The 288,358-nt window shown below is 38.8% G+C and overlaps 2 protein-coding genes across 3 annotated transcripts; one reads left to right on the forward strand and one right to left on the reverse strand.

Moving 5' to 3' along the window:
- The first annotated feature begins 92,526 nt into the window (after positions 1-92,526).
- On the forward strand, positions 92,527-204,078 carry FBXO11 (F-box protein 11). 2 transcript variants are annotated; one of them, XM_036748561.1, is made up of 23 exons: positions 92,527-93,508; positions 173,473-173,600; positions 173,770-173,851; positions 174,285-174,429; positions 175,439-175,568; positions 176,071-176,154; positions 176,242-176,374; positions 177,800-177,906; positions 177,989-178,100; positions 178,972-179,078; positions 179,157-179,294; positions 195,536-195,753; positions 196,536-196,621; positions 197,066-197,160; positions 198,228-198,350; positions 198,446-198,531; positions 199,070-199,146; positions 199,232-199,375; positions 200,953-201,063; positions 201,453-201,560; positions 202,096-202,204; positions 202,596-202,694; positions 202,772-204,078. In XM_036748561.1, the coding sequence occupies exons 1-23, from the start codon at positions 93,229-93,231 to the stop codon at positions 202,899-202,901; spliced, it is 2,832 nt and encodes a 943-aa protein (XP_036604456.1). In that variant the 5' UTR covers positions 92,527-93,228; the 3' UTR covers positions 202,902-204,078. The 2 variants fall into 2 exon arrangements, with proteins under 2 accessions (XP_036604456.1, XP_036604457.1); XM_036748562.1 differs by lacking the exon at positions 92,527-93,508 and adding an exon at positions 94,493-94,509.
- Positions 204,048-237,711, reverse strand: MSH6 (mutS homolog 6). The gene is made up of 10 exons (XM_036748563.1): positions 237,249-237,711; positions 216,796-216,995; positions 214,688-214,854; positions 208,674-211,209; positions 206,327-206,601; positions 205,326-205,443; positions 204,848-204,937; positions 204,618-204,772; positions 204,329-204,528; positions 204,048-204,204 (listed from the first exon to the last, which is right to left on the reverse strand). The coding sequence occupies exons 1-10, from the start codon at positions 237,650-237,652 to the stop codon at positions 204,123-204,125; spliced, it is 4,227 nt and encodes a 1,408-aa protein (XP_036604458.1). The 5' UTR covers positions 237,653-237,711; the 3' UTR covers positions 204,048-204,122.
- Positions 237,712-288,358: the final 50,647 nt, after the last annotated feature.

Consider the following 288,358-nt stretch of genomic DNA (forward strand, 5'->3'; position numbering starts at 1 on the left):
TTTTCCATACCCAGGATAAATAGTATGGTAAATAAAGTATTTGTATTGTAACTTGGGTTGTAGAGAGCATGAGCATATATTCTGCTCATGATTCTGGTTGACTTTGTGGGAGCTTTAGGGTTGCTTCTGGACAAGTGCTGACCCATTAATGAAATGACTTGCCATTTTAATATAATGTGATAAACCTTGAGCAGTCAGTCCTTTGGCTATAACTATGGAGGTGTCATCATGTGATTCCAGTGGGAGTAGAGGACAGGATTTCTGTATCCTGTTATAATGCCTACCCCATCACTATTCCCCATATGTATTGTAAGCTTAACTATCAGGGCAGGGGAGCCCCTGGCTTCATTTGCTCTTTTTGGGTTTATTCTTTCCTGATCTTAGGCAAATGAATATGCCATGGTAGACATGTCCAGGACTAGCAGAGACCTTATAAGATCCAAAATAATAATAAAAATATTTAGCATTTATAAAGTTCTTCAAGATTTGCAGGCGCTGTACATTTGTTATCTTATTTGTTCCTCACAATAATCCTAGGAGGCAGGTACTATTATTATCCCCCTACCCCCATTTTACAGATAAGAAACTGAGGCTGAGAGAGATTAAGTGACTTGCCCACAGTCATAACTGATAAATGTCTGAGACAAGATTTGAATTCAGGTCTTCCTCACTTCAAGTCCAGTCCTTTTAATCACTGCACTACCTGGCTAACCAAAAGATCCCACGGTCCCAAGAGACCTGCAAAGCAATATCCTTGGAGTGGCAGCGGCTGATGGGAGGGGAAGCTTTTGCATTCAAGAGGTCAACCACCTGAAAGCAGATTGACCCAAGCTTGTCTGGTTGTTCAGACAGCAGTGAAATATAAAATGTCTAATTAGTAGCTCTACAAGCTATTTTATTTGAAGTTTAAATTGAAGTTTAAATATTAGTTTCCCAGTTGATTTATACCCAAAGTTCCAAGTTAAGGTATTGAACCCCATGGATCTTGTTAATTCTGTTAATGCAGAATGTGATCCTTCCATGTTTAACATTTCTTTACATGTAGGAATAAGCTACCTGTTCCACATCTGATTCATATTGCATGCTGAGTATGTCTTTTTCTATTTTGTCATCTTGGGGGAAGCCCTATATATGAGCCATAAGTCAACTCATTCCTGGGACAGCAGGTTTTAACAAGCCAATGTGTGTGAGAAAGCAAGGTTAGGGGGTTTTCCTCAGCATTGTACCCAGTCAAACCACATGTCTGGGAACACTACAGGGAAGGACAGCTGTCCCAACCCCCATGTGTCCCAGCAATGGTTGCTCAACAGTAGAGCAAAATAAATAAAACTTGACTATGACGCATGTGCGCTAACCTCAAAACATGTCAGACATTGAACTCACAAAGAAGCCAATGAAAAGGGCTCCTCTCATTGAAGGGAAACCACCTATGCATGAATCTTCCAATTCCCTTGTGGTGTTGCCAACTTAAATGTTCAGTGGGCTGAAATTCTTTATGAAGAACTCTGTGACATGACCAAAAAGCTTGAGAACTACTGAGTTATATTTTAGTTGGGGGAGAAACAATCAGTCAATGGCACTCAAGTTGTGCCTTTTAGGACAACCAGAGTACACATTTGTATACTTCAATGTCATTTCAGTTCCTCGAGTACTCGAAGGTACTGAAGTGGAAGGTGGTTTCATCACAAAATGTTAATTCAGCAAGAAACAAGGGTTTGTTTTGGCTTTTTCCCAAAATGACCAGTGGAACTCAAGCAGAAGAGTTTGCTTCCTTGGAATCAGAAAATCTAGATTCTAGTTCCACCTTGGCTAGTCACTACATGTGTGACCTTGGATGAGTCACTTAAACTTGATTAGCTTCAGTTTCCTCATCTATAAAATGAATAATACCTTCTATGCCTGCCACAGTAGGTCATTATGATAACTATGATAACCACAGAATGTAATGTGGGTGAAGCTTTATGTCAATGTCAGGAATCATTGCTGTTAATACAAAAAGCTCACCATGTGGTAAGAGTTCAGAAGCATTGCATCCTGGGTGGGTGGAGGAAATCCAGCTGTATAACTTCATTACTATAGAGAATTCTCCAATGAGAAACTCCTTTCACTAATGATTATCAGCTTTGTTATTGTTGTTGTTCAGTTGTCTCAGTCATGTCCAACTCTTCATGTCCCCATCTGGGGTTTTCTTGGCAAAGATACTGGAGTGGTTTGCCATTTCTTTCTCCAGATCATTTTACGGATGAAGAAACTGAGGCAAACAGGGTGAAGTGACTTGTCCAGGGTCGCACAGCTAGTAAGTGTCCGAGGCCAGATTTGAACTCCAGAAGATGAGTTTTCTTGACTCCAGGCCTGTTACTCTATCCGCTGCACTCCCTAGCTGCCCTAGTAGTTGTCACCTACTGTTCTCCAGATTTTAGTCAGAGAACTGCTTTGGGGCACTGTGATTTTAAGTGACTTCTCTAGAGCTATCCGTGCCATAGGTGGGACTGGAAACTATATCTTCTTGCTTCTGAATCCAGCCCTCTACTACCCAACTCCTAGGTAGCACAATAAATAGAGTGCTGGGTCTGGAGTCAAGTAAACCTGAGTTCAAATCTCATCTCAGATTCTAGCTATGTGACCCTGGGCAAGTCACTCAACCTCTGTCTGCCTCAGTGACCTCAGCTGTAAAATGGGGATTATAATAGGACCTATCTTGCAGGGCTGTTGTGAGTCTCAAGTCTGTAAAATCCTTAACATATTGCTTGGCACGTAGTTGATGCTAACAAACATAAGTGATTATTCCCTTCTCTCTTCCCCTCATCCTTCAGGAAAGTATCTTAAGATAAAACAGGAGGGAAGCAAGGGAAAGTCACTTGTGGAAATGAGACAACTCTAGTTTCGGAGAGACCAGGCAATAGTGAAGATCTAGAAGTCTCCCGATAGGTTTTACTGTTCTCCCTCAACTTAACCTTTGAATTAACTAAAAGAATGTAATTTCAACTGCTCTGGGAATCTCTCTATTAAAAAGGTAGGCACTATTCAGTTCCAGCTGCAGATTGTAGCATACTGATTATTAATGCTCGAAGTGAGAGGAAAAATAAGCTTGTGTGTCATTTCAGGGAGCATAATAAGACAGTTTCCATGTCATTTCAATATGGATAAATAAGGGAATGATATGATTTGTTCATAGACACAGGGCCTTTGAGCTAAGTAAAATAATAGTTAATGGCAGATTTGGGGACCTCCCAGAAAGTAGAAGGTGTTCCCTCCAGCCTTATCCTTTCTTTATGGTTCTTTTTCATCACCTAAGAATGTGTGATATATAAGACCATAAGACTTAGAAGTCCAAAGACCTAGGTTCATGTCCTTCACCACCATTTATTTGTAGATCAACCTTGGTAAAATCATTTAACCCCACTAAGCCTCAGTTTCTTTTTTTTCTTAAGTTTATTTATTTTTAGTTTTCAACATTCACTTCCATAAGTTTTAAATTTTCTCTCCCTCCCTCCTCCCTCCCTCCCCAAGACAGCCTGCAATCTGATATAGGCTCTACATATATATTCCTACTAAACATATTTTCACATTAGTCATGTTGCACATAAGAATTATAATGAATGGAAGAAACCATGAAAAAGAAAACAAAACAAAAAAGAAAATAGTCTGCTTCACTCTGCATTCAGACTCCATAGTTCTTTCTCTGGATGTGGATGGTGTTTTCCATCATGAGTCCTTTGGTAAGCATCAGTTTCTTCATGTCTAAAATGGGCATAACTAAAAGGGATTTTTGGTAGAGATAAAATGAGATAACGTATATAAAGTACCTTGCAATTATAAAGCATTATATACTTTTTTTTTGGTCCCCACTTGTGATTTCATTTAAGTGTAGCATGCCTAGTGTGGAAAATCCCCTCCCTGATAAAGATGGACAAATAATCTGTAATTTATAGTCTTAAACAGTTTCATGGGGCACTGAAAAGTTAATTGAATTTTCCATGGTCACACAGCTACTATGTGTCAAGGCAGGACTTAAACACAGGTTCTCTAAGAGGTGTATAAGCAGAAAAGGAAAAGGACAGATTGTTTAGCAAGAGAAGAGAATAACTGATGGACAACTCAGGTACTGCACTGACAGGCACATAATATTAAGAGATTTAGGAGAAGGCCTCCCATCAATAGGTAAATCCTCTTTGAAGATTGCCTTGTGACCTACACATGTGGAGGAAGTATTCACATTGATGACATCATGGAACCATTGAAATATTAACTATCTTCATATGATTAAAAGTCTTCTAATTGATCTCCCTGCCTTAAGTCAAATGCTGTAGATAGGTCGAAAAGAATGAAGATTGAGAGGAAGTCATAAGATTTGGTAATTAATAAATCATTGATAATTCTGGAGAAAGTAGCTTCAATTAAATGATGAGATTAGAAGACAGATTGCAGAGAGTTTGGAATCCAGTGAGGAAGAGAGGAAGTGGAGGTACCTCTCTAGTGTCTACAACTTTTTCTAGGTATTTCCATCAGCAGAGGAAGAGAGATATAGGCCAACAGGAGATAGGCATGGTAGGATATAATGAGAGTCTTTTTTAAGAATGGTGGAAACTAGTGGATAGAGCACCAGCCCTGAAGTCAGGAGGACCTGAATTCAAACCTGGTCTCAGACACTTACTAGCTAGGTAACCCTGGATAAGTCACTTAACCCTCATTGCCTCAAAAAAAAGAATGGGGGAGACTTAGATATGTTTGTAGGGATCAGGGAAGTAGCCAATAGATAGGAGGAGCCTGAAAATTAAAGAACAGACATTGTGATAAAGGCAATCTGTTAAAGAAAATAAAAGTGGATGGGAATCAAGAATACATGTAGAGTAGCTATTATGACGATTCTAAGGGCCACTTTATCATCAGAGACTGGAGGGGAAAAAGAGAGTAGGGGAGTAAAGTCAAAGATATATGAGATGAGAAGGAAGGGAGAAGAAAGAGGCTTCTATAAAGGAAATTAGGTCTTCATTAAAAAGCATGGAGGAAGAGGGTGTCATGGGAGGCCTGAGGAAAGAAGAAAGACTTGCAATAGTTGGCTTAGTGGGTAGGATAGGGAATCAAGAGAATCAAGGAAGTTGGGTTACCTTGCTGTAGGGAAGGCCCAGTTTAGATTAGCTAGCAAATATGTTGCAAATATGTTCAACATGGTTTCATAATTTCCTCCACTTCCATTGAGCAGCACATGAGTGCTGAGCAAAGCAAGTAGATGGCAAAAGTCATCCAGAGTTGGGATTGGGCAGAGTTTGATGAGAGATAGGACAAGGAAAGGGAGGGATCAATACGTAAAGGGAGGAGAGTGTAGCCAGAACAGATGGGCTCGTACTGAGGGACAAAGGGATTGGAGATAATGGTGAGGATGTAGAGTAGATTTAGGACAGAAAATGAAAGATTACGATCAGATAGAAGAAACTCTGTGTTCTTGAACATGGAAGTAAAATATTTGTGGATGATGGTAAGGCCAAAGTTTATGACCATCTCTCTGTATAGCTGAGATAGAGTGGGGTAGTAGGTCGTGGGAATTTAGTAGATTGAGGAACCTGAAAGTTAGAGCATTTGAGGAAGCTCTATGTGTATCTAGAAGTCCCTTAGAATTAGGGAAGGAGTTAGAAAGGAGGTGAAGACTGTGAGCCATGCACTGGCTCATATAAGAAAGAAGGGAGACTGTCCTAAGACTTGATAGATAGTAGCAACCAGAAGTTGGATTGGGTACTAAATGTGGATTTGATGAACTTCAGAAGAGCAGAGGTTGTTAGATGATGGTGATAGAGTCTGGAAGTAGTAATGGGGACTCAGATATATTCTAACTCTCCCACCATGACCAGTGAACCAGTTAAGTATGTTTCAATTCTTGGCTCTGCCGCTTACTACCTTTGTGACTTCGTATAAGTCACTTGACTTTCCTGGGTCTCAGTTTCCTCATCTGTACAATTCGGAGACTGGACTGTATGACTTTGAAGGTACCTTCTAGCTCTAAATCTATGATCATGCGGAGTTGAGTCAGATTATCCTAACTTCCTTTTTGGACAGGGTTCCTAGACTGGTGGATCAGAGGAATGCTGTAGATATAATTAAACCTAGACTTTGGGAACACTTTTGACAAAGTCTTTCATTATGTTCATGTGGATATAAAGGAGAATTGTGGGCTAGACGGTACGACAGCTAAGAAGATTCATAATGGTTTGAATGGTTGGATAGTTATTAAAGGCACAATGATGTGAAATGGAATGAGGTTTTTAGTGGAGTGTCCCAGGGGTCTGTCTTTGGATTTACATTCTTTAACATTTTTATAAATTGCATTTTATCAATTTTTTAAGTATACCACCTCTTTGCTAGGTTTTTGGACTGGCCAGTAGGCATGGCATATCTTGAGAGACAGGGCTATGAGAAACCATTTACTAACTCCCCAATGATCACAACTCCCCTACCCTTGCCTCAATTTACAACAGCATAGCAGGATGTAGGCCTTGAACCTTTTTAATAATCTGACTTTTCTAGTAGACCTCATTGTTACTCTGTCTAGACTCATTCTCCAGTTGTTAGCATGCTCCTAGTCCCTCCTACTCTTCCCAACTGTGTGTCATCCACTCCCTCATACTCATCCCTCTCTCCTGATGTCCTATTCCAGATCTGCCCATTTCTTCTGTGATATCCTCTGGAATGCCTGCTCCGTAAGGAACAAACTTCCTTTCATCTTAAACTTCTTCCTTTCTCAATTCTTCTACCACCTGGCATTCACTGAGACCTGGCACCCTCCAGAAGACACCTTGTCCCTGGCTACTCTCTCTAATATTGACTACCCTTTCACTCATACCCCCTGGAGAACAATTTATACAAGACCAGCAATACTACAAATGAAAACTACTTTGAAAAACTTAAAAACTCTGATTAATGTAATGATCAACCATAATTCCTAGAATGATAATGAAGAATGCTGCCTACCTCATGACACAGGGGTGATAGACCAATATGTACCAGAGACTATTTTTTGTCAGAACTTGTTTTGTTAAATGATATATATTTATTAAAAGGGATTTCTTTTTCTTTCTTTTTCAATGGTTGGGATGGGGTAAAAGGAGGAAGAAAAAGTTGATTTTTGTTCACTGAAATCATAATTTAAGAGAGTTTAAAAATACAAAAACTGTTGGTCAATAAGCTCCCTGAGTATCCTTATGTGTCTCTTTAGACAACTATGCCCTTTTCCTCTTTACTGGAATCATTTTTCTTTGCATCCACACAATTTCATTTTTGAGATCCGCCCATCCCTTCTGGGCTTACTTCCTCTTTAGGCCTTTAGCACATAGCAGCCTACCTATCCTTTATCTGAATCTTTTGGAATTTGTTTTCCCTGACTTTTCTCTCCTTCTCTATCAGAAATTCAAAAATGAAGTGCTAATTTCTCCCCAAAGTTCCCATCATTTCCACTCTAGCAACCACTTCCTCCTTTTTGTTGAGAATCATATCCAGAATTGAATTTTTCCTGGTTGTTTCCCCCACCTTCTGAAGGCTGAATTTATCATTGTCAAGTTGATAGTTGGGATCCCTCCTCACTCTGTGCGTCTGTGCCAGGCTTGTATACTCACCTTGTTCCTCTCTCTGTCTACGCAGTCACTATGCAGCACACTTTGATGACTATATCACTTTTGGGTTTTTTTTTTTCCAAATGCTTTTCAACATATTTCCATAATGCTGGTTCCTGGATTTCCTCACATGATTTTATCTTTTTAATATATACTACTATTGTTGATTATGAAGCTTCCCTGCCACCTTTTAGTAGAGAGATGATAGACTTCAGGTGCAGAAGAGATATGCATTCCAGTACATGGCCAATGCATTGGTTTGACTATCATCTATTTTTTTTTCCCCAAAAGAAGGCTTCTATTTGGTGTGGAATTGGGTGCTAAGTTAGTGGGTAGTAATTAATATACCAAAAAGGAGCACAAGTAAAATATCTTAGTGCAAAGAAAACAAAAATATGTGCAGCAAAGAACACAGTAATTTTATTGCTACCATGTTAAATTGTGCATGCATAAATTTCTTAAACAAACAAACAAATAAAACCCTATTAGAATATGAGCTCCTTGGGGGGTAGGGATTGTGTTTTTGCCTTTCTTTATATCCCAAGCAATTAGCACAATGCTTGACACATAATAAATGTGTAATAAATGCTTGTTGACTAACTGACTAGCCAAATTGTACACAACAGGTCAATTTTTTATATAAATCTTTCTTATTCTTATTTGTGTATTGAAATATTCATGTTTGCTGATGATTCTTAAATTCACAATTAAAAAAGAAAAAAATATTACGTCAATATTCTTCTCACTTGCCTTTTACCTTTCCTGTTCCTATCAAATGTTGTATGACATTACAGTAGACATGGCCCCTTAAAGATAAGGATTGCCATCCCTTAGAGTGTTCTCTGAAGTCACAGCCTATGTCTCTCTCCTCCTTTCTTCTCTTTCCTCATCTTCATCTTCATGAAAAAGTCAATTATCATTGTCAGCAGGGACAGGAATATTGAGCTGATTTTGAATGGCTCACTGGTGGCAAGATATTACATTATGTTACGTTATGTTAGGTTATGTTACGTTACGTTACGTTACATTAGGTTATGTTACGTTACGTTATGTTACGTTATGTTATGTTGTTATGTTATGTTATCCAACATAAATGGAGAAGGGATGATTGAGAGGGTGTAACCCTGCAATTTATTTGTCTTTACATTTAAATTTGTAATGTTTACATGTTCTGGTCTTCCCTGGGGTGCTTCCTTATTGACTGGGGCAAGGAAGAGAAGAACTGACACAGAGTTGAGATTCTGTATAACTTTGCTGACTGGATCAGTGGCATATACCATATTTAATAATACTAGTGCCTCCCCTTTGGAATTACCTTCTATTTACACTGGCTATATTTTGTGTGTATATAATTGTCTGTGTTTTATCTCCCCTATTAGAATGTGAGTTCCTCGAGGGCAGGGACCATGCTTTTCCTTCTCTTTGCATCACCAGCACTAGTCATCCCCAGCACTTAAATGCTTGCTGACTGACTGGATGAACTGTGCCCCAGATTAGGTTTTAAACTACTTTATCTATAGCCAACAATAGCCTTAATAATTGTTTAACAAACCATTTCCCATTTAAGACTCCAGATGCTAGCATTTGGCAGGAACACTCAGCAACCTATGCTTTCACTACTTGTTACTCACTTTCCCCACCTCCCCCACCTCTCCTCCATGATGCTGATGCATGCTGTGCTGTTCTGCAAGTCCAAAGCCCCACAAACGACCATTATTTATTACTACCTTCATGGCATAGGTGGGAGTGAGGTTCTTCCTAGTTCTGCTTGGAAGACTGGAGGTTCGCATTTGGATGAGATGGGAACAAACCAGGATTCACTATGATGGTCTGCCAGGAGCTTAGGATCCAAGAGCAAAAATAAACATAAAGAACAAACTTACTCACAGCAGCCTCATGCAGTAAATCACCTCTGCTCCTGTCTTGTTTTTGAGGAAGCATCTAGCAACCTAGTCTCTACTGAGAATGCTTTTATATACTTGTTACTGAGTTTAGAAGAAAACAACTCATGCCCATGAACTTGTCTTTGAACTTGTGGCTAAAACAGTTGGAATACTGTGTCCAGGAGACTGAGTGTGGGATAGAATGAGAACAGAGCCTGACATTGGGCACACTCCTCATATGTCACCTCAACCACCAAGGTCTCTGCTTTCCCCCCCACCTTTCTGAGCAGCCTTGTAGTTGGTGTTTTAGAGGATCCATCTTTGTGGCTTCTGCCATTGAGGCAGATCGCAATTCTAGGAAACTAATTTGACTGGAAGCCTGTCCAACTGTATGTTATAGTCTGGGCAACATGTATTTTGTGTGTGTGTGTATGTACATACTCATGCCACATGTGGAGTATTAGCTGTCATTACATATATAAAGTACATGAAAGGTCGCACTGTGTAGTAAACCTGGAAAGATAGTTTGGAGCCAGGTTGTGAAGGGTTTTAATGCCAAGGAGGAGTTTTTATTGCTTATAGATCATAGGGAGCCATATTGCTGTGGTGGGTTGTAGGAACAGGGTATTCAGGGACAAACAGTATAATCATTTAAAGAATATGGGGAAATCAAGGTTCTGCTGCCCTACTGACATGACATGGCTCTAAGTCTGCTGTAGCAGTGTCTAGCAGTTCAGATGGCTATGAAGGGGAGATGGGATAAGGTGACTGTCAGAGAGAATAAAGAACAGACACTGGTGTGTTAAAGTAGGGCTAAATCAGAGTTCCATAAATCTCGTCTCAGCCACAAGGAGGCTGAAGACTTTGCCTCTGAAATCCTGGGGATGAGGACTGTCACACTATCCATCACTCTCCATGTGTTTAATGTTCAGTTATGGAGAGGGACTCCATTTTAATTGAATACCAAGGGAAGAGTCTGGTAGACGATCAGTTATTGATTTAAGGTCTTACCAAACTGTGTATTGTACGTGTCAGGAAGAAAGATGGAAGATCTGTCCTTGCAGGCAACAGAAGTGATCTTTTAATCAAAAGATACATGGAAAATGTCCCTAAGCTGCCCCCAAGTGCAGCCGTACAGCTCACTGCTCTTCTCACCTCAGGCACGTTCCAGATTCCTATACAACCTGTGAAATATCCTGGATGATATAGGAGTGTTTTGTAAGATACTCTACCATTCAAAGGTGAATGGAAACTAATTGACTCCTGATTTTGCAGTCAGGAGGCTTGGGTTCGAGTCCCTACTCTGACACTTATACTTGTATGACTTAGGCAAGTTTCTTTACGTCCTGACCTTCAGTTTCTTTATCTGTAAAAAAATAATGATCAGAGGCTGGCTGCTAGGTGAAGCAGTGGTGGTTATGGACCTGGTGTCAGGAAGACCTTAGTTCAAATCTGGCCTCAGACTCTTATCTGCCTCAGTTTCCTCATCTGTAAAATGAACAAAATAATAGTAGCTAATTCACAAAGTTGGTGTGAGGCTAAAATGAGATAAAATCTGTAAAGTTTTGTAAAGCTTGTGCAGTTTGTAAAGTGCTTGGTCAAACCATAAAGCTCTGTGTTAATGCTAGCTATTAGTATTATTATTAATTATTCAACACTGCCTGTCTAATAGTGACAACTGACATTTAAGTACTGCTGTAAGGTTTTCTAATCACTCTGAAAACATAATTTCATTTACCTTTGCAGGGTTCTTTGCCAGGAAGGTGCTTTATACATTTTAAATCATTAGAAAAGTAAGCTATACTTACTTGGGGAAATCATAGGTCATTTGCTGGAGCAATAACTCTAGAGCTTCTCATTCTGAGTTCTACTAATGTCAGAATAAAAGGATCATAGATTTAAAGGACATTAGAGGTCACCTAATCCAATTCCCTCATTTGACAGGTGAGGAAACTGAGGCCCCCAAAAGAGACAGAACTTATTCAATGTTACACAGATTGAGAATGACTGAGCAGTGATCTGTATCTGAGTACTCTTACTCCAAAGCCCAGGGTCTTTGTACTAAACTGCAATATCCCCTCCCCCTTTATAGTATCCATTTTCCCTTACTATCCCACTGACTTCTTACCCCATTCAAATCTAGTTTTCAGTCCCATCACTCTACTGAGACTATTTTCTCCAATATCAGCAATAGTCTTCTAGCTGCTATACCTGATGGCCTCATTCCCCTTGAGCATTCTGCAGATTTTAACTCTGTAGGCCACACTCTCCTCTATAGAACTCTTTCCTGGGTTATTTGCCATGAGATTTTCTTTGGCCTACAAAACCATCAACAGTCTCTCAGGGAGCAGACTATTTTAACTCTTTACCTCAATATTAGTTTTAATGTTTATATAAGAGGACATTAAATTAATCTACGTGCTCCCTCCTCTCAGTAAAAAGGTGGTAGACCATAGGTATAGAATGCTGCACATGATACCAGACTTGGTCGTTGCGTCCATGGTTCTTGCTTAAATGTTTTTATTTGTTAAAGGGTAAGGTTTGCTGGAAAGATTTACACCAACTGATGCAAAGTAAAGTGAGCAGAACCAGGAGAACTTATACATAGTAACAGCAACATTGTGTGATGATCAACTGTGAATGACTTAGCTCTTCTCAGCAATATAATGATCTAAGACAACTCCAAAAGACTCATGATGGAAAATGCTATCCGTATCCAGAAAAAGAACTGATGGAATCTAAATGCAGATTGAAGCATACAATCTTCATTTTATTTTTTTTGTAGTATTTTTTCCTTTTGTTCTGTTTCTTCTTTCACAACATGACTAACATGGAAATATGTTTTACATGATTGCACATATATAACCTATATCAAATTACTTACTGTCTTAGGGAGGCGGGAAGGAAGAGAGGAAAAAAAATTTGGAACTCAAAATTTTATTTAAAAAAGAATGTTAAAAATTGTCTTTAAATATAATTGGAAAACATAAAATAAAAAATGATGTTTGATGTGTTCAGGGAAAACATGGGGCAATAACTTGTGTAAAAATAAAAATCATAAATATAATATTTTATATGGTATTGTGTAATCATTCAAACCTTTGATATGGAGTCATTGTTTAACTGAAGTAAGGAAGCTATGTATCTCTAAAGAATATATACTGATGCCTAGGATAGGGATCTCCATTTTCTTTTCAAGTCTAGTTTTATGCCAAACAGTGGGGATGGTTACAAAGAGTGGATCCTTAGAAATACAGGTAAATTTTAAGGGACTCAATGAAATCAGACTAACCACTGAATAACTAAATGAGGCCAAGTGTTGTGGAAAATACAATCAAACTGTTCCAAGGCTGTGGGCTCTGCGCCCCTGGATGGACTGTGACATTATTGCAAATGATTCTTAAATCTATATGTCCATTGGACTTCTGGTCTCTAAAAGTTGCCAAATAGTTCCTGCCATCTCACGAAATCACATAGAATAGTAGAGTAAATAAGCAAACGTAGGTTCTGCATCTACAGTTGGTACTAGGTGCATGGCAGCCCATGTGTTACAGGAATTTTTAGATATCTCTAGAATGCCCATCCCACATCCCAGGGAGACTGCAGTGCCAGCTTGGTGGAGAGTAGAAGGGCAGTTATGACCTAGCACTCACTCTTTCCCATCTTTAAGAAGATTATTGGACTAGAATTATATCTCTCTTGTATCAGATGTGCGCATTCTAGGGGTAAGTGTTTTCTGCTGGGGATCAGGTTAGAAAACACTTTCCCAGGCTGCCGAGAGAATGAGAATAGCAGTTAGTTTAATCTTAGTCAGTTTATCTCCCCTCCCAACAAGTGCTTATTACACAAAAAACAGAGATAGTGAGCAAACAGATTTCTCCAGGCAAGAAGTAAAACAGTAATCAGGGAAGCTATACAAATTAGTTTAGGCCAGCTGTTCTCACACTGTGGTCCATGGACTCCTGGGGGTCTCCAAACCCTTTCAGGGAGTCTGTGAGGTTAAAACTACTTTTAAAATACACTAAAATATCATTTGTTTATCAAAATACTCCTCTTTTCCACCTACATGTCTGTGTGAGACAGCATTTTCTTCAACCAAAACAATATGTCACAACAGGTCGATTGCAAAGGTAGATATGAGAAACCAGCTGTCTTCAATTAAGGCAGATATTTTTATTTGTTTTTTTGAGGCAATTGGGATTAAGCAACTTGCCTACGGACACACAGCTAGTAAGTGTCTGAAACTGGATTTGAACTCAGGTCCTCCTGACTTCAGGGCCAGTGCTCTAGCCACTGCTCCACCTAGCTGTCCTGATAAAGGGAGATATTAAAGAGATCTGCAAAAATATGTAAAATAATGCTACTCCTTACTAATTAGCTTTGTTTTGGAAAATATAGTTATTTTCATTAAAAACATATCACTTATATTAACATGTAATTGATTTATTGTTATTTTAATGAATTAATAAATACATATTTTAAAATTTGTCTGTTTTAATTTCTAATGTGGTAACTATAGATATAACAGACATGAACAAAGCTCTTTGGAATTCTCAATAATTCTTAAGAATGTAAAGATGCCATTGATAATGTTTAAGAGTTTAAAGGAGTCCTAACACCAAAGTCTGAGAATCACTGGCTTAGGCATTAGGATACACAAGATGCAGGGGTAGGGAACCTGCAACCTCAAGGCCACATGTGGCCCTCTAGGACCTCAAGTGCAGCCCTTTGACTGAATCTAACTGGAAAGGGCTGTGCTTGAGGACCTAGAGGGCCACATGTGGTCTCAAGCCTGCAGGTTCCCTACCCCTACACAAGAGTAAAGGGGTTTGCAACTTAGGAGTGAGAAGTATCATTTCACCTGGAGAGAAAATGATCTCATCTAAGAAGTCTACCCCTACACAAGAGTAAAGGGGTTTGCAACTTAGGAGTGAGAAGTATCATTTCACCTGGAGAGAAAATGATCTCATCTAAGAAGTCTATTCTTAGCAGTCCCTGGGGGTATAGGTACTGAGAACCAGGGAAGCCAGCTCCTTCCCAAATGGCTATGTCTCCAGTCCCAATTCAGGGTCTTGCCTCTTCCTTGGTTGAGTTCTCTCTCCTTCTTCCCTTTTCTCAGAAGTCTCTCTGCCTATCAGGAGTCCCTACATGTGCTTTAGGGGACTGCCAAAACCAGGGGGCAGGGGTGTTGGTTGCATGTAAATCCAGTAAATGATATTGCACATATATATATGTGTGTATATTACAATTTTCAAATGCATATAGATGCTTTATGATTAATGAATTACAAACTAATTTAAGTGTTATTGAATTCATAGTAGCCTTTGGTCATCTATCCCTCCCAAAAACTTCATATAGTGCTTTGAGAGATTACAAAGTGTTTCCCCCCCACTTCACCCTACCCCATCAAGCCCCATAAGATAGGACAGTAGCTCAGTGGCCAGCTAGGCTAACTCATACCTGAGCAAGAATGTTCTCTATAACCTACCTGACTAGTAGTTTTCTGGACCCTGCTTGAAGACCTCCCTCTCACTGGAGGGAGCCCCCTGCTTCCTAAGGCAGCAATTCGACTTTTAGACATCTCTAATTTTTACTGTTAGGATGTTTTTCCTTCCATATATCCTAAAGCCGTCTCTTTTCCTCTTCCACCTTTTGGTCTTAATTCTGCCCTCTGAGGCCAAGCTGAATGAATCTAATCTGTCTTCTGCATGAAGGGGGAGAGAGGTAAAGGGGAAGGGAATGAGCATTTATAGAGCACCTACTATGTGCCAGGAACTGTGCCAAGCACTTTACAAATATCATCTCAGTTGACCCTCACAACAACCCTGTCAGGTAGGTATTGTTATTATCTTCATTTTACAATTGAGGGAACTGAGACAGATAGAGGTTAAGTGACTTGGCCAGCTGGTGAATACCTGCAACCAGATTTGAACTCAGGACTTTCTGACTCCAGGCTTTGTGTTCTATAGTGTGCCACCCTTTATATACTTGACGGCTATCATGTCGTCTATAAATTTTCTCTTCAGGCTAAAGTTCCCCAGTTCTTTCAATCAATCTTCACTTGGCAGGTTCCCTTGCTCCCTCACAATCCTCACTCCCCTCTTCTGGGTGTTCTCAAGTTTATATCAATGTCTTCCTAAAATGTGGTATCTAAGGCTGATGATAAATACTCCAGATGTAGTCTGACAAAGAAGAGTACAGCAAGACTATGGTCTTTCTGGTGTGAATGTTTTTTTAACAGCTCTGTGATCTCATCATAGGATTATAGGGCTAGAGCTGGAGGAAATGGCAGAGGCCGTATACAGCCATGTGGGAACTCCTTTCTCAATGTATATCCAACCTAACCATGCACACGCATCATATATTTTTGGCCATGTCCTTCCATGAGTCCTCTGCAAGGAATTCACCCAATCTGTTGGAGCCATTCTCTAGATCTCCTGACACTGGAGTGTCAGTGCACGGAACATCCATCAACTGATTATCCCCCACTCCTCCTGAGTGACTGGGCCAATTTTTTCCAGTCACATACCTCTCCTAGGACATCCTAGGCTGCTTCCTCTGTGCAAAGATATCCAACTGTATTTCAAGTCCCAAGTACACATCCTCAGAACCCAAGTCTCCTAGGCCCAATTCCAGTGTTCTCTCTACTACGCTACTCTTGAGCGAGCAATTTTGACTGTTTTAAGTGAAGACTTCCTAACCACAACTTTTGTGATTAACAGTTAATTGTGTTTTAATGTGTATTTCAATTATGATTCATAAGATGTTATCACTAGAGAGGACCCTAGTAAGTTTGAAGTATAGGTCCCAAGATTTCCCCAAGATCTGATAGGAACAGAGCCTGAATTTAAACACTGGAGACTGTAAATGCTTCGTTTACATGCCATTTACGTGGCATACTATGCTATTCCTTCATTTCCAGAAATCATCCCTTTTCTCTTAAAAATAGTGAGCATTTATGTATCATTTTAAAGTTTGCAAAGCAACTTAACATATGTTATCTCATTGGATCCTCACAACAACCCTACAAATTAGGTTCTGTTATTATCTTTCATTTTACAGATGAAGAAACTGAGGCAGAATAGTTAAATGGATTGTTCAAGGTCACACAGAGGCAGGAGTCAAACTCAGGTCTTCCTGGTTCCAAATCCCACACTCTGTCCACAGCCCAAAGAGAATGACTTAGACACATTCCTTGTAGTTCTAAGCAAAAACTATTAAAATAAGCTGAGATACCCAATCATAACTCAGGGTACCATTTGCTTAATATTTAATGTGCCATGAATTCACTGCAATCTGTGTCAGTACAACTTCAAGCAACATACACTGCTTATTTTATCATTTACTCCTAGCAATCCCCTCCTCCCCAAAGAAAACATAGCTCCTACTTTCAAAGGAGTTTGCCATTCTCAAGGGATCAGTCTTAGGAGAAACAAAACACCTTGAATTACATTTGCAAATAGACCAGAATTAATAGACCATCAAAATCAGGTGTGCCCCAAGAAACAGAAGTGCCGACGATGAATAGTTGACCACATTAAGGCCTGTTTTCATCCAGGACAGTAAGTGAAAATTTGTAGAAGCACCTCATCTCAAAGGAGCAGACGAAAGCCATCACCATGTTCTGAACCTCCATGGAGTTCCTAATCTCACCCTCACATGTTTCCATAACCTTAGGAAGCAATGTGACAAAGTGGAGAGAACCCTGGCAAAATAGGTTCTGGTTCCCGGTTCTGTGACTTGGAGCTAACACTTCTGTAGGGGTTTAAGGTTTGCAAAGCATTTTACATGTATTATCTCATTTGATTTTAATCTCCTCCCCCCACCCCCAACCAGGGGGTGTGGTGGAGCCAGCTCAAACTATTTAAATTTTCAAATTTTCAGTGTGAGCGTTTGCGCCTCAGAAATCAGCAAACACTGCAAATCGGGGCTCTATGTATCTTTAACAAACTATCTTGATATATCCTTATCTTTTTGTTGTTGTTGCTTGTCTACACTTAAGAAATCGAGGGAGAAAATGTGTGTCCTGCAAACATTTTTTTTGAGACAGTTTTTAAACATTCATCATCACACCCGATGTCACAATCATCATGTGACACAGGTACCGTCATGATCTCCATTTTACAAATGATAAACTGAGGCAGAGAGAGTGTCTTGCCCAGAATTATACAGTTATCAAGCTCAAGTCTTCCCGAATCCAAGGTCAGCCCTCTGTGTCACCTAACTACAGGCAAGCACTTAAATTCTCAATGCATCGGTCTTCTCATATGCAAAATGAGGAGTTCGAACTACATTATTTCTAATATCCTATCCTTTCCTCTCCTCTCACTCTTTCTTTATAAATATTTTATTGATATCTTTTAGTTTTACATAATCTAAATTCCCTCCATATCCTCTGTCTCCCTTTATCTCTAGCCATCTCTCTCTCATTATCTCTTTATATAGCTCTCTGCTCTGTCTCTGTCTCTCTTCTCAGAGAATCATCCCTAATTACAAAGTCAAGGAAAAAAAAAAAGAAAAAGGGCAAAAAAAGAAAGAAATTCAGCAAAATTGATTGGTACCTCAAAAAAATCTGACATTATATGAAATGTTTCACCCAAAGGAATGAGAGGGGGGATTTTTCTCATATATCTTCTTCGGGGCCAAGGTTGCTCTTGTATTCTTTGCAACATGCACTTTCTTCTCACTCTCTTCTGAGCTTTTGTTCCTTATCTCAACTGCCAAAAAAAGAGATCTTTTCTCAATCCTCATTTTCTTAACCTTTCTGCAGCAGGTGATACTATGGCTTACCTTCTCCTCCTATACTCCTTCCTCTCTGGTTTTCATGACGCTGTCGTACTTCTCTTCTTACCTATTTGATTTCTCAGTCTTTTTTTGTTGGATCTTCATCCTTGTTATATTCCTTAACTGTGGGAGTTGTTATTCAGTTGTTTCAGTTGTGCCCAACTCTTCATGACCCCATTTGGGATTTTCTTGGTGAAGATACTAGAGTAATTTGCCATTTCCTTCTCCAGCTCCTTTTACAGATGAGGAAACAGAGGCAAACAGGGTTAAGTGACTTGCCCAGGGCCACACAGTTAGTAAATGTCTGAGGCCAGATTTTAATTCAGGAAGCTGAGTCAATCTGACTCCAGGCCCAGCACTATTGACTGTACCACCCAGACGCCCTTAACTGTGAGTAGCCTATAATAATTTAAAAAAGCAGGGAGGGGAAGGGAGAAACTCAACCAGTATGGAGAATAAGGCAAATTTTGTGATGGTTTGCATCAGGTATGAGATGTTTGTATTTCTGTCAAAGCTAGTAATTTTTATCTGTGTAATACGTATAGGCTGATTTCCTTCCTTGTGATGAAGGTCAAGGGATCCAAGGAAGACTTTGACATTCCAGAGTGTTGGAGACTATGAAAGGCTCCCATAGGAAAGAGAAGCAGAGTTTCAATAGGGAGAGGAGGGATCTGAGGCAGAAGAGGATGGACTTGACCCTTGTCAGAACATTGGAGAGTAAAAGAATGTTACACACTGGAGAGGGGTGGGAAAAGAACAGGTGTGCACTTTACAGATTTGAGGCTAGCCCAGAAGTGGAGGCAGCAGCTCCTTGTCCTCACTTCCTTACTCAGTCAATTTCAGTGGCTCCCTACCACCTCCAGAATCAAATACAAAATCCTCAAGTGCTCAAAGTCCTTCGTAACCTAGTGCCCACCCTACTTCCAGTCTTCTTACCCCCACGTATTCTTCTATCTGGCTTATGTAATGTTCCCCAAACAACAGACCATCTCTTGGCTCCACGAATTTTCTCTTGCCCCCCATGCCTGGAAATGCTCTCCCTTTTTATCTCAATCTCCTGGTTTCCCTGGCTTCCTTCAAGTTCCAAGTAAACCCTTTCCCCATTCTACACGATGCTTTTCCTAATTCCTCTTAATTCTAGCACCAACCCTCTCTTAATTATTTCTTATTTATTTCATACATAGCTTGCTCATACATATTTCTTTGCATATTGTCTCCCCTCTAAATTACGAGCTCCTTGAGGTCAGGAACTGTCTTTTGCCTCTTTTTGCACCCCTAGTGCTTAGCACAGTGCCTGGCATGTAGCAGGCACTTTAATAATGCTTATTGATGAACTGACTGATGATCCTTTGATGATACAATAGAAGCATGGTCTTGTTATTAAGCAGCAGCATTGGGGAGGGTTTTTTTTAAGAGTAGAGTGCCCATCACAACACTTCCGAAGACCCATGATGAAGACAACAACCTATTCTACTTACAGGCAAAGGCAGTTATGCAGAAAGATATGACCATGAATGCAATAGAGGGCATGATGTCAGTGAGAGATGGTCGTATTGGTAGAGTTGAGGCAAAGTAAAAGCAGGAAACATGAAACTTGAATAAATACTAAATACTCTGAAGTAGTTAGATCCCAGACCTACATTTCCAGGATCTAGGGATTCACCTAGAGAATCTTTTTGCCCATGGCCAGGATGGGGAAAAGGGGGTCAGTGTTACCCTAGTTCTTTTCTGGTGATTCTGGGAAGACAAACATTCCCAAAACAGCAGAGGAAGTGTGACCAGAGAAGGTGTCTGTGGAGGACAAAGGCCAGACCAGAGAGGGTAGAACCCATTCTGGGAGGCAAATTCCCTGGACAGTGAGAATCCAAGAAGTACCTAAGACTCACGGTTTAGTGAGTATGATTTCGGATCTCTCTGAATGAAGGTAATATTAGAAAGGAAGAGAGAACTAAGAAAGGACAACAAAATAGAAAAATAAGAAATAATCATAATTTATATTTATATTCTCAGTTTTCATAGTGCTTCTACATATGTTATCTCATTAGTTCTTCACAAGAACCTTATGACATAGGTAGGCTAGGAATTATTATTCTTTTTTTTACAAAAGGAGAAACTGAGGCTCAGAAAAGTAATTTGCTCAACAAGAAAGCTAGTAAATAGTAGAGATTAGACTGAAGCCAGGCTAACTCCTAGTTCAGTACCCTTTGTGCTATATGTCATGCCTCTTCAAGAGGAAAGGGAATTACGGTGGGGCAAAGTCATGAAGAAGGGGACATTTTGGAGGAAGGAAATATTTACATTTTTAAAAAAAATTTAAGATTAATAATAATAATGATAGCTAGCCTTTATATAGCACCAACTATTTTCCAGGCACTGTGCTAAGCACTTTACAAGTATTATCTCATTTAATCCTCACAACAACCCTGGGAGGTAGATGCTATTGTTATCCCCATTTTGCAGTTGGGAAAACTGAGACAGACACAGGTTAAGTGACTTGTCAGCTATTTAGTTAATATCTGAGACTGGATTTGAACTCAAGTCTTCTTGACTCCAAGCCTATCACTCTATGAGAATAATTTGTTCCAATGGTTATGAAGGTGGCTAAAGCGGGCTTTGTGGAACTTGGTCAGACAAAGAAGATGCCAAGGTCATCCACCGCATCCTGGGCCATCACCGGTCATCTTGACTTTTGTCTCACCATTGGACTTCGATGACTGCGGAAGAGAGAGTGAGGCTGATGACTTTGTGCAACTCTGCCTCACTTAAATCCAATTCTCTAGGAAGTCAAGATATCACCTGTGCTGTCACTGGTCCTCTTCGAAAACAAAGGGACAAAAAGATCCACCGTGCCACCTGATTTAGGTCAGTATCTTTCAACGTCCATCTCTGTCCTTTTGGACAAATCGTTTACTTCATTCAAAATATCTCCCCTAGTTGCAGAACCTGAATCCTACTCATTTCAAGAATTGACATAATTTCCACTTCTTCAATTAAACCATTTCAGCCCATTCTGATGTCTCCCGTCTCTGAATGTCTGTTGTACTCGCAGTCAAGATCTGGAAATACAGAGTTGGCAATTGTTGTATTTTGCTTTTGATAGGCCACGTAAAACATTAGTATTTCTGAATTGAATTCAGTGTAGTGAATAATCCCAGAAAACTGTTAAGTAAATCAGCATTACAAAAACATTAAAGAAACAAGTACTAGCAAAGAGAAGGCAAGATTTTTTTCTATTTGTAGACAATGTGACACTCTGCTTAGAAAAACCTAGAGAATACTGATTGATTGCTGTAAATACAATTGTAAAATAATTTTCAAAGAAATAAAGGAAGACTTGAAGTAAAGAGAATTTTGGATTAGGGAACATTTATGGAAATTTTAAAAACTGTGAATAAATGTGATTTGGCATTACAAGATCTCAAATTATATTATAAATCATTCATTATAGAAATATACTTGAAAAATTTATTTCTAGAATAAGGGATTGACTACATAGAAGCCTTATAATGTTATATCATGAATGCTTTCTTTGAGGAAAGAATTGGAAGGCACTGGATATTTGTGCAATTACCCCCACATAAATTAATTATATTTTAATAGTTAGGAAATGTCATTACTGAGAAGAATTCTTGAAGCAACTGTGTATTTATAATTGGACCATCATCTTGTTGAGCAAAGATCAAAACTAGGAACTAGAAAAAAGAATAAAAATTAGAAAAATACAGAGTATGCAATTAAACAACTTTATTCTGCCCTATTTAAGCAAAATAGTGATACCAGAAAATGGGAGATGGCTATAGGAAAGGACAGTGACATCATTTATGACAGTTTCACATAAAATTTTAACTAGTTTAAACCAATTCTTATGAGACCAAAAGAGCCTAAAACTCACTTCGGTCAGTAAACATTTAATCTACTTGCCAAGCTGAGAGATATGACAGCCAAGGTTAACACAAGTTTGGAATACAGGCAGTTGTTTGTGAAACCTTGTGATGAAAGATGGAGGAAGATTATGAACCCTATTGCCTCATAAAATATCAAGAAGTAGGGGAAGGAAAAACAAGGCAAAAAAAAAAAACTCAGCAGAAGAGCCAACTGAAGAGCTGACAAAATCTTCTTGAGAATATTTAAGGATGAAAATGGAAACAGACCAACATGCAGATGAAAGATGGAAAAGATCTGCACAGATTATTATAACTAAGATTTTTTTTCTCTATCAGAGATGGTGGAGCCAACACATTAGTCTCTAACATCTGATTGACTCCAGTAAGTGGAAATAGCATTGAAGAGAACAAAGGTCAGGTATGCATCAGAATGAGACCAAGCGTGTATAGAGGAAGTCCACACCTGAGATGACACAATTTTGAAGGCATTGAAAGACTGCTTCTCTCAGTATCTAAATGAGAGGAAATAGCACCATTTGTTCAACCATCGTCCAACAGTTGAGTACATGGTTTAGTTACAAGATTTTTGTACAATAAACAATACTGCTAAGAATATTTTTACATAGATAGGTCTCTAAAAAATTGTCTATTGCATCCTTCGTAAATAAATCTAATAGCGTAATTGCAAGGGTTAAGAGTATAAAAATTTTTGAAACTTTTCTTGCATAAATCTAAATCATGTTCCATAAGTTAGACCAATTTACAGCTTCATCAGCAGGGAATTAAGTGTTTCTGTCTTCCCACATATCCACATGCATGAGTTTTTTTTTGTCTTTATCTTTGTCAATTTAATAGGTATACAATGATACCTTACAGCTGTTTTAGTTTGCATTTCTCTGATTAAACTGACAATGGTTTTATGGATTCATTTTGTGTCCTGTTACATTGCAGAAGCCCTTAATTTTTGTGATTCATTTTTTGTTAATTCTCTGGGATTTATCTACTAAGTCATAAACAAGTTGTAATCTGTATTGGCAAAATTAGTTACCATATCAAGCGTTCTCTTCACTAACGAAATCACAAATCCTTCACATATTGCTTTGTTATCTCCAGTGCCTTTAATAATAATTAGTTTCCCTGTGGCCTCTCTTAGTATTATCTATTTGCTGTTGCATTAACTGAAATAATGATTGCAATTGTTACCTTCTTTGGATCCAGTTGAAGAATAATAAATTTTATTCTAATCCTAGTCTTTAAATCTGAGTCCTTATTTTATACATGTGTTTCTTGGAAGTAGGTAATTGTTGGGATTTATTGTCTAATCCATTCTCTAATTCACTTTTTCATTAGTGAATTCGTCTCATTAAGTTTCAAAGATAAAATTACATAATTTTATCATTACAGTATTAGATCCTTGTTAGATCGTATTTTTTTCTTTTTATAAACACCAGGTGACACACTGATTAGTTTTTTTCCAGCCTAATATTACTCTCTCAACAAACACTTTGTTGTTATTGTTCAGTCACTTCAGTCATGTCCAACTCTTCATGACCCCTTTTGGGGTTTTCTTGTTCTCTAGTTCATTTTACAGATGAGGAAACTAAGGCAAATAGGATTTAGTGATTTGCCCATGGTTATACAGCTAGTAAGTGTCTCAGGCCGGATTTGAACTCAACTCTTTCTGATTCCAGGCCTGGCATTCTATCCATTGTATCACCTAGCTGCCAACAAACACTTAGATACCCATTATTTCCTGCCCATACCAGACATAGATACATTATTTGTAACAACCTAATGACAACCAGTCACCTATCCCTCTTGCTTACACTACCCAAGGAGGTTTCTGAATGAGAATCTTAGAAAATATGCATAGTCATCAGTCTCTCATGTGACTTACACCATTCCAATATATAGACAAGTAGTGAATTTCAAAGGGGGAGAGGCTGCTAAGTAAAGATGGTAAGGGTAAGGCCCAGCAATAAGGAACAAGAAACATGCTTCTTCCATTTCCAGGTCTAGGATGTTAAGGGTGGGAGAAGAGAAGATCAGACAAGGTACATCCAGTACTGGAGAGGTTATCCAGGGATGCAATATCATTAGTGGAGAGCAGGGCAAGATTGTTTATATCAGGATTTCTCATCTAGCACCAGAATAAAACACTATATTTCACCCTAGTGTTCTCCAAAGAATGGGGACTACATGATGTTTGTATATATGAAAAATGTATATATTTGGAGGTGGTAGCTAGGAACTAGGGAAATAGGTTGAATTGGTTAAATCATGTCCTAACATAATCACTTGTCCTAACAAACAGTAAGAATGGCTCCAAGCCAGGAATTTTTTTTCATGGAGTCACCTGGGCGATTTGGCCCAGACATATGGAGGCAAGATGGAAGTCATCAGAATTTCTTGAAGGGACTTCTGGAAATAGTAGTTGAGAAAGTCAAGGATATTATCTAGATATCAGAGGTTGTATTGCCAGGAAAATGGAATAGTTGTGTGCCTATGGGTGTAGGAGCACAAAGTTGCTTAACAGTTACTAGTTGAATTCTAAGTGACTAAGAGAGTATTTATGTTGAACGTTTGGGAATCTGTGAGTCAGTTCATAGAGAGGGGGAACAGAGGTTGAGTTAGCTCAATATGAGGGCATTTAATGTATGCTATAATGTGCATTAGGACAAACAGATGAATTACTTTGCTCCCACCCCATATCCCCTCATTCCACCCTCACACAAAACCTATATACTAATTTGGGAAAACAGTGACAAGAGGCAGGTAACCAAATTTGCTTTCATAGCCATTATAACCACCAAATGGCATTGGTAAACAAGGCAGGCTGAGCTGTCAATCACCTCCTGAGCCAAAGCAATATTCTGAGCTAGTCCAGGCAATCCAATCACTGCTTTCTTTCTGTGGGTAGAGTTCCTTTAAGGAGGCATGGCTATCTTTTCAAACTCATTGTACCAAAAATAGCTGCCCCCACCATGCTCTCTTTTGTGAATTTTATTGGCTCAAATTTAGCAATATTTCTGGGTCTGATTCTTTTGCTAGGCTTGCTGAAGTCTAATGTCAGTCTCCCTACTTCGTCCTTACTCTGTAAGGATTCCAGTCTAGGTCAGATAGGCAAAATATCTCTGGGAATGAGAATCCTATCAGATCACATGGTAGCTTGAGGAGAGGGGACTGGAGGGAGAGGGAGAAAATTTAGAACTCAAAATCTCATGGAAGTGAATGTTGGAAACTAAAAATAAATTAATAAATTCATAATAAAAAAAGAAATGAGAATCCACCACCCTCTTACGTTATGTCTAGATCAGAGCAATAAGTAAAATACAGCAAAGGGATTAGATTTGTGTTGACCAAAATTTTTACTACATTTAATGGCTTAGAAGGGAAAATAAGACAGGGAACAAACCCTGATACTTCCTGAGCTTAGGAGAAAGCAGGAGATATAAACTGAGTAAGTAGTCCAGAGGGAAGGAGGGTGGAGTAGAAGGGAGTTATTGGCTCTCTCCCTGATCTGCACTCAATTAGCAATGCAGGTTTTCCTCAGGACTTGTAGTCACTTGGATCATCCTCTCTGCACCAGCTCTTGATTCATCACAGCCACTCGCCATAACTATACACAATAATTTTCAGAAGAAAGAAATCTCTTACTCTGCTCTTCAAACTCTTAGTCTCTCCTGAGAGTACTTTGCTGAGTCAGATCTCCTACCTGTAATGACCTCTTGCTTTGTCCCACTTGTCTATCTTAATGTTTCATTTACTCTTATGCCCCTCGACTCAAGGACTAATGCCTGGAGTTGAGTTAGGGAGCCTGGATATTGTGTGTCGAATGGATCAGTTTCTTGCTCCCAAAACTCTTTGCCCCCTTCCAAGTGTGGTCAAGCCAGGGCTATATCCTTATCTGAACTGGACATTTTCTGAGCCTTTCCAGGTTTGTTTGGATTGGATACGATGGGCTCTAGAAAATTAGGTATAAGTGTTTGTAATTAATAATTTCATGACACTAGACCACTGAAACCAGAACAATGCAGATGAGCATGCAAACAAAAAGTTGGAATAGAAGCTGTGCAAGAGTTATGTTGCTAAGTTGAGTCAAAGTATCGAGGGATCAAGCCACCGGGGGATAGAATGGACAGGGTGTGGACAGTCAAGGTTACAGACACCTGACTGGAGCAGGTGGACTGTGCATCTGAAATAAACATTTTGTTCATCTAATTATTACTAACTAATCTAATTAGGCTCTTCTCTGCAAGCATACCTCTGAGGCTTCCCATCTTAGTAGAAAGGGAAGTTAAGATCTTCTCTCTGAGAAGAGTTTTGCTATCTTAAAAACTGTTAAGTGAAATAAAAATTTTTCTAATTTCTGTGTGACCATTAATTGATTTCCCCCCCACTGTTCAATAGCTCTTTTAAAAAATATTCTCTAGCTCTGATATATCCCTATTGTGAAAGTATATCATGACTTTTAGTTTTTTAACATCAGTGCCCTAAAATGTTACAAGAGTGATGTTAATTCATAAAAGTTGATCCTTTTCACTGCTTAAAAAAAAGATGTGGCACTCTGTTTTCATTGCCATAATTAGTTACCCTTAAGTCTAGTGGTCCTACACTGGCCCCTAAGATTTATGTAGTTTGCTCTTCTGTAGCTTTTGGGAGTTTATTTTTTAAAATAAGTTTTCTATTAGTGTTTTCTATTTCTTATAGCATCATATATATGTATCCATATATATCCACGTATCCATCCTCCCCCTCCCAGAGAGCCATCTCGTATGAGAAATGGTATTTTTTGGAGAGAATAAAGAGGGGGTAAGAAAAAGAGTTAGCACAACTGATGTGTACATTAAAAAGTCCAAAAATATATAACATTTGTGGACCTCCCACCACCACAGAGAGATAGTTTGGGGGTGTCTTCTCATTTTTCTTCCTTTGAGTCCCACTTGATCTTTATAATTTTGTTACACTGAGGTTTCTTTGTTAGAGTTACTTTTGATTTTTTTGGTGTTTCGTTTTTCATTCCATTCAAATTATAGTAACTGTGGATATTGTTTTCTTGACTCTGCTTGCTCCACTCGGCATCAGTTCATATAGATCTTTCCATGATTCTATATATTCATCACCTACATAATATCTTATGGCATGGTAATATTACATTATATTCATGTGTTACAATTTGTTTTGCCATTCCCCAGTAGATGTGTATCTACTTTGTTTCCAATTTTTGTCTATCACAAAAAGCACTGCTATAAATATTTGCGAGCATATGAGAACTTTTTTCTTATCAATGGCATCCTTGGAGTATACAAACTTTGTAATGAAGACTGTGATCCAAAGGGTATAGACATTTTAGTCTATGTTATTTGGGTTTTTTTTGTATATTATTTGTATGGTTTCAAATTGCTTTCCAAAATGGTTGTATCATTTCACAACTCCACCAATAATGTATTAGTGTGCTTATCCTTCTATAACCACTCCAACATTGTGTTATCATTTTTTGTCATCCTCACCAATTTGCACGTTGTAAGGTGATGCCTCTGGGTTGTTTTAATTTGTATTTCTCTTATTAGCATTTTTTCATGTGGTTGTGAATATGTTGCAATTCTTTTGAGAACTGTTTGTTCATATCCTTTGACCATTTATCTATTAGAGATTGACTGTTAGTCGTGTGTGTGTGTGTTTGTGCGTGTGTGTGTGTGTGTGTGTATTAATTATCTTGGATAAAAAGACCTTATCAGAAAAATAGGATGCAAAGGTTTTTCCCCCACTTGGTCACTTCCCTTCTTATCCTAGATGCATTAATGTTGTCTGTTCAGAAGCTTTTCAGTTTCAAGTTCCTTCTGCTGTTAACATAGAATTATATTCCTTCAGTTACTTTACTTTAATCTTCACTTAAGGTAGACTTGTTCCCTCTGGCTCTCTTTCCCTCACCCTCAATCCCTTTTCTCATTTGATATTCTCCCTCCTCTCCTATCCTTGAGCTTTTCCTTAGTTTTTAATTTTTTTGTGGCCCTTTCCAAAAAGGATTTCTCTTACTCTCTTCATTATTCATCTTTTGTTTTGCTCTAGATCCTCATTCTCTGATTCATGACTAAAATTATCTGGTGTCTCTCTCTCTTTTCTTGCATTCTTCATGTTATTAAAGCTTCCAAGGTATCCATTCCAGTGTTTTCTGCGGCTGCTGTGCAGGGTTCACCTCATAGATCTCCCTTTCCCATTGTGCCCCATTTCCACAACAATGGCGGTAATAGCAGCTAACATTTATATTGTGTCTACTACGTGCCAGGCACTATGCTAAGCACTTTATTATCTCATTTAATCCTTACAACAAACCTGGGAGGCAGGTGCTATTATTATCCCCATTTTACAGATGAGGAAACTGAGGTTAAATGACTTGTCCAGGGTCACATAGCTGGTAAGCATGCAAAGCCATATTTGAACTCAGATGTCTTCCTGAATTGAGGCCTGACACTCTATCCACCATGCTACTTTTACTGCCTCATGTTAGGGCTCCTCCCCTGCCCCTTACCCTGTCCTTGATTACGCAGTGCAACACTTATCTATACCCTCTCTCATTGACCTTCTTTGCTACATTTGCCTGGAAATCCCCCTATGTGCGTACTCTTCTACTCCGTCAGATGCCAATAACCCCCAGAGATTCCAATTCCATCTGCCTCCTGGAGCAAGTAGATTTTTTAGGCACAAATCCCCAGACCTCATCCAGCATAAGGTCTTCATCTCCTTTCATGCCTATCTCTCCACTCAAAGGAACATTCATCAGTGGAATCCTTTCCCACTTCCAAAGTAAGGCCTCCTCCCTTTCCTCCTCCTTTTTAATCTTTCTCCTCTCCTTCTCATCCACTCCCCTGTAGGTCCTTCTCTTTCTGAGACTACAGGGGTTGCCTTCTCCTCATGGCTAGCCCTTGATTTAACCCCACTGGATCACTCACCAATCTTTTCCCCACTACTCATATCCCTCCCCCGACCCCCTTTTATGTACCCTCCGGTATTGTAGTGTAGTTTCAAAGCATTCACCTATAGGTAAGGTGTCATCAGGTTCTATCCATAATACCCTCTGTCCACCTCTTCACTGTTACCTCTTCCAGATTTCCATCCTCACTTCGGTCTCCTTTTGTAGATTTACAAAGAACACTATTACTGGTCTCTCTATTGTCACCGTTGCTGTTACTGGCCTAGCCTGATGCATTTATTCATGCCTCCTGCATTTTTGTTTAGAATGTCTGAGGGGCAAATAATCGCTACAATTCTGTTTCTCTTTCTAAAAAAAAGTTTCAAACTCGTCTTTATTACTGAATGTCCACCTTTTGTCCTTTATGGTCAAACTCGGATTTGCAGGCTAGGGCTTGGGCTGCATCCTAAGCTCTATTACTCTTTCAAACACGTTATTCCATTCCTTTCTTTTTCATGTAAAATAGTCTTGAATTATTCGAATCTCCTTTCCTTTGTATTTGAAGGTCTTTCTCCTGATGACTTGCAGAACTTATGGTTTCTGGATTGAATTGTTAAATTCAACCGCTATGTTTCTTGGCGCTTTTAGCCTTGGGTTTTGTTCTGGAGGTGATCTGTGAATTAGAATTTCATTTTCTGCTTAGCTTGGCTGTTCTCTTCTATTATTTCCTTCATTATGGTGTTAAGGTTTTTTTGCCCTGTTGCCATCTTCTGGGAAACCTATGATCTTTAGGTTGTCTTTGCACATACTGTCTTCAAGTTTAGTGTGTTTCAGTTACGCTTTAGATTAATGTTATTGGTTTTTGCTTCTCTTCTTCTAGCTTGTCTTTCACTTCTGTGTTTTTACAGTAACAATTTATGTTCTCTTTTTTGTTTATTTGGTAAGGCTTGTCATTACAGATTTTTTTCTGTTCTGCTCATTATTTTTGTTGTGCAGGGCATAAATTCTGCTCTAATGATTCTCATTTCTTTTAAACCACTCAGGAACAGCATGTTATAGTGCCACATTTGCCTCAAATTCCCCAGGGTCCTCTGTCTCATCAAATGCTGAATTATTTTCCTTTTTTTTAACATTTATTCCTAGATACCTGAATTTGTTTATGAGATCTGGAGGCCATATTTACTTCCGTTGTTACTGTTTTTTCCTATTAATTTATTTTTGATTACCTTGGACCTACAAGGTCTTTGAGTTTTCTTCTTCCTGAAATCTTTGGTACTTTCAGTCTTCCCCCCTCTTATGTTTTGGTATAAATGAATAGAAAACTGGCCTCAGAGCCAGAGAAACCTGGGTTCAGTTCCCAACTTTAACACATACTGGTTGTGAGACCTTGGGTAAATCACTTAATCTCAGCACTCTAGGCAACTTTCTAAGACTGTAAGTTGTAGAGAAGATGCCAAGAAGGGTTAGTAGAGGAGGTTTCCTTATCTAAGAATTCTATATACCAATGAAATCACAGTTTTTGTCCATATCCCCTGTCCCTCCTCCCCTCCCCTTCCACCTAGATTAACTTGTTTTTGGTTTGTTTGTTTATGACTCTCTCTACTTCCCAATGAAGTCAGGGTCTCTCAAAAGAAAAACTATTTCCCATCCTTGTACTGTTTTTGTTCTGATGTAGATTAAGCTCCCTAATCATATTTTGCTTTGATTAATGTTAAAATAACCTGTGCTCCTTGAGTGGATACTAACTGACCTTGGAGCAATCCAGCCTGGTATTAATGCTATTCTTCAGATAATTGACTCTGACTGGAGTCAGTAACAAGACACAATTACCAGCTTTCTTTTCCTCTAAAGAGCTCATCTATTACTTTAGCTCTCTGGAAGCTGCCTCGGAGTTATTAGACAAATCAGTGAAGTTTTCAAAGATGCTGGACTTATGCTATGGACTTTTAGCAGACATACAGTATTTCCCTGTGTTTACAATCCACTGTGGCAGTGCAGAGGAAAAGAAGGTAGCTTAGTAACTTGATTTTTGTTTGGCAAAGCTCAACCCTTGAAGTGATTATTAAAGAGTCATGGTCAAGGCCCAAGAGAGGAGGTTGAAATATGGTTTTCATTCTGGTTTTATTTTGATCCCCTTCTCATTTTTTCTTTGGGAGGGGGTGGGGTGGGAAGAGGCATAAAACCCTTTTTGGCACCACGTGTGTTGTGCTTAGTCCAAGGCCAGAAAAGAGTTTTATGGGAAAGTCTGGTGTGTGGTATGCCAGAGATCCATTTTCTCTTTATCTATCCATACTTGTTTTTAATAAACTAATGTAGAGCAAATAAAATAAAATAAGCAAACAATCTAACATAAAGCCTCTCACTCTCAAGGTGTCAGACTTATCATTTATTTAGTTCTTCATAAAGATTAATATGTAGGATTGATTACATCTGATTTTGAAATACTTAGAAGTTTGGTTTTTCAACTCTTTTGTACTCTGTTTCCACATGTTTGAATTAAGTCAAGAGGGGTTTAAAATGTTCCTCTAGAAAGCTTAAAAGATAATCATCTCTTCTGGCTCTACCATTTGACTCTGAATTTTTGTAGTGACTTTCAGGATAGAAAAGAATGATTAGATAATAGTTAAATCAGGTAACAGTTAAAAATTATGCATGATTTTACACAAATATACACACATAGCTAGCTTCATAGAGTGATGGAGTGCCTACCTACATGTGATAAGATTTCAGGGAGCTCAAGAAGGTCCTGTATTTGTTTCCTTAGCCCTAACTCCTGATCCCATCCCTCACTACTTCTCCTACCTTCTAGTTGATGGGTAAGAAGTATGGATAATGGGAAAATCTAGACTAGTTATCAGAAAATGTGGTTTCTAGTCCTGAGTCTGCCATTAAGTCTCTTTGGACAAAATCATTTAGATTATCTAAGTCTCAGCATTCTCATTTGTAAGAAGAAAGGTGTGGGGCAGAGAAATTAGATTAGATAACTCCTAATGTTAAAGATGCCATGATTGAGAGAGGGGACAAAGGATGTAAAATAAGAAGACAAAGTTTACCATTTTTTAGAAAAGGCTTTATATTTTTGTTTTTATTTTATCATTTTTTAATATATTCCTCTTTTCCCACACTCAAAGAACTCTCTCCATAACAAGGAATTTTTTTTTAAAAGCAGCTAAACAAAGCTAACCAATATGTTAATCCAGCCTGACAATACGCGCAATAGTTCACCTCTAGAGTTCTCTACTTCTTCATAAAAGGCAGAGAAGTGCATCCTCCTGTATTTTCTTGAGAGTGAAGGGCAAGCAAAGTGGGACATTTTACTGTTTATTTTCTTTTGGAGTGCTTCTCAGCACTAAGGCAGTCAAGTGCTTTTGATTGAGTCTTGCCTTTGTTTGTAGAAAGGCTCACACCTTTTCGTTAATTAGGTGAGGAGAAGTGTGAAGGTCATGAAAGGTGTGAAGCCCTTGAGAGGTGTGAAGCCCTTGGGCCCTGAAAAAGTGTATATATACCTAGAGGACAGCCATTGAACTCAGAATCAAGAATTGAGAATCGAGAACTCTCAGAACTGTGGGAGGAGAGGTTTTGCTTTGGGGGGCTCACTCGTTGGAACAGTGTTGGTGTGGAGACTCTGGGTAGCCATTAAGGAGCCTCCCAGCTTTGAAAATGCAAATGTTGGTGCTTCTCTCTCTGGTAGCTATGTATACATAGCTTTGGTCAGATAGCTAGAAGCCTGTCTGTTGATTTGTGTTATTCGCTCTGTTTATATTTTCTGTTTGTAATTTCTGCCTGTATTTGCTCTGAAGTTCAAGGTGCTGGCTTTCCCCGCTGAACTAAGTGAATGATATATGTATGTTTAATTAAAGTGAGATTATAAACCCCTTAAAGTTGCTTTCCTTAGAAAAGCAATCCAAGAACCTGTGCTAGCAGCTCTACTGTGCACTGGTGTTATTGGTCTTACACAGCCACAGTAGTGGCAAGTAAGTTGTCGTTACACCACTATAATTTCAGGGTGTTTTGATTTTGTTGTTGTTGCTTCCACTTATATTGCTATTGTGAGTGTATATGTGCTTTTCCTAACTCTGCTTGCTCCACTTTACATCAGTTCATATAAATTGTCCCATGCCTATATATTCTTCACATTCACTGGTTCCTACAACACACTAATATTACATTACCTTCATGTGGCACAATTCGATTAGCCATTTCCCAATCAATGAGCATCTATTTTGTTCCTAGTTCTTTTCTCCTACAAAAAGTATTGCTATAAATATGTTGGCATGCAGCGGACCTTTCTTTGTATCTTTGACATTCTCAGAGTATATACCTAGCAGTGGAATCTTTAGGTCAAAGGATACGAACATTTTAGTCACTTTCTTAGCCTAAAACAACTCCATAATTTTGAGAAAGATTAACCCAACATGCATGTGGCATATTAGTTTGAATCAGGCTAACCTGAATATAAGATCTTTTCAAAAAGAAAAAAAATATGTATGTGTATGGACATATTGAAAAATAATTGTATGAAATTATAGAAATACTGATCTGTTCTCTCCACCCTTCTCCCCCATGCCAGTTAGACTCTTCCCTCTGAAACTACCTCTGATATATATTGTGTATGTGTGTACATAATGTTATATTTATATAATATATTAATGTTATATATAGTACATACATCGGTGCTTGCATGTTGCCTCCCTTATTAGAGTGGAAGCTCTTTCAAGGAAGGGACTGTATTTTGGTCTTTCTTTATATCCCCAAATATAGCATAGATAGCATCCTCATATATAGCAATGGCTTAATAAGTATTTGTTGACTGACTGACTACTTGGGAGAAAACTGTTAGTTCTTTTTTCTTCCCTCTAAAATAAGATAAATGGTGGAGTGTTAATCAAAAAGTTCAAGTCCTGGCTCTAAAAGTAACCAATTGTGTGATCTTGGGAAAGTAACTTTTTCTTTTCTGGGGCCTAAATGAGGGAGTTCAACTTAATTTTTTCAAAGATCTCTTCCAGCTTTGAAATCCTATGAATCCATGAACTTTTACCACAGGGACCAGGAAACAAAACAGTCTTGCAGGACATCATATCAAGTCAAAGGAAACACAGAAGAGTGGGGAAATTCATAATAGCAAATGAATAGGGCAAATTAGGCTTTGTGTGGCTAAGGAAGAGGCTGATAGAGATGGGTTACTTTCATTTGTTTGCTTCCTGCCTTGCACCTTTCTTTCACTTCACTCCTTCAGTACTTCCTTAGCCCCAAGTTACCAAACTTAGGAATACAGCAGTCCACAGGATCCACCATCCCTGACTCTTTTACCTCTACTTTCCCAGTTAATACCATTGGAGTTCCAATGACCTGCATCTGGAGCTGAGATGTGGAGATTATCTGATTACAAGTGGAAAATGTATCCAGGGCTCAGGAAAAAGTACAAACTTTGTAGAAAAGTATTCTTTGGGTTCTCAAGGAAGCGGACATGACTTGTCCAATTTCTCACAGCTAGTAAATGGTGCAGCTAGGAATAGAATCTAGGTCTTCTGACTTCGAATCCAGTACTCTTTCTACCCTCCCAAGCTACACTCAAGTTTTATAAATCAGAGTTCAGGTGGATGGATTGGTTGTTATCCTTCATACTTGAAGAGGACCAAAATGATATCACTATCATAGAGTTAAGGTATAATGTGTCTAACTGTGGCTGATCAGACCAAAGGAGCTAAGAAGGCTTTACCACAGGTTCAATACAAATAGTCCATACGATCGTTTGGAGTGGAGATGTCTCTAAATTTGTGCATTTCATCTTTCTTTTGAGATACTGCACCTTCTTTGATGCAGGCACACCATGCTGGATGGTCCTGTGCCAGTGATTTCAGTGTCTCACAATTGATTCCAAAGTTCTTCAGAGAGACTTTGAGAGTGTCCTTGTATTGCTTCTTCTGACTGCCATGTGAGTACTTGCCTCTCTCTCACTCATGTGAGTTTTCTGTATTCTTTTAGGCAAACATACATTTGGCATTTGAACAAAGTAGCTGCTCGTCAGAGTTTTGCTTCTGTAGTGGAGTTTGAATGCTTGGCCATTCAGCTCAAGAAAGAACCTCAGTGTCTGGTACCTTATTTTGCAAAGTGATCTTCAGAATCTTCCTAAAACAATTCAAATGGAAGTGATTCAGTTTCCTGGCGTGGCGTTGGTAGACTGTTCAGCTTTCACAAGCATACAGCAATGAGGTCAACACAAAAATTCTGTAGACCTTCAGTTTGGTAAACAGTCTAATACCTCTTGTCTCCCATGCTTTCCTTCAGAGCCTCCCAAACACTAAGCCAGCTCTAGCAATGCATGCATCAACCTCATCATCTATGTGTACATCCCTGAAAAGCACACTGCCAAGGTAAGTGAACTTATCCACAGCATTCAAAATTTCTCCATTTGCTGTAACCAATGTTCCACATATGGATGGTGTGTTGCTGGCCGGTGGAGAACCTGTTTTCTTGGTGTTGTCAGGCCAAAATTAGTACAAGCAACAGAGAATCTCAGCCTCAGAGTCTTCACTGAGTTCACAATCATGTGCAAACAAAAAGTCACACGCAAACTCTCTCTCTACTTTAGCGCTGGCTTTTCAAGTTAAATAATTTACCATCAGTGCAGTAGCTGATCTTGATGCCATTTTGTCCTCATTGAAGGCATCCAACAACATCTCTGAAAACATCTGCTAAAAAGCATGGGAGCAAGCACACTGCTCTGCTTTACTGCGTGGGTATCTGGGAAAGCTCGAGAGCATCAGTCATCATCCCAAACCCGTGCAAGAGTACAGTCATGAAACTGACATACGATACTGATGAACCTCTCTGGGCAACCAAATTTTGTCATGATTTTCCACAAGTCCTCATGACCTACAGTATCAAAGGCCTTGATCGGATTGATGAACAACCTCTGTTCTGCTCCTGGCATTCTCCTGGAGTTGTTGGGTCACAAATACCATATTGATTGTTTCTTGGCCCTTTCTGAAGCCACACTGGCTCTCAGCTAGATGACCATCTTCCAGGTCAAGGGTCAGCCTATTAAAGAGGACTCAGGCAAGGATCGTGCCAGCAATGATTAAGAGACCCTCCTGGGATTGTCATGGGACAATCTATTTCCTTTTACTTTACAGAGATGGGCAATGGAGGCATCCTTAAACTCTTGGGGGCATAACCTTTTCTTGCCATATAACCCAGAGGATTTCAGTCAGCTTTTGAATGAGCAGGGGACCCCCTGCCTTGTAAATCTCAGCTGGAATAGCATCAACACCAGGCACTTTGCCACAAGAAAGGAGCCTAATGGCATTCAAAACCTTTTCTTCACTCCAGTGGATGGAGTGTGGGAAGGAATACAACCCACCTTCAGAGAATGTAGTAAGCTGCTGACTAATTATCCCTGTCCACATTTAGCCGTGTCATTCTTCTTTCCAGAATACAGCATGAGTAAAGACCAGGTGTGAGAATTAAATAAAGTTAAAGAAGAATTAAAAAAAGATATTTGGGCTTGGATTAATTGCCAATAAAAACAAATATTTAATGGCTATTTCCTAGTTTCCTTTACATGCAGTCTAATATCCTTTGGAGATTAAATCAACTATTGTGGCTTTGTCAAAATTCCCAAAAGACAGCCTAGAAAAGGTTCAATGGGATAGAAACTAAAGGTCAAATGAAAGTTTAGGAATTTCAGTCAATTTGGACACTTAAGACTCTGAACATCATTCATGGTGAGAAGAAACCCTTCTTCCTCCACTCCGCTTGTTATCATCCAACTTTGTGGCAGGAAAGACTGAAGCTATGGTAAGAAACTTGCATGTGGAGTTGAGAACAGGGAGTGGACATACTCTCACATGTTAACATATACACACTGTATCAGTGTAAGGTTGCCCACATCCAGTAAGTTGGCTCCATTACTCAAAGGGAAGACTTCCCAAAAGAGAATTTTCCAGTCTAATGGGTGGGTGCCTCAAATTCCTGCCTCCACTCATTGGCCTCTAATTTGTCTTTCATTGCAAGAATGATCTTTTGTACACTTAGAGCTGGTCATATCATCATTCCTTGGCTCATAATTTTCAGTGGTTCCCTATTGATTACCGAGTGAATTTCAAACTCCTTTGCCCAGTATTTAAGGCCCTCCACAATCTGATGCCATCCTACCTTTCCATCCTTATATCCTAGCATTCCCCTCTACCGCACCTCAGACATAAACCCATATTTTATATTCCAATCAAATCTGACTATTTTCTGCTCCCTGAATATACCATGTATTTCCCACCTCCTTGTCTTTGCTCCTACTATTCTCTCTACTTAAAATGTCCTCCTTTACCCTCTTTACCTGTTGAATGCCTATCCTTCCTTTAAAACACAGTTCAAGTACTGTCTTCTCCAGGAGTATTCTCTGATCTCTCCCCAGATGTTAATGACTTTCACCCTCAGTCTTCACATAGAACTTTGCATCTTTAATAATGCACGTAACACATAATAGTGTACATGACGGCTATCTGTGTTTTTGTCTTATCTCCTACTAGATGATGAGTTTCGGGAGGGCAGACAGCAAACTTTGTCTTTTCTCCAGCATCTAGTTCAAGGCTCTTTACACAGTGAGTGCTTATTAAATGACTGCTATTATTTGTTGAAGATCTTGGCAAAGTCAGATTCTTCTTTGATTATATCGTGTAGACAGAAAGGGACAGGGTCCTACCTGCTTTGTTCAACATTAGCTTTCATTTCTTCTTAACACTCACTCTTTTGAATTTCTTAATCCTCCCCAACATACACAAACACTGCTTTAATGTAAAGCAGAGCTGATTAGCTTATGAATTTGAAGTCAATGCCAATGTGGCCAAGGTTAGGATTAAGTCCACATCTTAGCCATGTGGTTTCCCTCTGGTTCTCTGATCAGAGAACATGTATCCTCAATGCCTAACAAGCAGACTAATAGGTGTTGTGGGTCTCAAGGGTGACCGAGTGAATAAGTGGATCGCTCAAGGAAATACATCGTTACCATTAGCCAATAATACCCTGCACGTATGGCCTATTGAACGAGGAGTCATTGTCCAACATGAATACTCCAATGAATGCTATTCACTTAAACTGAATATAACCTCTTTGTTCTCCCTAACCTCTAAAGTATTTGTTTCTCTTCTGCCATTTTAGGATATTATCAACTTCTCACCAATCAAACTACCTTCTAACAAAAATCATTTTCATTGATAATCTACTTATGTTTATACAAATCAGTTAGTGAAAAATGATTATAATTGGCTTAGAAATGATGTTTTTAACCAATGGCCTCTTAATAAATTCAACATAAGACAATAATGAAAGACAAAGAGAGAGATAGGGAGTGATGATGTGCTAGGTGGTATAGTGGACACAGAATTGCACTTGAAGTCAGGAAGGCTTGAATTCAAATCCTGCTTCAGATACTTTCACTAGGCATGTGACCCTAGACAAGTAGCTTAAAGCTCTCTCAGCCTCAGTTGCCTCATCTGTAACCTATCGGGTTATTGTGAGGTTCAAATGACATTATGCATGTGAAGTGCTTTGCCAACCTTAATCTCTATATAAATGAATGCTTTTATTATATTTGTCATGTATATAGCTTGCTTTGTATATTTTTGTTTGCATGTTGTCTCTCCCATTAGACTGCAAACTCCTTGAGGTCAGGGACTCACTTTTGCCCCTTTTTGTAACTATGGTACTTGGCACGTGGTTGTTGTTGTTCAGCCACTGAGTCAAGTCCAACCATACTGTCCATAGGGTTTTCTTGGCAAGGATACTGGAGTGATTTGCCATTTCCTTCTCCAATGGATTAAGGCAAACAGAGGTTAAGTCACTTGCCCAAGGTCACACAGCTAGTAAGTATGTGGGGCTGGATTTGAACTCAGGTCTTCCTGATTCCAGGCCCAGCACTCTATCCACTGATCTATTTAGCTGCCAGGCATATGGTAGGTACTTAATAAATATTTATGTCTTTTATCCCAAAGTAGGTACTAAGGGCATTATTACTATCTTTCTCATTTTGCAGATAAGGAATATGAGCTTCAGAGACATTAAGTGACTATTTGCCCTGCGATAAGTAGGAGGAGTAGAATGTAAGTCCTGGCCTTCCTGACTCCAAGTCTCTCCTGATAGCTATTGCATGAGAGGACCTCCTTAGAGCTAAAAGGGACCTTTTATACAATGGTCTCATTTTACAGGTAACAGACCCAGGAAGAATTACCTGCCCAAAGTCACATAGCTAGTAAGAAGCAGAATCAGGATTGGAACCTGATTCTTTTCTACTTTTGCATCCAGCATTCTTTCCAGCATACTGGGACTCAGACTCTGCTCAAAAATGCGATTTTGGCTACTTATAGTGAACTCTACTAACAATCTGAGTCCTGCTGAGTCCTTCTGAGACATCTCCAGCAACATCTCCTGCATCCCTCTAAGCTGGTCAGAAGCTTAAAGGCAGAAGATGCTGTATGTGTAGGTCAGGGTCATTTCCATATTTTACTTTAGACCCAGGTCCTTTGAAGCCAAATGGATCTTTATCTTCTGTAGGGTAGAGAGAGACCAGGCCTCTTCAAACTTGATGATAACAGTGAATCCTAAAGCCACCCAGTGAGGGACAAAGCTGAATTAGAAGGGAGGAAGATTACCTATCAGTAAAGCAGAAAGTCCTTAGGAAAGCATACCTCCTCACACTGAGGGGTGAAAAATAAGAAAAAAGAAATCTATCTATCTCCTCTCCACTTCCTCCCACCTACCTCATTTCCTGCTCTAAAGGTGAACAAATTTGGGTTTTGTCAGATCTGGAAATTAAGGGAATTCCAAAGACTTGAGTTCACTGAGAAAACTCTGCTGTTCAAATTCAGGTCCATGTCTTCCAGATGTTTCCTCTTGTTCACCAAAGTCACTTCCTTCTTATAGGCTTAGCTGGCCTGTTATTCATTCATGATCTTTGCTGGAGGCATCCCCTGTATAGCCTCTAATGAATTAGAGAAAGGGTAAAAAAGACACTCTTATTTCCTGACTCCAATATAATGAATTTACAGATATTGAAGTATAGATTCACTATAATGCAGCTTATCCATTTTTCGGGTCCTAACCTATGAGTTCATCAGATGGTGTGGGAAGGCTGACACAGGAAGACTATAATATAATAATATACAGCTTTAGAGAGTTGCCTGAGGCCTTGAAAAGTTAAATGACTTGGAAGTAGAGTTTAGGGGTGGAACCAAGATGGCAGAGTATAGTCTGAGACCCAGCCAAATTCTCTCAACATTGCCCTCCAAACAACTTTAAAATAATGCCTCAAATAAAATTTTGGAGTAGTAGAGCCAACAAAAGGTCAGATGGAGACATTTTTCCAGTCTAAGACAACTTAGGAGGTCCACAGGAGAGGCCTGTAACTCCTGTGGGTGTAGGCCCTGAGTGTGGCAGAAGCACCAACCATGCAGCCTCAACAGAAATGGTAGCAGCAGCAGCAGCTTTGGGAACTCAGAGATGTAAGGGGGTTGGACAACTGCTCACAAAGATATAAAAGGGGACCCTTTGCTGGCACTGGGTGCAATTGATGCTGATTGTCAACTCTATTGCCCATATGCAATTCTGGGTTGCAGTTCCAGGGCAGAAAGGAGTGCTTGTGGTCAAAGTTCTAGGGCCAAGAGGAACACTAGTAGTTGTGGCTTCAGGTAAGCTGGGGACTTTCCTGGTTAAAGACCAAAGCACAGACCAGGAAAGCAGTGACCATACCTCTCCCAGGATAATACCACTTTGGAAGCACCAAAAACATGCAGACCCCCAGAACTAGCTGTAAAAACAGAAGAAGGAAAAAAAGCTTAAAGTGTGGCATAGTGCTGCCCCACCCCAAGTGATCAGAGCCCAACTTTGACATAAAGTTCAAAGTGAAGAAATAGGCTGGGAAAAAGAACAAATACCACAAAAAAAAGAACTTGACCACAAAAAGCTACTAGCCTCAAAGAAAATTGCTAATTAGACACAAGCCCAACAAGAATTCCTGAAAGAGTTAAAGAAAGAGATGAGTGTAACAACAATGCAGTCTGCTGCTACTGTGTCTGCATAAGACCAGCACATTGAAGGGCTGCTAGAACAGGTTCTTTGATCTGCTTTTCTAAGGAAAGCAACTTTAAGGGATTTACAGTCTCACTTTAATTAAACATACATATATTATTCACTTAGTTCAGGGGGAAAAGCCAGCACCCTGAACCTCAGAGCAAATACAAAAAGAAATTACAAACAGATAGGTTTTTATCTGTCTGACCAAATCATAATACATACATAGTTAGAGAGAGAAGCACCAACATCTGGGTTTTCAAAGCTGGGGGTGCTGCTTCAAGGGCTACCCAGAGTCTCTCACCACCAGGGCCAGAGTGCTTCACACCTCTTGAAGGTTTCACACCTCTTGAGGGTTTCACACCTCTTGAGGGTTTCTGGACCTCCCGTGACCTAACCAGCAAAAGGGTGTGGGCCTTCCTACAAACTGAAGCAAGATTCAGTCAAAGGCACTTGATTGCCCTAGTGCTGAGAAGCACTCGAAAACAAAAGGCAACAAAAAGCTCCACTTTGCTTGCCCTTACAATGAGTGGCAGAGGAAGAAAAGCAAGAGCAATCCAAGAAAATAAGGAAAAGAGAATTAAGAGCTTCATAAAAGAGACTGAAAAAAAATACCTTAAAAAATAGAATTGGTCTAATGGTAAAAGAGGCAAAAAATTCACTGAAGAAAAGAACTTCTTGAAAAACAGAATTGTCCAAATGGAAAATAAGGTACAAAAGCTCACTGAAGAAGGAAATTCCTTAAAAATTAGAATTGGACAAGTCAAAGCTAATGACTCCATGAGACTTCAAGAAACAACAAAACAAAGTCAAAGGAATGAAAAAAAATTGAAGAAAATATGAAATATTTCATTGGAAAAATAACTGACCTGGAAAACAGATTGAGTGGAGATAATTTAAGAATTATCAGACTACCTGAAAGCCATGACCAAAAAAAGAGCCTAGACATTATATTTCAAGAAATTATCAAGGAAAGCTATCCCAATATCATAGATCCAGAGGGTAAGATGGGATTGAAAGAATACACCAATTGCCTTCTGAAAGAGATTCCAAAATGAAAACTCCCGGTAAAATTATAGACAAACTTCAGAGCTCCCAGATCAAAGAGAAAATATTGCAAGCAATGAGAAAGGAACAATTCAAATATTTTGGAGCCAGTCAGGATCACATAAGATTTAGCAGCTTCCACATTAGAGTGGAAGGCTTGGAATATGATATTCTGGAAGGCAAAGGAACTAGAATTACAACCAAGAATAACCTATCCAACAAAACTTAATATAATCCTTCAGGAAGAAAATCGATATTTAATGAAATAGAAGACTTCCAAGCATTTCTGATGAAAAGACCAGAGCTGAATAGAAAATTTGACATTCAGACAGAAGACTCAAGAGAAGCATAAAAGGTAAACATGAAAGTAATCATAAGGGACTTCATAAAGCTAAACTTTTTACATCACTATATGGGAAGATGATACATGTAACTCCTAAGAACTTTATCATTATTATCATTATCGTTGTCTTTATCATTATAGACAGAGGGCATGGATGCGAGTCAATTATGTTGGAATGAGCTCAAGAAAATGAATGGATAATAAAGAGGGATGCACTGGGAGAAGGGAAAGGTAGAATGAGGAAATTTTTCTCACATAAAAGAGGTGTGCAAGGAAGAGCTTTTATAGTGGAAGGGCAAATGGGGGGTGGGCAATATTTGAACCATATTCTCATAAGAATTGGTTCAAAAAGGGAACAACACACTCACACACACACACTCATATGGGCATAGAAATCTATCTTACCCAATAAGGAACTAGCAGGAAATGGGGATAGGAGATATGGGGGGATGATAAAAGGGAAGGTAGATTAAAAGAGGCAATAGTAAGAAGCAAAACAAACTTTTGAGGAGGACCAAGATAAAAAGAGAGAGAAAAGGATAAAAGAAGAAAATAGAATGGAAGGAAATACACAATTAGTAATCATTAATTGTGAATGTGAATGGGATGAGCTAATCCATAAAATGAAGCAGAGAGCAGAATGCATTAGAAACCAGAATCACAACAATATGTTGTTTATAGCAGACACCCTTTAAACAGACACACACAGAATTAAAAATAAAGGCTGGAATAGAATCTATTGTGCTTCAGCTGAAATTAAAAAGACAGGGTAGGAGTCATGATCTCAGGCAAAGCAAAAGCAAAAATAAACCTGATTAAAAGAAATAATCAGGAGAGCTACATTTTGCTAAAAGGTAGACAATGAAGTAGTATCAAAAAAATTTATAGCAAGTTTCTCTGATAAAGGCTTCATTTCTCAAATATATAGGGAACGGAGTCAAACTGATAAAATAAAAGCCATTCCCCAATTGATAAATAGTCAAAGGATATGAACAGGATGTTTTCAGAAGAAATTTAAGCTATCTATAATCATGCAGTTCTTTTTGTGGTGGCAAATAATTGGTAATTGAGGGTGATGCTCATCAACTGGGGAATAACTGAACAAGTTGTGGCATATGATTATCTCGGAGCACTATTGTGCAATAAGAAATGACGAGCATGATGGTTTCAGAAAGCATGGCAAGACCTATATGAACTGATGCAAAATGCAGTGAGAAGAAGCAGGAGATCATTGTTCACAGTAAGAAACCATGTCGTAATAATGATCAACTATAAAAGACTTGCCTACTCTGATCAATACAATGATCCAAGACAATTCCAAAGGACTCATGATGAAAAAATGCTATCCACCTGCAGAGAGAGAACTGATGAATTCTGAGTTCAAATTAAAGTATAATTTTCTTTTTTTTTTTGCAATATGGCTAATAGGGAAACATATTTTGCGTGATTTCACATGTATAATTGATATACTGTTTGCCTTCTTAGTGGGTAGGAAGGGGTGGGAGGGGGAGAGAATCTGAAACTCAGAGTTTAAAAAGAAAAGAATGTTAAAATAAGTAAATAATAATTTTAAAAAATAGTTAAATGACCAGGGCTTGAAACCAGATCATCCTGATTTCAAACCTCTATCCTTCCCTACTGTCTGTCTGGTTGATCAATAATAGAGTTTGAGTCCTGAACTATTTGGCCCTAACCTCCTAGAATACTTTCAAGCTTTACCCTTTCACTGTCACCCACTGTAAAGGCTGAAATTTTATTATTAGCCTGAGACCAACATTATTAGGAAGGTAAATCAGCTATTACCTCAAATCCTGTAATGCATTTCAAAGCCAAATAATAACAGGTAGCATTTACACAGCACTTTAAGGTTTACAAAGTGCTTTACAGATGGTATCTCATTTGACTGATGTTATCTTACTGAAATAGAATTTCAAAGGGATTATTCTACTATATGGTTCAGTCCCTTAACCTCCCAGGGGCTCAGTTTCTTCATTTATAAAATGAGGGTGGTTGGATGAGGTGGTCTCTAAGATCCTTTCCAATTCACTCTCTCTGATCCCTATTATCTCAATGATCCCTATGACTCTGTTTCAGTTCATTCGCTATAATAGATAGTATTTCTATTACGCTTTACAGCTTGCAAAGCAATTTCCCTATGTTAACTCATTTCACCCATTAGAAGAGATAATGGAAAGCTGGCTATTTAAGGACCAATAAACAGGAGAGAGAGGCACAGTCTGGGCAGCCAGGGATTAGAGACAAGTCTGAATGTCCCTTAGGTATTGAGGATTGTACCAGAATTGGTTTCAAAATCAAATGGAAATAAGAGAGAAGAATCATCAAGTAAAATAAACTGTTAGTACTTATTAATGGCACCAGACATTTGGCACTTAATGATGTCCAGGTCATGTGACAAATGTCTCCTGTGTTGTTTTGAGTTATATGTAACCATTACATATGTCTCACTTCCCAAAGTAGATGACAAGTTTCTTAAAGACAAGTTTTGCTATGTACATTTTTATCCTTTACAATGCTTAACATAGTGTTATGTAGATAATCTACCTATCCCTGGAAACATCATTGCCATTAAACCAGAGAACTGGGTGGAATCACAGGCCTGAGTATAGGTCCTAGATCCTTGACTATCAGTCAATCACTTAATGAACATTTACTAATCACTGGCTCCGTGCCAGGCACTGCACTAAGTACTTGAGATACAAAGAGAGGTCTACCCTCAAAAAGTTTATAATCTAAAGAGGGAAAACAGCAAGCAAATGCATATGTACAAACAAACTGTAAAGACAGGAAAAATATGAAATAATTAAGAGAAGGTACTAGAATGAAGAGGGGTTGGGAAATGCTTTCTATAGACATATGACCTAAGAAAAGTCATATAACCTTCAAAACTATTTCTTTTACCTGCGAAAGAAAACCTACTTTCACAACATCCTAGACTTCAGTGTCAAATGAGATAGTTTGTGTAAGAGTACTAAGAAAAGTAGAATACTTCAATTCTTCCAAAATATAAAACACTATATAATGTAAAATGGACCAGTCCATGCCTATATCTCAAGATTTAATCTTATCAGTGACCCCCTCAGTATAATCATAATAGATGTCTATGTTAAGATTCTATCTTCCCACTTTGCACAGCTGTTCTTCCTACTCATCCCTGCAATTCTCACAAGGAACATAACCCCCCTCCCCATTCCTTCTTTATGACTCCATATCAGTTGGATAATTGACAATCACTTCTTCATATTCAATTAATAATTTAGCAAAATGATCTTTTAATCAGCAGACTTTTAACTATTTCCTAGACACTGATGGAGGAGATAAATAATTTGGAGACAATAAAATAATAAGGAATTTTTTCATTTTGAGGATAATTGAAGAACTTTGTTTCCACTTCACCTATAGCAAGGTCTTAAAATTTTCCATTTAAAACACACAAAATTTTCCATTCTATCCAAACACCAATGGCCTTTGCTTGTCTCCTAGGCAAGATGTATTGATATGAACATCAAACTAAATTTATTGAGTGATTGTAGTTGGGAAAGTGCTCTGCTATGTGCTATATTGCTGTGTTCATTCAATGAACATGATTTTAAGCTTAGTATTCATTCTCAGTTATATATGGTAGAGGGCTCAGAACACAGAGAAAATAGAGAACCTTCTTTGTCAATGGTCCAGGAACCAAATACAAGTGGGGCTCTCTTTCTACATTAGGCATGTTGCTGAAGAGTTGCACATAATTGTAATTTTTAATATCTCAAATCCCATTGTAATTGCAGTAAAAAGGGTTTGTATTTAAAAGGAGCCCCATGATGAATATTTCTGCAAAGTGAAAAACGCTTTTGTAATGTGAATACTTATCTTGTAATTTTGATTTGGGAAGTTAAAGTTTTTGCATATTGAGTTTGCTGGAAGCAGGCACAAAGGTATTTGCTTGGTGGTAAGATCTATAAACCAGAGTGGAACAAAGTTTTGAAGAAGTAGAGGGTGGTGCTAAGCCAGGTATTATGGGATACAAATTGATATGGGACCTTAGATCATCATTTGAATCTTAGCTTTAAACTCTAAAAGAAGCTGAAGGCAAAGTAACTTTCATGACCAATTATGGCCCCAGAGAAGAAATTAAGAAATGAAATTCTTTCCTTTTCAGACAGCAAACTGCTTTTCTTCTTCACAAGGGAGGGCTCTTTTGGTTTTGGCAGCAGTGGCTGGGTGGAGGCAGTGGTAGTATTTGCAGAGGCAGTGTTGGTGGATTATACCTAGAAATGACTGTGATGTAAAAACCAATGACATCATTTGAACTGTGTTTATACATATGTATATGTATCTATGTATGAAATAATTTTGTCTTTGTTATAGTGGGTGATCATGAGAGGACATGGAAAGATTCCAATAAGAGGTAGCTGTGGTGTAGTAGAGAGACCCACCCTGATTAGACTCAGGAAGACAGAGTTCATGTCCTGCCTTTGGCCCTATATTAGGAAGGCAGAATTTATGATTTCAAAGAGAATCTCATATGTGCCTAAAAGGTCCAGAACCGCAGGATATAAGGAATTCTCTAGGCAGAAGGCAGGAGAACTAAAGCATGTATTTACACTCCACAATAACAAGCCCACAAACCAGCGTCCCCATTTTGATATTTTCATCAAAAGCTTCCAGGCCCAATAAGTCCGCCTTATAAGAGTAACCAGGAGGCCACAGAGAAGCGAGATGGTATAAGGCAAAATCGTATACATGCTTCCCCTCTATGGTAAGAAGATTACCCACTAGCCTCTAGTCAGCTCTGCTACCAGCAGCTCAGCTTCAGCTGTAGGTGTCTCTGGCTCCAACCGGAAAAGGAAAGGAGGATCTTCAAGCCGTCCTCTCCCCTCTTATAGAGTTTTTGACATCATCAAGCGCCACCTGAACGACCAGGGCCGATTGGTTCTTGACTTGGCCCTTCTCCCTAGCGTAGACCATGTTAACACACTTCCCCTCAGCCAGCCCCACGACTCATCACACAGGAAGCTCTGGTCCTGCCCCGGAAGAGCAAGCCCCAACATCCAGGGAAGCTCAACGAGGCAAGTTGAGTCATTCAAAGAAAACAAAGTCCATTCTGGCTACAGGCCCATAAAGGCTATGTGACACTGGAGAAGACATTTAACCTCTCCGTGTCCTCCAATCAATACTCTTAAGACTATAAATTGCAGACTGGATGCCAGTCTGAACTGTTAAAGAGTATTGCCTCATAGGGAGTTCCTTACACCACTGAATCCATAGGTTCAGTTAAAAAAAGGCCTATAGAATGGAGGTGGTACAGGTGATCTAGCAGGTTGTCATCAAGGTTGGTGCAAGGTGATTTGCAGTATCCAGGGTCTACATCAGACAAAAAAGGTAGCAGGAGGTGAGAATTTTCAGAAATGAAGAATACATGCATATACACATATGTATTGTGCATATAACATATGTATATAGAAACACGTATATGTATATATGGCTGTTGGTCCTTCGTTTTTGAAGAGTACCAGTGACATCATGGGGTACCAGTGACTCATGTGTGAATTAGATTTAAGTGAGGCAGAGTTGCACAAAGTCATCAACCTCCCTCTCTCTTCCAGAGTCATTGAGGTCCAGTGGCAGAACAAAAGTCAAGATGACAGATGATGGCTGGGGATGCAGTGGACAACCTTGGCATCTTCGATGTCTGACTGAGCTCTAAGTGCTCCACAGTGCCTGCTTCAGCCACATTCATAGCTGTGGGAACAAATTGTTCTCATCCATATATTCCACCAGGAGAAATCTTCAAAGGCTTGGGCAGATATCCCCCTAACTCATCAACAGGTTTGAGGCCTATCAGTTACCCTCAACCTGGTTTAGTCCATCTGCCAAGACTGGTTTACCAGAGTGTGGCCGCTGTACACTCTATAGCTTCTTGGAGCCACAGGTGAGAGTGGTGTATATAAAATATACGTTCATAACACATATATAAATGTGTGCATTGCAAAGATACACCTATGTGTATAGATGAGTATAATTCAGCTGAGAAAAGCAGTATATAGTATAGCATAGTGAAGGCCTAGGACAGAGGTGTCAAATATGGCCCATGACATTGCAGCCAGCCACACTCCTGAGTGCAGCCTACCAGATTAAAACGTAACTGCGAAATATTTGACAGAAGAAATAAAAATACAACAGGATATAAATAATGCTCATATGTGGTTTTTTAAGTTAATACACTGTCCATGGAGATCTTTATGTATGACTTAGTAACCCTGTTTCCCTTTGAGTCTGATAATCGCTATTGAAGTGAGTAGAATTGGCCTTGAAGCCAGGAATCCTTGACAAGTCCCTTGTAACTTCAAGCGAATCATTTCATCTCTCAGTCCTCTAGGCAGCTCTCTAAGACTGTGTGTTGTAGAGAAGGTACCATCCTGCATTGGTAGAGGGAGGTTCCTCCTCAGGGAGTTACTTACAGCATTTAGTCTGTATCCCCTATCAGCTGATGGAACCAGGGCTTGAAAAAGGGTGGATCCAGAGAAGATGATAAGGTGGATCTGGAAAGTCCAGGAGGAAGATTTAGCAATAATTAAAATAAGAGGAAGATAACCAGTGGTTGTAACTGAAATAGGGCAGAGGGGGTGGCTTGGAGAGACAAGTTATACTGTCTTGTCCATGTTGTTTCTTAGGTACTGGCAAGACACCCTTGGTGAGCTGATGGGTGTTGCCCAAGTGCACAGATGGATAAACAGGATGTAATCCTGTGTTCATTTTGCAAAATATGCCAGGCTTCTCATTTTGGAATAGTGTCAGATTAATTTGTATTCTATGAACTATGATCATAAATCATTTAAACCATTGACAAATGAACAACATTTTTGTAATATGGCAGCTTTGATTTAATATGTATACTTGTCCAAAGAAACATGTGTTCTATAAATTTATGAAACAAAGGTGCCCTAATCCTACTCTGAGCAGGAAACTAAATCACCCAGCAGCATCTAAGGCTGCATGTTATAGTGGAAATGGAAGCTTGAGCACTAGTGCTCCCTCAACCACATCCTAGTACTGTGACCTGGGACAAAACTCTTTACCTCTCTGGGACTCGGCTACTTCTGTGAAAGGCAGATAGTGATACCCTAGAAGATTAGAGGCAGAACAAAGGTCTTTTTCCATTTTAAGATCTCTAATGCTTAAGTTACAGCATTTGACTAGGTACTGAAATCAACCATGGAATGGACCCCAGTATTTTTTTCATTTAAAAGGTGCTAAAACTTTATATTTTTACCATCAATAGCAGCTATCCATGTCCTGCCTTAGATAGAGTCCTAGAAACATTTATCCACACACAGATGACATTTCCCTCTCCCGTTGTCCATTAGCAACATATGATTAAGATTTGTGGGCAACTGCTTCCAAACTATTTGGTAGATACATAAAAATAAAAACCAACATTCCATTTTTAGGGAACAGCTGGCAGTGACTCCTCTGCCTTACAGTCCTATCTTTGATTCTTAGCTGTAATTACTTCACTGAAAAGACTTTATGGGTCTGAAGTAACAAAGCAGACTAGGAGTTGTATAATAAGAACGGGCCCCATTTTGCCTCCTCCTCCTCCTCATTTCTCTGCCTTTGTTACCACTCCTGTTTTTTAAGAGTGTAAATTCAGGTCAGATCCTGTTGCAACAAATAAGATTATAGGCCAATAAACATTTCTCTCTAACAACAACAGAATTTTTTTCCCCAAATCTCATCTTTCTTTAAGAAATACGTAATACAAGATAATTCCAGTACAACAAAAAGAACTGTGGCGGTCCCTTAAAATGTGTCATAAAGGGATCTCAAATTTAGGAACAAGGGGCTCCCTAGCATTTTCTGGCTGTTATTTTAAGCATCATTTTTCTTTCTTCTCTGTTTTAAAATTTTTTATTGTTATGGGGAAAAAGCCAGAGGTCCTTTCCTCCTTCCCTCCCTCCCCCATTTTTAAGGCCTTCCATGTCAACACTATTTTGCCTCATTCATGTTCTCCAGAAATATCTTCTAGGATGTTTTATGTTCCTCTGACTGTGTTTCATGCAGGCAGGCAAAGGGAAGCAGTGAGATAGCCACTTATCTGATCAATTCAATATCAATGACCATTCTGGATCATTTAGGACATTCTCCCCATATCTTGCTCCTCCCCCCTTAGATTCTGCTTTTCTTTTAAACTACGATGAAGCTTTTTTAAAAGCCCCCACCACTAGCTCACTACTCTAACAGAGGACAAAAGGGGAATCTTTAATTATGGAGAATTTTAAAAGAAATATATTTAGGTGATAGGGAGAAAAGGTAAGGTAATTCATGCCCCGCCCATCCAAACTCCAAAGCTTTATCAGTGAGCTGTTCAATTTAGCAGGCATGTTGGAAAGCTATGTACTTTTCCTATACTGAAGTCCTAATTGTGCAGATTAAAAGATGTGGAAATGGGAGTACTTGTCTAAGGCCAAAACTGTGTCTGCCTGAGGGAAGAGCTGTGTGCTATTCCTAAAAATGTCACCTGATTCTGACTTGACATTCGTAATACACAAAGGAAACAAGGACATATAGTACCTCAGCTGAGAGTCAAATTCCTTTCCAAAGGCACACTGTTAAGACAGTTAGGAGATGAATTACATCCAGTTCTTGACAGGTACTACTGGGTGTTGGTAATGTGCCAGGTATTGTGCTAAGTTTTTATTTTCACGTTTTAAGTTTTATTGATGCCTATTGGAGTTTTTTCCCCTACCTTTGCTATTTCCCTATATGTCTTCTCCCTGACTGAAACTTCCCTTGTAAAAAGAAAAGCAGTTAAATAAAACCAACTGACAAAATGACTGTAGCTGACAATTTGAGCAATAGTTCATACATCTAACACTTTAGAGTTTGCAGAGGGCTTTACATGTTTTATCTCATTTGGTTCTTACTACATCTCTGTGTAGTAGCGTATTATTATCCCCATTTTACAGAGGGAAGCAGAAAATCAGAAAGAGGTTAAGTGTCTTGCCCAGGGTCACCAGCTAGTAAATACCTGAGGCAGGATTCAAACTCAGGTCTTCCTGAATCCGGGTCCAACACTCATTCTGTTCTCTGCGCCACCTGTACCACCTGCCTCAAAGAAATAGGCAATCAACTAACAAGCATTTACTAAGAGTTTACATGCCAGGCATCATGCTAGCTGCTTGTCATACAAAGACAAGACTGAATTCCTCAAGAAGCTTACATGTTAATGGGAAAAGTGACATGCATGTAGATAAGTAGGTATGTATGTATGTCAGTGTAAATGTACACAAAATGTTTCACTAGACTTGCAATTTCATCAATTTAGGGAACTTCTAAAGAGGAAACTCCATCTGTCAATGCAAATGGATGCCTCTGTAACTTATAGTCTTTGAAAATTTGACCAGGGCACTAAGCGGTTAGGTGATTTTGCCTAGGTTAGGAGACAGCTCATATCTGTCAGCTGTGGAATTTAACCTAAATTTTCCTAACTCAGAGGTCAGTTCTCTATCCATTAAAACATGCAAAATAGGTTTTAAAAATTAATATAAAGTAATTGGGAGGAGGGAAAAGTGGTCCTAGTAGCTGGGAGGGATAAGGAAAGGTGTAATGTCAGAAGTGGCATTTTATTTGTTTATTTTTATTCATTTTTTTGTTTCTTCTTTCTTGTGGTTCATTCCGTTGGTTATAATTCTTCTTTACAACTTGACTATTGTGAAAATATGTTTAATGCGAAGGTATATGTAGGACCTACATCGGATTACATGCCATCTTGGGAGGGGAGGGGGAAGAGAAGAAAAGGGAGAAAATCTGGAACTCAAAAACTTGTGGAACTGAATGTTGTAAACTAAAAATAAATAAATTTAAAAGAAAAAAAAAAGAAGTGGCATTTGAGTTGATCTTTGAAGGAAGCAAGTGAGGATGGAGTGTGATCTGGGCATGGAGGTGAGCCAGTGCAAACCAAGGGGCATGGGAGGTAGAATATTGGCAAGAAAGGTGGAATGGCAAGAAAGCCAGTTTGCCTGGACAATAGACTATGGGGGGTGGTGGTGATTAATATATAGTAAGGCTGGAAAGTTCAGTTGGAGCCAGGTTGTGAAGGATTTACAGGACAAACAAGAGTTTGCATTTGATTATAGAGGCAATAAGGAACCAGTGGATAAGTGAGGATGACATGGCCAGTTCTGTGCTTTAGGAAAAGCATTTTGACAACTTGGTGGAAGATGGTTTGGAAAGAGGCACTTGAGGTGAGGGACCAATTAGGACAAAATTAAGGCAGTGCAGGTGAAAGGTGCTGTCATCCTGAGATAGGATGGTGGCCGTGTGAGTAGAGAAGAGATAAATGTAAGAGATTATTTGGAGACAAATTTGGTAGGGCTCAACATTTTTTTTAATATGTAGGATGGGGGAGAATGTGGAGTTGAAGATGACTGAAGTTGAGAACCTCAGAGACTGAAAGGATGGTGATGTTCTCAGCAGAAACTGGGAAATTCAGAAGCAGAGTGAGTTTAGGGGAAGAGATAATAAGTTCTGTTTTGGACAAGTCAACTCTGAGACAGCCAGGCAATTGGTGATGGTGGAACTAAAACTCAGAAAACAGACCAAGGACTAGACATATAGATGTCCCCTCTATCTATAAGAAGAAGGGAACTGTGATCATCATCTGTTCATTGCTAAGATTGGCTATTGCAATTAATCTGAGTCTGGTTACCTGGGTAATCCATCTGGGCCAGTTAGCTCAGTAGGCCAGTGTGTGTTGCTGATGACACCAAAGTCAAGGGTTTGATACTCATATGGGCCTTGAGGTTTCACATAGGTAGCTAGGTGGTGCAGAGGATAATGTTCAGCCTGGAGTCAGGAAGACCCATCTTGCTGAGTTCAAATCCGGCCTCAGGCACCTCCTATCTATGTGATCCTGGGCAAGTCATTTGGCCTCGTTTGCCTCAGTTCCTCATCTGTAAAATGAGCTGAAGAAGAAAATGTCAAACCACTTCAGTATCTCTGCCAACAAAACCCCAAATAAGGTCATGAAGAGTCACACACAACTCAACAACAACAAAGTTGCTTTTTAATGCTGTTTGTGTTTATCATTATAGTTGTATAAATTGTTCTCCTGGTTCTACTTTTCTTCCTTAACAGCATCAGTTCATACACGTCTTCCTACGTTTCTCTGAATTCCTCTTAGTCTTCATCTCTTATAGTATAACAACATTTTGCTGCATTCATATAACCATGGTTTATTTTAACAATTCCTCAATTGTTGCATATAAGCTTTGATTTGTTTTTTATTGTTGTTTACTGTCACAAAAAGTTCTGTGCTGGATTTTGAAGGGGATAACAGAGGACAGGGTGGGATCTTTTACATCCAGGTACAATTGACAATTTAGTTGTAAGACACAAGACCTGTATACATGAAAATTTAACTAGTGATGAAAGGCAGTATGTAATTAAGAATGAAATGAGGCTCTGAAGTCAGAGAGTGGCCCTGTGAATAGCGTAAAGGAGACATACGTGAGGGGTTTTGTGTAGATAAAACTAACAAGATTCGAGACTTGGCAACTGATTGGTAACTAGATGACTCGGTAGAGTACTAACCTGGAAACAGGAAGACGTGATTTCAAATCTTGCCTCATACTTGCTAGCTATGTGACCCTGGGCGAGTCATTTACTTTCTCGACCTCAGTTTCCTCATCTGTAAAACAGGGATCATAATAGCACCTATCTCACATGGTTTTGTGAGAATCAAATGAAATAACATAAAAGGTTTTACAAACTTTGAAGTGCTACATAAATGACCAGCTATTAGTATCATGTGTGTGTTGGGGGCAGCAGTGTGCTGGTAAATATTTAATTACTGTCTGGGGGGGGGGATATGCAGATTCTATGCTTTTAAGTTTAATCCGCATCATTGACATTTTCTCCATCACTTTCTCAAATCTAGACAGTCAACAAAATGACAAATCAAGCCCTGATTTATAGCATTTCTGGCTTCCAAGATGTAAATACTCGACCAGCTCTTGTGCGCTTGTAGGAGCTGGCTCCTGTACAATCCTGGATAGGGAGAACTAGGAATGAAGGCTGACTGTGTCAGGCACACATGCGCCATAAGTGCAATAAAAGCAATCAACAGGTAACAATAATAACAGATGTTTATATGGGGCTTTAAAATTAGCAACATGCTTTACAGCCATTCGAGCTTCACAACAATCCTGTGAAGTAGGTGCTATAGCTCTGATTGTCATCACTGTCCATTTCACAGATGAAGAGAAGGAGACTTCCGGAAGTTATGTGACTTACCCGTTGTCATACAGATGTTAAGTAAGCATCAGAGATGAGATGCAAATCCAGGTTTTATGTTCCCAAGTCTAACACTCTGTCTTCTAATCCGTGCCGCTCCTAGGATCACAATAGTTTGGAATATGCAGGGAAGGTTTTGGGAAGGGAGAAGCCTTGAAGTGGACTTTTAAGGACTGATGGGATCTGGATATTAGAGAGGAGAAGGGAAGGGAAGTCATTCCAAGCAGTGGGAAGAGCATGAGCAAAGGTATGGCAGCTAGAATGAGTATAATACAATGAGACCAGTCTAGCTAAAGCAGTTATATATAATGACATATATTCACTCCTTTCTTTCTCCCTTCCTTCCTTCCTTCCTTCCTTCCTTCCTTCTTTCCTTCCTTGTACTTTCTCTCTCTTTTCTCTTTTTCTTTCTCTCCCTCTCCCTTCCTTCCTTTCTTTTTTCTTTCTTTCCTTCCTTCTTCCTTCTTTCCTCCCTCCCTCCTTCCTCCCTTCCTTTCTTCCTCCCTCCCTCCCTCTCTTTCTTTCTTTCTTTCTTTCTTTCTTTCTTTCTTTCTTTCTTTCTTTCTTTCTTCAGCAAAACTCTTATCCAGTTTCAGAAGAAGAAAAAGAAAAACAAGATTGTTCTTACCCCCAACTTAGTCCATGCTTCTATTATCTAATAAAAAGAATGAGGAAAAGCATAGAGATGTGAAAGAAAAAGTACAAGCGGGATACTGGAACAGTTTGTACCAATTCAGAAGACTGTGGGACAAAATCAAAGTTGCTAAGTGAAGATTCAGAGTACTTCCCCTTCATTCACTACTTTGTCTCATTGGATATTCCCAAACTGTTATTTTCCATACATAGTCATATAAACTAAACTGTTTAATGTTCATTTAATCAGTCCCAGAAAAGGGATGGGATTATTACATGAACATAACCATTGTATGAGTTCAGAATTACAAATGTAGTAGTGACTCTCTGGCCACCACTGCCTAAGAGTCAATGGCAATCATGTTTTACCCCTTCCCCAGGGTTCTCCTGTAGCTTTAGGGGCTGAAGGGTGTGTAATCTCTACCATTAGTTCAAGCCCTTACTAATTGTGTTCCCCCAGTTTTAGAGATCCAAGCACTCCAGTTCCATTTAATTACGTAACTGATTAGCTCTCACAAGGAAATGTTTACTTCAAAGGTATATTAAGAACAAACATACAAACATTCTCAATACTTGGGCTCATAATTCCCCATATATCCCCTTTCAGGGGTAGGGGAAGGGGGGAGTCAGTTTACAGTAATTAATTTCCAATATAGCATTAATTCCACACAATTCCAAGTCCAAAGTCCCCGTGGGCTTTCAACTCAGCACCCTGGCTTTTTGGGGCTCCCTATTGGGCTAGTTGCAATACCTGGTCTGGAATCCTGGCTCTAAGGTCACCATGGCTCATACTCTACTATATGGGATTCCACCCTCTGCACCTAGGACTGAAAATTGAAATAAGACCAAAACTTCAAGTCCATTTCTCAGGACCACAGGTCCTACAAGGAAGGGAAGGTGCCCTTAGGCCCCAGTTAATGAATTAGCCATTCAGGGAGCAAATTGCATCTCCATCCTTGGGTGCCATCAAGAAGAGAGAGCAACTGTGCTTCCCTTAGGTAGATTTAAAGACATTGGCAGCTCTGGCTACACAACCAATAGAAAGAGGCTACTCCCACCCAGGTGGCAACAGAACATGGAGTGTCTTCTCCCAGAAGCAGATCCCTGGCATCTCCCAAATGGGTGCCTCTATCTTCGGTGATCAAGGTATTCCCCAAGGAAAGCCCTGTTACACAAATACTATTGATTGCTACATACAGAAAGAAATATATATTCTTAAATATTAGATTTTTTCTTTTAAAATAAAATAATCTATTGTAACATATTTTGGGTATGATGTAAAGAGGATTCCTGTTCAGGTACAGATTGGACCAAGTGGTCTCTGAGTTTCCTTCCAACTCTGATATTCTGTGGGACTGTGGTTCAACCAAGATATGCACATGACCTGAAGAAAATCAGGTCACACGACTGAACTCATTACCTTTCCCCCTCAAATCCTGCCTTCCTATTACTTTCAAGGGTACTACCAACCTCCCACTCATTCAAGATGGAAACCTAGGTGTAATTTTTGACTCCTCACTCTCTTTTCATTCCACCCCCAATCTGTTGCCAAAGTCTATCAATTCTACCTTCTTAAAATCTTTCATATATATTCATCTCTCCTCTGATACTGCTACCACCCAGGTGCAGGACCTCATCACCTTATGTCTCAACTATTGTGATAACCTTCTGGTTGGTCTCCCTGCCTCAAGTTTCTCCCCACTCCAAACCATCTTCCACTCAGCTGCCAAGGTAAATCTAAAGCTTTGGTCTACTCATGTCAATCCTCTTGCCCTTTCAGTAAACTCTACTGGGTCCCTATGACCTCCAGGATCAAATATAAAATTGTCTGTTTGTCATTCAAAGCCCTTTCTAATCTTACTATCTGTCCAGTCTTCTTATACTTTCCTCACCCATAGATACTCAGTGATCTAGTAACACTGGCCTCCTTGCTGTTCCTTACACAAGACACTTCAGCTCCAGACGCTGGGTATTTTCACTGTTTGTCTATCCCTTGTGCCTGGAATTCTTTCTCTTCTCATCTCTGCCTCTTGGCTTCCTTTAAGTCTCAGATAAAATTCCACTTTCTTTAAGACACCTTTCCCAATCTATCATAATGTTAGTGCATTTCCTCTTTTGGTCATCTCCAATTGAGGCTGCCAGGTTGTGCAGTGGAGACAGCACCAGCCCTGGAGTCAGGAGGGCCTAAGTTCAAATGTGGCCTCAGATACCTACTAACCGTGTGGTCCTGGGCAAGTCACTTAACCCAACTGCCTCAAAGAATTATTATCTCCATTTTATCCTGTATATATCTTGTTTGCACACAGTTGTATGAACTATGTACATAGCTGTTTTTATATTACCTTCTCCATCAGACTCCTGCTCCTTGAGAACAGGAACTGTCTTTTGCCTTTCCTTATATCCCATGTTTTTAGCCCGGTGCTTACTAAATGCTTATTGAATGACTTACTGACATGACCAGGACCCCTACCTTTAATCTAAGAACATACCAGTATTTTTTGCAATGCAAGATTTAAGACTAATGATTTTAAATATAATTTAAACTCTTCAAAGTAGCAGAATATTCATCTTGTTTCCTTATGCAAGTCTTCCTGAAGGCAAGAGTACTAGACTGGGGCTCAAAAGACATGTTTCAAATCCCAGCTGCCCAGCTTACTACCTGTGTGACCTTGGGCACCTCAGTGACCTCAGTTTCCTCATCTGTTAAACAAAGGGGTTAAGAAGTTGTCCTTCTGTTGGGGAATAGCTAAAAAAATATAATGACATGAATGTAATGGAGTATCATTGTGCCATGAAAATGATTAAATGGGCAATTGCAGAGGAAACTGGGAAGATGTCTATGAACTGGAAGAGACAGAAGTGAGCAGAACTAAGAGAATAATTTATACAATCCAATCAACATTATAGAAAAACCCCACAAATCGGAAAGTCCATTTCACATCAAAATTACGATCGACGCAATGATAAACCACAAGTCCAAAGAAATGAAGATGAAACATTCCACTCACCTCCTGACATAGAGCCAATAAACTTAAACTTCAAAAAGAGATAAACATTTTCTGACCTGGTTAACCTGCGGCATTGTTTTCCTGGATTATGTAAATCTATAGTCTTGAATTTTTTTTTTAATTTTCTCAATGGGGGTGTGATGGGAGGGAAAGACCAAAGAAATACTTGTTGCTTGAAAAAAATAACCTTTTTTTTTAAAAAAAAAAATAATGACTGATATTTACATAGTACTTTCAGATTTACAGAACACTCTCCCCCCCACATCTCTTTGAGGACAAGAATTATTGTTCCCATTTTATAGATAAGGAAAACAAAGTCCAGAGAGAAGAAGCAAATTGACCTTAAACAGCACCCAAGGTGTGTTTTTCTTCCTTGCACAAAGTGACCCTCCCTGGCCACACGTATTCCTTACCTATGTTATCTGCTTGTGATTTCAATGTGTATACACTCTACTCACTGATTCTGAGTGTATTTGTGGGAGAGTGTGCCCCAAATTTATGAGGGAAATGTTTAGTTAGGCTACTATTTTTCGTATTACATCATTTTAGTAAATGTGTCCACTATGAGCTAATTGTATATTGGGGTGGGGGATGAAGGAGGAGGTTGCATTTGAGGTTGATCTTTTAGGCTCTTTTTAAAGCTCTAAATCCTATTATGTAAAAGAATAATTATCATTTAACTTCTCAGTCAATAGTGTGACTGTGAAGATCGCAATCTGCTCTAGGAAATCTGCTCTAGGAAATCATCTCTGAAAACCTGTGTTTTCTCATGGTCTCATATGTGTTTAGATCATTCTCAAAAAATTTTTAGAGAAATGAAAAAGTAGGCACATGTGATTGATAGTTATTGAAATCTTTTTGCTCACTTTTGTTTTGGAGGGGAAATGTAACACTATCATTGTGGCTCCCACCCACTCACCCCCATTCCTTTAGAATCATTCCTTCTTGAAGACAACTTGAAAATTGATATGTCTTTAATATTATACTGTTCCCCTCTTCCCTCCCCTCCCCACATCCCACACTATCAGCATGGATTTCTTTCCTGTTTCCTCAGTCAAGTAAAGCTGGGTTTTTTTCCAACTTAATTTCATTAAGTGCCATTTCTACTTCCTTGGGTAGTGCTGAGGTATTAAGAGTCCAAATGTAATGGTTCCGCTGTCATCCATGATGAAAATGGATCACTACAGAAATGCTGGCAAATCTGTTCCGTTTTACCTTTATTTATTATGCTATTTCTAGTTTCATCTATAAATGCTCTTGGGATGATCTATTTGGGATCTAATGCCAAGCTTTCCAGTGGTTTGTTTTCTGCTCCACTGCTTTTTACTGCTTTATTGGGCAATATTGTTGCAAATGAGGTCATATTCTAGCGTTGTCTTTGCCTTCTCTTTAGCACAGAAATCAAGTGTCTACAGGCTCAGGCAGTTTCTGAGCTCTTTTTAATCTCCTTGTTGTGGTGATTGTTTTATGCCAGTTAAATTATTCTAAAAAGATGAGGATAATCTGGGCCAGTGTTTTTACTTTTATCAATTTCTAATTTCCTATTGTCAACATCTTGGTTAAATAAATCATGTTGGAGTCTCTGTAATTATACACTGTGTCTTATCATCATTATCCTTTCTTTTTATTTGATATTGATTTTGACCTATGTCTATAACTTTCTCCTATGATATGCTCACACCCACAGAGTTGACTGGGAAATGACTTCCACGTTAGTAACCCATTATTTCTTGTCCATTAAAATATAGTTCAGTTCATTTCTTAAGATATTCAGTTCTCATCATATCTAGAACCTTCTAACTTTTCTAGAAGAGAAAGCATTCATGAAAAACATGGGATTCTAAGTAATCTACACGCATGCACTCCTTCGTGTATGTGTTAACCCCAAACCATCTTTTCTAATATATTTTTCACCTTTCTTCTCTGTGCCCTGCTTCACAATGAAGTCATCAAGCATGATTAAAATACATGATTTGTTTTAGAGAATCTTGTCAAGCACTCCAAAAATGTCTCTATTTCTTCATCTTCTTCAGCAGATATTGCCATATAAACAGAAATTATCTTCATGGTGGGTTTTTTGCTTATGTTCATCATGCACCCTGCATGGAAAGATGAACAAATATTCCAAGAAATGTTGTTTCTTGTTGACTTTGGACAAACAAAGGAAATTCCACCAATTCCTTTATTTGTTTCACAGAGTAGAACTGGTAATTCTTCCATTTAGCTACAATTTCATTCTGTCATCTAGTTTAATTTATAGTGAGAATATCAATATTGATATGGTTCAATTCCTCCAACTCATAGGTGACTTGACAAAGATGTTATATTTATAATTGCCAGTAATTAAATTTTCCCTTATTGGTAGTTGCATGTTAATACAGATGGTGCCTTCACGAAAAGGAATGAATCTCTAAAGGTTTGTGTTTCAGGCACTTTGTAGGCTGGTAGGAGACATACTTGGGAGTGTGTATATTGCTTTTCAAATCAATAGTGTGCTATGAGATATAAAAAAGGCACTATGTCATAGCAGTCTCTAGAGGCTCCAGGTACCATTATAAATCTATATCTTCAAAAGCTTCAGAACCTCAAAGGTAACAGGCAAGTTCGTAGCCTTCATCACAATCTACTAGTGCCCAGTAAGAGCAACATCTCTGTCTTATCCAAATTAAACCTCTACCATTTCACTTTTTCCTAATCCCCTCCCTAACCAAGTATAGATTAGTTTACAAATTACACATTTAGGCAGCTTTCTATATACACAGAGAAATGAAACCATCATCCAGACAATTTAAGAGAAAAAGACATTTTGGAAGGAAATATCTGTACTTTTTAAGCAAAAGTTAAATCTGTACTTTACTTTCTATGATCTTAGCATTAAATGCAAAGGGAATGTGAAGAGCTAAATTTTGTTGCCTTCTTGAAGACATAAAAAAAATCAAGATATTTCTCTACACTATCTCCCTAAGGGCCTAATATTCATGTTGTAAAGGATCAACCAGTCAGTCAGTACACAAACATTTATTAAATGTCTACTTGCATCACTTAGTAATTAAGCTTTTTTGGCTATGGCAACTCATAGGGACAAAAATGTAAAATGGCCCCTAGTCTTGTACAGCCCCATTCTGCTTTAACAGTGATGGTGGCAGAGGGCTAGAAAAGGGAGCAGAGGATGATAAGAATCATAAAGGTTTTATTCCATCAAGAAGCTTTAATTTGACTAAATTAACTACTCTAAAAGAAAGGTCCTTGTTCAATGAATAATAAGTGGACATATCACTGGAGAAGCTGAACCATATTAATCTTGATATTATTACTATAAATGAAACCAGCAGAAAGAAGGAAATTGCTGTTAACTAGGCGGATGGTTCACAGGTACTCCTTAGAGAGGCAAAGAAAGGGGTTGGTGGAATAGACTTTTTGTGAGCCCAAAAGCTGCAAGAAATATAATTTCATGGAGCATTTTAGCATTATGTATTGCAGTACTAATGGTTTAAGTAAATGCAAAAAGACCACCATGAAAATAACCACAGCTTTCCACACCAATATTGGTTTCTGAAGATAAGCTAGTAGAGAAATTCTGTAAAGAACTTGATAACACTCTCCAAATGAAATAATGCACTCTGATACTTGGTCATTTCAATGCAAAGTAGGAAAAAGCAAGGATGAAGAGAAATACATGGGAAAGTATGGTTCAAGAGAAAGAAGTGAGGAAGGTCAAAGCCTTGTAGATTATACAGATTATATCATGAACATTTTCTTCAAAAAAAAAAGAATTGTTTATACATGCTGAGCACAACATAACATCCCAAAGAATGAAATTGATTACACTTTAACATACATGAAAAGATTTATTGGGAATGTGAGAGTTATCTTAGAGTCAGTTGTCTGTACATAGTCAGACCATTGTAAGAACTAAGATCAGAACTTATAAAAAAGAAGAAAGAATAGTAATGAGAAAAAAAGATTTAATGTACAGTTATGAAGATTTATACCTGAATTATCTAAATAAGCTATTGAAAATGAAAAATGAATGAGAGAAATGCCATCAAGACCAACTATAATAATTACATCCAGACCTTAAACCCATGTAATTAATTACTACTCAAAAAAGATTACAGGACCCCAGAAAGAGCCTTAGTCTGCCAAAAATTACTTGCCAGATGGAGAAAGAAGGTTATTAAAAGCAACACCAGGTTAGAATATAAACTGATCTTTGCAAAAATCTTATAAAGAATGATAGACAATTATGAGTAGTATTGTCTCATAAAGAAGAGATAATCCATAGAAGGTAAGACCAAAGAAAAGGCTAAATAAAGTCTGGCAAAATGTCCAACTAAGCCAAGTTATTCCAAGGGCATTCAAGGAGGAAGGCAGAAAAAGGATTATAAGGAGAAGATTGAAAAGGTTCATAAAAAATGAATGCAACAAACCATTTGCTCCATCAAGGATAGCAAAACCACCACACTTGAACCCTAACACCAGACTCTCTCAGGTACGTACAGAGGAAATATTAATGGCATTAAAGAGAATAAAGATGGGGAAAATATATTGGATGAAGTATATATTGAGGAATTCTGTACTGGAGGAAATATAGTTGTGAGGATATTGAGGAACTGATTTAGAAGGCATCTGAAGGAGAAGCTACCAAAAGCATGGAAAGAAGTTCCAACCTTCTTGACACTCCCACCCCAAAAAGTGACTGAGAGAACCTATATACCTATTCTCCCATCTATGCAAATTTAAGTGGCTGCTCTATACATAAACTGAAGGCATCTTCCATAAGGGTATTATTATGGAACAAATAGGCTTTTGCAAACAATATTCAGTGATGTACGACATCTTCACTAATTGACTTAAAGATGTACAGTATGTACTTATTACTCTGTTGTGCTTGTTATTGGTTAACTTAAAATCACTGGACTCAGTAGAACAAAATGCCACTTTACAATCGCTTTTACAAGATGTCTTCCATACACATATCAAGATCATTCAGTATTCCTTTTGAAGATATAACAGAAATAACTCTGTTCAATGACTCTCCGTTAATAACTATCAGACAAATCATAAAATAGGAAGACATATACTCACCAAAACTATTTACTGTTGTGATGGGGGAGATTCTGAAGAGTTCAGGTCAAATAGGGATTCTGTGTGGATGATCCTCCTGTTGGAGGATGACCTTGTATTGATTACGTCAAACACCAAGACATTGAAGAAACTTCTGGAAGAGATCTATATGCACTAAGAGGAGTATGGACTGTCCATCCATACAAGAAAGACCAAATGGATGAAAATTACCTTCTGATGAGATTTCAACATGCATCTGAGCTAGTAAAATAGTATATCTGAGACATACAGTTCAGATACATAATGAGCTGGGCTCAGAATTGAAAAGGAAAAAAATGGACTGGATTGCTTTCAGGGAACTGGGAAGTACCTTTACTGATCCAATGCTTCCAATAACAGCAATGGGGAATTTTTTTCAATACAAACATTTTACCAGGGTTGTTGAATGATAGCAAGATCTGGAATACAACTGCTTCCAAAAAACTAAAGATGAGCAGCATACAGAGTACAATGGAAGGGCATGTGGTGGGTGTGAGCAAGCTGTACCACATGGCCAAGAAGGAACACTGAAGAACAGGTATAACGGAAGTCATCAAGCTCCTGGATGATAGAAAGAAAAGATGGGTTGGCTACACAGAGAGCACTAGTGATGACAGGTGGATTGTCAGAATGCTCTACTAATATCTTCTGAGCATTAAGAGAAAGGGAGGAAGTTGGGTGGGCCCTTTGTGGTAGACTTTTGGGAGGACAGTGAAAAGAGTTGTGTAGCATGGACAGGCACAAATGAGTTGCAATCTGAATCATTGGAGGAAACTTCCAAGTCAGTAACATCATAGATCCTCTTGAGTATATGAGTACCTATGTGCCTGGCACTGAACTTAGCACTGGGTTTACAAAGATAAAGCAAAAATGGTTCCTACTCAAATTCTCACAGAAGGAAATGATATGTAAGTAGCCAGGTAAATACAAGACATGGAGAGAGTGGCTGGAAGGTAATACTAGAAGGGCAGATACTAGCAGATGGGCAAAATCAAAAAGACCTGAAGAACGTGAGATTTAAGCTGAGCCATGAAAGATTCCTCTGGGTGGTGAAAAGGAAAGAACACTGGGCCTGGAATCAGGAAGATGAGTTCAAATACGGATTTAGGCACTTCTTAGTTGTGTGACCTTGGACAAGTCATTTACAAGCGGTCTGTCTCCATTTCCTCAATGTAAAATGGGAATCATAATAACACTTATCTCCCAGGGTTATTGTGAGGATTAAGTGAAATAATATTTGTAGAGCACTTTGCACATAGTAGGCAATTAATAAATGTTTGTTTTCTTCCTCGGAGGAAAACAAAGAGGCAGAGGGTGAGGAGGAAGAACAATTCAGGAGAGAGGAGTATTCAGGATATGGGGGACAGTCAGTACAAAGGTCCAGAGTACAGAGACAGAGTGTTGTATGTAAAGAGCAGCAAATAGGCCAGGAGGGCTGGTTTGTACAATGTACAGAGGGGAGTGAAATGTAAGGAGACTGGAAAGGTAGAAAGGTGACAGATTAATGAAGAGCTTTAAATGCCAAACGAAGGACTTTATGTTTGCTCCTAGAGGTACCAGGAAGCTAATGGAGGTTACTGAGTAGGGAGATAACATGGCATCCAAGTGGGAGATGGATTGGAGTGGGGAGAGATGTGAGGCTTAATAGGATATTGAAGTAGCCTAAGCAAGAGGAGATGAAGGTGGGCTGTGTAAGTGGATAGAAAAGACATTTTATAGGACAGATGTTTGTGAAGGTAGAGAGGGAAAGATTTAGGAAAAGATATGTGGGGTGAGTGAGAGTCAAAGATGACGCTCAGGCTATTGCTTGAGTCAGCTATATACACAGATGACCAATTACCCCAAAGCACCCCGGGGTCTTCCCGAAAAGGACTGTAATTTGATCCCATCTGGTCATGTAAAAGAGATGGTGGTAGTTTTCTGCATTCTTTGGCAGAGAGTGGACCTCCTATCAATATCAATTCATATGTGTTTCCTGTTCCTAGTAAAATATTTAGACAGACCTGAGTCAGCACTAAGTCTGAGGCAACAGCATTGATTTGTTAAACATTATTGCTACTTTATCCAGTCATTTTAATTGATTGATTGATTATAGTGAAGGAAGAGAGGTCTTTTCCCTCCATTTTTAACATTTTTATTTGAAGTTTTCAGTTCCAAATTCTATTCCTCCCTCCCTCCCTTCTCCCCCTCTGAGATGGTAAGCAATCAATATGTTATAAATGTGCAATTATGTAAAACATTTCCATATTAGTCATTTTATACAAGAAGACTCAAATAAAAGAAAAAATGAAAGAAAGTGAAAAATAGCATGCTTCAGTCTGTATTCAATCCATATCAGTTCTTTCTCTGGAGGAAGATACTATGCTTCATTGTTAGTCCTTTGGGATTGTCTTGGATCATAGCTAAGAGAACAGCTGAGTCATTCACAGTTCATCAAACAATAGTGCTGTTACTGTGTACAATGTTCTGTTCACTATGTATCAGTTCATGTAAGTCTTTCCAGGTTTTTCTGAAATCATCCTGTTTGTCATTTCTTATAGCACAATAATATTCCATTACAATCATATACCACAGCTTGTTTAGCCATTCCCCAATTGATGGACATCCCTTTGATTTCCAATTCTTAGCCACCACAAAAAGAGCTTCTATATTTTTGTACAAATAGGTCCTTTCCCTTTTTGCATGTCTTTGGAATATAGACCTATCTGTGGTATTGCTGGATCAAAGGGTATACACAGTTTTATAGCTTTTTGGGCATAGTTCCAAATTGCTCTCCAGAATAGTTGGATCAGTTCACAACTCTACCAACAATGCATTAGTGTCCCAGTTTTCCCACATCTCCTCCAACATCCAACATTATCATTTTTGCCATATTAGCTAATCTATAGGTATGAGGTGGTAGCTCAGAGTTGTTTTAATTTGCATTTCAAAGAGAATTCTTTTAAGTAGAGTCATAGTGTATCAAGGGCAGCTAGGTGGCATAGTGGATAGAGCATCACACCTGGAGTCAGGAAAACCTGAGTTCAAATCCAGCCTCAGACACTTCCTAGCTGTATGACCCTGGGCAAGTCACTTAACCCTGTTTTGCCTCAGTTCTTTATCTCTAAAATGACCTGGAGAAGGAAATGTATCTTGTATCTCCAGTATTTTGTCAAGAAAACCCCAAAAGGGGTCACAAAGACATGGACACAACTGAAACAATTGAACATGGTGTATCAATTTGATGGCACTTCCAAATATTTTTAGTTCATAGCAATAAATACATTCAGAGTGATAGTATACATAGGTAATAAAAAATAATACCCTATAATTAAGATATATCTTTTACCTTAGATTTGTAGTACTTTACAACTTTCAATGCACAAGCACATATAAGCTGTATAAAATATGTGCATATGCATATGTGTATATATGTATATGCATGTATATATATAATTTAATTAATTTCACAGGATGTTAGAACTAGAGTGATGCACTCAAGGTCGCACAGTTGGTCAGTGATAGAGCCCAGATTTTATCCCTGTGATTTAAAAATTTCAGCTCTTTCCTTATATTACCCTTTTAACTTCACAACAATCCTGTAAAGTAGGTAATGGAAATATTGTTCTCATTTTGCAATTGAGGAAACTGAGTCCCTCTTTCAAACGAAAGCCTCAACTTCTTTCAGTCTAGCTTCTGAGCCTACCACTTTAAATAAACTACTTTTTCAAAGGTCACCAATGACCTTTAAATTGCTGCTGTTCAGTTGTTTCAATCATATTCAACTCATCATTATCCCATTTGGAGTTTTCTTGCCCAAGATAATAGAATGATTTGCTATTTCCTTCTCCAATTCATTTTACAGATCAGAAACTAAGTCAAGCAGGGTTAAGTGACTTGCCCAGGGTCACACAGCTACTAAGTGTTAATTGCCAACTCTAATAGTCTTTCCTCAATTTTTCATTGTTCTTGTACAGAGAATACAAGAATACAGAAGTTACAGAGAGTAACTTCTGAAACTAATGGCCCCTCTTCTTTTTGACAATATCTCTTGGCTTCCTTGATACTATTCTTTCTTCCTACTTTTACTGCATGTCTGGGGCATAGGGTGTGAGTAGGGAAGTCTAGTACCTCTAGTATGAGGGCTGCTGAGCCTTTTCTCAGGACTGTTTTCCACCTTTTGTGTCCACCTGATTCACCCAATTCTTACTTGTGGCTCCAAGAAGCTGTAACATACCAACTGCCACACCCTGTAAACCATTTCAGCAAACATGCTAAACCAGGTTGAGAATAACCAAGTGGTCTCAAACCCTTCGGTAAGTTGGGGGTATCTACTCCAAACATGTGAAGACTCCCCCCAGCAGAAGTGGTGGATGAGAATAGTTTGTTCTAACAGCCACAAAAGGGCAGAAGCAGGCACTGTGGAGCACCTAGAGTTTGGTTAGACATTGAAGATGTCACAGTTATCCACTATATCCCAAGCCATCACAAGACAGCTTGACTTTGTCTTGCCACTGGACTCTCAAGTCTCTGGAAGAGAGAGTAAGGCTGACAACTTCAAGTAATTCTTCCTCACTTAAATCCAGTTTATGTGCCAATCGAAAGACATCCCCCATACCATTTTATCCTCTTTACCTAGCTCAAAGTCCTGTGGTGACAGGCAAGTGATGAAGCAATAGGTGCAGATACACCGGGAGATATAGTCACAACCCTGTACATAGGCAGCCCAAGCCATAGGGTGATCTTCTCACTGGATTGAAGCATCAGTGGGATTTGCCATCCCCCTGGGTGGTTGAGCAGCCTTTTTTTTTTAAGACTACATTGCTGCCTACCCCCTGGTGTGAGGAACAGGCTATAAAATGTGCCTAAAAATTGTCTGCTTCACCCAACCCTGGACTGTTTACTACAGCTGGTGAGGATCCTACCCTGTGGTTGGAACACATGCAAAATAATGTACAAAAACTTTTGCAAAGATGATTCTACTTGCTATCAGTACACGGAGTGTGCGCACACTTACGGACAACACAAAAGTCCAGTATACTTGAAAGAGGAATAGCTCTTGTTGTGAGAGAACTTAGCAGGTATTGCATCCAAATAACATCCCTGAGTGAAACAAGGCTAGCAAATGAAGGCCAGCTTACAGAAGTTGGAGCTAGATACATGTTTTTTTCTGGAGTTCAAGGATGCCTCCATTGTCCATCTCTATAAAGGAAATGGAAATAGGTTGTCCTGTGACAATTCATTGCTGGTAACATTCTTGCCAGAGTCCTACTTAATAGGCTGATCCTTCACCTGGAAGATGGTTATCTACCTGAGAGACAGTATGGCTTCAGCAAGGGCTGAGGAACAGTCACAATGCAATGTTTGCTGCCCAACAACTCCAGGAGAAAAACCAGGAGCAGAACAGAGGTTTGTACACAACATTTGTTGATTGGACCAAAACCTTTGATACTGTTAGTCAGGAGGGCTTGTGGAAAATTATGTCGAAATCTGGTTACCCTGGGCAGTTTATCAGTATTGTACACCATTTTCATGATGGTACGCTTGCATGGGTTCTGGATAATGGACAATGGTCTGGCACTTTCCCCATCACAAATGGAGTGAAGCAAGGCTGTGTGCTTGCTCCCGTGCTTTTTAGCATAATGTTTTCAGAGCTGTTGTTGGATGCCTTCAACAAGGACAAAAATAGCATCAAGGTCAACTACTACACTGACAGTAAATTATTTAACTCGAAAAGGCTACAAACCAAGACTAACATGGAGGGAGAGTTGGTGTGTGACTTCTTGTTGGCAGATGATTATACTCAATGTAGCCTCTGAGGCTGAGATGCCACAAAGTATGGATATTCTCTGCCACTTGTGCTAATTTTGGCCTGACAACACCAAGAAAACAGGGGCTCTCCACCAGCCAGCACCACGTCATCCATATGTGGAATCATCAGTTACAGCAAAGGGAGAAATTTTGAATGCTGTGGATGAGCTCACTTGGCAGTATACTTGTCAGGAATGACGAGGTTGATACACACACTGCCAGAGCTAGCTCAGTGTTTGGAAGGCTCTGAAGGAAAGAGAAGAGGTATTCGACTGCCTACCAATCTTGAAGATCTACACAGCTGTTGTGCTCACCTCATTGTTGTATGCCTGTGAAACCTGGATTGTGTACCAGCACCATGCCAGGAAACTGAATTGCTTCCATTTGAATTGTCTTAGAAAGATTCTGAAGATCACTTGGTAAGATAAGGTACTGGACATTGAGGTCCTTTACTGAGTTAAAGTGCCAAGCATTCAAACTTTACTGTAGAGAGCACAACTTCAATGGGCCAGCCACTTTGTTCAAATGCCAAACAAAAGGTTGTCTAAAAGACTATTTTACAGAAAACTCACATAAGGTAAGCGCTTAAATGGAAGTTAGAAGAAGCAATACAAGGACACTCTCAAAGTCTCTCTGACGAACTTTGGGATCAATTGCATGACATGGGAGACACTGGCAAAGGACCACTTAGTGTGGCATGACTGCATCAAAGAAGGCACTGTGACCTATGAGTGAAGCAGAATTTCAGTAGCTCAAAAGAAAAGGGAGATGCACAAATTTAGACAGCTCCACTCCAAATGTTCATGTGGACTATTTGTGCCTGACCTCTGGTAGAGAGTCTTTGAGTTCCTATTGGTCTGATCAGCCACAGTTGGACACACTGTACTTTGACTCCAACATAGTGATGTCATTTTGGACCTCTTCAAGAACAAAGAGCAATGACCAACTCCACATCCATTTTGGTGGGGCTCATAGCACTTTTCCTAGACCTCTTCAATATACTTTTCACATTGTTTTATATTATTTTTGTTTGTGTATTCTGTAGACCCATTGGGTCAGCCTCACAAGTGGAGCTCTAAAAAAAGACACATATATTGAGACATGTTACAGATGTAGGTCAGAATGTATGCAGCTTATGAGCCTCCATGAAAGTATCTTTTTTCCCCACTAGGCCAAACAGTGTATACATTAGTTCAAAGCAAAAGACACATAGTCATACAGGATGGGATACACTGTCAGATGTGGTCACCATGTCAGTTTTCTTAACTCTTTTTCTTTATTATAAGGGAAGGCTCCACTTGCTGCAAGTGGAGGGGAGTATATTTGTAAATGACTATAATATAAAAACAAAAGTCATCGGTAAAGTGTCTCTCTCTTCCCCACCCCTCAAATGACACATAAAAACAAATTACAAGATTATTTACTCCCATACACACAAGCGTTATATTCTTCCACTGGTTATTACACCACCAATGGGGATACATGCAGGGAACATTTACAATCAGAGAACATGCATGAGGAAACACAGAGAAGGGGAACATATCTGGCTAAGGCACATGTGTGTAACTTATACCTACAATGCTACAAAATCACCAGCACCTTCAACTCATATCATCAGACAAGCTAATTTCTCTACCTAACTGGGTTCTACTGTTCTGTTTTCTCTGCTACATTTCCCTCTTCTGGATATTGCCTTATCACTGCAGATCCTGCTATCTTCTAGATAGCATATACTCTGCAATTTCTTCCCAATAAGAGTGAGGGGTCTACTAGCTTTCTGCACTGCAACTTTAGCTCTCAGCTCTTTTGTGATAATAGACCCCATCCAGTTACAAAGAAAGCTGTGTGGTCCTTGGGTGATGAGGTTCTTTTGAACTCCCTTCATGTCTTGGTTGCCATGCAAATCAACTTGAGGCAGGATCGAAAGGGCTAGTGGAGTCAGAGGAATTCCCAAGCTCTGCCCTAATTCTCTTCTTGTACACTCTTGCCAGAAAACACACACACACACACACACACACACACACACACATCTCCTTACAAGTTTTATTCTTATTAGATTAGGGGCTCCTTAAGGGCAGGAATTGTGTTGTTTCTTGATGTTTCTGTCTTCAGTACAGTACTTTGAACGTAGTAGAGTTGATGCTTAACAGAGTTTATTGGAAGGAATTAAAATAAATTCAAGCCAATTTCCTTGCTATCTGCTGTACGGTTTACTTTCACATGCATTCTGCTAATCTATAGCCATATGGATTCTTCAAATACTAACTCAAAGTTGACTTCCCCTAAAAACTTTTCTAGAATAACTTCATCTTACACTGATTTCTTTTATTCCCTGACCCCTTGGCCTTTATGTATATAGTTGATATTTTATCGTCTTGCACATGTTCTCACATTAACTTGCATTTCTTTGCATGGATGGTGAATTTGTCTCATTGACTAAATAATAAGCTTCTTATGGGAAGCATGTCTTCTAATTTTTTTGTATATGGAGGAGAAGAAGAAGAAGAAGAAGAAGAAGAAGAAGAAGAAGAAGAAGAAGAAGAAGAAGAAGAAGAAGAAATAAGATGATGATGATGATGATGATAAAGGAGAAGAAAGAGGAAGAAGAGGAAGAGAAAGAAGAAGAGGAAGAAGAAAAGGAGGAAGAGGAGGAGGAGAAGAAGAGTGTGTAGCAGTGAAATAGTGGAAAGAGTGATAGATTTGGAGTAAAAAAAAAAAACAAACCTCAATTTGAATCTTGCCAAGTAGTAGTTATGTGACTCCTAAGCAAGTCATAATTTCTATGAGACTGTTTCCTTATCTGTAAGATAGTAGGAATAATCTGTAGTGCCTACCCCACAGGGTTGTTGTGAAGTTCAGATGAGATAATAATGTACGTGAGGTACTTTGCAAACCTTAAAGCACTATGTAAACGTCAGCTATGACTAATGAATGAAGCCATGCTCATGGCAGTGAGAGGAGCAAATATAACTTAAAATGTTTGATTTGGTACACCACTACCATCTGACCCCTAAGTGCTTTTAAAAATTTTATCTCCCACTATTCCCCAGTGTGACCCCTCTACTCCAAATAAAGGAGTCTTCACACTACTTCCCAAATGTCATCTCCAAGCTTTTGTTCATGCTATAACACCTTCCATTTTCTATACTTAAGTTCTAGTATTCTTCAAGGCCAAGCTCAAGTTCCAACTCCTCCACAAAGCATTCACCAACATTTTGGTCCACAGAGATGTTTCTTCCCTTTAAACTCCTAAGAAAGTTGTTACTTATTTGGCAATTAACATAGGTTAACTTATTTATGTGCACGTCTTGCTTCTAATAGTGTACTTCCTATTACCTATTGGCTAGTAGACTTTACTAGCACTTATAAAAGACATTTACTTAAGTAATGGGGGTCTGGCACATATGCAAACCCCATCAGCTTGCTAAGATGGAATCTTCATTTGGAGTACGCTAAGGAGCTGCTTCTGGGGGAATCATGATGACCAGAGGGAAGTCCCTTGAAGATTCTGGAACATACATGGGCATTCTGTAACTGGTTCCAGTTGGTCTACCATGGGATTAAGAGAGGCCTTTTTTCCCCATTGGTTCTATAGCCAGAAATGTTGGTTTATTCAAAAGGGCTTGAGTCAGCTGTGGCCAGCTGCTTTTTACCTTGTTGTCTTCAGTTGTACTCTAATGGTGTGATGGTATCTGGTGAGAGATCATGCTTTAGTTTAAGGGGAAGAGCCACTAGGCATTCCTCCTCTGAGGCCAACTGGCTTCTGAGAAATGGGACTCACATGGCTTTTTTGTTCATTCTTTTCCAATCTAAGTGCAGGGAGTGAAGACTCCAACTTTAAGGATTTCAAAGGCTGAGAGAGCCAAGTCATAGGAATCCAGGATTTTACAACCAGTGCAACATTAATGCCCTGAGGAGCAGGAAGCAAGGAGAGATTTTTGGGAGGGACCTTTAGGATCCCAGTCCAGTAGAAAGACTCATATGGCAATGATGCACTTTTGGCCATGAAGCTGGTAGGACCAATGCTATGTAGGAACTGAGTTAAGTTTTATAAGCTCAAGTGCCCCCAGTGACCAAGATGATATGGGGGAATTATGCCTGAAAGGCAAAGTATAAATACATATGATCGAAGCAACTCACAATTATGGAAGTTCAGGGCCCTGATATCCTTTCTCTCTCTAGAGAATCTTCAAGAAGTTCATTGTAGGGCAGTAATATGGATGCTAGATAAATTGTTCCAGTGCGAAGTTAGGCTGGCTCCCTCCACAGCCAATTTGGATTTGTTTCTTTGGCTTTAAGGTTTGCCATCTCCCAAGTATGGAGTGTCAAGAGGTATAGGCTCTTCTATTCACCTACTTTTTCTGGTTCATAGCTGGGGTTCCTTGGTGAAGGAACTCCTCCTGACTTATAGTGAGCATTCAGTACATTGCCTAAATCTTCTTCCTTCCTATGCAAATGACTGGCTGAGGAAAAGAAGTCAATGCAGTCTAAGCCCTGGGAGCAAGTTCATTGCCTCTCCTGACTTTCTAATATAATTGAGTTAAAAGTCTCACACCCAGGCTACAAGGCGTGAAATGCTTCAATCACACCTAAAAGTGCCTCACCCTTACATTTCATTGTCTCTCTCTATTCCATATGACTTTCAAATTTATTGCAGGATAAAAGGGGCACAGGTTTAATCTAACCAACAATCAAGATCCAAATCCAGGGTGAGTTTTCATTAAGAAAAAAAAAAAGATTTGTGAGGATGACAAGGTGATAGGTTATGTTACATTAGCATTATTATAGCTACATTGAGTTCCATATATTTTGTCTGTCTTCCTATTAATATTCACTTAAATTGAACTCCTGATCTTACTATCTAGTTCTAGATTATTGTTGACTTATAATATTGGAGATATGTTCCTATAATAATTTTTGTTCCCAAATATCAAGAAAAGCCCTTCCTGCTCAGCCACAATGATGGAGTTAATCAAAGTCAGGGTATAGTCAAGAGTCAAGACCCCCAAACTTAATCATTAAGCAAAGGGAGCAATTAGGACTCTGGGTCAGGTTACTTACCAGACTGCGACCAGAAATGTGGAGATCAAGACTTAAGGAGAAGCAGATGCAAGGAATAGGAAGCAAGGTCAGGAATGCAGGATATCAAAATTAGGCCATTGAGCCAGGGTCAGATTTACTAGAGGTCAGAAGTAGGAGAAAAAAGGGAAGCACCCTGTGAGCCTGAACTTGTCTCAGTAAATTGAAAACATTCATTCTTCTGGTTGTTCTCAGCTTAAATCCTACCAGTTAAGTAGTAAAAATCAACTTAAAGATGGGAATTTTAGTTTAATGTACATATGTAGTAAATAGTGTTGTACTTATAATCAGAAGACATGGGCTGGAATTCCAGTTCTGATATTTACTATCTAAGCCTACACAAGTAATTTGATCTCTTGGAGGTTTAGTTTACTCAACTAGAGACTAATAATATCTATATTACCTACCTCATTATTGTAACTCCAAGTACTACTGTTGGTGGATCTGTGAATTGGCCTAACCATTTCAGAAAGTAATTTGGAACTACGTTAAGAAAGTGACTAAAATGTCCTTACCCTTTAAACCCAGATATCCCACAACTGACATATATATGTATATGTATATTATATATATACATATTATATATAGATAATCAGAAGGAGGTCAAAGACATAAAGAAAGATCTCATATATACCAAAATATTTATAGCAGCCACTTTTGTAGTAGCAAGGAACTTGAAACAAAGCAAATGCCAATCCAATGGGGAATGACTAAGAATATTATGGTATGTGATGCTAACAATATCATTGTATTGTATGGAGTGACAAATATGAAGAGTTTGGAAGAGGGGAAGACATAGGAACTGATATAAACTGGAGTAATCAGAACCATTGAAATGACATCTACAAAGACTGCAATAATGTAAATAGAAACACAAAAATTAAAGTCGACGCTACGAAATTATAATGACCATGCTTGGCCTCAAAAAGCAACAGAAGAACACACTTCCCTTTCTTCTTTAAAGAGACAAGGGCCTATAGGTATAAACACTACACATAATGTCAAACTTAGCTGATGTGTTAATTAATTTTGCTAAACTGTTTTTTAAATTATTCTTTGTTACCACAAATAGTTCTATGGGAGAAGGAAAGGATATGCTCATAAAGGTGATATAAAAACAAAAAGATTCACATAAATTTAAAAACTTAAGGTGCTATATAAATATTAGTTATACTTATGTGGGAAATATTTCTTTAAAGTATGTGTAGAAAACTTTTGTTATTGTTCATTTTCTACAAACACAATAATTAACAAGCACCGTGAAGCCATGTATAACCACTATCCAAAACAGCATTCTACTTTAGCCTCTACCCAATTCTACTCCTAAATTTTCCAGATCTTTAGGCACCAAAGACAGAAGTGTGGAGGGAAACGGTCCTAGTGATCTTGTTGTAAATGACAACTTCAAGAGCTCTCACTGGTTGTGCTCTCTGATGGGCTTTAAGTATGAGGAAATCTTTTCTGGCTGATTCTCTCTCTCTCTCTCTCTCTCTCTCTCTCTCTCTCTCTCTCTCTCTCTCTCAATGTCTCTGTATCTCTCAGATTCTAGGAGTGAAGCTCCGGCCACATTGAGAAGCTATGCAGAGAAAGAAGCTACTTTTCCGGAGGTCCAAGAAATTTCTCAGAGTTAGATGGTGAAGGTATCAGAGAGCAGATTTTCCTTGGATATCAGGTACAAACAGGAATGGATGACTGCCAATGTCCCTATAAGGATATGAATTGATCTGGAATGTGAGCAGGTCGTTTTCTTTGCCCCTTGTGACTCTGAGATTGAGACTGCTTGGGAGTATTCATCTATCCCTCACTACCCTCACCATTCCAACCCTGAAAATAGAAGTATAGGACACAGAAGAGAAGGTGGGGGAAATTGGAAATTTAGATTCCTCCAGGAGTGACATTAGCAGGGGCTTGAGATATGAATGAAAATACATTTCACCTTTGATTTTTAGTCAATAAATTCCATTTGGTCTTCATGTCAAGGCAGTAAATTCTTTGGTGGATAGGTGGTGCAGTGAATACAGCTCTCAACCTGTAGTAAGGAAGACTTCAAATCCAGCCTCAGACACTTACTAGCTGTATGACCTTGGGTCAACCACTTAAGTTGTCTGCCTCAGTTTCCTTACCTCTAAAGTGGGGTAACAAGAGCACCTACCTCCCATGGTTGTTGTGAGGTTAAAATCAGCTAATATTTGTAAAGAGCGTAATAAACCTTTAAGTGCTATATGTATGATAGCTATTATTATTATTACTGAGAAAGGAACAGATTGGGGAATCCAACTAGGGGGCAACCACCAAGAGTGTTGTGTTATTTTTAGGAATGAATCCATTCCCCTAGTCTTATACACAAAAGTCCACAGGGCATTAGTGAAGGCTACAATAGCTAAGTGCTTATTGTGAATGTGAAGTTTGAAGGTAGCTAGCATAGCTCTCTATAGCTTTGAGTTCCACTTGATGGCTAGTACAACCAAAGTAGCCCCACAGTCAACTTCTCTAGGTCATACCCCCAGATCTTGATCAGATGTATTATCTAGGCCAGAAGTGTCAAACAAAGGCAGCCTTGGTGGCTATGGCCTGCAACACTCCCTAGTACAGCCTGCAGTCAGATTAAAAAGTAATATTTAACAAAATAGATATAATAAAACATAGCTAATATCACATTTTAAAAACTAAATCAATACGCAGCCTGTAAGGATCCTCATCAGATTAGTGGCCCCCAATTGAGTTTCTATTTGAGTTTAATACCACTGGTCTAGCTTATTTCATACTTGTAAAGTTGATTTTTTTGAACCTGTGTAAAACTTTACTTTTATGAATTTCATTTTATTAGCATTGCAAGGGCTATTCCTCACAGGTAGCATGGAGGTGTCCTTGTGTGGTTTGAAGGGAGGCAGAATAGATTCCTCCAGCCTCTTTTCTCCCACCTTCCTCCAAGGGAGACTTTAATTCCCAATGAGGGGAAGCAGGAAGTTAGGGCCAGAGGCTACCACTCTGCTCTCCTCAGAGAGAGAATCAGACTAGAATTACATCTATCTTCTCCCTTAAATATTATTCATCTGTGGGATGGGATTTTCAGGTTCAAGCTAACTTCTGATCACTGTTTCATTACTGGAGGAAGCAGGACCCCAAGCTTTATATCCAAGGCTTGACTTCCTTCCCACCAAATGCTAGTTCCACAATGAACACACCCATAATAATGAGCTTTTGTTATTGTTCAATCATTTATCAGTCATGTCAGACTCTTCGTGACCACATTTGGGCGAAGATATTGGAGTGGTTTGCCATTTCCTTCTCCAACCCACTTTACAGATGAGGAAACTGAAGCAAGCAGGGAAAAGTGACTTGCCCAGGGACATACAGCTAGTGTCTGAGGCCAGATATGAACTCAGCAAGGTGTCTTCCTGACTCTAGGCCCAGCACTCTATCCACTGAGATACCTAGCGGCCCCACAATTAGCTAAGAAATCCATTTATCCAAATCAGTAGCAGAACAGAAATCAGAGGAAGTATATATAGGAGGACCTATACCAGAGAATACAGAGTGAAGGACCTTTCCAATTGGGAACAGGTCACTCAGCTCAACCAAGAGAGCAAGTCCTAGATCTCACCCAAAGGGAAATTCTCTGAAGTCCCTATTGTAGCAAGCTGGGGATAGAGACATGATGAAGACTGCCAGCTCTTCTCAAGTCAGCTTCTTCCTAGAGTCTGAAGTTAACTGGGCATCATCCATCTTCTCTCTTTAAGCTGGAAGCCAGAAGCACCCAAAGTCCAAAGAGACTCAGGCCTCAAGGAAAACTCAGAGTTGTCTTGAAAAGATCTGGCAGGGACTTGAAGCTTGAAAAGAACTGAAGAGCTCTCCTCTCATGTGCTTTCACTAACTCTGCCCTACCCCTGATGCAGGCAGGGCATTCATCTCCACCAATGAAGCAAGAGAGTTCCATACCAATAGCTTTGGGATTAGGGTTACATTAGATAAGATCTGTAAGCTCACAGCAGATTCAGAGAAGCAAAGGACCAACTAAGAGGAAATTGATTATGGATTTTAAGTACTGTACAGATTACTGGTATATTCCTTTATTTGACCCTGGTTTGTAGAGTATTGCTTGTATCACCAATCTGCCTTTTTCCTTACATGTCTGCATAATAAAAGTAAATGAAATTTTAAAATCATGTTTAAGAATACGGCACCAAGTACTGTCGAAGAGAGTAAAGCACTTTAAAATCACATTTTTGAAACAGAAAAACAGTAATTTACGATTGTTTAAAATAGATCTCCATGAGAGATTCCTCGCCCATGGGGCTTACGGGGGTGGTTTGGCTCTTTAAATGTAGTCTATGGACACAGAGTGACTGTTTCTTCCCTTCAGGATAAGATGAGATCTCTACCCTACAGGGTAGTCTCTTAAAAAAAAAAAACTAAGCAGATGCTAAAAGTATCCCCCTTTGATGAGTATCACTTAATTGTTTGTTTTTTAACTAAGGGTTTTTAACTAGGGCTATTAGTACTTTAAAGGGTATTTGATCTGTTGCTGTTCGTTTGAAAATGCTTAATTAATTTTTTTTCACTTGGTGAGTAGTAAAAGAGAGGGAGAAGATATTTAGTTATCTAAAAAGATCAGCTTTCTTATTTTTTATTTTCATAAGTATGTATTTCCACAGTCAAAAGCTAGTCTGAAATGGGAAAAGAATGGTATTAGAATGGTTTGGGGAGTGACGCATCTAATTCCTTACTTTGTAATGATATTCTAAATTTCCTTTCCCTTCTAGTTATCTAGTATCATATTGAACATAGGACTAAAATGTATCTAGTAGTAATTTCATATGCAGTTCAAACTAATATATTTTTCAGGGTTGTGCTGATAAATGATTAACAACTGGCTCTCTGGGGGGAAAATGAATACAGGACACACTTTTCAATTTAATCTGTATTATTAATGTTTTCTCCATCACTTTCTTAAGTCTAAAAATCAACAAAACAATAAATCAAGCCCTGATTTGTAGTGTTTGCTGATTTCTAAGGTGTAAATGCTCACACTGAAAATTTAACAATTGACTGTCCTGAATCAATATAAGCTGGCCCAAAAAAATCTAGAGATGGCTAGGAGATCCAACATAGATGATACAATTTAATATATAGTAGAACTTGGGGATCCACCCCTAACCCTCATAAATACAACAGTGCCAGGGGAATTACTGCCAGTTTATAAGTCATATAATCATCAAAAATAATCAACTAGATTTTTTAATATTTTAAAAGAACACTTTGGATATCATGTTTCCCCTATCCCTTTATTTTCTAGATAAAATGAAATGTCCTCTTTTCAAGGGCTCTCCTTCCAATCCTACTGCTCAGAATGCAGAAGGAAAAGGCAGGAGGTGAGGGTTATGTGGTGGCTAAGGATAGAAAAACAATTTGTAGAACAGAGATGTCTGAGAAAAAGACTATTCCAGAACTGAAGCCAAAAAAGGGAAAAAATAAAACGTATAGAGATTTTCTCAAAGATTGAGTGGTAATACTTCTTCTGTTGAATAAAGAGGCATATCTAAGGAATGTCTTGGTGCTTAACCAAAATGTCAGGAAGCAGCCACATACGAATAGAAGACAAATATTGTAACATTATTCACACAACCTGGAACTTTTTAATATCTCTCATGGAATACAGGAAACTGTATGTCACACTGGAAAAGACCCTTGAAGTCACTGAGTCCAGCCCCCTCCTTTCACAGCTGAGAAAACTGAATCCCAAAGTGATATAGCTAATAAGCTTCATAAATAAAGCTTAAAACCCAGTCTTACAGACAAGCATAGTGCTCTATTCACCATACCATTGCCACTCCCAAATCCAAAGAATACAAAAACCCAAAGGTAGCTAAAGTTCAGTAGCTAGGTTGGATAGTGGATAGAGCCCTGGACCTGAGGTCAGGAAGATTCATCTTCATGAGTTCAAATCTGGCCACAGACACTTATTGGCTGTGTGACCCTGGGCAAGTCACTTAACCTTGTTTGCCTCAGTTTCCTCATCTGTAAAATGAGCTGGAGAAGGAAATGGCAAAACACTCCTGTGTCTTTGCTAGGAAAACCCCAAATCAGGTCACAAAGAGCTGGACTCAACTGAAATGACTATAACAACAACAAAAGCTGAAGTTCAAATTCTGAACATAAAAGGAAAATTTCACAAAAGAATCTCTTTCTAGTCTACTCTTCTGTTGCCCCATCTCCTCTTTTTATGGCCTTCAACAACTGCTGGGGTTATTTGGGCAATAGTTAGTCATATGTCAACTTTGTTGTTCTTCAGTCATTTCAGTCACCTATTACTTTTACATTTTTACCTTTTAATAACAGTAATTTTAAAAAGAAAATAACCGTTTTGGACTGTTTTCCCTCTAATTCTTGTAAATACCTTACATTTTATAATTTGGCTCTGCTTAAGAAAACTTCTGATAATAAAATAAAGCCAAGGAAAAAATCTATCCCACCCTATCCTGGGTTTTGGCCCTGATTTGACCAGGTTACACTTATACCACTATTCTAAGGAAGGGCCTTTGAGTTTCTTGAATTTTATATGTGATAGTGGTAGTTTCATTAGGAACTGAGTTCAAATTTGACGTCACAGAGTTATTAGTGTGACCTTCAGCAACTCAATTAACCACTGTTTGCCTTAGTTTCCTCATCTGTAAAATGGAGACAGCAACAGTACCTACCTCCCAGAGTATCAATTGGGATAATGTTTGTAAAGTGCTCTGCAAACATAAAGCTTAAATGCTAGTTATTATAGCTATTATTATTCATTGCCTCTGAGTTTATTAATGCTCTTCTCAAATTGTGGCGGGTCAGAATTTGTTAGGGTTGGGCCCGACACCAGTTCACTGTTAGTTTGGATTTGATATTGGGATGAAATGATTCACACATGAGGATAAGAAGGGTTTGTTTAGCTATAGCATAGAAAAGATATCAGCAAGGATACAGTAATATTTAGCTTCAGCTTTTGTAGATAGGTCCTCCATAGACTTATTTTGGAAACTAATCTGCTCAGTAGGGCAAAGTATGGTCAAAACTAATCCCTACTTGGGGATAGGGTGAGAGGGGAAGGGAAAGGTCTGGGCCTAACCTAGTTGTGGAGAAACACTGGTGGGTAATAGTCCAATCACAGAAATGGAATACAATATTCCAGATATGATATATTTAGAGCAGATGACAGTGGATCAATCAATTTCCTTATTCTGGATACCACACCTCTCTTTATGTGGACTAAGACTGTATTAGCTTTTTGGCTGCCAAACCACACTGTTGACCCATATTGAACTTGTATTCCACTAAAACCTCCAAGATCATCATCAGATGAATGACTGTTTAGTCATGCCTTCTCATTTTATGTTTGTCAAGTTGATTTTTTAGGCCCAAGTGCAAGACTTTACATTTATCCCTACGGGATTTCATCTCGTTAGATTCAGCACAAGTCTTAATTTGTCAAGAGCCTTTTGGCTCCTACCTGTCATCCAGCGTGTTAACTCTCTCTCAGCTTTGTGTCACCTGCAGAGTGGATAAGCTTCCATCTGTGTGTTAATTTATGTTGCTGACAAAAACATTAAGCATTAGGGGCAGCTATGTGACACAGTGAGTAGAACACCAGCCCTAGAGTCAGGAGGACTTGAGTTCAAATCCGGCCTCAGACACTTGACATACTTACTAGCTGTGTGACCTTGGGCAAGTCACTCAACCCCAACTGCCCTGCCTTCCCACCTCCAAAACAGAACAACAAAAGATTTACTGAAACAAGTGACATGGAGGAGTTCCTGGACCAAGAAGGAGCCAGAATTCAGTGTCAACAAAAGACTATGAATCTGAACCTTGTAGTTCACTGATATTGTTTATGTGAATTGTGCTGTCCAGGGAAGGGGGTTGTGGTAAGAGGAATATCTACCAGGGTCTCCCACCATATGGCCTGAGCTAACTCTTTTCCTGAGAAGGTATTGAAATTATCCTTGAAACTTAATTGGTTCAGTAAACTGAGGTTCAGGTTATTGAGGTCACTTCCATGTCACTTGAATATTGCCCTCCCCCCCCCAACCCAATGCTTCACTGGTGGATTTTCAGGGGCTATATAAAGGCAGGAAAATTGCTCTCTACTGAATTTACAAAGTATTCTTACTAAATATCCTTCCTCTTCTATGGCTAAATAAATCTCCTTTTGTTAACTATCAGGTCTTCTACAAATGTTTCATTTCATTGCAATTTTGAACCTAAACTACCAGTAGGCCAGTTTGGGTGATACTTTTCCAAAATAGGGGCTGACTTGGGCTCTTTCTCCTTGTAGTCATGTTCTACTCAGGCACAAATACACTCATCTAGGCATAAAGTATTGCCCTGTGTGTCTCCTATCCAACAAAGGAAAGGAACTTGGGGTCACTAGAGAGTAAAGCAATTCATCCCTACAGTTAACCTCACCATCCAGGAACCAGTGTAGTTTTCCAGACAGAGTGCAACCCTGGAGAGAGTTGCTTGATTTTAATAGCAATCCTAAATTCTTTCCCTTACTAGCAGGTGACAGCCCAGAGTAGTATTATCAGTCTAGGGGATTCCGAAAGGTCCTTTAGTAGGTGGGGCTAATTTTTGGCATCAAGTGCATCTCCTTTGTATTTTTTTTTCCTCAGGTTAAATAAAGTCTGACCCATATTCAGTGCTTTGATAAGTCTTTGCAAGGGTCAGAGGAGTCCTTTTCCTTCTGTTGTGCAGACCTAGACACCAGCCAAATATTCTAAAGTTTCTAGGGGAAATCCTAGGTGAGGGTGAAATGACCCAAAGAAAGAAGTTTCTGTGAGAATATCCCCAGATTGAACGTTCTCTTTGTTAACTCTAAGAAACTCTGAAGTTTCAGATCACAGGTTACAAAATAGCTCTCTCCTTTCCTTCTCATTAGGATCGTTCCACACTTCCATATAATGAATATTTTCATCAAGAAGAGAGTTGAAAATCACTCTTTATGTAAAGAGCACAACATCATTATAAAATGTGAAAATAACTTCATCTTAATGGACAGAAAATAATTGGTTTCTGATGGTGGGAGTCATTTTTGAATCATTGTTCTGCATGAAATTAGACCATCTACTTAACAGAAAAGGTAAGAAACAAAAGTCAAAGGGAAGAAAAGATAAAGCTAAAAGGGAAACCCTAACTGAAATTACAATAACTCCAACCCAATCCTTTAAGTAAGCAATTAGTTAACTCTGAAAAAGGCGGAGAAGAATAGAAAACATTGACTCAGATTATCACCAGAAGTTAAAGTGATATAAAGCAGTTGCCAAAACAAAGAGACCAGAAGAAACCAGAAATTGCCTTAGTTAACTGTCATTTAATTCCTTGCCCAGAGACATGACTAGTACATACATATACTAGTAATACTAGTATAGAGCACAAATTAATTTGTAAAATGACATGGAAGATATAGTGGAAGGTTACAAGCAATGCTACCTCACTAAAGAGCAAAATACAAGAGATTTTCTCACCTCAGAACATCTCTCCACTCTTGTAATCCCCTTCTCCTATGGGTGAGTTTCTCCTGAAACCTCCATTTTTCGGAGAAAGTATATGGTGGGTGTAGGTGTGCTGCGGTTCATTCAAGAAAGGAGCTGGTTGGGGCAGCTAGGTGGCGCAGTTAGTAGGGCACTGGCCCTGGAGTCAGGAGGACCTGAGTTCAAATCCTGACTCAGACACTTGGCGCACTTCCTAGCTGTGTGAGCTTGGGCAAGTAACTTAACCCCAATTGCCCTGCCTTTCCCCCCTCAAAAAAAAAAGGAGCTAGCAGTAAAACCCTTGGGCTCAAATGTCTACATACAAATACCCCAAGTATATGCAATAAACAAAATGAGCTAGAGGTCCTAACACAGAAAAAGGAAATCTGACATCATAGACATCACTAAGACGTGGTACCCATAACTGAAATGTAGAACTGGATGGGTATAACTCATTCAAAAGAAAGAAGATGGGAGAGCTCTATATATTAGAAGTTAAATATATAATGTATACGTAATATATTAAAAGGATAACAGGGTAGCACTGTATTTTAAGAAGATATAGTCATATGAGGAAATTTAGAAACCAGAAGGCAGAAGCTTGGTGAGAGTTATTTGGATAAAGATAAATGGAGGGACAAATAGAAGCAATTTTGTCATTAGAGTATACTACAGACAAACTGAAAAAAAAAATAAAAGAAGAAATATATGAAGAGTTTGGTTAAGAGATCACAAGCCTGACTCAAGGGCATAATATATTACTGATAAGGGATACTCTTACTCTTCCAAAAGCAGACAAGCAATCTTCTTATCTTACTTAAATGATAATTTCTTTCTTCCAAAGATGGAGGAACCAACAAGAGTGAATTCTATTTTGCACTGATTCTCACCAACAGCAGAGAAATGGTGGCTGGGGTGGACATGATGAGGACCTCTTGACTAAGTGACCACTTCCTAGAGTTTGTGACAGGAAAGGCAAGGAGGGTTCAGTATAGTCTGACATGAACTCTAGATTTTAGGAGAGATTTCAAGGCATTCAGAAAAACGATGAGTAAACCCCTCCCCTGCCCCCCCCCCCCTATTGACTAAAACTCTACAAGGGAACACGGTTGAGAAGAGATGAGAAACTCTCAAGAAATGCAGAATACATAAAAGGAAACAATTCTGATGAGGAGGAAAAACAGGAGAGGTCAGAATAATACCCATGTGAATGCACAAAGGACTGACCAACTTAAATTTTAAAAGGATATGTACAGCAGATAGAATGAAGGGAACATAACAGAGAATGAATAAAAAAACTATATTATGGTCTTGTAAAAATCATGTTGAATACTACTAAAGTTCAGAATGAACTGAGGCTGATAAGCTGAGGGCAACAACCCCAGTTTTGTTTATTTTTGCTTCAACAGGGGAATAAGTATCAAAGAAGCAATAAAGTCATTGCTTGGTTTTCGTGGGACAAAAGGGAAAGGTAGAGCTGGTAATTATTTTTCCTCAGCTAGGGAAAATGACTTATGGACTGGAAAGAAAAGAATGAAAATGGTTCATTGGGAGTTGATGCCCAGGATAAGTAAGAGGGTAGTAAGAGAACACTTGTAGAGCAGAAATAGAACACTATACACAGTAACAACACTGTGTGATGACTGACTTTGTTAGACTTAGTTCTTCTCAGCAATACAACGATTTAAGAAAATTTCAAAAGACTTAATTCTATCCACATCCAGAGAAAGAACCATGGAGTCTGAATGCAGATCCAAGCATACTGTTTTCTCTTTTTTTTTCTTTCTCGTGGTTTTTCCCTTTTATTCTGATTCTTCTTTCACAACATGACTAACATGGAAATATGTTTAATATGATTGTACATGTAGAGCTTACATTAGATTGCTTGCTGTCTTGGCGAGGGGGGTGGTAGTGGAGGGAGGGGAGAAATTTAGAATTCAAAATCCTATAAAAGCAAATGTTGAAACCTAAAAATAAATTAATTTTTAAAAAGAACACTTGTAGCAGTCCTTGATGGATTCAAGTCTCCTGAAACATCTTCTGGTACAGAAAGAACTGGCCTATGTGATGGCTGAACCACTGTCAGTGACTGATAAAAGACTGTGAACAAATGGTATCAGAGGGACTAGAAAAGAACAAATGTCCCAATTTTTTTAAAGCGCGGAAGTAGGAAAAATAGAATCTTCAAATCCCAGTGAACTTGACTTTGATTCCTGACAAAATTCTAGAATGCATTACTAGAGATGGTCAGTGATCACCTAGAAAAGGAGTGCCGGTCACAAGTAACCACTATGGCTTCTTCAAGAACAGATCATGCCAGACCAACCTTATTTCCTTTTTTGACAGGGTTACTAAACTGGTAGACTACGGTAATGGAGTAGATATAGTTTACCCCAATTTTAGCAAAGCTGAATTAGCAAGCTAATTTTGTGGAAAAAATGGGGTCCATATATTAGTCAACATTTTAGATCTATGATTTGAATAAAGGTGAATATTTTTATTTTGTCATATTTGAAGATGACACAAAGTTAGGAGGGATGGCTAATATACTGAATGACAGTCAGGTTACAGAAAGATCTTGATAGACTAAGAAGTTGGTCTGAGCCTAACATGGTGAAATTTAAAAGGGATTAATGTAGTATTACATTTGGATCCATGAAATTGACTTTACAGGTACAATATGGGGAAAGTATAAGAGCGCAGTTCATATGAAAAACATCTGGGGGCTTTAGTAGTCTCAAACTCAAATAGAAACAGGAGTCATTAAATTGAACGTAAGGATCCTGATGGGCTGCATATTGACTTAGAAAACCACATATTAGCATTATCTATGTTCTATTGTACATTTATTTATTTTTAAAGTATTTCCAAGTTATATTTTAATCTGGTAGGGTTGCACTTGAGAGTGTTGTGGGCCACATGGGCCCACAGGGCTCCTGTTTGACACCGCTGCTTTAGAAGACTATGAGCTGTATGAGTCAGGGGTGTGAAATGACATCCAAAAAAAGGTAATGCAATTTTGGGTTGTAAAAGAGGCATACTTTCCCAGAATAAGAAGATAATAGTCCCACTGTACTCTGCCCTGGTCAGGCCATATCTGGGGTATTAAATTCTGTTCTATGTATCACATTTTAGAAGGGACACTGATAAACTGGACAACATCCAAAGGAGAGCAACCAGGATGATGAAGGGTCTAGAGTCCATATCATGTACAAATCAACTGAAGGGATTGTAACTATATAGTCTGAAGAAAAGAAGAGTCAAAGTTGACATAATGGCTATCTTCAAGTATCTGAAAGACTTTCACCTGGAAGAAGGATTAGAGTTATTTTAAATATCTTATTATTTTTAATATTCCCCCCCAATTACATGTAAAAACAATACTTAGCATTCACTGATTTATTTTTTTAAGTTTTAAGTTCCAAATTCCATCTCTCCTTCCCTTTCCTCCCCCTTCCTTCAGATGGTAAGCAATTTGATATAGGTTATACATGTGCAATCATATAAAACATTTCCATATTAGTCATTTTGTGTAAGAAGACAAACGAGAGAGAGAGAGAGAGAGAGAGAGAGAGAGAGAGAGAGAGAGAGAGAGAGAGAGAGATTGAGAGAGAGAATTTCCTGGACAGTATTAAAATGTCAAAAGATATGACCTTGGAAGCTTGGACAGACTTTAGGAGTTAGAAGGGCCTCGTGTGTTATGGTTCATGGGGTGAGGGTGAGAGAGAGAGAGAGAGAGAGAGAGAGAGAGAGAGAGAGAGAGAAATAGTACACTTCAGTCAGAACTCAGACATCAGTTCTTTCTCTGGAGGCAGATGGCATTTTTTATCATGAGTCCTTTGGGATTGTCTTGGATCACTGTATTGCTGAGAATAGCTAGGTCATTCACAGTTGACAATATTGCTATTACTGTGTACAATGCTCTCCTGGTTCTGCTCACTTTGTATCAGTTCACATATAGACTTGGTATGTTTGACTTTAGAGGGCAGAATCAAGAGCAAAGAGCCAAATTGAGGTTTGATGTTAGGAAAAATTCTTAACTACTAAAACTAACCTGTATTGAAACAGGCTGCCTCAGGAGGTATGAGGTTCCTCTTCAATAAAGGTCTTCAAGCAAAGATTGTGTGATCATTTGTCCAGTGTGCTATACTAGGTTTTGTAGTCAAGCTCAAGATGTGGGCCAGCTATGATTCAGCTAGGTGGTCCAGTGGCTACACCTGGGCCTGAAGTCAGAAAGACCTGAGTTCAAATCTGCTCTCAGATTCTTACTAGCTGTGGGACCTTGGACAAATCAATTAACCTCTGTTTGCCTCAGTTTCCTCATATGTAAAATGGGGATCATAATAGTACCTACCTCACTGGGTTGTTGTAAGTATCAAATGAGGTGATAATTGTAAAGCACTTACCACAGTGCCTGGTACACAGTAAGTGCCATATAAATAAATGTTAGTTTATTATTATTTGCCAGCACATTGTGAAGGAGCATTCCCTTCCACAGGGAAATGTTTGATAGAATGTTTGATAAAAAAATTATGCTATTCTCATGGAAAAAGATGGAGAAGGAAATGGCAAACTACTCCAATATCCTTGCCCAGAAAATTGCACGGACAGTATTAAAATGTCAAAAGATATGACCTCGGAAGCACGGACAGACTTCAGGAGTTACAAGGGCCTAGGGTGCTATGATCCATGGGGTCATAGAGTCAGACAATACTGAACAAAAATATGGAAAAAGATGGAGCATTGTGGGCTGGACTGTGTTACAGTTAGATATTTTCGGAACTGGTTGAATAGTATAATAAAAGAACAGACACTAAGAAGTCAAAGTGAAAGAAGTTCTTTAGTCAAATGACCCAGGGATCTACAGTGGGCTGTATGTTAGCTAACATTTTCCTCAGTGACTTAGATAATGTCCTCTGGGCAGCACGCATACCTCTCCCTCCAAGTTCTGTGGAGGTCTGTGATGGAGATTCCTTTTTGTATATGAATTGGACCAGATGCTGCAGAGGTCTTTTTCAATGTTTAAGTTCTGTGATTGCCAATGACTACCAATATATAAGAAGTCAAGTAATGACTAGACCCTAGAAGATGAATGTTCAGAAAAGGAGGTGTCTCCAATGCCATACCAGTCAGTACTTATGAAATGTACAAAGACCCAGAGGAAGGCCTCTACCATATTGGGCAGATCCTCTTTGTAAGATTAATGGGAAAACATGGACAAGAATTGCATGGGCTAAGAAAATTTGGATGGATTACAATCTGTATTGGTGGAGAGAAATCCCACATTGAGGAGATCATAGCTACATTAAGATATAATAAATTATATCTAGTATGGAGATCTTTGAATTTTGTGCTAACCAGGTTTTTACACATATACATTAAATAAAAGTTGTTTCCAAGTTTAGTTTTACCATCTAATTTATAGAACTTAAGTTGAGTGTGATCTGAAAGGTGAATTTTTGTCATCTAATGTGATGTCTTTTATACTCTAACCAGGACATTTTAAACAGAGCTAGTTATTCCTTAAGGAAAACTGCTTAGACCAAACTAACTCCTTAAATGAAAGTTAACATGATAAGCAGTTATGAAATATTATATTCATACATTATATTTATGCAGTATTCCATCTCAGTTGTGAAAGTTTGGGACAAAGTTTGGAGAATGAACTTTTAGAGGAAGATTTATGAAATAGGAAGAATATAATTTAAAGATTATAGTTCCTCGGTTCCTACCTTGATTAAAGAGTTTATTTTGTACCGTCTTATTGTGACTGATTCTAGAAACAAATAACTTAATGCACTCTAACACATTAAGCACCAGTAAGTACTTGAGTAAAACGAGCACAAACTTGTTCTTAAAGACAAAACAAACTCCAAGGGAATTTTGTCCTTTGAAATTATTCTAAATGCATACAAACATAGTTTTGGGGGCCCTCTACTAGTAAATACTGGGTGTCCCAAAAGTCTTGTAGCAGTTTTAAGCTCCAATGGCATATAAGACTTTAGTCTTGCAGGAACAGAACATTATACAGCTTGAAGTATTATGTAACTATGATTTAATTTATTATAAGTCATGATGAAAATTCCATAACCAGAGTCATAAATGAAACTTCTATAACCAGAGATGTGAATAAACCATATTAGAAGTTATCTCTCCTACCTCTGGACTCCAAAAACTTTTGATTTCATTTTTCTCTAACAGCATTTTTCACATGCTCTCTTATCTTGTAGATGTTTATATATTTCTCTTATTGATCCTATTAGACTTTTTCAGTGTATCTCTCACCTACCCAAGACCATGGTACTTTTTACATAGTAGCAAGTTCAAGTTTGTATTAATGAGTGACCATTCGTCTATCATTCTAAGGCCTCCATGATATTTTTTTTTCCCCTTAAGGATAGAAGAAATCAAGACTCCATAGTACCCACAAATCAAAAGGGCGGTAAACTGGGCGTCAAGAGACCTGTGTCTTCTTTCTGGCTTGGCTACTAACAAGAGACTTGTATGTGACACAGCTACTGGGCTAAGAACTCTGGATACAAAGGGGTAAAAAACAGACCCTGTCTTTCAGGAGCTCATGGTCTAAGGGATGTGACTTTGAGCAAGTCACTTCATTTCTTTGATATCAATTTTCTCATCTGTAAAGTGAATTGGGTTGGTATCCTTCTAGCTCTATTATTCTAAAATGGAGGTGGTTTTGAAAATAAAGGAGACTTGAAGATTTGATCACAGTGCCTGGCATATAGTAAACTATTAATAAATGCCTGTTGACTGACTGCCTGATAGCAATGAAAGATTAAACTAGACACCTGTCTTCTGTTTCTTTTATATTACCCCTTCTGGACATATCACAGGCACTCAATAATTGTTGGGTGAATTTATGAAAAGGTGAAATTTCAAAAAAAAATCAGTGACTGATTAATAATTTGAAGAGATTATGGAATAATGTGATTTTAATTTTCTTTTTTCCTTAAACTCTATTGGATCAGCTCTTACTCCTCCCTATCTCCTCTAGCTTTGATTTCACTGGCTATTGACTTCCATGTGACTAACAAATGGAACTGTTTTGTTTCAGTACTTAGGTTTCTTTTGTTCAATTTTTTTTTTTGGTAGGCGTGAGTAGGAAAAGTTTCTCTTTTCATCTCTCCATTTTCGGACTAAAATGTATGAGGGACTTAATTTGCCTTTCATAAATGGACAGCTAAAAACAGTATTTTTTTTTAAATCTCTGCTCTTTGCTCTGCCTAAGCCACCTCTGGCCTAGCCAGCAAGGCAAAGCAGTGATTTATCAAGCTCACAGAGATGAGGAAAATACACAAAGGTCTGGAAACCTGAGATTTAGGTAAAAAATGAGCCTAAGATATCCAACATATAATCACCGTAACAAAAAATGAAAGGGAAAAATAGAGTATGAGAGGGAGAGAGAAAAAATATATTTCCTATTTAAGTAAATAAATTCAGGTAAAGAATACAAATACATTTTTCTCAAGAAACACTGTGATGGGAATGGGGGACTAAAGCTACTTGCAAATAAATACTTGCAAAGATCAAGTCACATTGTCTCCACATTTACCTACTCTTCTTCCTCACATACACAGACAGTCTCTCCTAGTATGTCACTTAGCATTTCTTACCTAGGCACTAATCTATGGATTGATGTGAGGGGTCTTTTCTTTAGGGGTGGAGGTGGGGGAGATTGTGGAAAATGAAGGGCATTGATTAGAAAGTGACTCCACCACCACCTCCTCCCATTTAGAGGCTACCCAGTTCTTAGTTTGCAAACAACCTCTAGCTCGTTAAAGGGCACACAGGCTCTTGCGCACCCTGCAGATCACTCTCCAAACCTACATCAAACGCCAGTTGCCCAAAGGTCCACTCCCGCGCCACCTTTTCATTACTGGAAGGAAAAAAAAATGGGGGAGAGAGGCTGATACTGTAAATGAATGGATTAATCACTTCTTCCTATTACATCAGCAGCCCCAGCCCTTTCCACCGCCGCGCCCCGCACTTCTTCTTGTCTTGAACACCGACTCCTCACCGGACACCCGCCACACACACACACACACACATTATATATACACCCAGATGCCTCCCCATTACCCCAGGCTCCCTCCCCTTCCCCTCGGCCTGGGGATCTAGGCGGGGACTAAGGGAGCAGAGTGAGGGCCGGCTCCTTGATAAGAGACGAGCTCCTATTGGCCCCGGCGCCGGGATGCTTCTGTTCTGGCGCCTCCCATTGGCCCTCCAGTCGGAAGCTCCGCCCCTCTCCTCCCCCGCCCCGTCCCTCGATTGCTCAGCTCCGGCGGCGGCGGCTGCCGGGCCCTCCCCCGCCCCGCTGTGGTGAGTGACTGACTGAGCGTGTGGTGTCTACGGCGGTGTCAATGGCTCCTCCTGCCACGGAGCAGCAGCAGCGTCGGCAGCAGCAGCAGCATCAGCAGCATCATCATCATCATCGGCGGCGGCAGCCACAGCAGCAGCAGCAGCGGCGGCGGCAGCGACGGGGCTGAGCAGGAGGCGGAGGAGGAGGCGGCGGCGGCGGCGGCGGAGGCGGAGGAGGAGGAGGACCCCGAGGAAAGGCTCCTTTAAGGAGGAGGAACGACTACGCCTCTTTTTTTTTTCTTTTTTTTTCCCCCCCGGTCTCCTCCCTTCACCCTCGTTTCCCCTTCTGTGAGGAGAGAGAGGGGGGGAGGAGAGAGAGGAGGCCGAGGAGAGGAAAAAAAGATTCCTCACAGAAATCTCTTTGAAGGGGTGCGGGGGGGTAGCAGAGGAAGGAAAAAAAAAGGAGCCCGGCGCCCCCTGCTCCCTCCCTCCCTGCCTCCTCCCTCCCGCTCGCTCGCTCTCTTCTCCTCCTTCTCCCCTCCTCACCCGCCCGCCCACTCCCCCCAGCCACCGCCGCCGGAGACCGTGCTCGGGAGACGGCGGGACCGGGATCGGGGTCGCGATTCTCCTCGGGATCCCCGAGCGGGTGGCCGGTTGTCCTTTCTCTCTCTCCCCCGCGGCCCCGGCCTCGGCCTCGGCTCCTCACCGCCCTCGCCCCTCCCTCGCCTCTCGGCCTCCTCTCTCTCCCGGCGGTGCGTCGGCCCGCCGCCCCGGCCTCCTGTGCCGCTCTCGTCCCCGGGGCCTCTGGGTCTCCTCGGGGGCCCCCTCTCCCCCGCCCCTGTGTCTCTGTGCCTCTCCCTCGCCCCCCTCTCCTCTCCTCCCCTCTCCGTCCCCTCTTCTCCCCCAAATCCCCGGGTGCGGGGTGTGTGTGTGTGTCCCTCCGCCAACGCCGCCACCTCAGCCCGGCAAATGAACTCCGTCCGAGCCGCCAACCGGAGACCCAGGCGAGTGTCGAGGCCGCGCCCGGTGCAGCAACAACAGCAGCAGCAGCAGCAGCCGCCGCCGCCGCCTCCCCAGCAGCAGCAGCAGCAGCCCCAGCCCCAACTGCAGCAGCAGCAGCAGCCCCAGCCCCAGCCGCCACCTCCGCCGCCGCCGCCGCAGCAGCCCCAGCCCCAGCAGCAGCAGCAGCCTCCGCCGCCGCCGCCGCCGCCTCCGCCGCCTCAGGAGCGGAACAACGCCGGGGAGCGGGGTAAGACTGCGGCCTCCGCGGCCTCCTCCCCCGCCCTCCTGCCCCCGGCCCCGGCCGAGGGGGGAGGGGGCGGCGGCCCTCGGGCTCGGGCTCCCAGGGGGTGGGGGGGGAGTCGGGGGTTATCGGGGAAGGCGCCCCGCCGCGGCGGGTCTCCCCGCTGCCGCAGTGCCCGGCCCGGGCCCCTGTCTCCAGGAAAAGCCCCGGCTTCCCCACTCGCCTTGGCTCGCGCTCAGGCCGCGCTTTGTTTGGTTTCGGGGGCTCGGCACACCCCCCCTCCCCCGTCCCCGGACCCCAGGGGGAGTCCGGGAGTGGGTGGGGGGGGAGGTGGGCTCGCCGTGGTCCCCCTCCTCACTGGTCCCGGGGGTTGGGCTCTTCCCCTTCCGATGGAGACTGGGGAAGAAGGAACGGGGAATGGAATTGCCGGTGTTGGGTGAGGAATTTGTTCTCCCTGTCCCCTTTCTTAACCGGGTTAGTGAGCCTCCCCTCTTGGTGGGGCTCGGGGGAACCCCGCGGCCGGAGGGCTTGGCCCGGGAACTTGTTTTCACCCCTCCAGCCCCGCTTCGCTCGGTAGTCACGGGGTGGGGGGTGGGGTGGGGTGGGGGGAGTCGCGGTTCTTCCAGCCCTACGATGTTTGCTGCGCAGTTTGGTTTTGGTTACAGAATCCCGGGGAGGGGGGTGGTGTGTGAGAGTGGGGGTGGGGAAGGGACCCGTTAAATCTAGACCTTTAAAATAAATAAATAAACAGACCATCGGCCATTTCCAGCCCCCTCCCTCCCTCCTGGTGCAATTACCCCTACGCTGTTTCTCCCAGTACCCCTTGTTTCCTGCCCTTGTGCACCCCCACCCCGCTTCACCTCCTATCCTCTGGCCTGCCCCGATCTCCTGGCGTGGACTTTATAATACTCCTACCTTGGAGCCCAGTGTCTGGAGAACGTGTGTGTTGTGTGTCTTGTCCAAGGCCTAGTGAAATGTGTCAATTGGACCCGACTGTTTAGCTCTCGGTATGGTAACCACCATTGTCTAAAGGGCTGAGGCTCCTCGGGATTGGATTCCTGCTTTAGTGAAATGGTACAGTTATTTTGGGAGGCTGTGAGGTGGGAGTGTGCCCCTTGGTCACCAAGCTGCTTAACTATTCTCTTTTTAACTAAATGCTGCCAGTGGAGGGGCTTGCTCCCTGTACCGTATTTGCAGCTTTGTTTTTTTAAAGAGGAAGAGAATTGTTAGGAGACATTTTGCATGTTGTATAGTTGAGAAGATTAGGTTTTAATTTTTTATGCGTTGCTTGTCACATCTTGAATGATAAAGGGAACTAATCTTGAATGCAGTTACCATCTTGGAAACATGGTGTTTTTTTTTAAGTGGTGGCTCTCTGTCTTATTACTTGGTCAGATTATTGAATAGATGAAAGAGAGAAATGCCGATTTGCAAAATAACTTTACCCATTTCTTCCCTGGTCATTGTAAAAACTGTCATTTGGGGAGCAGGTTATTATGTATGACATGAAAGGATGTGAGGCTGCAAGTCCAGTTGAACGTCTTGTGCAGATTCTAGAAATTCTTAATTTACTGATTGGTGAACTGGAATTTTATTTTCATCATTTCCTTTTTCTGTGTGACAGGAATGCAGGAGTTTCTTTTCCTGTGTCCCACTCAAATAATTAACTTGACACTTTTATAAGTAGTTAAAAAAAATTCTAACGAACAATTCATAGTTCTGTTTTAAAGACTTACAATGTTCAGTCTTGGGGTGTTGCTAGCACTAAATTTGCTCAAGGTGTATTAATTTGTTAGTAACCTTGCCAAAAATCTTCTGATTTAGTAAAATGTAATATAGTCACGTGACTTATTTTAAAAAAAATTCTTTGACTAATTCCCAGAGCCCCCTTTTTTAGTCTGTGTCATTTAACCTGCTGATGAACACTAAACTTTAGTTATCAATATCAAGCTATTTGTTCAGCTAGATTATCTCTGACATTTTTCTTTCTTTCAAATCCAGTAGTTGCTTTTCATTTGAAGTAGAGTGGTAATCTGGATATGGAAATTGTAGGTTGTATGCCAATAGTTAAGAGTTCCTGTCTTTGTTTTTGATACTTGTAAACTGTCTGATAATACCCATGAATCAGAATTTCAATAAGTAGCAGAGCCTTCCTAACAAGATTCAGTCTAGGATCTTTACTGTGCTGTAAGGACAAACTAATTTGGGTTTTTTTTTTGTTTGTTTGTTTTTTTGAAGTAAAAACACTTTCTCATTGGTTAGACTCTCCGAGAAACCTTTAATGATCTTCTTAAGTTTAGAGGATTGAATAAATTACCAAGTTAATAAGCAAAAACTGTAGGTGATAATATTAGTATACTAACATTATATTAAACCATGAATACATTTTTTCTTTGCAAACTTGAATACTTTTAAAAGGGTCTTAAATTTCTGTATGAAAACTTTGGGATGAGGTGAGTTTTAAAATTTAGTGATTTATAGAGGAAAGAGATTCCTTTCATTAGTTATGTTTCTGGCTTCCATAATTCAAGGTGTGTAATGAAAATGACTTTTTTTTTTTCTTAAAGAGATCTTACATTTTATTGAGTTATATTGCATTAGTACATAAGAAATGCCAGAAGGGATTAGATCAACTTGCTGAGCTACTGCATTGAGACTCAGTGGTCCTTAAGATAATTTCAACATCAGTTTACTATCCATGTAAAAGCTCTTATTTTTCATGTGGTGGATATGTCTTTTGCTTATAAGGATAAAATAGACATCAATTAGTTATCTGTGGAGAAAATAATTTACTAGGACTGTGGTACTGGTGTACCTTCTGTTTCCCTTTCCAAGCATTATTTTAGCATCTGAAATTCATGTTACCTATATTTCAGCTATATTTCAGTCTTCTACATGACCAGTGTTTGAGGGGGAGAGTAGCTTAGGAATATGATAGGGAAGTCTTTTAGAGGGCCTCCCAGGTTCCCGGAGGAGTCATAAGGCTCTTTAGACACCACTTCAGGAAATACTGACTTAAGTATGTCATGGAATGCTGCATTTATCTATAGACTATCCAAAATGTCCTTTGTCAAAGGCAGAGTACTAATTACCAGACTTCTGGTCTGTCCATTTAAATTCTTGAGCTTTGAATGTCATATACAGAAACATGTTTACCTAATAGAAGATAATTGGAAGTGTTTCAAAGAGGAGGGAATAAGATTTTATTAATATAAAAACTGTTGTTACATCTAGGATCTAAAATAGTTTTGCAAAATGAAACTGAAGTAGTGTGTTTTTTACTTCAGAAATATTTGACACTCTACATTTTTTAAAAATTCAAGTACTGAGTTTATGTTCTTCACTCAGATACTGTTTGATAAGAGATTTGCAGAACAGAAAAAGATGTTTGCTTATTCTCCAAGATGGAATATAAGTAGCTGAACAGGTATTTTGGTGGTTAAAGTTAAGATTTTGTTCTTGATATTGAATTTAAAAGAAAAAAAGTGGGTGACAGCTACAATTTGTATTTTAGCTATAGAAAAAATTCGAGGCTCTTTTTAAAGGCAAAAAGTTTATTATGCATATGTAATAACAGTCATAGTTCAAGGAAATTTATTGTGGTTCTCATGATCTTTTGGTTTCTATTCTTAAGGAGATCAGGCTGGGTTTTTTTTTAAGAATTAAAAAAGTCTCAGCTATAACTTGAGCTGCTTCCCTGTTTTGTAGTATTTTTTTTAAACCCCTTCTTAACAAACAAACCTGTAGCAAGATTCAATATGAGCTTTTAGGAATATCCTATCACAGAATTGGGCAGGGGAATCCCTGGAGATGTTGGTCTTGAGTTTTGATTGGCCCCTTTTTAAGGAACTTCTACCTATGTCAGCTCCCTTCAGGCTCCATTGCATGCCTGCATGCACACATACACATGTGCAAACTCACTCTCTGTCTCTTTCTCATATTTTTTTTTGGAAACTTGTAGCAGTAGGAATTCAGGTCAGGGAACTCTACTCTGGTTTCAGGAGTTTAGGTGAGTATGTACGTATGTACCTTGGGGACAAGGCTAATGAAGATGAAAAAGTCTTTGGCTACTACCTGGCATGGCAAGTTGGGAAGAATATCAAGTACTTTTCTTTTTCTGCTTTTTTTTTTTAAATCAGGATAAGAGTCCCTGATCCCTGTGTGAGGAGGGAATCACTTTATATTTTTCCTAGATTTTAAGATCATTTAAATTTTTCAAGAAGGATCTGTTGGGAACTTTATCAGATTGGGAGAGGTGGATCATCTACCTCTTAAGGTCTTAAATTAAGGAATTGTAGCATTCAAGGCTACTGGGTCAGTCTTTCTGTGCAGCTTTACTTTTAAAATAATAAGACTTCAATGAAGAATTGTTATAGTTTGTGAACCATTATGATGCTGGGATCCTTTTGTTTCTCTCTCTTTCTCTTATTCAACTTGTACCTCTTGTTCATCTGTGTATACTTTGTGCATTCTAAAGTTTCTGTGAAGTGTCATTTGGTTCTACTCCCACCATTTCTCTTTTAGTTATTTTTGATCCTCTTCCTGTCTTCCAAAGATACAGCATCTTTGCCAAACTACCTTAGTATCATGTGAACACTCAGTGAGCATCCTCTATTTCATTAGTGAACTGTCCTTAAGGTTGGCATTAGTTTGGTTCAAGTCCTGTCTCTGACACCAATTAGCTTTGTGACCATGAGGAAGATATTTACTCTCTCAGTTCTTCCAAGCAACTCTGACTATAAGCAGCAGACCAGTTTCTACTCTGCATAGGTGGAGGGATTTTCCACAGTGGAGCTTCCTACATGTAGGAAATCACAGGTCCAAAAAAAAGTCACTGTTTGAAGCAGTAAAATATTGTCCAATTTAGAGCTAATTCTCTGGAGTAGCATTCAGAATAATCCCTTAGACTGATATTGAGACTTTGAGCATTGCCATATGCAAATGTAGGTGGTGCTGGAGCCAAGTTTGTTCATATCTAACGAGGTGAAACCATAGATTGCTGATGCAAATGACTAGAGTTTTCCATGTACAAAGAGAAGGGTGAATTTTCCCAAAATTACTCATAAGTTCAGAAGTTGGGTTTTTTGTTTTTTGTTTTTTATTATTTTTTTTTTGTTAGTTCATGGCTAAGGACAGAGACTGTTTTTAGAAGAAAAATGTAGGTTAAGTTAATGTTGGACTAAGGTACTAATTTAAAAATTATTTTTGACTGGCTGTTTTCTGGAGCAAATTTCCCATGGTACTAATGTGTATACTAGACAAGCTTTGGTATTTTTATTTCCTGACCATATACTTGTACTTTTCCTACATTTCTTGATTTTTGACTTCCATCTCTTTAGCCTCTGTTGAAAAAGCTCCTCAACCCACCACCCCAGCCAGGTCATTAATGGAACATTTAATCACAAAATCCAGTGATCTTTTTCAGTCCTTATGTTCCTTCAGCTACCTGTTCATTGCCTTTGACCATGTTGACTGTCACATTCTCCTGGATTTCTTCCTTTCCACCTCCAAGGTTGTATAAGTTTACTCTCCTGTTTCTATGCTTGCAATTTTACAAACCAAAGTATTATTATCCAGCCACTATTCCTCTGTATGGGTTATCTCTTCTATTGGAATCTAAGCTCCTAGAAGGCAGCTACTATCTTTGCTTTTGTTTGTTTCTCCTGAACTTGTCAGTGTTTGGCTCTGGGAAGCATTTTTAATAAATGCTTTTCCTTACATATATTAAGTCCTCTTTTGTTTTCCCAGACAGCACTCTTGTCCTCCTGTTATTCTTTTGTTTCAGTCATGTCTGACTCTTCATGACACCATTTGGGATTTTCTTGGCAAAGATACTGTCCTTTTCAGGCTGATCGTACAGATGAGGAACTGAGGCAAACTGGGTTAAGTGACTTGCCCAGAGTCACATGGCTAGTAAATGTCTGAAGCCATATTTGAACTCAGGAATATGAATCTTCCTGACTACAGGTCTGAGGCTCTATCCACTTTGCCACTTAGCTGCCGGTCTTGTCCTCTCTAATTGCTCCTATCAGACAATAAACATTTACTATGTACCACACTCTGGCTTCCTTCAAGTCCTAGCTCAAATCCCAACTTTTATAGGAAGACTCCTAATCCATTATAATTCTAGCATTTTCCTTGCATTGATTATGTTCCTAATTATTCTGTACATAGCTACTTTGTACGTTTTTGCTTGCATATTGTCTCATTCATTACATTATAATTTTCTTGAGGACCAGGACTGTTTGTCTTTTGTCTTTGGGAAATGCCCTCTTTTGGGGGAAGGGAGAGGGAAATGATACAAATACCAAAAAGACAGTCTCTGACCTCAAGGAGCTTACACTCTAATGAGGTAAGACTACACACAAAAGGAAACTGGAATAGGGGCAGATAAGGTAGGAAGCCTTGGGCCTGTGGCATAATGGAGAAGCTGTGAGAAATGCAGAGATGGCTGGCCTTGGGGTCATCCTTATGTGCAGACTTTGGGAGGAACTCTCTACCTTACATGCAGAGGGCTCCCAGAGCCAGAGGGCACTGATGAAGTGTGAGTACCAAGGCTCATGCAGTCTTTCAGGATGATGAGATGCCTGATGGTATGATGAAGAAGTAGAAAGGGTTGCTCTTCTCTATTATTTTGTTGTTGATTCTTCTTCCCCTTTCCTGCTGACTGTTTAAGCTGATGTTGGCCACAACTAGGACTTGACTTGAGCCCTCTTCTCACCCTGTCTTGTCCTTGGCGATCTCACCCACTTCCGTAGCTTCAGTTAATGCAGTACAGTTTAGCTGAGTGCTAGATTTGAGAGCAAACCACTTGGTTTCAAGGCTTGGCTCTCTTAAGCTTATTTGGCATTAGGCAAGTCACAACCTTTGTGATTTTTTATCTTTTAAGTAGGTGATTTAGACTAGATATCTTTAAGATCCTTTCCAACTCTGAAATCCTCATGGACCTTTATACAGATGATAACCAAAATCTAATTCTAGCTTTGGCCTCTTTCTCCCATGCTCCAGAACTTCATGTCTACTTGGCTATTCCACCAATTCAAACTCACTGTGTTTGAAAGTGAGCAAATTATATTTATCCTCAAAACTTACTGTTCCTTCTGTCTCCATTATTTTTGAGTGACATTACCATTCACTCAGTTTCGTGTATTTAAAAGTTCATATTGTCTTTGATTCTATCATTTCCTTCATCTGTCTTCATTCTAGGTTATCAAGGTTTCTTGTTTCTACTTCTCAAATCTCTCTCCTGCCTGTCTTCTGCACTGTTTCCACTGGTACCACTTTAGTACAGATTTCACTACCTTCTGTTCTATTACAGTAGCCTCTTAACAGGTCATCCTGCTTCCACTTTTAACTTCTTTCAACCCATCCTTAACACGGCTGCAACACATAATTTTACGTATGCATGAATCTTGTCATGTCACTCCTTTGTTCAGAATACTGGTCCTCCCTCTTGTCCATCATGTAAAGTTCAAATAACTTTGCTGGGCATTTAATACATCTACATTCTAGGCCCTAGCTCTCCCCAGCTTAATATGTAGTTTTATTCTGCAGTCATCTTTAACTAAATGGTGTTTTCTACACATCCTTTACTTTCCTCCTCCTGTGTCTTTGTTCAGACTCTACACTACATTCCTTTCTTTAATACCCATTCCTTAAAGCGTAACTCAGATTTCTTCTAGGAAGTCTTTCCTAATTTCCACCAGGTAATAATTTCCTTTTTCACATAGTAGTCACATAGAATTTTGGCACTTAGGAACCAATACCCTTATCGAGGACATGAAATTATTTTTTTTTAGGGGGTGGGGATCCTCAGCATCTACCATAACACCTTGCATATAGTAGGCATTTATAAGTGTTTCTTGACTTGAATTATTTTTGTATGAGTTAGAGCCTACCGCTTTGTAAATTCCACAAGGTCATGGATCCTATCTAAATTTCATATCTAGCAGTGCTGTGCACACAGTTGATGCACTAATTATTCATTGAGTTGAATTTATGGAATTTAACTTAAGAAACATGCTTCTTACACTTACATTGTTAACATATTTAATCTAAGGAAAATAGAAAAGTGAAAGGGACTGATATTTTTTATATATAATTTAGTCAATGGGCAAAAGTATTTGAAAACAATTTTAACTTGAAAATCAATTGATTTTAATTTCTTAATTAGAAACATTGAATAAGATTGTAGTTACAAAGTAGAGGTATATTTTATATGTTAATATAATTCAGTTCAACATATGTGTAGTAGGCATATACCATATGTGGAAGTCTGTGCTTGGTGTTGAGATAAAAATTTTGGTAAGCCAAATTGCCTTTTGGGGAGTTTACAAACTAAGGGGATATATCCCCCTCCCCCATACACACAAATTAGATATATAACCTTAATACAAAATAAGTAGATAAGTACCTCAAGTATAAAAGAAACTTTTCTGTGGAGTCTAATGGGAAGGATCCAGGAACATTTAGGGCTTGAATTTCCTTTGAAATGGGACTTGAGAGATGGGTAGGGAAATTCGATTGTGATTTTTGATTTCTTGTTATCTGATTCTGCCCATTACATTACAAAGGAAAGGAGGTATAGATTATTGAGTAGATGGGAAGCAAGTCTGCAGTCAAGAAGATGTTTAAGTCTTGCCTCTGTCACTTATATTGGCCCTCTGATTCTAGGCAAGTCAATTAATGTCTCAATGCCCGTGGACAACTCTTTAAGACCATAAATTTCAGAACAGTTGCTGATCTGCATTGGTAGATTGAAATGACCTATATAGATAATCACAAGTTGATGCCTTCCCCCAATATTTTGAAGATAACTCAACCTCGGGTCTTGGAGATTTCTCCTACTTGGGAGTTTATTTTCCAGTAACGTCTTATGTAGTCTTGACCAAATCCCTGTATGAATGAGAGAATGAATTTCGAGACTTGTTTGGCTGGGGTTAATAGTGAATTATATGACTGGAGAAACAAGGTGTTCTCATTGTGAGCTAAGGTCATAAAGTTGAAGCCTTTGGTATTTCTAAGAATTAACCAGGCTGGTCCGTTGTCAGCCGTATATCTTATCTACTAACCCTGAATGGTTAGGGACATTACAAGACTTCTTCAGGTTATCTAGAATTTCAGCACCAGTGGAAGCAACCTTATTTCAGGAAAGGGGACCCCAAGGAAAGTCAGGTCATAAGTGAAGTAGTCGGATCTTTTTTCTCCTAAAGTCTACATCAGGAAATGAACTTCTGCAGGAGATGAAGGTGCAGCCAGTCCCCTTTAGATTGATTTGCACCTTTGGCACTTTTCCATTACAAATTCTACCAGTAGGTGAATGTAGAATCAGTGTGGGTTTACCTTATTTCCCTTGTGGAAAGTGCCCATTCAGTATGACTGTAGAGCTCTTAAAAGCCACTAGTAGCAATCCATAGAAGAAAACATTGATTCTTGTGATTCTAGGCCTTTGATGCAAAGTAGTTTGTTTGGGTGATAGGGTAGTTTATTGCTTACCCCCATTTAAAAGTGCGAAGGATTTAGGTTCCTTGACAAACACATGGTTAGCTGTTGTTTGGGTAAATCTGACATTAGGACTAGTTGACTAAGGCAGCAATTTGATCGAGACCCCGACTTGGGTAACCTTGGACACCTAATAATAAGGAACATTGCCTTTTTTTAAACTTCTGTCGGCTTGGACAAGGCACCTGGATGCTCCCCCTCCCCGCCCCCGTAAAATTTAGGTAGTAATGCTGGCCACTTACTCTGTGTAAAATAATTAGTAAAAAATTAAGAGCCCTATCTAGCTGTGTGCTTTTGGGCAAATCATTCATTTACTTAACTTTTCTAGGCCTCAGTTTACTCATCTGTAAAATGAATGAATTGGGCTACATGTTTTGAAGTTCCTTTTTAGCCCTACCTTAATGATTATGCTGCTCTGGTTTAGGGACCTGCTCCTTAGTTCCTAAAGTTAGTTACCTGATTCTGAACTTTTATGTTTTTGCTTCTAAGTGGTATTTACAGTGGGGCTGCTAGGTGGCACAGTGGATAGAGCCTCAAACTGTAGTCAGGAAGACTTATCTTCCTGAATTCAAATGTGGCCTCAGACACTTACTTAGCTGTGTGACCCTGGGAAAGTCACTTAACCCTGTTTGCCTCAGTTTCGTTCCTGGAAAATGAGCTGGAGAAAGAAATGGCAAGTCACATATATCTTTACCAAGAAAACTCCAAATGGGATGATGAAGAGTTGGGCATAATTGAAATGATTGAACAGCAGTAGCAACTGTATTCATAGTGTGGTTAGAATGTATGAGTAGAATGTATGAGAGAGCTGAGTTTAGGAAGATGTAAGTTTTCTTTCATAATACTTTTATTCACTTGTTACATTTTGGAGATGGGTAAAGCCAGGTGTGTGAAATATACCTAGGTATGAGTTATTCATTGGAGGTAAAATAACATTGTTTCTTCCAATTTAGTTTGTATTGCCTTTTTGAAGAGGGTAGGATTTTGTGTGAATAAAGATTTAGCAGGTGAAAAGTGGGTGATCACTTTGGGCAAATGCAGGTGATATGGAAGAAATTGACAGAAATTCAAAGGTTATCAATGAAACTACTAGTTCCATAGTTACCACTGAAATATTCCTCACCAAATCTAAAAGTATTGTCTCATTATTCATCCTTCCTGACTTCCCTGCTACCTTCATTCATTCTCTTTTCCTAGAAACTCTCTTCTTTTAAGTTTATACTACATTGTTTTTTTCCTGGTTCTTCTGTTTGACCAGTTTTTCTCAGTTTTCTTTTCTGGCTCTTCCTCCAGGGCATGCCCATTAAGCACGGGTATCTCCCAAGGATTCTGTCCTGACTCAACAATACCGAAACTCATTCCCGGGCCGCCCCCCCCCCTTTCCCCTTTCCCAACTTGCCTTCCAGTTAGCACCCACCACGTCTTCACTTAAATTAATTCCACAGTATGTCAAGTTTTGTCTTTTTCTTCTTTCATAACATCTCTCTTATATGTCCTCTTTTCTCCAGTCATAGAGCTAACACCCTGGTACAGGCTCTCATCATTTCAGTACTTAACTATTGCAGTAGCCTTCCCCCAAGTCTCTCCCCATGCCAATCCATCCTTCATTTACCTGTCAAATTGATTTTCCTAAAGTTAATGTCTGGCCATGTCACTCCTGTCCCTCGCTCAATAAAATGTTCTGGCTTTGCTTCCTGTTGCTTCCATAATCAAATATTAAAAATGTTCTGCTTGCCATTTAAAGCCCTTTACAACCTGGAATCTTCCTATCCTTCCAGTATCTTAAACTGTATTCCTTTCCACATGCTCAATGATTGTTACACTGGCCTACTTGTTCTTCCACATGACACTCCTTGTCATACCTCCCTACTCCACACATGCAGTGACTGTCCTTCATGTTTCAAATGCTTCCTCACATCTACCTCTTTGCTTCTCTTCACCTTAAATCTTTCTTTCTGCAGGTATTCTTTCCTGGTGCCCTTCACTGCTAATGCCTTCCTTCCTTCCTTCTGAGATTACCTGCCATATACTCTTGTATGTACGGGGTTCTTTGTTGTCTCTCCCATTAGAATGTAGTCTTCCTGAGAAGAGACTTTTTTTTGCCTCTTTTTTTTTAATTTGCCCAATGCTTAGTGCAATGCCTGACACATAGTAGTAAGCCCTTGATAAATGCCTGTTGACCAACCGACTAATAAAAGCCTGTTGACTGAATGAAGGTAGTGAATCTTGTGTGTGATTGGAGAAACACAATCTTCTGAAATAGCCAGCCTCCCCACCCCAAGTATCAAGGAGACAAGGGTACATATTGGACAAATGGAAACTTCAAGAGGTCGATCAAAAATTTTCATAGTTCATGGGATCATAAATTTAAAGCTAGAAGGGAGAAATTTTACAAATATGGGCCACTCAGCATCAAAAAAGTCTTACTTTTGGCAATACTGTTGGCATAAGAAATCTGTAGAACTTGAAATTGACCCGAGCTACTTTGTACTAAATTGAATTCAGCAATCATCTATTAAATACCTATTATTGCAAGGCATTGTGCCAGGTGATGGGAATACAGATCAAAAAGAGGTAACTATTGCTTTCTTCTTAGAGCTTACATGTTCTGAAGAATAACTGAAATAAACGTGGTAGTTAAGAATGCTTTTGTCACTAGTGACATTCATTTGGAATTTAAATTCCCTGTTTTTGTGTTTGATACTCAATGATAAGTTAAGCTTCCTTGGTTCTGTTAAAACTTCTATCTTCTGTAGTACAAACTACTCTACTCCCTTACCTACAGTTCTTCCAAATTATTTGCTAAGGCTCTACTTTTGCCATCATGTGAATCTTTAATTCCTATCTCAATTCATTAAAAATTAGTTGGAACAATATGAAGAAGGGACAGAAGATTCCCCAACTTTGGGTTGTATACGAGGTTCATTGTGTCTTGGAATGCATTTCTTCTTAGAAAATTATCAGATCACAGTTGACTACGAGGCTAGTTCATGTATTATGAAGGCAGAATTTATGATTTCAAAGATAATCATATATATGTCTGAATGGTTCAGAACCGCAGGATGTAAGGAATTCTCTAAATAGAAGGCAGAAGAATTGAAGCATTTATTCAAGCTCCAAAGTAGCAGACCCACGAACCAGTGTCCCCATTTTGATATCTTGGTCAAAAGCTTCCAGGCCCAATAAGTCCGCCTCACAAGAGTAACCAGGAGGCTACAGAAAAACATGATGGCATTAAACCAAATCATATTCGTGCTCCCCAAATCAGCTGTTTTCTTATATCTTATTTTTAGCTCTTAGAGGCAGGAACCTTATCACCTAAGCAATATATCTTTCCCAGAACTTTACACAGTGTTCCACATACAGTAGTATTTTTATATTTGTTGAATTGAATGGAAATTCAGTGTAAATTACCCAGGTTTGGAGTTTGAAAACTCTACTTGAAGTAATTCATACCTGGTGTGTGAATTGATCATAGTCCCTTCACCATATCAGAAATTGTGGGGGTTTTGTTTTGTTTTGTTTTGTTTTTGACTGAAATGAGTCTCTTAAGTGGAAAAATTTAGGCTGTATACCCAAGTGAACTAAAAACATTTGGACTCCTCTAGGGAATATATTTTGAGATAGTAGCTTTAGATAGGTTCAGCAGTGTCCCCAGTCAGTTCCCTTTAGTTATTCACAGCCTATTCCTTCCTTTACTATGGAATACATAGAATATTGAAGCTTTTGAAATAACTTTTTCCTTGACAGTGGATTTTACGTTTTATGTATGTGTATATATGGATGGTGGTGGTAGAAGGTGTGGAGGAAGGGTTAGCCAGCAGGGAGGTAAGTTGGGGAGTGGCTTTATGTGAAAATGACTTGAGTAGTATCGTTAGTGGGGTTCAGGAAGAGTTTGTCCACATTTGAAACCAACCTTTTAGTGGAAATAATAACCCTTTACTTTGATTTTGTTGTTGTTACTTTAGTAAAGAGTTTCTGAGGTAAGTTTGTGGATGACATGAAATATGATGCTTATTTCTGTAGATCTCACTAGGTGGTACAATGGTAGAGCCTTAGTTAAAATCTGGCCTCAGACACTTGCTGGCTGTGTGGCCCTGAGCAAGTCACTTAACCTGTTTGCCTCAGTTTCCTCATCTGTAAAATGAAGATAATAATAGCACCTACTTCAAAAGGTTTATGTGGAGATCAAATGTGATAGTAATTGTAAAGCACTTAGTAAGTGCTGTATAAATAAATGTTAGCTATTATTATTATTGTTATTATAATCACTGATTTTTATAGTTTATTTACTTCGAAAGTAGTGGAAGAACTATATTGGCAAAATGATTAAGAATAGGAGGTCTCCTAATTATGTTGATAGAGTAAATTTGCTTGAAGAGGTTTTATTTTACATGTATTTATATATTTCTCAGTTTTTTGATTTCACCCCGTTGCAATAGTTTTGTTTTGTTTTTTTTAGTAAAGAAGTTAAGGGAGAAAGAATGATACTGCCTTAGAAATTTTATTAACTTTTGCCAAGTCTTTTGGTATGCAGTTAATGTTTTAGCAGTGAATTATGCCATCAATATGATTGTAACCTTTCATAATTTTTAGATTACAGTTTTTAAAAATTACATGTACCCTCTGGGTAAGTGATCTTGGTCCTTTTATGCTGAGTCGTAGGTAGGTGCAGTAGAAATAGCATGGAACTTGGAGTCAAAGTCTGGGTTCAAATCTTGGTTTTACCATTCATTGGCTAATCCTGTCCAAATCTGTTGCTTCATCTGTAAAATGAAGGAGTTGAATTAAAGTCTTTAAGGTACATTTTATCTTTAACATTCTCTAATTCTTGTCAGTGGGGATGTGGCTGCTGCCCATGCTGCCTTAAGTTTTATGCTTCTTGCCTTCAGTTCAAAATTCAGTTACCTGCTTTTTCATTTGAACCTAACTTGTAACTTCCTTGAAAATCCTATCTTGGGGCTGCTAGGTGGCGCAGTGAGTAGAGCACCAGCCCCTGGAGTCAGGAGGACCTGAGTTCAAATATAACCTCGAACACTTGGCACACTTCCTAACTGTGTGACCAAGCAAGTCACTTAACCCCAATTGCCCTACCTTCCCCCCCTGCAAAAAAAGAAAAAAAAAAGAAAGTCCTATCATGGGCCGTCATTTTTTTTAAAATTTTTCCTGGTTATTTTGTTTGGCATTGCTGATGCTTCATTATCTTAAAGTCATCTTGGTGTGTATGTACTGGAAAGCTGGCATACAGTTTACAAAATATTTGTATACATTTTGCACCCATGCTTGTGCTTCTTGAGCTTGATCAGATCTGTTTGTTTCTGATGTATATGAGGAAGGTTACATGAATGTCTTTGCTGGCAGCCCCACATGGTGCCTCCCCCAAGAAAAGGTCGCTTACTTTTGTGTCATGGGTTCTCAATAAGCCAGCACCCTTTTGAAACTACCTCTCCCGAGAAGATTGTCCCTCTCCCTGGGAAATGGTGATTTAGTTGTCTTATTGATTTTGGTTGTTCTCTCAAGTGGGTGGTGCTTTAAATGTTTATTATGTTAGATCAGTGAAAAAAAATAAAGGCAGTTTTTGTGGGTGCCATATGTGTAAATGTATATGTATATATTTGTATACTGCTGGCTAGATTGGTTAGAGCATGGCAGTAATGAGACCCAGGTCATGGATTTGATCACTGTGGACTGACTACTTAGCTTGGGTCCAGGGCTGCAGACTGGGGTGTGTGTGTGTGTGTGTGTGTGTGTTCTTGAACCAAAGGGATTTTGTAAGACTCTTAACATATTGGTGGAAATTCATTAATGCTAGAAAAATGTCCCTTAGAGCATGCCATCTTGTTGGTGGGTTAGTAATGTCACTTCCTAAGACAAAACATTTTTCTTAGTAAACAGATAATCTATAGCATAGCATTAGTGTTCAACTTGCTAACAGGCGCATTGACTTCTATAATGTTACTTGCTCAATAATCAGTCTTACCTTTTTAAATTTTGTGTATTATATATTGTATCTACTTCTACGTGCACATGTTGTTTTCTTTGATAAAATGTGAGCTCCTTCAGGCTGTTTCATTTTTGTCTGCATATATATCTCTTAGTGCCAGTTATAGTGCCTAGCACATAGTTGATGATTAACAAATGCTTCTTGATTATTAAATTTACAAAAGAGTGGGTTGAATTAGTTGTAGCCGAAGAACTGTTGTTTTGATTTTTTTTTTCTATAGGTGTTCTCAAAGTTAATGGTATGATGATGAAAAATTTTTGAAAGTTCTTGGAGAATCTGTGCAGCCACATGTAAACTACGAAAGATGTTTCAAGTGTTTTCTTACATAGAGAATGAAGAACGGAGTAAAATTGAGGTCTGTTGATATTCATGAGAAGTTTTGTAGAAGTTGAATCAAATTTAGTGAAGGAAGAGGAGTCTTGGAATCATTGGGATTATTGAATTGCCATTGTGTTTTTATAGGCATTATTTTTGATTTTAGCAATTTATTAAACCCCCTCTCATTACTTTCCGTGGAGGCTTACATTGTAAACAAACAAATGTGGAGCGTAAGTTGAACATACATGAAGGTATTTCGTAATTATAATGTGTATACATAAGACAAGGAAACCTGAGCTATTTCAGAACAGCTGTCATCCCCTGATCTCTCATACAGTGTAATAGTTAGGATATATTCCATATAAGTGGCTACTGAGCAAATTAAATTAATACAGCAAACTAACTTTCTTTTCTTCGAAAACTTAAAATTGTGTTGTGGAAAGCAAAGGAAGATAACTATCAGCACGAGTTGAATTTACATGGAGTTTATTGATAATTTTTTTCCTCTTTCTTGCAGTTGCAGGTTCTATATTTAGATAGATGTCATTTGCACCAAACATGATTTTCTATATATTATTGAAGTTAGATATTAAAAAATGGTGATAAACACATACACTGGAAAAGCCTTGCTGTAATATTACCCTTCTGGTCCATGTTATGTATATTTTGTAGTTTAATGTGCTTGAGATTCTTCTGGAAGTTACAGTGCTTGGACCAGGGTTGTGTTGATCCAATATCTAATAATTGTTCCACCATTTACATGCTTAGTTACTTTATGCTAGTCACTTCAAAATTGCTATAGCTTAGGAATAAACAGGAGATTCAATAGTATTTTTGTGGACATAAATGAGAAATAGTACTAGGGCCCCAACCAGACTTATCCTGATGGGTAGAGTAGGTGTTTATTTTGGGAACTCCCTAAGATCTCTCTATACCTCAGCTGGAACAGTTTTTGGGCTGTCTTATCTTAGGGGTTATAGATTTGAAAATTTAAATGTAATATTTTAAGTATTGCCAATGCGTGTCCAATATGCAGTAGTCCAAGCTAACCACCATCTATAAATATATATATAGGTGGATAGGCTCTTCTGTTCTGGACAGGCAGCATAGTCTGTGAGATAGGTGGTTTAAGTATCTCCATTTTACAGATGAAACCAAGGGAATTTAAGGGACTTGCTCATGGCCACATAGCAAGTAAAGTGTCTTAAGTGATTTTTTTCAGTTCAGATCTCTTTACTCCAAATCTATAGGTCTTATGCCAGCTATAGCGAGGGGCCTGTGTCTGTTCACTGGCACTACATTGATGTTGCAGGACTTGCAGTTATGTTAAAATTTTGAGGGAGAAGAGATAAAGTCCTCCTTCCACCTCCCTCCTGCCACTAGTTTGGTTAATTTCTTTCTTACAAAGCTGGGTGGAGGAAATCTTTGGCTGTTAAGGTTCTGAAACCCCAAAGCAAATTGCTGAGTTGAAATAGTTTTCAGAATTATCAGTGGTCTTTAAGTGGTCATTGTGTTTGTACCAAGTGCTCCAACAATGCAAGTTTAACAGACTTGGTCCATTTTAAGTTTGGGACCTAATATATATTTTTAAAAAGTTAGATTACATTACCAAATAGTTTTTAGAAATTATTGGGGCTTTAAAAATTATATTTAACTATCAGAATTTGATTATAATTTCTTAGAGGCAGAAGGAACCTTAAAGATAATCTTTTCTAGCCCCTCTATTTTATATATGAGGATGCTGAGGTCCAGAGATATTACATGACTTCACCCATTCATCTTACCAAGGCCTTACCTTTCTCCTAACTGTATTCCCTTCCCACTAGTTATTTCTACTTCCTTCCAGTATTTTTTTTTTAAACAGAAAACATATTTAGTACCACCTGTCAAAGTAGCAAAAGTAGGGATTGTTGATATAAAACTCAGGTAAAATTCCTTTTAAGCCTCTTTGTTCTCTGAGGGAAGACAGATAATCCATAACTTGAAGATCAAATGTGATGAACCTGCTTGTAAAGTCATCAACTATCTTTTAGATTCCAAGGAGCGGTATTGCTTCCAGAGAGAGCTTTTCACATTTTAATTCAGGAGCCTACAGTTTAAGGTGAGGTTAATCATATTTGAGAAACCAGTCTTGGAACTGAACCAGCAAGATTTGTGAAGAGCTTGTTATGTCAGACCAGTTTGATTTTTGTCTTTGAAAGAGTGCTGCAGTTATCTTGAAGGATAGAAGATGGAACAAGTAAGGCAAGATAGTAAAACTTAAGACCTTTTTTTATCTTATCTTTTTTGGGGGGTGGGTGAGGAAAACTGATCTCTCTTCACCCAGAGTACAAGTGCAACCCAATTCACAGGCCCAATACCACAGCTGATAAATAACTTTGACCTACTGGGCTTCTGACCTAGGCCGATTTACCCCTCCTTCAGTGTATATCTTTAGGAATGTGCAGCTTTTTGTTAAGGTCAAGGAAGAGAGATTTATGTAGTTATGTTCCATAGAAGTTGATTCTAGATTTAGTATTTCAATTAATAACTTACATGAATAGAGAACATATTAAGTTTTCAGATGATATTAATTTAGGTGAGGTTTAGAAATAGGAATGGAAATAAGAGGACTTTGAAAAATTCATGAAATAATCTGTCAGAAATGATAGACACTTATTTGCGAAACAGTGTACAAAGGAATCCTACCCAAAATGGCTCATTGCTAAGTTCAACAGAAAATTGTTAGGGATATTAATATAATGAGTTGTTTTAAATATTAAAATTTGCATACATGTCCTATTTTATAGAAAGAAGACTTACAAAAACTGGGAAATCTTTTTTATTAAACTCAGTAGTAAAGGTTGAAAATAATATTAGGAAACACGGTAGTTCTGGAGGATAAGAGATAGTGACTCATTAATGCTTTATGATAGTTGTTCCTCCCTACCCTCTTCAAAAAACAAAGCTAAACAGACCGGGGTTTTGTTTGTTTGTTTTTGAACTTGGGTCACCCTGTCAGGTTGAAAGTTCGGCAGCCACTCACAGGACTGACCCAATGCTGTTTTTCCGATCCAGGTGAATTCATGCCTCCTTTGGCAGGATGGTAACCTTTTGCTCCCCTGGGACCTCAACATATTGATGCTATGAATACTATGCCTGGCTTAAAATTTTTACAGAATTACTGGCCACCTATTTTTTCACCTCTACAGAAAACAGAAGAAATGGGCTAAATCGTAGCTGGATGGTTTAAGTTAGCCATAAAGAACTTCTTGGATGGAAAAGTTACAAAAAACTGGAGTAGTAGGCCAGTGAGAAAGGGTTTTATGAGCTTGTTCCACGAGTTCAGCTATTTCTCTTAGATGTTCTTAATCTTATCTGGAGAAAGGGGGCTAGATTCGATGTTGATATTTCTGATTTATAATTTTATGGTCGTGTTCTTTTCCAGAGTTCTTTGTAACTTGTTGATCTTCTTCAACTCACAGTTCTTTTTGTAGTTTCCCAGTGGCACTAAAAAAAAACCTGGTTTTATTGCTTAGTATTTTTACCTTATACAGTGACTGAGGAGAAAAATTTTGATAGATGAATCAATGTTATTCATGTAAACACTTCTTCCAGTGCTTTATCTATCACATCTATCACCTATCACAACCTTTCTTCCTGTGTTCTAAAACTGTAATGTTTTATAAGTACTCCACAGAGGATCTATCCAATGTACTTTTAGGTGTTTTAATGTTTCTCATATAATAGTATAGCACTCAGGCTGTTCATCTGTTGTCCCTCACTTTTGATACATGACTGGGCCTTTTATGCTTCTGGTCATACATTTCTTTGATATGTTTATGCCACTTGTTGCATGAGAGTCATCTTAGTATTATATTTAACCTACTTACTTTCACCCACTGTGCCTCTCCGTTGCCCACTAGGTGACCTATAGTTTAATTTTTTAGGCAGTAGCTTGGAGTAGTTGAAAGGGCTGGTGATTTTTCCAATTCAATCTAGCCTACTCTTTTCACTGTTACTTAGTTGTGAGCACAGCTTGAAGTCTCTCTGCTGCAGTGGGTTTTCAAGATACATGTATGGATAGACCAACTCCCCATCCAACTGCTTATCATTCTTAATCTATTTAGTTTTTCCTGTGTCAACTGCTAGGCCTTTCTCTTTTGAATAACTGGATCTTATTGAGGACGACTTGTGATATTCTGGGGCTTGATGTGTAAAAATCTACCAGAAGTCAGCTGCAAAAAGTATTTAGAGGGCCTCACGTTTAGTAATGAAGGTTCCATAACTACATAACAGTAGTGAACAACCATGGTGAGCACGTCTCCCTGCTTTATATTTCACTTGATAGTCAGGTGGAACAGAATTCTTTATGGCTCTATTAAGGAATTTTAGGTGATCTTTCTGTATGCACTGCAGACACTTTGTTGGAGGAGAGCTTTTTTGCTAACAAATCACATGTGTATTTTAAAAATTAAACAACATAATTTATACTTTTCTTTGTCTTCGTTATGTGGTTATGAAAACGTCTGCTGTTGAAAACCATCTGTGAAAGACTATTTTCGTCTAGGTTTTCCAGAAATGAGAAGATAGACATTATGGCAGCTAAGTGGCACAGTGGACAGAGCACTGGGCCTGGAGTCAAGAAAAGTTGGGTTCAGATCCAGCCTCAGACACTTGGGCAAGTCACTTAACATTTGTTTGCCTCAGTTTCTTCAGTCATAAAATTGAGGATAATAATAGCACCTACTTTCTAAGGATCAAATGGGATGTTTGTAAAGTGTTTAGCACACTGCCTGCCACATAGTAAGTACTATATAAATGCCAGCTAACATCATCATTATTATTAGTCATCATTCATGTATTTGGGTAATAATACTATCTATGATTTCTCTCCCCCTGCCCCCCCTCTTCCTTTGGATTTTCATCTTTGAAATATGTTGAAAATTGCTGCTTCTAGCATGAATTTCTTCTGTGTAAATTTGGTCTGCTGTATTTACTTTTTATGACATTATTTGACCTGAGTTCAAATACTGGTTCTGCTACTTATTGTGTGACTTCGGATATGTTAATTTAACTTCACTGAACCCATTTCCTCATCCAAAAAATGAGGAGCTTAGAGAGTATGTCCACTTTCAGCTCCAAATCTGTAGTCCTGTAAGTGCCATTTTATTTACTCATAGGTATAGCACATTGAGTACTGAGGTATTAAAAGTCCAAATGTGGTTCTGCTATCATTGATTAGACTAGATTGTAATTGAAGAGCTAGTAAATCTGTGCCCTTTTGTTTCTGTTTGTTTTTGTTTTCCGGTTTCGTCTATAGATATTCTTGGGATAATATTCTTGGCTTTCATAACAAGTTTTCCACAAGTTCATTTTCCCTTTGCCATTTTTTTTGTTACTTTTTCCTCCTCCTCCTCTCTCTCTTTTTCTCTTCCCTGTCTTCTCCTGTCTCTACTCCTTCTTCTCTTTCCTCTTTCTTCCTCTCCCCCTCACCACTTCTCTTCTTTCCTCCTTTCTTTACCCTCTTATTTCTTTTTCTTCCCCCTTTCCTTTTCCTTTCAAAGTGATATTGGGTGATTTCCTTATTCAGCTCCTCCCAAGTCTACAAAAAGTATTCATGATAAACAATTAAACTAAAGAAGCATTTATTAAGTCCCTGCACTGTGGTTGGTACCTAGGATACAAAGGCAACATGATATCCCTTGTCCTCTAGGAGCTTACATTCTTTTGGTGAGAAACAATAGTATGCTTGTAAGTAAATACAAAATAAATACAAAGCAATTTGGTGGGGAAGACTAGGATCTACAATGAAAAGCAGCTTGTTAATAATAGAATAGGTTTTCCAGAAGGCACAATGGAAGAACAAGGCAAGGAATCATAACTAGCATTTATATAGTATTTTACAGTTTGCAAAGTACGTATACCATTTCATTTGATTTTTATAAGTATTGAGTTAGGTGGTATCATTATCCTGATTTTATAGATGCATTGTGGAAGGGTTGGGAATAATACCTAGCGTTTATTTAGGGTTTTAAGGTTTACAAAGTGCTTTACATGTATCTTATTTGATTTTTTTCAACAACTGCGTGAAGCAGGTGCTATCAGTATAGAGATTATGTGACTTGCCCAGGGTCACTTAGCTATTAAGTGTCTAGGACAGGATTTGAACAAGGGTCTTTCTGACTCCCAAGTCCAACACTCTACTATGCTGCCTAGCTGCCTAATAAGAGTGGAATAGAGTCCCAGGAGGGATGGGACTGAGCATGGATTAGTTAGGAGCCATGAATTTGGGTCCTGGGATCTGGAAAGGGAATTTTGGACCTCTGGATCCTACAGTTCATAGTCATAGAGGTTTTGGTGTTCTAATATGTTGTCATGCCCTATGTACTAGCAGAAGTGATGTTGATCTATCCTTAGGAAAGTTGGGTTGGGGTGAAAGTGGAAGGGAGAACAGAATTGTCAAGGAAGGTATTGATGGTTGAGTACTGGGGCTAGGCTGGTAATAGAGGAGAATGAGGCATGTTTATGCTCAGGCAGGTAAGCTTTGCCCTAGGACTAATTCCATTGCTGGTTAGATGATCCTCCTCTTGGTAGATAGGCTCCAAAGTTCTTTTATGTTAGACTGGTGGCCAGGAAAAAAGTATTAATCATGATTAATAATACATCTGTATATTAACTACACTAGTAAATTTGACATTCAGTATTTCTGTTTCTCCTGTTCTTGATTTATTATGCTACATACAAGTAATTAAAACTTTTAGTTATGATGAATTATTTGAAGAATAAAATATTATTTTGAAGTTGCTGATGCTGATAATTCATACTATATTCCTTAAATTAAGACTCTTAAACTGATGTGAGAGATCTTATTTAAAGACAGAAATTTAAAGTTCCTTGCATGACAAATATACATGTGAGAAACATACTTAGTTTAGGAATAAACAATACTCATTTTCATTATATTTATTCTTTCTGAATAAATGAGTCGCCTCCTTAATGGAGTATAGGGACTTAGACAAATTCAAGCCCTTTTATAAAGGTGCTCCCAATTCAAATTTCCCACCTTCCTTTCCATTGGCTAGATGCAACCTCCTGAACTGCCCACATCATCCCCCCTTAAGTATGTTTACAAGCTTCTAACCTTTTACCTGATCAGAAGTTTGGTTCTGCTAGATCACAGCTCTGACTAGAACCAGTCACCTCTGACTTACATTTTGCTGTCACCCAAAGCTAGGAGTACTTTTAATCCTGTGGAAACAAAACTCTTCCTACTGTTTAACACAGTTGCCCCTCTTTTCTTTTATTCAGATTTTTGTTTCCACATCTTTAATACTCCCTTACTCTCTTTCTCATGTGAATTCTTCCCCTTACCTATCTCCCCTTTAAGTAGGCATAAGGGGGAGAGGTTGATCAAAGCATTGACAAATCAAAGGGAGACAGTCCCCTTTGTAAAGACAGATACAGAGACCCAAAGGAAAACAATAATGCAGCTGTCCCTTTAAGATTCAGAAATCTCTTCTCATATAGCTGTCTGGCAAGGAATATCATCTGATGAAGTCCTTTTGTCTGGGCACCTGTTCTAGCCATCTCCAGCACAGCATCTCAGCATCTTCTTCTTGTCTTCTTGTAGAAATCTGCTTTCTTTTGTCCACTCTCCTACAAAAGTGACCTTGGCACAATTTTAAGTTACCTTTCCTAAAGGGTATAAGTACTCTTAACATTCTTACAAAATCAAAATTGGAATCTTGGCCAATTGTCATGTTTAAGAGATTTGCATTAGAACCTAGTTTCTTATATTTTTCTTTAATCCATTATTAATTCCCCCATCAAGAGGATGAGATTTCACTAAGGAATTAATAACAGGCTCTAGTACATACATAAACACATTGAGTAATTAAAAACAATTCCAACTTCTGGTCATGTTATGCTCTTTTTAAAGCATTTGCAAAACAGACCACAAACCAGTTTTCTTTTAACATTAACTAATGGTAACAAAACTTGAGACAAGTATATTTGACTAAGTAACAAAATAATACTCTCAAGCCTTTGATCTAATTGTCTCCATGGTATTACAAAGAATTAAAGGACCCTAACTTATACAGGAATATTTATACCGGTAACAGATATATCAAGGCTAAATTATTAGTTGTTTGGGTTAAATTCTAAGCCTAATAGCTCAATCTTAAAGTAACCTAAGGTGTTCCAGAATCAATTATTTAATAGATTTGTTATTGTGCTTACAAACTTTTGATTATAGAAATTTACCAATAAGATTAGGGATAAAACTATAGTAAGAGAATATATGTTTACTCAACTTGATGTTAATTCCAGGCAGAAGGTATGTCAAACTGCAAACTGCATTGAGCCGGGCTTAAAACCTGCCAGGTGTCAGCTGGGGAATCGAGTCAAGAGAAACCCATCTCAGCACATGCGGAACAGTCATTCTCTCAACCTTCCCATGAGATTTACCCCCTGCAGTTCATAGATGCACCCCATAGGGTTGCTGGCATCATGGATCAGTGTCTCAGGCAGCCTTTCTTGATTTCCGTACCTGGAGTTAGAAAAAGTCAGTTAACAGTCCCATTAGGTCTTTGAATGGCAAGTTCCAATAATCAGTTTAAGATGTGACTATAATCTCACATTGGCTAGGGAATATCTTTAAAATGAGCCTTTCATGCACTTCTACACTTGGTCATAAAATTTTCCCATTAAGATCATAAGTTATTGCTCTAATAGATTTGCATCTGTTTCCCAAGCTTCTCTATCCTCCTTTAACTATGCCTGATCTGAAAGAATGACATATACTTCAAGAATTGAACCGTATAAATATGATAAGTTCAGACACTAACTTCATCTTGTGTTTTAGGTCATGGAATGAATTCAACTCAAAATAGAAACATTTAACTTTTCCATTGAGGCAAAAATATTCCACGAGTTACCTCCCTCTAAGTCCCTGATTTAGTTCCAGTAATTAATTCAGTCAATAGTATTAATATCCAGTTGCCCTTATGCCGTTTTGAAACATGTAAGGACCTTATTCCATATAGATACATAGCAACTTTAAATCTCAGCCTTAGTCTATGGGATAATGATTCAACATTGTGTTTGTATCTTTATTTCTTTTCCTTTATCTAATTATTCTAATAACATTTAGAAGGAATGGTCTTAATCTTTCACATGACTATACAAGATTACCAATTTACCCAGTTATTTGATTGAAAACAGCAAGATTTCACATATTTGCATTAATCGAATTTTCCATTTCTCCCCATAAAACCTTCCAGGTCTTTGGGTACCACCACTTCACAATAGTAACAAATTCTGACAGATACTTTTCCCTTTATCACTAACTACTTGTTTTGATTACAGAGACTTTCCATAAAAAGGAAAAGAAAGCATCACACCCTTCCACATGCAGCATCACTTCCATCTTATAGCCAGACTCAGGAATAGTCAGGTGGGAAACATTCCTTTTCGAAGGAACACAATGGGGAAACTGAGTTAGAAGGACACCATCCCAGACGAGCCTCCAAATTATGAGAAGCATACTTATAGTGCTCCTAATTTGAATTTCCTACCTTGCTTTCCATTGGCTAGATGCAACCTCCTGAACTGCCCACATTATGCGCCTCTTTGAGCAGCTCAGTAAGCATGTGTACAAGCTTCTAACTTTTTACCTGATCAGAAGCCCAGTTCTGCCAGATCACAGCTCTGATTAGAACTAGTCACCTGACTTACAATCTGCTTTCACTATCCTGTGGAAACAAAACTCCTCCCACTATTTCTCACAGGTTGTGTCTGGTTTTACTTCATTTTGCATTGTGATTTTCTGGATTCTTCATATTTGCCATGTTTTTGGTATTGATTTTCTGTTCACTTACCACAATTTAAAAAAAAGCATTTTCCCAGTTAATGGGCACCTATTTTATTTCTTACTCTTTGCTACAAGTACCAGAAGTACTTCCATGAATACCAGACCTTTGTTTCTATCTTTCTACAGCTTGGGGTTTGTCTGACTACCAGTAAGATCTCTGGGAAAGGGAATGGACATTCTAGTCACTTGAACATAATTCCATATTTGTTTTCCAGAATGGTTAGACCAGCTCCACCGACACTGTATTAGTATACCTTTCTTCCTATAGCCCTTCCAACATTTACTTCCATCTTTGTCAGCTTATTTCATATTTTATGATTATTTGTGATTTCCTTTGTCCTTTGTTAACAGTTCTATTATTTTATATTTTGTGATCTCCTTTGTCCTTTGTTTAGATAAGAATTCCCCTTGCAATAGTTGTGAAAGGAACTTGAGAAGTTCTGATAACCTTTTTGAGCTTCTTTAAGATGGTTTAAGATATTGGCCTAAACCTGTGTATTCCAGACTCTGTTTTAGTTTTCTTAGTAGTTCTTCTGCAGTTGTTTGGACAGCATTTCCCCAAGTAATTTTCTTTCTGGTGTGAACCAGATAGTGAATTTCTATAGATGCAGAAATAATTCTGTTCAAGAAAGAATTCTGTTGATATAATACTTTGGCATCCTCAGTATGCCTTTATAATTTATAAGACTACTTTTGTTATGATTGAATGGCTTGCAGAGATTCAGTGATAGGGTTCTTTATGTTAATGAACATGGTTGATGAAATCCTAGACCATATGCTATATTTGCTTAACTTTTTAGTCAGGGAGGGACTTTGGTATAGTTATCAAGGCCTGGGGAACCCATAAGAGTTTTAGATAGAATTGTAATTTTAAAGCTTGAATGATAGCTATTATCTAGTGTAACTCCTTTAATTTATATTATTTGGGTTAAAGATATATGTGTGGGTATGTATATTGTATTTTAACCCCTTATTTTAACAGATGAGAACTAAAGCCTAGAAAGGTTAAGTGATTTTCACAGATCCATGGAACTAGACACTAGATATTAGCAGACGTAGGAATAGAACTTATGTCTCCAGACTCTAGTCTTATGTTTTTTTTCTGTTCTACTGTGTTTTATAGGACAGGATCATTTTCAAGAAGAAAGACAAGAAATCTGAAGTTGATTTTTTGTTTTAAATTGAGCCATTTTGTGGCTCTTCATTGTTGTCAGGGAAATCTATTTGGGGGCAGCATTGTCAACTCTAACCCCTTGGAATTTTGAAATGACTTTATGTGTGGTATTTATTTTGTAGACTCTCATTTATAAGAACATATGGAGGACACCAAGCTCTATACTGTTATCAGTAACTTCCATTTTCAGTAAGTTTTTCATACTCTTTACCAGGACTGGATTCTAGCAGCTCTTTATTGCTTTGATTGTCCAAAGTTAAACTTGTTAGCTTTTCCCTAAGACCTGACCTCATTATTTTTTGTGAGTGCTATCAGTATTCATCTAGACTTCCATGTTCAAAACCTTTGTGTTTATCTCTCTCCTAGGCAATTGATCAAAGTCCTACTGAGTCTACTTCTGTTGTATCCATCCCTTCTTTATGACTCCTCCAGCAATGTAGTACAGACCCTCATTTCCCTTTCAATTGCAATAGCTTTCCAAACTTCCCCTACACCTCCCCCTTCTCCCATTATTCCTCATATTGGTGTCAGTTTATCTTCCTTATACATACAGCTGGTAATGTCATTCCTTGGATCGAAACACTACTTCTGCTACTTCAGAATCCTTTTTATGACATTTAAGGCCTTCCTTATTTTTATCTCTCCCCCTTCCTCCATCTCTTTGACCTTATGTAAAAATATTTAATATTTTCTATATGCTAGCCAAACTCTACTGCCTGTAGTTCTTTGTACTGGGTCCATTGACACTACATTGCCTTGGTACCTTTGCTATTCCCTATTCCTAGAATGCTTGGCTCCTTCCTATACTCCCTACCCTACCCTACCCCACCCCACCCCACCCCACCCCTGACTCATTCCTTTTATATTCTTACCCAGCCTTTGAAGCTCAATTCATATGCTGCTTTCTCCTGGATGCTTTCCCTGATTTTATTCCAGTCACCCAAATCAGTAATGGTCTTCTCTCCCACTTCTCATAGCACTTGCTCATATGGGTCTTAGGCACTTATAATGTGTTATTTTAATGTTATAATTGCTTTGTTCATGTGTCATAGCCCATTTGTAGGTTGTAAGGACCATGAGTGCACTGTCACTTACCTATGCTTACCTAATCCCTAGCATTCTGCATACAGTGGGTATTTAACAAATAATTAATTGTCCAGAGAAAGTTGCTAATGGCTTTCACAGATGTGAAAAGAATTGGATAGCCTTTCTGTTTCATTATAACAGAAAACATTAAACACCTATAAAAATTTCTGTCAGTTGTGAACATCAAAGAACCCAAGGACACAAGAAACCAGCCACATCAGATAGGAATACCCATTATACAGCGTCAAACTTTTCCCAGTGGCCTAAGAAAGAGGTCAGTAACCTATACCATTTGTGTTTTATGGGCAGGGAGGAAGTAAGTAACAGTGGCCTGAGTGCTTGGAGACTTTGCTGAGTAGCCTAGGTGTTTTCCCAACTTTGAGAAGCTTTCACTATTGCAATAGGTTTCCCAGATTACAATAAAAGAACATGCTAGAAATGGAAGAAGCACTTACTTTCCAAGCCTTCTTCCCCACAACCACCATTTCATTCTTTTCCTCTGCTGTCTTTGCTTGCCTAGGCTGATAGTCTTATGTTGCAGAGGGGACAAAAATCAGAATAGTGACATGAATGGGAGCCCATTCTTAGGTCCCAGCCTACCCTACCCTCCCAGCCTTGCTGCCCTCTTTGATCTTAAATGCCTTCAGATAGATCCCTGGGAATTCAACAATGAAGGATGTCTTTAGGGGCCCATGTCAGCTGAATTTCAGACTCGAACTTGGAGACTCTTAAAAGTATGGTGCAGGGAAAAGAATACTAGATTTGGTCAGAAAAACTGGCTTCAAATATTAGTGATGCAACTTACTTATTACATGCTATGTGACTTTGCTCAGAAAGCCATTTCACCTCACTGGGCCTCAGTTACTACATCTCTGAGACGAAGGAGGTTGGACTAGACGTCCTCCAAGGCTCCTTCCAACTCTTAAATCTATAATACTGTTATCATTCAACAGATATTTATTCTGTGTGTCTCTCTCTCTCTCTCTCTCTCTCTCTCTCTCTCTCACACACACACACACACACACACACACACACACACACACACACATTCTTACTACAATGCTAGATGAGGCATCATTCCAATAAAGTAAAGAAAGAATATATAATACATTGTTTTATTCTGCTTGTTTAATATAGCCATGTTTGAACCATCTGTTCGTATTAAGACTTTGTGATCTTATGGATAGCTTGTCCAGATTTACAAGTTTTGTGAACATTATTAAAATTGTTTAGTTAATAGATACTAATAATTAACCGGCAAGCACATAAAAATATATGTGACAAATACATATGACATCACAGACTGGCCCTGAAGTCAGGAGGACCTGAGTTCAAACCAGCCTCAGATACTTGACACATGTACTAGCTGTGTGACCTTGGGCGAGTCACTTAGCCCCAATTGCCCTGCCTTCCCCCCTCCAAAAACAAACCAAAAAAACCCCAAACAACAACAAAAAAAAGAATAATACCCGTACTACACAAATTCTTCTAAAAAAAAAAAACGAAAACCCCAGCATATTCCTTTTATGAGACAAATACAGTCTTAGTACCTATACTCAGTGAAGGATAAAGCAAAAAATACTTGAATTTTGTGTCTTTAGTGAATATCAGGTCAAAAAATTTTAAATAAAATCCTGAAAAAAGATTACAACAACTTATCCAAAAAAATCATTGTGATCAAGTTATAGTTATATAGGAGATGGAATACTGGATTGGTAAAACAATGAACATAATTAGTCTTGTTAAAAACAAATATCCCAAGCCACATGATTATATCAAAGGGTGCAAGAAAAACTCTTTGACAGTATTCATTTATGTTTAAAAAAAAAAAGCAAACAAACTTCCAAAGCATAGAAATCAAAGACCTTTAAAAAAAACATGATTAAAAAATAAACAAAATCAAAAACTAGCATTATATGCAATGGGAAAATACTAGGAAGTTTTCCCAGTAGTTACAGAAGTATAGCAATGATGCCACTTTTAATTGCAGTTATTTGATATAAATACTAACAATAACAGTAAGACAAGAAATGGAGACTTAAAGGCACAAAGTTAGGCAAAGTGGAGAAAAAACTATTTGAGAACAATATGATTTACATAAAATATTTTGGGATATCAGCAAAGAAACTGGGAAAATAGGCTTAATAAAGTAACAGGTTACAAAATAAATGCATAAGAATCAATAGCATATATGGTAATGATAAAATCCAAGAGGGAATAATAGAATGAAAAATAGAAATGATTGCAAAATGCATAAATTATCTGGGAGGCAGTGTACTAAAGCACATTCAATACCTGTAGTAGTGGTTGTGAATTGTGGTGGTAGTGGTATTAGTAGTAATATCGAACATTGATATGATACTTTGCAGTTTTCAGAACTGTGTGTATGTATGAGATCTCATTTGATTCTTATGATCCTAGGTTTGTGCTGCTATTTTTCCAGTTTTACAGATGTGGAAACTAAGGCTGAGAGAGGTTAAGTGTTTGTTCTGGGTCTCAGAGCTAGTAGGTGTCAAGGGTAGAAGTTGAACTAAGGTCTTCATGACTCCAAGGCCGGAGCTATATCCATTATGCCACTTACCTGACTAACTGTACATATGCAATTCCTTAAAATAATTAATAGCTTAAATAATTCAAGGAATAATCTGTGCTCTTGACTAGGCTACACCTTTATACATGTGTATTTTTACATAATTTTTACTTTGTTATTCTGAACTCAACACTGAAAAATACAAACATTTCTATATACACAGAAAAAAGAAAGGATTGTCTGTGAAACTGTATCTATTATGTACAGCTTATAATAAATCCATGTTAGTTGTAAAGCCATTTTGTTTGTGTCTTCCTTTGAATTTCTGTTCTCTTCTGTGCACTAAAGAAAAACGACATGCTTTTCTTCTTTTTTTCCATCAGTCAGTAGCTAAGCTATGTGTTTACTGCTTAACCTTTTTTCTAAGTCATGTACCCATTATTATAGTAAAGTGCAAGGTCTAAATTTTTGTTGTACTACTTTGCAGTTTTCCTGGCAGTTTTAGTTGAATAGTGGATCTTTATTCCAGTAGTTGGAGTCTTGGGTTTTTCTACTACTACATGCCACTTTTATACATTTGCTTCTGTATCTTGTGTACCTAATCTATTCTGTTCTACCTAATCTAATCTATCAGTTTTTAAAGCCAGTACCAAACAGTTTTGATTAGTCATATATAAGCATTTATTAAGCACCTACTATGTGCAAGGTACTGTGCCAGTCAATGGGGATACAAAGAAAAGCAAGAGACTGTCTCTACTATTAGAAGCTCACAGTCTCATGGGGCGACAAAATGTGAAAACAGCCCTGAACAAACAAAATATGTTCAGGATAAATTAGAGGTAATCAATAGATGGAAGGAACCAGCATTAAGGAGTTTCAGGAAAGGCTTCTCTTAGAAGATGGGATTTTAGCTGGGATTTGAAAGACTCCAGGAAGCCAAGAGGCAGAATGAAGGGGGCAAGAGTATTCCAAGCATGGGGACAGTGAGTGAAAATGCCTATGGTCTGAAGAGGAGACAGGGTCTTGTTCCAGGTATAGCAAGGATACCATTGTCACTAGATCACAGAGTACTTGGAGGCGAGTGAGGCATAGGGAGACTAGAAAGGTTGCTTGAATTCTAAACAGAGAATTTTATGTTTGATCTTGGTGTGATAAGTAGACACTGGAATTTATTGAGTCATGCCCTCTAACTGTAGGTGTTCCTCAGGGTTCTGACCTGGGTCCCCTTTTCTCCCTCTATGCTGCTTCACTTGGTGATTTCATCAGCTCCCATGGATATAATTACCATCTCTATGCAGATGATTCTCAGCTCTACCTTTCCTGCCCCAGACCCTCTGCTGACCTCCAATCTGGTATCTCAGCTGCCTTTCAGACATCCCGGAACTAGGTGCCCAGTAGACATCTTCAACTCAGTATGTGCAAAATAGAACTCATCAGGTTTTACACACACACACACACACACACACACACACTCCCTCTCTCTCTTCCTTTTTTTTTTAATTAAAAAAAATTTGGGGGGGGGGGCAGGGAAGTTGCGGTTAAGAAACTTGCCCAAGATCGCACAGCTAGTAAGTGTGTCAAGTCACATTTGAACTCAGGTCCTCCTTACTCTAAGGCCTGTGCTCTTTACTAGCTTCTTACTATTGTAGAGGGGGACACCATTCTTCCAGTCCCCTAGGTTTGCAACCTAGGAGTCATCCTGGATTCCTCACTATCTCTCTCACCTGACATATCTGAGCTGTTGCCAAGGCCTATAAATTTCATCTTTTTTTTTTTAACATCTTTCCAGTATGCCTCCATCTCTCTAACCCTGCCCCTAGTACAGGCTCTCGTCACCTCACACCAGCACTACTGCAGTAGCCTGTTGGTGGGTCTGCTTACCTCATGTCCCTCCCCACTCCAATCCAACCTCCAGTTCAGCCACTAAAGTGATTTTCCTAAAGTGCAAGTGTAACAATGTTCTCTTATCCCCACGTCCATAAACTTCACTAGTTTTCAGTTGCCTCCAGGATAAAATACAAAATGCTGTTTGGCATTCAAAGCCCTTCTTAATCTAACCCCCTCCTACCTTTTACAGTCTTACACCTTATTCCCTGACATGTATTTTTCGATCCAGTGACACCGGCCTCTTAGCTGTTCCACAAACAGGACACTCCATCTCTATGCAGATGATGCTCAGCTTATCTCTGGGCATTTTCCCTGGTTGTCCCCCAAGCCTGGAATATGGTCTTTCCTCCTGTCCAACAAAAGATCTAGCATATGAAGTTAATTTAGGAAAAAAAAAAGTGGGAATGAAGGGGAAATAATACTCCCAGAGTTCATACTATATTATAAAGTAGGAATCACCAGGACTATTTGGTATTGGTTAACAAAATAGAAATGGAGTTCATTGGCATACACTAGATAAGAGAGAATCAGCAACAGTTGAACTCCATAACAAACACAGTGTTCAATAAACTCCCAGACATAAATTAACTTTTTGACAAGAATTGCTTAGGAAATTGGAAAACAATGCCAGAAATTACATGTAGACCAACAGATCGAACTATATATCACAATAAACTCAAAATGGATACAGGTACTTAATTATTAAAGATTATCTACTAAAAAAAAGAAGAGAAACAGGTTAAGTAGCTTTAAACCCAGTGGCTAGGGGATGATTCCTTGACCAAAGGATAGATACGAAAAGTAAAATAGAGGAATTCTGTTACAAGAAAATTAAAAGCTCTTACATGAAGTCACTGTGACTAGGACAAGAAGGGAAGGATTCTGCTGGGGATGATTCTTTGTAAGAAATACCTCTGACAAGAGTCTTATACCTAAAATATGTAGACTACTAATGGAACTATGACCAGAAAGCATTCTCCAATAAAGATATGTGATTAAAGAATTTGAACAGTTTTCAAAAAAAAATTTCAGACTACTAACAACCATAAGAATGTTCCAAATCATTAATGAGACATGCAAATGAAAAAATAATTGAGCTTTTTTCTCACACCCAAAAACCTGGCAAAGATGCATTTGGAGAGAACAGGCAACACTAATGCAGTGTAGTCCTTCCATTCTGAAAAGCAATTTGGAGTTACGTTCTAAAAAGGCTACTAAAAAGTGACTAAAAAGTCATTTTGACCCAGAAATTTCCCTGCTAGGTATATGCCCCAAGAAAGTAAATGACAAAAAGGCCTCATGTGCACCAAAATATAGCAACACTTGTAGCAAAGAACTGGAAATAAAATACATGCCCATCAATTGGGCAGTGAATAAATAAATTGTGGTACATGAATGCAATGGAATATTTTTGTTATAAGAAATGCTTATGTGAATACAAAGAAGTATAAGAAAACTTAAATGAACTATTTCAAACTAAAAGTGGAACCAAGAAAACATGTAAAATGAATACAGTAACATAAATTAAAAGAATGAAAACAAGAGAGCTAAAACTAAATGCTTCAAAATTATAATGACCAAGCTTAGCCCCGAAGAAGAGATAGGGAAAGGCACGTCTCCTGAGCTTTCTTGGCAAAGGTGGGATGCTTTGGGTTTGGGATACTTCATATAATGTTAGATATTTTGAGAAGTTAATTAGTTTTACTGAACTATTGGGTGTCTCCCCCCTCCCCAGCCCCTTCATTAAAATAGCTGATTCTCTGGGAAGAAGAGAAGGATGTATTGGGAAATGTAGGTGATGTACAACAAAAAAGACAATAAAAATTTATCTTGAAAACAAAACAGTTAATGATTTGTTTCTTATCTCGTTTTTGATGAGAGCTTTACTACCCTTTTTCGTCATTGACGCAAACCTTGAGATCATCCTAGACTTTTCACTCTCTACATTATCCCCAATATTTGATTAGATGGCCATGTCTTGTTAGTTCTTCCTTTACAGTATCTTTCTCCTCTTCATGCAGATGTCTGCTGTCCTAGTTCAGAACCATATCATGAATTACTAGAGTATTGCAAGGAATTTCAGTGACTCATAATTGCTTCTAATTACCTTTAAGACAAAATACAAAACTCTGCAGCTTTTAAAGCCCTTCATAGCATCACTCCAACATATGTCTTTCCAGATTGATTTTACATTTGTTCCCCTAATACCATTTGTTCCAGCTGAACTGATGTATTTGTCACCCTATTCCCCCCTTCTCTAACACAACATTGTATCTCCTGCTTCCGTGCCTTTTTACACAGGCGGTGTAACCCATATCTGTAATGTTCTTCCTCAGCTCTGCCTCTTGGAATCCCCTAGCTTGCTTCACGTCTCCTACAAGGGGCTTTTTTAAATTCCCTCAACTGTAAGTTCTGCTTCTCCCTACACTCCTCTCTCCAGTTACTTTGTATTTGTTTATATACATGTTGTTTTCTCCTAGACTAGCGGTGCTTGGCACCTAGTAGGCACTTAATAAATGCATGTGGAATTGATTGTCATGTAGCTGGGTAAATACATTTTAAAATTATATATAATTATGGACCCAGGTTAGTATCATCATGATTTGCTATAGGTGTTCTACTTTCAAGATTAAAAACCCTGAAATTTCTTTTGTCACATCATAACTTTGTATCATTCTCTCCCGATGTTTTACCACTTTATAAACCTATTTTTCATATTTACCAAGAATTCCTGACATTCCTCTTCTCAGTATTTTCTCAGGCCGTCACCTGATTTTACTACCTTCTCTTTCTACTCTGGATGCTATAGTTAACTAGTTCAGTTCTATTACTGCTCTCTTACTCTTGAATCCCTTGCCTTCCTCTGTGTAAAACAAAAGATACTAAAAACGTTATCTTTTTGCTCATTCGTTTCTTGCCTCAAACCCCAACCCTGGAATACTCCTACCATATATCTCCCTCTGCTCCACCTCACATGTTCAGCAGAATAGAGCTAGGGGAAAATTAAGCTAACTGGGTTCACAGCAAATTTATGTTGTCCATTTAACCTCACTATAACAAGATAATCTTTTAATCCTCCAAATTGATTTCTCTGTCCCGTTCATCACAAAGTCTCTTTTCCTCATGGTCTTTTGAGAAAGTAAGAGATCATTCCCTATGAGTTCCCTCTTCTCCCAGAAGCTCTTGACATCATTCCTCATTTTCTCTTCCTTTACTCTAGTCTCTGATTAAGAGATGGCCCTTCTCTTTACCAGGGCCAATTTTTTATTCCGTCCTTGTACTTTTGATCTCATTTCTTCCCTTCTCCAAATCACCCCCACTATCATTCATTTTCTTGATCTAATCTTCACACTCTTCCTGTATTCTCTTTCTGTCCTTGCTACCTACGAATATACCCGTTCTTTAAAAAAATCTCACATGACCCTACTATCCCACCAACGTATCATGGTGTATCTCCACTCCATTTTCTGCCAGACTTCTTAAAAAAGCTGCCTATCACTCCTCAACCCTTTATAATCTGGCTTCCTACCTTGTTATTCAATTGCAACCGATTTCTCCAAAATTATCAGCAATACTTTAATTACCAGAGCTGATGACCTTTTCTCAATCCTTATCTTTTTTGCTACATTTGACATTGATGACAACTGTTTTCTGAATATACTCTCTTTTTTGGATTTTTTTTTTGTGATACTATTCTCTCTAGGTTCTCCTCTTGGTTTGACTATCTTCTGTCTCCTTTCATTTTTCATAATTCCTGTCATTCTCTCTCTCTCTCTCTGAGGGTATGCTCCAAGGCTTTGTCCTTGGTCCTCTCCTTTTCTCTCTCTATATTCTCTTGGTGACCTCATCAGATTCCAAAGGTTTATCAGCTCTGTGTAGATGATTCCCAGGTCTCTATTTTCAGACCTAGTCTATCTTTTGAACTATAGTCTTGTATTTCCAGTTGTGTTTGGGACATTGTACGGTCGTCCCATAAGGCATCTTAAATTGAACGTGACCAAAACAACTCCTCTTTTGTCCCCACACAAATGCATCCTTCTTTCTGTTAAGTTTATCATGCTCCTTATAGTCAGCTAGACTCTCAACTGCATTATCCTCAACTCTTTGCTCTTTTTTATCTATCATATCCACACATTTGTCAAATCAATGAATTTCCACAATATCTCTTGCTTTTATCCACTTCTTTCAGTACTCAGAGTCCTAATTGGTCTATTCTGCTTCACATCTTCCTTTGCTATAATCCATCATTCATATAGCTGCTAAAATGATTTTCCTAAAGTGGAAATCTGACAGTGTTACTACCCTATATGATAAATTTCTATCTCCTCCTTTGCCTAGGAGGTACGTGGAACCAATCTTTGCACTGGCTGTCCCTCATACCTGGATTATACATCTTCTTCATCTCTTGTGTCCTTTAAAATTCAGCTTCTACTTGGAGCTTTCCCTGATTCCACTCTGCTCCAGTTAATGGTACCCTCTCTTCAAATTTACGTTGTGTTTATTTTGTATAAACTTAGGTATATATTGTTTCTTTTGATATAATACAAGCTCCTTGAAGGCAGAGACTTTGATTTCTGTCTTTGTATTCTCAGTCCTTAGCAGAGTGCTTGGGCATATAGTGGGTGTTTTATAAATTCTTGTTGTTTGATCTAAAGAATTACACACTAAGGTTTTTTCTCCATTATTTTGTATTCACCTCCTTTGAGATTTTTCTCCCCAAGTCTATTTCCAAAAGAGGTTTGGATGCTAAACTTTGTGATCAGTAAGGTACTGATTAGCTCACCTTCTCAGTGTTCGTCACTGTCCTCTACAGAAGATAACCCTCCTGCCATTGCATTAATAAAATGATTTATTTCTAAAATTTTGTTTGATATTTGTACAACGTGTGTGTGTGTGTGTGTGTGTGTGTGTGTGTGTGTGTGTGTGTGTGTCTACCTTGAATTGTAAGTTTCTAGAAGCAGGAACTATATTGTTCAGTTATTTTATAGTGGGTACCTAAGTGTGTTTTTAGCAATAATAAAGGATTATTCTATTTACAAGTTTCATTCATTTTAGAAAAGATTGTTTTATCTGTTAAACTACATTAAATGCTTCTGGAAGATACAGATTTTACTCATTTACTGTTTTTGTAACCTTGTCTAGCATAGCACAAATTATAGATTTAGAGTTGGGAGACATCTTAGATACCATCAAATACAAGTTCCTCCTTTTAGAGGAGATTATGTGATGTGCCTACGCTTACATAGCAGAAGTACTTTTTTTTTCTCAAATGAATACATTTTCTGATTGTTTTTTCAGATCAAATATAGCTACATCACACATTAGACTCTTTGGAATATATAATATTTAATTAAAATCAAATTTCCTTTGGAGAGTTTTTACAGATCAAATGGAAAATGCTTAGGTATAGAACTTAGAGCTGAAAGATGAGAAGCTGTCAACTGGCGGAAAAACTGTATGAAGTATATTAAAGGTCTGATATACAAGATACAAATGCAACTAACGAATATGTGACCAAAATCCCAATGGATTAGAGATCAGAATATATGAACAAGCAGTATTCAAAAAATTACACAGTTAACCATGTGAAAGCTGTCCCCAAATCACTAATAATAAGAGAAATGTAATTGAAAATTATGAGATTTTGCCTACACCCAATAAATTGTCATAAAGATGATAAAAGATAGAAATGGTCATTCTGGAAAGCAATTTGGAATTACATTGTGAAAAGTAATAAAATGTCCAAATTCTTTGACCCAGAGATTCCACTGCTAAGTTAGTACCCTAAAGAAGGTAAAAAATAAAGATCTCATATATACCAATTATTTATAGCAGCACTCAATGGAGTACCAAAATAGAATTTAACTATATTTGTTCTTAAACCCACACCTCTCCCAGACTTCCCCTTCCTTACACAGGGCATCACCACCATCCTTTTCATGCACAAAACTTCAGAATTATTCTGGATTCCTGCTGCTTCACACCTCTCCCTTTCCTCTCAACCCCCAACATGTGCCAAGGATTGTTGATGCTTCCACTGCAATATTGCTGTTATCTATCCCCTTCTCCACTCACTGCCAAAACCCAAAACAACCTAAAATCACTTCTTGCCTAAAATCACTATTACAGTTACTTACTAACTGATTTCCTTGTTCCAGGCTCACTTATCTATCCTCCACACAATTGACAAATTGATATTCCTACAGCACACCTCTATTTCACCCCTGAAAATTTTTCAGTGGCTCTATGTTGCAGAGTATAGAAACTCCTCTGTTTAGCAGTCATATTATTCTCTCTTACCTATAATTTCTGTTCCAATCAAATTGGCTTTCCGGCTCTTTCCTGGTATGTGTCATTACGTATCTGTGCCTTTGCACCAGTGTATAGAGAGAGCTCTCTCTGTTTACCTCTGCCTGGTAAAATCTGCGATCCTCCAGATTTCCTACCTGAGCCATTTCCAGGGCCATTCTACTCTTCCCTTGTCAAAGTTACTTTGTAATATACTCGTGTATGTGTTTTATCTACCCTGTCCCCAGTAAAGTATAAACACCTGGAAGGCAGAGAGTGGGCTATTTTTAATGATTGTGCCTGGTGGCAATCACAATTGCAGAGGTAGAGCTTAATTGATGCTTGTAGAGTGGGGTTGAATAAAATACTAGTTTAAAGTAAATGCCTTTTTGCTATCTTCCTGGTTTTCAGTGTTCATCTCTAAAATGAAGGCATCAGACTAGAGTATCTCTAAGTACCCTTCCATCTCTTAATTTAATTGACTTATGATTATACATCCTTGACAAGTGTTACCCAACACTGATTCATTATCAAATGCAAAATTATAAAATTCAAAAATATTTGAGGAAACCATCACCCATTTTCATTTACTCATAGCAACTTAATGGACTAAAGGTAAATGTATTTAAAACCAGCAAATTGTAAAACCTGACAAAATGTATATATATGCATTCTGGTTGACAGATTTGCCTGTGGTTGAGATGTGTTAGGCTTTCAGCCTGTTATTTCTGTGAAACTTGATCAAACTTGAACTTCTTGTTGACTAATTTAGGAATAGTGTCTAGATGCTATGAGTAAGTACATTTACTAAAAACAAATTGTGTAGAAAAGTGTTTTATTCTTTTGAGGCTAGATAACAAGCTTTATACCATAAAAGTTTAAATAACATTCAACTGAAAAATGATTATTTTGTGTATGTATGTTTGCTAACTATTGTGGGATTTTATAGAGAAGCATTTGATGTGGTGCCACCTAATGTACTGGTGGATGGGATTGCAGAGCCACTATTTGTGATCTTTGGAAGATGATCAAGAAAGAAACTGGAGAAGGGCAAATGTGCCAGTTTTCAAAAAAAATAAAAAAAGGAATGAGACTGGAATTTGTAAACAGTGGGTTTGACTTTCATTCCTGACAAAATTCTAGAATATATTATTTAAAGGAGTAGTTTGTGAACCTCTAGAAAAGGAAGCAGTCATCATAAAGAGTCATCATGGCTTTAGCAAAAACAAGTCATGCAGCACTGCATTTTCTTTTTTGACATGGATGCTGTTGATAAAGTGGTAGATAAGGGAATTGCTGTAAAATTAGGTTTTAGCAAAGCATTGATTAGGTAAAGAATCATGCTATTCTTGTGTAGTAGACTAGATAAATATGGGCTAGGTGATTTTATATTTACATGGGCTTGAAACTGGTTGAAAAGTAGAACCTAAAGAGCAGTCATTAATGGTTCAGTGTCAGCTGCCTGGAACCTCAGCTCAACCTTCAACAGAAGTAGGAATTGCAAGAGGTAGAAGAGATTAGGAAGGGGGAACATTCCAGGTGTGGAAGAAAACTTCCATAAAGTCGCAAAGGCTAGATACAGAATGTCTTGTACAGACAACAACAGCAAATTTAGACAGTTTAGCTGGAATACAGAATTTCTGAGGGAGAAGTAATAGGAAATCAATCTGGAAAGATATCTTGCCACCACTTTGTAAAGGGCTTTAAGTGTAGAACAGGAAGCAGCTTGGAATAGTGGGAAAGATATGGGATTTTTAGTTAAGTGCTATCTTAACCTACTTTCTACCAGTTTGATGTAGGGAAAGGGATTTTACTTCTCTGGGCCTCAATTGCCTCATATTTAAAATAATGGGATGTTGGACAAGAGGACTTATAAAGTATATCTTCTAGTTCTGAATCTTTGATCTTATTGTTCTAATATATGCGGTGGGAGCCACTAAAATTACTTGACCAGGGGAGTGCCATGGTCAGGCATGTGCTTTATCTAGAAATATCAGTTTGGCAGTTATGTAGAAAAAATAGCTAGGTAGTAAAGTGGATAAAATGCTAGAGACCTAGAGTCAGGAAAACCTGAGTTCAAATCCTGCCTCAAACACTTATTGGTCGTGTGACCCTGGACAATCTCTTAACCATTCTTAACATCAGTTTTCTATTCATAAAATGGAGATAATAGGATAGTTATGAAGATTAAGTATTTTTCTTCAGTGTTTTTTTTTTGTGTGTCTGCTGAGCTGTTGACTCTTATTTTTCATGATTTTCTCGCATCACTCTCATTTCTCTTTGCAATTTTTCCTTCTACTTCTTTTATTTGATTTTCAAAATCCTTTTTTGACCTCTTTCATGGCCTGAGACCAATTCATATTTTTCTTGGAGGGTTTGGATGTTGGAATTTTGACTATTGTTGTCTTCTTCTGAGTATGTATTTTGATCTTCTTTGTCACCATAGTAACTTTCTATGGTCAGAATTTTTTTTTCTGTTGCTTGCTCATTTTTCCAGTCTATTTCTTGAATTTTAACTCTTTTGTTAAAGCAGGGTTCTGCTTCCAGGGTGGAGGGTGCACTATCCCAAGCTTCAGGGGTTTTGTGCAGTTGTTTTCAGTGATAATTCTAGGGACCTGTAAGTTTTCAGTTTTTCCAAGGTGGTATGATCTAAGAAGAGGTACATTTACTACCCTTCTGGTCTCTGCTCTGATCTCTGAGCACCACAAGCACTCTTTTCTTCCCTGGAACTGTAATGAGGGTCCCTGTTCCACTGTGGCCACAAGCTGTGGTATGGTAGTGCTCCTCCTCTCCCTGGGGTTGTCACTCAGGACTGCAACCCTGATCCAAGTATGGGCAAAGCAATGGAGTCCTGCCTCCAGTGCCAGCAAAGAGACCCCTATAATGTCTTTCTGATCAGTTGTTTGACCTCCTTGCTGTCTGTGGGCTGAGAGCTCCAGAAGCAGCTGCTGATTCAGTGGCTTCCAAGGCCTGCTCCTGGTTTGCAGGGGCCTGGTCTATGCTGGGGCAACCTGTACTGGACTGCATTCTATTCTCACCCTGGTGCAACAGACCTTTCCTACTGACCTTCTAAGTTGTCTTTGACTGGAAAATTATTTCACTTCATCCTTTCATAGGTTCTGCTGCTCCAGAATTTTTTATGGCATTATTTAAAGGTGTTTGGAGGGATTTTGGGGAGAGCTCAGGTGAGTCACTGGCTTTTCTATGCCATCTTGGCTCTGCCCCCAAGATAATGTTCTGAAAGCCCTAAAACATAGATTAATGCTAGATAGATAGATATAAGATAGATTAGGCAGGGCAGACCCTGGGTACTATTGCAGTTGTCCAAGTGAGAGGTAATTATAATCTGAATTAGTGTATTGGCCCTGTGAATGGAAAGAAGGGGAAAATTTTGGCTTGACAAGATTTGGTAACTCATAATGCTGTAATTGGTTGATGATCAGTTTTACTAAAACTTTTACTTTCTCTTTGGTATTCTTTGTTTTAAAGGACAACTCTTTTAAGAGTAAGGAGAAAGAGATATGAGGAAGTGAGTATGAAGTAAAAACAAAATATGCAAAAATTTTTAAAACTTAAAAATACAAGATTTGGCAACTGATTGGATGGATATCTCTGGTGAGAAGAGTAAAAGGTAACTCCAAAGTTGTGAACTTAGAAAGATAGTGATTTCCTCAACAGACATAGGGAAGGTTGGAGAATGGATGTATGTTTGAGGGGAGAAGGGAGGTAGAATATGACTTACATTTTGGATATGTTAAGCTTGAGATGCCATAGGACATCCAGTTAAAGATCTATGCGCATACTGTTAGCAGCATAATACTAGAGTTCAGGAGAAAGATTAGGGTTGGATATGTAGGGTTGGATTCCCATGAGAAGTTCAAGGGAAAGAATATATAGAGAGAAGAAAGTTCAGAACAGAGCCTTGGGGATGCTCATACTAGTGGACAGGAGGAAGATGAAAGGAGAATGAGAAATTGTAGTTGAGACAGGGTATAGGAGAACCATAAGAACATTGTAATGGAATCTAGAGGAGAAAGTGTGATGGAGGTGATGGTGGACCAACATGTAATAATAATAATAATAATAATAATAAACAAAATTTATATAGTGCTTACTGTGTGCCAGGCGCTGTGTTAAGCACTTTAGGTCAGTATATGTATTTTTTCCCTGACTTTTTTTTAATCGTATGATTTTAGCCCTTGTGAATTTCTGACTATTAATTATACTACCCATATTTTTTTAGCTAGTACCTCTAAGCCTTGAAAATTATTCAACTTCTTGACCATTCCTCAGTAAACAAGCTACTATGAGTATTTCTGATAAAGTATCTGTCAGTGGAACCCTAACAGTACTTGAAAAATTATATGTTGTCAAATAGATTTGTTAGAAATCTAGTAATTTCCCACCTGATGCTACTCTTATATATAGGACTTTCAGTCGAGGATTACATTTTGTGTTTATTTTCCTAACTGACATTGGGTATCTTTTAACTGAAACCTCAACTATTTGACAATCTCTGCTTAAAAATATTGTTAACAGTAGGAAAGTAATCAAAAAAATTCTTGATCAGCCAATACAGTAAAAAGCACTTCTTAAATTTTAAATTACACCATAAATATGAACTATCATCACATCCTGAGTATCTGTGATCTTATTGGTCAGAGCAAATTGCAGTTCATCCACACGTTCTTATCTTTTACATGTTTGTCCATATTGTCTCGTAGGTTTTCCATTAGGATCTATATGTAGGATCTACCCAACAGGTGAGACACCTTCCTCTAGGGTAGCAAGCCCTTGGACTACTTGCCTGTTACTTGTTGCTCTTCACATATGGCATGGGTACCTGATTTCTCTCATCATACATTCCCTGAAACATTTGTGTCACTTCTTGAAAATTTCATTTAGAACTATGTTTGTACTGCCATGAGTCTCTCAATTACTTTTGATTGATCTGGGCTTGGATTCTTTCAAATTCATACTGTTCCAAGATTGATAACTAAACTGCTTTACTGGGAGAGCTCTATTAAAACAGTGTGTTTGGGGGCGGAGCCAAGATGGCGGCTGGTAAGCAGGGACTAGAGTGAGCTCCAGACCGAGTCCCTCCAAAAACCTATAAAAAATGGCTCTGAACCAATTCTAGAACAGCAGAACCCACAGAACAGCAGAGGGAAGCAGGGCTCCAGCCCAGGACAGCCTGGATGATCTCTGGGTGAGGTCTATTCCACACGGAGCTGGGAGCTGGGAACGGAGTGGAGCAGAGCCCAGTCTGAGCAGCGTGTAACAACCAAACTTGGAGTTGGGCGGATGGGGCCCCTAGCGCCCTGAATATGTGAGCTGCGGCAGTTACCAGACCCCTAGACCCACAAACACCAAAGACTGCGGAGAAGGTTAGTGGGAAAAGCTGCAGGAATGGAAGGAGTTTGCGGTTCAGCTTCCTGCCCCAGGGGCAGCTACAGCTGTTGTTATTTCCAGCTCCAGGCCCACCTGGTGGGAGGAATTAAGTGGCAAATCAGAGCAGGAGTGCAACAGCCTGCTGAAGATCTAAGCCCAGTCTGGACTGGGGGTTCTTGGGGAAGGGGTAGTGCGGGTCTGACAGAGCTGGCACCTCCCCCCCAAACGGGGAACATAGAACTCGTTAGTCTACAAGCAGTCATACCCCACTGAAAAACTCAAGGGTCAAGTTAGTTAGTTGGGAATATGGCCAGGCAGCGAAAATGCGCCCAGATTCAGTCTCAGACTTTGGATTCTTTCTTTGGTGACAAAGAAGACCAAAACATAACAGCCTAAAGAAGACAACAAAGTCATAGAGCCTACAACAAAAGCCTCCAAGAAAAACATGAACTGGCCCCAGGCCATAGAAGAACTCAAAAAGGATTTGGAAAAGCAAGTTAGAGAAGTAGAGGAAAAATTGGGAAGAGAAATGAGAAGGATGAGAGAAAACCATGAAAAACAAGTCAATGACTTGCTAAAGGAGACCCAAAAAAATACTGAAAAATACACTGAAGAAAATAACACCTTAAAAAACAGACTAACTCAAATGGCAAAAGAGCTCCAAAAAGCCAATGAGGAGAAGAATGCCTTGAAAGGCACAATTAGCCAAATGGAAAAGACCACTGAAGAAAATACTACTTTAAAAATTAGATTGGAGCAAGTGGAAGCTAGTGACTTGATGAGAAATCAGGATATTATAAAACAGAACCAAAGGAATGAAAAAAGGGAAGACAATGTGAAATATCTCCTTGGAAAAACCACTGACCTGGAAAATAGATCCAGGAGAGATAATTTAAAAATTATTGGACTACCTGAAAGCCATGATCAGAAAAAGAGCCTAGATACCATCTTTCAAGAAATTATCAAGGAGAACTGCCCTGATATTCTAGAGCCACAGGGCAAAATAGAAATTGAAAGAATCCATCGATTGCCTCCTCAAATAGATCCCAAAAAGAAATCTCCTAGGAATATTGTCGCCAAATTCCAGAGCTCCCAGATCAAGGAGAAAATACTGCAAGCAGCCAGAAAGAAACAATTTGAGTATTGTGGAAACCCAATCAGAATAACCCAAGATCTGGCAGCTTCTACATTAAGAGATCAAAGGGCTTGGAATACGATATTCCGGAGGTCAATGGAGCTAGGATTAAAACCAAGAATCACCTACCCAGCAAAACTGAGTATCATGTTCTAAGGCAAAATATGGATTTTCAATAAAATAGAGGACTTTCAAGCTTTCTCAGTGAAAAGACCAGAACTGAATAGAAAATTTGACTTTCAAACACAAGAACCAAGAGAAGCATGAAAAGGTAATCAAGAAATGGAAATTGCAAGGGACTTACTAAAGTTGAACTGTTTTGTTTACATTCCTACATGGAAAGATGATGTGTATGATTCATGAGACCTCAGTATTAGGATAGTTGAAGGGAATATGCATATATATATATATATATATTATATATATATATATATATGTTTATGTATAAGTGAATATGTATGTATATATCTATGTGTATATGTATGTATGTGTATATATGTGTTTATATATATATGTAAAAGAGAGAGAGCAGACGCAGGGTGAGTTGAAGATGAAGGGAAGATATCTAAAACAAATAAAATGAAATTAAGGGATGAGAGAGCAACATACTGAGAGAGGGAGATAGGGAGAGATAGAATGGGGTGGATTATCTCGCATAAAGGTGGCAAGAGGAAGCAGTTCTGTGGGAGGAGGGGAGAGGGCAGGTGAGGGGGGGAATGAGTGAACCTTGCTCTCATCAGATTTGGCCTGAGGGGGAATACCATACATACTCAGTTGGGTATCTTACCCCACAGGAAAGAAGAGGGAGGAAGATAAAAAAAAAATAAAAGGGGGGGGATGATGGAGGGGAGGGCAGATGGGGGTGGAGGTAATCAAAACAAACACTTTGGAAAGGGGACAGGGTCAAGGGAGAAAATTCAATAAAGCGGGATGAGTTGGGAAGGAGCAAAATGTAGTTAGCCTTTCACAACATGAGTATTGTGGAAGGGTTATACATAATGATACATGTGTGGCCTAGGTTGAAGTGCTCGACTTCTTAGGGAGGGTGGGTGGGAAGGGAAGAGGGGAGAGAATTTGGAACTCAAAGTTTTAAAATCAGATGTTCAAAAACAAAAAAAGTTTTTGCATGCTACTAAAAAATAAGATACACAGGCAATGGGGCGTAGAGATTTATCTTGCCCTACAAGAAAGGAAGGGAAAAGGGGATGAGAGGGAAGGGCTGACTGGGGAACAGGGCAACCAGAATATAAGCCATCTTGGAGTGGGGGGGAGGGTAGAAATGGGGAGAAAATTTGTAATTCAAACTGTTGTGAAAATCAATGCTGAAAACCAAATATGTTAAATAAATAAATTTAAATTAAATTTAAAAAAAAGTGTGTTTGTGTTGGTGAGCTTCATGGGATCATTTAGTCAATCAACAGATATTTTTAAGTGCCTACTATGTGCAATATAAAGAATAGTTCTCTACTCTCAATTCTAAATTCTAACATAGAGACAAGTACATAGTAGAAATATATAGATAATAAAATCTTGTTAAATACAAGGTATTTAGGGAAGCTAGGAGACTAGCAGTTGGAGGAAGGGATCAGTAGAAAGTAGTACTTGAGCTATATCTTAAAAGAAAAGAAGAGTTCCATGAGATTGAGGTGAAGGAGGAGTACATTCCAGGCATGAGCAATCACCAATACAAAGACACAGAAAGGATGGAATGTTGTATGTGTGAGAAATCAGAAAAAAGGCTATTTGACCGGGCTGTAGAATGTGAGAGGGAGAATAATGTTCACTGAAGCTAAAAAGATAGGTTAGGGTCAGGATATATTGCGCTTTAAAAGCTAAATAGAGTTAATATTTTATCCTAGAGGTATAGGGAGCCACTTATTGCCTGAGGAAGTTCTTTGGGCATATCTGCACTGAAGGAAAACCATTTTTGGCAGCTAGCTATATGGGGAATGGATTGGTGGGGAGAGACTTGAGGCAGGCAGGTGAATTAAGAGACCAAGGCATTATAATGTCTGAGTGAGGTGTTAAGGGCTTTAAGGTGATGGCTTTGTGAGTAGAAAGGGATCTGATGTGAGGCAGAAACAACAAGACTTAGCCACTGATTGGCTATCTAGGTTTGAAAGAGATGAACTGGGGATTATGCTGAAATTATGAACCTGAGAGACTGAAAGAATGGTAATGCTTTTGACTGAAATAGATAAGTTTGCAAGAAGGGTAGGTTTTTGGGAAAAGCTATGAAGTTCCATTTTAGGACATACTGAGTTTGAGATTTCTTTGGGAATCCCGTTTGAAATATGCAATGAATAGATGTCTGAGTCATCTGCTTGGAGATAATGATTAAAACCATAGCTGAGGAGATCGTGAAGAAAATGTAGAGTGAAAGTTTCATCTTAAGTCCTTTAAAATTGTGTCATTCACAGTTTATCATTATACAGTATTGCTGTTATTAAAAGTATGCATTTTTCTCCTGGTTCTGCTTACTCCACTTTCCGTCAGTTGATCTAAGCCTTTCCAGGTTTTTCTGAAAGCATCCTGCTCATCATTTCTTATGGCACAATAGTATTGCATCACAATTATATACCACAACTTGTTCAACCATTCCCCAATTGATAGGCATTCCCCCAATTTCCAATTCTTTGCCACCACACAAAGCAACTATAAATATTTATATACACATATAGGTCCGTCCCCACCCCCCTTTTAAATCTCTTTGGTATACAGACCTAGTAGTATTGCTGGATCAAAGGGTATGCACAATTTTATAGCCCTTTGGGCACAGTTCCAAATTGTTCTCCAGAATGGTTGGATCAGTTCACAACTCCACCAACTGCACATTAATGTCCCAATTTTCCCATTTCCCCTCCAACATTTGTCATTTTCTGTTTTTGTCATATTAGCCATTCTGATAGGTATGATAGGTGGTGGGGTGGTATATCAGAGTTGTTTAAATTTCTATTTCTCTAATCTGTAGTGATTTAGAGCATTTGTTTCATATGAATATATGTAGCTTTTATTTATTTCATCTGAAAACTACTTATTCATATCCTTTGACCATTTATCAATTGGGGAATAACTCATTATTGTAAATTTGAGTCAGTTCTCCGTATATTTGATATGTGAGATCTTTATCAGAGAAACTTGCTGTGAAAAAAAAAATTTCTGCTTTCCTTCTAATCTTGGCTGCATTGGTTTTGTTTGTGCAAAACCTTTTTATTTTAATGTAATCAGAATCATTTTATGTCCTTTAATGTTCTCTATCTCTTGTTTGGCAGTAAATTCTTCCCCTATCATAGATCTGACAGATAAACTATTCCATACTTCCCCAGTTTGCTTATGGTATCACCCTTTTTATCTTGATATATGGTTTGAGATGTTGGTTAAAGCTGCCATCTTGGCTCCGCCCCCCACAATTATTTCTTAATTGGTTTTCCTGCCTCTAGTATCTCCTCTCTACAATACGTCCTCTACACAACTATGAAGCTGATCTGTCTAAAGCACACATTTAACTGTGTCACCTCACTGTCTGCGAATTTCAGTGGCTCCTTATTGTTGCTAGATTAAAATGCAAAATCCTCTGTTAGGCATTTAAAACCCTTCATAACCTAGTGCCAGGCTTCTGTACTGATAACACATGTGAACAGACTGTTTTCCCCTGAACCTCTCCCATGCTTGGACTGCACTCACTCCTCATCACTCAACTTAGAATTCCCAGCTTCCCTCAAGGATCAGACAGAGATCATGTATCACATCCTATGGGAAAACTTCCCAAATCCACCTCTCCAACCCCAGTTGCTAGTGTTCTCTCCTTCAGCAAACCATGCACATTTATTATTTATACCTAGTTTCTGCCAAATTGCTTTCCAGTTTTTCCAAATAGTGTCAAAAAGTGTCAAAAGTCTGGATCTTTATGTTTATCAAACACAAGATTACTGAGGTCATTTTCTGCTATGCATTGTGTACCTAATCTATTCCACTAATCCATAGAGTAGTTAAAATTTTTAAATGAGAGGGGGGAGAGATTTACTGTATCTTGCCTGTCTGAAGGTAGGGACTAGATCAGTTGTTGATCTCTTCTTCCTTTTCCAGTGATAAGGTCTATGCAAATAAATTCAGTTATCTGGGTGAGAGTCATGTAAGGTATATTTTTATTTGTAGTCCAGTTTCCATTTCATATCATCTTTGTGTGCTTTAAATCATAGAATCTCAGAGTTGGCAGGAACATTAGACACCATTTAGTCCAGCCCATACCTCAACAAGAGTTGCTTCTATACCAACCAGTGGCTGCCTTTGAAGACATCTCATGAAGGGGAGAACCTTTTATCTCAATAGGCAGCCCATTTCACTTTTCAGTTGTTTCTATTGTTGAGGCAATTTTTCCTTACAATAAGCTGAAATAACCCAGTTTAAGCTTCCACCTGTTGTTCCTAGTTTTTCCCTTGCAAGCAAAGAAGTTTAATTTATGTTCCAACATAGCTTTTCAAATACTTGAAAACAGCTATCCTGTCTTCCCTTCTCCAAGGTTAACATTCCCAGTTTCTTTGACAAATCTTCATATGGCATGATCTCAAGGCTTTTTACCATCCTGGTTGCCTTTCATGTTAATCAATGTCCTTCATAAAGTATTCCTTCAGATGTCGTATATCTAGGGCAATGTACAGTGGAGTCATCATCTCTTGTGTCCTGAACATTACTGCCCTATACTATGGCCTCAGATTGCATTAGGTTATTTTTTGTTACACATTTGAGTCATCTCAGGATTATAGTTTACTAAAGTACCCAGATCTTTTCCAAACAAACTACAAACTTGCTAATGCCTTCTTTATCTCATATTGGTGATGGTGAGTTTAAAAGAATACAAACTAAAATGTAAAACTTTATCTTTTTTGGATCCTGTGCCATCTGCGTTAGCTCTTTCTTGTCAAGGCTTTGTGTCACCTGTAATTTGGTTAACATGTTACACCACAAGGATCACAGATTTAGACCTGGGAAGAAACGTAAGACTCATGGAATTGGTGCCCATTTTATTTTTTGCTGATGAGGAACTAGGATCTGGAGTAGTTAAGTGACTTATCCAAGGTCACACAATCACAAAGCCAGGATTGGAAACTATGGTCTTTGACCCCCAACTGCCCTGATCTTTCCATAATACCACACTGCCTTCATGCATACCTTTGGCCATGTTGGTTAAAAAAAAAAATGTTAAGCAGCACAAACTCCCAGAGAGACTTCATTGGGAGACGTGTTTCAGTTTTAAGGTGGAGTCATTTGTGATTATTCTTAGGTCTTGGACAGCTCTGAATCCACATAATTGTACTAACATCTAGCCCACATTTCTCTATTTTTTCCATACAGCTGTCTGTAGAGGAAATTATGACTTAAGCATGTTTGCAGCAAAGTCATTATACGTTCAAAGTGGGGCAATAAAATTTTATTCTCTAGTTCTCAACTGAACGAAATAACATTGATCATCCTTTTCTTTCCTTTTAAAGGTAAATAATTGGGTTTACTGTATATAGGCTCATATGAATGTACGTTTTATTAAACATCTTTTAGATTTTTTTTGGATTGTAGTTATTTGCACTTAACATTTAAACCTAACTTTTGTTAGGTTATTTTATATCAAAAGTACATGGCTTCAGTTCAGATGTGTCAGCATTTGAAGCCACTTTTTTTTTTAACATTCTTTGTATTTACTGATAATTTTAAGTGTTTCTGTGGTAAATGAACTTCTTCATACCATTTTTGGATATATTGGATGACAACTTTAGGACATCATAATATGCTTTTGCTAATTTGCATTGTTAGGATATCAGTTCCAATTTGAAGGGATGGTTTTTTTGCTTTTTAGTTCTTCATTTCTTATGACAGGTGGCAGTAGTCTCAAATGATGTTTTTTGGCATCATCTGCTTGTTAATGTATCTTAACTTAAATCTGACAATAAAAGCTTTTAGGTAGTAGAAGCTCAAACCAAATTTGTCCCTGGAAAATGGATGCTTTGTATACTAAAAGTAATAACCAGGTTCTAATTTCTTCTATGGGAAGCTTATGTTGTGAGCTAGTTTATTAACTGACTTTCTGAAGTACATGGGATAATAATTATGTTGTTAAACATTATGTAGTGACCCCTAATGGTTAGACACTAATTTTTCATTGCATATATTCTCAGATTAGTAAAGAGAAAATACCTTTTTTTAAAAGTTTATTTTTAGTTTTCAACATTCACTTCCATAAGTTTTAAATTTTCTCCCCCTCCTTCCTCTCCCCCTTCCCAAGACGGCATGCAATCCGATATAGGCTCTACATATATATTCCTATTAAACATAATTTCACATTCGTCATGTTGAATAGAAAAATTAGAGTGAATAGGAGTAACCATGAGAAAAAAAAATATAAAACAAAATAAAACAGGAAAAGAAAATAATCTGCTTCAATCTACATTCAGACTCTATATTTCGTTTTTTGGATGTGGATGGCATTTTCCATCATGAGTCTTGGAATTGTTTTAGGTGTTTGCATTGCTGAGAAGAGCTAAGTCTATCAAAGTCAGTCATCACACACTGTGGTTGTTATTGCATACAATGTTCTCCTTGTTCTGCTCACGTCACTCAGCATTGTTTCATATAAGTCTTTCCAAGTTTTTCTGAAGTCCACCTGTTCATCATTTCTTATAGCACAATAGTATTCCACTACATTCATATACCATAACTTGTTCAGTCATTCTGCAGTTGTTGGGCATCCCAATTTCCAGTTCTTAGCCACCACAAACAGAGCTGCTATAAATATTTTTGTATGTGTGGGTCTTTTCCCATTTTTATGATCTCTTTGGAATACAGCCCTAGAAGTGGTATTGCTGGGTCAAAGGGTATGCACATTTTATAGCCCTTTGTGCATAGTTCCAAATTGCTTTCCAGAATGGTTGGATCAGTTCATAACTCTACGAATAAAGAATGAAAATTTCTCTACTTCTGCAATAAACCTCTTTCCTCTTATCAAAGAGAGCAATATGTGTTCCTTACATCTCTCCATTTTTGTAGTTCTAGAGTTCAGAAATATGCATTGCCAAGAAATGCTTGTTCTACTATTAGCCTTATCCAAATTCTAAGAGCTCCTTTGAATCCTTTCATAGAGCCTTTCTGGGGCATAGTGGAGAGTTAAGTGCTAGACTTGACATTAGGCTGACTTGAGTTTGAATACAATCTCTGGAATTTACAGACTGTGTATCCATGGGTAAATCATTTCTCTGATCCTCAGTTTTCTAAGGATCAAGTGACAAAATGTTTTGGAAAATGTTTAAAAAACAAACTTGAATGAATGCCAGTCATGATTGTTATTGTTGCTGCTGTCATTATTACTATTATACTAATGAGAGCATTATTTGTTTATGTGTATGTTTTGCATCCGAATTATTTGTAAACAAATTTGCCTTCTATGCTTCTTTTGAACCATGTAGTGTATATTTTACTGTTGGACACATAGTAGACACTTAGTAAATACTTTTTTATTTTGAGACTTGTTCAGACTTGAGAGTGGGGCAGAGGGTGGTGGTAGTGGTGGTGTACACTGGCAAAAGTAGCTTCCTTTTCTCCAGACTTTGTGATGTATTGCACCATTACCACCACCAGCACCCTGTATTGATGATAGACGGTGATTAGAGAAGAAAGAAGTCCAACCCGGGAGTATTAACAGTCATATTAGAAGGAGCGATCCTTTGGTTACACAACCGGAAGCTGAAGCTAATCTGAACCCATACCTGAAAGCTGTTAATGATCATATCCATAATGTACTGTAGTTTGTAAAAAGGAGGTAGTGGGAGACAGAGTTAGAAAGATAGGCCGGAGTCGTGTGATGAAGAGCCTAGAATTTGGACTTAGATATGCTGTAGGCAAAGAGTGTCCTTGTAGTCCACTGCAGTCCAAACATTTATTTAACAACTACTTGTGTGGTTTGTCCTTCAGTTTTGAAGAGGACCATGACATCATGGAGAGGATGACATGACTTGCAGTCGAATTTGATTTGAGTAAGGGAGGACTGTGCAAAGTCACCAGAGTCATTTTCTCTTCCAGAACCATCAGGGTCCTTGACTCACTTCTTAAAGAGGCCCATTCACTGAATGGACATCACCTCACTCAAAGTGAGAACTTGAAAAGGCCAAGGTCTCCCATTGTATCCTGGGCCATCTGCAGTTGTCCTGATTGAAACAACTACTATATGTAATAAGTAAGGCACGGGAGATAAAAAGCCTCTTACCTCAAGGAGGTAGAGTGGTATACAACATGTGAACAGGTAAATGTGCATGGTTTGCTGAAGGAGAGAACACTAGCAACTGGGGTTGGAGAGGTGGATTTGGGAAGTTTTCCCATAGGATGTGATACATGATCTCTGTCTTATCCTTGAGGGAAGCTGGGAATTCTAAGTTGAGTGATGAGGAGTGAGTGCAGTCCAAGCATGGGAGAGGTTCAGGGGAAGACAGTCTGTTCTCATGTGTTATCAGTACAGAAGCCTGGCACTAGGTTATGAAGGGTTTTAAATGCCTAATAGAGGATTTTGCATTTTAATCTAGCAACAGTAAGGAGCCACTAAAATTCGCAGACAGTGAGGTGACACAGTTAAATGTGTGCTTTAGATAGATCAGCTTCATAGTTGTGTAGAGGACATATTGTAGAGAGGAGATACTAGAGGCAGGAAAACCAATTAAGAAATAATTGTGGGGGACGGAGCCAAGATGGCGGCTGGGAAGCAGGGACTAGCGTGAGCTCCCTGTCGAGTCCCTCCAAAAACCTATAAAAAAATGGCTCTGAACCAATTCTAGAACTGCAGAACCTGCAAAACAGCAGAAGGAAGCAGGGCTCCAGCCCAGGACAGCCTGGATGGTCTCTGGGTAAGGTCTGCCCCGCACGGAGCTGGGAGCAGAGCAGAGCCCAGGAGCCGGGTGGAGCGTGCCCTAGCACCCTGAATCAGTGAGCTGCAGTAGTTACCAGACTTCTCAACCCACAAACACCAAAGACAACAGAAAAGGTTAGTGGGAAAAGCTGTGGGAATGGAAGGAGTTCGTGGTTCGGCTACCACCCCGGGGGCAGTGGAGGTGGGGCAGCTACAGAAGTACAGCTGTAGTTGCTTCTGGCCCCAGGCCCACCTGGTGGGAGGAATTAAGTGGCAGATCAGAGCAGGACTGAAGAGCCTGCTGAAGATCTAAGTCCAGTCCGGGTTGGGGGTTCTTGGGGAAGGAGGAGTGCTGGTGTGGCAGAGCTGGCACACACCCCCCCCCAAGCGTGGAACATAGTTCTCTTAACTCCACAAGCAGTCATAACCCGCTGAAAAACTCAAGGGTCAAGTTAGTTGGCTGGGAATATGGCCAGGCAGTGAAAATGCACCCAGGTTCAGTCTCAGACTTTGGAATCTTTCTTTGGTGACAAAGAAGACCAAAACATACAGACAGAAGAAGTCAACAAAGTCAAAGAGCCTACAACAAAAGCCTCCAAGAAAAACATGAACTGGTCCCAGGCCATGGAAGAGCTCAAAAAAGGATTTGGAAAAGCAAGTTAGAGAAGTAGAGGAAAAATTGGGAAGAGAAATGAGAAGGATGCGAGAAAACCATGAAAAACAAGTCAATGACTTGCTAAAGGAGACCCAAAAAAATACTGAAAAATATACTGAAGAAAACAACACCTTAAAAAATAGACTAACTCAAATGGTAAAAGAGCTCCAAAAAGCCAATGAGGAGAAGAATGCCTTGAAAGGCACAATTAGCCAAATGGAAAAGGAGGTCCAAAAGACCAATGAAGAAAATACTACCTTAAAAATTAGATTGGAGCAAGTGGAAGCTAGTGACTTTATGAGAAGTCAAGATATTATAAAACAGAACCAAAGGAATGAAAAAAGGGAAGACAATGTGAAATATCTCCTTGGAAAAACCACTAACCTGGAAAATAGATCCAGGAGAGATAATTTAAAAATTATTGGACTACCTGAAAGCCATGATCAAAAAAAGAGCCTAGATATCATCTTTCAAGAAATTATCAAGGAGAACTGCGCTAATATTCTAGAGCCACAGGGCAAAATAGAAATTGAAAGAATCCATCGATCGCCTCCTCAAATAGATCCCAAAAAGAAATCTCCTAGGAATATTGTCGCCAAATTCCAGAGCTCCCAGATCAAGGAGAAAATACTGCAAGCAGCCAGAAAGAAACAATTTGAGTATTGTGGAAACCCAATCAGAATAACCCAAGATCTGGCAGCTTCTACATTAAGAGATCGAAGGGCTTGGAATGCGATATTCCGGAGGTCAGTGGAGCTAGGATTAAAACCAAGAATCACCTACCCAGCAAAACTGAGTATCATGCTCCAAGGCAAAATATAGACTTTCAATAAAATAGAGGACTTTCAAGCTTTCTCAGTCAAAAGACCAGAGCTAAATAGAAAATTTGACTTTCAAACACAAGAATCAAGAGAAGCATGAAAAGGTAATCAAGAAAAAGAACAAGAAAAAGAAATTGCAAGGGACTTACTAAAGTTGAACTGTTTTGTTTACATTCCTACATGGAAAGAAGATGTGTATGATTCATGAGACCGCAGTATTAGAGTAGCTGAAGGGAATATGCGCATATATATATATGTTTATGTATATATATATGTTTATGTATATATATATATATATAAGCAAATGTGTATGTATGTATATATGTATGTGTATATGTATATATATAGAGAGAGAGAGAGAGAGCAGACACAGGGTGAGTTGAAGATGAAGGGAAGATATCTAAAAGAAATAAAATCAAATTAAGGGATGAGAGAGGAATATATTGAGAGAGGGAGATAGGGAGAGATAGAATGGGGTGGATTATCTCGCATGAAGGTGGCAAGAGGAAGCAGTTCTGTGGGAGGAGGGGAGAGGGCAGTTGAGGGGGGGAATGAGTGAATCTTGCTCTCATCAGATTTGACCTGAGGAGGGAATACCATACATACTCAATTGGGTATCTTACCCCATAGGAAAGAAGAGGGAAGAAGATAAAAAAAGGGGGGGGGATGATGGAGGGGAGGACAGATGAGGGTGGAGGTAGTCAAAAACAAACACTATCAAAAGGGGACAGGGTCAAGGGAGAAAATTCAGTAAAGGGGGATGGTTTGGGAAGGGGCAAAATATAGTTAGTCTTTCACAACATGAGTATTGTGGAAGGGTTATACATAATGATACACATGTGGCCTATGTTGAATTGCTTCACTTCTTAGGGAGGGTGGGTGGGAAGGGAAGAGGGGAGAGAATTTGGAACTCAAAGTTTTAAAAACAGATGTTTAAAAACAAAAAAAAAAAAGTTTTTGCATGTAACTAGAAAATAAGATACACAGGCAGTGGGGCGTAGAAATTTATCTAGTCCTAACAAGAAAGGAAGGGAAAAGGGGATGGGAGGGGAGTGGGGTGACAGAAGGGAGGGCTGACTGGGGAAAAGGGCAACCAGAATATATGCCATCTTGGAGTGTGGGCGAGGGCAGAAATGGGGAGAAAATTTGTAATTCAAACTCTTGTGAAAATCAATGCTGAAAACTAAATATATTTTAAAAAAAGAAATAATTACAATAGTCAAGGCTAGAAGTAATAGTCTGAACTAGGTTGTGGGCTGGGTTAGTATAGAGAAAGGAATGTATATGAGATACTATGGAGGTAAAATTGACAAGACTTGGCAACTGATTAGATATAGGAAGTGAGTTAAAGTGAAGAGTTAAAGTTAACTCCAAGGTTGTGAGTGTGGATGATTGGAAGGATGGAAGTGATCTGAATGAAATAAAGGAAGTAAGGAGTTTGGAGAGGTGGATTTGGGGGGGGAGGGGCAAACATTGAGTTTGGCTTGGGATATGTTGAATGGATATCCAACAGATAATTGGTGATGCAAACTAGGGCAAGATAAAATAGATCTGAGATCATCCATATAAAAATGATCATTGAACTTGAGGGAACTAATGACATCTCCAAGAAAGAGGATATAAAGTGAGAAAAGAAAAGGGCCCAGGAGCAGAGCTTTGGTGTACGCTCTGGTTTGTAGGAGGACATGAATAATCCAGCAAAGAAGATTCAGGAGGCATATTCATATAGGTTAAGAGGAGAACTATGGAAAAGGAGGAGGTGGGCAGGGGTAGAAAAGTATACAGGAAGTGGAGATGGCCAGCAGTTTAGATGTTAATCCTTGCAGATTGATTTAAAAAAAAAAAAAGAAAGAAAGTCATTTCAGTTAGCAAGTAAGAGATCATTGGTAACTTTGGAAAGGGTAGTTTCAGTTTGAGTGAAGTAAAAAACTATGTGTTTCTTTCCAGAATTGGTTATAAAAGGGAGAAGAAAAATAAGATGATAACTAGAGGGGATGGTAGGGATCAAGTGAAGTTATTTTAAAGGACAAGGAAATCCAGTAATATTTGTAGGAAGTAGGGAAGGATCCAGTAGAGATTAATGATTGGAGAGAAAAGAGAGGGTGGATATAATTGATGAGAGCCATTTAAGGTTTATGAATATGGGAATGACATATATACACATTTTAGGAAGCTGAATTTCCCAGTAGGAAAAGCAGCATGTTGTAGTGAATAGAAAGGTGTCCCTGAAGACAGGAAAACCAAGACTGAAATTCCCCTTCTGACTCATCACTTAATTTTTCAGTACTGGATTTTTCCTATCCAGTAAGTGTCTATACAGTTGAAACCACAGCTCTAATCCCTGACCTTATCTCTAATTTGCTGGTACTATGTAGGATGGGGTGAGAGATAGGAATCAGAAGAAAGACTATATTCTGTTGTTTTAGGCATATGAATAACTGACTTTTTAATGTCACTTTTTGCATTCAAATGAATATTTCCCAGAAGTAGTGAACACTCATTATTAGACTGCGTGACCTGGACAAAGAATCAGAAGAAAGTATGAGAAAGAGTGGTTAGACAGGTAGGAGAAGCAGAACAGAGTGGGGTCATGAAAACCTAAAAAAGAGAAGGTAATCAGCAGTATCAAATGCTTCAGAGTGGTCAAGAAAAGATGAGGATTGAGAAAAGGCCACTAGGTTTGGTAATTAAGAAGTTGTTAGTAACTTTGGAGAAAGCAGTTAAAGTTGAATGATAAGGTTGGAATCCACCTTTACAGGAAAAAATTGGATAAGAATATTGCATAAGAATTGAAAGCACGAATGGGTTGTGATCTGCAATGGTATGTTTAAGGATGAGGTCACAGTTGCGTTTAGGTATTAAGTGGAATGAAAGCAATTTGTTTAGGTGGTTAGGATATTTTGATTTCAAGGAATATGAAGCACAATGAAAAGTAACATTTGATGGCAATATAAATAAAATAACCCTTTTATAGTAGGTAGTTACAAAATAATGCCCACAACTCCAGTATTCTTTTTTCATATGTAGTTCATATTTTCTCAGGTATTTTTTTCTTTGTCTATTATTTTTAAATGCCTTTTCCCCCTTTTATCTGCCTTGATTATCTTCATTGGTACATCCAGTAGCCTTCAGTAATTCATTGGATTTATTTTCTAAATAAAAATAGAAATTTTCTACTCAAAGAACAAATTTTCTGACTTGCTTGTTCATTCTAAAAGTTTTTGTTTTAAACTAGGTAGAACATGTTAATGAACCAACCTTGGATTGGGAAGTGAAAACAAAAATAAAATCTTTCATAGATTTTTAACAAGCATTGAATTAAATAACTGTTATTGACTTTCCCTAGACATTTTAAAAAGTTAGGAAGGGAATACTGAACGTGGGGGGGAGGGGGTGGATTTTAGGTCATGTTTTGTGCCTTGGTGGCAGTATAAGTTTATAGTAGTATTTTTTTTAACTATGTAAAGATTTTGCCTCAAGTGCTTCAGACTAATCTGGTTTTTCTTCCTTTTTGTTTTTAGCAGTTTTTGTTTCTTGTTCATATGTGCTGAATGATCTCTTGCTCTAATTTAGCTTTCCCTACTTTTATTGAGTCAATGATCTTTTTGGGCATTTCTGTATCCTTTAAGTTTCTTTTATGTGAAAATCTGCAGTGTTTTTGATGTATTGTCTTTCATTGATTATAAAATTAATTGCATTTATACCATTTAGGGAACAAGGTAGATTGCTACTTCTATTTGTTTTTCAGTATTTTGTGTAAAGGGAAGGGAACAATACTCGTCCTGTTATTTTCAGTGGTACTCTTAGTTATGAAGTCTTATACATTTTAATCTATTGAATAGATGAGTATTTCCATCTTTAAGGCAATCTGTTTAATACTAACTAGAGAAATTGAGACTTAGTTTCATTGCATGGCTGTACCATCAGCTGATGGTCTTTGGACTTCTGATTTTTCTACTTTGTGAAATGAAGATTATGATAAAAATGTTTTCTGATTCCTTACAATAATTGTATTCACTTAAAAGTATTTTACTTTAAAGCTGAGAGGAAGGGGTTTTTATCTCCAAAAAGAATTGAAACGACTTTTTATATATCTACCTCTTTTTAGAGAAGAAAGATTTTGATGCATGCTCTTGCCATGGAATGATTAGAGTTTACTGTTACAGCCATCTATTCTGCCCCCCTGCCCTGGGATTTATGCCTTGAAAACCACATGAGACAGCAGGGCATTAAAAGCAGCTTATTTTTCTCCATTTGGTTATGTTTCTTACAGATTTTTATTCTTATGAGCCCTGTAGTTATCTTTTTTGACCACTAGATGGTCCCCCCTGCATGGTCAGTCAGCTAAATGATGACCAAGAATTAGTCATTTGTTCTCTGAGATCTGCCAGATGTAAGCAGAAATACTAGTGAAAGATCTGGAAAGTTAAAATAAGGTTTTTTAAAGGCAATATCAAATACAAAGCATAGGGTAGTGTTCTCACTGCTTTATGAACGTTGTGGGAACACCGACAGGGATATGAATTCTTGAGCTTCTTGGCTTCCAAATCTACAACTTCCAGTTGATAATTGACATCTGCCCAGTTCCTTGAGGATGTTCATTCTCATTATTCTCATTGCTAGACCTTCTCTAGAGTTGTTCTCCAAGTAGCAACAAAGAGATGGAAAGGGGCAGTAGGTGTGGGATAATCAAGGTACAGCTGGTAGAAATCAGAGGTGTTAGAGTACAACTCTTTCTTCTCACCCTCACCTCCAGTTTTGGTGAGGAAACTGAGAGGAGTAAACATTTACTTAGCACCTATTATGTGCTAGGCCCTGTTTTAAGCTAATCACTTGGAGAGATGAAGTGACCCCAGGGTCACACAACTAGTAGTTTTCTGAGTTGGAATTCAAACCCAGGTTTTCCCAATTCCATGTAGGGTGAAATATTGGGAAGGGAGTAATGTTAGGCAGCATGTCTGATTTATGGATAGAAAAATTTTTTCCTCATCTGCTATAACTTTTAATGGAAGCCTTGGTCTTTAGTGTTCACCTTGGATCTGTGCTTCTCACTACGTGCTCTTGTGAATGTACAGCAGCGTACTTAGGCACACCAGCTGTTTTTCCATTATTGTTATAGTCACCTACAGTTTTGATTCTTTTGTAGATTGTGATTTTCCATGATTAACTGCCCTACAGCATCACCAGAAGAATACAGCTATCAGAAAAAAATGGATTTTTGTGTCAGAAAGTGCTTGGAATCTTTGAAAATGCTATGCTATTTCCCAAATGCAATAAGCTCTCTTTCTTTCTCTTATTTAATTCTAGACTTACATATACTGATGGTTTCTGTAATTTATCTGAATGTCATAGTCTGGTCGATCCATCCATTTAGTGTGTTTTTTAAAAAATTGCTCTCCCAGGATTTTGATGGAATACTATTGTGCTACAAAAAATGATGAGGGGGATAGGTTCAAGAAAACCTAGGAAGACTTATATGAACTGATGCAAAGTGAAGTGAACAGAACCAGGAGAATATTGTACAAAGTAACAGCAACATTAAAATCATAATTAACTGAACAACTTAGCTACTCTCATCAATACAATGATCCATGACAATTCCATAGGACTCATGAAAAATACTGTCCAACTCCAGAGAGAATTGATAAACTGAGTACAGGTTGAAGCATATTTTTTTTCCCCACTTAATTTATTTTTCTTCCCTGTTTTTTTCTTTTTTTGGCACCGTGTCTAATATGGACATAGGCTTTTCATGATCTCACATCTATAATGGATAGCTTACACAAGACATTTTTCATGTTAGAAGTGAAAAACTTCTACCATGTTTTATGTTTAATGTCTTGCCTGACATTACAGTTATCTGTAAGATTATATCTATCATTGAAGCTTGTACCATGTTAACATATGCAGGAAAGGTTTTTGTTGGAGGAAAACTTTAAAGAATTCATTTTGCTCTATAGCCATAGCTTTTTTTTAAAAAAATAGCTGTATGATTCTGCCTTAACTAAGCCTTAACCATACCTTGCTCCTCAACCTTTTAGTGAGTTGTTTGATTATGAACGTGTGTAAAGAAAATGATTTCTGGTAGCTTGTCTGTTCACATATTTTCATCATAAGGATACAACGTGTATTTCATTTTCATAGAGATGAAGTAGTAGGCATGTGTCTTGATTCTTTTTTTCCTATTCATTTAGTATCTTACTTTCATTTCAAACATCTTGAAAATTGACCCTGCAGTGTTTTGGAAAATGTTGCTTCGGGCATGGCGACTTTCTTTCACTTATACTGATCCACCTATTCTTCCTAGTCCCATTTCCTGTTCCTCATTTTAGTACATCAGGGATGAGTCCAAATGTTGTAGTTTCATTATTGTAGGAGATGAAAATGTGTTCTTGTTAAAATTTTCATAGATTATCAACATTTATTATATGCTTATTTTTCCAGTTTTATTTGGTGTGATCTGGCCTAATTAGATCTCATGCCAAGCTTTCTTCTGACTACTTTTATGTTTCATCTTTCTGATGTGATATTGCCCTTAATCTTCCATTCTTCTCTAATTTGACATCTACCTTTGCATTTATATCACTCAACAAGTATTGCTTAAGCACCTCCTCTGTGCAAGGCACTTGGGATACACACATACACACACGCACGCACGCATACGCATATGCATATGCATATATATACACATAGATTTTCTTGGTAGAGACAAGTACATATTAAAAACAAATACAGCATAAGAATATGCAAAGCAATAAAATATAAGGTAGTTTGGGAGGGAGGGCACTAGCAATTGAGGGGTGTGGATTGGGAAAAGTTTGATGGACGAGATGGTGCTGAAGCTGCAGCTGAAAGGAAAAGAGGAACTATGAAGCAGGGGTAAGGAAAGGAGTGCATTCCAGGCATGTGGGACACCTGGTACAAAAGATGGAGGTGGAGGATGTGAGGAACAGAGAGGAAGCCACTTTGGGTAGATTCCAGAGTGTAGGAGTAAGTAATGTCCAGTGTGGAAAGGTAGGTTAAGGTCAGGTAATATAGGGATTTAAAATCTAAACAGAAGTGTTTGTATTTGATCCTAGAGGCAATAGAAAGCCACTGGAGTGGATTGAGTAAGGGAAAGCACAGGGTCAGATCTTTTGGCAGCTCTGTGTAGGGATATGCTGTAGTGAGATCTGAGGCACAGAATCCAATTAAATTAGTGCAATAACTATGTGAGAGTTGGTGAAGGTCTGAATTGAAGTAGCTGATAAGAGAAGGGGGGTCTGTTGTGAGAGATGTTGTGAAGGTAGAAACGACAAGATTTGGCAACCTGTTGGATAAGTGGAATGTGGGAAAATGAGAAATAAAGAAAACTCCCATGTTAGAAACCTGGGAGACTGGAAGTATAGTAGCTGCCTTTGACAAAAATAGGGAAGTTTGGAAGATTAAATGTTTTAAGAGAAAGATAATGAATTCAGTTTTGGAGGAGGTGAATTTGATTGTGTGTATGTGTGGTGTATGTGTACACTAAACATACACATATATATATGTGTGACACACACACACACACACACACGCCATCTCCTTAGAGCTAATGAAAGTCAGTGAGTTTACCAAGAGACAATGTGCAAGTGAAGAAATCCCAAGGCAGTCTTTGCAGAACACTCACAGTTAGTAGCCAGGATATGAATGATGAACCAGCAGACTGAAAAGGAGCTAAACAGGTAGGAGGTGAACCAGAAGAGAGTAGAGTCATGAAAATGTGCCAGACTAGTCTGGCCGTTGGTTGCCATGTCTTTCTGCTTGGAAGGAGATTGAGTGTTTGCTATGCTCCTTTGGGAGAGTGTGTGTGTGTGTGTGTGTGTGTGTGTGTGTGTGTGTGTGTGTGTGTGTATGTATGTGTGTGTGTATTCTGCAACAATATACCTTGTTTCAGCAAGACAAGTTAGGGTTACTTTAACTTCAGTGTCTTCTCATCTTGTCTGAATCTTAGTGTTGATTTGGATTTTTGCTCTAATGATTCAATGGTCTTACTGTACACAGATAATTCAGCAATTACGCTCATGTTGGTAACCAGTGATTTCCTTTTCCTTAAGAGATAGTGAATTCCATTTTTAAATGGAATTTTAAAGTTTTTAAATGTTAATTTGGAGCTTGTTGAAAATTATAGCCTTTTCAACCACATTAGACCTGAGTTTTGAATCCTGCCTCCTTTAGTAGCTATATGACCCTGAGTGAGTCATTTAAACTCTTTCAGCCTCTGTTTCTTCATTGTAAAGTGGGGATAATAGGGTTGTGAGGATCAAATGAGATTTCACATATATTTACAAAGCACAGATTTCAAATCACTTTATAAAAGTTACTTATTTGTACATGCTTCTACATGTGACCTTCTGTTCTAATTTGCTTTGTTGAAGTTCTGTTCTCTAAATTATGTAAAAGTTAGAGACTTTTAAGTCTTCTGTGACATAGCCTAAAACTTTATCAATAAGGGCAGTGGAAATATTTTAGTTGTTATTATTTTAATGATTTTCCTTATTTAAAGTATTTTATAAAGAAAAAACTTTTGTTATGTATGCATATATATTTATATGACATATATCAACTGGATAGTTAGTCTAGTGGAAATAAATGTACACCTTAACCAAAAGACCTATGATTGATTAACTCTGTAACCCCCAAGTCTTCGTGGCTTAGTTGCTCATTTATAAATTTATGTATAACATTGACATTCTTCAAAATCTCTTTTACCTTAACTCTGTACTGCTCTGGTTCCCTTTCAGTTTCTCTGACTAGTTCTTTCTTAGTTCTTCCTCTTCCTTTGGGCCCCAAACTATGAATATTCCCCATGACTCATTTCTAAGCTAGCTGTCTTTTTTTTTTTAATTTTCTATTCTTCCGTTTCTACTCACTTATATGTGAATGACTAAATCTCTATACTACAGGCTTCTTTAGGTGTTCCTCTTTTATCTCAAACCACAGTTAAATTCATCACTTCCCTTCCCATATTAGTATTGCCTTTCAATTTCCCCACCATTCTTCTAATCACTTAGGTCATTAACTCATATATGTCATAGGCTTTGTACCTGAAAAGGACCCTATGAAAAGTCATATAGTTTAAACCCCCTCGTTTTATGTAAGGAAACTAAGGAAGAGAGGTTAAGTGACTTGTCCAAAGATTTATGGTAGTAAATAGGATCAGTGGATTTTGATCCCAGGCTCTTTGACTCCATATCACACGGGGCAGGCAAGCCAGCCTAACTAGTTAAAGCAGCAAGGCACTCTGAGGGAGGGATTGGAAGCAGCATGTGCCACGTATGTCAGACCGCCACAACCTTGCCACCATCTCCCTTCAGACCCTGACGGGATCAGCCCTGAACCCAAGAGTCTTGGGAATAGCAGTGTTCCCAGACCACCAAAATATCTTTTAACCTGGCCCCAACAGTCACCATTGAGAGGAGAAGCCATTGTAAAGAGGGGTCCCACCTTTCACGTCACCATCAGCAACAGCTTGAGAACAGTGACATGAAAGAAGAGGCATTAACATTGGCTTTGCTTCTGAGCCCTAAGGACCATGGGCCTTTCTATTTGACTTAACCTGTAGCTTCCATGTATATGTGTATCCTTGAGAGTCTGGATTGTCTTACATTTCTATTTATGTCTCCATGACTGAATTTTGCACGTAATAAATGCTCAATAAATTAATCATTCATCTATTCAAATTCAGCAGTCTTTGCACTTCATTTAGTCACTTATCAAGCTCTGTCAGTTGCTCTTTTGCAGCATTTCCTGGATTTATCCTTTCTTCTCCATGTCAATTGGTGCCATGTTATTCCAAGCCCTTATTATTTCATGCAGCATGGTGTAGAAAATAGATAGCCTTTAAATCAGGAAAATAAGGATTCAGTTCCTACCTTTGACACAGTCGTGTGTCTATCTCCCCATATGTTGGGACCATACTCTAGCTCAGGTGTGGGGAACCTGCTCTAACTCTATCCTATCTAGTCAAGCTTAATTCTAGCTAAGTTAGTCTAGTTACTGTCCGAAAAATAGTTTATACTTTTCACTTGCTATTCTTACCTCATACCTAAAATCCCGTCCCCCCCTTTCTTTCTGCCACATTGTACTGGCTAGCTCTTTTAAGTTACACAATGTAAGTGCTGCTTCCTTTATAATACCTCTCACGATGACCTCACTTCAGTCTTGTTCTTTCATGAACTGTTGCAAAATGTAGCATCTATAAACTTTTATTCTCTGTAAATCTTTCTTCCACAAAATCCTTAACTCCTTCAGGGCAAGGACCATATTTTATATAACTACTACTCTTCTCCAATAATGCCTATAAGACTGGTCAGGCACATAGTAGGCCTTCAAATACTAGGGATATTCTATTAAAGAAGAGATGTACACAATACATCTGGCCTACCATTCTCATTATAGACAAAGAGATTAATGAAAATCAAGGGTGGTTTTATCTGCTACTATAGGGAGCAGCTAGATGGTGCATTGGATAGAGTGTTGGGCCTGGAGTCAGAAAGACTCTCCTGAGTTCATATCTGGCCTCAATCCCTTACTGGCTCTGTGACTCTAGGCAAGTCATTTAATCCTGCTTGCCTCAGTTTCTCATCTGTAAAATGAGTTGGAGAAGGAAATGGCAAGCCATTTCAGTATCTTTGCCAAGAAAACTCCAAAGGTGAGGTTGTGAAGAGTCAGATATGACTAAAAAAATGACTAAACAACAAATATGTATGTTATATGTAGATAAAACATTTATTAAGCACTTACTGCTAGAGTTACAAACAAGCAAGACAGCTCTTGCTTTCAAGGAACTTAAATCCTAATGGGGGAAGACAACACATAAAATAAGGTGGGAAGGAGTTGGTAAGAGGCAGCATGGTGTGTAGATGATTGGGAATACATAGAGGCTTGGTTCCTGGACATTTAAGGTGAAAGTGCACTTTTCAGAATCCATGTCATGCAGAATTCAAGATTTTGGTGGAAGTTGAGGGGTAAGGGAGACCTGCAGGGAGGTAGAGATAGGGGTGATAACCAGAATGAAGGTAGCATTGTCTGAAAATGTCTGGGAAAATTCCCTAATAGGTTTGTAAACAGGAGGAATCTATTTAGACAAGGGGCTTTAAAAATGGTAGTTCATAGGGCCATTGGATTTAGCACTGAAAGGGACCTTAGAGGTCATTTAATCTAAGCTCCTACATTTTACAGATGTCAAACCTGAATTTCAGGGAAGGAAATGACTTATTCAATGTCTTGCAGGTAAGATTTAATGTGGAAAATTCAAGCTCATATTCTCAGATCACCAATCCAATATTATTTCCACTATACCATTCAGTTTACCTTAATGACATGGAAAATGAAAGGAAAGCATCAGAGAAGAAAGACTATCTTTTAGTTTTGGGAACATTTTAAATTAGAGAGTCACTTAATCTCCTAGTACGTTAGTTTCCTCATATATGTTGATGAGACATGTCTTTTATCTATTTTATAAAGGGGTGTGTGTGTGTGTGTGTGTGTGTGTGCACGCGCGTGCGTCCTTTGTAACTTTTCTGAAGGATTTCTCTAGTATCTTAGTTTATTCCCCTGGAGGAAGCACATTCTAATATTAACTTTTAAGTTTATAGTTGTATTCCTAATCACAGATATTTAAGAATAAATCAAATCTGTTAAAGGCTATGTTACAGAACTTGTCAATGGAAAGTTACTTTGAGAACAAGAATTTTGAGGAGGCAGATTGTTGTGGAAATGAAATTAGTGATATATGAAATTATTGTGGACTCTGTACTTTTAAAATATGTAAAAATGTAGTATGATGTGTGTGTATATAATTGGAATTTAGGGTGAAGTGTGTTATTCTTTTTCTCTTTATTCTGAAATCAGTTCAGTTTGACAAAAATTTATTACGTACCTATTATGGATGAAGCATTATGCTAGGTGCTGGATATGCAAAAACAATATACTCTCTGCCTTCAAGAATTTATATTTTACTGGTTCTTAGTTATGGCTATGATGGCAAATTTATTCCATTGTATAAAGATTTCTAGATTACTTTGTTAACTACTCATGTTTTGTTTATTCATATGTAGATATTTTGGGCCGTAACTTTTATTGGAGGTTCTCTTAGATAGTTTCCTATGAAATCCTCTTTTCATGTGTTCTTTCTGTTTTTTACCTAACTTTTATATGGTACCAAACTTGTCATATCTCTGGGCAGTATTCTTCCTGCCCCCCCCTTCTCCCTTTTCAAGTCATTCAACCCATAATCATATAGAGAAATTGCTATTAATAAGGTAGATGGTAAGTTAGGTAATACTTTTTAAAACCCCCAAACAAATGGAACTTGAAAGTAATGAGACTTATTTGTAATATTTTTAAATTGATTCTAGTGGTAGTTCCAAAAAGGAGAGTTTGAGTAATGGCAAGATTGCTGGGACAAATATCTTGCCTCTCAAAGTGATTATCCTGAAGGAAATTAATCCTTTACATTTCTGATTATTTCTCATTTTCTTTTTGTTTTAAACCATTCTAATTTCATAGCCACTTCTCTTCTCTTCTCCTTTCCACAATTTACCCTTCAAAGTGTGGCCAGATCGAAATTCTTAAAATTTTGCTTCATGCAGATCATTCTGCTGCTTTAAAGTCTTTAGCAGTACTCATTGCTTGCAAAATAAATAAATTCTAAATTCCTTAAGTTGTCCTTCAAATTCAAATTCCATTTGATATCCAATTTACATCTCTAATTTATCCCAGACTCATAGAATCTCAGGGTTGGATGAGACCTCAGAGTTCATCTAGTCCAGCCCACCAGAAAAAAAGAAGCCTCTTTACTATAAGTCTGATAATTGGTCATCTAGCATGTGCTTGAAAGTCTCCAGTTACTTTTGGATACGTCTAAGTATTCCCAAGTTTTTATTAGCCTAAATATGCCTCTTGCAACATCTGTCCATCTTTTTCACCCCTGATTTAGTCATTCAGTGATGTCAGCTGTCACTCTCAGCTTTGTGTCATCTACAAATTTGATAAATATGCCATCTCTGCCCTTATACAAATCAGTGATAATAATACCTTGGGGTAGTATACTAGAAACCTTCTTCTAGCTGGACATAGAACCATTCTTGACTATTCTTTGAGTTGAGCTACATTTAACCAGTTGGAAGTCTGCCTTATTTGAATTACCATTTAGCCCATATTTTTCCATCTTTTCTCTAAGAATAGTGTGATAAATTGCCAAATGCTTTTCTAAAATCTAGTCCAACTCTGTCTCCGGCCATCCTCTAATTAACCATTCTACTCTAGTAGCTCTATCCGCCCCCCCCCCCATTCCTTTCCTCCCCCTCCCCTCAAGGAAATGAAGCATGAGCTATTTTTAATGAAGCCAGGCTTTTTCTTTGTGACCCAGACTGCTTACCCTTGTAATGAATTCTGGAATTTTCTAGAATTTGAAGACAAAATCATTGGCATATATACAGTTTACCTATTGTTTTCTTCTTATATTTCGAAAATCGAGACGTCTGTCTTTTATCTAAGCCTGCTGATTTGATTACCTCTTCCATTCTACACAATCTTTCAAAGATCTTTAACGTTGGTGATAGACAGTCTAGCCAAACTGACTTTCTTGCTATTCTTACACAAAACATTCTATCTTTCGCCTCTGTGCCTGTAATGCACTCCTCCCTGACCTCTGCCTCTCTGAATACCTACAGTCTTTCAAAGTTCAACTTAAAATCCACCTCTTACTTAAGGCCTTCCCTGATTCTTCCCCCACCTCCTGCTGCCTCCCAAATTACTCTATTTTTATACATTTTTTATATACTATATGCATGTTGTTCTTGCCTTCTCCCAGCCCCACATGGAATGTTTATTTATTGAGAGCAGAAACTTGTCTGTGGTTCCCTTTCTGCAACACATGACCAACAAGAGAAACAGTAATAAAGGATGTCATAAAAGAAATGTGATATACATATATATACATATACATATAAAAACTTTTTTCTAGAAAATGGGTCAACCCTGTAGTAGCAGGAACAAAAGAAAAAGGATGGAAATCCAGGATGGCTTAATTGGTATACTTATTGTGTTGAAAGGATGCAGAAAAGTCCCTCAGTGGACCTCGTGTGACATAATTATGGAAGGTCATGGATGAGAGTGAGGGTTGGATAGGAATGGATGGATTCCTAAGTGGAAGCAAGTTCTGTGTCAGTGGGATTGCAGATCTGTTGGAGCTAAAAACAAAACAACCTGCTACCCTTTTTGTTGCCTTTAGCTTTTCCTCATCAACTGCATTGCAGCTCATTTTAGCACATTTGACCTTATTTTTACTGGGTAGTGCTACACTTTTATATTCATTCTTTGTTACATGTTATTACTTCCAAAATTGTTTCTTTTTGTGTCTTCACAGTATTATTCTCACGAGCTTTGCATTCTTCCTAGGTTGACTTTCCCTGTAGAATTTTAGTCCATGGGGTCCTTCCTTTGAAACCTTTTACAATTTTTTTATTCTCCAGAAATATATGTTAGGCGTGGCCTGACTTAACTTTCTTTTATGGCAGCTCTTAAGATGGAGATGTTTCTTCTTTAGTAGTTCTCATCACTGCCACCCCAGCAGCCATTTAGTTCCTCTTTGTTGGTGAAACTGAGATCTGGAATAGAAGTCTACCAGAATCTCCCACTACCCTTGTAAACCCTCTATGGTTAATATTTTCCTCCCTAACAAGTCACATACATTCTTAGTTTGGTGTGACCATAGGACAGCCATGCAGAGATCTCTAGGCAGTTGAAAATGTGAGTCTGAAGCTCAGGAGAGAAGTCTGTGTTTGAATTTGCAGAGAAATGACAGTTAAAAATGAAGGAATTGGTAGAGAGAAGAGGGCAGAACATAGAATTCTGAGAAATTCCTATATTTAAGGAGACCCTGAAGGAAATAGAAAGAGCAATCTACCAGTTGAGTATACTGCAACAGAAGCCAAGGAAATAAGTTTCAAGGAGAGATTAGTCAATAGTGCCAAATATGTGCGCCGCCCCCCCCTCTCCCCCGGAAAAAAAAAAGTAAAGAAGAATGGAGACTGAATCAAATCCATTGGATTTGCTAGTTAGGATGTCATTTGTGACCTTTGAGCAAATAATTTGAGTTCAGTGGGGCAGAAGTCTGCAAGTAATTCAGTGAATCGTGAGAAAGTAGAAACTAGTAGAGATGAGTTGGGAGAAGTTTAACAATGAAATGAAGCAAAGTTTTGTTTTGAAAATGGGAGCTACTGGAGAATGTTTCTTGGCAGAGAGGAAAGCGATAATGGTGAGAGAAATACTGTGTATACATTAATAAAACTATTATAGAAAAGGAATATTTAACACATGTTTTTTAAATAGTTAAACTTTATAGTTTCTAACTACCTACAGAATAAATAAAATAAAAATAAATATTGTATATACATTAATATTATAAATTAAACTTTATTATAGAAAAGGAAAATTTGACACAGATGTTTTTTAAATAGTTAAATCTTACGGTTTTTAACTACGTATAGAATAAAATAAAAAAACTTAGAAATCTTTTCCCCCTGCAAAAATAGTCTATATGGTAAATTAACTCTGGATTCCCTTATTTTTTAATTGCCTTAAATAAAACTATTTTAATTCCGATTGCTTTATAAAACTTTTCCATAATTGGAGAAAAGCTAAGGTAGTCACAGCTGTGTTAGAAACAGTTGTCAGGCATGTATCTCTGCCATGAGACTAGGAACTGTTTTCAAACACAGTTGTTACTAGCACAGATTTTTTTGTCTGACCGATGTGGCAGGTTGGTAAGTGGCATGAGATGTTTGTGCTGCATTATAGAAAAATTAATCCAACACGTGCATATTCATTAATAAAATGAGGATTGTTGTTCTTGTTTTAGGCAGGTTTTAAAATATTATCTTAGGTCGTATTACAGATTAAGAAAATGTGGTAGGTATAGACCTGAATTAATTTTGTTGAAATGAATCCCACCATGCCTTTTATCTGTGGTGCTTTTCAATGCCAAACATGTTGGCTCTAATACTTTCCTTGTTATCATGATATAGATCTGCAAGTATAAAGTATAATACTTCCTCTAATGTTTAAATTTATCTTAAGACACTAGTTCAGTTTTCAACTGATAATTTAAACGTAAAAAGCTGAAAACCTGTATATAATGTTTTCTTTAAAGATCATTTAAAAATAAAATGAAATGTGCTGTATCCTTTCAGAGTGCTAATGAAAAATTTAGTAAAAGCATCTATAACTAGAAGTCCAATATGGGTTCTAATTCTTTCTGACAAATAGTGATCATTTTTAGTGAGTAGGAAAGTGCTGGATGAGATGGTTTTATTCTGCTGTGATTCTCTGAAAATGTTTAGATTATGTTGTGATAGTTGGGTATGATCTCCTAAAATCAGATTTGAAAATGAAAAACTATAAATGTGATAATCATCATTAAGTATCTTTAAATAATTCAGATTATTTTGTTGGATTTTACTTTTAGATTTTGCTTTTATTGGAAGCTTAAGTCCTTTGTGGAATCCAAGTTCTTAGGGTAATGCCAGTTTGGACCTGCCAGTTATTACTGTCCACCTTTAGTTGTTATATGGGGAGACTTTGTTGAAGTGAGTAGCGAATACTAATGACATTAACTTGTGTAGATGCCTCCTTGCCATACCATGTTCCTTACTCTCTCCTTAAGCCCTTGAAATCTGCATCCTCCTACTACCATTCTGCTAAAATTGTCCTGTGTTTCTGCCTTTCAGCCACTTCTGTCTGTTGAGGTAGAGGAGTTTCTTATACTCCAGCATACCTGTAAGATGAACTGCAAGTGTTTTGTTTTATTTTTTAGGGTAGGGCTAGGCACAAAGGAAAAGATTTGAGGACTAGCCTTTTATGATGGTGTATGTTTATAGAGTAGAAGAATTGATGGTTTTTCCACTGGTTTCTATTAATATGATTTTTATGGAATATAACATTTAAATAGAGGCAAATAGGTTGCTTTTTAAATGAACTTTAAAACTTTTTAAGTAAGATGCAAGTCGCAACTATCTGTGCCTTTACATTTCACATTTCTCATTCTTTACAACTAACCAGCTCTTTTCTGGCCCTGATGAGGTGATGCATGATTTTGCTGTACTTCAGGGAGTCTCTAATCTTTTAAAAAGGTGTTGAAATTTTTGTTTTGTCTTTTTAGTACAGCTAATAATCACCATGTTAGAAATACTAAACTGGTAAATCATCCAGATATAGGCAGTTTGCTGCCTCTTCTTCCCCAGTCTCACTCTCTTGCACATAATCTGGACAATGACCAGATTTTTCTGTACAGAAGGGAAACACTGACAGTAACCACCTCCTTTCTCACCACTACTACCAAGGGGATAAAAAGGGAGGAACATTCCCGCTTTAACCACTGAACGCTCAAGTTGTTCCATTCCTACCCCCCAGCCCTCACGATGGTTTTTCTCACATATATATACACATTCTTTTTTATCACCTTATTTTTTCTCTTACTACAATTCTATTTTATATCCATTTCCTCAGGAAAACCACCTTTATATCAGTAAATAATTTAATTATTGTTGCTATGTCAGTATTAGTTATGTTACTTGCAGCTAAAAAAAAAAAGGAAGGGTATAAGAACTGAAATGAAACTGGATATAATAAAGAAAATGCCACGAACTATTTAAAATGCCCGGAAAAGTCCCTTTTAAACTTGAATTACAACAGTATTTCAGTCTTCTTTCATTTCATATCTGGAATATTTGGGTTAAGTAGAGTTTATGAACTAACCTAGGAACCTAACTACTACTAGTATAAAATAATATTTCAATGGAAAAGAAAAGACCACAACATATTATAACTGCCAAATGGGCATTTATAATGAACTCATGTGTAACACATGAGCGATCATTTACACATGATCATAGATTTTGAGCTTAAAGGACCTTAAAGGTTATCTTAACAGACATTTTACAGATGAGGAAAGTGAGGCTCTGAAAAGTTGTGATCTTCCCAGAATCACATAAGTTAGTCAACAAGCATTTAGTTAGTGCCTGCAACATGCTAGATACTGTGCTAAGTGCTGGAGGTAAAAAGAAAAGCAAAAAATAATCCCTGCTTTCAGGGAACTCACAAGTCTAATGAGGAAGACAATCTACCACAACTGCATACAAACAGGATACAGATAGATGAATTAGAGTGATATCAGGGGGAAGATACTAAGTTTGATGGTTGGAAAGGCTACTTGCAGAAGACTAAACTTTCCCTAAGACCTGAAGGCAGCCACAAAGCAGAAATGAGGAGGGATCCATTTCTAGGGATGGAGGAATAGGACAGAGAATAAAAATGCCCAGAGTTTGAAGATGGAGTGTCCTGTGCAAGGAGCAGCAAGAAGGCCAGTGTCACTGGATTGTAGAGTATGTGGAAAGGAATGAATAAGGTGTAAGAACACTGGAAAGTAGAAAGGATCCAGGCCACGAAGGGCTTTAAAATCCAAACACAGGATTTTTATATTTGATCCTAGAGGTAATGAGAACCCACAGGAGTCAAATAGAGGGAGTTGATGTGGTCAGACCTGCGTTTAAAGAAAATCAGTTTGACTACAGTTCGAGTGAACAGTGGAATAGACAGGGCAGAGATTAGAGTCAGAGAAACAAACCAGAAGGCTGTTGAATTAGTACAACCATGAGGAGAGGAAGGTCTGCAGTAGGATGGTGGCAATATCAGAGGAGAGAAGAGGCCACATATATATGAGAGATGTTAAGAAGACAGTGAGATTGAAATTGGGAGATAGGGAGATAGAAAAAGATTGTCTTGAAGTAGTGAGTGTCTGCTCCAGATCATGTAACAAATTTGTAGTGAACTCAGCCCAGTTTTGTGATTTTTCTCCTATCTGCAGCATGGGAGTAGGAATGAAGACAGTGGATGGATGGTAGGAGTAATTCAGCACTGGGATTTGGCAGAGTATTTACACAGGTAGTAAGTGGTAGAGCCTGGACTCAAAACCCAAATATTCTCATTCAAAATTCAGTATCATTTATGCTATAATACTAAGTATCTATAATGGAAAGGCTGCTGTGTCTATCAGAATTCTATCTGAAATAGAAGTGAACAGTATCTAAAAAAAGCCCAAGAATGTCTCAAGGAAGGGCTCTAGTTGGGGAGAATACTAATTTAACTGCATAGAGGTCTTTTTCCCTTTGTTTCCCGGTTCTTGGCTATTTGGGGGTTGGAGAAGGTGCCAGGCAATAGACCACCATATAAAAACAGGCATTTATTAAACACCTTCCCTGTGTCAAACATTGCAGGTGCTACTGGTGGGGATACAGTGACAAAAATTTAACAGTTCTTGTACCTCAAGGAGCTTATATTCTATTGAGAAAGACAATATGTACATATATAAAAATGTAAAATGTGTATAAAATAAATTGAAGGTAGTTTGGAAGTAGCACTAGTAGCTGTGTGGGGAAGGCAAGATCAGGAACACTTGCATAGCAATTGCTGTTCGGAAGAAGCTCAGAATTCTAAGAGGCTGAGTTGAGGAGGGAATGCATTCTAGGTGTGGGTGTTAGCCTGCTCAAATATTTCGGAAGACAGGAGAGGAAATGGTATGTGAGGAACATCAAGAAGGCCAATTTGGTCACACTGTAGAGTTCATAAAGGAATTCTTCTATACTGCAGTGCCTCAATACATCCCTGCCAAAACTACACCTCTTTTTCCAAATAATACATTTTTTTTTCTCATCCATGAACTGTTCTGAGCTAAATTCTGAGCTCTGCTTACCTTGATCCAGGCCTGTACAACCTGCAGGTCTAAAGCTTGCAGCATGCCAGAGGACTTCCTCTACATTTTCCAAGGGCTGCCCAAATGGGGCAAGTGGCCCGAGGGCTGTAAGTGACCTGCAGCTACAGGTTGTGCAGTCCTTTTAATCATTCTAATAATACTCTTAGCTTTAACATAGTCATTTTGTAATACTTATACTCTTGTTAGTTAACTCCTCCTACAAACTTCTCATGTTGTGTATTTGTGTCATTTTTATTCACATGAAACATCAAAATGAAATAAAATTTAATTTTGGCACAATTTTCATTAATTACAACACACAAAATATTGTGTAAACATCTTTTTGCTGTTTAGTTACTTTTAGGTTTGTCCTGAAGGACATTCTACCTTGGTTCTAAGATGCTTTGGCATAGTGTCAACTCATGGGTAATGGCAACACTGCTACCTCTGAGATGCCCCAACTGACACCCCCCCCCCATATACACACACCCCCTATACCCATGAACAAAGAAGGGGATGAGAAACAGAAGCAACCTGACAGGTGGTCTTGGCCTTTGAAGGAGTAGGAAAAGGCAAAATTAATGTGGGCAAATTCCAAAGTTTGGCTCACTTCTACCTGCTTTGTAAGTATGCATGTTCTAGTCTTTTACTTCCTATTATCCCCTTCAGTGACCCCATGAGTGCCCCCACTCAGGCCTTTAGTGCATATATCTTAAGTACTTTTTTTTGAGCAGTGGGAGAAAGAAATTTAATTAATCCCTGTAATTGTCATCTCAGTCAATCAAAAAGTATTTATAGAATGTATATGGTATGCCATGATAGGCCAGGGAGAAGATTTTAGGTAGAAATCCTTTCTTGTTTTATCCTAATAATTTTCTTTTTTTTTTTTTTTTTTGGTAGAGAAAACTTGAAGCAAAGTAAGGAAACAGCCTTGCCCTCCTCTCTCTTACCCTCTTTCGATCTCCTCTGATAGGATTAGTAGTACTATCTCTTCTTTGATTTTTTTTCCCCATAAATAGCCTTAGCATTACTTGACAAAATGCTGAGTTTTGACACTCTTGACCCTATGAGATTGTACTATGCTTTTTAGTAATATGGTCTCTTTGAACAGCTTACCCTTTTCCTTCTCAGTGGGAAGTATTTCTCTTTGCATATTCCAAATATAGTTCTTAAACGCTTTCCCATTACCTCTGGCCTGACTTCACTTATAGAATTTTACTCATTACTCAAGAAGTTCTAATAGTGGCTCCAAATTGCCACTAGGTATAATAATATATACTCTTCTGTTTGGATGTTCAAGGCCTTAAGGAATTGAGAAAATGAACTTTCTTCCCTTCTTTGCAGAGGTGGGATTGTGAAATACTGCACATACTATCAAATTTGATTATTTTGCTGAACTGCTTTTTTTCCTTTTTTTAATCCTTTGTGACACAGAATAATTCGCTCAGTAGGAAAGAGGAGAGGAATACAGCAATATTGTAGTGTTAATACAACATATTTGCTTCCTGTTCCACATACATGGTATTACATCTTCTACCTCTGTACCTTTGCATAGGCTATCCTATGCCTAGAGTGCACTCCCTCCTCATTTCCACTTCCTCTTAGAATCCTGTTTCTTTCAAGACTCGGCTTAATTGCCCTTTTTCTTGAAGCCTGTCTTGATTTGCTCGGTTGCTAGGGTTTTCCCCTCTGGAAGTTTTTGTGTGTGTGTGTGTGTGTGTGTGTGTGTGTGTATGTATCTATCTGTGTGTATAGATATATACATATCTATATAGATAATATAGATAGTTATTGTGTGTATCTGTGTATATAGATAGATACATATCTATATAGGTAATATAGGATAGTTACTCTGTGTGTGTGTGTGTGTGTGTGTGTGAGAGAGAGAGAGAGAGAGGGAAAGAGAACGCAAGAGAGACAGAAAGAGACAATTTACTTCTCTGTGTATATATTATTTTATCTCTTTCCTCCACCATTTCCTTGGACGTAGGCTCCTTGGCTGGCCAGGGCTATTTGGGTTTTGTCTTTGTGTCCCTGTTGCTTAGCTCAGTGCCTGGCACATAAAAGGCACTTAATAAGTACTTACCAAATTGATTCCTACCTATCCTTTCCCTTAGTCCTTTGAAATGTGTTCTCTCATAAGGTTGCCTATCCAACTATGCTTAGTTATCTACCTCTTTCTCAGTCACAAGCTCTGAGAAGGATTAATTCTCATTCCCCTATCATTCTTTCTCAGCAGCCACTTCTTCCTTGCTTATATGAATAAATCTAGAATAGATAATCCTCAAATTGGTTCCTCCCCATTTGGAAGGACTTGTCTTTAAAACAAGTCAATTAATTATTAGTTACTCTGTTGCAGCAAAGAGAATTACAGCAGAAATCCGTATAATTGAAACTCCCTATCACTACTATATTCTGTTTCTGCCAGACTTCTAATCTGTTTCTGAAATTTTTCGTTCCTTCTTTCTGTCCAAGTAGTCTGTAATGTACTCCAATGAATATATATCACTTGTGTTTCTTTCTCTGTTAATCTTTATCCAAAGGACGTGAGTATGATTTAACATATCCTATTCTTTTTGTATAGAATGTGGTGTTCTTTAGGCCTGTGTTCTAGTCCTGCCTCTAAGATAAAATATAGACTCTTGTTTATTAGTTAAAACCCCTCACGACTAGCTCTCAACCTACTTTTCCAACCTTATTTCTTCCCACTCTGTGGTCCATCCAAATTCCTGTTACTCCTATATAATACTAGATCTCCCATCTGTGCCTTAGTTCTGGCTGGCACTCATGCCTTAAATGTGCTCTCCCCTCGTCATCATCTCTTAGACTCTATTCTTTCCTTCAAGACTTAACTTAAGCACTGTCTTCTACGTGAAGCCTTTCGTGATTCACTATCTCCCCCCAACCTCAGCAACTGCCCCTTTCCCCAAAGTTGTCTTGTATTTATTTCATGCATATTCTGTTTATATTTAAGTCTCCTTCAATAGAATATAAGCTCCCCAAGGGCAGAGACTCATTTTTGTTTTTGTGTCTCCTCTGCCAATATAATACTTGGCACGTAGAAGTTGGTTAATATGTGCTTATTAACTGATTGCCGTCTCCCACAAAATTTCAGAGATAGCTGCTTCCTTGTATTAGGCTTTGTAGTTCATACTGCATTTTATCTATGTTTCTACATTGTGACTAGACATGTGGTCATGGGTTTTTGTTTTTGACTCTTATATTAGCTTGTCTTCCGTGAATTTCTGGTCATTCTTCACATCTTTCAATGATTTTAGCAACTTTATATTGTCTAGCGTTTATACTTAGGTAGCGTTTGCTTTCATCCTTCCTTTTAATTTAAGGCTTTTTGGATTATATTTGTAAGACTATAGGCAAATATATTCTTATTAGCTTTTGTTAGATACATTCTGTTCCCATACTGTGACTCTTGTGTTTCAATCCATAGTCCAGAAATCTAAATCTGATTCTAGACATCATCTTTTTAACAAGGGGTTCACTTATGAATTCTATCTTTCTTTCCTGGGGCCTTTGACTGTGATGATCACCAAAGCGCTACCTATGCTCCTAAAGGTTTCAGTTTCTTGTCCAAAACTTCATCATCCTGAGAATTGCTTTTCAGATTCTTTTTGACAGTATAATCTATGCTTATGTGTATCACCATAAGTAAGTAGAAAACTACCTTCCATAAGTAGGTCTGACAAGTTTTTGAGAAATTTTCTGGATATGTCTCCCCACAAGTTAGAAAACCTACAATTGGGCTAGCAAATAGCCACTCTTTAGCTTAGAATCACTAACCATTGCTACTCATCCCATCTTCCTCTGACCCTTGCTAAATAATGCTAAAGTGGTTGCTTTCTCCTTATAAGGTCCAGCTCTAGTCTCTTCAGGAAAAGCCTCACATCTGTTGCTAGATGCAAATGTTTACTGGTCTGTCTTCCCCATTTACTTCGTGTCTCATTCATCCACTCTTCGGGTACAGGGAATTCCGCCTTCTACCATAGGTTTTTATTGTATGTACTTTTAGGAATACATTAATGTATATATGACTATTATGTAATAAAATGGATATATACTTGAACAGTCTTTGTGAATAAAAGGACTTTTTTTTTAATTTGTTTTTCTTTTTGGTTTTCACACTAACCCTTCCTGTTTTGTTTTATTTTTAAAATAATACTTCATTCTTGTTTACCTAGAAAGTGGAGAGTGCTTTGAGGCTCTTTATCCATTCTTCTAGGAGAAAGACTAGCCTGCACTTAGAATACAGATAGCAGTAACTTGTTTGGAATAAACATCGACATATCCTTAGTAAAATTCTCACTGCTCTTCATATTGGAAGCAATGGCCTTAGTTCTTACTAGAAAACTTGGGTTCAAATTTTGGCTTTGCCACTTCCTACCTGAATGACCTTGTACAATTACTTTTCTGGGTCTTGATTCCTTCATTGTAAAATGAGAAGGTTAGACTCAATGATCTAAGGTCACTTCTGGCTCCAAATCCCAGCCTTCGTTTTACTAAACAATATGGCATGTATTTTCAAAAACACAGGTTTTTATTATATGTATTTTTAGAAATACATTAATGTATATATGACCATCATGTAATAAAATAGATTTATACTTGCACAGTTTTTGTAAATTAAAGGACTTTTTTTTTTTAATTGTAATAGATGATGATGTACCGGCAGATATGGTTGCAGAAGAATCAGGTCCTGGTGCACAAAATAGTCCATACCAACTTCGTAGAAAAACTCTTCTACCTAAAAGAACAGCTTGTCCTACAAAGAGCAATATGGAGGTAAGTTGTCTATTTTGTTTTGTCTCCTTTTTGTTAAGACATTATCTTACGTGTGGGAGAGGAGTTTCTCTTAAAAAAAATTAATGTAAAATCGTTTCACATTATTTAGAAAAGTTAAATCTTTTGTTTAAACTACAACTTTCTAAAGTGGTGTTTTTATTGTTGAAAGGGTGCTTCTACTTCCACCACCGAAAATTTTGGTCATCGAGCAAAACGTGCAAGAGTTTCTGGAAAATCACAAGACTTATCAGGTATTTTTTATAAGGGTGATTGAAGAACAGAGAGGGGTACATTTGACCAAATTCATTCTCAATTATTTTATGCCAAAATCAAGACTCCAAGATTGGAGGGAAATACTGTTTTACATCATTTAGGGATCAGAATTCGAATCTTGCTAAATAATCTCTGTAATAGTAATAGTCTCTGTCTTCTTATGACTTTTATTGATAGTTCACAAAGTTATTTTTGCAATGTTTTCCCAGTTAAGAAAGCCATACCTAAAAGAAAGTAATCAAGTAATCCTTGCCAAATTCAAGTGAAGAGAGGGTTTTATGTATAGATAAAATACATTCTTTCAAATCAGTAGTTTTCTGGTATTTAAAAAATAAAAACACCTAATCATTAACATTGATGATTTACTTAGTAGTCAGGTAGGTTATTTGAATATGTGTTAATATTTTATAGCAGCACCTGCTGAACAATATCTTCAGGAGAAATTGCCAGATGAAGTAGTCCTAAAGATTTTTTCATACTTGTTGGAGCAAGATCTCTGTAGAGCAGCATGTGTGTGTAAACGCTTCAGTGAGCTTGCTAATGATCCAATTTTGTGGTGAGTGAAAAGCTATATTCATTATTATCTTGAGATATGTTGTTTGCCTGTACAAAATGCCAAAGATGGTAGGAAAGATGAAATGTGAACTTACTGTTATATTTAAATAGCTAAATCAAACTAAAAATGCTTCTGTTTTTAAAGTACCTGTTATCGTAAGTATGAGTTGCCAGTCAAAGCAATGTTTATATTAAAACGTAATTAAAATATTTTCTCTATGATCTATTGGTTAATAACTGTCATTCTTTTGGTGATTATGGGGCGTTATTTCTTTATCTTTGTGCCTGCTTTAAATAATAGAATCATAAGTATATTAAAGAAGAAAGGAGAAATAGGAATTAAATGTTTATGTAGAAAAAGTGTTATTGTACTAGTACTGACCGGTCTATTTGTGCTTACTAACATAAGTTTTTACTACATAATTAATAGAGGGAAAAAAAAGCTGAGTATACAGTGCTAGTGCTTTAAGTTTTTTTTTTTTTTTTGGAGGGGGGAAGGCAGGGCAATTGGGGTGAAGTGATTTGCCCAAGGTCACACAGCTAATAAGTGTGTCAAGTGTCTGAGGTGAGATTTGAACTCAGGTCTTCCTGACTCCCAGGCCGGTGCTCTACTCACTGTGCCACCTAGCTGCCCCTAGTGCTATAATTCTTAAGTTGCAGTTAACAGTGCCTTCAGAATCTGTAAAACTAGTGATAGGTTTAACAGGCAGGGAGAACATATTTGCAGAATGTTTTTTGTTTAAAAAAATACTAAATTGAATATTTTAATTGTGAGAAAATAATACATTATTTTGTGTTGTTATTTGAATTTTTTTCCCACTAGGTTTCACACTTTAGGCAAACATATAAATGATTGTGTTGATAGCCAGAATAGTTTTGCTATGCCCTAGCTTTTGTCTTATTTTCTATTTATTATTGAAATGGATTAATTTTGAGGTTTGAATTTTGATATGTAATTTGAAATAGTTATTGTATCTGATTTTTATTTTCGGTATTTTTTTGTCTTTCAGGAAACGATTATACATGGAGGTATTTGAGTATACACGTCCTATGATGCATCCTGAACCTGGGAAATTTTACCAGATTAATCCAGAAGAATATGAACATCCAAATCCTTGGAAAGAAAGCTTTCAGCAATTGGTATGCAGCCTCACTAGAAAGTATTTGTCTCACCGCATAATTTGTAAATAAAATTTCTGCTAAAAAGAATATTATATCCCATTAACATTAAAAATTATCTAGCAGACATCTTTTTTTCAGCCAACAGATATTTTGTCACTTTGATCATCAGGAATGTAAAAAAAACCCACAAATGCTATGATTTTGAATTTATTGAAATACCTTTTTTCCCTCCAAGAGTTTATGCTTAGCTAGCCTAAGGTAGTTTATGGTCCCTTATATTTTTCATTATTGCTTTCATATTAATGGTATACTATATGTTGTAGAACTAACCTCTTTAAAAAGTACGGTAAATGAGTGGAAATGTATATTTTCAAAAATGTTTCAGTTAAGGTTTACTTATACAAATATACCAGGATTCTAATTTTAAATTAAAAAATGAAATGTTTGTCTTAATACCATATACATTTAAGTATATTAATTTTTTTCTCTTATACTGCTTTTTTTTTTTTTGGCATTTTAGTATAAAGGGGCACATGTAAAGCCAGGATTTGCTGAACATTTCTACAGTAACCCTGCAAGATATAAAGGGAGAGAAAATATGCTAGTATGTATAATATGTATTTTTTATATAATTTCTTCAAAAGTAACCTCACAGTTTGTAACTAATACTTTTATTTCAAATTTCTTTTAGTATTATGACACCATTGAAGATGCATTAGGTGGAGTACAGGAAGCTCATTTTGATGGACTTATCTTTGTTCATTCTGGTATATATACTGATGAATGGATATACATTGAATCTCCAATTACTATGATTGGTGCAGGTATTTTGATACGTATTTTTATCTTAATTTTAGTTCAGATTAACAAAAATTTCTGTAACAGCAATGACACATTATGCACTTAAAGTAGAAACAATATATTGTTGATCAAAAGTATTATTTTAAAGGAAAACTTCATATTCTACTGTATGAGACAGAGGACCCTACACAGTCAGGGAGAATGGTTTAAAGAGGAGATAATATCCTTACTTAAAAGAGTATTGGAAAATATAAGACTATGTTTCCTTTAAAGTGAGAATATTACTTAGATTGTTCTCTTCCCCCACATGACCTGGAGTTACCTACCTCCTGGTAGAACATGAAAATTAAAATATATTTCCTTCTCTAATCCATATATTAGGAAGCATTGGTCATTCTTTACTGCATTTTTAATAAATTTGAAATATAGTGTTATATTTTGCTTTGAACTAATGTTTTGTTCTAATGCCACAATATTTTTTCAAGTTTCTAAGAACAGATTAAATTCAATAGATTAGCATAACATTCTGTTAAATTTCTTGAATATACTCCCTCTGCTGGTTTTTCAGGTAATTAGTACATAGGACATTTTACCTTTTGCTTTTTTAAAAAATTAATTAATTTTTAGTTTTCAGCATTCATTTTCATAAGATTTTGAGTTCTAAATTTTCTCTCCCTTCCCCCCCCACTCCAAGATGGCATACAATCTGATATAGGTTCTACATATGCATTCATATTAGCATAGGGCATTTTTCAAATAAATGCAGATATCTCAGTGAAGTTCCTTGTTTATCTCCCCTTCTTTCCTCTGCCCTCTGAAAGATATACACACATTCTCTGTGTGTGTGTGTGTGTGTGTGTCTTTCTCACACTCACACGCACTCTCTCCCCCTCCCCTTTAAATTTGGTATAATATTTGATGGTGATAATTCTCTACCTGGTTCTAATTTTTTAAATACTTTGTAGAACCCCATTATAGTTAATCTTGTTATAACATTATAATGCTAAGACCTGTGCCCCTTAAATATTAGATATAATGAAGCCTAATGTAACGTGGTACATGTTATGTGTTAGGACCAACTCCCAACACTATTATTAATCAAGGGCAGCAGAGTTTACTGGAAAGAACACTAGACTTAGACCCAAGAGACCTGAATTCAAATTCCTCCTTAGCCATATGCTAGATATTTGGCCATAGACAACTCAGAGCCTCAATTTCCTCATCTATAAAATAGAAATAATATGTTTACTACCTTGGCCATAGGTTAGTTTAAAAGAAAGTATTTTACAAAAACTTAAAAAGCAGTACTATAAAGATGTGAGTTACTAATTAGTTTTATAGTATGGCATCAAGACTGTCCTTTAGATTTAAGCTTTTTCTTCTACTAGACGTTGTTTAATCTGTTCAGTAAAAGTGATATACTGTTCTAAAAATGTGTCTCTTTACAGCACCTGGAAAAGTGGCAGACAAAGTCATAATCGAAAACACTAGAGATTCAACTTTTGTTTTTATGGAAGGTTCTGAGGATGCTTATGTTGGATATATGACCATCAGGGTAAGAGACCTGAGAATAAAATTATGCATATTTAAATTACTAAGTCAATATTTGTTTATTTGAAAAAATTTATATTTTTCAGTTTAACCCTGATGATAAATCTGCTCAGCACCACAATGCCCACCACTGCTTAGAGATTACAGTGAACTGTAGCCCAATAATAGATCACTGTATTATTCGAAGTACCTGTACAGGTTAGTATTCCTTCCATATTTTGATGTTACTTGGGTATTATAACAAATATTTACGTATGTATTTATGTATTCTTGCCCAAATGAAGAATAAAGAAACTTGTTTAAACTATATTTTTAACAAATTTAAATAAAGAGGTGTATCATGTATTCAGTGTAGATAATCTTGCCACCTATGTAGATCATAACTCATTGATAAATTAGTAAATGGTCTTCGAGAGTGACTGTGACCAAAGTATTCATCACTCCACAACTAACCTAGTGATAGGCCTTTCAGAATTTATGTAGGCTTTTCCTTAAATAATAGGCTTGTGGGTCTTTATCGCACCTCCACTAAGATGGTTTTACTAGATTGTCTCTAGGATAAAGGACAAAATCCACTTGACATTTAAAACCCATGATATAGCTCCAATCTACCTTTCCAGTCTTTATGCATCTTACTCACCTTTACATATTCTTCATTTCAGTCAAACTGATCTGTTAGCTGGGGTGTGTGCGCACTTGTACACACATGTGCATACATACTCATATATTTCTTCTTTACCGATTTCTACCCCTATGTTTTGATTTTGGTGTGTGTGTATATTTTTATTGTGTGTGTGTGTGTGTGTGTGTGTGTGTGTGTGTGTATATTTATAACATCCTATGTATGCATAGCTTTAAAAGATGTTGAATTGAACCAAGCATTCAAACTTGGTAGAATCAGCTAGAGTTTACATTCTGCTGGTATTGATTTTCAGAACCCATGGTTCAATATTGAGTCATTGTGGACTTTAGGAGGACACAAATTTAAAAGAGAGTAAAATTAAACAAGTTCTTAGCACAGTGCTAGTAAAACATGCATACGTTATTTCAGATTTTACTTTCCTTACAGTTGGTTCTGCAGTATGTGTTAGTGGACAAGGAGCGTGTCCCACTATCAAGCACTGTAACATCAGCGACTGTGAGAATGTTGGACTTTATATAACAGATCATGCACAGGTACTTTTTAATTCTAAAATTGTTTCTTTGATGTTTGGAGAAGTTCTACTCTTGCTGACTTCTGATTGTTTGCTATAGGGGATATATGAAGATAATGAGATTTCCAATAATGCTTTAGCTGGGATTTGGGTTAAAAATCATGGAAACCCCATTATTAGACGGAATCACATTCATCATGGACGTGATGTTGGTGTGTTCACGTTTGACCATGGCATGGTAAGAACATTTCCTTCTTGGTAGAAAACGTCTGATTCACGTCATCAACTAGATGATTCTTACTTACCAATAAATATTTGGACATACTAATTTTTTTCATGAATATGTTCCAAACTTTATAAGCCAAAGTGCAAATGGAAAAACAATTCTAGTATGATTCATTGATATACACAGCAGTTCACCATTTCCTAAATTAGTAAGTTGATAAACATTTATTAAGCAGTAGTGAACTGGGCACTTTGTAAGTACTGGGCAGGTAAAGAAGGGCAAAAAATTGTCCCTGCTTTTCAAGAAATTCACTATCTAATGTGGAAGACAACACACAAACATCAATGTACGAGATATATGTATGTGTAAATATGTGTGTGCACGTATGTATAGCGTGTGCGTGTGCGTGTGTGTGTGTGTGTGTATGACTTTGCAGAAGATGACCTTTTAGCTGAGACTTGAAGGGAACTAGAGGTACTAGGAGGCAGAGATGAGGAAGGCCACTGTATTCCAGGCATCATAAACAGCCAGTAAAAATACTTGGAATTGAGGGATAGAGTATCAATGTATTCGGAACAGCAAGAAAACTAGTGTCATTGGGTTGTAGAGTACGTGGTGAGGAGTGAGTAAAGTGTAAAAAGATTGGAAAAGTTTGCTCCAGGTAATGAAGGCCTGTTAAAGCCAAAAAGGGTTTGTATATATACACTTTGAAGTTATAGAAATCTCCTGGAGTGTATGGAATGGGGTCTAGGAGTTGGGTTTAGACTTGTGCTTTAGGAAAATCAGTTTGATAGCTGAATGGAGGATGGACTGGAGTAGGGAGGGCCTTGAAGAATTGACAGTACTGAGTGAGCACAAACGAACAGCTTGATTCACAGAAAACTTTGCTAAGACAGGAAAAATTTTGAAAATCAATTCTTTATAGCTTCAACTACTAATATAATATTGACAAGCACTCTCAAAATTTTAAGCCTTTAGATTTACAACTAAAGTCCTTTTAACTTTTTCCTTGGTTAACTTAAAAGAAAGTTAAAAATCAAACTGCCCTTATGCTGTTCTTGTTAATATGTTCTTTTATTTAGCACTTACTGTATATTTCTATTTTAAATGTTTTGGCATTTGAGGAATATGTCACCATAGGCCGGGGTGGGAAGCCTGCAGCCTCAAGGCCATATGTGGCCCTCTAGGTCCTCAAATGCGGCTCTATGACTGAATCCAAATTTCACAGAACAAATCCCCTTAATAAAAGGATTTGTTCTGTAAAACTTGGACTCAGTCAAAAGGTCACACCCAAGGACCTAGAAGGCCACACGTGGCCTCGAGACTGCAGGTTCCCCGCTCCTGGTATAGGCCATTGAATACATCTTAACTTTGATCCTTGTTCTCCATCTACCCTTAAAATCAATCTTCTGATAGCATTTAAATCTTCTTATTATAGATTACCAAGACAATTATTTTTCACTTATGCTTTGACTTACGAATTGAAATATACTTTACTTCCTATAGGAATTCATGTTTTCTGATTGCTTTAATATTTCATTTGAGTCTCACAACCCCATGAAGTTGGTGGTACAAGTGTTTTGACCATTTTATAGATGATGAAACAGAGGTTCAGAATCAGTAACCTAGGCCTTCTGACTTAGTGTTCTTTCTACTATGCCACCCCAATTCAAACAAAGAGCTAAGGTAGATATATATATCTGTCCTTTCAAGTAGATTAATAGGACAAAAGACATTCATACAAATCATTGTAAGGCAAAGCAGCATGTGATAATCACAAACTTGGTCTGTAACAGGATTCTTAGACGTTTTTAGTCTGAAGACTAAAATCTTCAAAATTCTTGAGGATTCTAAAGAGCTATTATTTATGTGGATTTTATCCATACTTGTATAATCAGAAATTGACTGAAAACATTTTAAGATACTTATTAATTTGTTTAAAAATAATAAACTTATTATATACTAACCTAAATAACATTTTTATGAAAGTAACTTCAAAAATAAATTTAGTGAGAAAAGTGGCTTTGTTTTATGTATTTTCAGAAATCTCCGTAATGTCTGGCTTAAGAGAAGAATACTAGATTCACATCTCTTTTGTCATTCAATCAATTGAAATATGTTATTTTGGTTGAAGTGTAAGAAAAAAAATTGACCTTATATATCTATGTGGTTGGAAAATGGAGAAGTATTTCAATAGGAAAATAACTTCTTAGTGTTGTTATGAAAATAGTTTTGACTTCTCCGTTCCCTTGAAAGGGATCAGTGGACCACACTTTGGGATGCCCATGTGATCCCCAACAAATGACCTTGATGACTTCCAGTTGGCCGGAATCTCTCTACTCCTCAAGGTAGCCTATTGTCTTTTTAGACAACTTCAATTACTAGAAAGCTTTTCCTAATGTTGAACATGCTTTCTAGCCAAGTAGAATGAATGAGTCTAGTCTTCTTTCTATGTAACAATACTTTTGAATATTTGAAGACTGCTAGCATGCCATCTCTTCTTCCTCTTTCTGTCTCACCTACAAAGCAAATAAGGTTTCTCTTTGCTAGGCTAAACATTCACACTTTCTCTGATTTATCCTGTGGTTTGGTTTCTAGTCATATTAATTCCCTGAGCGCCCTTCTAGATGAGTTGCAATTAAAGATATGGCACTCAGAATTGGCTGCATCATTCCAAATGTGGTGTTTGTAGAGAGTATAATACTCCCTTGTCCTAGATGTTTATGTTTCTGCTAGTTCGGTATTAGGTGAGAGTATGCTTACTACATCACACAGTTGATTCATGGAGCTTACATTCCACTAGAACCCCAAACCTTTTGAACTCACTTTTTTCTAACCATATTATCTAGCCATATCTAACTATAACCTCTTGTACTGAGTTGAGTGTTTCCTTTCTTTTTTTTATTAACTTCAGCATAAGACCCTATTAAACTTCAGCTTATTCATGTGAGCCTACTACATCTTAGGAAGAGTTTGGTGGGGTTTTTTTTTTTGGTTGCAGGCCTATTATCTAAAACCCATTCTATCTCTTCCAACTTTGTACATTGTTATAAGCATGCCACCTTCATCTAAGCCATTGTTTTGTTTTGTTTTTAACAGAATACACCCTAGGACAAAGCCATTAGAGATTTCCATCCAGTTTGACATTGAACTGTTAGTCTTTGGGTCTGGTCACTCAATCTCTTCTGAACACCCCACATAAGTGTATGATCATCCAGTCCATACCTTTCATAGTTTGTTTGTATGGAGGCAGGCGCATACAGTGGAAAGAATGCTTGACTGACCTGAGGATGCTCATAGGACTTGAGTTTGAATCCTGACTCTGTGATTGTGGATGAGTCACTTAACCTCTATGAACCTCATCTATAAAGTGAGGGTGTTGGATTAGCTAAACATTAGTGTGCTAGAGTTATTACCTTATAATTTACATAAAATAGGTTTTCTTGCCAGATGCTGAAATTCATATACATGTGCACAGGACACCCGTGATTCATAGCCCTCAATAAAGAAAATGAGTTTGGTATGGCATGACTTTATCTTAATCAAGCCATGCTGGCTCTTAGTGAATACTTCTTTCCTTTCTAAGTCCTCACAAATCATCCCTTTTCATCTTCCATTTTAGAATTGTCATAGGGATCATAGATCTCTCATCAAGGTTACTCATCTCCAGGCCACTGTCATCTCTTCTGTTCGCTATGATTCCTCAAAGAGCACTAACAGCAGTTTAGCAAGCACAATTTCAAGGTTTTTCAGTATCTTGAGTCATAGTTTATTCTGATCAAGACAAGTTGAGCTCATGAGGGCAGTTAATTCCTACTTATCCCACAGTAGGAACAAGAATGGCCAAGGCTTTTGGACTTTGAGAGGCAGCATGCAGCCATTGGAGGTATTTGTGGGGATCAGATGGAATAATAGATGTTTTACTACTTTCTAAACTAACCATAAAGTACTTTACAAATTTAAATTGAGACGTCCTCTAGGAAGATTTATCTGGCAACAGTGCAGGATGGATTATAAGGAAAAATATTAAGTTAGGGAGGTTATTTAGAAATTTATCATAATAGTGCTAGCAATGGGAATGGAAGGGAAGTAACAAATTTTAGAGACATTGGAAAGGAAGAGTAGAATCAGCAGATATTGGTGACTGGGTGAAGGAGGAGGAGAAGATGCAGAAGGAACCTGTTCATAGGTCATAAACTCACAGATTCTGCTTTTGGAAGTCCTCCTTAACTCTCATTCCTCCTATAATCTCAGAGATGTCACTTAGCCTCTCTGTGCTTTAGCTTCCACTTCTGTCAGCTATGGGGTCCCATAAGTTAACTTCTCTCTCCTAGGCTGATACAGTGAGTAATGAATGACTTGGGTTTTTGTTCAAGGTCACTATGAAAATAGTGATACATTCACCCAGTATTTGCGGATTGAGGCCAGGCCAAGCACTGGAAACAAACAAAGAAACCCAAAACTGTCAGCCTTCATCAAGCTTGCACTCTTTGGGGTAGAAACAATATGAGCGCAGATCAGCACACATGAAGTAACTTCCATCAGCTGCTGAGATTAGGAAAGCCCTTTGGACTAGGTGTCATTGAAGGAAGTTAGGGATGAGGAGAGAAGACATTTCAGGGCTAGGGAAGAATCAGTTGAAAGGCATGAAGATGGGAGATGAAATGCCCTACATGGGAACTTACAGCAAGCAAACCAGTGTGACTGAAAGGTAGAGCCTGTGAAGAAAGGAAATAGGAGTAAGCCTAGAACAGTAGGCCAGATTGCAAAGAACTTTTCAAAGTCTGATGTACAAGTTTATATTCTATCCTAGTTGGAAAATAGTGGATCATCTTAAAGGAAGGGAACGACTTGGTCAGACCTGTGGTTTAGGAATTTGACAGCTCTGTGTAGTTTGAATTGGAGAAAGGAGAAAATGAAGCCTTTGGGGACCATTTAGGAAGCTTTTGTGATAGTCTAGTCTAGATCACAGGCTGATAAAGTCCTGAACTAGGGTGGTAGCTGTGTGGGAAGGCAAAAAGACATGTGAGACATGGTGTTCAGGTAGAATGGACAAGACTTTCTGTCTGATTAGCTCTGGGAGTTTTGAAAGAGGGAGAAGCTGAGGATGGCTTTGTGGTTCCGAACCTCTTGATTAGAAGTAAGGGTTTGAGTGGTTAGGAAGAGGTGAGTGTCCAGGAATGTGGTGGAGAGGTGTTCGTTAACAATAGGAAGAATAGGAACATCAGAAAGAATGCTAGAAAGGGTAAGAATGAACTTAACTTTATCTGTCCAACAGAGACATTAAGTGTAGGATTAGAGCTTGGTTAAAGTTTGAGGTAAAGATTTGGGACTCATACAGAAGTGCTGGTTGAAGTTGAAGAGTGATCTACCAAGGACCAAAAATATGTACATAGTATGAGCATCATTTATCCCTTCTGAAATGCTAATACTAGCCACTGACAGATCGTTCCCATTAGTCTTTTAATTGGCAGCAAATTAGCAGAAGATGATAGTGATTTTAAGCATCTTTATATCCAAACTAGCATGCTTTCCCTGCCATTCTCTCACCTCAGCATTTTATCTACTGCCTTTGTACAGGCTAACTCCCATCCTAACCTCTACCTCTGAGAACCCTTAGTTTTGAGAGTAATCAAGGAAATCTTCCCATAGGAGGTGACATTTCTCTTCCTTAGCTTTTCATGTGCTTACTTATCACTATGTACTGATGTATGTAATACCACGCAGTAGGGTGAGAGCTCTTCAGAGGCAGCAGCTGTGTTTTTTTAATACCTCTAGTACCTATCACAGTGCCTTGTACATTATAGGTGCTTAATAGATGGCTGTTCAATTGTCTATTTGCTGTGCATGAACTCTGTTTTAAGATGGATCTCTTCTTACATCACTGTTTCAAAGAGATTTTTTTTCCGCCACCATTCAAATAGACATTCTTCCAAAAGAGTAACTTTTTTTTAAAGGTATAGATATTTTAATATTGTCCTGTCAGGCAGATGGCTGCTGATGGGTGAAGAGTAGTGAGAGTATTAGGGAGTAGAAAGTATCGAGAAAGGAATTATTCAGGGGGCAATAATTACTTCTTGCCTATCCTCAATGGTATTCTTACAACTTATTCAGAAGCTAGAATGGGATAACGGAATGGGTAGGGATTAAAAGGAAATTGGCCAGGCAATGCACATCATAACCACTTAACTGATGTTTGTTAAATTGATAGCTTGATGCCTGATACAAGCAGAGGGAACTCCAGGTGAAAAATGTCTTAGGGCGTTCCCTGATACAATAGACTGAGAGGTTGTGTCTCATCCAGGGTCACCCTTTCCCTGTGTTTTAAAGGCAAAACTACCTGATTCCAAGGTTAGCTCTCTATTGTATTGTGTTGCTTGTCTTTCAGTTTATAGTCCCCAGGCAGTCTCTTATCCAAATATCAACAAGGCCCAATTGTGGTTGCTCTTAGCTGTTTAGTATTGTTTCTAAGCCAGCTGTTTAAGTGCCAGCATGGCTCATAAAGGTGCCATGCACTCTGTTAGAATGATTGACAAATACCGAGTATCACTATAAAAATAATCTTGGCTATAAATTCACATGCAGAGGGGGTTTGGGGGGGTTGGTTTGTTTTTTTAAGAGCATAAAGTTCTACAGCATTAAAACAAATTTATAAAAGATTAATTTTCATTAAGTTGAAATGATTATATGATATTGTGATAAGTAAAAAATGAATTGAGGTGTTGTGATGCAAACTTAAAATTTTGGAAAGAACAGTTCTCTTTTCTCAAGTGGTTGGGTTTTTTTGTTTGGTTGTCTTTTCATTGTTCTTTTTAGTGCTAACAGTTTGTGATTAGTGAAATGATTTCACTGAGGGTAAATAGGTTAGTTAGGTTTTTTTTTTTTGTTTGGTTTGATTTTTTTTTCCCTGACTTTGTTTTACGTAGAGCTACAGAATACATCCAAAAAAAAAAATTCAAAATAGTTTGGCTTACTGCTTTCCTCTCAAAAATATGAATTTCTTGTTTTGTACTTTGAAATTATATTTCCTATCTTTTCTTCTAGTGACCTAGTAGAAAACAACTTTGAACAAAATACAAATTCTTCTTATACTTACATATGTACTATTTTTGTGAGCTTTTTGCTTTGAATTCCTGCACTCTTCAAATTCATTAAAGAAGATTCATTTGTCCTTTGTTACTTAAATCTGTTAAAGCCCATCAGGCTATAACAAATATAATAGGCCTTTTTGTATTTCATCCATTGTTGAGATGTTTAACCCTTTTCCCCCCTCGAAAGTTTCTCAGTATTTGAATTCATGATATGGGTGATTCTCAGAGCTTCTGCTAGAAGTTGACAAACTGTCATTTTTAAATGGAGGAGGTTCTTGGCAAACTGAAATTTTCTTCGTTAGAAACTGCTAATTTAGAATGTTTGAGTAACAGAAAATCTTGTAGGATAGATAGATTTGAGGAGTATAGCTCTTGATTCTTTTAAAGTATTTTTGTATTGGGAGAGGGGGTTGAGGAGTGAATCTTAAAAACTGAGTCAAAATTTTTTATATATCTAAATTTCTATAAATCTGTATCATTGGACCATTTTCTATTGTGGATATCCACTGCTTGCCAAAATATGATATTCCAGCAAATTGTTCTATGGAAATTTTGATTAATTTAATCAGAGATGGTTTTCCTTTTAGCCTCTGGAAATAATAAAATAATAATTTAAAAATACAGCAGTCCTTAAAAAATCATATTTGAAGGGGAAAAAATCCAAGAAAATATTACTCAATAGTAATACTGTCAGCCTTGATTCAAAATGGCTAATATCGAAGTCAGTCGTGAACATAAAAATGCACTGTAGTATCGGGAATTTTGACGATTTATCCTGACTTAACCCCAATAGATTTTAGCAGGTTTCCTGTTATCCCCCCCTTTTAAAATTTTCAGTCCTTCTTTTAAACCTCTTCAACTGAGGAAAAACTATACTTTGGATGAGAAAAACAGTACATACTGTACTGGTCAACCTTTAATTATTTAACACTGGTCAGCATACCAAAATGTTCAGTTTCATAAAGTGTTGATCACTTTAGATATAATATTTTAAAATACTCAATTGAGCTGTAATATGGATAGTTTTGGGTGTAGATGGTGGTGTAAAACTCATAGATTGTGTAGTTTGAGTGAATTCCTTAGAGGGAAATGGTACTTCAATTCCTTAACTACTTAGGTTCAGACTTCTTTCTTATCCTTTAAGGTGGAGATAAATATTTTGTTTTCTAGGTTAAGTAAGTGTTCTAAAAATGTGTAAGTATAAAGTTTCTGTTGGGTTCATGAATTGGCTGGACCTGAGTTCCTATTCCATATTTCCTACTACCTACAAAATATCTCTACTTGTCTCCTCTACGATTTCTTCATAATCATAGTTTCATAGATTTTGACCTGAAAGGGACTTCAGGGGTCTTTTTAGTCTAACCGCCCGCCCCCCCCCCCCAAGCCCATCCTCCTAGGTTTTATAGATAAAGGAACAGTGACCACAGAGGTTATGACTTATTGAAGGTCACACAAGGGAATAAGTGAAAGAGCCATTAAGTTCACTTGCTCTAAATCATGTTGCTTTCCTCATATCTGAAACTGAATTTACTGTTTTACTTTTCAAAAACTAGATCCTCTTAGGCTTCACAGTTTCTGATAGTGGTACCCTCATACTTCCAGATGTCTAATACCAATCTTTTTCCTTTGTCCCCTATCTAATCAGGCACCATACCTGCTTCATAATGTCTCTCATGTCTAGCCTTTTCTTTCTGTTAATACTATAATCATTCCAGGCCCTTTTCTCATACCCGAATTGCTGTAATGGTCTCATAACTGGTCTCTCTGGCTACAGTCTCTCTCCCTTTTTGTCCCTTTCAGTATTTTATCAGTGCTCCATTTGTTCTTGCTAAAACACCACTTTGATCTTTATCATAGATTTACATCAGGATGGGACTTCAGATTCCCAACTATTTCAGTCTTCTGATTATATATTTGAGGAAACCCAGGGAGATTATGACTTGGCCAAAGTCACATACATATGAACAGGCAGGAAGTACTCATCAGAAGTGTCATTGAACCTAAGTCCTCTGACTTTAGAACCACTGTACTATGTTATTATCTTTTAGAGGCAGCTAGTAAAGTGGATAGAGTGCTGGGTCTGAATTCAGGAAGATTTGATAAGAATCTACAATGGTATCCTAATACCTTTCAGATCAAGTCTAAATTCTATAGCCTGTCATGGTCTGACCCTAACCTGTCCACCCTTAATTATTCTTATGACCAACAAACATGTATCCCTTATAGGCAGGTTTTGAGTGCTTTTCATTCCTCTGGCCATTTGAGTCTTCTCTGTGCCTGTCTTCATACTGTTCTCTTATCTTTATTTCAATATGCGTTTTCTTCAAAACTAAGTTAGATAACTACTTTACTTCCGGTGAAGCCTTCTTTTAAACTAGCTTTTTCTTCTTTGAATTCTGATAGTATTTGACTGTATTGTTTTACAAACACATGGAATATAAATATACTATGGTAGAAAGTACACTAAACTGAAATCAAGAAACTTGTAATGAAGTGAGTTCTAGTCCTGGTTCTGCCACTGTAAACTCAGGCCATATGAAAGAATTGTGGATATTTAGCCTGAAGACAAGAGAAATCTTAGGATGTATATTATGTCTTCAAATATTCAAAGGGTCCTTATGTGGAAGAGGAATGAAATTCATTCTCTACAACTCCAGTAAAATTAGAGGGCCTAAATGGGTAGAGGAGGAAGATATAGATTTGATGTCAATGTGAATGAGAAAGGACTGCCTTATAAGGTACTAGACTGTCAATGAAAAGATTTAAGCAGATACTCGGCTATCAGGAATGTTAATACACTAGTAAGTCCAGAAAAATGGGTAATCTTCCAATTAGTGGAGAGAAGGATGGGGGGGGATAGCATAAACAGAGAAATGGAGCCAGCTTTAAATATATTCATAAGTATGCTGGGAAGTTGTGGTATATTCAATTTGATTTGAAAAAAAAAAGAGAATGATGAAGGCATTTAGATCTCTCTCAGAAGTTTGAATTTGAGCTCATGCCAGCTAATAAGCCACTACGGATTCTTGAACTGGTGATTTCATTACATAGAGCCACAAAACTCAAGCAATATTTTAGGTATATTTTAGGAATCAGGGGACAAAGATAGTCCATCAGTTTTTTTCTGGCTGATTAGAATAGACACTATAAAAATTGTGGCAGATAGTGTCCATTTTGCTTTTATCTGCTCTCCTAGAGGGCACTTAAGAAAATGAAATTTTACTTCAGAAAGAACAACGACATCTATGCTGGAAACAACAAAATCTTAAAGGTACTCTAGGATTAAGTCTTAAGATATCTCTAAGAAGTATAAAAAAGATGAAAAAGACCGTGAATGATTTTCTAATCAATGAAAGCTGACCAAAAAGACATAAAAATTATACATGTTTACTTTCTGATCTTGTAATAAGCCTTTGAAGGTTGTTTTTGCATGTTTAGGACATCAATTGAAAACATGAGCAAGGAACAAGAAAGCTTTTAGAGCAGACCACTTCTTCATGAGCACACAACTTAGTAGCATACAGAATATAGATCACTGGGTGTTTATGGATTTCAAGAAATCAATTGACTTGATATAACAACATACAGTTTTAAAAGCTCTCCTTAAAGTGTATTAGAACCCCAGAGAAGATAGAATGACAAGATGCAGCTTCTGAGACAATTCTATTCAGTGATCTTAAGAATTTAACATAAAGTAAAGTTGTTAATGGAGATATTTGATCACTAAAAGTGTTTCAGTGCCATGAAAGATGCCATGTGTAAGATCTAAACAAGATTTCCTTGTTGCGACATCATATACAATTAGGAGTATTTAGATAACATCATATTATTTGAATTGAGCCCCACAACACTATAAAATGTACTTAGAAAAGTCCAAAATAATTTGAAAGAGATTAGTCTGTCTAGTTGTTTTTTTTCTCAGACCAGACCTGTGATTTCATTAGTATAGAGAAATCCCAGTGAAAACATGCTTTCAGTAAATATGGATTGGTACCTGCTCTGAGGTCTTAGAGAATTGCTTGGGGCACTGAAAGTTAAATGACTTACCCAGGGTCACAGAGTCAGTATTTTCCAGAGGTCTGACTTGAATCCAGGTCTTCCCAAACCACCTCTCCCTCCACTAGGCCACAACTGCCTATCAATCTTTCACATGGGAAGAGCAGAATAAATGAAAAATGCACAGATTGTGACATACAGACACAGCTAAATAAATAATCCATAGATTGAATGAATGTGTATTTCTCCACTTAGTTCTACTCTGGTATCTCATCATGGCATGAATATAACCCTGGATTCTTAAAGGCTGTGCCAAAGAGTATATAAGCTTTGGCAGTTTCTACCATAATGGAAAAATAACATGTGGTCTCAGCATCAGATTGTTGTCTAGGTCAAGCTTAATTAAGTACAGAAAATACTTATCATCAGTAGGCTGTCACTTGGTTATAAATTGTTTGGCATTGGCAGGCTGTGAAACAGAAATAAAAAATTGCCCTTGGACCTGTATAGCCCCTTACACTTCTGCAGCATTGGTGACCATGACAGAAAGGGCGCTATAGGAATCTGACAATTTTTAACTCTCCTATAACTTAGCTATTGGTACTCTTAATCTGGTTCAGTGATCACCAAGTGAATGTGCTACTGAAGGAAGTGAATCACATCAATCTTAACATTCTTTCTATAAATATATCAGAAGGAAGTTCCTACTAAATGAAAAGATGGCTCATAAATCCCCCTTGGAGAAGCAAGTAAAGGAGTTGGTAGGATCTTCGTGGTGTTTTTTCTTTTAATCATGCATTCAAAGGCATCAAGGACATTTCATGAGACTGTCTTCTCAAATTGCAATGCTTATGATAAGCATTTGCAAAAACACTACTGTTAAAATTATTGCTGGAAGAAGACAGTGGAAGATTATGGTAGCGTCACTTCATAAAATGGCAAGCAGCAATGGAGGTTAAAAGCAAGTTTAAAATCAACCCCAAAGTCCTTAGTATAATGGTTAGAGCATTCTGATCAGGAGCCTGCTGTTCTGTTATTTTAAGCCATCGTCTAGAAATCTAAATCCCATTCTCAGAATACCATCTGCTTAGCCAGCTGTTCAATTCCCAAGGGAATTCATGGATGAAATCAGGAGGGCAGTAAGAAGTGGAAAATAGTCAAAAATTCTCTAATAAACTCTTTCCCATCATTAACAGTTGGGCCATGACATCACATAGTCCATGATATACTACGTGATAAAATATAAATTTCACTAAAGAAAGTAAACATAAAATTAATAGCAAGTACACCTTGCTGGAGATGATGCAATTTAGTGGGCGTTGAGCGATTTATTGAAATACTTTGGGAGAGGGAGAAGAATGGACCTTATTACCGCCACCACCCCCAAAAAAACAACCACTGAAGTGCCATTAACCCAAATGTTTGCTTTCCTGTTTCTGTAAAGTCTTTGAGAATAATACATGCACACATCAAAGACATTCTTGATGAGGATATCAGAAGGGAACAACATGGCTTTCCATAACAGACCTTATATTTACAATCATATAGTAACTGAAAAGGTATGCAGAATACAAGATCCCACTGTATTTATTTGAAGACTGTTAAAAGCATTTTATTTGGTAGAGCAAAACACTACTTTAAAGTTTTTCCTTATTGGTTCTTCCATCATCCTTCAAAGCAAGTCTACTTTCTAGGCAACTCCTAAGGTTATAAATTTGAGAGAACGTGCTGAACCACATTGACAGAAGGCTTTCGTTATCCTGGTGTTACCTATACTAATTTTAAATCATAGATCCAGTTCATTCTATCCTTATCCCACAGCAAGTCTAGGCATTATTAGCTGCTCTTTTGATAGGGACAGAGCTCCAACAGATATCTGGACAATTGAAAGCCATCCATCATGACTGTATACCAGGCGTTGTGATCTGTTTCCAGAATTCACATTTATTTCCTTTCAAATGAGATGTTTGTAAAGCACTTTACTTTTTATGTGCCTAGCAAGTAGCAGGCAATTAATAAATGCTTGTTCTTCTAATTAACACCCCCTCCCCTTCCCTTTCTGTCTAGGTGATTTATAGTATACTCTGATGACAAAATTATTTCTCCCACCACTGATTTTCACCTGATGTTCTCCAACATGCCTCTCTCTTCTGATTCTTAGATGTCTTCATATCTTCTTAACAGATAAGGCTAAGCACTTTCCTTCCTCCAAGTCTCTCCCACATCTATAAGTTACATCTATCCAGACCCATATTTAAGTTGCTGGTTTTATTCCATCATGTCTCAGTGATAATGTGTGGGATAAAATTTGCCCCCTTGAGTAAAGACTTACTATTTTAATTTGCTTCTTGCCTAAACGTTATGCATTTGTATATAAACATTTGAGGTCATGGATTTTGTTAACTGTGTGGTTTATTGAATTTTGTTTCTCGTGAATTTTTAGGCGTCTCCATTACTATTTTTTTTACATTGTATCTACTTGTAGATACACAGTGTTCTCCCTTCCCTATTCTTTGTAGTTTAAAACTGTTGTAATCAGATTTTTGTTAAGACATTGAGAAAATAGGTTCTTAGCAGGTTGTTAGGTGTACTTCATTCCTGATCAGAAGTGTGTCATTTTTATATTTTAAGCTATGGTCCAGAAATCTAAATCCCACTCACAGATACTATGTGCTTAGCCAGCTATCCACTTCTCAATGATGATAATACATGGCTGTAGGTAATAGAACACCACAATCTCTGAATATTTAAAATTGCGGATTATCCAAATGGCAATAGAGAGGCATGTTGTGGGCTCGAATTGGTTTAGCATATTAATGATAAACAGTTGCACAGGGAAAGCAAAATAAAAACTTTATCAGAGTTATTTTTTAAATGCAGTTCTAAATTGTAAATTTTTAGGAAAAAAATTAAAGCATGAATTTAGAATGTGAAAGTGGCCAATATCTGTGTATCTGGCATTTTTATTTCATTTATGTACTATAATAAACACTGTATCATGTTTAGCATACATTTTTAAATTCTGAATTATAGTAAACAGAGCATCTTGAATGCTTTAATATGTTTGAAGCTGATATTACATTTTAATATTTTTTCCCAAATTTTTGAAACTGGACTGAAATTTTATATTGTACCTGTGATTTTATTGACTCCAGATGAGAAAACTGCCAATGCAGATTAGCACCTGCACTGAAATGAATAATCTTAAAGAATTGCCTTTGGTTACTGAGAGGCTAAATGACACACCCAGAATGGCACAGCTAGACAGGGCTTAAAAATCTGATGTGTCTGATTCTGGGACGGGCTTTCCACTATACATAAAATGCAGCATAGTATGCTAATCTTGGATTTTTGTACTTAAACTTACCATTGTACATAAGATTATTTACCAATGAGTCCAATTTTTTAATGTGTATATTAGAAGAAAGAAACTGATAGGAATTGAAGAAAAAAAGCACCTTTTACTTGATTCACTAGCACTAAGAGTTTTACATAGAGACATTATTATATACAGCATTTCAATTTGGGGTAGCAAAAACAGCCCTAACATGGGATTGAGGGTGTCCCTTCTCCCATGTACTGAGAAATATGAGGATAAGACACTGATGGCAGTTTGTGGAGAAGGGACTTAGTCCAGGAGTATGAATTCAACCTACTGTTTTCAAGGCATTGTGCTAGGCTGAACTCAGTACAATGTATGGGATGGCTATTGGAATTGAACAGCTTAAGTAAGAAGTCAGTAAAGAATATCTTCCACGTGAAGGCTTCTATGTTGCTTCTGACTGAGTGGTTTTTTTTCCCTTTCCTGAGCCATTATGCGGTCTCTCCTAGAAACCTGTTCTTGAGGGGTTTTCTCATTGTTACTAATAACAGCAATGAGAAAGAAATACATATGGGGCAGGTTTGAGCCTGTGTGTATTCTCCATTGTAGGCCTCTTTTTTTCCCTATAGAAAATGTCAAAAGCACACATAAATAAATGCTGATTATATCTTTGGATACATAAACTAAACTAAAAGTTGCCTTTGTTGCATAGGCTAACCAGATTTAGCCTGTTCTAGGTATTTTTTTCCCAAGAGCTCTGGGATGTGGAGTTGAACAGTGATACTTCTTTCAGTGCAAGTAAGACCAGGAGCTATGATGAAAAGAAAGGGATAGTTTTAAAACTTTAGTAATTTTCAACTTTTGCATCCTTCAACTTCTTTGCAGAGGTAGGGGACCCTGGATGTGAGACATCTTGAACTCTTTCCCTCCCCACTTTTTATTGATCTTATATGTGTGAGGGATGTAATTAAAAATAAAAAGTATCAGTAAAAATAAACTTTAAAAAAAGAATTTACCCTCTCATCCAACAAATATTAGCAAGTGCCTTTTATGTATAAAGCATTCTTCTAGGTGCTGGGCAATTGTATTTTTAGCAGAGTGGTGGGTGATCTTTGATTTTATAGGTAGAAGTAACTCCTGGTGAAGTAATTCCTAACACTGATACACATGGGTATGCAACTTATATTTTTAAAGAATTGCCTGAGGCAGTGAGAGGTTAAGTGATTTTATTTGTCCAGCATTGAAAAAGAAAAGGTGCTACTTGCAGTCAGACCTGGTTTTATTCAGATCCTCCCTCAGCTATTTACTGTCTTTTTGACAAGCCAATCATTTCACTTCTCTTGAGAGTTTCCTCATCTATAAACTTTGGGCCACAGTAGCACTTAGCTCACAGGATTGCTGTGAGGATCAAAAACAGCTATCTGTAAAAATGAAAGACCTGTGTAAATATCAGCTGAATAACTTTTTGTACGTTAGGATGCATCACACATGGGATTGGAACCTAGGTGTTCCAGACCAAAGCGTTTGCTTTCTGTCCATTATGCGGTGCTGGGCCCCTGCGTTCAAGGAGTTTACAGTCTATGGTTCCTTCTGTTCCCCCTACACTACTATTGGTCATGCAGTCATGGCACCATCATTCTAAGTAATAGCAGGGATCAACTTTGGGCTCCCAGGCCACCAGACTGCCAACTACTGTTTGTATGTGAATGGACTTGACCATAATGTTAGTAACTGTATGTACATGATTAGGAGTTTTGACTTTGCAAAAGAGAACTTATATTTAAATAGCTCCATTTGTTTTAGAAAATAGCTTTTACATAAGTAATTAATTTCTCTGTTTTCAGGGTTACTTTGAAAGCTGTAATATACACAGGAACAGGATAGCAGGCTTTGAGGTGAAAGCCTATGCTAACCCTACAGTAGTTCGATGTGAAATCCACCATGGTCAAACTGGAGGCATTTATGTCCACGAAAAAGGAAGAGGACAATTCATAGAGAATAAAATCTATGCAAATAATTTTGCAGGTGTATGGATTACCTCAAATAGTGACCCAACAATAAGGTATCTATATTAACATCTATAATCTATATTAATGGGTGGAAATGACTTTAGGAAAACCATTCATTGTGGGATTGTTATGGAAAGTCAAGAGATATGTTGGCTGTTATAGTTTACATAATTTACAAATGTAATGTGACAGAAATGCTAGTACTGAAACCTTGTATGCATAATACTAACCGTATTTATAAACTCTCTCTTTATATATATGTATATGTACATATGTTACTTATATAAATGGTTTAAGTCATAATGTTTCTAAACATGTGATACTTGTGTAAATGTTCTAAGCCATAATGTTTCCAAAAAGCAACTTTCTTTTAGGGAATTTTTCACTAGCTTATAATTTTCAGTTCCCAGTTCAGTATATCAGCTCTCAAAGATCCCTGAGACAGTGGTGAAGCTGGCCTCTAGTCAAATTTTGCACATCTGTTACTGTATACTTCATGCTTTGTGCTGCCCTCTTTGGCCACAGAAAGGAAATAGTAGCACAAATCTTTCTGGCTGCATGTGTACAACAAAATTCTTACCTGATCAAAAAGCATGGTTTATTTTTAAAATATGATTTGTCTAAGCAGACTTTCCACTTTGTCTTATAAAAAATTAGTCTAACATTGCTGGTATTATTAGTCTAACAAATTGTTAGTCTTCAAAAAAATTCTACACCTGTAAAGATAAATAGAAAAGGACTTTCCCGTTATCATTTGATTATGAAAAAGGATTAGCAAATACACACATATACATATATATGTGCATACATGCAAATGCATTTATTTTAATTACAGGGGGAATTCAATATTTAATGGAAATCAAGGAGGAGTTTACATCTTTGGTGATGGAAGAGGCCTTATTGAAGGAAATGATATTTATGGTAAGCTGATAGTTTTTTGTTTCATAAAATCACAACAGGGCAGAAGGAATTTCAGATCTGTGTGTTTTTTAAAGATTCTGCCAAAAACAATTCCAAGACTTTCTTCGGCACTCCATTCTAGTGTTTCTATGAGGAAATTCTTATTTCCAATGTGTAATTTGAGTGCTTTATTTTATAATTTGAGTAATTTTTTACATGGAGAGAACTTTTTATCATGCCCTGTGCTAAACTTTTATCCCTCAGATTTCCTTTCTACAGTACAGTCCCAGTTCCATGGGCTTTATTTCGCATAGCTCTCATATTTTAGCCCTCATTGTTTTGGGGATTTTCCTCTTGAACTTCTTCTCTAAGAATCTAATCAATCCTAAGTACCACAGGAAGATTATTTTATAGTTCCTTTATACTGACTCCCAGATTTTTTAACATCATACCATTTTCCAACAGGTAATGCATTAGCAGGAATTCAGATCAGAACAAATAGCTGTCCCATTGTTCGACATAACAAAATCCATGACGGTCAGCATGGTGGGATTTATGTGGTGAGTTACTGGACATAATTCTACAAACTAAATATGAGATGAGGGAACTCTTCTTTTAACATTTGATTATAGGTTCCTTGAGGGGCGAGGATTGCCCAGTTCAGCTTAGTCTTTGTAGAAGATACTTTAACAGATTTTTAAAAAATAAATTAAAACACTTTCTCCTTTTGAATTGAGAGAATAAAGTGTTCTAAAGAAATTTATTCTGTACTTAATAGGTTTTTATCTAATAGAAGATAAATCCTTAAGCACCTTGTTATGGAGCAGCTGGTTATTTCTGTTCAAGTCTCCAAGATAAGCCGGATAACTTTTTGTGTGTCACAATTGCCTTTTACCTGCTTTACCTTTGGTTTTTTTCCCCCAGAAGGGAAGCACTAAACCCAGTTGTGATGTTCAAATATAATTGAGCAGCTTGTTACTAGTCAAAAAACGTTTGACTTTTATCATTGTTTCTTTGGCACCTGTTTAACTCTGGACTAAAAGCCTCTATTAATTCAACCAACACATGAGAAACTTTAAGATAGTAAAAAATGAATGAGGAGCTGATAACCTAGTAGACATAGAGGAGATCTGAGAAGAATGATCAATTGAGGCATCTAAGATGCGGCTAATTTCAATTATACTGCTGAAAGTGAATAATCTTTGATAAAATTGAAAAATCTATCATAGCTTAAGATCTTAAAATGTAGAGATATTTTGTGAAAATACAGTATTGATTTAAGTCAAAGGAGAAGTTCCACTGCTGAGGTAAAATTCAAGATTAATTCCTAATAAATGAGTCAGGAGGACCTGAGTTGAGATGCGGCCCCAGATACTTCCTAGCTGTGTGACCCTGGACAAGTCAACCCAGATTTACACTCCCACCCCCACCTGAAATAATAATTCAAGGTTTGGAAGCACAAAACAGTATTAACAGTACAATTATTGGTATCTTGAACTCTGGTGGATGATAGAAAAGCAATGAGGAATGGTGTGGTCTTTGTCTGCCAACATAAACATCTTGGTATTTTTTAAATCTCCTAAACGTCTATGGATGGGCTTTAATGTAAATAATGACTTTTATTTAGCATGAAAAAGGACAAGGTGTGATAGAAGAAAATGAAGTTTACAGTAATACTCTGGCTGGAGTTTGGGTGACAACAGGAAGTACTCCAGTGTTGAGGAGAAACAGAATACACAGTGGCAAGCAGGTGGGATTTTTTTTTTCCAGCATGTTAGATGGGAAATACTTTGGCTTAAGCATTTTTCTGTTTCCTTCACATAAAATTTTCCTTTTTAATATTAGGTTGGTGTTTACTTTTATGACAATGGACATGGAGTGCTAGAGGACAATGACATCTATAATCATATGTACTCAGGAGTTCAAATAAGGTGAAAAACTGAATTTTTTTTCTTTTGTTTTGCTTTAGGGACAGTGGAAGAAGTAAAAGAACTTCTATATTCTATAATACCTAATCCTCTTCTCCCTTAATTTTAAGAACTAAAAGTTTTGGCAGAATATAATTGTTTTCCATCTCCCTTTTTATCTGGAGTCCCCACTAGTTTATACCACCTGTGCAAAAGGTGGCACAAAAACTAGTTGCTGCTGACCTATCCTCTTTATGCTTTAGTAATATTTAAAGACTGGCATAAAGGTGAGGTTCTCCAGTGTGCGAAAAATGAAGAGTCACAATTCTGACAGACCATTTTTAAAAACTTTTCTTACCTCTCCAGTAGATTAATTCATTACCCAAGTATACATAGGGAGTTTATTTATAGTTTGGTTTATTTGTGTGTTGTAAAGTATAATAAATGTGGCTATGATTAGCTAAAAAATTTTGTTACCATCTCAGCTCTAAAAAGTGTAACTTTATTCCTAAAATAATAAAAACTTTTTGCAATTAAATGATATTTTCTGTTTTGTCCATAGAACTGGAAGCAACCCTAAAATTAGGCGCAACAAGATCTGGGGAGGCCAGAATGGTGGAATTCTAGTTTATAATTCTGGTAGGTTCATTTGCTTATTTCTTTTCTCAGGGTTAATATTTTTAACACTGCCCCAGTAATAATATTTCAATGTTTATTTCTCCAGGTCTAGGCTGTATAGAAGACAATGAAATTTTTGATAATGCAATGGCTGGGGTTTGGATTAAAACAGATAGTAATCCTACACTAAGAAGAAATAAAATACATGATGGAAGAGATGGAGGCATCTGTATATTTAATGGAGGCCGAGGTATTCTTCATTTAAAATGTTAATTATCCTTTTGTTATTTATACAGATTGTCTGGTTATGAACTGTATTTGTGGAAGGGGTATCTAGATCAGACCTCTTACCACCTCTTGCTTGGATTATGACAATAGCTCACTAATTGATCTATCCCTAGTCTTTCCCTTTTCCATTCTCTCAACTTGATCTTCCTTAATCAGAGATTGCCCCTCTGCTTAAGAAGCTCCAGGATCTTCCTCACCTCTGAGGTCAAACACAGACTCCTCCGTTTAGCTTTTCATAGTTCAGCTCCAGTATACTACCTCCAAGCATACTGCATGCATCATTGCACCATCATGCCCCTGGCATTTTTCTAACCAAACTGCTCTGCCTTCTATGGCTAGTGCACAGCATTCCATCTCCTGGACCTGCCACATTTGTAGACCTTTGCCTCATAGAATCCCTGATTTCCTTTAAAGCTCATCTTAAATATCATCTCCTACATAATCCTCCCTCCAGTTTGTATGTTTACTCTTCTTTATCTGTGCTGTTTCCTCCTAATTGGTGGAGGGCAAACACTTGGAGGGCGGGGGTATCCAATGTCTAGTCTACAGGTGCTTAATAAATGATTGTTGAGTGATAGGATCATAAATCTATTGGATCTGTAATGTGTCATAAAACATTTCGGTGGAACTGATTGCAGATCTTTAAGGATATCCAACGTCTTTGTTCCTGAAAATTTGACCCATGTCTTTCATTTTATCTGTAGCCTACCTTTTCTGCTAAAATTTGCAAAAAATTTTCACAGTATGAAAATTTAGCTCCAAACTCCATGACTATTTTCTGAATTTTAATAAATTACAGAAATCTTGAATTTAACTGGTCTGTAAATATATGGAAATTTTTTTTGCATCAAGGTATTCCTTTCACATCCATTCACCATTAAGTATTTGAAGTATGGTGCTAATGAGACCACTGGGCAGTAATAATGAGGCAAGCTAACCAGCTCTTTTGTCATATAGTTGCAACCCACAACCCCCCAGTCTCATACTTGGTTTTGCCTTTGTTCAGATCTGTGTATTTCATTGGTGACAGGAACTACTAGTGTAGAAACTGCCTTTATTAATGCAGATCTTCAGTTTTGTTACCTGAGGTAGAGTTTAGTAAGTTACACTCTGTACTAAAGCTAACCTTGTCTTTCAAACTAGCAAGGCCAGTTTTCTCTCTGCTCTAGTGCTGTCTCACAATTCACAGGAGCTCAGGTTCTTTGCTCCTCTAGGACTGTGCTAAATGTTCTTCTGTGTAGATTAAAAAAAAAAAAGAATCCTAACCTAAAAGAATTTCAAGCCCAACCATTTATCTCAAGACACTGTCAGTACTTCCATTGACAAAAATCACACCTTCTCTACGTTATCTTGCCTCTTGTAATGCTTAGCACAATTCCTGTACATCCTGGATATTCTTTGGTTATCTTGAGAACAAGTTTCTCACTTGAGATTGTCCATCTCTTTCTCATCCTAGATCTCCCTAGTTTTTATGCCTCTTGATTATGTATCATTAACAAATGTCATTCTCATAACAAATATCTGGGCATTTTATTATAGGTCTCCTTGAAGAGAATGATATTTTCAGAAATGCTCAAGCTGGTGTACTCATCAGCACTAATAGTCATCCAGTCTTAAGGAAAAACAGAATATTTGATGGATTTGCTGCAGGTTTGTATTCAAAAACCATGAGGCCATATATAGTTCATTTTTAACCTTTACGGCTTGACCTTTAATTTAGATGTTGTATATACCACATAAACTAATGCTTTGTTAAGCAGAAAATTTAAAATTTTTAAATGCTTACAGTATTATCCTTTGAACCACTTCTCCCTCCTCACCTTGATTTGCACAGTGAATGCAGAGTAATTTTACTGTTATCCCTTATTGTGTAGCCTATCACCAAAGATGACACACTGTAAAAGTGGGTACGTTTTATTCTAACTATACTCAACAGATATTTTAGCCATTGAATTTCTTTGCCTTGTGATATTTAACATAAAAGCACTATAATTAAGGTCATTCAGACTGTCATAAAACAAGTACTTTAACTTCTTCAGGTATTGAAATTACAAATCATGCAACTGCAACACTAGAAGGCAACCAAATTTTTAACAACCGGTTTGGAGGCTTATTTCTAGCATCTGGTGTTAATGTAACGATGAAAGGTATGTTGGAGTCTCTATTTTGCAGATAATCACAAAATGTTGTCTGATAATATGAAGTCATTTTCTTGTATTCACTTTAAGGAGCTAAGGTAGTTTCATCTTAAAAAAATTTTTATCCTCCTTTAATTCTTACTTCAGCGACTTGTTGGGATCTTATGAGTATCAATGAGTATTCTCTTCAACACAGATTACAATCTCTACACAGCATAGTAAATGGTCTAGTGGTGTTGTAGCCAAAAAATTTCAGCACCCTTTAACTAATGAGCATTTCAAAGGTTAACTAGACTGATTCTCAGACAACCATCTATCACCAGCATTCAAATCCAAGACTATATATATAGTAAATGAAATAATTTCAAGAGTGAAACAGCAGTAGTAGGGAAGTAGTAGGTAAACAGCAGAAAAGGCTTTATAGTTTTTAAGTGGCATTTTGCTGAAATAGCTTAGGAGAAAGCAGGTTTCCTTACAGGCCACCAAAAAGCAACACGGTGGAACAAACTAACCAAAATTTTTAATATTTTTTCTTTTATTGCAGATAACAAAATAATGAACAACCAAGATGCCATAGAAAAGGCTGTTAGTAGAGGGCAATGCTTATACAAAATATCGAGCTATACCAGCTATCCCATGCATGACTTCTACAGGTATTGCTAAATTATTTGTGGGTTCAGGAAGCAAAGTAATTTTTATTGCCTAGACTGGGTCCCTCTCACTCCAAACCTTTGGTGGGGTCATCTCTTCAACTGGACTAGAAAATTGTTCTTGCTCATTTCAACTGCAAGTCATCAAACAGGTCTGGTCTGGCTTAATCAGTTCAGGCCCCCAATCTAGTTCATATCACCATTCCCTCATGGTGACTGTAGTGGGCAAGAATTGATTCCTTGTGTGCTAGGGATAAGAGAGCAAAATCAATTTAGGGAAGAAACAGGCAAGAGTGCCACACCTTACCCTGGAATAAAGAGGGGAGCTTTTAGAAAGCCAAGGTGAATCTAATTTCCCTAACTCCATGACTAATTTGTACTTAATGATTTTCAGATGCCATACTTGTAACACCACAGATCGTAATGCCATATGTGTGAACTGCATTAAGAAGTGCCATCAGGGACATGATGTAGAATTTATTAGACATGATAGGTATGTAAGCCTATTGTTATGGTATTATATGATTAGGACCTTTTCCTTCACATACTAATGCTTTTGTCATTTTCTAGGTTTTTCTGTGACTGTGGTGCTGGAACACTGTCTAACCCCTGTACATTAGCCGGCGAGCCTACACATGACACAGACACACTATATGACTCTGCTCCACCTATAGAATCTAATACGTTGCAGCACAATTGAATTCCTTCTCCAAGGAGAGTTCTGCCATCCTAACTAACTTAAAACTATTAAAGACTTTTGGAGGAAGATACTTGCCCATTTCTGCAGGAACAGACTGTAAAATGGATGTGTAAGGTGTTGACACTATGAAGCTCAACCTACCAAAAAGAAAGTGGCAATATATTGACTCAGGATCACAGAACTGGGTGTTTTAGCATTACTGTGTAAAGACTTTTTGAAGGGACAGAAGTGAAGAAAATAAGCTGCAATTTTGTACAGATACCAACTTCTGTAAAGCTGGTGTTTTTACAACTAGCATTGAACGCAGTCCACTTTGCAGTAGTACTATTCAGTAGACAGGCAGCATTGTTGCTGCTTTTATGGACATGGGTACCAATTGCTTTTGTAATATGGTAAAAAAAAAAAAAATGTGAGCTAGCACTTCTGCATTTTTGATTTTTTTAACATGTATTCAGATTGAGATATGATTTTAATGCTTTAATCTCATGTAGTTTGTTTTTAATTTCAAGCAAAATTGTACTTGAATGTGTCCCATTCTGTTAGCACACCTAGACTTGCTGTAACTGTACTCATGTCCCAGTATGTACGTTCTTTCTATGAAAGAGAAAACACTAATCTTAAATTATATCCAGCAATGTTTCTGGTATCCTTTAAGAAAGTTAGATTATTATTTCCTTCCCTTCCCTGTCCCAGCAGCAATCAAATCACCCCTACAAAAAGTGAGTGTTTTAATGAGACTTCCTAGGAAGGGATGCACTGTAAAACAAAGTATTCTTGTAACTAATTTTGTGAAAGGTAAAGCTACTATGTTTTAAAGTACACTTTAGAAAGTCTCCTCAAAACAGTCCTGTATTTTAATCTGTTCATAGTTTTTTTTTGAACAGTCTAGATATAACTGCTGGAAATTAAAACAATTTCCTGCTCTAATGAAGCTGAGACAAGTATATATACAGCCCTATACAGTTTCATAGCTTTCCCCCCCATTTATGTGTATTGGTGACAGTGGGTAATCAAACAGCCTGAAAGTATATGCATGTACCATAACATCTAGACTTAATATATTGTGAAGTATTCAATAACCATTATGTAGAGGGTAGGTAAGAATTAAAAGGGTTTAATTTCCTAGGAAAGAAAATGGAAAAATGGTCATTTTTAAAAAATAAAGTTTATTAGATCATAATGTGTCTGAATTTTACCACCTTTGTCAGAAATCGCTGAAGCTTACATTTCCTTGATCAAAGTCAACAACTTGCGAACAGCCTGGACATCTGCAGCTGAATTTTCAAGAGCCAGGCAAACTTCCCTAAAAATAAAGGGACAAAACAAAAAGTTCTTTTCATTTTCCTCTTGCAATCCCTACTTTTTTCCCCATTATGTCTGTCTGAGTTCTTATATGCACCCAAAGAATATTTGTATGATTAACCCACCGAAATAGTCTCAATGATTGGGTCATCTTCTCAAATTCTTTTGCTTTCCTATGGCCTTTCTGAATAATCTCTTCAGGAAGACAGGCGAGCCTTGCTGCATTGAATCCATAGCTTTTAGGACAAGCACCTTTAGTAAATTTATAGAGGAAGGTAATGGTTTCCTGGCTTGGGTCTTCACATTCATTTTCAACCATGCATGCCTAAAAGGATAATATTTATCATGACTTGATGATCGGTATTTTTTGGAGGTACCAAGTTGTTTCCCAAATTTTAAGCAGCAGTTACATACCATGTGTCCTAGGCACACAGCAACATTTTGGGAGTAATCCTCTACTAACGAATGGTAGTGTGTAGAGAATAAAGTACGACACTTTATGGTCTCGGCCAGTTCTTTAACAACTGCATTTGCTATAGCTGTGCCATCGAAAGTTGCGGTGCCTCGACCTACAAGAATTGAGAAGGATCACAAGCTACTCTTTGGCTTAGTCTCCCCTCTCCACCTAAACCTTAGTTTTTTACCTAGTTCATCCATGAGCACCAAGGAGTGTTCTGTTGCATGCTGAAGTATGCTGGCAGTCTCGTTCATTTCAACAAAAAAGGTACTTTCACCTGACATGCAAAAATGTGGACAATGGTCATTCGATAGGATCAAGACCAATTGAAACAATCATAAGCTCAAGACATATATCCAAATTCCTTCAATGAGACTGCATGAGAGATAAGACCTCAGAGAACAGTCATTTTGTACTGCCACCTTCCCGGGCAGCTCACTGCACTTGCATATAGTCCCAGCTGTTGGTTAAGATTCCTTTTGTAGGACAACAATTTACTTGCCTCTAAATTCCTTTCCTTCACCAGAGCCTTAAAACCTATTTACACGATATACGTATATAACAAGACAGACCAATTTAACAAACTCCCTCAGATGGTTTTTCAGTGGCTAAAATCTAAAAATACAAAATAGTGAAAATACAAAATAGTGAACAGACTAACTTACCTGACATTATTCTGTCTGAAGCACCTAATCTAGTGAACACTCTGTCAACTGGGGTGAAACTACAAACTTCAGCAGGAACGTAACAGCCCATCTGAGCCATTATAACCAAAAGACCAGCCTGTGAACATTAAACACAAAAGAAACCCAACATGTCATTAGCCAAGAAACACAAATCCGTCATTAACTGAAAAATACCATATATCATGGAACCTAATTGATTATAATTAATCAATTAAAACAATTTGCCCTAGGTCAAATTGTCAGACCTTTTATGACCTTTAATGAAAACTCCTGACTCCCAATACAATTCTCTGTTCAAATATTGCGCTCCAAGGACTGAACATTGTGTCTTCCCCAGCACCTTCTCAAAGAATGTGTGATTCACCTGGTCTCAATGTTTGGTTATCTCAAATTTTCTTGCTTTACTAGAGCCAGAATTTATGTCCAAAAAAAAAAAACAAAAACAACCTTTCTTAATCTTCTATAGCCATTTTATTTTTCACTTTAATGAAGCCACAGTAAAAACTGGAAATTAATTTCCCATTGGCTCCTAAAAAAAGGAACTATATCAAAAAGTATGCTCAAAAACACCAAAAAATGAAACTGGAGATATTGTAGGTTAATTTAAAAAGCAAATTTGTTTTAATTATTAAGTATTCAGCATTTACAGACATTTTATTTACAGTTAAAAGTAGAGGAGAGAGATCTAGTGCATAAGGGATCCCAGAATATTTTAATGACACACTGGAAAAATTGTTGTTTCAGTCATGCCTGACTCTCTGAGACCCCATGGGGGGTGGGGGGGGGGTGGCGTGGTTCGATATCCTTCTCCAGCTCATTTTACAAATGAGGAAACTGAGGCAAAATGATTTGCTGAAGGTCACAACAGCTAGTTAGTGTCTGAAGCAAGACCTGAACTCTGGTCTTCCTGACTTCAGGTCCAAGGGTCTACCCCACTGTGCCACCTAGCTGCCCTGGAAAAATATTTATAGACTAATTACCTGTCTCATGAGGGTTGACTTGCCTCCCATATTTGGTCCAGTAACCAGCACACAATAAGCATCCCAGGTACTGTCTTCTGAATCTTCTTCCTTACAGCCTATCATAATGTCATTAGGAATAAAGTCATCACCAAAAAAATTATTTGTAACGCATGGGTGTCGAGATCCTTTTAGCTTTAAGAAGGGTTGAGTATCCTCATCTGGTACGTGGATTACTGGGCGACACATATGACCATCACCACCTCGGCTATAGTTAGCCAAGCATAATAAGACATCTATCAAAAAGAAAAAAGGTAAAGCATCAGCTCTAAAGACTAAAGAAACTAATGCAGAAACTCAAGTGAAGCTAGCAAAGACAATCTAAATCTAGCTTAGCCCCCTCACTTGAAAAAGTTTTCGTTAGTATAATGATAGACATTTTGTATTACTAATAGAAACACTTCTGAGAGCACATAATTGACATGATTTCTAGAAAATAAAAGCAATATAAATTCTATTTACAAGTGTTTTTAGATATCTAACAATTATAAACTTTTAACTGGAGAGGGAAGTTCTTTGAACCCAACAGCTCTCATAAACAGGGCTCAAAAAACACCACAGGGCTAGATCATTTCATCCAAAAAATCTGAGGAAAGGAGGATCACCTTCAACTACAGAAGAGTAAGGAATGCATAAGTCATTTCAATAACCGCTTACCTAAAATAATCACACTTTATATAGAGAAGGAAATACTGATATGAGAAAATGATCACTTCCTATAAGGAAATGAGATGTTTAAGAAACCACATTTTAAAAATAATAAACAGAAGTTATGACCAGATAGACTAAAGAAGAGGAAAATCTTTAACAATTACTTTGTAGATGACTGAGGGACTGTTGGTGAAACATGCCTTGCCTTAAATACAGTTAGTGGACTAGAGATACAGAATGAGATGTGTCAAGTCTGGTGATGGTGATGCTTTCCTTAACTTTATGCTTCTTTTATGAGTCTTCTAGTGCAATAAAAATGGGAGTTATCAAGAAGTGATTTTAATTTTTTTTTAATATCTAAAGATTCATAAGACTGGGAAAGAATTTTTTAAAGAAAATATTTTAATAGCAAAGATCAAAAGCAGAAAATATAGGCCTTAGTGTCAAGGAAGAATTGGTTCGATTCCAGTCCTGCCTTCTGAGCCTTAGTCTCTTAGATTCTTAGTCTAAGGATCCTTGTGGGCTGCATATTGACTTAGAAAATCACATATTAATATGATCTATGTTTTACTGTATTCTTATTTATTTAAATATTCCCTCATTACATTTTAATCTGGTGTGGGCTGCACTTCAGGATGTTGAAGGGCACAAGTAGCCAACAAGTCATATGTTGGACATCTCTGCCCTTAAGATTATTAAGTTGTCTATCTACATCAGGTGTTTCTTATACAGATGAAATAACAGGTCTGGACATTAAAAGAGTTCTAGACCTTATAATAGCTACATTAGAAATTATAGAAATAGGTAGTTCCAAATCTAGCCAAATGTATACCCAATTTCTCAAGATTGGGACAGGTATAAAAGAAAAAATGAGGTAGAGAAGAGGATAAATTTATACAGATAAGCATTCTTAAGATAAAGTAACTGTACAAGACGATGGGGTTCTAGAGCTAGAAGGAAGTTTAATGATTATCTGAGTGGAGGATGAGTGTCCAAGGTCATATAGCTCATTAAGACAGAGCGCTAGAACTAGAAGCCAGGTGTTCCGACTCCCGATCTAGTACAATAAGTAATCTTTTCATTACACCATGATCTGTTGACAGAAAAATAGTAATGGGAAGGCAAAAAGCAAAAATGAATGAAGAAATGACTGCTCACTAAAAATTCCTTGACTTCAAAATTCAAAGCATTTGGAGAAATGTGGGCCCATAACCACTCTGGAATAGAAATAAGATTTGCAAAAGGAATTGCCTTTTGGTTGTATTTCAAGTGCCCAATTTAGGTTGGTACAAATAAATTATCCATGGTACTTTACACAACTATCATAGATGGAATACTTCCTCTTTCTAGATGAGGGCTGCTATGCATTTGATAAAACCTACCAGTAGTATCTGTAAAGCTTAAAGATAGGTAAAAACCAACTAAGACTAAGGCTAGTTAATTATATTATCAGTGTCACAATCTCACTCTTAACAGTCGAAGTCATGGGCTGTCTCTTGCCTTTTTGTATCCGTGGTGCTTTATCACAGTGCCTGGCACATAACAATTGCTTGCTGACCAACAGTATCACAAATATTAACTTAGTACTAGTACTTAGTACAAATATTAACAGTAGTACTTCCCCAGGCCTGAAAAAAGGGTAATTTGCCAGTCTTACCAAACACAGCAATGCACTCCACAGCAGTCTGCCAGTCTCTGTAATTTTTATCAAAATTAAAGAAGAGCCTCCTCATACAGTCCTTCAGTGATACATCTCTCCGCTCTTCGGCATTCATCAGATCAGCAAGCTTTTTCTCAATGTCCTTCGTCCAGTACCTTTTACAGCCTTTCTTGGTGGACTTTAGTTCATATTCTCCTGGCAAATCATGCAATGTGAAGCTTTCTGGAATTTCCAATTGATAGCGATTTTTGCCAACACCCCAGTAGACTATGGACCTGCAGCCAATCCGTTTGCGCTGTTTCTCTAAATAGTCTAAGAGGCTCTGCTCATTGTCCTTGATATCAACCAATGCTTGGTCATAATCAGAGTCAAATCCTGTTTTGGGAGTAATTATTCCAGTCTTTCGAGCTTTTTCATGGTCAAAGGCTGTATCCCATCGGTTCAATTCTGTGGTCAATTCAGGGAAACGACCCCCTAAATTTTGGGTCCGGAGTGTAATTACTTGCTTAAGGATTTTAGACTTGAAATTATCTGCCACTTCTTCCATAATCCCAATAATTTTGCACATCACTTTGAATCCTTCCAGAGTGGACAAGAAATCAACAATCTTTTTTTTGCTGTAAGTGGTTTCTTCATACATTATAGCTCTGCTATCTGGGTGCTTCTGACTCTTCAGTGGAGAGCCAACACTATGAATCTTGTTCAACAGCCTCTCAAGGTCTGGAAGTTTCTTCAGAAGGTCAACTACTTCACTAATTTTGTCAGGCACAGCCATGAGATCTTCCACTGCATCTAAACGGTCATTGATTGAAGATGGGTTACAAAGTGGAGCACAGAGCCACTGTTTTAAGAGCCGCTTTCCAAAGGGAGTACAGCAAGTATCAATCCTCTCTAACAGTGTTCCTTCAGTTGAGCCATTTACTGCACTCTGAAGAATCTCCAGGTTGCTCAGGGTCACAGCATCTAGCACCATTCGACATTCTCTCTTAGCAAAGACAGCACTAGGCTTCACAGCTTTCACCATATCAGCATCAACAGGAATGTATTCTTCAAAGTTGGCCATAGACAAAAGCTCATAATCTATAAGGCATTTTTTGAGGTAGAAGACACAACCACCCAGAGCAGACAATGCCAGCTCACTCTTCTCATTAGGTGTTAAGCCAATGGTGTCAGATTCTGATGTCATGTTTTTAAGCACAGGGGGTAACACTGCCCCATCAGCCACATTTAGCTTTTCTTTAAAGTATCCTTCTTCATGGAGTGTTCTCAAGGTTTTAGCTGCATCCCAAAACTGGGAGCCTGGTGTCAGACTTTCCTGAATGGAAGAAGATAAAGAACCCTTCAGGACCTTCCTTGTTTCAGCAGAGAGATTTCCTTTCTCAAACAGTATTTGTGCAGGAGTGTAATGTGCCACCAGAGTCCTAAATCGGGAGCAATGACGGTCATCTGAAAATTGACCCATGTAAAACTTGCCTACAGAGGTGTCAATAAAGCAAACACCATACAAACGCATGTGACCAGAAGCTTCCTCCTCTTTTTCTTTGACACACAGCAGATATTTATTGTTGCTTTCAGAAGGTTCACCATCCAGCACACTGTAAGTCTGTGTTCCCTTGGTAATAACTCTGCATATCTCTCTCCGTACCACCCTATCAAATCTGGATATGTGAGCCAACTTTCGGCAGCGAGCTTCCATCATCTCAGGAGTCTCTGTCTGCTCAACTCGAGCAACTTTATAACCCTTCTGAACTAAGGAATCTGAATATCTACCAAATGCAATTTCTGGGAAACCGGAATGGGCCCAATTGCCTTTCATAAACACTAGCCCCAGCTCATTGACTCCAATGACTGCATCCATGTGGTACAGCTCGTAGAACTTCCCCACTTTATAGAAGATTACTAGGTCAAAGTTCTGAGACTTGATCTGCCACCACCTTCTCATTCCTGGAGTACAGGTGTTAAGGAAATCTTCAGGGATGTGGACAGTGTTTGGGTCATAATCAGGATGATCTGGTCGCCTCCTGCATGTATCTTTCCTCTTTCCCTCCCTTAACCATTCTAGGGTTTCATGGTACCACTGAGTAGAGCCACAGCTCCCATCACCACCTCCACTAACTTGGGCTTGGGACTCAAAGTTCTGTGGAGCAGAGAAAGCACTCAATGTGTTCTTAGTTTCTGAGGAAACTCCTACTACTCGTTTGGGTACATTAGGAGCACCACCTCCCAAACTCTTCCTCCTGAGGGAGGTGTTCACAGCAGCCCCCCTCTTCCGTTTTGGGGCAGCTTTGACAGGACTGTCCACATCACTATCACTTTCGCCCATTCCGCTGCTTGCTTCATCACTGCTCCCTTCTTCCTTGGCATCTGGTTTAAACTCTACGTCAGAGCCACCAACGTCACTCTCTGAGTCTGAAACAACTCTGCGTTTTTTGTTCCGGGCTGTGCTGCGCTTAGCCATCTGCCTCTTGGGTCTCACTTCCTCTTCACTCTCTAGATCCTCTCCACTGTTATCTGATGCAGAAGCTACAGCCACCTAGCACAAAGGAAAGACTGTTTAAAAACAAAATAAAACTTGGTGCATTAAAAATATATACTATGTATATACACACGTATAGATATATATTAAGGGTACTGGGGTGGGATGGGATTTTGATTCTACCAAAAGTTAATATGCAAAAAAACACTAGAAAGAATTACAAACACCTTCTCTTCCAACCGTACCCCAACCTCCATTTTCCATGTTTCTACAGATATTAAAATGCCCTAAAATTGGAATATTTTTACCCCATGCATGTGTGTTCAGAGTCATCTGTTGTTATTTTTCTTTCATTCTGTTTTATTTCTGCAACTGGTCATAACTAAGAAGTTAAATGTTTAAAAAATTATGATTCTTATAGAGTGATGGTCTCTGCCCCGTAGGATTTGTAAACCAGATATAGAATTTAACATACATACACAGCTATGTGGAAAACATAACAGACAATAGATAAGAAGTCAAGAACCCTGATTTCTAGTCTTGGTTTCCTCACTAAATAGGTAAAGCAAACGCAGCTAAGTCAAAATCTGTGGAACTCAGTTTATCTATCCCATTTATAAAATGAAGGGATGGGGATTGGACCTGTGATTTCATTAGTACAGTGATCTCCTGAATGAGAAAATTCTCCCTACCAATGTAGACTGGCACCTTTTCTGAAACTTGTTGTCTCAGAGGGTTCCCTAGAGCACTGAGACATTAAGTCACTTTCCCAAGGTTGAACAGCCAATATGCGTCAGAGGCAGGAACATGAACACAAGTTCTTGTGATACAAAGATCTATCCACTTTGCCATGCTTCTTTTCAGTATATACAATGAAAGAGCTGAACTCAAATTGTGTTTCCTAGACCAAATCATACTGTAATTAGACAATAACTACCTTCGGCAGTTCAGGAGGCCAAGAAAAAGGAGGGAACTGGAGGAAAATAACACCAGAAAAAAGAGGAACAATTTTAAGTTTATGAACTCTAAGGATTTTTGTGAACCAGTAATTGAAAGTTTAGTTCTACCTCTAAAATGCTAAGTTTGTATTTTCTGTTCTTAATTTCAAAAATCAAATCAAACATTTCATTCCACTCCCCCCCACAAAAAAATTAAACTGCTTTTTATTTATGTAATCACTGCTTCTAGCCCTATACCATAGGTAAAATGAAGGTAAGTCAACTTTTTAATGTGGGTACATCAGCACATTTATGAACATTAAGGAAGAATAATTACCAAATTCTTTAATGATTCTGTTCATATTTCAAATGTGAAGCAACAGATTATCATACAGAGAGTCAGCAACTGAAGACCTGGGTTTTCAAAGTCCATCCCTCCATTACCCATTAGCTAAGTGATTCTGGGCAAGTCATATGATTTCCTAAAGCCCTTAAAAAATTCTCTAAAACTTTAAGATGCAGATCACCTATCTATGCACATAATAAAGGGAGTTTTCCTCATTTGGAGTTCCTTATGGTGATGAAATCAAAGTTCCTATATTAAAAACAACCCCAAAAAAACCCATTTCAAACAAATTAACTTTTTTTCATTACCTAACAACATATTTTGATTATAAGTTATTAGCAGATTGTTAATTCAACTTAAGAATTTAACCGACAGCTGCCCCCATGCTTTGAATGAACGCACTTTGACCTCAACGCTGCCTCTCAGAACCCCCGGTCTCTCTACTCTCAGTGCCACCTTCTCCATGAAGCCTTTCCTAGTCCTCCCAGTTGTCAGTGCCCATTTGCATTTGCACACACTGTGTCTCCTGATAAAAGACAGGCTCCTCGAGGGCAGGATTATTTCATCTTTATCCTTACTCTCCCAGAACCTAGCTTAGCAGCCACTTTAATAAATGCTTATTGATGGATCATAAAGTTAGAGAATAAAGAGAATTTAGGGCATCTAGTCTAACCACTCACTCTACAGTTGAAAACATAGAGGGCCCAGAGATGTTAAAAGACTTGCCCAAGGTCGCAAAAGCATTAAGCAGCAAAGCCATAAATGAACTCAGGTCTTGACTCCAAACCCAGCACGCTGCCTCCCCAATAGAAAGAGGAAGGCAAGGTGCCAGGCATCCCTTCAAATCTTTAAGCCTCTGCTCTAGTATATTTTAAGTTCCTTGGACCAAAGATGGGAGGAAGATCCTGAGATGGGCTTGGACCCCTGGCTAAGTCTGACCTTGGAAACTACCCTCTAACATGTTAGTTTTTAAGGACACTTGTGTTCTCAAAGAGAGAGTACAGGGAAGTTAGCTTGTTTAACTTCTTATGTCTCTACATTTGCTTGCTATGTGATCTGTGTCTCAGTTTGTTCATCTGTAAAATGTCACTGGATCAGAGATTTGGACCTAAACAGAAGGTCTGATGACTTCTAGTCTAACCTTGCATTTTATGGATGAGGAAAATGCAGCCCAGGGAGATTAAGTGAATTGCGTAAGGTCATGAAAGTATTAAGTGTGAGAGGCAGGATTTGAACTCAAATCCTCTGACACCACAGAGCCACTCTGCTTTCCATTACACAATTTAAATTGGATGACCTCAAAAGATTCCCCTCCAATAGTAAGATTCAATGATCTATAACTTTTAAAAACCAGGACTTCTACAGCAAAAAAGTTTGAGCAATATGTGTTGTGTGGTCCAGAACTGTTTTATTGGTGTAGGGAATTCACAGTGAGGAAATTCTTTCTAATAATACATACAGGCAATTGTGCAAACTCTGTCTTATGGGATGTTTGAATGTATCAGAGAAAGAACCTGAATTTAGTCTTCTGACTGTGAGGCCAGTTCCTCTCTAACCACTATGCTCTGCTAAACTTCTTGTGCATAGTGTAGGTCTAATAAATACTCTTATTTGCTTGACAGTAAAACTTGTTTTCAAACACTATGCTCAGTTCTGCTTCATCTCAATGGTTATATTAGCGAAGAATACAAATAAGCTTGCAATCCATCTGCCCAGCTCTTCTCAGGCAACAGTAGACATTTTAGACCTGTTCACAGGTAAAGACTCACAGCATTACTCTCATCACTATATACCCTATATTTGCAGACTTGAATTATATCAAATACTATCTAAAGAAGTTGAAAACATTCTTGAATATTAGATATTTAAGTTTAATATTAGCAACGAAATACCTCTCTCATGCAAACATTCCCCATTAACACACACATTTAGTAACCCTTCCAAAAACAGCACCCTCCATCCCAGTCCCCTGACAAATGTGGCAGATGGCTTAAGATCTAGTAACATCACTCTACCTTAAAATGGCAGGAATTCACACTCTCCAAAGTACGTACACATGCTACAAGTTCCATGTCACTGTATCATTGCATATGTTGTATTTTGGCATATATAGGTATATACATATGTACACATACATATACTATACCTAGAGATATTCCTATCCCTAAAAAAGTCATCTAAAGACAGCCTTCCATTTTCTTATCTATCAGAACAAACAGAACTCAAATGGTTGCAAAATTAATGTTACTACCTCCATCTCCTCCTCGTCTGGATCTGAAGGCTCATCACAAACTGCTAATTCAAGCCGCTTATTCTTCTCTATACTTATGGCATCATCTGCCAGTTGCATTGCTCTGAGTATTTCAGGCTTTGCAGTATAAAAAGGACCTCCTTTCTGGGCTTCCTTACATTTTGAACCTGGAAAGAAAAAGTTTACTAATAAGTAGTGATGGAAGAATGGCTAAGAACAGACTCTACTCAGCAAATGAACAGGGATCCCTGAAGTAGCAAAATGCATTTATAAACCCTCCAAGTAACTTTTTAAATCTTTTGCAAAGGTAAAAATTTCAAGAAAATCTGCTTTAAAAATTTTTTTTAAATGTTAAGCAGCATCAGGCCCAGTGTACAAGTACAAACACAAATGAAAAGGAAATGTCCTTTTATGAAGCTACTTTCCTTGATTATTAAAATTTGCTATATTTAAAGATTTTTTAAACTGACACCTATTACAAGGGCTATATGTTACTAGTTATGTAAATCCAGAAGATTAAAATTATAAAAAACTAGTACTATCAAAGGTACTATCATCCTCCCAAACAACCAAGTGTACAACTTGTGTCATCCTGGATCCCTCACTCTCATCCCAAACATTCAATCTGCTAACAAATCTTGTCATTTATATACTCTATTCACAGCCATCCTAACTGGTCACCCTTGCCTCAAGTGACTCCCTATTGCCATCCATCTCCACTCAATGGCCAAAATGATTTTCCCAAAGCGTAGATTATCTGCCCATGTCAGTCACCTGCTCCATAAACTCCAGTGACTCCCTAGTACATCCAAGATCAAATATAAAGGTCTCTATCTGGCATTTAAAGCTCTTTATAACCTGGTGCCTTCCTACCTTTACAGTTTTTTTACACTTTACTTCCCCCTTCATTTAATCTACACTCCAGCTACACTAGCTTACTTTTGCTACTGTTTACATGACACTCCATCTGCCCCCTGCTTGCCTGCCTCTTGGTTTCTATGATTTCCTTTAAAGTTTCTCAAGTTCAAATTCCAGCATCTGCAGAAGACCTTTCCTGGTCTCTCCCATTCCCCTTTCCGGCCCAGCTGCTAAAACCTTTGCCTGAAATTACTTCCCATTTACTTTGTAAGTATCTTGTAAGTACTTAATTATGTATATGTTGTCTCCCATTAGACAATGGATGAAGTTGTAATGCTGGTACTCTACCAGGGGTCTGTCTCCCAGTTCCCAGTCCAGGGATCTTTAAATTACATTTATTTCTGGACTGAATACTTAAGCATAAGCATAAGCAGTCCCTAAACCAAATTAAAAATAAGTGCAACTAGACAGCAATGGGATGAATAGCTGATTTTAACTGATCCTAAATATTAAAATTTTATATGCAAGGAAAATAGATTAAATGGCCTGACATCTCTTCTAGCTCTCTATATATGAACTTGGACAAATAATTTAACACTTTCTAGCCTTCCCTTTTTTGACCAAACCATGTCTCTTCTCTCTCCCTCCCTCCCTCTTCTTAATCTTATTTGAGCATCAAAGTCTATTTGGCAATTAACAACATCTCTTTTCCTTTAAGGAAGACAACAAAGTGGAATCCAACTGCAAAAGGTTAGCAAGCAGATAGAGAAATTCCATTTTAACACAAAAGCTCTGATCAATGACACAGTGGGAAGAGAACCAGATTTGGAATCTGAAGACTTGGGTTCAAATCCCAGTTCTGGCACATACTATCCATGTGACTACACAGACATGTCACTTCAACTGTCTGGGTCTCAATTTCCTCAGTTATATTGCACTAGATGACCTCTAAGGTCCCTTCCAGTTTCAAGTCTATGACCCTAAATTTCACTTTCTCATACCATAATCTTTGATAGTAGTACTACAAAAAACATTCCTACCACTTAGCAGAAATGAAAAAAAAAAGCTACATTCAGCATGCCTTTTTTTCTTTATTTATTTTCTTGAATTCATGAAATAAAACAAGCTTTTCCATAACATAGTAAATAAAAAAGATGATTGTACATGAGGCTGCAAATCTATACATTCAGCATGTTTTTTAAAAAAGATAAAACTTTGTTAGTTTCCTACTTAAAGAGCAAATCTCTTACCTGTATATGGCTTTACAAGCCTTTTGTTAACCCAGCCCCTCACTGGATTGTCATCAAAAAATTGTACATGGACACGGAAAGTTTTCCCCCTTTCTCTGATGAACGTTCCTTCAGTGGGGTGATTATACACAAGGCAAGGCCACCAGGGGTAACCTTCCATCTTGGCCCAAACCAAATCACCAGGAGAGAAGTCACAAGAGCTGCAGTCAAAAGAAGATAGCGGATTAACATTTGGATCAATTACCTTAACAATGCTTTCCTGTGGTAGTTTCCAAGAGTCCTTCAAAGTTGACAAAGCAATAATAAAAAAGATGAAATCTGAATTCAATGAATGAGAAAATAACACTTAAAGGGAAAAAAAAAATCCTTTGATTTTGAATAGCAAATATCACTGTGGTTTCCCCAACTAGTAAATTTAAGCTATATATAAAGTAGTATACAGCAATTTCACAACCAGAAGGCCTAACCACGAGCTCATGGAAAGAATTTGAACACAGGTATCAAAACACATAATATAGTTCACCTATGTTACAAGTTTTCCAGGTTATAGCAAGAGATCAAAATACAAATCTCTTACACACACACCCACACGCCATAATGGCAAGCAAAGTGGGTCTTTTTGTTTTGGAGTGCTTCTCAGCATTAAGGCAATCAAGTCCCTTTGATTGAGGCTTGCCTTTGTTTGTAAGAAGGCCCACACTCTTGCTAGTTAGGTGAGGACAGGTGTGAAGCCCTTGAGGGGTGTGAAGCACTCTGACCCTCTAGAAGTGTATAAATAGTCTGAGGTTAGCATTTTGTTTGGTGCTGCCTCATTGGAAGAGTGTTGATGTGGAGACTCTGGGTAGCCGTTAAGGAGTCCCTCAGCTTTGAAAACCCAGATGTTGGTTATTCTCTCTCTGGTAAAGTGTGTATGTATTACTATGGTCAGATAAAAGTTTGTCTGCTGATTTGTGTTATTTTGCTCTGTAATTTCGGCTTGTTATTTCTGCTTGTGTTTAATTAAAGTAAGATTATTAACCCCTTAAAGTTACTTTCCTTAGAAAAGCAGATCAAGGAACCAGTGCTAGCAGCCCTCCTGGGTGCTGGTGTTATTGGCCTTACATAGTCACAGTAGTAGCAAGTAGCATTGTTGTTACACACAGAGACACGCACACACACATACACAATGTGAACACTGTAACTAAATATAAGATAAAGCAAACCTTGAATGGATTGTCCAATGAATAATGGCAAATGCATCCTATTTTCTACTCCAACCGAAAACACTGAACTATTTTGTGAAGCTACTCAAAGGCTCTGATTGGTACCCAGGAAATTAGTTACGTGGAAATGGTGAAGTCTTACCAACCACAGATGCTGACAAACACCAGGTGTTACAAGATTAGTAAAGCATACTCTTTATAAAATCAAAAGATGCTATTAGGGCAGGAAATACTTCCCCTTTGAGTTAGTGTGGTAAGTTATCCAGATAAGACTGCCTGAGATATTTATCAGCAAGTATAAATATTCAATAAAATTAGGGCAAATCCAAAATACAAGTTATTTGGGAACCCAAATGTCAACCTTTATGGTCAGACCTAAGACCTGGCTAGACAGACTCAATTTTGGGTGGACCCAGAACAAGTGCTCTGGCTTCTGTGGAGGGTCTCTGAGATCAGCATAACCTACAGTTTAGGATTATATAATTTCTAGGCATAAACAATATTAGTAAAAGATTAGGCTTCTAATAAGACTTTTTTATAGACAAAAATTACAGAGACACACAAAGAAATAATTTTTGATACACAGCAATCTTGTATATCTTCTTAGGCCACAAAAGTTAAACAAACTTAAACAGAATCACTATCTCATATATCTTCTAAGAAAATTAGCCTAATCATCTTGAGGGCAAGATGGAGGCTGGAAAGCTGGGACTTGCTTAAGCTCTCCCCCAGGACCCTCCAAACACCTATAAAAATGGCTCTGAACAAATTCTAGAGCTGCAAAACCCACGAAATAGCAGAGGGAAGCAGGGCTCCAGCCCAGGACAGCCTGAATGGTCACTGGGAAGGGTCTATTGCACAAAGCTGGGAGCGGAGCAGACCAACCAGACCAGGAGCCGGGCGGAACAGGCTATAGCCCCCTGAATCAGTGAGCTGTGGCGGTTACCAGACTTCTCAACCCACAAACGCCAAACACAACAGAGCAGGTTAGTGGGAAAAGCTGCTGGGACAGAGTGAAAGGAGTTTGTGGTTCAGCCACTGGGGGGGGGGGGGGTGGGTGGGGGGGTGGGGGGAAGCGGCAGCGGAGGTTGGGCAGCTCTGAGGCTGCTTCCAGAGCTACAGCTGCAGTTGCTTCCACCCCCAGGCCCACCTGGTGGGATGAATTAAGCAGCGGATTACAGCTGGAGTGCAGAGCCTGCTTTGCCTTGCCTGGATCTGGGCCTCAATCCCGGCGGGCGGTTCTTGGGGGAGGGGAAGTGCTGGTGTGGCAGAGCTTGCTGTGTAGAAGTAGCTCTGAAAACGGCACTGCAGCCCATCAAGCTTGGGACAAAGTACTCTCTAAAAAGCAGTCAAAAAGCTCAAGGGTCAGGGGCAGCTAGGTGGCGCAGTGAGTAGAGCACCAGCCCTGGAGTCAGGAGGACCTGAGTTCAAATCTGCCCTCAGACATTTGACACAAGTACTAGCTGTGTGACCTTGGGCAAGTCACTTAAACCTAATTGCCCTGCCAAAAAAACAAAACAAACAAACAAACAAAAAAGCTCAAGGGTCAAGTAGTTGGCTGGGAACATGGCCAGGCAGCAAAAACATATTCAGATTCAGACTCAGACTTTGGTGACAAAGACCAAAACATACAGCCAGAAGAAGTCAACAAAGTCAAAGAGCCTACACCAAAAGCCTCCAAGAAAAATATGAATTGGTCTGAGGCCATGGAAGAGCTCAAAAAGGATCTGGAAAAGCAAGTAAGAGAAGTAGAAGAAAAAATTGGGAAGAGAAATGAGAAGGATGCGAGAAAACCATGAAAAACAAGTCAATGACTTGCTAAAGGAGACCCAAAAAAATACTGAAAAATATACTGAAGAAAACAACACCTTGAAAAATAGACTAACCCAAATGGCAAAAGAGCTCCAAAAAGTCAACAAAAAGAAGAATGCCTTGAAAGGCAGAATTAACCAAATGGAAAAGGAGGTCCAAAAGACCACTGAAGAAAATACTACCTTAAAAATGAGATTGGAGCAAGTGGAAGCTAGTGACTTTAGGAGAAATCAAGATATAAAACAGAACCAAAGGAATGACAAAATGGAAGACAATATGAAATATCTCATTGGAAAAACCACTGACCTGGAAAATAGATCCAGGAGAGAGAATTTAAAAATTATTGGACTACCTGAAAGCCATGATCAAAAAAAAAGAACCTAGATATCATCTTTCAAGAAATTATCAAGGAGAACTACCCCGATATTCTAAAACCAGAGGGTAAAATAGAAATTGAGAGAATCCACAGATTGCCTCCTCAAATAGATCCCCCCAAAAAAACTCCTAGGGGTACTGTCAACAAATTCCAGAGCTCCCAGATCAAGGAGAAAATATTGCAAGCAGCCAGAAAGAAATAATTTGAGTATTGTGGAAACACAATCAGAATAACACAAGATCTAGCAGCTTCTACATTAAAGGATCAAAGGGCTTGGAATATGATGTTCCAGGTCAATGGAGCTAGGATTAAGAATCACCTACCCAGATTTTCAATAAAATAGAGGACTTTCAAGCTTTCTCAGTAAAAAGACCAGAGCTGAATCAAGAGAAGCATGAAAAGGTAAACAAGAAAGGAAATCATAAGGGACTTACTAAAGTTGAACTGTTTTGCTTACATTCCTACATGGAAAGATGATGTGTGTAATTCATGAGACCTCGGTATTAGGGTAGCTGAAGGGAATATACATATTATTTAGATAGAGGGCATAGGATGAGTTGAATATGAAGGGATGATATCTAAAAAAAAAAATCAAATTAAGGGATGAGAGAGGAATATATTGAGAGAGGGAGAAAGGGACAGATAGAATGGGGTAAATTATCTCACATAAAAGTGGCAAGAAAAAGCAGTTCATTGGAAGGGAAGAGGGGGCAGGTGAGGGGGAATGAGTGTATCTTTGATGTCATTGGATTTGACCTGAGGAGGGAATAACATACACACTCAATTGGGTATCTTACCCCACAGGAAAGGAGGAGGAAAGGGATAAAAAAGGGGCGACAAGAGAAGGGAGGGTGTAATCAAAAGCAAGCACTTTTGAAAAGGGACAGGGTCAAGGGAGAAAATTGAATAAAGGGGGACTAGATAGGAGGAAGCAAAATATAGTTAGTCTTTCACAACATGAGTATTGTGGAAGGGTTTTACATAATCATACACATGTGGCCTATGTTGATTTGCCTGCCTTTTTAGGGAGGGTGGGTGGGGAGGGAAGAGGGGAGAGAATTTGGAACTCAAAGTTTTAAAAGCAGATGTTAAAAAAAAGGTTGTTTTTGCATGCAACTAGGGAATAAGATATATAGGCAATGGGGCATAGAAATCTGTCTTGCCCTACAAGAAAGAAAGGGAAAAGGGAATGGGGGCGAGTGGGGAGACAGAAGGGAGGGCTGACTGGGGAATGGGGCAATCAGAATATATGCCATCTTGGAATGGGTGGGGAGGGTAGGAGTGGGGAGAAAATTTTTAACTCAAAATCTTGTGGAAATCATTGCTGAAAACTAAAAATATTAAATAAATAACAAAATAGAATTTTTTTAAAAAAGAAAATAAGCTTAGTCACTTCTCTAAAGGTAAAACTAAGTCAGATTACAGATTAAATATTTAGAGGGTTCACACTGGGCTGATTGAAAGGAGAAGATTTACACTTCATAAAAATAATCAAAAACCTGGAGCCAAAAGAATCCTTCCATAAACAACTAAATCATTTTGGGAAGTTCAAACTCCCCTTCAGCTTCTTGTCTAAGGAATGTCAGGTTTTAGCTAGGTGAGGTTATTAATAACAGTTAACGAAATGTTCCAGAAGCAGTGGCATAATAAAACTGAGTAAGAGGAAATTTTAAAAATTCCTCCCATAACATTAACAATTTAAGCAGATACTAATAACTACCCTAGTTTACGCTTATCTTCCTTAATAACATAGCTAATGAATATGAGAAAGTTATCACCTTAAATTAAAACAGAGTAGATGCACTCAGAGACTAGTCAGTCAATAAACATTTATGAAATACTTACTACGTGCCAGGCATTGTGCTAAGTGCTAGGGATACAAAGAAAGATAAAATAAAGTCCCCACTCAAAGAGTTCAGTCTAAGGAGTATGAAATCCAAAACTAACTCTATTTTGTTTGGTTCCCCTTCACTATATGATTATCCCTCCACTTTGTGAGAGAGGTCTTGCTTTGATATAACTCATATGACTATAGGGAATTGAGACGTTATTATGGTTCTGGGAATTTGGGAAACATGTGCGGACCACAAAATGTTTTATATATGTTGAGCTATTCTTGTAAGAACAATAGCATGTCTAGGACATTCTTGTAATAACCACAAGATTAGTAAAGCTCTGTACAAACAGAAAGGAGAAGGTACATGTTACTCAAGACTGTGTAAATTGATTAGTCCCTTATTATTAACTAAAAGAATGCTTTGTAAACTGCCAAATGGTGTCCTTATACCTAAGGAGAAGGTCTTGGACCCAATTTGTACACAATTGCTAGCCTTGCTAATAAATCGGTATGCTCAAATATTGATTGCCTCAGTCCAAGTCAATTTCCCATCACAACCTGGGGGAGGCAACATGCAAGTAATTATGGACAAACAGATGGCTGCTGGTAAGCACGGACTAGAGTGAGCTCCGTACCCGAGTCCCTCCAAAAACCTATAAAAAATGGCTCTGAACCAATTCTAGAACGGCAGAACCCACAGAACAGCAGAGGGAAGCAGGGCTCCAGCCCAGGACAGCCTGGAGGGTCTCTGGGTGAGGTCTATCCTGCACGGAGCTGGGAGCTGGGAGCTGGGAACGGAGTGGAGCAGAGCCCAGCCTGAGCGGCGTGGACAATCCAGACCAGAAGCCGGGCGGAGGGGGCCCTAGCGCCCTGAATATGTGAGCTGCGGCAGTTACCAGACCCCTCGACCCTCAAACACCAAAGACTGCGGAGAAGGTTAGTGGGAAAAGCTGTGGGAGTGGAAGGAGTTCGAGGTTCGGCTTCCAGCCCCGGGGGCAGCGGAGGTGGGGCAGCTACAGCTGTTGTTACTTCCGGCTCCAGGCCCACCTGGTGGGAGGAATTAAGTGGCGGATCAGAGCAGGAGTGCAACAGCCTGCTGAAGATCTAAGCCCAGTCTGGACTGGGGGTCCTTGGGGAAGGAGGAGTGCGGCTCTGACAGAGCTGGCACCTCCCCCCCAAACGTAGAACACAGAACTCGTTAGTCTACAAGCAGTCATACCCCACTGAAAAACTCAAGGGTCAAGTCAGTTGGTTGGGAATATGGCCAGGCAGCGAAAACGCACCCAGATTCAGTCTCAGACTTTGGATTCTTTCTTTGGTGACAAAGAAGACCAAAACATACAGCCTAAAGAAGACAACAAAGTCATAGAGCCTACAACCAAAGCCTCCAAGAAAAACATGAACTGGCCCCAGGCCATAGAAGAACTCAAAAAGGATTTGGAAAAGCAAGTTAGAGAAGTAGAGGAAAAATTGGGAAGAGAAATGAGAAGGATGCGAGAAAACCATGAAAAACAAGTCAATGACTTGCTAAAGGAGACCCAAAAAAATACTGAAAAATACACTTAAGAAAACAACACCTTAAAAAACAGACTAACTCAAATGGCAAAAGAGCTCCAAAAAGCCAATGAGGAGAAGAATGCCTTGAAAGGCAGAATTAGCCAAATGGAAAAGGAGGTCCAAAAGACCACTGAAGAAAATACTACTTTAAAAATTAGATTGGAGCAAGTGGAAGCTAGTGACTTTATGAGAAATCAGGATATTATAAAACAGAACCAGAGGAATGACAAAATGGAAGACAATGTGAAATATCTCCTTGGAAAAACCACTGACCTGGAAAATAGATCCAGGAGAGATAATTTAAAAATTATTGGACTACCTGAAAGCCATGATCAAAAAAAGAGCCTAGATACCATCTTTCATGAAATTATCAAGGAGAACTGCCCTGATATTCTAGAGCCACAGGGCAAAATAGAAATTGAAAGAATCCATCGATTGCCTCCTCAAATAGATCCCAAAAAGAAATCTCCTAGGAATATTGTTGCCAAATTCCAGAGCTCCAGATCAAGGAGAAAATACTGCAAGCAGCCAGAAAGAAACAATTTGAGTATTGTGGAAACCCAATCAGAATAACCCAAGATCTGGCAGCTTCTACATTAAGAGATCGAAGGGCTTGGAATGCGATATTCCGGAGGTCAATGGAGCTAGGATTAAAACCTAGAATCACCTACCCATCAAACTGAGTATCATGTTCCAAGGCAAAATATGGATTTTCAATAAAATAGAGGACTTTCAAGCTTTCTCAGTGAAAAGACCAGAACTGAATAGAAAATTTGACTTTCAAACACAAGAATCAAGAGAAGCATGAAAAGGTAATCAAGAAACGGAAATTGCAAGGGACTTACTAAAGTTGAACTGTTTTGTTTACATTCCTACATGGAAAGATGATGAGTATGATTCATGAGACCTCAGTATTAGGGTAGTTGAAGGGAATATGCATATGTATATATATGTATATGTACGTGTATATATATATATATATATGTTTATGTATATATAAGTGAATGTGTATGTATGTATATATCTATGTGTATGTGTATGTATGTGTGTATATATATATATGTGTTTATGTATATATAGATATATATATATGTAAAAGAGAGAGAGCAGACACAGGGTGAGTTGAAGATGAAGGGAAGATATCTAAAAGAAATAAAATGAAATTAAGGGATGAGAGAGTAACATACTGAGAGAGAGAGATAGGGAGAGACAGAATGGGGTGGATTATCTCGCATAAAGGTGGCAAGAGGAAGCAGTTCTATGGGAGGAGGGGAGAGGGCAGGTGAGGGGAGAATGAGTGAACCTTGCTCTCATCAGATTTGGCCTGAGGGGGAATACCATACATACTCAGTTGGGTATCTTACCCCACAGGAAAGAAGAGGGAGGAAGATAAAAAAAAAAATAAAAGGGGGGGGATGATGGAGGGGAGGGCAGATGGGGGTGGAGGTAATCAAAACAAACACTTTGGAAAGGGGACAGGGTCAAAGGAGAAAATTCAATAAAGCGGGATGGGTTGGGAAGGAGCAAAATGTAGTTAACCTTTCACAACATGAGTATTGTGGAAGGGTTATACATAATAATACATGTGTGGCCTAGGTTGAATTGCTCAACTTCTTAGGGAGGGTGGGTGGGAAGGGAAGAGGGAAGAGAATTTAGAACTCAAAAGTTTTAAAATCAGATGTTCAAAAACAAAAAAAAAGTTTTTGTATGCAACTAAAAAATAAGATACACAGGCAATGGGGCGTAGAAATTTATCTTGCCCTACAAGAAATGAAGGGAAAAGGGGATGAGAGGGGAGGGGGGTGATAGAGAGGAGGGCTGACTGGGGAACAGGGCAACCAGAATATAAGCCATCTTGGAGTGGGGGGGAGGGTAGAAATGGGGAAAAAATTTGTAATTCAAAATGTTGTGAAAATCAATGCTGAAAACCAAATATGTTAAATAAATAAATTGCATTTAAAAAAAATTATGGACAAACAATATACAGGATAAACAGGAAATAAGCAACAGAGGGAGCATATTAGAACTAAGAGGTATCAGGACAGGTTTCCTATATTATAAGATTTTAGCTGAGACTTGAAAGAAGCCAGGAAGTAAGATGAGGAAAGAGAGCAGCAGGCATAGGGGAACAGACAGTGAAAACGCCCAGGTTCCAGAGATAGACTGTCTTGTGCAGAGAACAGCAAGAAAGCCAATGTAGCTGGATTGCAGATTTAAGGTGGGGAAGATAAGACATAATAAGACGTAAGAAGATTTGAAAATGGGGGAGAAAAGGAGGTTATGAAGGACTTCAAATACCAAAGGATTTTCTATTTGATCCTGGCAGTGATAAGGAGCCACAAACAACACCGTACAGATAAAATAGAGCTCAATTTGGAGTCAAATGATCTCTGCTTGAATCCCCGTTCTTCTATTACTAATCCGATACTGGTCAAATTGCTTACCTCTTTTAGCTTCAGTTTCCTCATGTATAAAAGGAGACATCTGGACTACAATCAATATAAATTACACACTTACAATTTTACTAAATACAACATAATTACGTTCTTTCATGTGAAAATAACTTGTTATACCTTTATGAAATTGTCTTTAACCACAAAGTACTAACACAGAACCCACTATCCTGGGCAGTGAAGGAGGGAAATGGAATGTCTATTTCAAGCTGCACTTGTTTGAAAGCCTCCAGCCTGTAGACACATTTCTCTCTTAAATGACTTATGCTAGTTCCCTCTTCATGATCAAAACAAATTATAAACATTGGCCCACCAGAGCTGATATTCAAAGAGGAATCAAAGGCTATTAAATAACTCCAAAGTTCCAACTAAAGCTGTTTTTGCCCTTCTACACATCTATAAACACATATGAAATAAGGATGTTGGATTACCCTTTATTAAATCAGAAGAGGCAGGTAAGTGGGGGGGAAATCTTTTACAGTCAGTTTCTCTAATAAAGGTATAATTTTTTTTCCATTAGTTTTTTCCTAATTATATTTTTATTTATTTTTGTTACATTTTAAGTTCTGAAACGTCTCCCTCCCCAAATCATGCTAGAGGCGGCTACTATTTGACACAAATATGTGTGTGTGTGTATATGTATGTAAAACCCTATTATACATACTTCTATTATCAGTTCTTTCTCTGGAAGTAGATAGCATCTTCCTTCATAGGTCTTTTGTAATTGATTTGAACATAATACTCAGAATAGCTTAATCAATCAGTTATGCTCTGAACAAAAATGGTGTTAAGGTATATGACCTTTATTCTGCTCATTTCATTCTCCATTATTTTATACAAGTCTTTCTACGTTTTTCTAAAATCAACCTGCTCATCATTTCTTATAGCATAGCAGGATCCCATCACCAAAATCACATACCACAGCTTGTTCAGCTACTCCTCAATTCACAGGCATTCCCTCAATTTCCAGTTCTTTGCCACCACAAAGAAAGCGACTATAAATATTTTAGAACGTAGTTGTTTTTCTTCCTGCTCGATCAGTTTGCAGTTAACAGTTTATTAGTATCCCAATTTTTCCCTATCTCCTCGAATGTTTGTCATTTTCCCCCTTCTATCATTTTAGCCAAGTGAGATACCTCAAAAGTTGTTTTAATTTGCATTTCTCAAATCAAAAATGATTTAAAGCATTTTTTCATATGATTATATATAGCTTTGATTTCTTCCTCCAAATTGGGGAGTGACTCATACTCTTATAAATTTGACAAAGTTCTCTATATATTTGGGAAATGAAATTTTTATCTGAAAAACTCTATGAAAATGCTTCCCAATTTTCTATTTTCCTTCTAATCTTGGCTATATTGGTTTTATTTGTACAACATTGTAATATCAATTAAATTGGGACTTTGTTTTACTGTTTTAGAATGCTAAATTAATTGTCTTTGATTGAGCCTTATTAGGTGCAAAGCCCCAGGCCCAAACCCCTATCTACTAGGTGCTATGTCCATGTGGGCATGAAGCCCTGGGGGGCCCTACGGGAGGTTGCTACGGCCAGAGCCAATAGTATGCACCTAAGTTCCAATGACTGTATAAAAAGAAAGTACAGAGCCATTTGCTTGAGGCTCTCACTCAGGGAGGAGTCTTGGTATGGGACTCTAGGCAGTCCCTCTAAGAGCCTCTCGGCTCATCAACCCAGTTGTTGATGATTTCTTGGTAACTATGAATTGTATCTGGTCTGTTTATAATGTATGTTTGTAATTTGTTTGTATTTGCTCTGAAGTCTAGGGTGCTGGCTTTTTCCCCTGAACTAAGTGAATATGTACATGCTGGATTAAAGTAAGACTGTTAACCCCTTAACGTTGCTTTCCTTAGTAATGCGGATCAAAACAACCTGTGCTGGCAGCGTTCTTGTTGTTGGGCTTGTGTTGGTCTTTCACCCCCACAACAGCTGCTAGCCAAATTGTTGCAAATAAGAATTTTCTAAGATATATAGGGAACTGACTGAATACCAGTACAAGAGCCATTTCCCCAATTTATCCAATTGATACGATCAAAGGCTATGAATAAGCTGTTTTTGAAAGAAATACAAGTTATCTAATAGCCATATTAAAAAAAGTTCTAAAACATTAACAATTGGAGAAGAGCAGATCAAAACAACTCAGGTTTCAACTCACACCCACAAAATTGCCAAAGTTGGAATTGCTGGAGGGGCTATGGGAAAATGCATGCATTAAAAGCACTAGTGAAGTGAACTGGTTCAACCATTTTGGAAAGAAATTCAAACTATGCCCCATAAGTTATTAAACTTTACAGACTTTCTGACCTAGTGAAAGGACTCATTTATACAAAAATATTTTATAGCAGCTAAAACAATGAAAACCCTAAGACACTGAGTTTCTGGGTAATTAATAATGAATTTATTAGGCTAGCTGGCAATCAATAAATTGATGGTCACTGGTTTCTCTCAGTAACCAAAGACAGGGGAGACCCTGAAACACCTTAAATACCTTCTGAAAGGGAGTTCCCTTGACAAGCAAAAATCAACCTTGATTGGTGTACATTTAATGAGGAGGTGGGCTAAAAGTCTTTAGCTCTTCCTGCTGAGAACATTGCTTGATCATGAGACTCATCTCTAGCAATCTGGGCAGAAGGGAAGCCATCTCCACCTGGATGGTTGTTTTCTCCTTCATAAGCTGGGTCACCCTAAACTCTAAAGGAGAAGATCAAGGACAAGGGTTCCTTCTCTCAGGACGAGGGCTCACCCAAACTGGATTCTGTTTATGCTCTAAACAGAAACTAGGTCTCCTAGTTGAGTGCCAGTTCCTGAAGGGCTATGAATAATGTCATCAATCAGGCATGTCCTTCAGAGACTGACTTTAACAAGAGCTGGGTCTTGAAAAAAAAAGGGAAAAAAATAGAAAGAGAAAAGCCTGGATCACAAATTAATAATTAGTTATTAATATAATAGCACAGCTGTTTTTTTCCAATGGCAAAGAATTGGCACCTATGTAGGTACATCTCCAACAATCGGGGAATGACTGAACAATGGCATATGAATATAATGGAATACCATTGTGCTATCCCGTAGAAGAGGATGGCTTCAGAGAAATCTGGGTAGACTTATATGAAATGATACAGAGTGAAGTGAGCTTAACTGTTTTGCATGACTATGCATCTTAGTAACAAGGATGGATAGTTCTTCCTTCTTTCTCAATGAGATGGGGCAAGTGGGAGGGAAAGATAGTGGGCTTGTATTGATTGAAAAAAATATATAGATTGGCTCTGGTTTTTTGGGGGGGAGGGAGAGGCAATCAGGTATAAGTGACCTGCCCAGGGTCACACAGCTATTAAGTGTCTGAGGCTGGATTTTGAACTCAGGTCCTCCTGATTCCAGGGCTGGTGCTCTATCTACTGTACCACCTAGCTGCCCCTATAATTTATAATTGAAAAAAAAATCTGTCAGAGAAACATGCTAGACTTTCCTCCACCCCATTTACCTGCTTCTCTTCCAACTTTATCTTAATTACTTTTGTTTATGGAAAAAACTTTTTAACTTTTTGTAACCAAAACTGTCCACTTTACCTTCTGGGATCTTCTCTATTCCCTTGTTTGACAACGAATGGTTCTCCTATTCACTGATCTGACATATGAGTTCCTCCTTGCTTTTACAATGGGATGGGAACTATTAGTGGCTACTAAGCTTTTTTGGGGGGAGGGAGTTAGAGGGGAGAGGCTTCTGCATATAGCATTTTCATTTCACTTGTGAAAAACTTTTTTTTTAACTCTTGCTTCATCTCTTCCAAGACAGTTAAATTTGTGCCCAAGACGTATTACTTTTCTTTGAGGCTTTGTTTCTAGATGTTTAGGAGCCATTTTCTTCCAGGTTAGTGTCTTAAGCATCCCTGTCATCATAAAAGCCCTTTCACATTAATTGTTGGTAGGATTCTTTTTTTGTTTACTCATTTTTTCAGTCTTACTTTCTCATGCTGTAATTTTTGTTATGGCTAGACTCTGAGCACTTCTGGAGGTAATATCTGGGCTGTACTGGTTCCTGTTTTGTTTCCCCTTGGGTGCTGCTATTGCTTTCTCAAGGTATCAAACATTTAGATTATTCCAGGACTTCAGGGACAACCCATGTTGAGGACCTATAAACCTTCAACATACACTACAAAGCAGTCTAATCTAGGGCAAAGTCTAAGTTCTTCCCTCCTGGGTCTGAGCTATGAAAAGTTCCTCACTTGGGTTTAGGTCTGAGCAGTATAACTATGGGCTTGCCCCTCCAATAGACTGCTAACAGACTTAGCCACAGTCAGCCAGACTGAGGGCTCTGCAGATTCAGTGTGGCTACGCTCTGGTGCAGTAGTCTCCTATTCTGCTCACTTTCAGCCTGGGCTGGGAGCCTGCTCTGCTCTTGAAGTCAGTCACATACACACAAGCAGCAAGCTGCATCTTGCTTACACCTTGGTGCACAGCCTGGGGCCCATGGCCACTCTAGGCAAAGTCCCCCTTCCCCTCTCCCGGCCATTGCCAGGTGGTAGCCCTTCTTGTTCCCCACACACAGCTATGGGCAGACCCTGTTTCAGTGCCCGTGACTGATGCTCTTCTGACTAGACCCTGCACCCAGTGCCCCAAAACTTCTGCTTCTATGCTGACTTGGGCTGGAAAAATGACTCAGTTTTTTTTTCTTAATTTCCCTATCAGGACTTTAGTACTTTTTCTAAATCAGTGGAGTGGTTACGGAGGACAGCTAGGTCGTACTTCTTCCTGACACTCTACTATCTTGGCTTGTCTATGTTTTACAAAGGCACGGCAGTTGCACCCAAAACTGAAAAGAAGTTAAGAGAGCAAGCTATGTTTCATTCAACAAATTATAACATACTTTTAAGGATTCCAAACTGTACCCCGAACACGTTAATTTTAATGCTGTAGAAGCAGAGATCCTAGGACCTTTTTTATATACTCTATTAAAACCAAAGATCATTGCAGGTCCCATGAGGCCAGAAATATTTTCCCCCACTGTGCTGTTTCTCTTTCTTATAAACTGTCCATCACAAAACCATGAATTACAAGATTTATCTGAAAAACTGTATCCTGTTAATCCTACTTCCTTCTCTGCAAATTGGGAGCAATAGCTTGTACTACCTACTTCAAAGGGCTGTTTAGGAAGAAAGCAAATTTTAAGTCTTAAAAGCACTATACAAATGTGAATTGTTATTTTAATACCAATCTTTCTTTCATAACCAGATGTCTGTCCCCAGAGCAAGCCTAAGGATGAGTGTGTGTCAAGATATATTTCAAAAAATTAAATATGCTATCTTTAGAAGTCTTAAATTCAGACTTCAGCATACTATTATACCATTGGTGGAGCTGTGGATTGATTCAAGTATTCTAGAAGGCAGCTTAAAATTATACTAAATGTCTAATGCCCTTTGACACAGAGACTGTAATGCTAAAAATATACCCCAAGGAGGTCAAAGATATAGAAGCCCTATATATACCAAAATATTTATTGAAACACTTTCTATAGTGACATGTAACTGGAAATAAAATAGATGCCTATCAACTGGGGAATGGATAACCAATTGTGGTACTATAACGCAGTGGATTATTAATTACTACAAAGATTGGAAGAATATGAAAAATTCAGGGAAGTATGAAAGGGCTTACACGAACTGATTCAAAGTGAAGTAAACAGACTAAGAAAAACAACATACACAACTACAACAATGTAAAATATAAGGAGAAAAAAAGGAGAATGGACACTATCTAATTACTATAATCAATCTGAGCCTCAGAAATAAGAAAATCTCCCTCCCTTCTTTACTGAGGAAAAGGGGCTATGACGTATGGATGTGCGCAACAATGTATAGATTGTCTGACTCAGCTTACAGATGTTGATTAGTGTTGCTAAACTCTTATTCTTCCTTATGAGGGATGTTAAAGGAATGTACTTTGGAAATTAAGATGCATTTTAAAGTTAGCAATAAAATTTTTAAAACTCTAAATGGTTTTTTTTTAATTTGGACCGCAGTTAGCAAATCCTAATCATCCCTCTCTCTATTCAGAAGAAAGGAAGCTGAACTTAAGCATAGGAAAAATCTTACTATAAGCCATTAGATTCCGTTGTAACGTTAGTCAACTCGAGGACACATAATCTATTTCTATTTTCCTCTCTAAGGTATAAGCTTTGTTTTCCAGGATGGGATTAGAATAACTTGCTCTATGATATAAGAAATCCCACTTTCCATCCTCTCATCCTTAACCACCTCAACCTAGACTCTCCCCCAAGTCTCCTCTTCCCTCCATTATGCCCACTGGAATTCTAGTTCCTTAAATTTCCTTCTTGTGCTCTTTCCATCTTACGAAACCCAGAGATCTGGCTTTCCTCAGATGGCACTTGATCCCTGCCCACTCTTATCACTGACAGTACTTTCACACTCATTTTCTACACCAAGCCACCAATCTTGGAGGGGAATCAAAAAACTCCTTGCTCCTCTGACTCTCCCTTTGCCACCATCACTCACAGCAAGCCATACTCTTTGTGCTTCACTCCATCCAAATTTATCACCTGATCCATATTCTAACAGCAGTTTATCTAACCTGGAGTGTTCTCTCTTTCAAGGAGTTCAGTATGTGGCTTACTGCCTTTCCCCCTCTACTTCAATTCTTGCCCTTATAATCAGAGAACTTCAATGCCTTAACCTCCCAGTTCCTAAATCTCTTCATTTCATGACCTACTCCTCCTCTACACCTAAGCAGGTCCTCCTGACTCCAGTCCCACTAGCTCTTTCCACTCACCCCCCTTCAGTAGTCTGATGAAGCCTATGGACCCCTCCTCAAAATAATTTTGAAAAAATAATTGCAGGAAATTCTAAATTAGAAGTTGATGAAAACAAAGATATCCTTTTTCTGATCCAATTTCAAGGACTCTAAAATTTATCCATGGACCTCAGGTCATAAGAATCTCTGAATTAGTCTCTCAGGTCAATGGAGCTGCTCTAACTTTATTTTCTTCCCTTCCCAATCTCAACCCTACAACCAGCCGTCAAATTCCTGGTTTCTTTGCCCTATCAAGGCTTATACTTTGCCAAATTCCAACCCTCCATTACTTAAACTATATGCCTTCTCTCTGACTTATATGTGGACAGAGCTGGAGGAAATCATATAACTGACTATCTATTAAAAATGTGTTATCTAGGTACAACTAGAGCCTTACCAACTCCCCCACAAAAAGCCTATCAATCTTCTTGCTCCTCCCAGGCATGTTTTCTCTCACTCCCCAATGAAGCTGTTCCAACTTTTCTCTCATGCCTCCACTTCTCACTTAAGGACTTTACCTCACACTTTACTGAAAAAAGTAGGGACACATCAGCTCCCTTCCTCTAAATCTCAAAACCTCTCGACATCATCCCCCCCTCCATTCTCTTTAATGCTTGATCCCACACTCTCCTATCTTTTCCAGATAGTTGATTTCACTATTATATCTATGATTCAATCTCTCCCTTTCTACTGCTACCTATAAACAGGCTCAAGTTTTCCCCCATGCTGAAAAGAAATCTTCACTAGACTTTTCCATCCCCTCGAGCTACTCCCCATCTCTCCTCCCTTTCACAGGTCAAATTCTTAGGAAACAAAAAATCGCCCATTACTTTGCCTCCCACTTCATCTCTCCTTACTCTTCCAATCCTTTGAAATCTAGCTTCCCAACTACATAACTGTACAGAAATGGCTCTCTACAAAGTTGCCAATGATCTGAATTTCAAAAGCTGATGGCCTTTTCTCAGTCTTCATCCTTGGACCCCTAACCAACATTTCACTATTAACAACCTTCTTCTCTGCGGTATCCATTCTTCCCTTTAAGCTTTCAGATCCTTTTCTCTCTTGGTTCTCCTCCTATCTGATTGCTTCTTCTTAGTCTCCTTTACTAATTGCATTACCCACTACACTCCCTAACTGTCCTGGGCCTCAATCTCTTCTCTCTAAACTCTCTCACTCATTAGCTCTTCCAGATCTAAATATTATTTCTGTTAACTGATTCCTAGATGGTATTTATCCATTTCTAGTCTCCCTTCCGAGCTCCTGTGCTGTATCTCCCCCTGCTGAATACTTCAATGGGCTATCTCAAAAGACATCTCAAAAACATTTCCAAGCAGAGTTCCATCTTTCCCCACAAAACTACTTTGTCTTCCACTTCCCTGCTTCTGTGGAGGACAACACCATTCATGTCCAAAAACTTGACATTATCCTGAATTCTTCAATCTCTCTCACCCTAAACAGCCAATAGGTTATCAATTCTTGGGTCTACCTCCAAGGCATCTCTTGCACCTGTCCCCTTATGTCTGCTTACACAGCCATTTCCCTAGTTTTTAGGTGCTCACCATCTCTTACTTGGCCTTCTAATTAGTTTCCCTGACTCAAATATCATCTTTCATTACAAGGTCCCAACCATCTTTAACATCCACCAAATTTAAAAGAAATAACATAAAGGTCTGGATGAATCCAGGTCAAGAGAGGGAGGTTGGGAACAAGTTTTTGGTTTAAAATGGTTTCAAAGCCAACTGGGTGCACTGGAGAACCAGTCATTGGGAACCACTTATTTAGCGCTTACTATGTGCCAAGCACTGCTTTTTGACACTGAGGATACAAAGACAAAAATTACATAGTCCCCACCTTCCAATGGGAAGAAAGGAAAGTAAAAACAAGTTGACAGATAAATAGAAGATATAAACAAAAATAAACACAAAGATGACATGGAAAAATCAAAAAGACTTTCAGGAAAGAACTGGCACTTCAGTAGAAACTTGAAGGAATCTAGTTTGAAAGTTCCCATTACCACCACCATCACCACCCCCTTTCTCTTCAAGATTGAAGGCAACTCCCCCAGTTGGGAGTATATGCACAAAGGAAAGCTAGGCACAATGGGGTAGCCAGGTGGTGCCATGGACACAGTATCAAGCCTGAGGTCAAGATTCACTGTGCTGGCTTCAGCTCTGGCCTCAGACACTTGACAGCTGTGTTACCCTAGGTAAGTCACTTAACCCTGTCTGCCTCAGTTTCCTCATCTGTAAAATATTCTGAAGAAATGGAGAAACACTCCAGTATCTATGTCAAGAAAACCCCAAATGGGGTCACAAAGAGTCAGACAGGACTGAAATGACTGAACTGCAACAAAATGAGAAAGGGAGAAAAAGTATTACCCTGTGGAATAAGAAATGGTTCTAAGGCAAAGAAAAACAAAGGGATTTTGATGCGAAGTACCAAAACAAGCCTCTACACCTTTTCTGCAGTACTTCTAAAGCTGAGCATTATTGCTAAGCACTATGGCTAGACTACATCTACTCTATGAATACAGATATTTATATTCACTGATATCCTGAAGGACTATGGGAAACAAAACTGTCTCTAAGCATAACAATAGATTAAGTACCTGTTCAACCTGTAACCATATCCTGTTAATACACTACTTGTTCCCAGAGTATTCCCTCAAAACAAAATTTTGTTTCAGCTTTTAAAAGGCGATGGTTCTAGTACAGCAGAAAAAGCAATAGATTAGGAATCAGAAGCAAAGCTGGGACAAGGTGTCAAGCAAGCTTTCAAAATTGGGCTCTCCTGGGAAAAGTGCATGACTGCTCATCAGTCGCTTAGAGCCTTCATACCAACAAAGGATATGCTGAAAGGGACTACTAGAACATCTTCTCATTTTTTAGATAAAAGAATAAAGTCCTCAAATGCAAGAAATAGATGCAAAATACAAAATTAAGGTCTTTTCCCTCTGCTTTTTTTTTTTACAACTACTTTTTACTCCACAGAGAAGCACCTCTCTCCTCTCTGTGAAATGTCAATTGGGAATTGTGTACAGACTTGATTTTTAGCAGAGGCCTGATATGAATCATCAAATAACTAGCACTAATAATTTCTTCGAGTTTAACTTACCTTTGTGAGCCTAAGTCCCTCATCTAAGACTTCCCTTTTCTGAACGAGTCAAAGTTCCCTTTTTTTAATGTGTTAATTCCTCATTTAGACTCATGGAAAATCACAAACTTTCCACATGATGCTAAACTAACACTAATGTTATCAATAGCCTATTAATCAATAAGCTTTCATAATGCCTTGCCAATCAGAGTAAAGGAGTATTTACTACTCAGAGATGTACAATTTTCCATTCCCCACTCCCAGAAATAGGTTCCTAGTTTCTAACCTATTTCCTACCATGATTTCCCTATTCTAGTCCTTATTCAAAAAGCCCCGGGATGTGTTTGTCCACCCTGTGGCAAAAAGATTAACAGTGGTTAGCAGCTTCTGCAACCCCCAATCAGGAATCAACAATACCCATGTTACTCAGGATTTCTTAATTTGCCTCTTTATTGACTATAAGAGAAGTTTTGTACAATCTCCTCGGGGTCCTGGGTCACTAGGAGCCTTGGACCCCATTTGCCGGCAATTGCTAGCCTTGCTAATAAATGGAACGTGCATGGAACTTGGTTGCCTCATCTTTATTGAAGATTTCAATAGAGACATTTCCTAGATATCCTGAGGTTAGCAGCTAATCAAGTTAGCCAAGACGTCCAACTAGGAAGAAGGAAAGTAGCAATGGGGGGGCGGGAGAGCGGAGAGGGGAGAAGCCTCGGAACATTCCCCCATGCCACAGCTACTGTACATCTAAAGCTCTTCCCTCGCCCAGATACTCCCTCACAGTTTCTCTGGGCCAAGGTTTAACTGCCCTCTGCTTGCCCAAGTCTCCGTCTGCATCTCTCTTCTAAGGAGCTGGCAAGGTTCGACACTTTCGGGGGTCCGCTCCAAAACTTTCACCATCATACGGTACCGTCCTGTCGCGGCCCATTAAACCATCATCTGTTCCTGCCCGGATCCGCTGCGCAAACCCAAAGATCCGGCCGGGCCGCTTCCCATCCCTCTTCTTTTACTAAGTTCTCACTTCTTCAATCTCCCGGACTCGGAAGGTGCGCTCCCACCTCCCTCCACCCCCTCCCACCTCCCGGGCACGCTCGCTCGTTCCCCTCCCCCACCGGTCCCGCTCACTCGCTCGCACCGCCCCCCTCCCTCATTTTCATGTCTGCATCCTTCCCCTCACCCAGCGCCACGCCCCCTTTACTCATCTCCCCCTCCCCCCCGGGGGGAATCTCCTCCTCCAGCCTCTATCTCAGCCCCCCACCCCCATCCCGCATCCCTGGCTGGGGGCTCACGGCCCTTCCCCAGGTTACCTGGCGGGAGGAGCCGCCGGGGCTGGGGCCGGGGCCGGGGTCGGGGCCGGCGTTACCGTCGCTCGCCGGCGCGGTCCTCCGTTGAGTTTTATCTCTCGGGGCAGCGGAGCGACCCCGGAGCTGGAGCGGGGGCGGGGGCTGGGGCTGGGGCTGGGGCTGGGGCCGTGGGGGCTGAGGCCGTGGGGCCCAGGGCCTGGGAGGGCAGCGGGCGCAGGACTCGGATGGGCTTCTTCGCTCCGGGCCGCGTCCCCGCGCGCGGAGGAGGCCCCGGAGCCTCCGGCCCCCGCGGCCCCCGCTCCGGCCCCGGCGCCGCTTCCATCTGCAGCAATGGCGGCGGCCTTGTTGTTGCTGCACAGCGCCGGGCTCTTAGGGAAGAAGCTGAATAGGGTGCTCTGTCGCGACATGGCGGCCGGCGGGGACAGGAGCCCCTGCACTCCAACTCGCTCTAGGTCAGTCGAGCCAGACGAATGACCCACCGCGGCCAACCGCCGACCGCGCTCTGGCTGGCGGGAAACGTGAGGAGGGGGTGGGAGCGGGGAGGGCGCGGTGGGGGAGGGGAAGGGCGGGAAGGGAGGGAGGCGGAGGCGGGTTCTGCTAGGGGAAAAACCTAGCGTCTGGCCAATCAGAGCGCGCGCGGGAGCCACCGTCTTCGAGCCCCGGCTAACTCCGCCTCACGAAGGAGACCGAAAAGCGGGCATCGAGGGTCTGGACGCCACCTAGCGGCTCGCTGGCGTCACTGCTCCCGCCCGGGCGGCCCAGGAGACGAGAACGGGGCGGGTTACCATGAGAGCCTAAGTTGGGCCAGTGCCCCGGGCTAGGGTCGGGCGGGGAGTGACCGCCGTGTGGCCTTTCTGAGAAAGGACTGAATGATGGATCGCCTCTATTTGCACGTCCAAGGGCTTGGAGGCCTGTAACAATGCTTGTGCATATAGTCATGACTGAAACCACAATCATACCAGTAACAGCCAGCGTTTATATAGCGCTTTAAGCTTTGCAAGGTGCTTTACAAACATTTTATCCTCCAAATAGCCCTGGTGGTTAGGTGCTCTCGGTATCCCCATGTGGCAGATGAGAAAATGAGGCCGAGACTGCTTAACTGACTTCCTGGGGTTGGCATAGAGGTGTCTGAAGCGGGATTGGAATGCAGGACCTCCAGACTCCCAGACTTTGTGTCCGCAGCGCCACCAAGCTGAAGACTGGAAATTCCAGGAGGGCTGGGGCCACATCCAACCAAAAAGTCCCAGTACCTCCTACTGGGCTCTCCACGCCCGCAGTTGTTCAATAAATACTACTTGGGTTGATTTGGTGGAGAGATGGGAAGCCCCAGGAAGCCAAAGGATCACCCCAGGGATAGCAAAATTGCATCATCATTGCCCTGTTCCACCTCTCTTGGGACCTTAAAACTCATCAAGCAACCAGATTTAGTGCTGGGGAGCTTTTACATTTTTTATTCTAAACTTAAAGACCCCCACCACCTCAACAACAACAACCAAAGACATTTCCGCAAAATGTATTGTGTATGAAATGGAATCTCCATTTCCAATGCTTGATAAAAAAAAAAAAGTACATTATTCTGATGAGGACACAGTCTCTGGTAACCCCTTTGAATCTGGAATACAGTCTCTGGGAGCCCCCTTGAACTCTCCTTGAATCTTCCAACTAGATCTGGCCATCCCCTAAGGCCATAAGCCTTACATTATCTTTAGGCCCAAATCTCTGCCTGGCCTGGCCCTTTGTTGTCCAGCTACTTCCCACCCTTAATCCCACTCTTTTGCTTCCTGGAGTCTGACCTCATCCCGGCCCCATCTGACTCCCCCTCAGGACCCTCCCTAAACCCCTCCTCTAGTCACCCCAGACCACCCCTCGATCCCTCCCACAATCTTTGTGTATATAATCTCCATCTTTCCTCCATGAAGGTGCTCAGATTGAATCTGGCCCCATCTGACTCCCCCTCAGGACCCTCCCTAAACCCCTCCTCTAGTCACCCCAGACCACCCCTCGATCCCTCCCACAATCTTTGTGTATATAATCTCCATCTTGCCTCCATGAAGGTGCTCAGATTGAATCTGGCCCACTTGTGAAAGCAGGCCTCACAAAGGGTGGGATTTCTTAAGACAACCCATTATGGTGAATCCCTAATAAACTTTGTCTTTTCCCTTGGCTGAGAAGGCTTGAGTCGAATTCTTTCGGCAGGACCCGGCGTGTCGGTATTTTTGGGTCTCGAGCACCCCTAAAAACCTTTGGTTCCCTACCATCATCATTTTTCTTTAAACCTCTTCAATTCCAGGTTGCTTTCAAAATTGTCCTTATCTGTGCTTGTTTTTCTGCATGTTTTAAAAAATGTTCCAATAGCTCTTTTTCTTCTTTTGCAGCTCAGTTACCAACTGGTGAGGTGGAGGGAGCACGTAATGTGGAGTCTGGAAGAACAGAGTTCAAATGTGGCTTGATACTTAGTAGCTGGGTAACCCTCCCCCCCACACACACCCCATCCCCAGCAGGTGACTTAATCTCTGTTTCCTCTTCTGTAAACTAAGAATAACAGCACCTATCTCTCAGGTTTGTTGTGAAGCTAAAATGAGATCATGCCTGTAAAGCACTCAGCACAGCACCTCGCACATAGTAGGGCTATATAAATGTTAGCTATTGTTAGAGCTACTTTCCTTCTACCCAGCCCCCGTTAAAAAACTGAGAAAAAGAAAAGAAAGGGAGGGGAGGGGAAACTTGTAACAAATTAACATTGCTGAGCAAAATGAGGAAAGAACTTTTGAGATCTTATGGCCAAGCCCTGTTATTTTGCAAATTAGGAAACCGAAGCCTGGGGAGGTAAAATAGCTCCCCCACCCACCCACCCATTTACAAAAAAAAAAAACAAAAACAAAACAAAACCCAGAATCTGGGACCTTTGGCTCCAGAATTAAAGGATTTGGCTCAAATCCTGTCTCTATTAATTCCTTACTCTTGACCTTGGGCAATATCTGTCTTTTTTTTTTTATGAAAATGAGGGTGTTAAATTTGATATCAGAGGTTTCTTTAAGCTCTAAATCCTTCTGTTCCAACTCTGGGCTTCAGCTTTCTGTACCCATTGACCACTTTAAAAGCCATTTTATTCATGACTCCAACTCAGAGGCACAGAGCTTGGTAGACTTTCCTAGCCCCTAAACTGTTTTAACCTTCGAGGTTGTGTGAGGTAAATAAATGAAATGTGAAGACTTCACAGGGGAGGATGTGTATAATATTCATATCTATTCATATCTATACTAAGAAATGTTTTAAAAATCAAGAAATAGGAAAGTGAAAAAAAATTCTGAGGCCATGAGAGTCTGATGGCTCAGCCTCTGGGAAAGTTTACCCTGAAACTTTTTATTCTTTCTTCTGGTTGCTCAGTAAGAACAGGGTCATAATGACCTGTTTTTCTGTATTGTAAAGAATGGAGAGGGTCTCCCCCTCCCCTTATCCTATTCTTTAGATTTATAGATGTCACCTCAGTTGTAATCATTAACTAAAGGAATGGGAATTAGAGTTTCTGTGCCTCGATTTGCTGGTTCTTTGTCTAGCTTTCATGCTCAGATTGTAAGCCTACCTCCCAGCCAATAGTGAGAAGGGTCAGAGGTGGGTGGGAATTCTTTTGTGTTAGGTATAATTATGGGTGCCTAGCCCCTTGTAAAGCACCTCTCTTGCTGGATTCATTCTAGCGGGGATGCCCAATTCTCGAGAATTGGATAAAATTTATTTCTGTTCCCATCCTGAGATGGCTCCTTATTAACTTTTAATTGGTGAGGGTCTTTCATCCCACACAGAGGTTAAGAGTTCTGTGTTCAAAATCTAATGCAACACCAACATGAATTAAGTACTTGCTAGGGAAAGGCACAGAACTCATATTGTATGGTATGGTGCCCATCCCCCCAACACTCTCTGCCTGAGCTAGGTCTAGCTGGCTCACCCCTACACGGTAGGTAAAAGTGGTTCTTCAAAGGGAGGTCCATACTGTTACACTCACACTCAAGCCCCTAGGGAGAATCCCAGTAGGAGCAAACACTGATCTGCTATTCACTATTGTACCTTCTCAGACCCCATTGGCTTCCTTCCCATTTAAATGATCTACTGGGATAACACTATTAACTCGTAATCATGAAACATTAAGAGAAAGCACAGCATTAATAATTATAACAATCCACCCATAAACCTGGATTGATCCACTCTCCCAATAATACACACTGGGTGGGGGAAATAAACACAAATTTTATAGAAACCTAGCAGTAAGGCTCATGAGAAGGCAAGCTGATGTGCCTAAGGCAACTCAAAACTCTAGTCTGTAGACCTCGATGACCTTGATCTCTTTAAAGTACTTAGCAAAAATAATCTTAAAGTTTGGGATCTGTAGAACTTCTCAGATCTGTTCTTTTGCCTTAGTAGTCAGGTAGCAATATACAGGGAAAAGCAGTCCCTTTAAAGCCTGGGATCTGCAAAGCTATCCATATATGCTCTGAGCTTAGAGAGGTTCTATCCTTCTAGCCATAAAGGGTACTAAGGGCTACATAGGCAAGCCTCTGAAGGGTTTCCCCTCTCTCAAGCTGCAGCTAGAGATGAAGAACAGGTCAACCTTTCTTCAGTCAGCTTTTCAAACAGCAGAGCCTTCTCTGCTTTCCTCCAATCAGATAGACTCTCCACATGAACTACAGTCCCTGTCTATCTAGTCAGCTAGAATCTGCTTGTATGATCACCTTACTTTTTCTGTTTCTGTTAAATCCTCAGCTCTATTGGCTTCTGGATATAGACTCTAACATCACTGCAAATCCACTGCTCTAGTTGTTGACGTTTAGGGGTGCTGGCACCCCAAATAGCAAGACACAGGTCCTGCCTGAATGAACTCAACCCAAGCTTTCTTTCAAAGACAACGTTTATTAGAACACTGATAGAAGGTGGGTATGATTCTAAAAATCCACCATATTGGCCAGACTCTTAAGGAATCTGAGCATTTTAATGGAATGTATCAACAATCCAGCTAGCAGCTGCTGTGGGGGTGAAAAACCAACACAAGCCCAACAACAAGAATGCTGGCAGCGTAGGTTCTTTTGATCTGCTTTACTAAGGAAAGCAATGTTAAGGGGTTAACAGGCTGGAGGGCTCTTAGCTACAGCTGCCCGGAGTCTCTGCATCAGCCAGCGCCACCAAGAGTGAGAGCCCTCCACAAATAGCTCTGTCTTCTCCTTTTATACAGTTTCAGACGTTATCAAACATCATCTGAGCGACCAGAACTTAGGCTCCTATGATTGGCTCTGGAGTTAGCACCTTTTCCTAGGATCCTGAGAGCTTCACACCCACATGGGCTTAGCACCTAGTAATTAGGAGTTTGGGGCAAACTTAGGAGCAAAGATCTAATCAGGCCTCCCTTAGTTAGCCCTACCTGGGGCCCCATCTTAGTTACCAATTCACACCCACATAGGTTTAGCGCCTAATAGGGGTTTGGGCCTGGGGCTTAGCACCTAGTAAGACTCAAAGACAATCATTTTAAAACAGTAAGAAAGCCCCAACCTAATTGATATTACATGGAGGCAAGATGGATGGATCTTTTATACAGAAGACTGTGGGAACAGAGAGGGGGTCTAGATGAAATTAGGGGAGTAGGGATCTAGGGTAGGGCCAGGTGAAGATGATGAAAGGACAGTTAATTAAGTGGGAAGGGCCAATTAGGGACCTGGGCCTCATGGAAAAGTCTAGGGGCTTTTCCTTTTAAGGGTCCAGATCTCAAAGACACGGTCTTTTCCTTTTGGGGATTCAGATCTTATCCCTATCATAGCTACTACATATATTATCTTTCATTGGTTTCTAATGTCTAATTTGCCATTTTTAGCATCACTAAAAATCTCCAAGCTTGTAGATAGCTTCCACTCAGGCCCTCTCAGAACTATCTCTACCTCTCCTCAAGCATTTTTGTTTTTCTCTCAGTTCCTCGAAGGGGACTATGTTCCTCTTCAATATGCTTTCCTCTGTGTTTCTCAAACACAATTTTCGCTTTTTCTCCCTGCCTCTTTCAGTTAATAAAAGAATCACACAAAGGGGGAGTAATACCTTGCCCTGGTCACTTTGGATAAAAATAGTATCTGCTTTCAAGGCATTTGCAATTTAACAAAAAGATGCAATATGTACATGGTAGGTAAGTGTGTGGAGAGTTGATCAGGAGAGAATTTGTATCTCAAAAACTGTGGATTTGAATTGTGGTTCATAGCCACCCATTTCTGCTCACCTTTAAAGAAAACAGGGATCTGTTATAGGGCTACTTTTTTGGCAGACCAGTTTGAGAATCTTAGAACCAATCAATTGTAATAGTAATTAAGGTGGGACTTTTTGCTGTTGACCTTTAATGATTCTGGCCTTTGTTTGAATGGGGCAGATAAAGTGGGATGTTTCTGCATTTCTCAGCACTGAGACAATTGGAAGCCACTGATTTGTGTCTGATGTGATACTGGGGGTTGGGAACTTCTCCACTCCCAGCCTGGGTGAGGTCTCGGCCCTGAACAAGATGTATAAGTGCAGAGGTCAGCCTTCTCTCAGAGCTCCGAGCCACAGCAGGAGTGGCGTGTGACTCTGGACCAGCCGTTATAATAAGCTCCCTGGCTGAACACCCAGATGTTGATAAGTATGAATTGTATTTGGTCTGTAATTCAGGGTGCTGGTTTTTTTCCCCTGAACTAAGTAAATGATATTTGTATGCTGGATTAAAGTAAGATTGTTAACCCCTTAATGTTGCTTTCCTTAGTAAAGCAGATGAAAAGGACCTGGGCTTGCAGCGTTCTGTGTGCTAGTTGTTGTTGGCTTTATACCCTCACAGCAGCTGCTAGCCGGATTGTTGATACATCAATCAACAAAAACGTATGTTGAATGCCTGTTATATGCTAGACACTGTACTAGGCCATGGGGACATAAATGTAGTAATTGTTATGAATACCGTTTGGCTCAGTGATACCACCAGATGTGTAGCCCAAATAGATCAAAGAAAGAGAGAAAGGACCTATATACACAAAAATATTGCAGCACTTTTTGCTGTAGCAAAGAACTGGGGAAAAAAATGTTACCCATAAATTGGGGAATGGCTAAACACTGTGAATGTAATGGAATATTATTTCACTATAAGAAGTGAGGGAAGGGGCCGATTCAGACCCTCTCTGGAGCTACTTCCCCAAATCCCATTCAGACTAAATCTCCATAGGTCAGCTGACTGCTATTCTCAGAGTTCCAGGGTACCCAGAGGCATTGGGTTTCTAGTACTGTTACTAAAGAGCCTCCACCAGTGTGTCAAATGATTAATTTAACCCCTACTTTATTCCAATCAATATTATTCAGTTTAGTGTGATTCCATAGAGGTAGTGATTATTTCTTTTATACTTATCTATTAATATGTATTTGCTTAGTCTGGTACTTAGTACTGTCAGTGCCCCCACCCCAAGGCCACTCCTCTTTTCACTCCTTTTTATTATTAGGAGCTCCCTGTTTTCCAGGGTCAAGGCGCAGCAAGCAAGTTTGTCCTGAGCTTGGTGCACCAACAGTCCTTTTCATGCACCCTCTGGATGAGCTCTGCTGCAGCCAAATCACAGAACTGACAGTCCCTGAGCTCAGACAAGCACCAGCAGGAACCATCCCAGTCATAAAGCCCTGCTGTGAATAGACTTTTTGTCACTAGGCAACTTTGCCTTAATGTTGTTATGTCTCACCACTGTTATTACACCTCACTGCTGGATTCTTTGTCTAGCCAGAGCTGTACCTATCAAGGCTTAGACTCACTGCCTTGGGTCTCCTCGACCCTAGAGCAGACCCTGTCACACCATTTTGTGTCTAGTTTGTCTCCTCCAATGGAATAAAGAAGGCCTTTTGCCTGTAACCTCTTGTTGGAACAATTTGGCTAGCAGCTGATGTGGGGGTGAAAACCCAACAACAAGAATGCTGCCAGCACAGGTTCTTTTGATCTGCTTTACTAAGGAAAGTAACATTAGGGGGTTAAAAATCTTATTTCAATCCAACATAAAAATATCATTCACTTAGTTCAGGGGAAAAAGCCAGCACCCTGAACTTCAGAGCAAATACAAACAAATTACCAACATACATTATAAATAGACCGAATACAATTCATAGTTACCAAGGAGGCATCAACATCTGGGTTCACCAGCTGGAGGGCTCTTAACTACAGCTGCCCAGAGTCTCCACATCAGCACTCCTCCAAGAGAGAGAGCCCCCAGCAAATAGCTCTGTTCTCTCTTTTTATACTCTCTTTAGCCATCATCAAACTCATTTCAGGGACCAGAACTGAGGTGCATACTATTGGCTCTGGTCTTAGCAACTCCCCTTAGGACCCTGAGGGCTTCACACCCACATAGGCTTAGCACCTAGTAGATAGGGGTTTGGGCCTGGGGCTTTGCACCTAGTAAGACTCAATCAAAGACACTTAATTAATTTATCATTCTAAAACAGTAAAAAAAAAAGTCCCAACTTAATTGATATTACACCTCTGTGAGCTCTTTGGTATTGTATTGTATTGTATTGTCTTTTTTCATACATGACAATTGGTATAACGCTCTTTCCTATATAACCTCTGTGGTTCTTTGGCCATTTGTTTTTCAGAGCTCACCGCTGGTGTTATAACCTCTGTGGGCTCTTTGGTAACTCATTTTTCAGGATTGACAGTACATGTTTTACAAATCCAACCAATATTAGTACACACCTTACATAGCTTATATTTAGGGATAATTAGATAAGGTTAGAGAGATTCTTTCTTCTATTAGGCCCTAGCACTTGCACTTTAAATACTTGGTTCTAAGTTTACTTGCTTAACCACAGGAAGCTAACTGGGGGACCTTCACTCTTTCTTCCTAATGAGTAGGTGGCCAAGACCAGAATTGCAGAGATGACCTAATGATATGGAAAGTTCCCCAGCTGTTTTTGTTGCCCCTCCACCCTTCATCATCTTTCTCTATTTCCCAACATGGGGGAACTGCCAGAAGTGCTTAGTCATGCTGCCCACTTTCTGCTGGCCCACCAGCAGGGTCAAGGAAAGGTCTGTCAACCAATGAAGTTCTGTATTTTACTTTGCATCATCTCTATCATCTGGGTATCAAGCAGCATAAAACCAAGGCCCTGGAGAAAAGGAGCACCTCAGATTGTGAGTATCCTATTTATTAAAGGGGCAAGGTCCCTTTAATAAAATAGTTATTGGCTTGGAGCTCTGCCTCAGTTGCTTTTATTGGAGATTGGACATTTTGGGGCCCACACCAATATCCTTCCCACTAACAATCAGGCAGACTTAATTAGCATTTAGCAGAGTTATTTGCTAATACGGTATAATAACTTTAATTACAGAAACATCACCCCCAAAAGTCTGAGTTACACTTTCCCACAAATATAGTTTATGGGAAGAATGGATTTAAATTTAAAGCACTAAAGTATTGAAGCAGATATGTAGAAAATGTGTGACAAATGGGTAACTCAGCTCCTGGTTACTAGAAGTCCATTCCTCGTTTTGTAGAGTCCTCATGAAATTCCCCTTAGGTGTAACTTTCTCCTGAACACTGAAGTTTAATGCCTTTGTAAAGTTCATAGCTGACACCTCTCTGCCACCAGGGGCCATATTTCCTGAAGCTGTCTTTTCTCTGGTGATTGTTGCTCCTGGCTGAATGTATTATCTCCTACTAGCCCAGTCTCTCTGATCCTATCCACATGCACTATCTGCTATCCAGTCTAATGACCAAGAAGTTCAAACCTGAAGGGCAATGGGTAGAAGAAGAAGCGAGTAATTCTGGACATCTGTATACCAATCTGGCGGCCTTCTACCCTGTTGCTTAGCTTCCCACTTCTTGCGTGCCTCCTAAAGGTGGAAGGGCATTTAACCTCTCATTCACCTCTTGATCATCATCACAAACCACTTAACTGGTCTCTTTCTCTCCCTGTATCATCACTACTCAGAAGAAAATAATAATTCAAAATTACTATTGGAGAGGCAGCTCGGTGGCACAATGGATAAAACAATGGGCTGGCAATAAGGGAGACCTAAGTTCAAATTTAGCTTCAGATACTAGCTCAGTGAAGTCCCAACCTCTGTCTCCTTCATTTTCTCTGACTGTAAGATGTGATAAAGGCATCTATCTCATAGGGTTGTTGTAAGGATCAGATGAGACAACATTTGTAAAGCACTTAGGACAGTTCCTGGCCCATAAATAGGTGCCTAATAAATGTCTACTCCATTCAAACCCAACAGGATAAGGCATAGGAGTAAGTTATATTTGGCAGCACTCCTTCAACCCTGTGTTTCAGCTGTGGTCTCCTTTTACCGTGTCCTAGATTATAAGAAAACAAAGACGCTTGTTCATCTTATGACATTTTATCGCCTATGTCAGCCTGGCAAAGCTGAGGGAAGACACTTGCATTGCACCATGCAGTGTACTTCCGTGCACAGAGAGCTGGCAGGACTTTTATGAATCCTTTGTCTCTAAGACCATGACACAGTCCTCCTAGATCCTCCCTTTTCAACTTTTCCTCCACCCCATCACAGGAGAAGTTGTTTAAAATTCTTATCCCTTTTCCTGTATATTCAAATCATCCCATAATTCCCAAATGATAGAATGACTGTGAGACAGCCAGAAAGAGTGTATATTGCAGACTTGGCAGCCCTTGCCAAGATCTTTGTGCCTAATTCAGGGATACGGGACTGTGGCCTCTCCTAGATTAACTCTGTAGTGCACCTTATGGTTGAGGGAATCTGTTTTCCATCCTCTTGATTGACGTTGGTCATTTCCACAAAAGCAGATGCATCCTGTTGGCCTAAGACTTGCCATTCCCACTAAGCATAAACATTAGCTTGGTATCCTGTGCATCCCCCCCTTAAGCAAAACCCTTTGAGCCTTATTCTGACAAATGACACAGAAACAGGCATATCCTGTTGGCCTAAGACCACAATTCTTTCTCACTAAACATAAACATTATCTCCAAGTGTCATGTAACTCCCCTAAGATTGCAGAAAGTCCCCTTAAGTCTTGAATTTTTTTCTTTTTCATGTTTTTCTGAGACTTTTGAAAATAATCACAGTCATTTCCAGATATACCATCTCCTCCTCTCCTACAAAGTGCATCTTCCTTTGTAACAGCAACAAAAAATGAACAAAGCCAACCATTCTATATCCGTAATCCCACTCCCTTCTGGCATATGCTTCCAAGGAAAGATGGGAAGTACATTTCCTCATCTCCTCACTCAATTTTATTTCCATCTCTGGGGCAAATATTATCCTCTTGAGCAATTTCCCACCCAATGGCGAAGCCCCAGTGGCCCCAGCCTAATTACTGTTCCACACACCTAACCCCCAAAGTTCTCAAAAGACATTCCCATGTATGGTATGTGTACATATGTATGTGTTTGTGTGTTTGAGGGTATATGTACAATATGTACCTGCATGCATGTGTGAACATTACCTGTGGTTCCCTCTCTTTAGGTTCATTGACATGACTCATCCCTTGAAATACACCAGCCTCAAGGAACATGTGGAAGGGCAAGATCTAGAGGAGACATATAGAAACAAAGGACATCCTAAATTTAGGGCCATAGAAAACAGTCGTGTGGGGTGGTGGGCAGGGGAAATAAGCCCGAACATTCTGGTAAATGTCCAAGGCCCCTTTATGTGTACTTCCTAGCTGGCTATTAACCAATTATTTTGATTAAGAGCTGGGAGTTCCCCTAATATATAACATCCAGCAGTTGTATAGAACTTATATAGCTCCTCTAATAATAACTAGCACTTTCACATTCACAAAGCACTTAATAAATATCTCATTTGATCCTTAGCAACCCTGAGAGGTAGATGCCAGTATAATCCTATTTTACAAATGAAGAAACTGAAGGGGACAGTGATTAAGTGATTTCTCCAGAGTTACTCATCAAATGAGTATCTGAGGCCAGATCTGAACTCAGGTCTTCCTGACTCCCTGTCCCCAAACCTACCCCTTGTGGCTACCCAGTTACTTCTATCTCTGCAATCTAAAAGACTGTTGTTTTTTTTCTTTAATCATGAATGCTAGTCTGTTGACTAAATCCAAAGTGAAGTTTTACTACTGGAATATTCTGAGACAAGTTGGCATTGCAACTATTTGGCTAGCAGCTGTTGTGGGGGTGAAATACCTACACAAGCCCAACAACAAGGACGCTCCCAGCACAGGTTCTTTTGATCTGCTTTACTAAGGAAAGTAACATTAAGGGGTTAACAGTCTTATTTCAATCTAAAATACAATATCAGGGGGAAAAGCCAGCACCCTGAACTTCAGAGCTAATACAAACAAGTTACAAATATACATTATAAACAGACCAAATACAATTCATAGTTACCAAGAAACCATTGACATCTGGGTTCACAAGCCGGGAGGCTCTTAGAGCGGCTGCCCAGAGTCCCATGCCAACACTCCTCCTGGAGTGAGAGCCTCAAGGGAGAGTGCCAACCTCTGGGTTTATATATCTTGTTCAGGGTGGAAGGTGAGTCACACATGCGACTCAGCCACGTGACCTAAAAGCGTCACAAAAATTCGACTTAAACCCCTGTGGTCTAAAAGCCTCTGATGTCGCAAACATGTTACTCAAACCCATGTAAACTAGGCTTTCCCTTGAGGCAAGGAAGTCATCAAGGACTCCTAATTTAATCAAGGAAACAAAGGCTAAACTCTTCAAGGGCACTTGATTGAATAAGTGCTAAAAACCCTCCTTAATTACCAATACAGTTGATTAACCAACTGCATATGCATAGGATCATAGACAAAGAACTTTAAGGGCTCTTCAAGGCCACTGAGTCCTTTTGGGTGGTGCTGTGGATAGAGAACTGGGCCTGAAGTCAGGAAGACATGAGTTCAAATCCAGTCTCAGACACGAAGTAGCTGTGTGACCCTGGGCAAGTCACCTAACCTCTGTTTACCTAGGTTTCCACATTTGTAAAATGGAGATAATAGCACCTACCTCCCAAGGCTGTTGTGAGGCTCAAATGAAATAATGATTATAAAGTACATAGCATGATGCCAGGCCCATAGTAGGAGATATATCAATGATAGCTATTGTTATGGGGAACCTGGGGCCCAGGAAGGTTAAGTGATTGTCCAAGGTCACAAATGTTAGGCAAGGGTCCTTCACCTTGGACCCCGTTGGTGACCATCTGGGGAAGCCCAGGGACCCTTTCTCAGAATAATGTTTTTAAATGTACAGAAGGGAATACAGAGGAAGGAAACCAATTTTATTGAAATACAGTTAGCAAAATGCTTTAAAATAAATACAAGTTAAGAACCTTTAGACTAGAGGGTCCTTCTAACAGATGTTTAACAACTGCTTGGCGACTTGAACCTAGGTCCTAAGACTCCAGAACCAAAGCCTATTACATATTGTTACTCTGCCTCCCAACTTTCTTATCTGTTCCCCTTCCTGACAGGGGGTGTTGAGGTTGGGAGGAGGTCCAGGAACCCCAAGACTGGAGTTCCCAGACAGGGTCATTGGGGGGGGTACCCCTCAAGGACCAGAGTACTGGAGAGGGTCATCTGGAATGAATTCACGATCTCAAGCATTCTTTAAGTCAAGGTGGCAAAGATTTATTACACTTTTCAGCGGGCAAGAGTTCTTAGGGAAATTGCAACCTTGGTGGGGTGCAGGTAAAGTTTATATAGTTTAAAGTTTAGTAAAACATGTGCCAAATATGTTAATTAGGTGACTCAGGGAGGGATTAGGGAGTGGTTAAGGAGTGGTCAGTTTTTAAAGGAACATGTACTATTTGTATCTACTGCACAGGTATCTTACTCAGAGTTCACTGGGAAATAGCCCAAAGAGGGTCTGTGTGGTTCTAGGCCTGAAAGGTCAGGGCTGACTGGGAAACACCCAGGCTGCTTCCATCAATGTCTTGTTAGACAAGGTAAATGTAAGGGAGTATACATATGTCTGGTTCTAGCATACATATGTTGTGAGTAGTAAATGAGGTGAGGTCAGTGAGTAGTAAATATCTCTGTGACCCAGTATACAGCCAGTTCAGCCAGTGCACAGCTGGTTCAAACTAATAAATTCTATAGGTACAGCTGACCACTATATCAAGAAGAGAGATAAACATTTTGCTATGGCATACTATCCTGTTTTGCTAGAGAGAAACTGCTAGGCACAGTGTTTTGAGGTTAGGGAGAGATACGATTTTGGAACTGGATGTGATTTTGGAACTGGGGTGCAAGCACAGGCACCCCAGCACCCCATCAGTGGGACCTGGCAGGCTCTTCACAAGCTCTCAGTATTGAGTGACTTGAGACTTGCTCCTTACACCTGATTACCCCTATATGAGTGTTGAGGTTTAGGGGTGGTGGGACCCCAAAATAGAGATATTCAGGTCCTGCCTGAATGAATTTGACCCAAGCTTTCTTTCAGCCAAAGACAAAGTTTATTAAAACACCAATAAGTAGGCATGATTCTGTAAGAAACAAGTGCCTTACCAACTGCCATTGGTGAATTCAGGAAAGACTTATTTAAAGTTCTCTTGCAAGAGAATGGGTGACCCATAAGTAGGCACACCCTTGCAATGCAAAAACACAATCTTTTATTTTCCTGTCCTGAATACAAATCCCTCCCCTAGTTCCCCATTGGTTGGGTATTACAGGGTTTACAGCCTATCCAAAACCCTAAACCACCCCACCCCACGAGTCTCTGCCCCATTTACATTTCCCACCCACCACATTTCAAGTCCTAAATACTTTTTACAACAATCCCTACTCAGGATGTCTGCATCACTCAGATTTATGACCTCCATATAGGTTTAACCATAGCATGAGAAAGGAATTTTCTCAATTGATAAGAGAGTTGACAAAGTATCAATTGAAATTACAACCCAGGATATCAGTGTTTCCTTTACCATTAACATAACCTAACATAGATAAGAAAAGTCCCATTATTCTAGATAGTGTTTTGGGTTAAGGTGCCTCATCCTTAATGGAGCTTCATCTGGGCTTTGTAGTTGTTGACACAGGAAGAGACATTCTCCAGGTTTACTCAGAGAACAAAGAAAGGAATGTCTGCTCTCAAGAATGCTGCAACATCCCCAACTATATTTTCTATATCTAATTTTATTTCTTGCACTAGCCATAAATAACTAATAAGTGATTTTCTTCTTTTTTTTTTTTTTTGGATGGGGGAAGGCAAAGCAATTGGGGTTAAGTGACTTGCCCAAGGTCAGGCAGCTGCAAATGTGTGAGGCTGCATTTGAACTCAGGTCCCTCCTGACTCCAGGGCTGGTACTCTACTCACTTCACCACCTAGCTGTTCTCCCCCGCTCCCCACACACCCTACTCCTTCACTCAGTTACCAATAAGTGAAAGACTGTTTGACATATATGACTTCTTAGGTTTGGTAAATCATGTATCACATGATTTCTGTGGAAACAAAAGCTTAATCATTCCTTACAATTCTAAAAATCCACCATACTTGCTAGAATCTTAAGGAATCTGGGCACTTTCTTGGAGGCAAGATGGATCTTTTATATAGGAGACTGTGGGAACAGAGAAGGTATCTAGATGGGATTAAGGGAGTGGCAGTCTAGGGTGGGGCCAGATGTAGACAATGAAAAGGTAGTTAATTAACTGGGAAGGGCCGATTGCCCCAGGTGAATGCCAGGGACCTGAACCAGGCGGGAAAGTCCAGGGGCTTTTCCTTTTTGGGGTCCTGATCCCAAAGACATAGTCTTTTCCTTTTGGGGGTTCAGATCCCATCCCTATCAAAAGGAGAGAGATTTTTATGCCTTTCTCAGGGACTTGATGGAATAGGGTCGATATTGCTGGAGATTTTTGATGACCCTCATCCCCAAAAGGTAGAGGAGGAGCATAACCAAGGCCATGACTTTTGGCCTGGAACTTTATCACTGTGTCAAGATAAAATTTTGCCTGGACAACCTTGCACTAGACATCTGCAGAAAGAGGGAAATATGAGTAATACTGTACATACCTGCCCTGTCTCTGATAAGGCCAGGAACTGATCAAAACTGATTCCTAGGGAACAGAAACTTGGACAGAAAAGAAAAACTGCAGCTATGAATGTGATGATTCTAGCCCCCCAAGATTAAGAGCTAGAATAGACCTTAGTGGTCCTTATTTCCACCCCCTTCATTTAAAAACAATGCAATACATATTTATGAAGTTCCTACTATATCTGCACTGCTAAGCAGTAGGAATATAAATACAAATAAAAATTAAGACAGTGCCAGTGCTCAAGAAATTTACAATCTAATGGGGAGAGAGGAATAGGTGTGGGGAAAGGGATTACTCCTCAGGTGGGCAGATCCCTACAGTTTCACTATAGTTAAGGAAAATGGCTTTCAAATGTGGCTGACCACCCTTCTTGGGCACTTCAGAAATGGAATGTTAGCTGGTTTACGAAACCCAGTTTCCTCTAGGAATCTTTGGTTAGGAAAAAAAAATCCACAAACTATCTCGATCAAGTTTTCACTGACTTAGTCTCCCTTTTCTAGACCAGGTCACCCCAAATCTTGATAAGGGGAGTAGAAAGGACAAGGAGACATGTCTCTAGAGGAGGATTTGGCTCCAATTGGCTTTTGTTTACAGAATAAATGTAAGAGATGAGGGAGTGGTTTTGTTTCCACAGTTGGGAGCAGTCCTCTTCTGCGCCCTTCCCCCCAGCTTTGGCAGAGTGTAGGTCAGGTGACTGATTGTGATGAGGTGCTTGTGCTTGGACCCTAAATTCTAACAGCCTCTGCTTGGGTGCCTGTGCCTGTTTCAACAATCCAGCTAGCAGCTGCTGTGGGGGGTGTAAAACCAATAACCAACTCACAGAATGCTGCAAGCCCAGTTCTTTTGATCTGCTTTACTAAGGAAAGCAACGTTAAGGGGTTAACAAGCTTACTTTAAGCCAGCATACAAATACCATTCACTTAGTTCAGGGTGTGTGGAATGAGTGAAGACCTCTCACAAAAGGGGACAAATTAAATAAAAAGAAATAAGTAGGATAGTGAATCCCATTTCTCTACTTAGATATTTTCCTTTCTGTAAAGCCATTTCTTTACTTAGATATTTTCCTTTCTATAAGCCAAGCTAGTGACCGTAAGGCCCCCAAGGATAAGAATAGGACACAGGATGCTCACATCCTGTGTATTTGCCTAAGGGCAAGAGACCTGAAAGAAAGAAGGGTTGAGGTGAATAAGTCAGCAACCATAAAATCCTCTGAGAGTAAGGATAGGACACAGGATGCTCACCCCCTGTGTATTGACCCCAGGATAAGGGACCCCCGGCTTGGGAGAAGAATGGATGAAAAGCTGGAAAGTCAGGTGCAATGTAGACGTGCAAGACCAGTTAAGTATAAGAATGATGGGAGACAAAATGTAAGGGTGCTGGGGGATATCTGTCACAGACGTAAGGGTGATGGGAGGCATCCATTGCAGAAGCAAGGGTGGTGAGAATAACCAACAACTGGCTTCTGCCTGTCACAGATAGCCAAACCATTTGTTCATTGTCATTGTCATTAAGATAGATTTATTACTTCAGATTGATGGGAGAATGGGATAAGAATGGTGGGAAGGTTATGTCCGTCGCTTGCTTGTCAAAAATAATTAAAACTTTGTTTTTTGCCATTGTCCCTGGGATAGATTTATCGCATCCAGATTGTACCCTCAAAGCTTACATCTGCAAGTTGAGAGGAAGGAGGTTGGGAGGGGGAATTGCAGTTAGGGATTTATATAAACACCCCAATTCTCTGTGTCCAGTGCGCTCTGACACTGAGAGGTGCCTGGAGTTGCCCTTTCCTGCGGGATTGTAATAAATTTTCCTTTCTACTTTCACCTTGAGATGCCTCTGTTTTTAATTCTTGGCTTCGTAAATCCATGCCACACAAGGGGAAAAAGCCAGCACCCTGAACTTCAGAGCAAATACAAATTACAAACATCAACAGACAGACCAAATACAAGTCATAGTTAAAACCATCAACATCTGAGTTCAGCTGGAAGGCTCTTAGAGCGGCTGCCCAGAGTCCTGTGCCTCCAGGAGTGAGAGCCTTAAGCAAATAGCTCTGTCTTCTCTTTTTATATAGTTTCAGATGTCATGAAAAGTCATCTGAGGGACCAGAACTTAGGCTCCTTCGATTGGCTCTGGTGTTAGCACCTCCCTTCATTGGCCCCACCTGGAGCCCCACCTTAGTTACCAATTCACACCCACATAGGCTTAGTACCTAATAGTTAGGGGTTTGGGCCTGTGGCTTAGCACCCAGTAAGATTCAATCAAAGACACTGAATTAATCAAAGGAAACAAAGGCCAAACTCTTCAAGGGCACTTGGCTGAAGAGCCCATCCCGATCCCCAGTACAGTGGCTGAACCCCAATTCCAAAACACATTTAGTTCTCAAAACATATTCTGTCCCAGGCTGTCTCTCTCTAGCTAAAGGGCAGCATGACCCAACTTATCTCTGCTTCTTCTTCTGTAAGCAGCTATGCCCAATTATAGATTGATTTCCAGATGTTGATAACTGACTGTACACTGAGTCATACTAACATGTATCCCAGACATAGTATTTTGTCTAACACTAGATGAGAAACTATTCCCCTTTAGCCCCGACTGACAGTGAACTTAGTGATGTTTCACAGTAAAGACCACACCCCTAGTAACCCCCCCACTCCCCCCCACCCCCGGTTATTTCCTTGAGAACTCTGGGTAATATGTCTGAGCAGTAGATACTAAATGTGCATGTTCCTTTAAGAACTAACCACTCCCTAATCCCACCCCCAAACACCAAACTGACATGTTTCCCCCTTTAATCTTTTATAAAAACTCCCCCTGCACCTCTCTACGGTTGCAGGTTCCCTAAGAACTCTTGCCTGCTGAAAAGTGTAATAAATCTTTGCCTCCTTGACTTAAAGAATACTTGGCTCTGCGAACTCATTCCAGGTGGCCTCACCCTAGGAACTTTGGTTTGGGATCCCTGCATCCCTGGGCTTCTTCTCCCCCTCTATAATTGGAGCTGCTTCTGATCAGAGCTTTCATCTGGCAAGAGACCAGGTCTCAGATTAGTCAGGTGGAAGGTCAGAGGCTTATACACATGCTTAGAGGAGGGCATGACATAAGCAGGCAGGGGGTTGTATCTGGCCAATGAGGAGCCTGGCGGGAGATTCAAGGGGAGGGTCTATAAAAGGATTGGCATCCATCTGAGTCCTTTGTACTTTCTCCTGTACTCTGTTCAGGGCATGTACCCATTTATTCAGGAGGAATACATGTAAACTATAATTAAAACATTTCTAGCCTCCCAATGAGTATTGTTTATTCCTAGACAATGTAAGTATGTTTCAAATGATAAACAAAAGGGTCTGTGCCCAGGTAGAGGTCTTGGGAGCTGGGAGTAGTTTACATTCCTCAGCTAAAATATGCTGGGTGTGGTTTCTCTTTATACTAATGTAAGAAATGGCCTTTTGATCAGAGAAGGGAATATTACAAATTAATATTAGTAATTAAATGATACAGTATTAAAATTAATTTTCCTCAGGTTAAGGGATTTACTTGCCCAAGGTCACAATCAAGCCATGTCAGACCTAGGATTCAAGGTCACTCAATCAAAACAAGAAAGATGGTGCAAATATTATAACAGCCATTTTATAGATAAAAAAACAGAAACAGTGATTACTGAGAGATGATTGTTGGTGACTGGTGATTTGGGGAGATCCAGAGTTCCCCTTTTTTCTGGAGTCCTCATTTCGGGAGTCAGTCTCTGAAGACTGAATTAACTTTCTCCTCAGTCACAGTCAGAACCCACCTAACCTTAAAAGGAATTTAATCTAAGGCGGGGAAACCCATTGTTCTCTGCTCAGGTTTGGGTAGGTATACATTTTTTGGTTAGATTGCCAAAGGCTGGAGGGTGATTTACCTCTCTATTGGAGGTAAATGACATAATTAGGTTCATTGGAATGGATCTGGCCTCTCATTAGGGTATTTATTCTCTCTCATTATTTGTTAAAAAATCAGAGTTGATTGTGGCTCTCTAGAATATCTATTTTTAGAGGGGCATATAAGCCTTGAGCCTGCCACCATTACGGTCTTTGGTATTTGAGACTGCCACTGACTTTTTTATTAAAATACTAGCATTATTAATAAAACAACTAATTACCCAGGAAGTATGTCTTTCAAACTTTTTAAATGTCACATTACTTGTGCCAGGCACTATGCATAAGTGCTTTGGATACAAAAAAAAAAGTAACACTATAGTCCTTGCCCTTGATTTACAAATCCACAATTCCTTCCACTGTACTATACGAACTCAATCATGCAATTCAAAAAAACATTTATTAAACGTTTTCTGGGCCTTCTCCAGTTGTCCTGCTCTATATCTGACCACTGGACCCAGATGGCTCTGGAGGAGAAAATGAGGCTGGTGACTTTACATAGCCCTCCCTCACTTAAATCCAATTCACTTACAAGTCATGGGATAATCTTCCTGATGTCATGGTTCTCTTCAAGAATAAAGGACAAACCACATTAAACACTTAAAGTATTTCAAGCAGGGCACTGTGCTAGGGCCTGGGGATAAAAAGACAAAAAAAAAAGAAACATTACTGAGGGAGTGTTGCATTAATTTAGACATTAGTTGGAGTAGCTAATGCCCATTAAGACAGAACGAACAGATTTTATTATACTCTGTGTGCATGAGAGAGAGACAGAGAATCTGGGTATATGTGAGAGAGAGTGAGAGTGTGTGTGTGTGTGTGTGTGTGTGTGTGTGTGTGTGTGAGAGAGAGAGAGAGAGAGAGAGAGAGAGAGAGAGACACTGAGACCCTACCAGCAGGTGTTGGTGATGTGTAACCTTCACAATTGAACTACATAAAAAAATTCGGTTACATAAAAAAAAAATTGCTGTGTATTATTGTAATGGCAAGTAAAGTGGGACTTTTTGATGTCTTTTGTTTTGGAGTGCTTTTCAGTACTAAGACAATCAAGTGCCTTTGAGTCTTGCCCTTGTCTCAATCAAGAGTCTTTGATTGAATCAGGAGTCTTTGACCTGCTTAAGTCATGGGAAGGCTTAGGTCACATGGGTTTGAGTTGCATGGTTGTGATGCCCTCTGACCCTGAAGAAGTGTATATACACTCTGAGGTTAGCTTTTTGCTTTGGAGGCACACTCATTGAAAGAGTGTTGGTTCAGAGACTCTGGGTAGCCATTAAGGAGCCTCCCCCCACTTTGAAAACCCAGATGTTGGTGCTTCTCTCTGTGGTAACTATGTATGTAATATCTTGGACAGACAGCTAGAAGCCTGTCTGTTGATTTGTATTATTTTGCTCTGCTTGTATAATTTCTGCTTGTAATTTCTGTTTGTGTGTTTTTGAAGTTCAGGGTGCTGACTTTTCCCCCTGAACTAAGTGAATGATATATGTATGTTTAATTAAAGTGAGATTGTAAACCCCTTAAGGTTGCTTTCCTTAGAAAAGCAGATCAAAGAACTTGTGCTAGCAGCCCTCCTGTGTGCTGGTGTTATTGGTCTTACACAGCCACAGTAGCGGCAAGTAGCATTGTTGTTACAAATATACAAAGAAATAAAGTATGCTTGTTAAGGAGAATTTATATAATTAGCTACAGGAGATAGATGAGGGATGTGTAATTGTTAGCGTAGCTGGTTTCACTAAATCAGAACTGTCTGATGAGTTAGATAAGAGAGAGGGGACATTTCAGAGCCTGAAATCCTCTCTTTTTAGTGATATAAAAATGTTGTGCAAGGATTCATACTGCTGCCAATCATACTTATCAAAATGTAGAAATATTTTAAAAAACAGTTTATTAGGTGCTCAGAACGTAGATCCACAGTATACAAAAACCAGTGGGCCAGAAAAGAAGTCATAAGCTATACATTATATAGGTTTTACTTACATAGGCAGGATAGATAGAATGGAATTTTACAGAGGGCAGAAGGGGAGAGGGAAGATTTACACATCAAAGAACAGATACAAAAAAGGTAAAGATCTATATCAGGTAAAATAATAAACTGGACAGTAAATGCTGGGAATATAGCTAGAATTTACCTACTAACTGTTAGCAGTGGAGCTCACCATGGGTCAAATTATAGAGGTAATAAAGCTGAGGCAGAAATTCTCTTATCACAAACCAGTTAATTACCTGAACGAAAGCTGGGTCTCAGCTAAATTCTGCAAGCTCTAGAGAGTTATGTGACCTGTCATCTTAAGTAAATGGAAGTAATAAAGCCAAGCCAAAAGAATTCTCTTATGACATTAGTGAAGTCTTTTTGTACCAATTAGGGGAGCAAAGAAAGACACTGAAGAGAACCAGCTGTTATAGTGGTTTCTACCATTCTTGTAGGGGTTATCCACTTGACAAATACAGAATAAAATAGAGTCAATTATATTCTCTCAAAAATTCATGTTCAACAGAAGTTAAGCCAGAAATTCTCTTATGAGGGTTTGTTTATATTCAATTTGGAGAAAACAACATATATACAAATTAATGGCAATTAATGGATTTGGGGCCTTTCAAACTGTTCCGCAGGCCAGTAATAAATACAACTGTTATCCATCTCCAACTTAGCACAGTGCCTGGCACATAGTAGATGCTTAATAAATGTTTCTTGATTAATTGATTGATTGAAAATGTCAATCCTTTCCTTTCTGGTTGAATTCCAGTAGGTGGAAGCAGTGAGAAGCAACAACAGCCACAACAACAAGAGGAGAGTGCCTTTTCTAGAGGAGAGTAAACCTAGCAAGAATAGCATAATAACAACACCATAAGACAGCCATGACCAGGCAGGGTTAGAAACATGAACTGACCACCCCATGCAGATGCCCTATGTACTACTTAAATGTGTGCACTGTTAATTATATGGATGTCTACTCTTTTCACTGACTGGTATGCGTATTTGTATGAGAGCATGCCCCAAGTTTATGGGGGAGGTTAGGAGTGGATGTTCTATTGCTATTTCTCTTACTAACTTTATTTAATGCATTGCTTTAAATTAATGGTGTCCCCTGGCTGACTAGTAAAAGCAAATAATTCAGTGAAGCTTGTGGGCTATGTATTTGAGCTATATTTGATTAGACACAAACCTACAAAGTACTTTGATCCCAAGATATCTATCTTCTTAGGAGCTGACAAGTATGAGAATATATTCCAGGTGCTACACATTGTTTTTGTTCTTAATTTCAGTTTTGGATTGCTATGGCTGCCTTGGTCTGTACTAGTAGTAGTACTGGTAGTAGTAATAGTAATAAAAATAGTAGACATTTAATAATCATGATAGTTATAATAATAACAGACATATAGGTTTTTTTTTAAATGTAGCTATTATATAGAATGTAAGCTCCTTGAAGGGAGGGACTTTTTCTTTTCCATTTTGTCTTAGTATCCCTAGTGTCTAATGCTGCCTTACACGTAGTAATGGTAGGCTGAGAACAAAATTCAAAAACTGAAATAATTAAGAAATTTATTAAGTCATCCAACAGAAGGAAAAGCCAAAATAAGGGTGGCCCACTCCCCTCACTCCAGTGTCTGTAAATTTACACATTATATAGGATTCAAACAAAGGAGCAAGGAAACAATATAAAATTGGCCAGCATGGAGACAGTTTCCAAATAAGACATATGGGCTGCTTGAGATGTGTAGCAGGATAAAGATCCTTACATTAATCTTTGAATCTGACTGTGTTCAGTGTAACCAAGGTCCTAAGTTAAGAATTAAATGAGTTTATTTACTAAGCAACAGTTCTGGTTTCTCAGCCATGCAAGGCTTAGTTCAAACAATAGAATAAAGTTTTCCCACCGTAGGCATTTAATAAGTACATGTGGAATTTTATTGAATTAATGAGGTTACCTGTTTCTTTATCTCACCTGATCTTTGAAGCGGCTGATGATGTTTGGAGTCAGGTTGTCCAGAAAGAATTCAGGGGGCAGAGGTTCTCTTAGTCAAAAAGCAGTGTGCTAGTCCTTAGGAGCACTAGCAGTCTGAGATAAGACAGGGACTTACTTTTATACACAAGTTTTGGGCACTCAGCTAGGAATGGGGGGTATGCTCCTACATGGACAGTTAACCACAGGAAAGGAAGTCAGGAAGGGGGAAGCAGGTAGGTAAGGGGAGGTAAGAAAGGAGATGCAGGTGTGTTGGGTATTTACAAAACAGTTCAGGGTTGTGGACGTAAAGAAGGGAACTTAACTTGCAACATTCAAAGATATGGGCACAAACCATAGGAATTAGTCATGTACACAGAAAATAACAAGGTTTTCTTGTCAAAAGATAGAGCACCCTGTTACTGGGCAGATTTAGATTTAGGCAAGACTCGTTGTTGGGCAGAAGTCAGCCACATTAATCCTTAGGTTAAAGAGGCTGAGTGATTTCCCTAGGGTCACACAGCTAGTAAGTGGCGGAGATCTAATAGGAAGGTAGTTCTCCCGACTTCAAGCCCAGCCCCCTCTCCCCTGCATCACACTATTGTTTTGGTGGTAGGGCAGGTCATGATGACCAGAAGTGATTAGCAAAAACAACTTGCAACGGATCTGAAAAATATATAGCAGGTCTAGAGCCTGACTTGTCAATTGTTAAGGACTTTGTGTTACATCAAAAACTGGTGATTTAGTAGGATCGATGAAACGCAAACAAACTAGAAGTATTGTGGTGTAGTGTCAATAGAGAGCTGGAGTCCGGAAGAGCTGGGTTTAGGTCCTGCCCCTGATGGAAGTTAGGTGAAGTAGATAGGGTACTGGGTCTGGAGTCAGGAAGACCTGAATTTAAATCTAGTCTGACACACTTACTAGCTGTGTGACTCTAGGCAAGTCACTTAACCCTCTTTGCTTTGGTTTCCTCATCTGTAAAACGAATGGGAAAAGGAAATGGCAAACCACTCCAGTATCTTTGCCAAGAGAACCCCAAAAGACTTGGACATGATTGAAAACAACTAAATAAAACCAAACCTGACACATATCAACTATGGTGTGACTATGGATCAGTCACTTTATCAGTCACAATGTTCCAGACGACTCTCAGACTTCAAATTAAATTAGTTGCTAGTCTGCAGTGATGGAGGTAGTTTCCCAGTTGAAATTCTCTACATCAGTGAAATCACAGACCAAAACAACAACCATAACAGTAACAAACCCAGAGACACCAATATAGGTAATAATGGTACACAATGTTATGTGTCAGGGAGCATTTATTAAGTGCAAAATGCTAGAGATACAAACACAAATCAAAAAAGGGCAGTCTTTGCACTCAAGGTTACATTTTAACTGGGGAAGCCAGCACCTAAGAGGAAGCTAGAATGCACAACTGGTTTTGGGGAGGGAATTATGCGTGGGAAGTATTGTAGAGAAAATCCAGGAGGATAGTCAGGAGGGCAGCCTGGAGAGGAATGAAACTGTGGGTGACCTGGCCAGCCTCCTTAAAAAAGGAACTTCTGGGGCGATCCATTCCATCAGAGGGAGGGGCTGGAGGGACAGAAGGAACTTCCTATGTTCATAGTCCAGGGTTGGAGTGAGTTTCAGAGGTGAAGTTTCTGGAGCATTTTAGAGAAAGTCAGAGAGGACAGTTGGAGCATAGCCTTGAGAGGAATGAAGTCTATTAGAGAATTGTAAACATTGGTAATTATAATACACAATGTTGCATCAGAGAAATAAAAAAAAATCCACTTATTTAAACCAGTACTTATGAATTCTCCTTTCTACTGAATATCCTCCAATCAAGTCAGAAAAAAAAATCATCTGATATCATAGTAAAATAAAGGACATTTACTTAAAACAGAATATGAAGCAATGGAAAAGAACAATAAAAAAAAAACAAGCTAGCCTTCTGCCACCTGAGTCCTACTGTTGCTTTCCCACTGCCCAGGACATGCCTGTATGTAGTAGCAGGTATTTTATATTCATTTGGTGCTTGCTAGAATGCCTCATGACATCTCTCTCTCTCTTTTTTACTGCTCACTTTATGTTTTATTTCTCTAGAAAATAAGTTCCTAAAGGACATAAGATGACTCACATGTATTTATTCTGCCTACATCTTGTTTGTACATAGTTGTTTGTACATTGTCTCACCCATTAGATTGTGAGGTCCTGAAGGGCTCCCTGTCTATGTATTTTTTTTTCTTTTCTTCATATCCCCAGTGCTTTTATAGTAAAGTGCCTGATACACAGCAGGCTTTTAGTAAACACTTATTATTAGGCAACCTAGAAGTACCAGATTTCAAAGTATATTACAAAGTAGTAATCATAAAAACAATCTGGTGTTGACTAAGAAATAAAGTGGTATATCAGTGGAATAAAGTACACAGTAGTAAATGACCATAGTAATCTATTATTTGATAAGTACAAGGATCGAAGCAGTGGGGGCAAGAACTCGCCATTTGATAAAAATTGCTGGGAAAACTGAAAAGCAGTTTGGAAGAAACTCACACCATATATCAAGATAAGGTCAAAATGGATAAATGATTTAGACATAAAGGGTGATATCATAAGCAAATTAGGGGGAGAATGGAGCCAAGATGGTGGAATAAGGCAAGGACTCTCCCAAACTCTCATAAATTCACCTCCCAACAAGTATAAAAATAATTCCTCAAAATGAATTCTGGACCAGCAGAATCAACAAAAAGATAGGGTGAAACAGTTTTCCAGTCTGAGACAACCTAAAAGGTCAGCAGGAAAGGTCTGCCTCACTCAGGTAAAAAGGGAAAGCAATGTAGTGCAGGTGGTGTCTGGGTCCCAGTAAGCCAGCAGGAGACCCCAATCCCTAGTACAGATCAGCTGTGAGGCCCCAAGGCTCCAGTGCAGCAAGACAGCAGCACAGGAGGCTAGCTGCAAAGCCTTAAGCCCCGGGCGTAAGAAGCTTGGGACACTGCCCCCACCACCCTAAGAGCAGAGCCCAACTTTAAAAGTCACAAAATAGGCTGGGAAAATGAGCAAAAAATGAATAAAAAAGAGTCTGACAATAGAAAGTTACTATGTTGACAGAGAAAATCAAAAGACAAACTCAGAAGGGGACAACAGTGTCAAAATGCGTACTACATGCAAGCCTCAAAGAAAAATGTGAATTGGTCTCAAACTCCAAAAGAACTCCTGGAAGAGCTCAAAAGGGATTTAAAATAAGCAAATGAGAGAAGTAGAAGAAAAATTGGAAAAGAAATGATAATGATGCAAAAGAATCATGGTGGGGGGAGGGGGGAAGTCAACAGCTTGGTAAAGAAAGCACAAGAAATGGAAGAATACGTTCAAAAATTCACTGAAGAAAACAACTTCTTAAAAAGTAGAATTGGCTAAATGGAAAAGGAGCTACAAAAGCTAACTGAAGAAAATAATTCCTCAAAAATTAGAACTGGGCAAGTGGAAGCAAATGACTCCATGAGAAATAAAAAAATCAATCAAACATAATCAAAAGAATGGAAAAATAGAAGAAAATGTGAACTATCTCATTGGAAAAAAATGACCTGGAAAAATAACAAGGAGATATAATTTAAGAATTATGGGGCTACCCAAAAGCCTCGATCAAAGAAAGAAGCTAGACATCATATTTCAAGAAATTATCAAAGAAAACTGTCCTGATATCTTAGATCCAGAAGGTAAAATAGGAAGAATTCATCAATCACCTCCTGATAAAGATCCCAAAATGAAAACTCCAAGGAATATTATAGCTAAATTCCAGAGCTCCCAGGTCAAGGAGAAAATACTGCAAGCAGCCAGAAAGAAACAATTCAAATATCATGGAACCACAGTCAGGACTACACAGGATCTAGTAGTTCCTACATTAAAGGACTGGAAAGCAAAGGAACTAGGATTACAACCAAGAATCACCTGTGCAGTGAAACTGACCATAATCCTTCAGGGGGAAAAAATGGATATTAAACAAAATAGAGGCCTTTCAAGTACTCCTGATGAAAAATACCAGAACTGAATAGAAAATTTGGTTTTCAAATGCAAGACTCAAGAGAAGCATAAAAAAGTAAACAGGAAAGAGAAAACATAAAGGATTCAATAAGGTTAAACTGTTTATGTCCCTACTCAGGAAGATGATATATGTAACTCTTAAGAACTGTATCACTATTTGGTCACTTAGAAGGAGTATACACAGAGGGTGTGGGTATAAACTGACTTTGATAGGATGATATTCCCAACCCCCTCCACCACCCCCCACCCACCCAAATTAAGGGGTAAGAGAGGAAATTGTACTGGGAGAAGGGAGAGGTAGAAAGGGGTATTTTATCTCACTTGAATAGAAGTGAAAGACCATTTACAGTATAGGGGAAGATGGGGATGGGCAGACATCACTTGAACCTTACTTTCATCAGAATTGGCTCAAAGAGGGAATAACACACACACACTCAGTTGGGTATAGAAATCTATCTTACCATATATGGAAGTAGGAGGGGAGAGGAATAAGGGAAGGGGGTGGGGGAGAGGGGAAGAGACTAACAGAAGGCAGGGCAGATGGGAGGAGGCAGTGGTCAGATTTGGAAATTGAGGGGATGTCGCCGAAATACTATTGTGTTATAAGAAATTATAAGCAAGATGATTTTAGAAAAACCTGTAAAGACTTACGTGAAATGATGCAAAGTGAAGTGAACAGGGCCAAGAGAATATTTTATACAGTAACCACAACACTATATGCTCATCAACTGTGAATGTCTTAGCTATTCTCAGCAATACAATGATCCAATGTTATCCACCTCCAGAGAAAGAACTGAAGGAGTCTGAATGCAGATCAAAGCATATTATTTTTCACTTTATTTTTTCATAGCTTTCTTTTTTTTTTTTTTTGGCCTGTGTCTTTTTCCACAATATGACTAATGTGGACATTTAAAAAATTTAAGTAAATTAGCAGAGTATGAAAAAATGTACCTGTCGTATCTAGCCTTCCTGTTTCCCTTTTCAAATAATTAACTGCTAAGTGTAATACTGAGACTTTTACAAAAGAATATTTACTGTGGAGCCAAGATGGCGGAATGAAAGCAGGGATGTACCTGAGCTCTCTCACAAATTCTTTCAGATACCTCTTAAAAAGTGAATCTGAACAAATTTGAGAGAGGTAGAATCCACTAGGAGATGGACTGTGGTAGATTTCCAGCCCAGGATAGTCTGGAGGGTCAACGGGAAGGTTCTGTTGCACTGGGCTAGGAGAGTGCTGAGCACGTGTAACTACACATGACCATACCAGAGAGAAAGCAGGCCCAGTAGGCTGAATCACCAGCTCCAGTGATGATCCCCAGCCCTCTCAGTGCAGGATGGGAGTCTATCGGAGCTAGATGAGACAGAAGCACAGAGCCTGTGGCCACAGCAGCAGCTACTCCAGGGGTAATCAGCCCACAGGCTGAATGTTTCAAAGTCACCTTCTTGAACTTCCAGGAGCCATGATGACTGAGTAAGTGCTCTCATCCCTCACTTAAATAACCCAGAGAATACTTCCTTAGGAAAAATCCTAGAATAGTGGAGTCAAAAGTAGGGGCATAGTAGTCTTTTAGGTTGGGAAGCTAGGGAGATGGGCCCCTCTTGTGGTGGCAGAAGGAGACCAGTTCAGGAAGGGAGGCATCCCAGCAAGCCCAACCTCAGCAGACCAGTGGGAGTTCCTGAGCCCAGGGGGGTAGAGCTTGCAAGTGCCAATACCAGGACCCCACGTGTGCCTTCACACAGCCAGGGGAATTGGCAGACACCAGCACAGACTGATGGCTGAGGCCACCTGAGCTATAGCGCAGCCCTAGGGGAAGAGGAGACTTCCAGCAGTCAGACCATCCCTCCCCCATACCTCACTCTGTGAACTTCAGTGTAACCCTGGGGAAACTCAGAAAGACTTCACCAACCTTGACCTTGGCACACACCAGCCAGCTCCAGCTCAATACCAGGGGAGCTGAAGCATTATATAGCTTCTAGCTGATAAAGCCAGAGGCCACAGCACACAAAACCAATAACCAGGCCCCTAGCTCCCAACAAAAGAAGCTTGGGACAGAGCCCCCTGGGCCCCAGAAGCAGAGATCCACTTTAAAAGAGAGGAAAAAGGCAACCACCATGAAGAAGCAAGCTGCAAAAGTAAAAAAAAGACCATAGAATCAAATTATGGGGACAGAGAAGATCAAAATATGAATTCAGAAGAGAACAGCATTGACACTATACCCATGTCTGAAACCTCGAAAGGGAATATGATCTGGTTTCAAGTCCTGGAAGAGCTCGAGGAGGATTTTAAAAGCCAAATTAGAGAGGTAAAAGAAAAATTACAGAACCTAACAGGAGAAAATGACTCCTTGAAAAGTAAAATTGGCCAAATAGACAGAGATGCAGAAGCTATCTGAAGAAAACTGTTTGTTAAAAATTAGAATTGGGCAAGTACAAGCTGATGACTCTATGAGGCATCAAGAATCAGTCAAACAAAATCTAAAGAATAAAAAAATAGAAGAAAATGTAAAATATCTCATTGAAGAAACACCTGATCTGGAAAATAGATCTAGGAGAGATAATCTAAGAATTATTGGTCTACATGAAAGCCATAATGAAAAAAAGAGCCTGGACAGTATCTTCTAAGAAATAATCAAGGAAAACTGCCCCAATGTCCTAGAACCAGAGAGTAAAATAGTCATGGAAAGAACCCACCTATCATCCCCAAAAGAGATCCCAAATTGAAAACTCCAAGGAATATTGTAGCCAAATTCTAGAATCATCAGGTCAAGAATAAAATGCTGCAAGCAGCCAGAAAGAGACAATTCAGACATCATGGAACTACGGTCAGGATCACAGGGGACCTTGCAGCTTCTACATTAAATGACTGGAAGGATTGGAATATGATATTCTGAAAGGCAAAGGAACTTGGATTACAACCAAGGATCAACTATCCAGCAAAATTGAGCATAATCTTTTGTAATAGTAATTAAGTTGGGACTTTTTGCTTTTCTTCTCTTAAGTGCCTTTAATGATTCTGGCCTTTGTTTGAATGGGGCAGATAAAGTGTAATCTTTTTGTCTTGGTTATTTCTTAGCACAGAGACAATTGGGAGTCATTTGTATATGATGTGATACTGGGGATGGGGAACTATCCCACACCCAGCCTGGGTGAGGTCAGAGCCCTCAGGGCTCTGAACAGGATATAATTGAGGACAGCTTGGCATTTGACTTTTGGGGGGACACTCATGGAAGGAGTGTTGAGACTCTGGGTAAGGTGCAACTGCCCCCCACCCTCAGCTTTACAACTCAGATGTTGGTTTTTCTCTGGTAACTATGTGTTGTGATTTGAATCAGACAGGGTCTGTCTGTTGACGTTTGTAATTTGTTTGTATTTGTTGTGAAGTTCAAGGTGCTGGCTTTTTCCCCTGAACTAAGTGAATGATATTTGTGTGTTGGCTTTGAAATAAGATTGTTAGCCCCTTAATGCTACTTTCCTTAGTAAAGCAGATCAAAAGAACCTGTGTTGGCAGCTTTCTGGGTGCTGGTTGTTGGTGGATCTTACACCCCCACAGCAGCTGCTAGCAAGATTTTTTTCTACATCTTTCAGGCAAAGAGATGGATATTTAATGAAATAAAGGAATTCTAGACCTTCCCGATGAAAAGGCCAGAGCTCAATGGAAAATTTGATATTCAAATACAAGACTCAAGAGAGGCATAAAAAGGTAAACAGGGGGAAAAAGAGGGAAAAAAAACCTTGTTATTCAACGAGGGCAAATTGTTTACATCCCTATATGGGAAGATGATATTTGTTAATCTCAAGAATGGTATAGTTATTATGACATCTAAAAGGGCTATACATAGACAAAGGGTGTGGGTATAAATTAACTGATATGACGATAAAAAACCTTATTAAGGGATGTAAAGGGATTGTAATGGGAGAAGAGGTAGGGAGGAGGCAGAAAAGGGTAAATTATATCACATGAAGAGACACAAAAACATATTATAATAGAGGGAAAGAAGGGAGGGAGAAGAACAATGTTTGAGCTTTACTCTCATCAGATTTGGTTCAAGAAGGGAATAACATACTCTGCTAAATATAGAAATCAAATCTGCCCTACAGGCAGTAGGAGGGGAAAGGGGAAAGAAAAGGTGGGAGGTGGTTAGAAGGGAGGGAAGGAGCAGTAAGGGAAAAGGGTAAGATAAGGGAGGGGCTAACAGGGAAGAAATATTGAGGGAGGTGGTGGTCAAAAGTAAAACTTGACGAGGGGAAGAGAGAAGGGACAAATAAAAGCATTAACAGGCAGGGAAATAGGATGGAGAAAAAAAACACAGAAAACAATCATAACTGTGAGTGTAAATGAGATGAACTCTCCAATAAAATGGAGGCAGATAGCAGAATGGATTAAAAACCACAATCCTACAATATGTTGTTTACAAGAAACACATTTGAAATGGGGATACATGCAGGGTAAAGGTAAAAGGCTGGAGTAGAATATATTATGCTTCAGTAGAAGTAAAAAAACAGGGATAGCAATCCTAATCTCAGACAAAGCAAAAACAAAGATAGATCTAATTAAAGAGTTAAGGAAGGAAACTATATCCTGCTAAAAAGCATTATAGACAATGAAGTAATATCATTACTTAACATCTGTGTACCAAGTGGTATAGCATCTAGATTCTTAGAGGAGAAGTTAAGGGAGTTACAGGAAGAAAGAGACAGCAAAATTATACTAGTGGGGGACCTCAACCTCTCCCTCTCTGGACTTGATAAATCTAACCTCAAAATAAACTAGAAAGAAGTTAAGGAGGTGAATAGAATTTTAGAAAAGGTAGATATGATAGACCTCTGGAGAAAACTGAATGGGGATAGAAAGGAATATACCTTTTTTCTTACTGGTACATGGCATATACACAAAAATTGACCATGTACTAGGGCAGGGCTGTCCAAAATGTGGCCTGCAGGCCACATGTGGCCTGCAGTGAGATTTATGTGGCTCACCTATAAGCACAGAAATTTACATAAATGCTTTAGTAAACGAAGCCAAGCTACTGCAGAGGTCTCACTAAAATGGCAAATCAAAATATATTGTCCATTGTTTCAATAAAAACCTAAGGTTGGACAGCCCTGTACTAGGACATAAAAACCTCACAATCCAGTGCAGAAAGGCAGAAATAGTCAATGCATCCTTTCCAGATCATGATGCAATAAAAATTATTCGTAATAAAGGACCATGGAAAGATAGACCAAAAATTAATTGGAAACTAAATAATCTAATCCTAAAGAATGAGTGGGTCAAACAACAAATCACAGAAACAATCAGTAACTTCCTTCAAGAGAATGACAATAATGAGACAACATACCAAAACTTATAGGATGCAGCAAAAGCGGTTCTTAGGGGAAGTTTTATATCTCTGAATGCTTACATGAATGAAATAGAGAAAAAGGAGATCAATGAATTAGGAATGCAACTGAAAAAGCTAAAAAAAGAACAAATTGAAAATCCCCAATTAAATACCAAATTAGAAATTTTGAAAACCAAAGGAGAGATTAATAAAACTGAAATCAAGAAAACTATTGAACTAATAAATAAAACTAAGAGCTGGTTTATAAAATTATAAATAATTTATTAACCTTTGGTCAATTTGATTTTAAAAAAGAAGAAAACCAAATTACCAGTATCAAAAATGAAAAGGGTGAATTCACCTCCAATGAAGAGAAAATTAAAACAATAATTAGGAATTATTTTGCCCAATTGTATGCCCATAAATTTGATAATCTTAGGGAAATGGATAAATATTTACAGAATTATAAATTGCCCAGATTAACAGAAGAGGAAGTAAAGTACTTAAATAACCCAATTTCAGAAAAAGAAATTGAGCAAGCCACCAATGAACTCCCTAGGAAAAAATCTCCAGGGCCAGATGGATTTATAAGCGAATTCTATCAAACATTTAAAGAACAATTAATTCCCACACTTTATAGACTATTTGGGAAAATAGGGAAGGAAGGAGTCCAACCAAACTCTTTTTATGACACAAATATGGTAGTAATACCTAAACCAGGAAGAGTCAAAACAGAGAAAGAAAATTATAGACTAATTTCCCTAATGGATATTGATGCGAAAATTTTAAATAAAATATTAGCAAAAAGATTGCAGCAACTTATTATGAGAATAATGCACTATGACTAGGTAGGATTTATTCCAGGAATGCAAGGCTGGTTCAATATTAGGAAAACTATTGGCATAATTGATTATATCAACATCAAAACTAGCAGAAACCATATGATTATCTCAGTAGATGCAGAAAAAGCTTTTGACAAAATACAACACCCGTTCCTATTAAAAACATTAAAAAGCATAGGAATAAATGGAGTCTTCCTTAAAATGATAAGTAGCATCTACCTAAAACCATCAGCAAGCACTATACGTAATGGTGATAGGCTAGATGCATTTCCAATAAGATTGGGGGTGAAATAGGGATATCCATTATCATTCCTATTATTCAGTTTGGTACTAGAAATGTTAGCTTTAGCACTAAGAAGAAATAGAAATTGAAAGAACTAGAATAGGCAAAGGAGAAACTAAGTTATCTCTCTTTGCAGAGGCTATGGTGATTTACTTAAAGAATCCTAGAGAATCAAGTAAAAAACTACTTGAAATAATAAATAACTTTAGCAAAGTTGCAGGACATAAAATAAACCCACGTAAATTCTCAGCATTCCTACATAACACTAACAAAGCCCAACAGCAAGAGATAGAAAGAGAAATTCCATTTAAAGTTACCGTAGACACTACAAAATATTTGGGAGTTTAGCTGCTAAGACAAATCCAGGACACAATTACAAAACACTTTTCAGACAAATAAAGTCAGATCTAAATAAACGGAAAAACGTCAGTGGCTCATGGTTAGGCTGAGCTAATATAATAAAAATGACAATTTTATCTAATTAATTTACTTATTCAGTGCCATACCAATGAAACTGCTAAAAGGTTATTTTATAGAGCTAGATAAAATAATAACAAAATTCATATGGAAGAACAAAGGGTACAATTATCAAGGGAATTAATGAAAAGAAATGCTAGGGAAGGTGGCCTAGCCATACCAGATATTAAACTGTATTATAGAGCAGCAATCATCAAAACTACTTGGTCTTGGCTAAGAAATAGAGTGGTAGATCAGTGGAATAGGTTAGGTACACAAGACACAGTAGTCAATGACTATAGTAATCTACTCTTTGATAAACACAAAGAGTCCAGCTTCTGGGATAAGAACTCACTATTTCACAAAAACTGCTGGGAAAAGTGGAAAACAGTATGGTAGAAACTGGGCATAGACCAATATCTTATGCTGTATACCAAAATAAAGTCCAAATGGGGTCATGATTTAGCTATAAAAGCTGATACTATAAGCAATTTGGGAGAGCAAGGAATAGTTTACCTGTCAGATTTATGGGAAAGGGAAGAATTTATGACCAAACAAGAGATAGCATTACAAAATGCAAAATGGATAATTTTGATTATGTTAAATTGAAAAGTTTTTGTACAAACAAAGCCAATGCAACCAAGATTAGGAGGGAAGCAGAAAATTGGGAAAGAATTTAATCTCTGATAAAGGCCTCATCTCTAAAATTTACAGGGAACTGAGTCAAATTTATAAGAATAAAAGTCATTCCCCAATTGATAAATGGTCAAAGGATATGAACAGGCAGTTTTCAGAGGAAGAAGTGAAAGATATCTATAGTCATACGAAAAAATGCTCTAAATCACTATTGATTAGAGAAATGCAAATCAGAATAACTTAGATACCATGGCTCTCCTGTCAGATTGACTAACATGACAAAACTGGAAAATTATAAATGCTGGAGAAGATGTAGGAAAATAGGAACACTGTTAGATTGTTGGTGGAGTTGTAAACTGATCCAGCCATTCTGGAGAGCAATTTGAAACTATGCCCAAAGGGCTATAAAAATGTGCATACCCTTGACCCAGCAATACCACTTCTAGGGCTGTATCCCAAAGACATCATACAAGTGGGAAAAGGACCTGTATGTACAAAAATATTTATAGCAGCTCTTTTTGTGATGGCAAAGAATTGGAAATCAGGCGGATGCCCATCAATTGGGGAAGGGCTAAACAAGTTGTGGTATATGAATATAATGGAATACTATTGTGCTCTAAGAAATGAAGAGCAGAAGGACTTCATAATGACCTGGAAAGACTTACATGATCTGATGCTGAGTGAGGGGAACAGAACCAAGAGAACATTATACACAATTACAGACACATGGTATCTGTGATGAGTAATTTTGATAGACTTGGCTCCTCTCAGCAATGCAAGGTTCTAAGACAGCTCCAAAGGACTCATGATGGAAAGAGGTGTCCACATCCAGAGAAAGAACTATGGATTCTGAATGCAGATTGAGGCAAATTATTTGCTCTCTCTTTTTTTTTTCTCTTTTTTGGTTTTGTTTCTTCTTTCTCAGGCTTCATTCCATTGGTTATAATTCTTTACAACTTCACTATTGTGAAAATAAGTTTAATGTGAAGGTATATGTAGAACCTATATCAGATTTGCACGCCCTCTTGGCGGGGTGGGGGTGGGGTGGATAGGAAGGGGAAGAAAATTTGAAACTCAAAAACTCGTGAAACTGAGTGCTATAAACTAAAAATTAAAAAAATAAACTAAAAAAAAAAAAGAATATTTACTTGAAAAGGTGAAATCAGAAATATACAAACTTGCTCTTCCCATAATCTCCCTGCTCACTTTTGTATCATCTCCGCTCCTGGGGACAGGAAGGAGAAGGGGATTCGTTTTAAACCTTAGCTAGAGTATATAGTCCCAGTTCCAAGTCCAAACCCCACCTCGGGCTCAAGTCCTGGGTACCTTGGCTTCTCAGGGCTTTCATGATGGCCTGACTAGATGCATTATTCTGCCTGCAATTCTACAAGGTCACCATGGTTCAAGCTCCCAATTGGTGTGGATTACCTCTGCCACTTTTAAAATTGAGAAAGATGAATAGTATGGAACAAAAACAAATACCTTAGGTCCATTTATCTGGGGCTGGAGCTCTCATGGGGTTCAGTCCATTCAGTCCATTCAGGGGACACCATGGGGTGTCCATGCTGGGTACAGCAGGTAGGAGTCTCCAAAGAAAGCATAGCTGAAAAATGGTGGAAAGAGCTCTGCTGGAAAAAAGCTAATGGCTCAGTCTTGCTAGGTTTAAAGATGCAGGCAGCCAATCCATGTCAGGATAGTAAGTGTATGGTAAGAGATATGTGGGTATGCCCAGACCAGCTGGGGGTTAGCAAAATAATAACAAACAACTAGGATTTATTTACTTTATTTATTACTATTTATTACTTTAAAATGTGCTCTATCTATTTTGCAGATGCAGATACTGAGATATTATCACTATTTTATAGATGTAGATAATGAGACAGAGAGAGGTTATTTGCCCAGAGTCATATAGCTAAGTAACTGAGGCAGGATTTGAACCCAGGATTTGAATTCCTATCTCCAACTCCAGTCATATGCGCTATACTACCCAGCTGCCTAGGTGTTAGCACTTGAACCCTAATTCATGTTACATACTACAAATCCCAGCTTTAACAAAGCCAGATTGCTTACATGAAAGCAATGAATATATGTTATTTCTGTGGAATTAGTTACCCTCCATGACCCTGCTTTCCTTAATGATGACAAACCAATTAACTTTGGTCAGGGTATACTTGTACTTCTCTGCAATCATGTTTCATATCATACTGTAAAAGAAAGCATCGGTGCTTCATTGATACGTCATTGTTTACTGTCAGAACCTCAGCTGTACTGTAATAGTTCTGTATTATAAAGATCTCTAAAAAAATTCTATTCAATGCTTTACAGCGGTATGCAGGTATTAGCAAGACTCCTTTTCTTTTTCTTAATCTCTGCCAAAAGCTGTTCTCTCCCAGTCTCATCAGAACTGTTCAAAGTATTTCTCCCATAAATGAGTGCTTTTTACATGTTCAACAAGCCTCTTCATTCCGGATCTTTTAGCTTTGGCAACAGTGTTCTTTGGTAGATAATCCCCAACAACTCACTGGGTCTCAAGTCCCTCTTTGAAAACAGGAGAATAAATTTTCTAAGCAAAAAGAATTAAAATGTACATTGATCATAATTAGGGAAAATTTCAACTCAAACACAAATAATACAAATTGCTGTTAATCAAAATAGGAATTAGCTCAGACAGCTATTTTGTATTAGGAACTTAATTTTATCAACTTGTAACAGTAACTTAAATATACTATAGTCAGTCAAAAAGCCATGTAAACAGAAAGGAAATAAACAGAACACACAAATATTGGGGACAGAAGTGGAGGGTGCACATTACAGTGAAAATGTATCCAGAAAGATAGAACAGAACAATCAAGACACTTTACCATGTTCCCGTTGGACTGGTCTTTGTGGTACAAGCTGAAATTCTCATGCTGGTGGGAGATACAGAGTAGGGGAGGGTGGAGAAAAAAAAAAGAGGAAGAAAGGGGAGAGAGGTGGGGAAGAGTTACATAGAGGGAAGAAGAGAGGATACAGAGCTAGATAAGCAATGAGAAAGAGGAAGAGGAGGGAGAAAAGAGAGAGGGGGGATAGAGAGAGAATGAGAGGGGGAAAGAGGGAGCGAGATATATGTGAGGATATATATAAAGAGAGGAAGAACAAGAAGAAGAAGAAGAAGGAGGAGGAGGAGGAGGAAGAGGAAGAGAAGCAGTGAGAGAGAGGAAGAAGGTAGAGGAGAGAGGGAGAAAAATGGAGAGAGAAAGAGAAGAAAGAATGGAGAGAGAGAGAAGGGGAGAGTGAGTGAGAGAGAAAGAGAGAGAAACAGCAAGAGAGCCTGAACCTCTCTGACCTCAACTACAAGCTTGCCTTCAAAGAGAAAAGGCAGATGACCTTTGGAGCCCCTTGCTAAGTCAGAAAAAAAAATCCCAACACAAAACTGCCCTTCCTCAATCAAGAAAAAAACAGCAAGAGAGAAGAAAAAAATCTGTCTTTTCAGTTTTATAATTTTTTTTTCTAAACTGCAACATACATAGATATATCATTGTCATACCCTCTGTCTGTGGTGAGAATGTCTTGAAAGCATTCTTTTTTCTAGCACACCTCCTATTTCAGTCTGGCGTTTCAAACAAGACTATACTTGCTTCTTCTCATGTTAGATAGCTGCATAAAAGAGCAGCTGGTTATCATCTTTAAAGGAGCAGCAGAATATACTATGAAAAGGTAAGAAGGACACCCTTGTAGGGATTTTGTCATTGTATTTTGTCAAGTTTTTGTTTGGGAATTGCAGGTTGACTTTACATGGTTTCAATGGGCTTAATTGCTTTTAATCCTATTTTGATCTTGGGTAAAGTTTGGTCCATAATTATAATTTCATGGAGTATGTCTTCAGGCTAAACGAAAGATGGAAAAATTCAGGGCCTGACCCTTTGACGGAAGGAAAACTGTGAGATCTTCAGAAAAGTCCTGCCACCACCTTTGTGAGACCAGTTCTTCAATCCTCCTAATTTTGCCATATACCTGGGACCAATTCAGTATTTAAATATGGAAGCATTATGATGATTTCAGTATTTTTTCATGAATACTCCAGCAAATAGCCTGCTAGCAGAGATGACTGGGTTCTTGCCAGTGAAAGGCAAGTGTTGGTAGGTTCTCCCAAGCTGAAAAGGCTTTTCATTTGGATTTTGAATGTGAATGGTATACACTCCAAATTCAGAGAGGTTCAGGACTAGTAGGTTGCCCCAGGTAATTAATTTCTTCAGCCACAGTAACTCACAAAGCCTGTCTACTATGGAAGAGAGAGAGACTGTGATCTAAGTGAGTGGAACAAACACATCAATGAAATCATAATTTCTTGAAGAAATACCCTATGTCCCAGGGCCCCACAAGGACTCTAGCCTCACGTGAACTAGGTTTGAACCTGGGAGGCCTGATCTGTAAGGGATCATTTTATTTTTTTTTTCTTTGGGGCTCATTATTTCCTGACCTGGATTTCTGAAGAAAACTCTCTGACATATAGATTATCTACAATATTATCCCCAATTCACACACCAGAATTCCATATTTGATATGAGAATCAGGTATAGAATTGTTTTTATTTTACTCCCTGCATAAAATGCAAAGTGTTCACAGGTGCTCCTGGATAAATACAGAAGTATAAAACATCCAAATAGTCCATTAGGCTCATTAACCACTTCCTGGGAAGGTAAATACACTTTTGGAACTGCTAAACAAATATTTCCCACCATCTTGGATCTGCAGTATTTGAGCAACTCAGAATCATGTCTGGTAGCATGTCTGTTAGTATGAATTTAGTCCTTTAGCTACAGGTTAATGTTGTTGGTGGTTTGTCTTCCTTCAAAAAGCACTCTACTTAGAAAAATCATCTTCTTGGAGGCTCCTTCAGGGTGATAACCATTGTCTAAAGACCATATAGGTAACACCAGCCAACAAACTGTTGGCTGCTCACCATCTCCACTATTTCTGTCAGCAAGGCAAAAGGACAAAACTTCACACTCCTGAAGCATCCCTTTCTCGGCTGCCTTTTCCTGCCTTTTTGTTTTCTTTTTTTTTTCAGAGCCGATTTTGATGGTCATTTTTTTTGCTTGATTTCACCTGTTTGGAGATAGCCTGGATAGGACACAAACAGTGGTTTGCATAGACCTGCATCTGCCTAGAGAGGCAATGCCCAGAGTGCACTACCATAGGCTAGCAGCCCAGATAGGTGTTCACAATGTCACTGGAGTGGAAATAGGTATAAGAAAGAATGGAAGGAAGTCTAGCTATGTTTGGGAAGAAATCCAATACTACATCTTTCCAAGTGGAGACACATGAATACACCAGAAGTTATGAGACATCGAAGGGCCCAAATTCTAGCCTTCAATTTTGCATAAAAGCCAAACAAAAACCCCTGGCATTCACACAACACTTTAGGAACTCTCTAATTTCAGTGGGATTCACCTGTATGTTCCTTCCACCACCCCAAATCCACAAACCCAATTTATTACATCGGCCCCATTGCCCTGCTGCCTAGTGCAGAAATTAGTCAGGAAAGGGTTTAGCACCACACAAAATATGAGATAAGAAGAATATTTAAAGGAACAGAAATGCTCATTGGCCCACAGCTGCCCTCCACTTCCCTGCTCTTCGTTGCCTTGACCATTCTCCTTCAACGTTCAAATCAAGTCTGTGTGGGCCAATAATTCCCCCAAAATGAAATAACAATCAAAGGTCTCTCAGGGTAAAGACAGAGGCTTTATTTGCAAGTCTCCCGTGAGAACTGGGTATCGCCTACTCCAGGGCAGAATGGGGTAGGGAGGCCAGTTATAGAGAGCAGACAGGCAGTTTATATACCTCTCTGGACAATTCTAAGAAATGCCCCTAAAACCCCCCTTACAAAACAATTCTAAGAAAAACCCCTAAAACCCCCTTACAAAACAAATCTAAGAAAAACCCCAAAGTCTGGACATCTATCCCCATTGGTGGGGATAATTGGCCTCACATTTTTGAAACAAGGAAAGATTCTTAATCTAACACCTTCACCCCAAACTAAAAGACAGCAGTTACAGGCATGATGTAGGATGTGGGTTTACGTGGTATATGTGCAAGTTTAAGCGGGGAGGGGGATGGTTAACTTTAAATTTTATGATATAGCTCAGGCTTTATGGAGGCTAAAATATTAAGTATCCTTTTCCTTAAATGAGAGACTTTCAGCCATTCCACTCAAGTCTTAGCTTCCTTATGAAACCCTCTCAAGGCTATTGCAGTCCTGATCCACTCATCACTTCATACCCCTTCTCAGATCTACCTCATTGAATTTTCTCCTTTCTCCGTGCTCATTCAGTGTAGTCTTCACGCCTTTACAGGCTGCATTCTTGACTCTCTGGACTTTAAGAAATCTATTCATCCTGGAATCACATGGTACACAGTTGCTTGAACTTCTCCTTCTGATTAGCTGGTTCCTCCCAGAACTTCCATCTTAAGAAACCAAAGCCAATCAATTCTTCTTCCCCTCTCCCCCACTTCATTCATTGGGTCATACCAGTAACCCCTCTCCCCATTTTTAGATTCTTTGTATGTGCTGTCTTGTGTCATTATAATGTAAGCTCCTTGAGGGCCAAGACTGTATTTCTTTCTGCTTGTATTTATATTTCCAGTGTTGAGCACAGTGTCAAGAACATAGTAAATGGTTAATAAATGATTATTGAGTTGATCTGTTTGGATTGTCTGTACCATTTATTTTGATATTTAGAGCTATAGAATTTCAGAGTTAAAGGGTCTTTACAGATTATGTAGTCCAGGCCTCTCACTTTACAGATTGAGCTCCCAAGAGGGAAAGTAATTTACCACAGAATTAGTAGCAAAGGCAAGGCTAGTATCATAGGGTCATAGATTTGTATTTAGAGCTGGAAGTGATATTGGAGTTCACTGAGTTGAATTCCTAAGAATCCAGGCATCCTGACAACCAGGACAGTGTCCTTCATGCTACATCATAAATTCTTGTATTGTTTTCCATTTAGTGTGTTAGATTCCCACCCCCACACTCCACCTAGGCTATATCCTTCATAGGAATTGCATTTCTTTTGCATTTCAAACAGTACCTAGCCCACAGATGACACTTGGAAAATACCAATTAACTTAAATAATACTGGTTCAGTGAGGATCCTCCTTCCAGAGCAATTATTGTTATGACTATTATCGTTACTAAACGAATAGGTAGTTTCTTATTGTGTGTGATGGGCTTATACACTACAACTACAGAGATTTTGCCCTGAATATTTGGAAAGACGTTTTTCTGAGCTGTGAAGGTTGAAAAGTCAGTTGTGATCACAGCTGCTGCTCCATAGTTTTACTGATTAATTCAGATCTAGAAACTGAGGGAGGGACGGTGAGGTAGTTAACTGGATAGAATACAGGACTTGAAGCCAGGAAGACAGAAGTTCAAATCCAGCCTCAGATATGTACTAGCTGTGTGACCCTGGGCAAGTCACTTAACCCTGTTTGCCTTAGTTTCCTTATCTGTAAAATGAGCTGGAGAAGGAAATGGCAAATTGCCTCAGAAAATCCCAAAAGGGGTCACAGAGTTAGACAGGACTGAAAAATGAATGAACAACAGAAAATGAGTAGGAGCACAATCAGATCACTCCCCTGAGAAGATCAGGACCCTGACTAGAATATATTGGGGCCTAGGTTCCTTCTATCTATCCCACTCACCAGGAAAGGTGAACAAGCAATTTATATATCATCTATTATTCGCCAGGCACTGTGCTAAGCACTTAAATATTATCCCATTTGATCCTCCTAGCAACCCTTTGGGGTAGGCGTTATTATCCGCATTTTACAATTGAGGAAGCTGAGGCAAAGAGAGGTTAGATGACTTGCCTCAGGACTCATATCTAGTAAGTGTCTGAGGCTGAATTTGATCTCAGGACTCCCTGACTCCCAAAGCATAGTGTGCCACCAGCTGCCCGCCTTAAGTAGAGGAAAAACAGGGCAGATTTATCCAGGAGTACACAGCAATGGAGGTTGCTTTCTACCTGTGACCCCTCCTTAAAGCAAAGCTAGTGTATCCAAAAGTTAATGGATTCACCACAGGATTCCTTTAAATAGTGAGTCCCCTGGCGCGTTTATGATGGATTTGGATTTTATTTACAAATACTTGGTTTTTTGTCTAGCTTTTCAGGAGCCTGTCAGTGGCAAAGCCCACTATTGTAAGCTGTCAAAAGCAAACAGTAATCAGTGTCTCTGAATAACTGGAGAGCCTCCTTGAGCCGGGTACTCTGGATCTCACATACACCTAGTGAGAAGGCATGCTTTCTATTTCCCTTTCATCCTTTAATGTAACAGAATGTCGGTGGGGGTGGTGATCGTGATGGGGAAGGGCATTCCTATGTGGTTCCATAAGTTGTGAGAGAGGAGGCTCGCTCCTAAAAGGTTGCTGAACCAAGCTGCAAATTTAAGCTGTAGAGAAAAGGGATCGCCACAAGAGGTCACAATTCACCCAGGTACAGCCTTATCCAACGTGAAGCCTTGTTTTTGTTTCCTGTCTCCCACTTCCTGAATGCTTACTCGTGGTCAAATTGGGTTTGGGGTTTTACCTCTTTCCCTTTCAGGGCCTTCCATCATCCCCACAATTTTGTCGGTTCCCCCATGACTTGAAGCCTGTCTCCTCATGAAGCTGTCAACCAAGTTAGGACTTAGTAGATAATTAATTTAAGGTATGACCCTTTGCCAGGTGTTTGCATTTTGCATCTTAGAGTCTAGAAAATGTATGACTCAAAGAAATGCATTCTAATAGTGGAATTTTTGGCATAGTAAAAAGTGATGGGGAAAATATGTTTAACCCCAGTCGCAAAGCCGAAGTATGGGACTCTCTCTTTATTGGTGGAGATGAATGCTGTGCTTTGTGTGAGGGGTAGGGAGTTGGTTGGCCAGAGATCTTGAGTCTCTCTAGGACTTCTGGAGACAGTCTTCCAGCAGCCGAGTCTCTTTGGGCCCTGAAGTCAATTCGGTCACTTCTGGCTTCCAACCTGGAGAGGGAAGTTGGAGGAAGCCAACCTCACTTTCTAGTTGTTTTTTCTTTTGTGAGAGTGGGAGAAGGGTCTTTTTGGTGCTGCTTTAGTCCCATCATGCTAACAACTTCTACTTGAAAGGCTGTTCTTTGCTTATGCTTGTGTCCTCCCAGAAAATCATCACTCAGGCTCCTATTTCCTGGGCCCCTCAGTCCCAGTCCCACCTAAGGCAATGAGGCATGCGTCCCTAGGAAACTGGAGATGCCCTAGAGGTATATGGGAATTATCTCGCCCTAGTGAACTTTTCTGAAGAAATACAGTGTGAGGGGAAAGCAACAGAAAAAAGCCCAAGTCACTTACAGAGTTGGCCCTCCAGGCCATGAGTTGTACTGGCTCCAGCAAAGTCATGCATCCTCACTTTCTGCCGTCTTTTCTTCCTATACTTAGTCTGATCAGCTTTGTAGGGCTGCATTGTTGCTGGGGTAGTCTTACAGAAAAGCTCTGGGGCCAGGAGTCTCCGTGGTTATTCTTCTCTGCTCTAGATTGGCCTGGAATATTGTGACTGTCTTTTTCAAGTACTCATTTGTCTCTTCATCAGAGGTTTTGCTGGTTATACGTAGAGAGAGGTGATCTCAGTAAATAGTGGCCACACACAGTGCTTTTGCAAGTCATGAAATCCTTTCAGGCAAGAAACTGGCACTGATTTTGATTGCACTAATTTCATAGGACCACAGGATTTACAGATCAAAGCAGTCTTTAAAATAATCTGGCTCAGCCCTCTCATTTTGTAGATAAAGACCAATGCTGGCCAACATTTTAATCTATGCCTTGGATAAAGGCAAGCTTAACACATTTGTAGGTGACGCACAGTTTGGAGGAGGTATAGCAAACAATTGGATGACAGTCAGCATCCAAACAGATCTCCCCAGGATAGGAAATTTGGTAGGACCTAATAAGATGAAATTTTATAGGAGTTAATGTAAAGTCCTATACTTGGGTCCAAAAAACTAAAATTACAAAGATAGAATAGGGAAGCTATGTCTACATAGCAATTTGTCTGAAAAAGGACCTGAGGGTTTTAGTAGACCACAAGCCCCGTATGAGTCAACAGTGTGCTATGGCAGCCAAGAAAGCTGTGCCAGGCACTGTGCTAAATATCTGTCAACTGTTATCTCATTTGATCTTCACAGCAACCCTGGGAGGCTGGTGCTATTTTTCATACTTGAGAAAACTAAGGCAAAGTGACTTTCCCAAGGTGACACAATTAATGATTATCTGAGTCTGGATTTGAATTCAGGTTTTCCTGACTTCAGACCCAGCTCTGTATTCAATATGCCACTGCGCTGCTAATGTAATCTTAGGCTAAGTAAGAGAGATCTAAGGAGGTGATAGTCCTGCTGTACTCTGCCCTAGTTAAATCACGACAGACATATTATGTTCCGAATTTTAGGGAGAACACTGATAAGATTGGAAGGGGTCCGGGTGGGGTACATCTGGGATAGGAAAGAGTCTTGAATTCATTCGAATTCATGACATATAAGGATCATTTGTAGAAATATGGGATGCTTCTCCTGAAAAGGCTAAAACTTTAGGGATATGACAGCTGTCATTAAGTATTAGATAGGCTGCCACAGAAAGAGGGATTGGACTTTCTCTATTTGATCCCATGGGATGGAATTAGAAGCTGTTGAGTTCAAAGTTCTTCTCTGGAGAGAACTGGCCAGGCTAGGGGCATGAGCAACACTAGACAAAATACAGCACAAGCCTGGGTGAAGTAAGTGAGCTTTATTGAGGGGAGGTACTCACATAATGGGCAACAGAGGTGGCACGATGGATAAAGCTCTGTGCCTGAAGTCTGGCAGACTCATTTTCATGAGTTCAAATCTGACCTCAGACATTTGCTAGCTGTGTGACCCTGGGCAAGTCACTTAACCCTGATTGCCTCAGTTTCCTCATCTGTAAAATGAGCTGGAGAAGGAAATGACAAACCACTCCAGTATCTTTGCCAAGAAAACCCAAATGGGGTCACAGAGAGTCAGACAGGACTGAAATGACTGAACAGAACAGCCCACACAGAAGAAGGGCAAGGGATCCTGGATGAAGTTAGGCATCCACCAGAGGTTAAGGGGGATGGTGGCTAGAGCAAGACCAGGCACAGAAGGCAGAGAGCAGGGAACTCAAATCTGAGAAACAACTTATTTTTAGCAGGCATGGGGCTTTGGGAAAGATCACTTCTTTCCTAGGTTACTATTGCAATTTTGCATGACTCTATTCTGTTGATTTTCAGTGATTCCTACGACTGTCCAGATAGCCAGTTTCTTTTTCTGAAAAGGAGGAGGTTGGACCTTGAGCTCCCTTCCAGCTCTGCATCTATGATCCTATGAGCCCCATGGCCTGATGAGAGTTCAGTAAGGAAAGGGAAAAAACTGCAATGGAGAATACACATGATTATTTTTCTCCTTTCACTGAGCTAAAGAGATGCTGCAGTGAGGACACTAGCTCCATAGGAATGGAAAATTACTATACGTGTTCTAATTTGGTTGTTTTCTTCCCCTGAACCCCTCAGCCACTGAGAAGACTGAGATTAGAGGGGAAAGAGGGGAACACTAGTTTCCTCTGTTCTCTGAAAATTCCTCTGCCAGTTATTGACTAATCACTTAACCTCTCTAATATCTCAATGTCTTATTTGCAAAATTTAGGGGCTAGGTAAATATATCCAGAACATCAGTGTATGATCTTTTGATTCCATCCTGTTACAAAGCAAAAAACAAACAAAAAGCAACTTCATAGGTTTCAGAGGTGGAAGGGATCTCAGAAATCATTGATCTAGCTTTCTTTGTTTACAGGTAAGGAAACTGAGGCTTAGAGAATTGAAGTGGCTCACGCTGCTAGTCAAGGTATTTTGACTCCAAGCCCAGGGCTCTTAGTACTAGATTATGCTGCAAGGTCACAGAACTTGTGCTGTACACAGCAGAACCAGGATGCACACTAAGTGTGTAGGTAAATGTCATCACAACAGCTCTCTCCACTAAAAAGTACACAGGACACGCTTTTAAGTTTAATCTGCATCATTAATATTTTACCCATCACTTTCTTAAGTCTAGACAATCAATAAAACAATAAATCAAGCCTTGGTTCATAGCCTTTGAAAATTTCTGATGTATAAATGCTCACACTGAACATTAAACAATTGGCTTGTGACCTGATGCTTTCCTGATTTGAACCCAGATCTTTTAACTCTATATCCAGATGATGCAAATGTATTTTCAAGTGTCAACATCCCTAACCAGCATAAAACTCTTTACTCAAACAACTGATCTTGGGAATGGAAGGTTTAATTTTAATTTGCCCATCATCTTTTCCTTACGCTTTTACAATCAACTCAAAGTTTTTTTTTTCTTGTCAGAGCCAGCTGAGGATCCTGCATGGGTTAGATAGGCTCAAAAAGTAATCATCTCCCAGCAATCCTCAGCTAATCTTTCCCATTGCTTCTACTCTACAGATTTTCTTTGGACCCGTGGTGATTACTTGCCAAAATTGGTGAATTGGTAAATGATCCTGTCTGATCCTCTCATCAACCTGAGTCAGTCTGTGTTTTCCCTCCTGCATTGTAATGATTACACTCAGAGACTGTGATTCAACAGAAACTGTAGCTTGAACTTGGGAGAGCCCGCACTCAGATCCTTCCTTGGTACCTCTCATTGAATTTCCTTCTTTGTTAACCTTTTTGGGGACGTCTTGGCCAGACAGTGACTGTGAACTTCCACATTACTCCCCCATTCACAATAGGGATTGGATTGGACTATCTTTAGCCCTATCAGGTACCTTGGTTCAGCACTTCCCTAGAACACTGGCTCACCCTTTTGTCTTGTCAACCTCCAGAGAGCTGATAAGCTCACTTCCTATTTGGAATAAGTAACAGGGAATGAATTGAGGCAAATTATTTCTCTAGATGAAATAAAATGTGACATCAATGGATGGTGTAGTTCATTTTTATGCCTTCTATATAACTGGGTTAGCTTACTGGTAATGAAATATTACATCTCTTTATCCTTCTGGTTTATGCTCAATTATCAAGATAATTCTTTTGGTAAATGTTGTTTATTTTGTACCCCAATTATTGTTTTAAAAAATATAATCAGGTTAAAAGCATTTCTTTCTCCTTAGGGTGCATTTGGAAAATTGATGTACCTAATCAGTATGTATACTGACAGAGGTATAATGAGAATTTAGGATTTAACATTTAAAACTCATTCCAAACAACCCATTGTCACTATTTTAGGCAAAACTGGCCCTATAAACAGGGGGAAGAGACAGGTTCTTGTGACATGATTAGGAGAAGGAAATTAGGTTATATTATATTTGAAAAATTATAAAGTGCTTTTAATGATCACAAGCTGCTCCCTGCTGCCAAAGCCTGTCTTCTTAACAATTATATGAATCATAGAACATCGTGTCCTCAGGAGAACCAAAACTTCATGCAATCCATACTTATGAAAACAATTTTTAGGTACCAACTCACCACCCATTAAAATGGAAAAAAATTGAAAGCAACAAAATTTAATGATGACAGGATTGTAAAGAAATGGATACACTCATTCATTACTGGTGGAATTGCAAACTTGTAGAATTTTTGTAGAGAGCAATAGGAAAAGGTATAGAAATAATCACATGCTTTGATCCAGTAATTCCATTGTTGAGAATATTTCTGGAAAATATTATAAAATAACAACAAAAACAATAGCTCTCTGTTCAAAGATTTCGATATAGTGACATTATTTATAATTGCAAAAATCTGAAAGCAACCTAAGTATCAAATAATAGGGGAATTGTTAAATATAGTTTGGTCATAATTGCAATAGAATAAAATAATTGATTAAATAAGAAATATGAGGAATAAGCACCCTCTGCCCCTGCCAAACTGTTCCAATTTTCCAGAGTTAGGGAATGTTAAAAGTGGATAATGCACTGGGCATTATCAGGAAGGAAGATGAGTTCAATCTAGCCTTAGATAATTACAAGCTGTGTGACAAGCAAGTCACCCAACCTGTATTTAACTGCCAAGTAGGGACAATAATAGCAACTACCTCCTAGGATTGTTGTGAAGATCAAATGCATGGACACAGTAGATAAAAAGCCTTTCTTCCCTCCCCCCATCTCCCATCAGCTTAGAGGAACAGACAAGTGATCAGAGCCTAGGACCCTACAACATTCCCTTTGGAGATCTCTCTCAGCTGCCCGCTATTATCCCAATGGCTAGCAAATTTCTACTACCTGTTACTTTCCCTGCCCTTGTATTACTTAATCAGCTGTTACTAAAGGGAGGTGGAGCCAAGATGGCAGAGTTGTAGGAAGTTGTACAGCCAAAACACCTCCACAAAACACCTCCGAACAGTTCTAGAAAATGCACCAGACTGAATCCTGATGAGGAAATACGGAAAAAAGTTACGGTGAGTCATTTGTCCAATGCAGCTCAGCATAGGAAGACAGACAGGTTTTCAGACACTGAATAAAGGTTGGACCAGAAGCAACTCGAGAGTGTAATACTCCAGCACCCAGGGAGACGCAGTGCACCAGGGCAAGAGGAAAAACAATTGACTTGGAAAACAGATTGAGGAGAAAAAAAATTAAGAATCATTGGACTATCTGCACACCATGATCTAAAAAAGAACCTAGGCATCATATTTTAAGAAACAATAAAAGAAAACTGCCTAGATCACTTAGAACTATAGACTAAAGTGGAAAAAGAAGAAAAATCTACTGGTAACTTCCTAAAGAAACTTCAAAAGTGAAACCTCCCAGGGACATCATAGAGCTTCTAGGTCAAAGAAAAATATCATAAGCAGCCAGAAAGAAAGAATTCAATTACAAAAGAGCCACAGTCAGGATCACAAATGATTTGGCAGTCACTACCATAACGAAATAGAGAACTCAGAATATAGAATTCCAGAAGGCAAAAGATATAATCTCATAGCCAACAATAACTTGCATAGCAATATTGAATATAATGCTACAGGGAGAAGAACAGATCTTTATTGAAATAGAAGATTTCCAGCATTACTGGTGAAAAGACCATAGCTACATAGAAACTTTGAAGTTCAAATACAGGAGTGAAGAGAAACATAAAATGGTAGACATGTATGAACAATGATAAAGGACTAACAAGGATAAAGGGTTTACATTCTAGTATAGGGAGATGATGCATGAATCCCCTCTGAATCTTATTACCATTGGTGGTCACAAAGGGAGTCTAAAACCGGGCCATTTTTTGAGGTGGCAAAGAATAGGATTCTGAAAGCGTGCCCCTAAAATGGGGAATAGATGGATCAGTTATAGTATATAAATGTGAGATAATACTATTGTACCGAAAGAAATGATGGAGATGCATGTAGGGAAACCTGAGAAAACTTATATGAACTGATACACAGTAAAGTGAACAGATCCAGGGATACAATTTATACAACGACAACGATATGGTTGTTAACATTGTGTCTTGTTTTAGTCTCCCTGACTACCCCATTCCCCCTTCTAGTCAGTCTAGTAAGTTTATGAATAGCCAGTATAAAATGATAACAGGAAGTAAGATTGCAAAGGGGAACCTAGAAGTCATATGTAGACTGTCCCAAAGATCATAGGAGCATAATTTATAAACTGTATCATACATTAACTAAAAATCATGTCCTGGAAACGTGCTAAATCAGGGAAA

The sequence above is a fragment of the Trichosurus vulpecula genome, chromosome 3 (assembly GCF_011100635.1).
Source record: "Trichosurus vulpecula isolate mTriVul1 chromosome 3, mTriVul1.pri, whole genome shotgun sequence".
In the NCBI taxonomy this organism is placed as follows: domain Eukaryota; kingdom Metazoa; phylum Chordata; class Mammalia; order Diprotodontia; family Phalangeridae; genus Trichosurus; species Trichosurus vulpecula.

Bases quoted from the DNA above. Each gene is read 5' to 3' on its own strand.
- FBXO11 (XM_036748561.1), top strand. From the start codon at position 93,229: ATGAACTCCGTCCGAGCCGCCAACCGGAGACCCAGGCGAGTGTCGAGG. The intron at 173,852-174,284 runs GTATTTTTTATA...AATATTTTATAG, and splicing joins AAAATCACAAGACTTATCAG to CAGCACCTGCTGAACAATAT. The intron at 178,101-178,971 runs GTTAGTATTCCT...CTTTCCTTACAG, and splicing joins TATTCGAAGTACCTGTACAG to TTGGTTCTGCAGTATGTGTT.
- MSH6 (XM_036748563.1), bottom strand. From the start codon at position 237,652: ATGTCGCGACAGAGCACCCTATTCAGCTTCTTCCCTAAGAGCCCGGCG. The intron at 214,855-216,795 runs GTAAGAGATTTG...TTTTCTTTCCAG, and splicing joins GCTTGTAAAGCCATATACAG to GTTCAAAATGTAAGGAAGCC. The intron at 204,205-204,328 runs GTGGGTTAATCA...CTTTATTTTTAG, and splicing joins CAATCATTGAGACTATTTCG to GGAAGTTTGCCTGGCTCTTG.